The sequence below is a fragment of the Muntiacus reevesi genome, chromosome 9 (assembly GCF_963930625.1).
Source record: "Muntiacus reevesi chromosome 9, mMunRee1.1, whole genome shotgun sequence".
In the NCBI taxonomy this organism is placed as follows: Eukaryota; Metazoa; Chordata; class Mammalia; order Artiodactyla; family Cervidae; genus Muntiacus; species Muntiacus reevesi.
The window spans coordinates 82,335,884-82,624,241 of NC_089257.1; the positions used below are offsets into that span (position 1 = coordinate 82,335,884).

General features: G+C 37.7%; 1 protein-coding gene across 3 annotated transcripts; it reads right to left on the minus strand.

The window, feature by feature from the left end:
• Nucleotides 1-356: 356 nt before the first annotated feature.
• PGR (progesterone receptor) lies at nt 357-128,423 on the minus strand. Of its 3 annotated transcripts, XM_065943784.1 has the most exons (9): nt 126,842-128,423; nt 125,505-125,656; nt 69,148-69,264; nt 41,956-42,261; nt 32,303-32,447; nt 30,667-30,797; nt 20,352-20,509; nt 17,408-17,559; nt 357-1,126 (listed from the first exon to the last, which is right to left on the minus strand). In XM_065943784.1, exons 1-9 carry the CDS (start codon nt 128,404-128,406, stop codon nt 1,099-1,101), a joined length of 2,754 nt encoding a protein of 917 aa, XP_065799856.1. In that variant the 5' UTR covers nt 128,407-128,423; the 3' UTR covers nt 357-1,098. The 3 variants fall into 3 exon arrangements, with proteins under 3 accessions (XP_065799856.1, XP_065799857.1, XP_065799858.1); XM_065943785.1 differs by lacking the exon at nt 357-1,126 and having other exon boundaries at nt 17,365-17,559; XM_065943786.1 differs by lacking the exons at nt 357-1,126; nt 17,408-17,559; nt 20,352-20,509; ... (1 more) ...; nt 32,303-32,447; nt 41,956-42,261 and adding an exon at nt 51,321-51,391.
• Between the last annotated feature and the right edge of the window lie 159,935 nt (nt 128,424-288,358).

Below are 288,358 nucleotides of genomic sequence, written 5' to 3' on the forward strand. Positions count from 1 at the left end.
TTGTATCATAATAATATTGTGATGCTAACTGAAATGCGAGGTTAAATTCACTAACTCAAATCTATATGAACAAAAATTAAAGGGAACTTGCAATTTACCAGCCTCTATATCAGCTGAAAACCTACCTCTGTGGGGAGTTCTACCTGATCGATAACATTCAGAGGTCAACCTACAAATTGGTACCTGACTCCAACTATTACATTCACAACCTCTATGGCCTTGGATGACTTGTGCTCTCATTTGAGCTTCAGATTCTTTATTTGCAAAATGAGGTGGTAGAATTGATTTGTTTCCTTACAAATTTTTGTTGTTGTTGCTGAGTTAAAAAGTTAATGAAAAAGAAAAAAAAAAAAAAGTTAATGAAAGCAATGGAAAACACATGTATATATGAACACTAAAATTATACACAGACTGTGTTGGGATTTATGCTGCCTCAAAGCCACTCCTTGAACCACAGATACAGAACTCATGAACCAGAGGAATTTTAAAGGCCAGTGTAACTCTAGCATCCTATGACTCTCTGAACATACTTTTGCTTTAAATCACCTTAAACAGTATAATGAGAGAAAAAAGGGAAGAAACATATTACATATATAATTAAAAAGATAATTCAAGTACAACATATATCTGGGTAAGAGGATCAATTTAGATACTAGACTGTGATGTTTGGAATGTGGTTAAAATAATGAATTTGATATGCAGAAGTGAATAAAATATATCAGCACTAATAACGCATTTTAACAGTAATGTTTTAAATGATAAATTTCTATTTATTACAAGATGAATTAACTTATACATCTCTAGAGGTACAATGTTCTTTTCATGTCATTCAAAAATTCCATATAGAAAAATATACAGATTCAGAGAACAATTAAAACATAATGACTTTCAAATTAATACAGAAGACACTATTAATTTGAAATACACATTTTGAAGATGATTTTTAAATAATTTTTACCTTTATCATGCACACTGTTAATCTTCAGTTGAAATTATTTCACAGATAACTTGGATTTAATAAAATGACTTCTGTATTCCCGTCTAAACCATTTATCCTTGGGGTATGGTTTGAAGCTATTTGCTTATTACTTTAAGCAGTTATAACAATAGGATTATATGAATATAACTGGGAAGAATTAAAATGCAAATGAACATTTTGAATTATATCATTAAAATCAACTTCAAGAAAGTATAATGGAAAACGTAATTTGTTTTTCAGAACCAAGGTGTTATTAAAGGGAATGTGTAGAGAGGAGCTGGAAAGACAAAAGGAATATTGTTTTTGCGTATCAGACACAAATCGCTATTTCAGAGAATTAGAATTTACTGACAATAAAGTACAGAAAAGTAGGTTTTAATGCAGGAAAAATACATTAGGTTTGAAAATATCAGAAGTCAATATTTTAAGATTCATTAGTGTTATATACTATAGATATCCAATTTTATAACTGAGAGGGTAAAAATCACTCTGGGGAAATTTCTGTAACTACTATCATTTTCAGATTATTGACAGATGTTTAGGAAATAAAGAGTAAGTTTTCCTTTCATTTTTTTCAGAAATTAAATGGAAACACTCAAGTTCAAATTGCATGAGGTTAAACAAAGCCAAGATATAAATTAAAAATCTGTTAAAAGTTAGATTGAACTACTTTTGTCTAGATTTCAATGTAAAGAAAAGGCAAAGTTAAAGAGTCTACAATACAGTGAACAGAACTGTAAGTTCCAAAATGTTTGAGATACCTGTATATCATATGTCCTCAGTTTTCAGATAGGGAAAATGAGGTTCAGACAGGATAACTGTTAGGTAACTCACACTGGCGCAGGAAGAAGTGTCAGAGTACAGCGCAGAACACAAGCTTTTTAGCCTGTATTTTAGCCTGCACTGATGACCCTTGTTTTCTCTTGTAAAAGGAACTTAGCTACATCTTTCTCTAGATTGCTGTGTATGTGAGCTTGCACTCAGGCATGCATGTGGAGTTGAGACATTCTGCATCCCAGAATACTTTCAACGAAAGCCCTACTTCAGTATAGATAACATGACATTGCAATAAGTTAGAGTTATAGTTCCACATGATATATGCAACTTTGTTCTATGCAAGAAAGTTATTAAAAATATGAAAAATGATGTAAATATGAATAGCCTCTGAATTGAGTATTTTCTTCATTTTTGGAAGAAATTTATTTTGTATCTCCACAGCAAAGGTAAAATGAACCACCAGACAAGAGTCTTAGATGGCCAACTCAGATAATTTAGAAACAAACAATAACCTCTTCCTGTCCCCAGAACACCTCTACTTGGGCCGGTTTCCTCACTGTGAAAACATATTTGTTATTAAAAAACACTCTATTAACTGAGCTACTTGTAGAGAAGATATTAAGTATACGTGAACGTTAAACATGGAATTATTTTATTTTCATAAAATGTGCTTTAAATGAAGTCCTTTTAAATAGTAGTCATGAACATGAGTCTCCATTTGGAAGGAAGAAAAATTCACGGGATGTGCAAACAACCATTTTGGACAACATTCTTTTTTTTTTTTTTTTTTTTTTTAAAAAAGCCCTCTTAGCAATCGCCTGTGACAGGTCGTGGTGGAGCAGACTGAGCCGGTGCTCAAGCCTGAGCTTAGCAGCCTGGAGGTCCACAGAGGGCTGGAGGGCCCAGTCCCCGGCAGGACTCCACACACTGCCTGCTCTCCTTGCTTCTGTGCCTGATCAGCATTCTCACTGGCAGGGTGAGGATTTTCACTTTTATGGCTTTTCAACAAGTAAGGAGCTGTATCAGTGAGTTTATTGGTTTGGTTATCAAAAATCATATTTGGCCACCAAAGGTTGATTTACTAATGTTAACTACCTACATCATAAAATATATGCTGTAACTATTAAGGATTTTCAGCATGTGCTTATCTATTTCTTAGAAAAAATATATCTGTATAGTGTTTTACAGTGTGCAAAGGAATTTTATAGACATCTCATTTAAAAGCAAAGCTCTTTGTTGAAATATTCTCTGCTAGATAGGTGAAGACATTGAGCTTCAAAGAATTGGTGACAGATACTATGATCACAAAGCATTACGTTTTAGGGAAGTGACAAATCTTTTAAAACTAAGTGCAATACTGCTGTTTGTTTTTTCTGCATGCATTTGGGTAATCTTAAGAACTATTTGAAACTGGTGCTTAGACCTCTATTTACGAGATAAACAAGTATGCATGTTTTGGTTCACTCCATGTTTACCTTTTATCAACCAGGTCATTATTATTATTATTATTATTATTATTATTATTAGAAATTCTTAATGATAATTATCCTTTAATAAATGAACAACATACTTCAACCAAAATTCCGAAATTTGACCAAGCTAACTGTAGATACCATGGCTCAATTTAACGTGAATATAGTAGTTCTACCCTCAGCTTAAATTTTGTTGCATAATTTATAGATTTTCCCCCTTTTCTATATTTTCTCACATTTTGTGGGGATTTAGATAATATGAATTTCTTAACTATGCATAATTTCAATAACTTAAATGTCATTTAGGAACTTGAATAACTGTAATAATGGCTTGTAAACTATAAAAATTTCACAAAAAATCTAATACTTTTTGGACATTGATTCAAATTCTTAAAATTATTCTTTCCTTTGATAAATTATTTATGACTATATAATGTTTCAGCAAGAAGAGTACATCTTTAAGTCATTGTCACCATTAGGAAATGTGTAAAATTTGTGAAAAACAAAATAAGTCTGAAAAAACATTTCTTCTATTACATATCATCCACATTGGTCTGATTTAAATCTTACTTAAAAGAAACAATATCATCATGCAGTTCCGCTAAAACCGTCAATAAATTCAGGAAGAATTTCAAAATTTAAATATGAATTTTATGAATAATTTTATATTTACCACAATTGTTTTTCTTTATCTAGAACATGGTACAACTTTAAGTAATTTTCCACAAAAATACTTTGTGTCTATATCTGTCTTATCTTTAAATAAGATTAGATGGTTATTTATCTTAACCTTTTGGTACATAAGGATTAAAACATAAAGCAAGATATTTGGAGTAGGACAGGCACTAAGGCATCAATTTATCAAAACCACTTAGTAAATATAATAATGGAAATATTGAGAATATATCCTCAAAATTCCGACCACTAAAAAGCACTCATTGCCAAGGCACTTGGAGCCACCCTGAGGCTACAAATCAAGAAACTTTGACTTTTAAGGATGTATATTATACTCCCTAATTTCACTTTGAGTAGGATTTTAAAATATACCTTAATATGTATATATTTCAAAAGGCACTGTATTCTAGTAATTTTTAAGACCTAGAAGCTATCAGTGAACTGTTCAATCCAAAGTTATTTCTCTATCAATAAAAGACCTGTTTTTACAACTACACAGACCATGTCAATTAACTGCTTGCACAAATCTCTATCTGTCTTTCTCTATATATAATTTCCAGTGATTAAATCTGACTTAAATCTTTAGTAATAACTTTTGTAAGGGGAGGAGTTGAGCTTCTTTTGATATTTGATGAATTCCTGAACAGAGGCTATAATGTTGGGAAATTGATGTTATTTATATTTTGGTTTCCCCAGAAAAGTGACTCCCCATTCCAGAAGCTTTTTATACTTCTAGTCAGAATTCCAAAGCCAATTCACCTTCATGAGGCTTAAACATACAGCACATCTATTAATAAGCATGATTTTGTTTTTTCATTTCTCAAATAAAAACTATTACAAAAGATTTAATAGGTATGCCAGGAAAACTAACTTAATTTGGAAAAAAAGTGACAGGATGTCCTTTTTTCTCTTTTTTTGAAGCGCAATAGTGCAAGAAATTGTTTTTCAAATTTAACGAACTACTCTGAACCTCTGTCTTCTCTACTGTAAAATGGAACTCAATATTTAACTTGCAAAGATTAGTGTAAGAACTAGAGATAATATATGTAAAACTCCTTTCCAATACAAGGTCTGTGCACAGCATCTACTCAAGTAGCAGCTAAAAACACTGGTAATATTTATTGAGTGCATACTCTTTCCTGATCTAAATAAACAGGAATTGATATCAACACAGATTAAAAGAAGCAGAAGCAGTGGGGTTCTATGAATGAAGACTGAATATATACTCACACCGTATTTCACTGATGCTAGGAATGTTTGGAGAAGGAAATGGCAACCCACTGCAGTGTTCTTGCCTGGAGAATCCCAGGGACGGTGGAACCTGGTGGGCTGCCGTCTATGGGGTCGCACAGAGTCGGACACAACTGAAGCGATTTAGCAACAGCAATAGCAGGGATTTTTTTTATCTTACAAGGAGCTATCAAGGGAATATTTTTACACAACTATGTATGACTTCAATAGGAACTTATTTACCAAAGGAGCATATTTGCATATGTCCAGTATTAAATTATATTTATAGTAATGAAACCAAATTCACAGTAATTGAAATACTTTGTTAACAATTAGATTACATTCTTTTCACTTTAATGTTAAGTACATTAAATTTCATATGAAAATCAATAATATTTTGTATAATAAATATTAAACCTTTTACTTCACCAGTGTGATACACTGCATTATTGAATCTTATTAGAAAACAGTTGAGTGCATTTTGTCTTCATGAACAATTAGCGGGGTTCAATGTAATTGTCTTGAGATTCAGTCCTTGCTTCATTAAAACATACACACAGTCAAGTATATTACCTATATAATATATAACCTATATAATTTTACCACATTCACTACCATACAACCTGAAATGTTGATTATAAATTTAAAGTGACTGATAAAATAGAATGTACTGATGATTTTTATGCATCTTGTATATAACTGTATTGAGGTTTCAGGTGCTCTAATTCATTAAGAAAGACAGAAGTGTTTATTTTTAATTTCAAACAGACTAGTAATAAGAATACTAATTAATTAGTGGTAAATTGTTGTTTGGAAAATATATTTTTTTCACTTTCAAACTACAAACCAATTTAATGTCAGACCCCTGGCCAAGTGGAGCAGACTGACTAAGTTTTTTCATGTGAATCACAAAATATTTTCTCTGAAGTCTACCTCTAGTGTAAAAACAAAGCGGAATTTTGAACATTAGATTGAAAATAAGTATGTAACTATATCGTCAGGTGTTCACTATCGCCTGGTTCTTAGTTTTGCATTTGTCACCCGACCATCACCAGGGAACCCGTGCCAGGCATACATAAAAGGAGAGTCTAATACTCTCGATAAGAAGCTCAAATGAATATCAAATATCATCTCTCCATTTAAAAATGGGGATCTAGGAGTGTGGAACTGGACTCAAGAAGTATATAGGGGCTAAAATATCTTTCAAGGTATAAATCTTCTGTATTAACACTACAATCTATTGAAAATAGGATAGTAGCAATGGAAACGTAAAGGGGTATGGATCTTGAGCGAGGAAAATGATGATTCCTTGTATCTCTTGCCAAATATTACACTAGTTTTACTCAAGGAATAGAGAGGATTTTTCATCAACTTCAACACAACAAAATGTAAAAATCAACTATGTGTAAAGAAGTCTACTAAATCTTTCAGGTGAGTACAAATCATTAGATTAAAAATAAGTATGTGATGATGCCATTACAAGCCCACTATGCTATAATTTTTATAGGTATGCATTTGTTATCATCCAATAATTCCATGGACAGAGGAGCCTGGCAGGCTACAGTCCATGGTGTTGCAAAGAGTTGGACATGACTGAGCACACACACACACACAGAACCAGGCTTGTACAGGGGAAGGGAGAGGGTCACCCTCTTGACAGAAAAATTCATATTCCAAAAGCACATCCAAAGAACATATTTATTTAAATATATTAATTTTTGTGTTTTTCATTTTGACACCTGGTCCTAGTCAGTTGAAAGCAGCCATGTTGCTCCAAGAAGAATTAGAACTGTTACAGCAGAAATGCTTAAAGGAAATTGATATTTACCTTCTCATTGTACAATCGGTCCTTGAAATCTAGAACAAGACAAGTCTGGAGAATGGGACTTTCCAAGGGGGTAAAAAAAAAAAAGATTCTCTAAATCTCAAGGACATCTTCAAGCGGTGGACTCAAACAGAAAGAATTCCCAGGAATAGATGAAGAAGACTCAGTCTAAGACCCAGGGGAAGCTTCCAACAGACAGGAAGAGGAAGTGAGAAGCGTCTGTGATTCAGAAGAGGGAATTGGAAGAGTATGAAGATCAGATGATAGCATCCCAGTTTTGAAGGAAGTGGGATGAGCTAAAGAACACCCAGACAAGTCAGGGGAAATCCAAGAAAACCATGGCTTTTATGCATGGTTATAAAGTCTATAAGCATCTCAGGAAAGCTTGGATTCAACATGGTGCCGGCTGGGTGGTGGCTTCGCAGAAAAGGTGACCACACACAGAAGCCAGATGGGGAAAGCAGCTGGGCCTCAGAAGGATGTGCTGAGCCAGGAAGGAATGGAAGATTTCTTCAAAATGATACAAGTCAGACAATCAGACAAAATCAGACAAGACACAGCACCTTGCCTTCCTAGACAAAAGAGAACAGACGCATTTATGAGCCAGTGTCTTAATCAAGAGGTGACAGCGGTGGGTTCTGATGACCAGGTGTGGTGAGTGACGGGCGAGGCCAGTGAGGTTCAGGAGAAGGAAGACTCCTTCCCAGCACCACGGCCCCGCGTAAGTGTCTCCCTTTTCCTAGCTGTCACAGGTTAGTGGAAGTGAAAAGGAAGAACAGCACTGGATGGAAACTGCAGGAGGTAATTCAAAATAAGGCTCTGTGAAATGAAAGGTGATAAATACGCTATTTTCATGCCAAGTTCTTTCCCCACTCTCTCACTCACCAGCCCTCCTTCCTCGACTCCCCTCACTCTTTGAAGGCATCACGAAGAAGTCTTCATGAATAAGACATCATCAAGAAGTCAAGACTCTTTGCAGAGAACTAAACATTTTTTTGTACTTGCAACTATACTGAATAAGAGCATCTGAAGAAGGATCTACACAAAAGATCTTTATTTATTTATTTTTTTAGTTGAATACAGCTTAGTTTCCCTTTCTTCCCCCATTTGCTGATTCTTAAGCTGTTCTAGTCTTACCTTTGTGCAAAAACCAGGATCTTGAGATTTAATAGATGTGCAAAGGTGAGCATATTGGTAGAGGGGTAAAGACTGTTTGATAGGATTCTAGAACTTGGTATACTAAATTTCTTAGTTTTTTTAATCATCTTTTTTAAAGAAAATTTTGAAATTTCAACAGTGACAGAACAGGCATCTGACCTATGTTTGACAATTTATACGGCATATTTTACCTATTTCCATAAACTCTGTCAATTCTTTCTTTTTTTTTAATCTCTGGAAAACTAGGGAGGAGGCAATGATCACCTCCAGCTCTTATGTTATGACCATTATTTTCCACTAGATTACTGCAACTGCTGCTCTCCTGTTTAAACAGGCGTCAAGACTACATGACTGGACATGGTGTACAAGACCATTAATTTCCTGGACCTTGTTTTCTTCCACCGCATCATCAGCCCACACCCCATACTCTCACCATCAGGTCTGTGCCTGTGCTGTTACCTCCTGCCTGGAATACTCTCTTCATCCTCCCTTGGGGGTCTGCTGATTCTGCATGCTCAACTAATTATTAAATCACTTTTAGATCATGACTGAGAAACCTTTTATCAAGATGCCTTTGTCCACTCTCAAATTCAGCCTAGGTGCCCCTCATGTGCTCTGATCGCTCCTTGTACTTCCTCTACCGTGACATTCAATACACAACGTTGTAACTGTCTATCTACCGAGTCCAGTCCCCATCCAACTGTAAACTCAGAGAAGGCAGGATTGCTCTCTAATGTATGCATTGCTTATCTCCACATTCTGGTAGAATAACCGACATGCAACACAGTAATGCTTGTAACTGGTTGGTGAAGAACAAAATGATTCCTAAATAAGATAAATAAATTTAAAAACTGACTCCTAAAGTAAGACTTTTCAACTTTGCAAAAAATCCCCAAAATTTTTTGTTTTTGTATTTCAGAGCTTTTTCTTTTTTCTTTCTATTAACATAGATAACTGAGAGTCAGTTACTTTATATTAATGTAATTTATTAATAATTTTTTTTTAGTTTCAGAGTTGAAATAGATAATTTGTTCCTAACTTTTTCCTCCCTCCCTCCTTCCTCCCTTCTTTCTTTCTTGTAGTCCTTCCTTCATTCTTCCCTTCCTGCCCTCTTTCTCTTTCTTTCCCCCTCTCTTTTCTCTCTCCCTGTCTCTTTCTCTCTTCTTTTTCTCTCCCTGCTTTTTAAGTGTTGACACCTAACTGACAGCTAAACAGAAACTTAGAGATCAGTGATTTTTTTCTAAACTATGTACCCTCAAATTAGAAAATGGTCATCTTTATTAAAAATCAAAAAGTAAGCTTCTGGGCATACTTATATTTTATATGATTGGAGAGTATGTGATTATTTTTCTAATCTTTACCATTGTTATCACTGTAGATAATCATTCATGTTTTGTATCATTAGCATGATTGTTCACTCAATAATAAAGGGGGGAAACTACTGTTTAAAGTACTTCTCCATTTCACTTCTGTAAGTTGTATTTACTCCTTGGAAAATATGAAGATTTTTTATATTTTTCTTGTTTTTTCCCAAAATTTCAATGAAAAATTAAAAAAAACCCTCTATGTTCTGACTTTTCTTCTGGATGTGCATGTGTCAGAAAAAGTGAAAATGTGCATTGGAATTCATAAGAAGAAACTGAATTGGTGAAAATGATGAGTTCTAAAGGCTGCCACTTGAAAATCTCTTTCTACCCTCAGTTATATCAAATATAGGACTCACCATTTTAATAAATATTGGATACTATTCTTAGCCTACAGAGAATAAGCAGAGCTGCATATCTCTGTTTTGATGAGAATATGGTATGATTATATTAACCTTACATAAAACTTCTGGTGTTTCTCATGAATTTTAAAGCTCTTAGAGAAAGCTATGATAGCTGCCCATTGATTATTTTTCTATTACATATTTAAAAAACATTTTTTCATTTACCCAGTGAAAGTTACACAAAACCCATTAAATCAGTGTGGACATGATTGTTATGCTACTCAGCAACTCTGATATTTCTTTGAATAATAAACGTGAAGAAAACAAAACAATTATTTCTTAATATGAATACAGTTTGGTGGGGAGATACTTTAAAATCTAGCTTCCTGAGGAAGAAGTTAGTAAAAGTTTAATGGCAAAAAGTTTTAAACTACTGCTTTCTATAAATAATCCATAACAACAACAAAAACCACTCACAGGTAAGTAGATTTCATAGAAAGAAGTGTTAAGCTTTATATGTAATTGACAAGAGGAAAACATTTTAAGTAGGTTTCATTTTAGAAAAACTTATGCTTGCTAAATTGGATATATTAGGATTTGATGTATTAAGAGCAATTTCAAAAGATTACAATACCATTTAAATAGTTTGCTCATATATATCTAAATGTGGACCATGATACTGATATCACACTGCAGTTAATATTTTTCTTTAAAGCAATGGACAGGGTAAGCTTTCTCCGCTGCTTGATTCACATTTCTCTGTGAGTCTTTTGTCAGTTACAGCTTTCAACCAGCTTTAGCTTTCAAAAGCTAAAAGTAATGCCTTCCCATCTCTCCATGAGTAGAAAGAAAGCAAACAAACTCATGTAAGGTCAGCATGACATAAAGCAACAAGAGCCAGTAAACTGAAAATGAGGTTGACATTTGGGGCCAAGCCAGCGGTCCTGTAAGGCTCTTCCAGCTCCACAGCTGCAGAGGGTGTGGACAGGCCGGGCGCAGCCTCCAAGCAAGTGCCCGGAGCGCTGCCTTGGAACGCGATCAACTCCAAGGAGAGGAGCAGAACCCTTTGAGATTGTCTTTGCTTCGGCGATAGGACATCTAGGTAACGTACATGTTAAATCACTGCCACTATGAACTTGAAGGAGAACAAGTCACTCAATCCTAAAGGAAATCAACCCTGAATATTCACTGGAAGGACTGAGGCTCCAATACTTTGGCCACCTGATGCAAAGAGCTGACTCATTGGAAAAGACCCTGATGCTGGGAAAGATTGAAAGCAAAAGAAGAGGACAGCAGAGGATGAGATGGTTAGATAGCATTGCTGACTCAATGGACATGAATTTGAGCAAACTCCAGAGACAGTGGAGGACAGAGTAGCCTGGAATTCTGCAGTCCATGGAGTCACAAAGAGTCAGACATGACTTAGCAGCTGAACGACTATGAACTGCTGCTCTTTAACTTATCACCAATGCCCCTCTTCCCTAAATTCTCAAATCTTGTCTAATGATAAAGAGGACAAATTATTAAAGAAAACTACATTTAGCCTCTTTTCTTTCAAGTTTTTAAGGCCATACTGTTTCATGCCTAACTCTGGACGTACAGGTTTTATTGGCCCCAAGTAACTGATGGTCTGTAAGGACTTTTCTTGAGTTTAAATGGGAACGTGGGCCAACCTGAATGCAGTTATCTAGACCCAGTTCACATTCTGGATTCATATGGACATAGCCCAATCCAGGTTGGATTGGATTCCATAATATGAAGCAAGCAGTCATTTATTTTACTGCTTTTTGTTCAATTTGTGAAATTTGATAATTTGATAAGGACCAGAGAGTGTAGAATAATGGTATATTAAATAGATAATGGATGCAAGGTGGAGAGTTAGAGACTGTCTTTTTCACTAAACTTTGAGTAGGGCAAACATAGTAAAACCACAGAAATCAAGCAATATTATCTTCATTAAAATCATTACATGGCTTAGTCTAGTGTGGATAAGCAATTTAGGACTTGGCGAACCTGTGAGATTTTCTGGCTATGTATTTCCTGCAAAATTTAAGAGCTGCAAAAATTCCCCATATCCAACTGGTAGTTACCCTTTCTTGGGTTGTCTGCTTATCCATTAACTTTATCAATGGAGACATGGTTGGTGAGTTCTCAAGTATAAAAATCAAATAGCTTTAAAATTGAAAAAAAAAGTTATTTTGAGTACTTATACACAATTCCCTGGAGATTGTATGAATATTTAAAAGAATTCATATTCTATTCTGAAATCTGGTATGTAAAGAGTACACATGAGAGAAATTGCTCAGGTATTCACAGCAAAAACTCTAGAAATTTAATAGCTTTCTTACCAAAAGAATGCAAGATCAAAGCAGACATGAAGATCTCTTCTGGGAATTTTATAACATAGCCTTAAGGATAGGAATGTTTTTCAGGGAGCTGATAACTTCATTATGTTTCCAGACCCATTGTTCCTTTATGCAGAATTATTACCACAGTAAAAATAATCTGAGCATGAACTATATAGCATAGATTTTTGGAATGGCTGTGTTTTATTTCAACCTCTTTATATTTTAAAGAAATATTTCTTTAAAAAGGTCAAAATCAGTACCTTTATTCTTTGTATTATAATGAATGGAACAGGCTCTTCAGATTTTTTTAAAGCAGGCCACAAACTCAAAAGACTATTTTTTTTTTCAGAGGAAGAAATCAACTGAATACTTTGAACTCTAATTTCAAATCAAATATATTAAATATTCATATGCACATAGAGGTAGAAATAAAGCAACTTCATTTTCTAGATTCCTTGGTTTTACTATAGACTTTACCAGATTAATCTGATAAAATCATAACTAGAACTATGGCTTAAAGAAAAAATAAAAATAGCAGTTACTATTTCTGAACACTTGTGTATTTCTTTTCATTTTCATTTCTATTAATCTCAAAACAATTGGCACAGACCAGTTTACTCAGACTTGCTCAGCTCATCCAGTATTAAACAGAAGAGAAATGGAGAGCAGGGCTAGATCAGCTCTCATATTCAGAAAACCAAGATCATGGCATCTGGTCACATCACTTCATGGCAGATAGATGGGGAGACAGTGGAAACAGTGGCTGACTTTATTTTTCTGGGCTCCAAAATCACTGCAGATGGTGACTGCAGCCATGAAATTAAAAGACGCTTACTCCTTGGAAGGAAAGTTATGACCAACCTAGATAGCATATTAAAAAGCATTACTTTGACAATAAAGGTCCATCTAGTCAAGGCTATGGTTTTTCCAGTAGTCATGTATGAACGTGAGAGTTGGACTATAAAGAAAGCTGAGCACCAAAGAATTGATGCTTTTGAACTGTGGAGTTAGAGGAGACTCTTAAGAGTCCCTTGGATTGCAAGGAGATCCAACCAGTCAATCCTAAAGGAAATAAGTCCTGAATATTCATTGGAAGGACTGATGATAAAGCTGAAGCTCCAGTACCTTGGCCACCTGATTCGAAGAGCTGACTCATTGGAAAAGACCCTGATGCTGGGAAAGATTGAAGGCAGGAGGAGAAAGGGATGACAGAGGATGAGATAGTTGGATGGCATCACCAACTCTATGGACATGGGTTTGGGTGGACTCCAGGAGTTGGTGATGGACAGGGAGGCCTGGCGTACTGTGGTTCATGGGGTCACAAAGAGTTGGACAGGACTGAATGACTGAACTGAACTACACAGAACTCACTATCCACTGCAGCTGTTTAGAAGTTACAGGTTAACAAGGTATGGCTATTTGAAAGGCATTCCTTTTGTAGAAAGCATACTACCTACCATATTTGCATATTATCTGTGCAGCAAGTAATTATTTTAATGTAAAATATGAAATATAATAGTACTGCCTAATTTAAAAGTGCCATTTTAAAGATAAAAACACAACTGCCATGCAACAACAGACACTGGAGGTATAATTGCTTCAGATCCAAATGGCTTCTCAAACCATTTTCAGGGAAATATTTTTATTAACTCAATAATCTATTTCAGTATCCTTCAAGTATCGTCTGATATATAACCTTCTTCTTGTGATTTAATTTAACTTTAGAGCCTATAGAAAGCACATGACCTATAAAATTAATATAAAAGTTATGCAACTACATAGGAACAGGGATGTTAGTAAGCAGAAATTTGTAGAGGAAAAGATTTAGAGCCTCCAACATATCTTCATTTGGTGATGTCATGTTCTTTTCCAAAAGCTTTAATTTTTTTAAACCTTAGCTTGAAATATTAAATCCTAGGATTTAGACACCTTCATTTTCTTGTTCTATAACAGGCACTCAATAAATATTCATTGAATGAAATCAGAGATGAGAAAATTTTGTATACTAAGGTTTTCAAAACAAACCTCCATTGTATTTAGAATACAATTTAGAGCTATTTATATTTTCTTAAGAAATAATTATGTTTGTGGAATTTTTCTTAGGGAGGGAAATAATACTCCACTCTGTTTTAAAATTTAGAACAGGGAGCATAAAGTGTGTTCTTACTAAATGAAAAATGTACTTATATTTTCTATGTTATAGTCAGTACAAGGAGAAAACTCACAAAGCAGGAAAAGAAAAGCTGGGATATTTGAAGAGATGAAGATAGGGGTCATGGGAAGAGAAAGTGATCAAGTCATGAACACAGAAACATGTCCTGATGCAACAAAACACACATGGGATTAATTGTAACATCAAACTCTGAGAACATGTCATTCAACTCCCCGACGAGGTACATGACTATCCTACATCAAAGTGGCTCTCAGACTAGTAGCAGAGTAAGAACATAGAACAACGCACTATCGTAATCCAGATCTGCACAAAATCTGGGGAACCTTAGGAGAAAATCAGTCTCTCTCTGGAAGATACAACAGAAGTGATGTTTTGCTGAGCCTTGAGCTGAGACAGGACTGGTATCAAAAGGGGGAAGTGAAGGCAGAAGACTGACCCTAAAGACTTGTGCGGCTGGAATAAAAGGTGAATGTATGACAGTGGAAGATAAAGAGAGTCAAGTTACAGGAACCGATGTTTGAACACCATTTCAGAGTAACTCCTATGTCACTGCATTGGTAAGAAGAGTGGACCAATTAAAATACAACCTTTGAAGGTGGATCCCAGGAAAGGGTAATTGTAACAAGCTCTCCTAGAGACTGTAGTGGGCTTCCCTTGTAGATCAGACGGTAAAGAATCTGCCTGCATTGCGGGAGACCCGGGTTTGATTGCTGGGATAGAAAGATCCCCTGGAGAAGGCAATGGCTACCCACTCTGGTATTCTTGCCTGGAGCATTCCATGGACAGAGGAGCCTGTTGGGCCACAGTCCGGGGGTCACAAAGAGTCAGACACAGTTGAGCAATTAACTCTTTCAGAGACTGTAATGTGCAGCTATATATATATATAGTTGAGAAACACTGCAGTAGGTGACTGGAAGTCAATGAATATTTTCCAGTAAGGAAATGTCAAAATTAGATCCTTTTTAGGAAAATAACTTTGGCCTGGAGAATGGAGAGAGAATGAGTTTGTGTTTAAGACTCTGAAAGACTAAATAGCAGTCACCATTATACTGGAAAACACATGTATTCACTGAAAAAGACATGTAGACAGACACTAAGGAAGAGACCTTTTTTTACTAGTTAAGACTATTTGAAATTCTTGGTTTAAACTCTTATTGAACGTTATAACCAAGCATTATGAAATTTGTTTATTACCTGTTTGGCACATGGAACTAAAGAACTCAAGCCATGGGTCCTGGTTAGAAATTGTTTTAATCCCTATTTCAAATGCCTTATGAGGATTCACTGTCTACAGTTGCTCTATATCTAATTCATTCTGAAAATGGAAGAAGTTATTGGCAAGAAACAGTTATGGTAACATTATGGTCTGCCAGGGTTTTTTGGTCAGATGAAACCACTTTATCATGTTTTGGGGGTCATATTACTATTCATTAAGATTATTCTATGTTATTGCCCCTTGGTAAACTTTAAGTATCTATCAGTTGAAGGGAATGGGTAATTTAAAAATGCATTAAGAAATCAGACACTTTAGTAAATGTTTCCTATATTGTTTTCAAAGTTTTTTTTGATTTTTTCTCATTAACAACTATTAATCTGCATAAAGTAAATAATCTGCTTTATTTATAAGGGAATGTCCAATTTTAAAGAAATTTCAAAAAAGAATTAGGTCTACTAGTTTTTCTGAACTGTTAAAAATTATATATATACCTAAAATTGGTATAAATTATTTTATTCAGGAAAAAAATGATTGGTTTTTGTTTTTACCAGTGGTTCTTTCTGTTTTATGTGTGTGTGTGTGTATTTTTTAAAAAATAGGTCAATTTAAAAAAATAGTGACACCTAGGTGTCCAGAGATACCTCAGAAAAAAACTCATGTGTCTCCTAAAGGGATATTTTCAGCTCATATAACAATGTGAATTGTGTGTTTTCTAGTTATTGGTTGTATTATTTTAAGCCAATATTTAATGTTTCCTGAACTATATCAGACTGGATCAGAGACACTGAAAACATTTTAACTGTGATTTGTCCACTATGCCCACTCAGTAGAGAAAGAGAGTAATACTTCTCTTTTTTCCCCTCCCTTCTTTTTTTTTTCCCTCACCTACCCTCCCTCCCTTTCTTTGATGTGAAAACTGAGTAACAAGCTCTGGCCGAAAGGAACATTCTGCAGGAAACTTATTATTACACCAGTATTAAAGATGAGGAAATATCATAGAGCCTTGGTAAGGATAAGTGACTTTCCACATGCCCTAGATGTAGCGGGTGGAGTTAGACCACAGAATTTCTGGCTTCCTATTTCAATTCAGAATGCCTTGTTAAAGGACAGTTCCCCCCGCAAAAGGTTAGTAGAAAACTGCAAAGCTCACGATGTACTTGTCATAACGCTATGCCTCTCCTTCCTTAATAACCTCCTTAGAGATCTGTGCTTCAGATCTGGGAAACAGTCTTAACATATAAGCTGGTTTTCTTAGTTTGAGGAGCATCAATCTATTTCAAGAACTTTAAATTCTTTTTCTATATATTTTTTGCATTAAAAACCCTTTGAAAATACGGCTAAGGTTATAAATTACCTTCTCACAAAAAAGTATATACACTCATAAAGATACAATTTTGCATACCGATTTGTTTCATTTTTGTAAATATAATCAGGGAGACAAAAGGAGCTATAGAGAAAGAACATAGAACAGCTTTTTGCTTTTACGTGTAAGATTCTTCTTTTCTCTAAAGTAGATCTGTTATATGTGAAAGTTAAAAATGTCACCTGAACGATATGAAATGATATGGATAAGATTAACGTTAACAATCACTTTAGTACTGTTTTAACCTTGCAAACTCTTAAGGAAAATATGGGTGCACAAAAACACTAAAAATCTGAATTATGCTTTATAAAGGAAAACAATGAAATCTCACAAATCTTCTTTGACATTTACACAGTATGATACGTTATAAATGTAAGGCTCTGAGAAAAACATAGTAAAAACTCGCGACCTCATAATCATGACCGCCCAAAAAAACAGACATAGCGCAAAATTTAATTTTTTTAAGATAAAAATGGCATTCACTTTTTATGAAAGAGAAGTGGTTTCACCATCCCTGCCAAGATCTTGGGTAATTGTGCAGCAATAACCTCAGACATCATTTCTGGAAATTCAACACTCAGTGCCCGGGACTGGATAAATGTATTCAAGCAGTACAGATGCAGTTGCTTGACAAGCTGTTGGTTTAACAAATAAATAAGAAACACGTAAGAAAAATAGTAAATTCCTATACTATGCAAACATGGCAGCTTATTTTTCTAATAATAGAAATACTTCAGGTGTTGCTTTTTTACAGAAATGAAAACTCCCTCCATTTCCAGAGTAATATATAAAATATTACATACACATGATGAAATATTCTAATATACAGAAAGATTTAAAGAAATGAAAGTATTCTGTAATTCTACTGGATAAGCAGTGTGAACATTTGGTATATTTCAAGTTTTTTGTTTACACATACTCAAGTACATGCATAATATATATATGCATAATAATAATATATATGCATATTTATATTTCCATAAATGAAATTACTTTATAGCCTATTTCTTAATCCAGCCTTTCCCACATAACAATAGGCAGACTCTTCTATTTCAATACAAACAACCCAACCTGATTCATTTTAATCTAATTTTTTTTGGCCACACCATACTCCATGTGGGATCTTAGTTCCCCAACCAGGGATCGATCCCATGCCCCCTGCACTGGCAGCACAGAGTCTTAACCACTGGGCTGCCAGGAAAGCATCATTTTAATCTAATTTTAATTCTGTCAAAATAATTCATGCACATATCTTTGAAAGTCAGATAGTACTGCAAGACCCACAGGAGCAAAAACACAGATGCAACCACTCTGAATTACTTTAGTGTGGGTCATTTGATATTTACCTCTGTATTTCTAATAAATTATATTTCCCAAAGTTTACATTATTAAGATCCTATTAAATAAGGGTTTAGCTTTCTTATAATATACACCCATCTCCTCAACTTCACACACTTTCTCTTCTTCCTGTTCTCTATATAGAAATATCTCAATTTTTGGCTAAATCAATATCTAGCATTTATATTATAAAGACTTTTATTGTTTCTTGCTGGATTACATTTCCTTTCCTATATGAGTTACTTTAATTTTGCTAGTGCTAATCACCTCATGTTTCTGTGGGTTTTTTGTTTGTTTTTTCTATATTTATCACAAAGCCATAGTCAAATTCTCTGACAGAATTGTAAAACTTACTTCAGTATGTTCATACAATTAGTAATATCTCAAATCTAACTTTTTTTTCCTTGGTGCTAGTACCCTGAAACTCTGTGCGTTAGTTACTGTGCTGGGACACCGCTTTGCGTCTCTCCTGGGTTGAATCTCATACTTCTTTGACTTACGCCAGGGTTCTGTTGTAAGAAATCCTGCAGATACCCTTGAGAAAGGCTGTATTTGAGGTAGGTAAGGTCTAGGAGACCTTGCAAGTCTGAATATACTTTCATGATGTCATCATATTTGTTTGATGGTTTGGCTGGTACAAAATTCTTCGAAGATTTTTCTTTCCTTCAAAATTCTCCATTATTTTCTGGGTTCCAGTATTTTTGTTGAGAAGTCCTACAACATTCTGAATCCTGATGGTTTGATGTGACTTGCTTCTTTTTTCACTGGTATATTTTAGGATACCCTCTTTATTCTGGGTATGCTGAAATTTTACAATAATGTGCCTTGGTTCAATTGGGTTGAGTCTGTATACCAGGCCCTTACGCTCAGAAAATTTATATCCTTCAGTTCTAACAACCTTTCTTTAAGATCACTTATGCAATTTCCTCTCCTTGATTTTCTCCATCCTTTCTTTTGAAAATTACTATGAACTGGAAAATGAAGTCCTGTGGATTAATATTCTAAATCTGCTATCTCTCTACATTGTCATATCTTTATCTTTTTTGTTACTTTTATCTGAGTTTTCTTGAGATTTATATTTCCTGAGTTTTATATTTATATTGAATTTTTAATTTATGCTCTCCTTTAATTATTCAAAAGTATTTTCTCACTAAATGTTCTTTTTAAAATGTTTTCTATTTTTTTTCATGGATGCAACATCATTCTTACTTCTGCGAGCATTTTAATTTTTGATGCTTTCTTCTGTTATCTGCACTGGAGCTTTTACCTTCAAGTTACATATTTTTTTTCTGTTTGTTTATTTTGTTCTGTGCCTTACATTTGAGAGACTTTATCTAAATGGCTAATAATTCTTGGCTGCTCACATTTAGCAGTGAGGCCTCATATTTGATCTAGTGAGCAGAGAGCTTTTTATGCCTTGATTATTATTGTAGTATTGTTTCTGAACACAGTAATGATAAAAGTTTGTATGCAATACTTCTTGACTAACCCTATATATTTATCCAGTTTGGTGTTACTCATTTCTAAGGTGTTTTTTTTTTCCTCTTGTATAAGCAGTGAGGCATACATATCTTAAATGCTTGCCTAATTATTTAAGATAAACCCTAAAAAGTGGGAATTTGAAAAGCATGCAACCTTTAACTATTGGCACACACTGCTAGATTGTCCATTAGCATTGTTACTGATTAATAACTCCACCCAAAATGGTATTAGAGTCTTCCCACATCTGTATCTTTGCCTTTCCAGTTTACATAAAATTTTCTAAATTAAGATAAAAACATTTTGGAGCATTTTCAGGAATATGTATCACAATTCCTATCAACCATTAAATTACTCTCAAATTTCACAAATACTAGTAAAAGGATCTTCCAGTGATCTATACTGAAAATGAAAAAAGCACAATATAAATTTTGAGCAGTATGATGCAAGTACTGTTTTTTTTTTTTTTTTGCAAGTACTGTTTTAAAGTGTAAGTACAAACATAAATTTGACAAACACCCATGAAGTAAAACTTATACTTCACACTTAAGAAGTAATAGATAGGAATTCAGAAAATAATCACTGATATTCTAAAAACCAAAATACTTACATCATGCAAGTTATCAAGAAGTTTTGTAAGCTGATAGAAACGCTGTGAGCTAGGGACAACTCCTTTTTGCCTCAAACCAATTGCCTTGATGAGCTCTCTGATGTAACTTGATCTCATCTCTTCAAACTGGTTTTGACTTCTTAGTCCTTCTAAAGGAACTGTAAGAAGATAATTACAAGCAGCAGTTATGTTTAAAAAGATGACACTAATACTTTACAATATAAATTTCTGAACTGTACAGTGATTTCTTTTGATACGCAGCTCTAGAAACAAATATCTGAAATAGAAAAGAGTGCTACTAACAGTTTTAGGACATGTAAAGCTTCCAGTTCTTTTGAAGAATGTGGTACCGACAGCTAGCTAAGTTAAAGAACACCTCAGCTTATTAGAGCCATATCAATGGATTATGCATTTGACTTAGCATCTGCTCAAAAGAGCATCTGACATTATTGTATATTCCTGTCTCAAATATTTAGTTTAAGCTTACAGATACACATATGCTGCATCTTTTTTGTTTTTTGTCTCCTGACTATTGATACGAGAGAAAGTCATTGATGTTTGAATTTTCTCTTATATTCAGCCACTTGGCTATACTCTATTTTATTTGTGTATTTATTCATTTACTAATATTGTTAAATCTAACAGTTTTTGTTGGATTATCATTTTTTTGTTTGTTTTTTTTTTGGTGTATGACAATACCATACTCAAATAATATCCTTATTTTCTCCTTTCCAACAGTTGTAGCTGTCATTTCTCCTTCATGGTTCAATACATTGTTTAAGTCTTCCAGAACAATATTAAATAATAACAGTAATGCTAAATACTCCAGTTTTGTTGCTGATTTTATTGATATAAAGCTTCTCATTTCCATTATGATGTTAACTGGTAATTCACACTTCTACCTCAGAAATCTTTAATTCATACATCCACATCTTAGGCACAACGTCCTATTACAGGCCATTCTCTTGTTTCCACTACACAGTCAGTAAACCTACAGCCTTTCTCCTAAGTCTTTCTGGCTCTTCTGTTGTCACCTGTCTGAGACGTCCTGGTTGATTTCTTTAGCAACTCTGTCACCAGAACTCCCAGCTCCCTCATTTCCTTTTACTTTGGTCGCAACTGTCCCACAAACAAATCTTCAACCATAAGTGAAGTTTGTGCAACTGTATTCAGATTACTGAAAGAAAAATCGCATAATCTATGGATTTATGCATATAGATATTTATGATCTTGACCTTTAGCAATATTTCTAGAGAGAAGTGCACTTCATTTGAGCAAACTCAACTCTATGTCTCCAGCAAAGGTAGATAAATGAAGCTTTTTAAAAACCTTTTTCTTTACTCCCTGTATCCCAACAGACCTTGACTTCCACTTCCTTTGGCAAAAAGAAGGCCAGAGATAATAAGCCAATAGAAACTAAAAGTTAACTCTGGTTTAGTGTCTTCAGGAGCTCAGATCCTCAGTATAAAAGGGCCAGGTAATTTGGGCAATAGGACATTTTTGCGCCAATTGAAAACTTAACTGTATGTATATGTTATGTGTATCATAACATAGTATTATAACATATAGTATCATAACCTATTCCCTTTACTTAATACAGTATCTATTTTAAACATCCATAACTCTTTTTAAGCATCCCAATCAATTTTCACATCTCCCTCACTCTTCAACGTGACTATAACATTATTTTTTCTTCTGATTACTGAAGTATTGTTTTCTCATTGGGCTTTAAAGAGCTGGAAACCTAGAAACCCAAAGTCTTCTACTCTATCCATCTACCTGTTGAGGACCAGACTTGAAGCAATTATCCTTGCTTCAAGAAAATCAGGCCTAATCTCATCCTGTCTCATCCTATTAGTATCAACCACTAACAACATGCTCCCAGGATATGATAATCACTAGGCTCTCATCCTATGCTCCTGGTATATCTCTGAAAATTATTTTCCTCTCCTACTCTTTTCCTTAGATTTCAGATCTATGATGAACCAGCTCTAAAAAAAATTTCTATTTTATTTGAGCTCTTTATATTAATTCATTGTTTTCTTAATTATTACACTCAGCATTACATGACTGGAGAATTTCCTCTGAGATTCTTACTGATTCCATATGAGGGTTTTCAGCATTTCTTGTAAATATGTTAGTGGCAAGTGGGAGAGAGTGAGTGAAGGGCAGTCAGCCATATGCTTGCTATTTTAGATGAGACTACTTTAAATAATGCTTATTCTTGGTTTAGTTATCTAAAAATAATGTGTATCAATTAGAGAAATTTTGGAAAACACTGAAAATACAAAGAAAACTATAAGTCACCTGAGGTCCTACAATCCAATAGTTTGGGATATTTAATAATATTATATTGAGAATATTTACATAATTAAATCATTCAAAATTATTCAAAAATGAATGTTTTAATTCTCACATACAATTTAACATCACAGATATGTATAGTAAATGCAAGTTATTTATTTTATTATTCAACACTTGCATCATGCAACATCATGCAATATTTTACTAATATAAACAATACTTGCACTCATCTCACATGCTAGTAAAGTAAAGCTCAAAATTCTCCAAGCCAGGCTTCAACAGTACATGAACTGTAAACTTTCAGATGTTCAATCTGGATTTAGAAAAGGCAGAGGAACCAGAGATCAAATTGCTTACATCGCTGGATCATCAAAAAAGCAAGAGAGTTCCAGAAAAACATCTTCTGCTTTATTGACTATGCCAAAGCCTTTGACTGTGTGGATCACAACAAATTGGAAAATTTTGAAAGAGATGGGAATATAAGACCACCTGATCTGCTTCTTGACAAATCTGAATGCAGGTCAGGAAGCAACAGTTAGAACTGGATGTGGGACAACAGACTGGTTCCAAATAGGAAAAGGAGTATGTCAAGGTTGTATATTGTCACCCTGCTTATTTAACTTCTATGCAGAGTACATCATGAGAAACGCTGGGCTGGCTGAAGCACAAGCTGGAATCAAGATTGTCGGGAGAAATATCAATAACTTCAGATATGCACCCTTATGGCACAAAGTGAAGAAGAACTAAAAAGCCTCTTGATGAAAGTGAAAAATGTGACTTAAAACTTGATATTCAGAAAACTGAGATCATTGCATCTGTTACTTCATGGCAAATAGATGGGGAAACAGTGGTTGACTTTATTTTGGGGGGGGCTCCAAAAATCACTGCAGATGGTGACTGCAGTCATGAAATTAAAAGACACTTGCTCCTTGGAAGAAAAGTTATTACCAACCTAGACAGCATATTAAAAAGCAGAGACATTATTTTGCCAACAAAGGTCCATCTAGTCAAGGCTATGGTTTTTCCAGTGGCCATGTATGGATGTGAGAGGTGGACTGTGAAGAAAGCTGAGCACCGAAAAATTGATGCTTTTGAACTGTGGTGCTGGAGAAGACTCTTGAGAGTCCCTTGGACTGCAAGGAGATCCAACCAGTCCATCCTAAAGGAGATCAGTCCTGGGTGTTCATTGGAAGGACTGATGCTGAAGCTGAAACTCCAATACTTTGGCTACCTGAAGAGCTGCGAAGAGCTGACTCATTTGAAAAGACCCTGATGCTGGGAAAGATTGATGGTGGGAGGAGAAGGGGATGACAGAGGATGAGATGGTTGGATGGCATCACCGACTTGGTGTACATGAGTTTAGATAGACTCCGGGAGTTGGTGATGGACAGGGAGGCCTGGTGTGCTGCAATTCATGGGGTCGCAAAGAGTCGGACATGACTGAGCGACTGAACTGAACTTGAACTGACTGAGCTATGAAAAATGTCATTTCTGAATTTTAAAGGATATATTCTTAGAAGTGGAATTATTAGAGTAAAAGGCATTAGCTTTCTTAACATTCAAAATATATATTTCTAAATTATCAACACTTCTTACTGTTTAACTGTTGGGTGGTTGGTTCTCACCAATTTTCATTTAGGGTAATTTTTTTTATAGAGATAAATAATATATCACCTCATTTTTATTTCTCCAATTGTGAGTGAGTTTGAATGATTTTTTAGTGCTCATTAGTGATTTGGTTTTATTTAAAAATTTTTTCTGTTTTGTACTTGTTTTATTTTGTACTAAGATATATTTAAAATATTTTCTAAGTTTGTGGTTTAAAGCCCAGTTTTAAAATATTTAATCAGTACTGTAACTTTATTAAGGCAAAGAGTACTTCCTAGGCAACCCCAATTTTCCCATGCTCAGAAAGCCAATGCTTTCAATTTTTTCAAATATTTCTTTTGATCTTTCCTTCCATAGCTTTAAGTAATACCCTTATATTGCTGTTACTTGCGTTCTTAACAGTATGTTAAATAGGGCTATAGCTCTATTTTCGTATTCCAGATCATCACCCCTACACCACAATCACATACTCATATATGAAAAACTTCCTATTCCTCATCTTCTTAATATAATTTTCATAATATTTGTTAGATCAATATTCAGTGTTTATTATTTTAGCTATGTAAAATGCTACCACAGTCAAGTCATATAGAATACACTAGGATTTCTTTCAAGTATAATTTTTTTGTTTTGCTGAGAGTAAGTAACCATACTGATGGATGTGAAGTGGTATACACCTGTGGCTTTTGTTCTTCTCTATAGATTAGTGATGCTGAGGATCTTTTCATGTGCTTAACGGCTATTTGTAAATCTTCTTTTGAGAAATGCCTATTGAGGCTTTTATTTTTAAATTGGTTTATTTGTTGTTGTTGTTGGGTTATAGAGATTCTTTATGTCATCTGGATATTAATACTCTCACTTTAGCAGATAACTTTTTTAATATTTTCACCAAATCAATGGATTAACCTTTCTTTGTCTTGGGTCCTTTGATGCACCGAAGTTTTAAATTTTGCCAACGTGTATTTAGGGCATCCCAGGTGGCTCAGTGGAAAAGAAAAACATGGAATGGGAAAGACTAGAGATCTCTTCAAGAAAATTAGAGACACTGAGGGAACATTTCATGCAAAGATGGGCTCAATAAAGGACAGAAATGGTCAGACCTTACAGAAGCAGAAGATTTTAAGAAGAGGTGGCAAGAACACACAGAACTATGCAAAAAAATATCTTAATGTACCAGATAACCAGGATGGTGTGATCATTCACCTAGTAAACATCCTGGAATGGGAAGTCAAGTGGGCCTTAGGAAGCATCAGTATGAACAAAGCTAGTGGAAGTGATGGAATTCCAGCTGAGCTATTTCAAATCCTAAAAGATGATGCTGTGAAAGTGCTGCATTCAATATGTCAGCAAATTTGGAAAGCTCAGCAGTGGCCACAGGACTGGAAAAGGTCAGTTTTCATTCCAATCCCAAAGAAAGGCAATGCCAAAGAATGTTCAAACTACTGCACAATTGCACTCATTTCACACACTATCAAAGGAATACTCAAAATTCTCCATGTGAGGCTTCAACAGCCCATGAATCGAGAACTTCCACATGTTCAACTGAATTTAGAAAAAGCAGAGGAACAACAGATCAAATTGCCAGAATCTATTGGATCATAGAAAAAGCAAGATAATTCCAGAAAATCATCTACTTTTGCTTCATCGACTATGCTAAAGCCTTTGACTGTGTAGATCAAAATAAACCGGAAAATTCTTAAAGGGATAGAAATACCAGACCAACTTCCTTCCTTCCTGCAGAAACTGTATGCAGGACAAGAAGCAACAGTTAGAACCAGACATGGAATAATGGACTGGTTCCAAATTGGGAAAGGAGTACGTCAATGTTGTATACTGTCACCCTGCTTGTTTAACTTCCATGCAGAGTACATCATGCAAAATGCTGGGCTGGATGAAGCACAAGCTAGAATCAGGATTACCAGGAGAAATATAAATAACCTCAGATATGCAGATAGGGTTTTCCTGGTGGCTCAGACAGTAAAGAAACCCCTGCACTATGGGAGACCTGGGTTCGATCCCTGGGTTAGGAAGATCCCCTGGAGAAGGGAATGGCAACCCACTCCAGTATTCTTGCCTGGAGAATTTCATGGACAGTGGAGCCTCGCAGGCTACAGACCATGGGGTCACAAAGAGTCAGACATGACTGAATGACTTTCACTCACTCAGTCACTCAGATATGCAGATGACACTACTCTTATGGCAGAAAGCAAACAGGAACTAAAGAGTTTCATGATGAAAGAGCAGAGTGAAAAAGCTGGCTTAAAACTCAGCATTCAAAAAATGAAGATCATGGCATCTGGTCCCATCACTTCATAGCAAATAGATGGAGAAACAATGGAAACAGTAGCAGACTTTATTTTCTTGGGCTCCAAAATCACTGCAGATGGTGACTGCAGCCCTGAAATTAAAAGATGCTTGCTCCTTGAAATAAAAGCTATGACCATCCTAGACAGCATATTAAAAAGCAGAGATGTTACTTTGCTGACAAAGGTTCGTCTAGTTAAAGCTACCTGGATTTGAACCCTGGGTTGGGAAGATGGCCTGGAGAAGAGAAGGGCTACCCACTCCACTATTCTGGCCTGGAGAATTCCATGGACTGTATAGTCCATGGGGTTGCAAAGAGTCAGACATGACTGAGCAACATTCACTTATGGTAGTCATGTATGGATGTGAGATTTGGGCCATAAAAAGGCTGAGTGCTGAAGAATTGATGCTTTTCAACTGTGGTGTTGGAGAAGAATTGAGAGTCCGTTAGACTGAAAGGAGATCAAACCAGTCTATCCTAAAGGAAATCAGCCCTGAATATTCATTGGAAGGACTGATGCTGAAGCTGAAACTCCAATCTCTGGCCACTTGATGCGACGACCTGACTCACTGCAAAATACCCTGATGCTGGGAAAGATTGAAGGCAGGAGGAGAAGGGGACAACAGAGGATGAGATGGTTGGATGGCATCACTGACTCAATGGACATGAGTTTGAGCAAGCTCTGGGGGATGGTGAAGGACAGGGAAGCCTGGTGTGCTGCAGTCCCTGGGGTCGCAAAGAGCCGGACATGACTGGGCGACTGAACAACAACAAAGTATTGCTTTTAAATTCTTCCGGGGTCTCTCTTTCCTCTAAATTATTTTTCTATTTTGTCTTTATGTTTGATATCAAAGACGTTCCTCAGATGCCCTGGTTGTTTATTTTTATTCAAGCGTAGAAACTAAAAAGCTGGTTGCTAGTTCTGTTTGAATGAGTAGTTATTATTGACTGTAAGCTTTAGTGTAGGGCATTCTGGCTGAGCTATTTCAAAGAGAAAGCCTTGCTATTGGCATATTTAGTTCTTTTTTTTTCTAGCTTAATAAATTCTTTATAAAAGAATCTTTCATTTTCCTATCTGGAGAATATAAACCTGGATGACAGTGTTCTAGAGGACTGGTGATTTTGGAGGATATTGCCTCAATATTTAATGTAATCTTAATCTGTTTCCACTATGCCCCTTCACCCTCATCAGTGCCTGCAGTTCACCAACCCAACTGCCGTCAGTTACATCCTCTTCAGGGAATAAATATACAATCTCTGCCTTAGTTGTAGAACAACTGCACTGTTGGTGGATATTTAGAAAACGATTTTCAAGAGAACTTGGTGTTTTTAATTCTACTTTCACTCTCATTAAAAAAAAAAAGAAATCACTGTTGTCACTACCTGCAAAACATGCTAGAGGTTCAGTGATACAAATCAAGGTGCTTGCTTTTTAACTGCTCTTACTTCTGGCTTAGAAACCACTTTCTCATTCAGTCGCGTCTGACTCTTGGACACCATGTGAATTGTAGCCCACTAGGCTCCTCTGTCCATGGGTTCTGCCAGTCAAGAATACTGGAGCGGGTTGCCATTTCCTCCTGCAGGGGATCTTCCCGACCCAAAGACAGAGCCTTGCATCTTGTTCGTCTCCTGCACTGGCAGGCAGGTTCTTTAACGCTGAACCATGCGAGAAGCCCTCCACTTTCTCAGGCACACTGAATTAGTTTCTGCCTGCTGGCCTGCGGGATTTTATTGCTACTGGTATTTCTTTCAGTTTCTTTACTTTTTATTTTATTTTTTAAGAAATCCCTTGACTAATATTTTTACGTAGCTTAAAAGGAACAATGATTAAAGTGTGCATTCAACCTGCCATATTTTCCTGGATATCTGTACTTTAATTTTTAATGGCAAATGGGTAGTTTAAATTCTTATCAAGTCACTGAACTTCTCCTTTGCCAACTTTTCTATTGCATATACTTTTTAAAAGTATTCTTTGAGATTTCTCATTTTTATTCCTTTTAGCTTATTTTTAACAAGCTAAAGTGTTTACAACTATGAGCCACATTTTGAGATACAATTTGAGCGAAATATTCAAACTAACTTTTCCTCAAACATAAAGCTTCTTTTCTCAACAATATTGATTTGTTCCATACTCAAAGACTTCTAGTGTTTCTTTATAGGATAAAGTTCTAGTATATGCTAGTCTGATTTGACTAAGAATTCAGAGTATGTATTCATTTTCCACATTATTAATTATTCTAACTTTCTAATTCTCTCCCCACCCCCATATTTTTGTAATACTTACCTATTTTTTTAAGATTTAAAGATGAATTTCAATAGTTGTGCCAAAAATTTGTGTAGATTTTATTGCACAAATTATTACATATAACAATATATAATTTATATGTATATATATGTAATATATTAACTAAGTACATGATTTCCCCTTTTCTTAAATTTGCAAATGGCCGAAAACCTTGCCTTCCATGGTATGTGAGTGAAAGTCATGTGTTTTTCCCTTCCTTTCCTTACGACTGTCTTCCCTCAGCACTGTCTAGTGATTATGGAGGCAGGTGTCAAGGTGATGCCTCCATCTGCCTGAACACCTGAGTGATAACAACGAGCCTCTCTGTAGATCTGCAGTGAAAATATAGCAAGAAGAATAAGTACTTAAAATTTTTGAAAGCTACTGAGGTTTAGGGCTTGTTTGGTTCCCTGCATAATGTAGCCTACCCATAAATAGAGTATTATGTTAATTATATCAGCTAATTTGGGAGATCTAGGACCATCTATGATATATCCACTATTGAGTTCATTACTATCAAGAAAAGCATGGCAGGAGTTAACTGTTGCATTATTAAAGTTCTTTGAGTTGACTCTGTTGGCCAGCCCCATATCAATTCCTTTTTCCACTTTGTGCTTTTTTAAATCAAATTAGGCTTGAAGATCTGTTTTCCGGATAGTTTCCAAGGTTTGGGTAAAGGGCTATGCTTCCCTAGATCCTGTATTAAACCGAGTCTGGGCACAGACTTCATGAGGTAAACTGCCTTCTTAAGAGTTCGACTTTTCTACCTTTCCTCTTGATACACTCCCCCGGCCCTACCATGTAAGATCCATGCCTCTAGAAGGAAGTCCTTGCAGAAATCTTTTCTGAGAAAGACTCCTGCCTCAACTTTCTATCTCAGGTCACAGCTCTCTGTGGTTTCCTTTCAAGTCACAAGGACTGAAGGAGGCACCAACTCAAGACAGTCAAGGCTGAGTCTACCTGTGTGCGGGAAGGGCACAGAAAAGCGTAAAATGTGGAAACAATTTAAAAAGTTTTCCACACAGACCCTGGGAGATCCGCGGAGGCAGAGGTGCACACGTTCTCTGTGCGTGAAAATGAACGGATGTCTGCCCACTCTTGTGGTGACCAGCGCTATTTCTTCGGGGTGTACAGCTAGGGTGCGTTCCCGAGCTCCCCTGCACTCAGGGTGGACCATAGAACGTGGGGGAAGATAGCTCCAGATCTAGTCTCCAAAGCTTCTCTTACTCACTGCTCATCTTCTAGTCAGATAAAATGGAAGACTCCAAGCTGATGCTAAGGGTCGAGCCTCTGGATGAAAGGAGCCTGAGTTTTCCTGGCCAACCCATTGGACTGACTCTGAGTGACACATAAACTGCTATTATATTGTGTACTGATTCTTGCAGTTATGTGTTGTAACTGTTAGACTATCCTGACATACAGTGAACAGTTACAAATAAAACTGTGTGTTTTCTAGAGTAAATCCTTTGCAGGGTGGGGGTGAAAGGAAGCATAGTCTGTGTTTACGCAGTATTAATTAGTTTGCAATACTTAATTGGATGAATATGAAAAAGTCATATAATCATGTTTTACCTAAAAAAGAATAGAAACTGGCTTACTTGATGGGCTATTTTAATATTAAGTGATAGACAAAATCTGAGAAATATGAAGTAATTTTATTATAGTCTATGGATGCTTCTCTTTTGCAGTTTCCAACTCATTAAGATTCATAACTCATCTATAATCATATTAAAGTACTGTTGTTTGAGACTTCCCTAATGAGTTAAAAATTAAGAAAGTAAATCTCTTGTATTCAGTTACTTATGCTCACTCACTTGTATTAAGCAGCAGCAATACTTTCATACAGAGGAACTCTTCCTGGCTGACTTGAAGCTTCACAAACTCCTGTGGGATCTGCCACATGGTAAGGCACAAGGAATAGAATGACGACTCCTTCATCCGCTGTCTTGCACCACACACAACATACAGAAGAAAAAACAACAGGGGAAAAAACCACACACAGGGTCTTAGCTAGTTTATGTAATTCATGAGAGATTATGAGTTTTAGTTATTACCTGATTTATTGAACACGACTTTTTATAAACAAACTCAACATTTGGAATTTTAAATGTCTTCTAAATTTACTCACACTAATGGATTTTGAGGTTAAAAACTTTTGAAGCTAGAAGTTTATTTTAAACTCACATTAACTAAGACTAATGTTGCTATTCACTTTTACTATCACATTTAAAAAAACCTAACCCAAGAAAGGACAGCAAAGTTGTAGCAGTTAAAAATGTGGTGCTGAGAAACACTCAGAAAATATTTATTTACTGATTTTTTTTTCCTTGTGGATAAAATATATAAAATTTTGTGTGCAAACCAATGTGAGAATGAATTCAATTCACAGAAATTGAATAGTGTAGAATACTTCAGTGCATTCAGTTTAGAATATTCATGTAAAATGGCTGCACTGTGAATGATTTTAGAGGAAATATATGGTGATACAGAAAAGAGAACGTTAGCAGCATTAAAAATCGACAAGACAAACATGAATTCTTAATACTGAGGACATTTACTTAAGGTATTTCCTCAGTTATGTACTGTTTTGTAATATCTGCACTAGTCAAAGAAGTTATCAGGAATGGTGGGAAAAACAAGGCAAAACTAGATTTGACTCAGGAGAGATAAAATTAATCCCAACCATCACTTGGATTCTTTGGCAAATTATTAAGTCTCCTCTGCCTCAGTTTTCTGAACTGTGAAATAAAGGGTGCTTATTCCTTACAAATTTCAAGTGACTGTGGGATAAAATAGAATAACATATATGAAAGTTACCTGCAATCTGTAAAGACTTATTCTGAGTCAACAGTCCCTATTAGGACAGTACAAATACTTTCATGAAAAGATTCTTATTCAGTTTAAAGTTGTATGTAGAAAGTTAATTATAGTAATTCCAATATAATCAAGCAAATTGGATTCAATTTTATTATCTTTTAATGTTTTAAATAAATTACCAGTCTAATTTATCCTCTAGGAAGACAAATAATATTTTTACTTTTTGAAGGTAAGTCAATACTTTTAAGCAAAAATATTTCTCTTTTTCTTCATTATCTTCATTACTGCCAATGTAAAAACTTTAATTTGATAAGCTAAACATTTATTTGGTCTTTAAGAAGACCAAATGTATTTCTTGATACATTTCTGAAGTTTGGTAAGAAATTTTTATTTGTGACAACTACTATATATTGAAATAAAAGAAAAAGTTCTAAATATCAAATCACTGATGATACATTTTTACTAATATTGTCAGTTCAAGTTATATTTTGGGGTAGTTCTGAGAAACACTTCAGGAAAATTTTATTATTTAGGACTCTAGGTGTATGATCATCTACTGAAATGTAGTTTTCAAGATTATCCTGCATATACACTTTTGATAATAATAACAACGAAAGTCAAGTTACTACTTACTCATTTAGTATTAGATCAGGCGCAAAATATAGCATCTGTCCACTGACATGCTTATAAGATCTCCATCCTAGTCCAAATACCATTAAACTCATCCAAGAATACTGGATGAGAGTTATCTGGTCATCAATATGTAAGTTCCGAAAACCTACAAAACAAATTTAAAAATAGAATGATCACTGTATCAAAACCTGAAAAATAAACATTTGAAAACAGATGTAAGTAGGATATGCACCAATACCTTGGCCACCTGATGCGAAGAGCTGACTCATTAGAAAAGATCCTAATGCTGGGAAAGATTGAGAGTAGGAGAAGGGGGTGACAGAGGATGAGATGGTTGGATGGCATCATCGACTCAATGGACACGAGTTTGAGCAAAACTCTGGGAGATAGTGAAGGACAGGGAAGTGTGGTATGCTACAGTCCATGGGGCTGCAAAGGGTTGGACACGACTTAGCAACTGAACAACAAGGGTAAAGTTTTCAGTCAAAATATTTACATACACACAAAAAATCAGGAAATAATAATAATAAAGTCAGAAAAAACTAAAAAGGACAAGAGACTGGAATTCATTAAAATTAGTCATTGTGATTTAGCATTTCTGGGAACTCGCTAATTAAATCAAACATGTATCATTCATTCATGCAACATTTATTTATGGAGAGTCAATTATGGACCAGGCACTGTGTTAAAACGCTGGGTTACAAAGATGAGTAAGACAAAACCCTTGCCCTTAAAAGAATCCTAAAAGATAGAGAAGGTAAGAAGGAACCCACCAGGCAGTAGAGAGAGTAGGAAAACTGCCCCAGACAGAGACAACACCTGAGCAGAAGGAAGTCAGACTGCTGAGGAATCGCAATTCTCTGGGATTTAAACATAAATTGGGTTTATTTTGTAAAACCACTGTTTTCAGCTTTGCCACGTCTAATTTTTCTTGCACAACTCTTAATTAAAGTTTGAGTGGATTCCATAGGTTTCTGATCACTTTTGCTTTCTGAAACTTAATCCAGTTTCATTTTAAACTCCCATATGACTTAAGAGCTTTAGAGTCTGTATGTATGTGGGGGTGTGTGTGTGGGGGTGTGTGTTGGTGTGTGTGTGTGTGTGGGGTGTGTGTGTGGGTGTGTGTGGGTGTGTGTGTGTGTGTGGTGTGGGTGTGTGGGGTGTGTGTGTGTGGGTGTGTGTGGGTGGGTGTGGGGGGTGTGTGTGTGTGGTGTGAGTGTCCTGGTCTTTCACACCTTCACAACCTCTCCCTTTTAGGCCTTTCTCTGGTTTTGGTGGCAGGGAAAGAATGGCAGGAAAAGGGCAAAGGTATCTTGACTTACATAGTCAGCGTTTTTTCCCCTCTCTTTCCAATTCTCTTTTTGCCCGTTTGGGGAAAAATAACCAGTTCAGCACTGATAACATAAAGGAGGGTAAGGCAAAGAGATGTTTGGAGGTGTGGGCTGGTGTTGGATCATGGGTGGTCTTGCACACCTATGAAACGGCAAGGGGAGTGATATAGCCTAATTTACGCCATGCGCGGCTCACTGGTAGCCACATGGAGGATGTGTTCAAGGGAAAAGGTCTGAAGTTAGGGAGAGGAGTTGGGAGCTATTGCCAAAGGCCAGGAGAGAGATGATAAAAGCTCAAAATAAGTCAACAGGTAGGAGTAGAGAAGATAGAGCACATAGGAGAAAGTTTTAAAGAGTAAAATGAAAGAAGTGGGCAACTGACTGTATATAGATTGGAAAAAGAGGAAGTCAAACAGATGTTTCAGTTTTTACTTAGATGGTGCATGATGATGATAACAGCATTACTGAGACAAAATAAAGGAGCAAAAACAGGTGAGAGAGAAAATAGTAAACTTTTGACCTGTTTGAGGGACCAATGGAAGATCCATTTGCATAGGAATTAGAGGTGTGGGGAGATATCGAGCAAAAGATATAAAACTCTTAATTATTTGTACTTGAGTACTTGAAACAGTAAAAGTGGATGAAATATTTCATTAAAGGTATAAAGAAAACAAATATTTTGGTAGGATCATCAACCATGTTCCATAAACCTTTTCAAATAACATCTATTCTTTCTAAGACTGCTAAAATCCACTTACAAATGACCTATTTCAAGAGTCAAACTTAATTCCTTAGATCTCAAGTGTAAAAGAACTATATTTCCTGATTTGGTTAATTATCTCAAAATAGAAAAGGCTATCTTCCCTTCATGTACTTCCTGCTATTCCCATCTTCGTATGAATAGCAGGAAGACTACTCTTTTCTTCCTGGAAATTCTTAGTCGCAGAGGGCCCGAAAGCATCCTCAGCACATACTCATAATCAGCGGTACCGCAGCAGGTATTTGCCCTTTGGAGGCGGCGGGCCTCTCCCGTGTTCACCTTTCCCCTCCCTCCGACTCCCCGTCTTTTTTTCCCTCTGTGTGAACAGTTTCCCATTCTTTGCAGTTTGGTCAACCAACCTACAAAAGCAAGTACCCTACCTTCCCACAAGGAAGCTGGCTAAGGCCTCTGGTTCCCTGGGCTTGTGATCTAGGTTTGATCCATAGAATACCTACTATCTGGACTTTGAAGCAAAAAATAGTAAAACAAAGGTCAAGATACGGTTAGGCTTATTTATGATGGTGGTGGTGCCTAATGACAGCGGGATCCAATGGGATCATTTGTGATGCTTGTCTTGGCCCTCCAGAGAGACCTTGGTTTCTGCTTACTCTTCAGACTTGTCCTTCTATTCAGTGAATCCCTGACGTCTTTTCAGAAAATCATGTTTTTCTTTTTTGTTTGGTTTTGATAACAGGATGTTTTTGGTTTTTAAAACTTAGTAGAGTTGGTGTTTATTGCTTACTTCCTGACTGACTTAGGTGCAGAAAGACTCTAAAAAACTAGCCAAGAAAAACTTGGCATGCAACTTTCATAATTCTCTCTTTATTTTCATGTCATACATGCATCTTGAAGTTCATGTTTATATATTACTTGTTTTTTTAAAATTATAAGTCACTCAATACATCTAGTACAGAAATGCCACTTGTAAACTGCATACTTTATAGGCTTTAAAAAATGGGTAATTACTTCTTCCATTAAGCTTAGGATCATTTGATAAGAGATAAATAATAAAGTTTCCTAATTCCTGAAAAGCAAGACTCCCTCAAGGGAGGCACATATAGACTTGGCTTATTTTTGGTATGTTATAATAGAAAAGGTAAATCTTGGTGAAATAAAATATAAAATTACCAATATTTATAGCAGAAAGTATACCCTTTCTATGTAACAGAATGAAAAAAAAAATCAGAAAAATAGCTTTATTTACTCCCCCTTTAAGTGTGTTTATCTAAGTGTACAATGTTAAATTGACTTTAACATGCTTAGTATAGAAGTGCAAGTTTTTTAACCATTAACTGTAATATCATTCATTACTTTATACTGAAACAAAGACGGGAACACTGAGATCAAATTCCCATTGATGATAATGATCAGGTAAACTCAGTACATTTGAGATGAGGATCAAAATGAAAACCTTCACACAGAGAAGTGATGGATGACCCATAATTGTGTTCAACAAGTAGTAAAGAAAAATGCTCTTTCCTTTTAAGTGACTTGACCTGATAATTTCTGTCACAAACTGTCCAACCCTTAATGCCTAAAACAAATTGAAAAGAAAGTGTACGGTGACACCTAGTCTACATGACCTTCTAGGTTCTTCTGGCTTAATCCCAAAGATTTGATAAAATATACCGGTTGTGCTCCTGTAAAAACTGTCATGTACTGAAATAGTTCATCTCTAACAGGGAAGAGCATCAACTATCTCAGCATCTTCCCACAAAAACTATGAACTTTGAGGAACACAAGGAAGCTTCATCACAGCAAGTGTAATCACTACCATACGTTTGACGACCTTATGCATAAATGCGAACTAGATGTGCAAAGATTTAAGGCAGTATAGTTCTCAAAAAACTAAGGGACTTTTGACTCAGTCTGGGGAGGCTTGGGGAAACCTTCCTAGGGCAAGCTGATTAGCATCCTGAAGACTAGTTAGGGACTAGCCAGGTGGAAACGTAGGAGAAACAAAGGGCCACCACGTAAGGAAAACAAAGTGGATGAAGAAAGGCTGGAAATTGAGCAAAGAGCTTTGTGGGAACCAAGCCTCAGAGGTGCTTGAAGTGGGAGAGTGAGAGAGAATGTAAATCCAGGAGCCGGAAGGACCTGAAATATTAAGGCTAAGAAGTTTGATGTTCTGGAAAGGGAAGGGAATAATGTAACAGATTATAATTGCTTTTGAAAAGATGATCCTAGTGGCAGAATTGAGGACTGTCTGCGGGCAGTGTGAACTGTGATAATAGTGTCAGTCGGGGGCTGTGACTGAAATCTAGGGGAAAATGATAAGGACTTAAAATAGCCCAAGGTAGTAGCAGGGTAAATAGCATGTGTAATGAATCATACATATAATAAGCAGAGTTGACAGAGGTGAAGGAAAAAAGTGAGTGAAGGATTATAACCTAGATTTGGTCTGCAGTGCCATTTCAAGATACAGAGAAAGGTCTTAGGCTTATGGAGTAGAAGGTCATCCTGGCTTGGAAGTTCATTCAGGTGGAAATGTATAATAAGCACAAGAAATATATGGTCCAATACTTCTGTAGAGGATCTAGGTTGTCACCATGTTAAGTAGGAATCATGAGAATATAATGGGAGCTGAAGAAAGGCTGTAAGTGAGCACATCCAGCCTTGCAGACTGAAGAACTACTGGAATAGAAGATGGAACCAGGAAATGCCAAATTCATGGGAGAGCAAATCCACAAAGGAAATGGAAGCTGTGTAAATCGAGAGAAACATATCTGCCTGCAAGGGAATGAACGCTACAGGAAGAGTTTCGGCAAGACATGGCTACTTCGTCATGGCTTCATGCGAAACATGGTAAGGGCTGAAAGTATTCACTGATTTGACAAAAGATTTTGGTGACATTGGCAATAGTAGTTTCAGTGGAATAGAATATTAGAAAATCATGCTTTAATGTCTTCATGAAAATACTATCAAAGCCCAAGTTTACTCCAAGAGGGCTAATCTCATTTCTTTTCCATCACTTTTTTTGGGAGAAGTAGTTTAATTTCTTCATTTGATTTGGGGAGAGAGACAAAAATATTTTGTCATGCATGAAATGGCTATCAGTGACTCAAAAGATATTTTGGCATGCTTCAAAGGTAAAAAACCAGGCAAAGGACTGTTCTAGTCTTCTGATACTGACAAATGCAAGTAGTCTGACTGAGAAGTAAAATATGCTTACAAATGTCAAAGCATTGGCCTGAATATTTTTTTCCAGTAAATAAATAGGAGAATCAAGGCAAATTTTATGCAAACGAAATATTTCTCCTGAACCTCTCTCTCACATCAATTATGCTACAATGTATTCTGCTATAATACACAGAATAAAGAATAAGGATGACATTGGAACGAGTACTTAAACATTTGGTATCCAGAGCCTACCCTGACTCAGCCTACAATGTACACCTCTAAATTTACTTTCTGCGATTCTCTCCAATGTAATTTTCTCAGTGGTTTCTTAATTCTTGGATGATGAAACCCCCAGAATGCCAGTGGTGTCTGAGAAACCATGTGCACAATATAATCTCTCAGTCAGCAACTATTAACAATTTTAATTACTAGACTGTGGGGGGAAGGTATGATAATATTTTTATGTTACTAAGGGACCTTCACTTTTGAACCATTCTTATGCTGGTCTAATTCGTTGTTCACCAAACACACCTCATGATTCCCTTATTTTACACCATCAGTCACACTCTTCCTTCTATCCAGAATGCTTTCTCTTCTTAACACTATTTATCAAAGTCTCACTTCTCCTTCATGGTGTACTTTAACTGATTCCTTGTCTCTGGATCCTCCTCTTGTCCCTAAAGCTGAAAATGTTCTTCTGTCCCCATTTTTTTATATCTGTACCTTACATCACTTTCACATGCTACTACAGTTGATCTTTGAATACCATGGATTTGAACATGGGTCCACTCACTCACGATTGTTTTTTAGTACTATAGTCTTACATGATCCATGGTTGGTTGAATCTGTGGGTGCAGAACTGGTCTAACTTATTACTCACCAAACATACCTCTTGATTTCCTTATTTTACAGTATTAGCCACACTTTTCCTTCTATTCAGAATGCTTTCTCTTAACTACATATGATTCTTGACTGCTTGGACAGTCAGCGCCCCTAATTCCCTCGCTGTACTAGGGTCAATTGTATAGTGGTTTGGGGCTTCCCTGGTGGCTCAGATGGTAAAGGATCTTCCTACAATGCAGGAAACCTGGGTTCGATCCCTGGGTCAGGAAGATCCCTTTGATAAGGAACTGCTATCCACCCCAGTACTCTTGCCTGGAGAATTCCATGGACAGAGGAGACTGGTGGGCTATAGCCCATGGGGTCACAAAGAGTCAGACACTACTGATTGACACTTTCACTTTTTTGAGTATCTTTCATTCCACTGTTTTGAATGTTCCTTAACACAGGGAATACATCTTGCTCATTTTTTAAATTTTGCAAATACTATGCTACTTCAAGTTTCAAAAAGGAAAACATTACCCATGGAAGTTAGAGCCAAATGTCAATGTAAAATCATTCATACGTAGACACAATATCTCAGAGACAATGTATCCTCAGAGATCACTTGTAAATGTACTGTCACGAGGCATATTTTATGAGTCTCCATTAAACAGAAAAACAAAGATATTTTTGAAATACTATGGTAAAGATGTCAGATATGCTGTGATCACTGTAACCAGTCGAAGACAAAAGAAGAGCAGTCCCTAAGCAGGCTGCACAAGACCTCTTGGGGGCTTGAAGACACACGCCCTGTGGTTCTCATGCGTGCTGACACCTTGGTAATGATTATCAGCCTGCATCTGATCTTTTTCTCCCCTAGAGAAATGTTTAAAATTATCTTTTTTTTCTTTGCAAAGTTAAATGGCATTGGTTTATCTGGATAAACATATATACCCAAGGAATTTTAGGTCTTGAACAAACACTACATACAGTGTTTTCACTTCAAATCGCTACAGGTCTACTGTTCAAATGAGCCTAACCAGGCTCACAACACAGGATATTGTGAATAAGTGTTGTCGTTGTTTAGTTTAGGGCCATGATTCCCTACCCTGGAGCTTCAGGGCAGATTTCTCTTCTCTGATGCCTCAGAAGGCCTGAAATCTTATCTTAAGCTCACTCCCAAATACACTTTCTGTTTGTGAAAGAACTGCCTGATCTACCTACATGATTTCCGAGCAATATTATTTTTTCCACTTTAAATAAGTAAACTATCAATAAGCTTCATTAACTAAGTCCATCTTTCACGACCAATAACACTGTGAACGAATAGATGAAATAAGTTTCCCTTATGCACAGAACTGAGGACCAGGGGCAAGGATGTGCTGCACCACCCTGCAATGCCATCAGGAGCCCAGCCTGCTGGCTTCTCTAACACTACCGTGTAATGGTTACATCTTGCACAAAGAAATATGCAATAGACATTTCTCGAGTGACTCACATGAATAAAGCTGGAAGTTTCTGAGCAGCTAGTAGCTTTGAGCGCAAACTGCTATACACGTGTCCTTCTGAGTCCTCTCACAGAGGTCAGTATGGTCACTCTGCTTCACTGACTTGAACATTCATTCAGAATTCAGACCATGAAAATATGCTTTAAAAGACCATGGGCCACTCAGTACTTTGATAATTTTAATGTTTCCCTTATTATACAGTTAATGAAAACAACATATGTAATACTGGTGATGCCATCATTCTTGTTTACTTATACACAAATTACATTTTGCAACATTAAAAAAGTTGCCACCAAATGCAATGTGAAAATTTTCTCTCTTTTGGAGGATGCGTGGGGATCAAAACTCTAGACAGACAGTTGTATTTCAACTTAGGAGACTCAATTAGTTTTTTTCCAAATGAATAAATTATCTTTGTAATTATAATTGGTTATTTTCTAACTTTGCCAAATGATAATAGTCTTTTTTTGACAGTAGAGACTACAAAGTGAAAACAAAAGAAATATGAGCTATGTCAACAAAAATCAAAGAAAGAACCTTACCAAACAACAGAAAAACATGTTTAAACACATAAACACTCATATTTTAAAACTGAAAAAGTTTGCCAATGTTATTGTAATATTTTAATTTAATAAAAATCTATCAAATTTGATAACCACTTTACAGTAAACTTTAAAAAAATTTAGAACTTTCTTAATAAAAAAAAATTACCTGTCCAAAGCCTTTCAACAAGAGTGAAGCTAATAAGAACCTGGGTATTTTGATTTTTGATGTTACTTTATCTTCATTAGAATAATAAGTTTAATTAACTTTCTCAACATGTATTTTTTTAAAGAGTCAACAAACAGGAATCTACTTTTCTTTCTGTCGCGTGTAAACTTGACTTTTCAAAAACAATTCATCTATTATATTTCAAACCTTTCAGGCAGAATAACAAAAATAGTATTAAGGCAAATTGGGAAATGAAATCTTTTTTTTACAAAAAAGGCTATTAAATTTACTTGGAGACTAAAATGTATAATATGTTTAATTCTTGATCAGATATTGGAAAAATAAACTAGTCTAAAGGAGTATAAGGTTACTATCAGTGTGAAGAGAAAATAACTTTAAAAAAGGCTTTATTTCTAATTATGGGATTAATGCCTCCACAAGGAACTGTGTACATGGATGTGAAATTGTTTCAGTCATGTCTGACTCCGTGACTCTAAGGACCGTTGCTTTTCCAGCCCCTCTGACCACGGGGTCATCTAGGCAAGAATACTGGAGTGGGTTGCCATGCCCTCCTCCAGGGGATCTTCCCAACCCAGGGATGGAAGCCGCATCTCTTACATGTCCTACACTGGCAGGTGGGTTCTTTACCACTAGCGCCACCCGACAAGTAATTACTACCCATATATTAATCTCAGCTCTGCAGTCCAAGGTTTAGCAGGTGAGAACTACATCCCTGTAATTCTTTCAGTCTCCTGGCTCCTATGCAACTGTGCTGAGGGAGCAGAAGTAACTAATAAAGTGACTAAAATTCTTTCATGATGACATAATTTAAATTCTCACTTTCTGGGTATAAATTCACAAGAATAGTGACTGGAGGTTTCTCTGTGTCCAAATTATTTCTTCTAGGTTTAGCAATTTTAATTCTTAATTGACTTTAGATACTCTGCTACACTCAGAATACTATTTTTATTTGTTATATGAATAGATACATTCAGTTTTATTTTCAACCACATGAGGTTGGTTAAATTTGGATTTGGAATGAACTAGACATTTCTGAGAAGATGGTCAATTTGTCTTTTTCTGAACTATGATACTATCTAGTAGATAATACAGAGTTATACTATTCCTTAACTTCTTCATATATGTAATTCTTGATTCATCAATAAGACTCAAAATGTTATCTATGTCTTTTTTATTTCCAAAGCACACATTAGTGTCCTAGACAAACAGTATATAATATAGGGTCCTAGATAAATATTTTGAACTGCTGAAACACACACGACAACCCCCTGTTTATACTCCATTTAATTTATTGCATGGCCTGTTTTATTTAGCCACCCACTAGTATGAAGCCATAGTAAAAATTTTTATTATGTGCTATTATATGCAAATTATTATTACCTGGCAGTGACTTAGACCACTTGACCACTGAAAGAAGTTGTCTCTCGCCAAGCTGATTCAGACTTGTCAGCAGAGAGCTGGAAGTATCAGGTTTGGTGTTGTCATGTCCTGCATAGACTACATCTGGTTCAATGCTCATGAGCAAGTTGATCAGCGGGGGAAACAACTGCAACTCTTGACTTGGTGAAAAAGTGATTCTCTGGCTTAGGGCTTGACTTTCATTTGGAATACCCACCGGCTGTGGGAGGGCCACGGCATCCAGTGTTCTCATAACTCTAACTTTATTGAACTTTTTAAACTTTCGGCCTACAGAGAAGAAAAAAAAAAAAAGAAGAAGAAGAAAGGAAGATCATGTAAATACATAGAAGCTAAATAGTCCAGCATAAAATTATTTCTAATGTCTTAAAATTACAGCATTATAGGTTTTGGTATCAGTCTAATACAATGAGACCTACTAAGTAAAAATGTTAAGTCTCAACAAGGATTAAAGAATTAATTACAACAGCATTCACTGGATAGGCTTGGGTAATTACACCAGTATCCAAGGCAAGGTTATGGAGCTTTACAGTAAAAAAAAACATGTAGAAAAGACAAATGGCTCTTTGTAGAAACTAAGCTGTTTTGGGGGCTTCCCAGGTGGCGCTAGTGGTTAAGATCCCGTCAGCCAATGCAGGAGGTGCAGTCCCTGGGTCTAGAAAATCCCCTGGAGGAGGATACGGCAACTCACTCCAGTATTCTTGCCTGGAGAATCCCACGGACAGAAGAGTCTGGTGGGGTACAGTCCATAGGGTTGCAAAAAGTCAGACACGACTGAAGTGAACTTAGCACGCGCGCACGCAAGTTCAGTGTTGGTCAATATTCTGATAGGAGTATTAGAATAGTTATTAACTATTCTGACCAAATTGTCCCAAAATTATTGCTAAAATTACATTAATTAAAACATAACCTTTAGTAGATGTTGAGTCTTATTTTGAATTTTATTCTTTTAAGAATCTGTTAAAGAATATGCATATACACATGCAAACCCCACAAAATCTTGTACACAATTTCAGTGAGTTCATGATCAATTGAAATTCCCTGAAATCAATACACAGACTAGTATGAGATCTAAGGATCCAAAATAAAGAACCTCATTTCTAAATTAAGGGGGGAGAGAGTCCACATCTTGTGCTGGTGAGACCACATTTGTATTTCTAGACCACTTCTAGAATTTCTACTTCTAGAATTCTTCCCACTGCTGCATTGTGATGTGTTAGGAAGAAAAATGGTCTGACAGGAAGATAAGTAGAAAATCTGCCATGTGAGGAGTGGTTGAAGGGGACCAAGATGTACAGCTGGGCCACTGCTAGTTCCCAGAGGCCCAGGGGAATCAGAGGGCGGGCAGGACTCCAGCCTCTGCCGACTCTATGCCAGCATGGGCTGCTTAATTGTGTCAAGGGTCTGTGCTGTTCCACCAGGAAAAAAAAAGGCTAAGGGAGGCTTGATAATGGTTTGCAATCATCTAAGCAAAGGTTGCAGTAGGCTGTCCTCAAACACCTGTTCTGGCTCACAGACGTGTTTTCTTTGGCTCACACAATTCTTCCCAGAGTTATGAAAACATCTCTGAAAAAGCTGGGTGGCACCAATCTGTTAAAGCCACGCTGCAGCTGCTGCTTTGGACAGGTCACAGACAGCCTGCAAACTGGTGGTAGGCCTTTGGTCAGTTTTCTTAAATCAGATCACTCCGCCCACTTAAATGACATGCCTGGACTCGGCAAGCACTTGCCCTTGTGATTTCTCAGCTCAGGTATTGTTATTAAGAAAAAGGATTCTATTTATTCTATGGAGTTCCCCCAAATTGTGCTAGAACCTGCAGGGGACAGAGAAACAAATGTCAGTCAACACAGAAAGGATTCAGAAGTGTTTAAGGAGATGAAGCAGGTTTCTTTGCAAAGGAATGAGTTCCTAGAGGGGAAGGAATTAATATTTGTGGAGTATCTGCTTTATATATGTATCATGTTGCCTCACAGTAAGTGGGAATTATTAATTCCGTTTATAAATTAGGAAGAAGAAGAGTAGAGAAGATGGCATGACCAATATTAGAGTGACAGAGCTTGGATGATGTGGACTCTGAGTTCAAACTCTCTCTCACACCATCTCCCTGTGTTTTCAGGCAAGGACTTCATGGTCATCAGGGGGGATTCTGAAAAAGAAGTTTAGGTGAGAGATGCTGGAAAAAAGCACAGAGGTTTGATTCCTTCCAATCCTAAAATATTGTGATTAACAGAAAATAAGACATACACCCTTACCAGCCCCTTCTCTCCCCAACAACTCCAACATGGTTGTCTTTTCAATTTACTTTAACCGCCCTTCTCTTTTTTTCATTTTTAAAAATGAATTAATTTTAATAGGAGGATAATTACTTTACAGTATTGTGATGGGTTTTGCCATACATCGCTGTGAATCTGCCATGGGTGCACATGTGTCCCCCATCCTGAACCCCCTTCCCACCTCCCTCCCCACCCCATTCCTCTGGGTTGTCCCAGAGCACCTGCTTTGAGCACCCTGCTTCATGCATCAAGCTTGCTCTGATCATCTGTTTCACACACGGCAACATACATGTTTCCATGCTGTTCTCTCAGATCATCCCACCATCAGCTTCACCCACAGAGTCCAAAAGTCTGTTTTTTACATCTGTGTCTCTTTTGCTGCCTTGTATATAGGGTCATCATTACCATCTTTCTAAATTCCATATATATGTTAATATACTGTATTGGTGTTGCACTTCATAACTTACTTCACTCTGTATAACAGGCTCCAGTTTCATCCACCTTATTAGAACTGACTCAAATGCGTTCCTTTTTATAGCTGAGTTCAGTTCTGGTTTTATCAGGATTTGACTACATTATGAAATCATGGAATTCTACTGAAAACCAAAGCAAATTTTTTACACTTTGATCAGTATAAAAACTCTTATACACAAAATAAATTCTAAGAGAAGTTCCTAATATGTTGATAATATAAAGTGCAATTTGAATTAATATAGAAATGCTCACATTTCTGTTTGTGATCCAGTCTTTTCATGAATCCCAGTGAAAAAGAAGGGGGAACATGTGATAAAAGCAAATTGAAAGGTGAACTAACATTGAACTAGATCATTTACATATCTATCTTATATAATTTAACTTGATGCTCAACCATTTGAAATAAACACTAGCATTTCCATTTTTTAAGATGAGGAATAGGTTTACAGAGGCTAAGTAATTGGCTAAGTTTATAGAGATAATAAATGCCAGATCAGAGATATTAATCAAAGGTTAATTTCTTTTAGTCTTTCTTTTACTTACTCATAAAACATTTATTGCTAGGCATCATTTAAGGTTCTGAAACTGCAGCACTGAATAATCAGACAAAGTATCTGCTTTCGTGGGGCTTATATTCTGGGGGGAAGATGGAGAGGACCTGTAAACAAATAAAGAGCAAGATAATACCAAACAATAGTGTGCACTATGAGTGAAATGGGTAATGGTAATAGAAAGTGACCTGAGGGAACAAGACAGAATTAAAATGGTCAGGGAAAGACTACGGTCTTTCCACAAGACCACACTGCTGCCCCTTCATATAGCCTTTATTTCTCTAAATCTGTAGGCTAATGACTCTTTTGGAGCAGATCAAACAGTGTATGTTAAAAGAGAACTTTACACACCAGGAAAATTCACTTAAAGAATTGAATAAATGTACAGTATTATTAACAGATGCTTTCCTGAAGCACTCAGTTCAGTTCAGTCGCTCAGTCATGTCTGACTCTTTGCAACCCCATGGACTACAGTACACCAGGCCTCCTTGTCCATTACCAGTTCCCGGAGCTTGCTCAAACTCATGTCCATCAAGTCAGTGATGCCATCCAACCATTTCATCCTCTGTTGTCCCCTTCTGCTCCTGCCTTCAATCTTTCCCAGCAACAGGGACTTTCCCAATGAGTCAGTTCTTCGAATCAGGTGGCCAAAGTCCTGGAGCTTCAGCTTTATCATCAGTCCTTCCAATGAATATTCAGGACTGATTTCCTTTAGGATGGACTGGTTGGATCTCCTTGCAGTCCAAGGGACTCTCAAGAGTCTCCTCCAACATCACAGTTCAAAAGCATCAATTCTTTGGCGCTCAGATTTCATTACAGTCCAACTCTCATATCAATACATGACTACTGGAAAAACCATAGTTTTGACTAAATGGAACTTTTTTGGCAAAGTAATGTTTCTACTTTTTAAGATGCTGTCTAGGTTTGTCATAGCTTTTCTTTCAAGGGGCAAGTGCCTTTTAATTTCATGGCTGTGGTCATCGTCTGCAGTGATTTTGGAGCCCAAAAATATAAAGCTTGTCACTGTTTCCCTTGTTTCCCCATCTATTTGCCATGAAGTGATGGGACCAGATGCCATGATCTTAGTTTTCTCACTGTTGAGTTTTAAGCCCACTTTTCCACTCTCCTCTTTCATTTTCAAGAGGCTCCTTTAGTTCTCCATTTTCTGCCATAAGGGTGGTTATCATCTGCATTATCTAAGATTACTGATATTTCTCCTGGCAATCTTGATTCCAGCTTGTGCTTCATCCTGCCCGGCATTTCGCATGATGTACTCAGCATAGAAGTTAAATAAGCAGGGTGATAATATACAGCCTTGAGGTACTCCTTTCCCGATCTGGAACCAGCCTGTTGTTCCATGTCCAGTTCTAACTGTTGCTTCTTGACCTGCACACAGGTTTCTCAAGAGGCAGGTCAGGTGGTCTGGTATTCCCCTCTCTTTGAGAATTTTCCACAGTTTGTTGTGATCCACACAGTCAAAGGCTTTGGCATAGTCAATGAAGTAGAAGTAGATGTTTTTTCTGGAACTCTCTTGCTTTTTTGTTGATCCAACAGATGTTGGCAATTTGATCTCTTGTTCCTCTGACTTTTCTTGAAGCACTTTTTCTGAAGCTCTAAATTGCTACAATCTTGCCACCTCTACACTCCACCCCCTACAAGACATGTTTGTTCTTCCCAAAACATATCTTAAGAGATGTAATAACTCATCTATCTACAGCTCATGAATGTGTGGCATGTGGGAAAAATGAACCTTGGGTTGACCATATCTGTGTATGAATCCTATCATTTAAAAGCATTATATGGAGAGTAGATTATTTTATTTATCCAAGTATCAGTTTATTTAGCTTTTAAATAGGGAATTTACCTCTTAATACTCTCATCAGTCCAGGTAAGATAATGCGTAAGGTATGTGGTCAAGTGCCTGGCATATAGCAGACACTCACTAACATTAGCTCTGACTTTTGAAACATGATTAGAAAGAATTGAGAGAGGAAGTGAAACTATAACTTTGTTTGTTTGAATTTTCTGATATTAAAACATGCTCCTAATCACGTATATTCCTCTCCCTCCAAAACCCAAGGAAACAAATAAACAACACAGGCTTCTATGGGCATATATGTTTAAGCAATGCTGCGTTAATAAAGTTAAAGTGATGTCTTAACCTTACTTAATCCTGTCTCTCAGAACCTTCAATGCATTGTTTGAATTATGGATCGCTAAGAGAAAAATGCTAATATATCATGCTTTCCAAGTTTATCTGGCCTTTTTACTTGATGAAAGATCTGCTAGTATCTCAGGGAATTAACAGTTTGGAAAACACTACTTCAGAATATTTTTCTCTATGACGTTTGCACTTGAAATCAAGCCTATAGCTCATACGGTAAAGAATCAGACTGCGATGCGGGAGACCTGAGTTCAGTCTCTAGATTGGGAAGATCCTCTAGAGAACAGAATGGCTACCCACTCCAGTATTCTTGCCTAGAGAATCCCATGGACAGAGGAGCCTGGTGCGCTACAGTCCATGGGATCACAAAGAATCGGATATGACTGAGTGACTAACACTTACTTTTTCACTATGAGTTGGACCTCATTAGTTCCATTGTCCAGCATCCAGTCTCTGACTTTTCTCTTAGCAAGTTAAATAAAACAACCAGCTGTTATTAAAAATACAGTTAACCTTAACTTCTTTTGACATTATATAAAATGTGAACCGTAAAAACACAGGTACATCTGCACCAATCTTACTTTTAAATTGCCTTTGTTTCATCATAGAGCAAAATATAGAAGGGAGTGGTGTTCTTTATTTCTGCCACAAATTGTAATTTTAAGTTAAGGTCCAGAGCCCCATAGAGGACAACATTAGATTAAAATTCGGATAGATATTTAAATTTAGATATGTAATCATTGTAACTACTTACACTGTTGTAGATACAAATCAGAGTCCCCAAGGGAAGATAATGTTAAGAGAAGATGAGGGTTAAAAAAAAGATCCCTTGTTCTTTACAGTGAGACCGCCTCTTTGTCAGTTTTGTGTATTCACTCAGTGTCTGGTACTGCCTCAATCAATCTCTGCTGAATGGATGAAAGAATATATGACTATGTCTTTCTGTAGTCTTTCTCCATTGCTGTATCTGCTTCCTTCAGAGTACAGAGCCTCCACTTCCACCAGGCCCCATGAGGACAGGGGCCAGGTCTCCTGCAGTTATCCACGCAGACCTGAAGTCTTCCAAACCTCCCATGGCACAGGGGGCCACCAGGGAATGTTTCTTGAGCTACTGAAGTTATTATTTTGGCTTAACATAGAGCTAGGAAAAGGAATATCTCAGCAAGAATACTAAGAAGAGAATGGGAACAGCAATGTGATTTTTTTTTTCTGATTTGCTGAATTTCATATAAGGTGGTCTTTCAAAGAAGTGATTCCTAACCTTCATGTACAAAAATCACTGTTAAATAACATAATGAATAAATCTATATAATTTCATATGATTGTTGACTGAGAAAAAAGATAATGGTAAAAGCACCCAGAATTCAGGAAAATACAGAATAACTCTGCATAATCTGTAATGTTATTTATGGACTTCTGAAAAATAACAGTACCTGGTGATTTGGTAACCTAAGCAGAGACTAGGTGCATGAGGCCAGCAGCCACCCTTGACCCACCCCCCAGGGCATCTATCTTCAGGAGTTTTCATTGTTTTGCTGGAAGGAGAAAGTTGGGCTTAGATGCTAAGGGATGGGCGTGGAGGTGTAAGAAACAATGTGGACAGAAAGACTTAATAGTTGTCCCTCGTTCCACCTAATGGACATGGTTTTGAGGATGGAAGCAAAAGCTGAGGAGCTAATTTTTTGAGGCTTAGGGAAAGAGGAGATTCATCTAGAGAATGTTTTCTTTGTAATCAATGTACATTGCTGGTAGCTCGATACTCTGCTTCCTTCCTGCTACAAGGCATGGACTGCCTGTGCCCCTGTTACTTCAGCACTAAATCTTATTTTTTTTCATCTACTCAAGGACTTTTCTCTGCAACTGTCTGCCCTTTTGCCTGCACCCTCTAATAGTTCCTCTCATGCACAATCCATCCAATGATGTGAGATTACTCTCTCTTCTCCCATTCTCCCTGGAACCTATCCCAGTCAGATTTTTCTCCCTACTCCAATAGAATTGCTCTTGGCAAGCACACCAATGATTTCCACCGGTCAAAAAACAATGCTCAGTGCTTACTACTTATCTTAACCAAACCATCAGTGGTGCTCGACACAGCTGATCATTTCCTTCTACTTGTAACACTCTATTCTCTTGGCTTCCACATACCTCTTGTGGCCACTTATTTAGTCTCTCTGGCTTGTTTTTTACATCTTCTCAACTTCTAAATCATGAAGTTCCAAAGCTCCGTTCTCAAACTTCTCCTACACAGCTACACTCTCTTTATATATGTCTGCATCTACTCATATCTTTATGCCATGTAGATATGGAACAGTTGCAAATGTATAACTCTGGTTTCAACTTTCTCAGGGAACTTGAGACTCAACTATCTTACTTACTATTCAGCATTTTTACTTGTGTATCTCATAACACCCTCCCCAAGACTTAAGGCTTTTAAAGCAAACCTTGATACACATGCCCCCAGATTGAAGGTTCCATTTTTCAACTCCATCCACATTCTTGCTCTGGAAAAACTCTGGTGTCATCCTTGCTTATGGATGATCCTTGCTTAAGTGATCCTTATCCATCACTTGTTCTCTCACTTCATATCCAATTCATCAGCAGATCCTGGTGCATTACAATGAAATAATAATGCAAATCCAATCACTTCTCCCCATTTCCACTTCTCCCACTATCGTTTAAGCCACCATCATCAGAGCTGCACTACCGCAGCACGTGCTGGCTGATCTCCCAGCTCCCATCCTTGTACCCCACACTCTATTCTCTGCTCAGCTGAATGGGCCTTTAGAAACTTCAATCATGTACACACTGCTATGATCAAAATAAAATGCTTTTCCATCGAGGAAAAAAAACAACAACACTTCATTCGGATTATTTTACTCCTTGCTCAATCCTTTCAGTGACTACTCATCCTACTTAGAATGAAGTTCAAATTCTTTATCAGACTCTACAGAGCCCGACATCATTTTGCAAAGAGAGGGTCTCTTACAGTGTCCCCAGCCCCATCCACCTGATGCCCATGTTCTTGGAACTCACTGAGTTCTGAGGAACTTGATTCTGTTCCTTCCTCAGACCTTTACTCAGTTTCCCTTACCTGAAATGGTCTTTCACGTAATATGTACAAGATTCACTTCCATTTCATTTAGATTTATGCCCAACTATCACTTGATCAAAATTCCCTGGTGGCTCAGTGGTAAAGAATCCACTTGCCAATGCAAGAGATGCAGGTTCAATACTGGGTTCAGAAGAGCCCCTGGAGAAGCAAATGGCAACCCACTCTAGTTTTCTTGGCTGGGAAATCTCAGGGACAGAGGAGCCTGGAGCGCTATAGTCCATGGGATCACAAGAGTCAGACACTACTTACTGACGAAACAATAACCATAACCACTTTATCAGATAGGCTATGCTTTCTCATTCTATAATTAGATATTTGTAATATATATATCCACAGTATACAAAAGTGTCAGTAGCTCACTCATGTCTGACTCTTTGCGACCCAGTGGATTGCAGCCAGGCTCTTCTGTCCGTGGAATTCTCCAGGCAAGAATACTGGACTGGGTTGCCATTTCCTTCTCCAGGCAGTATACAAAGAATCCCTATAAATCAAAGAGAAAGACATAAACAGACATTTTACAGAGGACGAAAAAATAAAAACAGGGACCAAAAATACAATTGATCTCACTAGTAACTACAGAAATGCAAATTAAGGTTACCATGAAATACAACCTATCCAGCATGGCAAAGACACAAAAATAAGAACTTTCATACAGAGCTGATAGGGGATATGAATTGGTATAACTATTTTGAAAACAGTTTGGCACTATCTAGTAAAACCAATATGAACATATATTATAATCAGATGCACACCTTACCTATAGAAACTCTTGCATACGAGCACCAGGAGACTCTAGAATGTTCACAGCTGCACTATATGCATTAGCCTTCAAAGTCAAAACACACTTAAGAATATATTGTTAAGGGACACATAGATAATCAGACAACCTACAGAGTTATACAACAGAATGAAAAACCTAAAATTTAAGCTAGAAGTTTCCTGGAAAAACTGAAAGGACCAGGAAGGAAATACACAATCATTTTCAAGAGCATTGGTAATAAACTCTCCTAAGCCAGATGAATTCATATGTGGATTTTCATTACATTGTTTCATATGGGTCATATGCATTATATGCATAAGTTGTTGTATATCAATAATATATTTTATAGTAAAATTATGACATTCAAACAGCATGCAAAGAAAGCATAAAGTCAGTTCAGTTCAGTAGCTCAGTCAGGTCCGACTCTGTGACCCCATGGACTGCAGCACGCCAGGCTTCCCTGTCCATCACCAACTCCTGGAGCTTGTTCAAACTCATGTCCATCAAGTCAGTGAGGCCATCCAACCATCTCATCCTCTGTTGTCCCCTTCTCCTCCTGCCTTCAATCTTTCCCAGCATCAGGGTCTTTTCAAATGAGTCGGTTCTTCATATCAGGTGGCTAACATATTGGAGTTTCAGCTTCAGCATCAGTCCTTCCAATGAATATTTAGGACTGATCTCCTTTAGGATGGACTAGTTGGTTCTCCTTACAGTCCAAGGGACTCTCAAGAGTCTTCTCCAACACCACAGTTCAAAAGCATCAATTCTTCAGCGCTCAGCTTTCTTTATAGTCCAACTCTCACATCACACATGACCACTGGAAAAACCATAGCTTTGACTAGATGGACATTTGTTGGCAAAGTAATGTCTCTGCTTTTTAATAGGCTGTCTAGATTGGTCATAGTTTTTCTTCCAAGGAGCAACCATCTTTTAATTTCATGGTTGCAATCACCATCTGCAGTGATTTTAGAGTCTAAGAAAATAAAGTCTGTCACTGTTTCCATTGTTTCCTCATCTATTTGCCATGAAGTGATGGGACCAGATGCCATGGTCTTAGTTATCTGAATGTTGAGTTAAGGATACAGTACTGTAAAATTATTCTTGAAGTATACATAACTGAATCTGAATAGATGCTGTTACCATGAGTAGGAATTTATAAGATAAGTATTAAGAAAGGTTCTTGAGAGAGAAAAGATATGTAAGAGTGGGGAAGAGAAGGAACAAAAGATTATGAACTTCTTTAGTATATGTTAATAAAACAATTGGTTAAATGCTTAGTCACAGTTACTGTTTAATTCTTATATAATAACAGAGGAATATACATTTCATTCTGACATCAAGATGGGATGTAAGCATTAGAAAAATGAGAAAGCAGAGTAAAACTTAACAATTTAACAAGGAGGATTGAATAGGGAAAATAAAATGAAGAGAAATGTGACCAAGCCAGGAAAGTAAGAAAAGGAAACAGTGAACAGAAAATAGAAAATGTGCTGGAAGAAACTAAAATTTTGTATACAGATTATATCAACAAATGTTAATGGATTAAATTTCACTGTCAACATCAAAGAAGGTCAGCCTGGGTTACAAAATTCTATTTGTAGTTTTTATCAGAAATGCAAAAAAAAAAAAAGAAAAAGAAAAAAAGCTGAAAATTAAAAGATGAGAAAAGATAAACCAGGAAAATACAAAACATGGCAAGTAGAAGTAATATTAATAATGAAATACTTAACTTCTAGATAAAATGACTATAGAAAACTGAAAGAACTACTAATAATCTATCAAAGCATTGAGATAATTAAGTTACATGGCTAGAAAGAACATGTTTATAAAGATCACTAGATTTATTGCTTCCAACAATTGCCACTTGAAAAATAGACAATATTCTATAACAAGGAATGAAGTTTACAAAACACTCAAGAATATATTGAAGAAAAGCATAGGACCTGTATTAAAACTATAAAATTCTGTCACAGGACACACAAAAAATGTGAATTAATGAAATATCTGTACCTGAATTGAAAACCTTAAAGTGTCAATATGCCCAAATTCATACATACATTTTATACTGCTTCAATAAAAATCTAATAATTTTTAGAATTAGGAATGATGGTTTTACTGTTCACTTAGAAGAATAAATCAGTAGTCATGTACGGCTATGAGAGTTAGAACATAAAGAAGGGTGAATACTGAAGAATTGGTGCTTTCAAACTATGGTGCTGGAGAAGACTCTTGAGAGTCCCTTGGACAGCAAGGAGATCCAACCAGTCCATCCTAAAGGAAATCAACCCGGAGTATTTAGAAGGACTAATGCTGAAGCTGAAGCTCCAATATTTTGGCTACTTGATGGGATTGCAAAGAGTCAGACTCAACTGAGTGAATGAACAACAACTAGAAGAATAAATGTGTGTGATAGCAGACAAGAGAATTTCATTAAAAGAGCAACTGTCATTTTAATATATGTCATGCTATATATTAAAATTTACAATGATACTACCATAACCCAAACTATTAAATTATTAATAGTTTCATGGAATAGATAAATAGATAACCAGAATAGAATGCAGAACCCAGTAACACTTAGGAAATTCATGCAGTACACCTTAATATATGTTAAAAGTAGTGAGTGAGAGGACCTTCACTTGGGCACATGACGACTACAGGAAAAGCAGAGAACTTAAGTCCTTTAGTCCATTTTCATAACAGAATGGCAACAGACAACTGAATGAGGACTATGTGGTCATACCAACTGCTTAACCCCATGACCTGGTCTCCTAAATCTGAGGGGCAAACCAGACAAGAGGTAGAGAGAGAAGCAACAGAAAACTGAGAATTACTTCTGGTCATATTTGACTGAGCAGAGGTAAATGTACAGTAACCTTTTATGCCTTCAAACCTGCTTCCCTGTTTTATTTTTTATTAATATTTTTATCATCTTCTATCAGGATATAATATTTTATGTTACATAATTATTTTGATAATCATCTCTGCCTGAACTAAAACATAAGCTCCTTACTAAAAGCATAGCACTTGCATATAGTACTACACAATCATTTTATTGAACAAATTAACAACTGCATGGCAACAAACCAATTTGTTTGCCACAAGGGCTTGAACAATAATCTGGCTTCCTGCCATATTACTTCCACTTCTTGAATAATAGGAAGAACTCTAAGTGGAATTTCCCTTTAGTAAAAGAGACAATCTAGGCAGAAAATGTAGTATACTTTATAGTAGAATGTTTGGGTTCACATATGCCTACAAACCAGCTGTTGACAATCTTTCTAAAATAGCTACATTTATGTCCCCAAACATTGTTTCTCTCTTTCCATATCAAACCAAACAGCTGAGACTTCATATCTTCTAGCTCAAATTATAAAGGATAGTCAAACAAGGAAGGAAAACAAGGAGAACCAGCTACAATTACTAAGTCCAATAGCAGACCAAGTCAGAATTATGTAGACTTAAGTGTGAAGTAAGTAGCAAGCATATTTGGAATTTAAGCAAAAATATTTTTAGAAATGATAAAAAGGGAATGTAAAATCAAAAATCAGATGATTACAAAGTAGAGTAAGAAATGTTGTAGGAAATGGCCTTATGCAATCCTTTCACTGTATTTCAAAGATAAAGCGGCATCTAAGTTTCATGAAATCAAAGAATAGAAACAAAAACATTAAATAAAAGATGAAATTAATTACAAAAAAGAATGAGATAAAATGGGAGATGGCAGAGAAAAAGTTTTTAAAAATAAAGAAAATTAATTTATAAAAACAATTTCTACATATTAACAACAAACTATCAGAAATAGAAATTTAATATCCAACATATACAAACAGCTCTAACTCAACATTTAAAAAAAGACAAACAAGCAAACAACCCCATTAAAAATGGGTGTGTATGACTCTTTGCAACCCCAAGGACTATATAGTCTGTGGAGTACTCCAGGCCAGAATACTGGAGTGGGTAGCCTTTCCCTTCTCCAGGGGATCTTCCCAATCTAGGGATCAAACCTGGTATCCCACATTGAAGGCAGATTCTTTATCACCTGAGCCATAGGGAAGCCCAAGAACACTGGAGTGGGTAGCGTTTCCCTTCTCCAGAGGATCTTCCCAACCCAGAGATCAAACCCAGGTCTCCTGCATTGCAGGAGTGTTCTTTACCAGCTGAGCCACAAGGGAAGCCCAAAAATGGACAGAAGAACTAAACAGACATGTTTCCAAAGAGGAAATGTAGATGTACAACAGGCATATAAGAAGATGCTCAGCATCATTAATCATTGTGGAAACGCAATTCAAAACCACAATGAGGCATCATCTCAAACCTGTCAAAATGGCGATCGTCAAAAAAAACACAAATAAATGTTGGCAAGGATGTGGAAAAAGAAATACCCAGACACTGTTCGCGGGGATGTAAACTGGTACAATCACTGTGGAAAATAGCATGAAGTTGTCTCAACAACTAAAAGTAGAACTATCATATAACCTAGCAATTCTACTCTTGAGTATATATATCTGAAAAAAAAAAAAAAAAAAAAGAAAACACTAATTCAAGAAGATATATGTACCCAATGTTGAGAGCAGAATTATTTACAATTGCTAAGATATGTGTCCATAAACAGATGAATGGATAAAGAAGATGTGGTACATATATATAATGGGATACTACTCAGCCATAAAAAGAAAGAAATATTGCCATTTGCAGCATGGATGGACTTGGAAGGTGTTATGCGAAGTGAAATAAGTCAGACAGAGGAAGACAAACACTGGATGGTATCACTTACGTGTGAAATCTAAGAAGTACAACAAACCAGTGAATACAACAAAAGAGAAACTTAACCCCAGATATGAAGAAAGAACTAGTGGTTACTAGTGGGAAGAGAAAAGGCAAAAGGAGCAACATAGGGTAGGAGATTAAGAGGTACAAATTGGTATGTATAAAATAAACCATAAGGATACATTGCAAAACAGGGGTAGTATAGCCAATTTCATAATAACTATAAATGGAATATAACCTTTAAAAATTGTGAATCATTATACTGTACACTAGTAACTGACATAGTATTGTACATTAACTATACTTAGATAAAAAATAAATTAAAAAATATAAATAAAGTCATTGTAGATTTTAAAACCTGTCATAAGAATAAGAAAGGAGAACTGCCAGTGTAAAAACTAAACCACAGACATGAAGGTTTTGAGAAAAATTGTCAAATGAAGTTTCAAAGGATTAAAATGTTAATAGAGAAAAGGAGATAGATATAGAAGACAGATAAATAGAGAATCAACATATAGTTATTCTTGGGGATCATGAAAAAGAGAAAGAAAACATGAAACAGGAAAAAAGATTCAAAGGTAATATTAAGAGAATACTTTGCTAATATCTAAGGAAACTTGAATTTTCAGACCTAGAGGAGCTTACTTTGTTTCAAGAAAATTAATAGATTAAGCTAGAGCTAAATCTTGATAAAATTACTGAAAATCGAGGATTAAGAAACACACCTAGGCAAAAGAAGCAGATGATCAATAAAGAAAAATAAATTAGAACATCAGATTTATTTTCAGTTAAATTAGAGGCTATGGACAATGGCATTGTATGCCCAGGAATGGGATTGCTGGATCATAAGTAGGTCTATTTTCAGTCTTTTTTTTTTTTTTTTAAACCTCCATATTGTTTTCCACAGTGATTACACCAGTTTACATTCCTACCAACAGCATATGAGGGTTCCCTTACCTTCACACTCTCTCCAGTCTTTATTATTTATAGACTTTTTGATGATGGTCTTCTGACTAATGTGAGGTGGTACCTCTTTTTGGCTTTGACTGCATTTCTCTAATAATTAGTGATGCTGAGCATCTTTTTATGTGCCTATTGGCCATTGGTGGAGAAATATCTATTTAGGTCTTCTGTCCACTGTTTGATTGGACTTTTTTATATTGAATTATATAAACTGCTTGTATATTTTGGATATTAAGCCCTTGTCAGAAGACAAAAACTCTAATCTGAAAAAAATACAAATGTTCATAGCAGCATTATTTACAATATCCAAGACATTGATGCAACCTAAATGTCCTTCAACAGATGAATGGATAAAGAAGGTGTGATACACACACACACAGTGGAATCCTACTCAGTCATAAAAAGAATGAAATATTGCCGTCCGTAGCAACATGATGGACCTAGGGAATATTATACTAGGTGAAGTAAGTCAGAGGAAGAAAAATATATGATATCACTTATATGTGGAATCTAAAAAAATAATATAAATGAATCTAAATACACAACAGAAACAGATTATAGACACAGAAAACAAACTTATGGTTACAAAAAGGAGGGAGGGATAAATTAGGAGTATGAGATTAACATACACAAACTATACATAAAATAAACAAGCAACAAGGATTTACTGTATAGTACAGGGAACTATATTCTTATATATATATCTAAGATATATTATATATTACTGAACACAAGATCTTATTACCTATAATGGAAAATACTCTAAAAACTACATATAATGGAACGACTTTGCTATGTCACCTGAAACTAATACAATACTGTAAATCAACTACACTTCAATAAAAAAGGTGATGGCATTATATACAGATTTCATGGGAAATATACACATTTCCCATGCTCTAACAGAATTTTAATGAAGATTTGGAAGACCATGGGAAGTAGTACACACAGTAAGCATCTCATTTTCATCTTCCCTTTTCACCTCACTTCTCCTACCTCCTTCTCTTCATCCTAAACCACACAAATTCTCCTCTTTGCCTTTGATGGATAAAATTAGCAAATATCTTTCATAACCCAGCATGCTCCTGGGGTTACAGGCTCTATCCCAAACAGCTTATCAAAGCACTTACAAAAATCAATATGAATAGGACACTTTCCTCTAAAGGAAAAAATCAAAACTCCCAAACCTTCAACTAAAGAATATTTTCAGTCATTTAGAAAATTTTTTGCCATGTGAAATATATATCATTCCTTTCAGATCATCTTCCCATGGGAAACATGGCTTGAGAACATAAGTATATACAACGACTATTTAATAACTATTATGCTAAGTAAATACCTCTACTGGCTATGACTGTGTAAATTAATTTCAATTCCAAGATATCTGCATTGATTTTTCAATGATTCCTACAAGGAAATAATGAAACACTTTAAAAGAAATAAGAATATCTTTTGCATTAAAGTTAAACCCTTAGTCTGCCAATGATAGAGTTTGCACTAAATGATGTTAAGAATAAAGGCTATTTTAAGCTACCACGAAGAAATCTTTGCAGGCCAGCCATTGTGCTGTATGCTTTATATGCATCATTTCATTTACCTTCATAATAACTCTCACTGTGTGGTCATAATAGAAATGAAAATAGAGATGTGAAAAGCAGTGTAGGTGCCTGAGGTCCAGCAGCTGTTACTGGAGAAACTGAAATCAAACCCTACTGTTCTGATGGTACACTCTTATTTCTACATGCAAGGTATGGGGAACACAGAGGCAAAAAGTAACTGTGAAAAGTGGTCCTTTGCTGATGAAATCCCTATCTAACTGGAAGAAGAAAATGAAAATCCTCTCTGAGAGAAACTCCCTCAATTAAGGTCACATATATTTTACAAAAAATTAAAACTCACTGAGAAACCATTTCCATAATCAAGGATACACTTTTAGCCACCAGAATAGCACAACGAGATGATGAGTTATGGGGCTCCGAAATTACTGAACACAAATATTTGCAATAGATATGCTATAATTATTAAAGATATATGATAAGTAATGAAAACACCAGAAAAGGAAATGCTAGTAAAAAGAAATAGATAAATTTATAAATGAACCATGTACAATGTTTACAAAAAACATACCATCACTAAAATGAAAGAATGGTGAACTGGAAGACAGAACTGATGAAATTACACAGAACATAGCACAGAAAGATGATGAAAGAGGAAAAGTGAGATATGGAAGACACATGCACTAACTTAACACATGTCTAACAGGCCGTCTGGAAGTGGAAAGGGGCAATGAATAGGAAGGAAATATTTGAAGAATACTGGGATGGTTTCAACGCTTCTGGTACTTATAGAAGACATAAATTCTCAGATTTAGAAGTTACAATGATTTAAATAAAACTAAACTTAAAACTAGTTATGTTACAGTGAAAGTGGAGAACCAAGTATAAAAAACATTGTCTACAAATTCAGACAAATTATCACCTCACAGAAACAACTATTAGATACATGGGAGAATTCTCAGAAAAAATTATACAAGTAAAAACAGCAGACTAACATTAGTTAGGAGTGGTATGGATACTCAGTCATGTCTGACTTTTTGTGACTCTATCGACTGTAGCCTGCCAGGTTCCTCTGTCCATGGAATTCTCTAGGCAAGAATACTGGAGTGGGCCATTTCCTTTCTACTAGTAAGGAGTAGAGGGGAAAAAATTCAACCCTCAGCTTTATAACCAGCAAAATTATTAATTAAAAGTGCAATGGAGATATTTTCTGAAATATAAAGAATGAATGAGTATCACAAATTCTTACAGAAGGAACTTATAAAGTTTATTTCAAAAATAAACTGAATGACTTTGTGAATTAGAAAAAAATCACGCAAATAGTTAAATATGTAGGTAATCTACTAGACTGAATAAAATAATACTGAGTATTATGTCTAGATCATGTTTGAAAATGTGTGCTGTTTACTTTGCTGGGCCTTTCTTTCTGCTATTTGTCTTACTTCTGGCAAAAATATTTTATATTGAACGGAGATGTAAAATCTCCCAAGATAATGCTGGACCTGCTAAGTAGAAGTAAGTGAAGAATTTTATGTAGGATATTGAAATGGAAATTTTATGACAGCCAGAATGCTTTTTGAGAACCAAATGGGGAAATAGAGGGTAAAGATCAGTAGACAAGTAGTGGTGCAAATCCTTTGACATTATGAGGATTATAATAAGCATCACTGCTGTTGTTTGTTGTTCAGTTGCTAAGTTATGTCTGACTCTCTGTGACCCCATGAACTGCAGCACACTAGGCTTCCCTGCTCACTCTCTCCCAAAGTTTGCTCGAACTCATGTCCCTTGAATTGGTGATGCCATCCAACCATCTTATCCTCTGTTGCCACCTTCTCCTCCTGCCTTCAATCTTTCCCAACATTAGGGTCTTTTCCAACATTAGGGTCTTTCCCAAGGCATCAGCTCTTTGCATCAGGCGGCCAAAGTATTGGAGTTTCAGCTACAGCATCAGTCCTTCCAATGAATATTCAGGGCTGATTTCCTTTAAGATGGACTGGTTTGATCTCCTTGCAAGCCAAGGGACTCTCAAGAGTCTTCTCCAGCACAATTTGAAAGCATTAATTCTTTGGTGCTCAGCCTTCTTTATGGTCCAACTCTCACATCCATACATGATACTGTAGTTTGGGTGAATTTACCAGCAACTAGCCCTACAGTAGATTATGTCTAGATACATGCAGTTACTTTGGATTAGCAAAAGAATGATGTTTCTGGGATCAGTCCACTGGGACTATGTTCTCACAACCCCTGACAGCACTGACTTAGTTTGTTTTTCCTCCTTCAGGATCTAATTCTACTTCCCATATCAAAATACTTCAAAAATGCTAAAGAATAGGAAGTATAACATTTAAATACGTACTTGCCAAACAAGTATATTAGAGTTGAGTTTTTAAAAGAGTAAATGTCGCTATCTTTCAAAGAAGCCAGACTGCAAACGGAAGGGAATCCTTGTACCCTTCAGCCCTAAATTTTTACTGTGTCTAGAGAATGGGAGATACTGATAGACACAACTGAAGTGTTCAGGCTGGCAGCCACAAAAGCAACGCCTCCAAATGCCCATAAAACTTGAAGCAAAGAAGCGAGAATGACTACTCTAAGGAATATTCTTACCAAGCATGTATGGGATGAAGTTTAGGGTGAACAATAAGGCAGCGACCAAAACATATTATTTAGCTGCAGGCTTCAGTACGCTAACGTGGGGAAGCAGTGTGAGTACTCTCTGCAGGGGTTGCTGATGCAAAGACTAGGGTTTGAGTGGAAAAGGTGGTGCTCATCAGAGGAAGACCAAGAGAGTTCCAAAGAGGTAGGTGGCAGGCATCACTCACAGCAACTCCTGCAGTAGAGAGGATAGGTTTCATTTTTTAAATAGTAATCAAAAGCATAGAGGAAGCATCTGAACTTCCAGAAAAGGTACTTTTCAGCATCCCAAAGTCAAGAATTTTGGAATTCTTCAGAAAAGAAATGGAGGCTCTGTTGTCTTCAAGTGCAGAAGGAGGAGAAAACAGAACACTTTGCCACACGATCCTGCAGCTCAGAAAGTTGCAGCTCTTTGCCAAGAGAATGAAGCCAATCTAGGTGTAGGAGGAGGCAAGAGAGAAACTTCTTTCAAACATAACCTTTTAAAATTTGAGGATAAGCCTCTCTACCAACAAAACAAAACAAAAACAAACCTATAAAAATAGTCTCCAGCTTTAAAAAATCAGCAATATAACTATGCATTTAATCATTTTTTATGCAGAAAGCTACTTATTTTTGAAAGAGCTAATTATGTTTATAATAGTTTAACAGTTTTACAATAAATACGAAATGCAGAGCTATATTCTTTTCAGAAAAAAAATTATGAGTTGTTACACAAAATGTTTTCTAAAGGAAATGTTAGAAGCAGAACACTTAAACCAGAAGATATATTACCATCCTTCAGAGTATAACTCTCTTTCCTATTCAGTACTGTACAGTGATGAACAAAATGCAAAAGTTCACTGTGACCTGGTGAAGGTAAGGGCAGTGAGCCATTAAAAACAAGAATCATATGCAACTCAGAGACCAAGTAGCTCAAACATAATTCTCATAGCCGGATCACAGCTGCTGAAGCAAACCTGCAAGTCTATGCCATGACATCTAAAAAACACTAACATTTCTGACCTTTGATACTCTATCATAAGATTTTACCAACTCTTTTAAATATTTTCATGTTCTCTCTTTTTTACTGAGGTAAAACTGACATATTAGTTTTAGATGTATCACATAATGATTTATTATTTGTGTATATTGCAAAATGATCACTGCAATAAAGTCTAGTTAACATCCATCCCATGCATAGCTACTAATCATTTTATTCTTGTGATAAGAATTTAAAAACCTATCCACTTAGCATCTTTAAAATATACAATACAGTATACAATACAATATATATTATTAGCCTTAGTCACCAAGTTATACATTACATTGTTGGTTAGTCGCTAAGTTGTATCCAACTCTTTTGTGACCCCAAGAACCATAGCTCACCAGGCTCTTCTGTCCATGAGATTTCCCAGGCAAGAATTTTTGAGTGGGTTGCCATTTACTTCTCTAGCGGATCTTTCTGACCCAGGGACTGAACCGGCATCTCATGCATCGGAAGGTGGATTCTTTACCACAGAGCCACAAGGAAAGCCCTGACTTATTAATTTCATAACTGAAACTTTGTACCTTCTGGCCACCTTCACGCATTTCACCACCCCAATCACCTGCCTCTGGGAACCAACAATTTGTCCTCTATCTCTGAGCTCCTTCTTTATGGTCCACATAGAAGTGAGATAAGACAGTATTTATCTTTCTCTGATTTATTTCACTTAGAATAATGCCCTTAAGATCCAACCAATCCATGTTGTCAAAAATGACATTTTTTATTGCTGAATAATATTTCACTGTGTGTGTGTGTGTGTGTGTGTGTGTGTGTGTATTCTTTATCCAGTCACCCATCAATAGACACTTGGGTTGTTTCCATGTCATAGCTATTGCAAATAAAGTTGCATTGAAAAGGTTAACTTCTAAATGGGAGAAAATAATTGCAAATCATATATCTAATTGAAAAATAGGTAAAGGATCTAAATAGACATTTTTCCAAAGAAGACATAGAGATGGCCATGAACAGGTGCTCAATATCACTAATATCAGGGTAGTACTCTTGCCTGGAAAATCCCAGGAAGGAGGAGCCTGGTGGGCTGCAGTCCATGGGGTCGCTAAGAGTCAGATACGACTGAGCAACTTCGCTTTCACTTTTCACTTTCATGCATTGGAGAAGGAAATGGCAACCCACTCCAGTATTCTTGCCTGGAGAATCCCAGGGACGGGGGAGCCTGGTGGGCTGTCGTCTATGGGGTCACACAGAGTCAGACACGACTGAAGTGACTTAGCAGCAGCAGTGCAAATTAAAACCACACTGAGACAATTACCCTACACCTGTCACGATGCCTATCATGAAAAACACAAGAAATAACAAGTTTTGATAAGGATGTGGAGAAAAGGGAACTCTCATGCACTGTTGGTGGGAACTTAAATTGGAAAAACAGCACGGAAGTTTTCAAATAAACTAAAAACAGAACTACCATATGATCCAGTAATGTCATTTCTAGGTATTTATTTGAAGAAAAACAAAAAAACTAACTAGAAAATACATGTTCATTGCAGCTTTGTTTACAATAGTCAATGTTCTCTTCTGTTTTCTATTGTTATACAAATGACTCTATATTATCATCTGGTCCTATCCACTTCATGGCAAATAGATGGGGAAACAATGAAAACAGTGACAGACTTTATTTTCTTGGGCTCCAAAATCACTGCGGATGGTGACTGCAGGCATGAAATTAAAAAAATGCTTTGCTCCCTGGAAGAAAAGCTATGACAAACCTAGACAGCGTACTAAAAAGCAGAGACATCACTTTTCTGACAAATGTCTGTCTTGACAAGGCTATGGTTTTTCCAGTAGTCATGTACTAGAACTGAACAATAAAAAAGGTTGAGAGCTGAAGAATCAATGCTTTTCAACTGTGGTATTGGAGAAGACTCTTGAGAGTCCCTTGGACTGCAAGGAGATCCAACCAGTTAATCCTATAGGAAATCAGTCCTGAATATTCATTGGAAGGACTGATGCTGAAGCTGAAACTCCAACACTTTGGCGACCTGATGTGAAGAGCTGACTCCCTGGAGAAGACCCTGATGCTGGGAAAGATTGAAGGCAGGAGGAGAAGGGGACGACAGAGGATGAGATGGTTGGATGGAATCACTGACTCAATGGACATGAGTTTGAGCAAGCTCCAGGAGGTGATGGAGGACAGGGAAGCCTGGCGTGCTGCAGTCCATGGGCTCTCAAAGAGTTGGACATGACTAAGCGACTGAACAACCATATTAGGAATGCAAAACCTCAGAAAAGTGACAGACATGACTAAGGAAAGAAGAAAAGAAGGAAGGATGCATGGAAAGAAGGAGGGAGAGAACACAGGCTCTATTTTCAGTAGTGTCTAGGCAATTATTACTTCAGTGAAACTCTTCTAATTATAGAAGAATTGAACTTTGAGCAATTCTCATCATAATGAAAAGAAGTTTTCATTCTCAAAAGACAACAAGTACATCCTCCCTTACTCCAGAAATTTAACACAGGGCTAGCAATTAGAATCTGATCCAATGAATTTACTACCTTCTTCCTGGTTTCCAGGAGTTGGATTACTGACTCCCAGACTCTTGCCACTGACTCTCCCAGGAAGAATAACATCATGACAGATATATCAGAGTGTGCTGCCACCTTCTTTCTAATAAACCTCTGTGAAGAGCCACTTATGAAATAATTAAATGGTATTTCCCAGTTTGCGATGATGACCACAGGATTTAAAGATTATTTGTTGGGAAAAAAAGAGGCAAAGAATTTTGATATATAACTAAGTCCCAAGGGTTAGAACTCATGCTTTTAAGTGTTAGATACCATTGTGAATAAACCTTTTAAGCATCAAAATTTTAAAAGTACAATTCAGAGGGCCAATAAGAGTCAATAATTTTGAAAAAGTGTAATTTAGGAAGACTTATTCTACTAGGTATTGAAATGCAGTTTGAGAGCTATAACAGTTCAGAGTGTATGGCAGTGGTTCAGGTATAAACAATGCAACAGATCAGAGAAACCAGGAAGAGAAGTAAATACATATGGAAATTTGATATACACCAGACATAACACTACAAGTTCCAGTGGAATTTCTAACTGGAGTACTAGAAAAATATTTATATTTTAGTAAGGGAATAAAATGCAATTAAGTATCATTAATATATAATTTGATAGTATTACATATGTATAATTTACTTGTGACTAGATCTGAGGCAGGGTGGAGGCTCAGAACATTTTTACTTCTGTAGGACTGCAGTATCAAAAAATACAAAAATAAACTTTTAAGATTTTAGATGATTTTCAGTAAATTATCTATACAATCACAGGGCTAAGAAACATAAAAGGAGAATACTGACACACGTGATCATATAAAAATTAGAAAAAAGATATTATAAACAAGGTAAAAAGTCAAGAGGTAGATTGTATGTAGCTAATAAAGAATTAGGAGAATACAGAGGTAAGTTGTATCAATCAGTAACAAAAAAGACAATACTGTTGAAAAATGGTCAGTAAATATGGATAGCTAAATCACAGAACAGGAAGTACAAGTGGTCAAAAAATATAGCAATATTTGCTCTCACCATAATCTAGGACACACAAATCAAAACAAAATTAGACATCAATTTTAGGACCATCAAATTAGAAGAATTTAAAAGGTTGAAAATACAGGTAAGGATACATAGCATCGTAACAACAAGAGCTCTCAAAGATCGGTAGAAGCAAAAACTCTGGAGGGTAATTTGGTGATTAGGTAACAGTAAGGTTAAAGGTACACAATATCTTAGTGAACTAGAAATTGATTACCTTTCTAAATATACAGCCTAGAGAACTTCTCAATCAATACACACAAAGTTACAGGTACAAGGATGTTTATTGCTGCTGACCCTGCTCTGATGTTGTGTTACGCTCTGTCCCTAGAATCGAATCCTCCTGCTTCATCCTGGTTCCGAGTCTTCTCTGAAGTTCTCTCCTCCTCATCACTCTATTTCATACTGAGCATCTATCTTGTTGCTGGCTGGAACCCCCACGTCTCTCTTCTGGACAAACTCAAGTTTCTCAGTGGCTAGGTGTCTCATCATTTTTACACTGGTCCATCTTAAATCACTTTTCCATTTTAACAGTTAAGACCAGTAAAATAAAATCAGTCATGGAGTGGGAGACTGCTTAAAGGGCTAGCACCCTTCCTCAAAATGAAAAACACTACATGAAATCACATCCCCTTTGCCTCTTCCAAATACTCTTTGTTGTGTTCTAGTAATGACTACATTGGACTTTATATTCAAGAATGCATGCAAGTACATTGTGTGCTAAGCAAGTTCAACTCTTTGCAGCCCCATGAACTGTAGCCTGCCAGGCTCCTCTGTCCATGTGACCTCTCAGGCAAGAATACCAGAGTGATATCTCATAGTAGTTTTGATTTGCCTTTCTCTAATAATGAGTTACGATTCATGGGGTCACAAAGAGTTGAATACGACTGAGCGACTGAACTGAACTGAATAATGAGTTGAGGTTTGACAGAACACAGCAAAATTCTGTAAAACAATTACCCTTCAATAAAAAATAAATTAATTTAAAAAAAGAAAAAAATACCAGAGTGGGTTGCCATTTCCTTCTTCAGGGAATCTTCCTGACTCATGGATCAAACCAGTGTCTCCTATGTCTCCTGCATTGGCAGGCAGATTCTGACTTTAAAATAATCGTCACAAATATTTAGTGAACACTTCTTAAGTACTTTGGTGCTGAAACACTAAAATGAAATTCCTGCTTGTAAACAACTCAAACTTGGTTTAGGAGAAATCCTTGAATGGGAAACAAGTAAATAGCTATAAAACAATGAAGGAAGTACAAAGAAGAATGTAAATACAAGAAACTGTGGGAGGAGAGAGAGAAAGTGAATTTCCAGTACCTCATGTGGGCTGGAATGAGGGGGGCCTGCTGGGTCTCATTACTTCCACTTGGGTATCCCATTGGAAGAGCAGGAATGCAGAAGTAAGTATCGTGAGTGCAAGATCCAATCCAGGCTGACTCAAGGACGCTCAGTCTCCCCAGATAGGAAAAGCACTACATTTAACTGTCCCCACCCCATCTCTGCAGTGACTAGGGAGATGGGAAGATTTCACAAAAAATATGGCACTTGAACTTAATGTGAAGGAAATACAACAATTCACAAGGAGTTTAAGATCCGCACAGGCAAAAGTCAAAGGTGTGCAGAGGCCCGTGAGAGTTGGTGACCGGAGGGTAGGGTTCCCCCAGGATTGGTGGGAGAAGGGCTGAGAAAAAGGGAGAATTACTCGGTGAGGAAAGGGCCGGTGTGCTGCACTTAGAAATTTGGGCTCTATTCCATGGATGGTCCACAGTTTGTCAGAAAGATCACTGGCTCCACTGCACACAGAACAGAGTTCAACCTCCAGAACCCAGCTGGCCCAAGGTAACTTTCAAGCTTCATTTGTTGTTGTTCCCACTAAATAACTGACTTTCCAGAAAAATCACCCCTGCAATGTATCATGTCTTTCATTGTAAATACTTTTCTCCTTTTCCATTGATAATGTTTGTATTCATTCTTTGAAAGCCTCCCCTCGGAAGCTTTTGCCAGCTCCCTCAGGTAGAATTAATTCATTCCTTTGTTTCATCTGCATAATAATATTTGGGACTACTCTTAAATCACTCACGCTTCTGTCTGACAATTATTTATTAGGGATTAGACTGTACATGTTCACAGGCAGTAGAGATATAACTAAGCAGGATGCTTAACACAGTGAGGAGTCAAAAAATGTGGGTCTCATACACTCCTTCTCAAGGTAACAGATATCATTTATGGTATATGAACTGTGGCCAGTAGTATATTAAATATGTAATCAATAAATTATGAATTTTTAAAACTCATTGTAAAAAATTAGAACTATTACATCAAATTCGGGATTTTAGAGATATTACTGCTTAGGAAATGACTAAAATGAAAATATTAATCAGAGTAAAGAGTTCAGGAGTGAAGCCCCTCTCTGACACTCCCATTAATGAACCCTGTTTAATACACTGCATAGCATTTATCATCACTTGATATATATACATATATGTATCGCTCTCCTCTGCCTAGAGTGTAAGCTCCATGACGGCTGGGATTTGGTCCATTATGTTCACTGTAGAACTCCCAGAACTTAAAACAGTACCTGGTAAGTGTTAGGGCTCAATATTCAGTTATTTAAAGAGAATGATGGAGGTCATCGAAAGGGAGGGGTTGATGGGGGCAGGAAGAGATGGACATTAATGTACTTATCCAATTCACAGAATCAGTATTTGAGCTGGAAGGGACTTCACTGCTCTCATTTTGCAGACGGAGACTGGTGCCCAGAAAGGGCTGGTGATGTACTCAAGGCCACATGGTGGGGAGCAGCAGAGCCTACACTTCAAGCCAGGTCACTTAACGAGAGGCTGGTGAACTCCCATGCTGTGCTCAGTCACATCCAGCTCTTTGTGACCCAACGGACTGTAGTCTGCCAGGCTCCTCTGTCCATGGAATTTTCCAGGCAAGCATACTGGGGCAGGTTGCCGCTTCCTACTCCAGGGGGGATCTTCCTGACCCAGGGATCTAACCCATGTCTCTTGCATCTCCTGAACTGGCAGGCGGATTCTTTACCCCTGTGCCACCTGGAAAGCCCGACCTTCCCATAACATCCACACACAGGCAATGTAGACAAATGGAGGTTTACTATGTATCTATAACAAACCTCAATTGCTGGAAATCCAACAGTGTTAATAAAATGGTATTGACTGCTTCATCCAGACACCAATAATCAAGACAGAAATAAGAAAATTAAGATCATCTGACCCACAGTTTTATGATACAAATATCAGACAGAATTTAGTTAATATAAATATCAGACAGTTATTGATGAAAACATCATTACCTCCAAGAACCATGCCAGCCTGACAGCACTTTCTAAGGCGACATGCTGGGCAGTTTTTTCTGCGGATTTTATCAACAATGCAGTCGTTTCTTCCAGCACACAAGTAGTTATGCTGTCCTAAAAAACAACAAAAAAAGGAACAGTTATTTAAAATATCCAAAGACTGCTGGAAAGCTTATGCAGTGACAACTAAAAAGAGGAGAGGTGCACATTAGCAAATGCATGACTGTCTCAGCCTGCCTCTTGCTTGGCCTAGCCAAATGCTTGTAATGCTCTAAACTTGTTCAATAAACCTGTGCCTTCAGGAGCCTAAATGAGGGGAACACATCTTAGAAACTAATTCCAGAACTCCTTTAAAAATCTTTTGTAAAATATTTCTGTGCATCTTATTAATGGTGTCAGCATCAGAATGTCTAGATCACCGTTATTTCAAGATTAGGTATGTGTTGCTGATAAGCATTAGTGTGTTAAAATAGTCAAGTTCCAGTAAAACCTTTTTTTTCTTTTTTTAACATATAAACTGTCAAAAGAACAGGTATAGACAAAGAAGTCTCTGTGATAGACTTTTTAATAAAACTTATGTGCTTAATTCTTTTGGAAAATCTTGGAGCAAATTCACTCTTCAAGAATCTCATGAATTTGAATAGCATGTAAAAATCATCACTGATTATACTGACTTTACTGTCTGGTTTATCTTGGCTTAAATAAGAAAACAGGATGGAGAGAAATAATGATAAAGGAAGAACAACTTAAAACAATAAGAAAAACTCAATGAAGGACAGGAGAGAAGAATTACAGAAGAAATCAGGGTAAAACATGACCCTGCGTTCATTTTGTGATGGGTTTTTGTATAAGTGGTTACTTATACCTTCCAAAAAGTCTGGAATAAAATTTAATATTCAACAATGATGATTATTTAAATCAAAATATGTTATATTTAATAAGGCATGGAACAACCTAATTTTTTTAGGCTAAATGAAAATGAAAAAAATTGTTGGCCTAAACATTAATTGACTAGAAAATTCACTGCTTTGGCACTTCTTATTTTCCACTGAATTCCTATGAAATAGACTGTGAGATTTTTTAACATCATCAGATTGTTTAAAAATAATCTTAAAAGTTGGAATTTTCAATTTTAAAATACCATGGAATTGTCCTATAGTATTTTATATTGTTGTTTAGTTGCTACGTCATATCTGATTCTTTTGCAACCCCACGGACTGCAGCCCAGCAGACTCCTCTGTCCATGGGATTCTCCCTGCAAGAATACTGGAGGGGGCTGCCATTTCCTTCTCTAGGGGATCTTCCTGACCCAGGGAATGAACCCAATTATCCTGCTTGGCAGGTAGATTCTTTACCACTGAAGCACCTGGGAAGCCCTGTACTTTGTATTAGTTGATGTTAAAATCAGATCCATTCTTATAATTGAAGTTAGTAGTAAAGGAACACTGAGGTACCTTAAATGCGTGCTTAACTGAGCGAGGAAAGGCTACACTGCAACGACAAATGGCACAAAGGCCATGTCTTATGAGATAGCTAATAACAAAATGATTCTTGACCTGGGACGTTTTTAGAAAATCAGATAGTCTTTGCTCCAAAATGGATTCCTCCACAAACTTATGTACTCTCACATACTGGGCTTCCCTGGTGGCTCAGAGGGTGAAGAATCCCCCTGCAATGCAGGAGACCTGGGTTCGATCATGGGTCGGGAAGATCCCCTGGAAAAGGGAATGGTTACCCACTGCAGTTTCTGGCCTAGAGAACTGCATGGACAGAAGAGGCGGGTGGGTTACAGGCATGGGGTTGCAAGAGTCAGACACCACTTAGTGACTAAACCACCACCACCACTCTTACACACCAGTGCTCGTTCTCGTGCCCCTCTCCAAAGAGCAGTTACGAAGCTCCACAACCATGCCCACTAGATCAGTGGAATGTGCTGCATGCTACTTTTTAACTGGACTCTGGTTTAATTTTTATATACATATACTTTTTCAGGCTACAGGAATGACTGGGAGTAAAAGCGTTTGTGCTGTGCTATGCTTAGTTGCTCAGTCGCGTCCGACTCTTTGCAACCCCATGGACTGCAGCCCGCCAGGCTCCTCTGTCCATGGGGATTCTCCAGGCAAGAACACTGGAGGGGGCTGCCATATCCACTCCCACAGGATCTTCCCGACCCAGAGACTGAACCCAGGTCTCCCACATTGCAGGCTGACTCTTTACTCTTTGAGCCACCAGAGAAGCCCAAAAGTGTGTGTAACTTTATCTATTTATCTATGATCACTTATCTTGACTCTGCACTGATTTCTCATGAGAGAACAGAAAGCAAGATTTTTCCATCCTCTCTAGAGAACACACTTAAATGGTGCTCAGAGATGTAACTGTTGTCTAAGGGCAGGCTGTTCTCTACATTCCTCTGTCAAAAACATCCAGGAAAAAAGCTTGAACCATCTGCAACCGGAATGCTTCTAAGCTATCTCTTTTCTGTTTCTAAATGATTTACAATAGCGCCTCCTTCTTCAGTGTCTCAGAGAAGTCCCCATTAGACGGTGCTCACTGCGTCTTGCTAAAACCATTCCTTCCTACCTGCTTTCAAACCTTCCCCATCAGTTTCCTCCTAAAATCTTCAGTCGCTCCCCCTTCAAGGATCTTTCTTTCTCCTCAAGCTTTTCCATTTCAAAAATTCCAGAATCAAGAAAAAAAAAAAAAAAGGAACTGTGTGTCTCACTCTAAATTCTCCTTGACTTCATCCCTTTCTTTGTCATCTAAGTTGGTGAAAAAGTCATCTGCATTTGCAGCCTTTAATCAGTTTCCTTTACTCTTCAGTTCAGTTCAGTCACTCACTCATGTCCTACTCTTTGTGACCCCATGGACTGCAGCACGCCAGGCCTCCCTGTCCATCACCAACTCCCGGAGTTTGCTCAAACTCATGTCCATCGAGTCGGTGATGCCATCCAACCATCTCAATCTTTACTCCTCAGCTTATTGGAACTGGGCTTATATGTCCACTGTGCTTATAAAGCAGAGTGACGCCATCAACGATGTCTTCATTCTTAAATGCAATGACTCTTTCTTGACTTTCTGTACAATCTGCCATGGGCAATTCTCTCTCCACCGGTCCCCTGTCCCTGCTTTTTTTATTTGAAGCATGTCTCTTATGACTCTTCATCTTCTTTCCAACAGCTTCTTTTAAGTTCCCACTGTCCAGACCTTTGTCTTTGCCTTATAGGTTGTGTGCTGTGTGCTCAGCTGTGGCCGAGTCTTTGTGACCCCATGGACTGTAGCCCACCAGGCTCCGCTATCCATGGAATTCTCCAGGCAGGAATACTGGAGTGGGTTGTGATTTCCTTCTCCACCTTATATGTTGTATTCCATTGTAAACACCATGTGGGTAGTCTCATCATCTGTCCATGGCTCCAAAATTTCATCCTAAACTCTGACCTTCCAACCACCTCCTGGTAGGTACCGCGAACTCATGAAAAGGAATTTATGTAGTTATCTGGTCAAATTGTTTCATAAACTGTGTCATTCGAGGATTTTTGTAACAGATTAAGGAAATTTGAAAAAAGGAAATTATCTACAATCTCATTGCCATGCAACCAAATGCTGGGCTGGAGGAAGCACAAGCGGGAATCAAGATTGCCAGGAGAAATATCAATAACCTCAGATATGCAGATGTCACCACCCTTATGGCAAAAACTGAAGAGGAACTAAAGAGCCTCTTGATGAAAGTGAAAGAGGAGAGTGAAAAAGTTGGTTTAAAGCTTAACATTCAGAAAACTAAGATCATGGCATCTGGTCCCCTCACTTCATGAGAAATAGATGGGGAGACAGGGGAAACAGTGTCAGACTTTACTTTTTTGGGTTTCAAAATCACTGCAGATGGTGACTGTAGCCATGAAATTAAAGACGCTTACTCCTTGGAAGAAAAACTATGACCCACCTAGACAGCATATTAAAAAGCAGAGACATTACTTGGCCAACAAAGGTCCGTCTGGTCAAGGCTATGGTTTTTCCAGTGGTCATGTATGGATGTGAGAGTTGGACTGTGAGGAAAGCTGAGTGCCGAAAAATTGATGCTTTTGAGCTGTGGTGTTGGAGCAGGCTCTTGAGAGTCCCTTGGACTGCAAGGAGATTCAACTAGTCCATCCTGAAGGGGATTAGTCCTGGGTGTTCATTGGAAGGACTAATGCTAAAGCTGAAAGTCCAATACTTTGGCCACCTCACGTGAAGAGTTGACTCATTGGAAAAGACCCTGATGCTGGGAGGGATTGGGGGCAGGAGGAGAAGGGGACGACAGAGGATGAGATGGCTGGATGGCATCATCAACTCAATGGACATGGGTTTGAGTAAACTCTGGGAGTTTGTGATGGACAGGGAGGCCTGGCGTGCTGCGATTCATGGGGTCGCAAAGAGTCGGACACGGCTGAGTGACTGAACTGAACTGAATTGAACTTTCATTTTCAGGTTTCCTTCCAGCCTATCTATACAGATCTAGAAGGCATTTAACATCTATTTGTTAAGCGAATATATGCACACTTTCAGAAAATTCTCATTAATTCAACAAGTATTTACTGAGTGTTTATTATGTCCCAATACTGCTTTTTGAGTAATCCCCTTTCCCCACTTAACTGAAATGCATCTTGAAACAAGTATGATTATTTTTATGATTCTACTATGCCATGCCCTCCTCCAGGTGATCTTCCCAGCCCAGGGATTGAACTCAGGTCTCCCACACTGCAGGCAAATTCTTTTCCACCTGAGCCACCAGGGAAGCCCTGAAATGCATCTTAATTATTGATATTATAGTGCAGAAGAGCATTTACTGAAATCAGATTGCTTGTTCAAAGCTCATATCTGAAGATTACAATCTCCAAGATGATAATAACAGCAACAATTACTAAGCACTTACTATGTACTGGCCACTGTTACAAGCCATTGCATGTATTAAACTCATTTAACCATCATAGCAATCTTGGAGGTATTATCAATTCCATTTTATAGAGTTAACTGAGGCACAGGGAAGTTAAGCAACATGTTTAATGTCACATAGGCAGAAATTTTAGCTTAATTCACCCAAAAGGTTGTGTAGGAAATTAAGGGTATGAACTTTGGAGCAATACTGCATCAGTTCACATTTCAGCCTCACTACCTGCTAGCTGGTGACCTATGGCAAGTAAAAGGAGGACACTGTTAGTATTTTGGGTCAAATTTAAGAACTAAATGAGCTCATATAAGAGCTTGGAATAGTTTATCATATAGCCAAGTACTTAGGGAATGTCTACTAAAACTATGATTTACTGACACATCCCTAAATCCCAAATACAGACAGATCTGTTTTAGAGGTGACCAAAGAAAGTATAACTAGCCAATTTATTCACTTTTAAAGTCAACAGGAAGACATTGTTAAATAGGTGTAAAACCAGGAAATGAGGCCCCAATACACCACTCTTCCAAAAGGGATTCTGAAATGCCTAATATAACTAACATTAGGTAAGTTACAACAGAGAATGCATGAGGGAGGAGGTCTGGTATGAAAGGATAGCAAGTACTAAACATATTGAAACATATATTTAAGTAAAATAATAAATTATAGTTACCAAATAGAATGCAATTCTTATTACCTCGGGGGGAAGAAAAAGCTGAGCATTTTAAAATTTGATGTTTGATGGGAATGAAAATCTCTGGTAATTAAGGCTACTGGCATGAAGTCACTACTGTGAGGAATTGGCATGACTCATATCATCACAGATTTCTATAAAGAATGGAATGGCTTAAAGATATCTGGAAGCTCAGTGCACTCTAAGCCATGGTCATCTTCAACTCTAATATTGGGCTGTCAAAACTGCAAAGCAGATATAGCATCATGCAAGCGAAATATAGGGTGTATAGTTAGAGGTTAATCTCTAAAAGATCTTTTGACCTAAGAAATGATGCAGTCAGTCAATCCAACTAGAGGTGTCTAAGACAATCTGGCACGGAGCCCAGACCTGACTATGTATCGCAACACTTGCCCAGGACTCAGAGCCACCAAAAAAGGCAAAAATGAAGAAAGGAGAACTCCATTATATACATTAATCCATCAAATACCTGGCTGCATACGTAGATGAGGAAATCCACACCTAAAAGCACTGGCTCTGTTAAAGCATTATCTGGGAAGTCTGCAAAAGATTAAACTGTGATGGTAGCAAATTCAATGTGATGCCTGCTGCCACCACTTTTCTTCAGACAAATTTATACCCTGGATTAAAAAAAACACATTCATGTCCAGATCCACCTGCTGATTTCTCATAAATCATAGACTGATGGTTCAAATTGCATACTGCCAAATTTATACACATTGTTGCTATATAACAAGTCTATAAAAAGTCTCTCTATTAAACCACCCTGAATTCTACCTTCTAACTTCCTTGTGGTCTACCCACTCTTTCATTACCAGGAGTTACAAGGCATTCAGGAGTATTTATAAGCTATCATTTCAGTTCAGTTCAGTTCAGTAGCTCAGTTGTGTCCAACTCTTTGAGAACCCATGGACTGCAGCACGCCAGGCCTCCTTGTCCATCACCAACACCCAGAGTTTGTTCAAGCTCACGTCCATGAGCCGGTGAGGCCAACCAACCATTTCATCCTCTGTCATCCCCTTCTCCTCCCGCCTTCAATCTTTTCCAGCATCAGGGTCTTTTCAAATGAGTCAGCTCTTCACACCAGGTGGCCAAAGTATTGGAGCTTCAGCTTCAACATCAGCCCTTGCAATGAACACCCAGGACTGATCTCCTTTAGGATGGACTGGTTGGATCTCCTCGAAGTCCAAGGGACTCTCAAGAGTCTTCTCCAACACCACAGTTCAAAAGCATCAATTCTTTGGCATTCAGCTTTCTTTATAGTCCAACTCTCACATCCACACATGACCACTGGAAGAACCACAGCCTTGACTAGACAAACCTTTATTGGCAAAGTATTGTCTCTGCTTTTTAATATGCTATCTAGGTTGGTCATAACTTTTCTTCCAAGGAGCAGTGTCTTTTAATTTCACGGCTGCAGTCACCATCTGCAGTGATTGTGGAGCCCCCCAAAATAAAGTCTGTCACTGTTTCCACTGCTTACCCATCTATCTGCTATGAAGTGATGGGACCAGATGCCATAATCTTAGTTTTCTGAATGTTGAGTTTTAAGCCAACTTTTTCCTTCTTCTCTTTTACTTTCAAGAGTCTCTTTAGTTCTTCTTCGCTTTCTGCCATAAGGGTGGTGTCATCTGCGTTTCTGAGGTTATTGATATTTCTCCCAGCAATCATGATTCCAGTTTGTGCTTCATCCAGCCCAGGGTTTCTCATGATGTACTCTGCATATAAGTTAAATAAGCAGGGTGATAATATACAGCCTTGACTACTCCTTTCTCTATTTGGAACCAGTCTGTTACTCCATGTCTGGTTCTAACTGTTGCTTCTTGACCTGCATATAGGTTTCTCAAGAGGCAGGTCAAGTGGTGTGGTATTCCCATCTCTTTCAGAATTTTCCACAGTTTATTGTGATCCACACAGTCGAAGGCTTTGGCATAGTCAATAAACAGAAATAGATGTTTTTCTGGAACTCTCTTGCTTTTTTGATGATCCAGCGGATACTGGCAACTTGATCTCTGGTTCCTCTACTTTTTCTAAAACCAGCTTGAACATCTGGAAGTTCATGGTTCACGTATTGCTGAAGCCTGGCTTGGAGAATTTTGAGCATTACTTTACTAGAGTGTGAGATGAGTGCAATCGTGCAGTAGTTTGAGCTTTCTTTGACATTACCGTTCTTTGGGATTGGAATGAAAACTGACCTTTTCCAGTCCTGTGGCCACTGCTGAGTTTTCCAAATTTGCTAACATATTCAGTGTAGCACTTTCACAGCATCATCTTTCAGGATTTGAAATAGTTCAACTGGAATTCCATCACCTCCACTAGCTTTGTTCATAGTGATGGTTCCTAAGACCCACTTGACTTCACATTCAGGATGTCTGGCTCTAGGTGAGTGATCACACCATAATGATTATCTGGGTCATGAAGATCATTTTTGTACAGTTCTTCTGTGTATTCTTGCCACCTCTTCTTAATATCTTCTGCTTCTGTTAGGTCCATACAGTTTCTGTCCTTTATTGTGCCCATCTTTAAATGAAATGTTCCCTTGATATCTCTATTTTTTTTAAGAGATCTCTAGTCTTTCCCTTTCTATTGTTTTCCTTTATTTCTTTCCACTGATCACTGAGGAAAGCTTCTTATCTCTTCTTGCTATTCTTTGGAACTCTGCATTCACATGGGTATATCTTTCCTTTTCTCCTTTGCTTTTTGCTTCTCTTCTTTTCACAGCTATTTGTAAGGCCTCCTCAGACAGCCATTTTGCTTTTTTGCATTTCTTTTTCTTGCAGATGGTCTTGATCTCTGTTTCCTGTACAATGTCACAAACCTCCGTCCATAGTTCATCATGCAGTCTGTCTATCAGATCTAGTCCCTTAAATCTATTTCTCACTTCCACTGTAGAGTCATAAGGGATTTGATATAGGTCATACCTAAATGGTCTAGTAGTAAGGTATTAGACCATACCTGAATGGTCTAATGATCATCACTAGACCTACTTTCTTCAATTTATAAGTTATAGGCCACTACAAACAGGATAAGTGGCATAGTGATATGTAATAGGAGAGTTTACCCAAATATGAGGTACCATCTACATCTCCTTTTTCATATATGTACCATTTGCCCCTCTTGAAACCTGAAGTCTACAATAGAGAAGCTTGCTTTCTTTCTCCTTGGAAAATCTCTTACCTCCTCTGTGGTGGGAAAAGCAAAAGACACCTGCTAACTACCCAGATTTCTTCTAAATTACACGCTCCCTTTTATTTTCTTTATGCTCCAGTTGTACTGACATCGTCTTTTCCTAAACTCTTGAAATATGAGTTTAGGAAACACGACTCTATGACTCTCCTCCCTTTTCAAATTTATCTGCTTGGCAAATTCTTATTCATCTTTCAAGTCTGGTCTTACCTGACTGACGATAGAAAGTCTGGCCATTTCTTCTGTGCAACTGTATATTCAAGGTATTCCTCTTGTAAATGCTATGTGCCTGTCTCTCCCTACATTTTGTGAGAGTAGAAACTAGGTCTTTAGATTCCTGTATCCAATAAGAGTTTGATAAATATTGTTGAAAACATGCATGTCTAATTACATGCACTATTTTACTGTCATATATATACTTAACAATAATAGTCATAAATATACTCAACAGTAAAAGGTTTATAATAATATTTCACTTATTGTCATATAAAAGTCACTTACTCCAGATTTTCATTGACCACCTTTCAATATTTATTATCACAGAATGCCTTTTATTTCAGTAAATTCCTTGCCTTTTTATACTAGTAAACCATGAGGTATATGCAGCACCTTCAGCAAGCTTATTTTAACAGATATGTTTGGAAAGCCAGAGAATTTTTATTATTTTTGAAAAATTTATGTTTAATGACATACAAAAAAGGGATTATAGAATGATTATATTTATATATTATTTCTAATTGGTCTCTATATTTAACATTTTACTATAACTCCAAGCATTACTATTATTAAAAAATCACATTCTGTGAATATAAAAGCACTATTAAAATATGACCATTTTACTTGACTAGTGACATGCAAAATTTTAGATACCTGAAAAATAAAAGTCCTTTTCTTTTTGCTTTTAAAAATTTCTCTTAATACAGGCTTAAAATTCCATTTTAATTGAATCTGTTTATTATAAGCTAGAAAGAGATTTACCTTTAAAATAAGAAATCTGTATTATTTGTGTTGCCTCTCAGAGCACAAGTGAACACATTTCACTTTGGTTTAAGTCAACTCACAATTTTTCATGTCTTTTTGTTAAAAGAAGGGGGAAATATGTCACAAAATGATAAGAGAAGTTAGTATATGTTCAACAGATAAAGAAGCAAAGGAAAAAAATGTACAATATAACCTAAAAATTTAGGCTTGTGGCAACATGAGCTGGTGCTTATGAGGAAACTCTTTCCACAATAAACACACAAATGCTGGGTAAATTATGACAGAAGCATGTCGATAAATTATAGTCAAGGAAGGAAGGAGGAGGGAAGGAAGGAGAAAGAGAGGAAGAGAGGGAAGAAAGAAACAGAGGGGAAAAAAGAGAAAATCTCATAAGTCAGAAAAAAAGAAAGATATGAAAACGAGAGGCATAAATCTGAGTAAACTTTGTAGTAGTACAAAAATAGTTGCAGATACAGAAGAGGGACCCAGGAGCTGAAAGCTAGCGTTTTAAGCTCATGAGGGTTTGGAGTATGTGACCTTAGGCCATCTGGAAGACAGGGACAGGAACTGAAGTATCCATAAGATGGGGATGCTCAAAAGGCTGCCTTATTCATGAACATAGTACCAAGACTACAATACTAGAAAACAACACCAAGGATATACCATTCAAGCCAGAAATGTGTCCAAAACTTTGACTTGGGAGAGGAGCTATTCATGACTAAAAATAAAACAAATAAACAAAAATCTTGGCCTTTTTCAGAGGTGATTTTCACTACCATGTTATATAAACCTGCACCACAAAACAAATAGTCTTCAGTTCAGTTCAGTTCAGTCGCTCAGTCGTGTCTGACTCTTTGCGACCCCATGAATTGCAGCACGCCAGGCCTCCCTGTCCATCACCAGCTCCTGGAGTTTACTCAAACTCATGCCCATCGAGTAGGTAATGCCATCCAGCCATCTCATGCTCTGCGGTCCCCTTCTTCTCCTGCCCCCAATCTCTCCCAGCATCAGGGTCTTTTCCAATGAGTCAGCTCTTCGCATGAGGTGGCCAAAGCACTGGAGTTTCAGCTTCAGCATCAGTCCCTCCAATGAACACCCAGGACTGCTTTCCTTTAGGATGGCCTGGTTGGATCTTCTTGCAGTCCAGGGGACTCTCAAGAGTCTTCTCCAACACCACAGTTCAAAAGCATCAATTTATCAGCGCTCAGCTTTCTTCACAGTCCAACTCTCACATCCATACATGACCACTGGAAAAACCATAGCCTTGACCAGGTGGACCTTTGTTGGCAAAGTAATGACTCTGCTTTTTAATATGCTATCTAGGTTGGTCATAACTTTCCTTCCAAGGAGTAAGCGTCTTTTAATTTCATGACTGCAATCACCATCTGCAATGATTTTGGAGCGCAAAAAAATAAAGTCTGACAATGTTTCCACTGTCTCCCCATCTATTTCCCATGAAGTGATGGGACCAGATGCCATGATCTTAGTTTTCTGAATGTTAAGCTTTAAGCCAACTTTTTCACTCTCCTCTTTCACTTTCATCAAGAGGCTCTTTAGTTCCTCTTCAGTTTTTGCCATAAGGGTGGTGTCATCTGCATCTCTGAGGTTATTGATATTTCTCCTGGCAATCTTGATTCCAGTTTGTGCTTCTTCCAGCCCAGCATTTCTCATGATGTACTCTGCATATAAGTTAAATAAGCAGGGTGACAATATACAGTCTTGACATACTCCTTTTCCTATTTGGAACCAGTCTGTTACTCCATGTCTGGTTCTAACTGTTGCTTCCTGACCTGCATACAGGTTTCTCAAGAGGCAGGTCAGGTGGTCTGGTATGCCCATCTCTTTCAGAATTTTCCACAGTTTATTGTGATCCACACAGTCAAAGGCTTTGGCATAGTCAATAAACAGAAATAGATGTTTTTCTGGAACTTTCTTGCTTTTTGATGGTCCAGCAGATATTGGCAACTTGATCTCTGGTTCCTCTGCATTTTCTAAAACCAGCTTGAACATCTGGAAGTTCATGATTCACGTATTGCTGAAGCCTGGCTTGGAGAATTTTGAGCATTACTTTACTAGCGTGTGAGATGAGTACAATCGTGCAGTAGTTTGAGCATTCTTTCGGATTGCCTTTCTTAGGGATTGGAATGAAAACTGACCTTTTCCAGTCCTGTGACCACTGCTGAGTTTTCCAAATTTGCTGACATATTGAGTGTAGCACTTTCACAGTATCATCTTTCAGGATTTGAAATAGCTCAGCTGGAATTCCATCACACCCACTAGCTTTGTTCGTAGTGATTCTTTCTAAGGCCCACTTGACTTCACATTCCATGATGTCTGGCTCAAGGTGAGTGATCACACCATTGTGATTATCTAGGTCATGAAGATCATTTTTGTACAGTTCTTCTGTGTATTCTTGCCACCTCTTCTTAATATCTTCTGCTTCTGTTAGGACCATACCATTTCTGTCCTTTATCAAGTCCATCTTTGCATCAAATTTTCCCTTGATATCTCTAATTTTCTTGAAGAGATCTCTAATCTTTCCCAATCTGTTGTTTTCCTCTATTTCTTTGCACTGATCGCTAAGGAAGGCTTTCTTATCTTTCCTGGCTATTCTTTGGAACTCTGCATTCAAATGGGAATATCTTTCCTTAAATAGTCTAGGACGAGTGAAATCCCAGGTTCCTGGGAGAGGTAAATGAAAATACTTACATTGTAAGGATAGATATACATATATACAAAAAATCTGTATAAGAATTTTTATAGAAACTGTTCATAAATAGCCCCAAATTGAAAGCAATCAAAATGATCATCTATAGTGTAATTTATAAGCAAACTGTATTTTATTCATTTAATGCATCAGACCGTAATGAGAATGAATGTCTAGCCCATGTAAAACTGTGAATGAACTCTGTACGTATAATGTTACAGGGAAGAAGCAGACACAGGAAAACACTGTATAATTTCAGGCATAAAAATTTATAAAACAGTTAAAACCATCTATGATGTTAGAAGCTGGGATGATAGCTACTTTTAAGGAGTCACTGGAAGGGATGCAAGGAGACTTTTAGAAAGCTAATGATTTAAAATATTTTTTGAAGGTGATGGTACAAAGTTTCCATGGTTTGCTGTCTATGGGGTTGCAAAGAGTCGGACATGACTGAGGGACTGACAACAATTCACTAACATCTACATCTTTAATTAGAGCACTTTTTCTGAAGTTATTTATGTCAATGAAAACCTCCCTCTTTCTTTGTAAAAATGTTCACCTATGAGGACAGCGTGGAAGGTAGTGTGATTCAACAGAGTCTGTGTAGGGCTGACCACTGGAAATCCAGAGCTAAGGAATCCAGAGAGGAACAGAAACATCACCTGCATTACAGGATACAACTGGGGCTTCCCAGCGGAGTATCCCCTGGACTTCCACCAAAGTATCCTGCCAGAGAAACAGTCAACTATGATCTTCCACCAAACACAGAACTCCAGGGACAGTCACGCATGTACATGCCATGTACATTTGTTCCTCTCCCTCCAACCCCACTTCCCACACCTTAGCCCTGAAAAGGTCAAAAGTAGCTCTAATGGTTCTTTCAAGAGTGAGCAGGATGAGAAGGACGTGACCTTGTTCTTTCTTCCCTGCAGGCTTCAGGCCCCAAGCAGTGCTGAGCAGGGGCAGAGGAGAGACTCTAACTTAGATGAGAGTTTGTAATTTTTACTGTATTGCTGGCCAGTACATTTTGATTCTGAAATAAGATTGTTCTTCTGATTAAAAGCTGTAGGATGGGACTAAGATTTCATGCAAACTATAGAATAAAGTCATGCTAATAGTGGCATTTTGAAGAAAAAATGGTGTGCATGGGTGTGAGTATATAACAATTAGGGAGTTATTTAAACATTGTTAGAAAAATAAGTGTAAACTAGTGATTCTCAACTAGAGGCAATTTTGCCTCTTTTCTCCACCTCCACTCTGGGACATTACATAGTGCCAGGGGACATTGCTGTTTCACACAAATGAGGGGTTAGGTGCTGCTGAGGAGAAACTGGGGTGTGGCTAAAGACCCTACAATGCACAGGACATTCCCCACAATAAAGAATTAACTGGCCCAAAACAGAAATAGTGCCACACTTGAGGAAACCTTGGTGCTAACTCATGATCGCCGCATTTTTTCAGAGAGATGTATTTTCTAGGTCTGTCCACTGAAAAGGCCCAGAAGCAAAGACAACCACAGCAGCAATAAACGCGAGGATGCAGATTGATCGCCAAGTCTAATATCATTTTCATCTGAAAGCAATCAGAGCTCCGCGGAGAAAAGGCTGACTCCGCACTGGGATGGAAATGTACAAGTCGGGCCTGGGATGTTCTATTGTGACCGAGTTTCATGTTACTGAGAGTTAGTGAAGTGTGCTCAAGTCATCCTGACCAAAGATAAGACAATTTCTACATCAAAAATAATTTAGTTTAAGTGATTAAAACCTTTTGACTATGTATAGTTTAAGTGATTAAAACCTGCCTACCTGCTAAGTCGGCTCATTTGTGATCAGCTCTTTGGGACCCTGTGAACTGTAGCCCACCAGGCTGCTCTGTCCATGGGATTCTCCAGGTAAGAATACTAGAGCGGATTGTCATGCCTCCTACAGGGGATCTTCCCAACCCAGGGACTGAACCCCCGTCTCCTGTATTGCAGGCAGATTCTTTAATGCTGAGTCACTGGGGAAGCCCCATTAAAGCACAGTGACTAGATAAAAAGCCATGAACACAAAATGAACTCAATGTAAACTACTGGAGGTGGCCAGGGTATAAACTTACTATTTTGAAAATTGATAATTAAAAAGAAATAACTGAGCAACAGATAGGTTTAAATTGCCGTTAGGAAGAGAGACAGAACTCTAAAAAATATTTTAAAGCTGATAAAATCAGAAGGAATAATAGAAGTAGAATATCACCCTTTCGCAATCTCTAAAGAAATGACCACCACCTGTGAGGGATGAAAAGACTATTAAAAAACTTCTCCTTTTTCCAATTATGTATCTGTGTGATGCTGTATTTTCTTCATATGCTTCAAGCAAAACAACATATTGCAACAGATTAAATGCAGACAAAGTTATGAGACACAGCTGCATTCAATTAAGGCAGACATTAAAATGACTTAAAAATTTAAAACAATGTCACTGTTGCTATTAAATTTTTCTGGATTGGAAAATTAACAACTCATGGGTTTGCTGCTTTTTAAATGAGCTAATAAAATGTTTTTAAAATCATCAGTTTTGATTCTAATATAACAAATATTGATAGATATAATCCACACAAACAAAATTCTTTGGACTCCCCATAATTTTTAAGCATGTAAAAAGATCAGGAGACCAGAGTATTTAATAACTACTTTTTTGTATATGATTCTTGTTAAAATATTTAACTTGAATATAGTCACGTAGAAAAAAAATCAGACAAATCCAGACTGAGAATTTCTACAACAGCTTGCCTGGTCTCCTTAAACATGTCAATGTGATGAAAGATAGGAAAAAAAGCTGGGTGATCTTTTTAGATTAAAAACTACAGAAACTTTTTACCCAAAATGAAATACAGAGTTCTTGATTGGACCTTGCAGGGAAAAATTTTTTTTTATATGGGACATATTGGGAACAACTGGGAAAATTTGAATAATGGCTATATACCAGATAAAATCATTATATCACTGTTAAATTTTGGGGTGTGATAAAAATATTGTCATTACTTTGTAATTGTCCTTAGGAACACATTTGAAATCTTGAGAGTTGAAATACTATGTCTGCAACTTAATTTCAAAAAGTTGAGTACAGATATTCATTTACCAGGATTCTTCTGATTTTTTTTTTTTTGAAGCACAGTATTCTGCAGACACATACAGAATGAGATAAAAGTTTGAACCAATTTTTCATATTAACCAAACTGGGGCTGGTCGTATAAAACCAGAGTGAAGAGAGTGGGTAAGAGTAAATTTCTGGCAGAGTAAGTATGAAAAAGAGCCGGACAATAACAGAAGTTTTAAAGTATCTTAAGGTAAGATTTCAGGATCTTTGGTTAAAGTGAAGAAAAAAGGTTTAGGGGAAAGAAGGAGATAAAATTTTATAGACTCACATCATGGGTGAGTATATTACGAACTTAACTGGCTTATTTCATGTAATCCTTACAAACAAAAATACACGTCGTGTTGTTGTTCAACTGGTAAGTTGTGTCCAACTTTTTGCAACCCCATAGACAGTGGCATGCCAGGCTTCTCTATCCTTCACAATCTCCTGCAGTTTGCTCAAGTTCATGTCCACTGAGTCAGTGATGCTATCTAACCATCTCATCCTCTCCCACTCACTTCTCCTGCCCTCAATCTTTCCCAGTATCAGGGTCTTTCCATTGAGTTGGCTCTTCACATCACATGCCCAAAGTACTGGAGCTTCAGCATCAGTCCTTCCAGTGAATATTCAGGGGTGATTTCCTTTAGGATTGACTGGTTTTATTTCCTTGCAGTCCAAAGAGATCTCAAAAGGCGTCTCCAGAACCACTGCTCAGCCTTCTATATGATCCAATTATCATATCAGTACATGACTACTGGAAAAAACACAGCTTTGACTATACAGACCTTTCTCGCAAAGTGATGTCTGCTTTTTAATATGTTATCTAGGTTTGTCATAGCTTAATATCATGGCTGCAGTCACCATCTGCAGTGATTTTGGAGACCAAGAAAATAAAGTCTGTCAGTGCTTTCACTGTTTCCTCTTTTATTTCCCATGAAGTGATGGAACTGGATGCCATGATCTTAGTTTTTTGAATGTTGAGTTTCAAGCCAGTTTTTTTCACTGCCTTTCACCTCTTTACCCTCATTAAGAGGCTCTTTATTTCCTCTTCACTTTCTACCATTAGAACAGTATCATCTGCATACTTGAGGTTGTTGATATTTTCCCCAGCAATCTTGATTCCAGCTTTTGATTCATCTAACATGGTATATCACATGATGTACTCTGCATAGAAGTTAAATAAGCACGGTGACAACATACAGCCTTGTCATACTCCTTTCCCAATCTGGAACCAGCCCGTGTATGGTTTTAACTGTTGCTTCTTGACCTGCACACAGGTTTCTTAGGAGACAGGCAAGGTGGTCTGGTATTTTCATGTCTTTAAGAATTTTCCACAGTTTGTTGTGATCCACACAGTCAAAGGCTTTAGCATAGTCAATGAAGCAGAAGTAGATGCTTTACCAGTATTCCCTTGCTTTCTCTATGATTCAGCAGATGTTGGCAATTTGACCTCTGGTTCCTCAGCCTTTTCTAAACCCGGCTTGTATAGCTGGAAATTCTCGGTTCACATACTGTTGTATCCGAGCTCGAAGAATTTTGAATATAAATTTGCTAGCATGTGAAAGTGAGTGCAATTGTATAGTAGTTTGACCATCCTTTGGCACTGCTTTCTTTGGGATTGGTATGAAAACTGATTATTCTAGTCCTGTGGCCACTGCTGAGTTTTTTAAATTTGCTGACACATTCAGTGTAGCATTTTAACAGCACCTTTTAGGATTTGAAATAGCTTAGCTGGAATTCCATCACCTTGACTAGCTTTGTTTCATAGTAGTGCTTCCTAAGGCCCACTTGACTTTGGATTCTAGGATGTCTGCCTCTAGGTGAGTGACCACATCATCATGGTTATCTGGGTCATTAAGACCTTTTCTGTACAGTTCTTCTGTGTATTCTTGCCACTTTTCCTTACAATCTTTTCTGTTAAGTCCTTACCGTTTCTGTCCTTTAGGGTGCCAATCCTTGCATGAAATGTTCCCTTGAAACCTCCAGTTTTCTTGAAGAGATCTCTAGTCTTCCCCCATTCTATTGTCTTCCTCTGTTGCTTTGTATTGTTCATTGAAGAAGGCTTCTTATCTCTCCTTGCTATTCTCTGGAACTCTGCATTCAGCTGAGTCTATCTTTCCTTTTCTCAATTGCTTTTGCTTTTCTTCCTTCCTCAGCTATTTGTAAAGCCTCCTAAGACAACCAGTCTGCCTTCTTGCATTTCTTCTTCTTTGGGATGATTTTGGTCACCAACTCCTGTACAATGTTATGAGCCTTCACCCACAGTTCTTCAGGTACTCTATCAGATCTAACCTCTTATATCTATTTGCATTTTCACTGTATAATCACAAGGGATTTAAATCACAACTGAATGCTCTAGTGCTTTACCCTACTTTCTTCAATTTGAGCCTGGATTTTGCAATAAGGAGCTCATGATCTGAGCCACAGTCAGCTTCAGGTCTTGTTTTTGCTGACTATATACAGATTGCACCCAAGTACTGCATTTTGCAATCTCAGAAAATGACCGAAAGATCTCATTCGTTTCCAAGGCAAACCATTCAAAATCACAGTAATTCATGTCTATGCCCCAACCACTCATTTGAAGAACCTGAAGTTGAACGGTTTTATGATGACCTACAAGACTTTCTGGAATTAACACCAAAAAAAGATGGCCTTTCCATCATAGGGGACTGGAATGCAAAAAGAAAGTCAAGAGATATCTGGAGTAACAGACAAGTTTGGCCTTGAAGTACAGAATGAAGCAGGGCAAAGGATAGCAGAGTTTTGCCAAGAGAACACACTGGTCATAGCAAACACCCTCTTCCAACAACATAAGAGACGGGATTGAGATTACATCCAAGTACTCCATTTTAAGGGCTTCCCTGGTAGCTCAGACAGTAAAGAGTCTGCCTGCAGTGCAGGTTTGATCCCTGGGTCAAGAAAATTCCCTGGAGAAGGAAATAGCAACCCACACGAGTACCCTTGCCTGGAAAATCCCATGGACAGAGGAGCCTGGAAGGCTACAGTCCATGGGGTTGCAAAGAGTTGGACGTGACTAAGCGACGTCACTTTCTTTCACTGAATTTTGGACTCTTTTGTTGGCTTGAGGGCTACTCCTTATTGAAAAATTCAGACTTAAGTTGAGGAAAGTAGGGAAAACCACTGGACCATTAAGGTATGACCTAAATAAAATCCCTTACGATTATACAGTGGAAGTGACAAATAGATTCAAGGGATTAGATCTGCTAGACAGAGTGCTGAAAGAACTATGGATGAAGGTTCATGACATTGTACAGAAGGAAGTGATCAAGACCATCCCCAAGGAAAATAAATGCAAAAGGGCCAAAAGCTTGTCTGAGGAGGCCTTACAAATAGTTAGAAAAGAACAGAAGTGAAAGGAAAAGGACAAAAGGAAAGGTATACCCATTTGAATGCAGAGTTCCAAAGCAAAAAAAAAAAAAAAAAAGAGTGATAAGAAAGCTTTCCTCAGTAATCAATGCAAAGAAACAGAGGTAAATAATTCAATACAAAATATTGGAGATCTCTTCAAGAAAGTTAGATACCAAGGAATATTTCATGCAAAGATGGGCACAATAAAGGACAGAAATGATGTGGACCTAAAAGAAGCAGAAGGTAATAAGAAGAGAGGCAAGAATACACAGAAGAACTGTACAAAAATGATATTAATGACCCAGAACAAAGAACTTCTAGATGCTCAAGCTGGATTCAGAAAATACAGAGGAAGCAGAGATCAAATTGCCAAAATCCGTTGAATCATCAAAAAAGCAAAAGAGTTCCAGAAAAACATCTACTTCTGCTTATTGACCACACCAAAACCTTTCACTGTGTGAATTACAAAAAGCTGTGGAAAATTTTGAAAGGAATGGGTATACCAGAACACCTGACCTACCTCCTGAGAAATCTGTATGCAGGTCAAGAAGCAACAGTTAGAACTGGACATGGAACAATGGTCTGGTTCCAAATTGGGAAAGGAGTACGTCAAGGCTGTATATTATCACCCTTCTTATTTACCTTATATGCAGAGTACATCATGAGAAATGCTGGGTAGGATGAAGCACAAGCTGGAATCAAGATTGCCTGGAGAAATATCAATAACTTCAGATATGCAGATGACACCACACTTATGGCAGAAAGTGAAGAAGAACTAAAGAGCCTCTTGATGAAATTGAAAGAGGAGAGTGACAACTGGCTTGAAACTCAACATTCAGAAAACTAAGACCATCTCCACACTGTTTTCCATAGTGGCTGTACTAGTTTGCATTCTCACCAACAGTGTAAGAGGGTTCCCTTTTCTCCACACCCTCTCCAGCATTTATTGCTTGTAGACTTTTTGTCAAAACCCACTGAAATGTTGTGAAGTAATTGGCCTCCAACTAATAACATAAAATTTAAAAAAAAAAAATAAATAGAGCCTGTGGAGACCACCCAAAAAAAAAAAAAAAAAAAAAAAGAAAACTAAGATCATGACATCTGGTCCCATCACTTCATGGCAAATAGATGAGGAAACAATGGAAAGACTGACAGACTTTATTTTCTTGGGCTCCAAATCACTGCAGATGGTGACTGCAGCCATGAAATTAAAAGACGCTTGCTCCTTGGAAGAAAAGTTATGACCAACCTAGACAGCATATTAAAAAGCAGAGACATTTCTTTGTTGACAAAGGTCCATATAGTCAAAGCTGTGGTTTTCCCAGTAGTCATGTATGGATGTTAGAGTTGGACTATAAAGAACGCTCAGCATTGAAGAATTATCGTTTTGAACTGTGGTGTTGGAGAAGACTCTTGAGAGTCCCTTGGATTGCAAGGCGATTCATCCCGTCCATCCTAAAGGAAATCAATCCTGAATATTCATTGGAAGGACTGATAATGAAGTTGAAGCTACAATACTTTGGCCACCTGATGCAAAGAACTGACTCATTGGAAAAGACCTTGATGCTGGGAAAGACTGAAAGTAGGAGGAGAAGAGGGGGCAGTGGTAACAGAGGAAGAGATGGTTGGATGGTATCACTGACTCGATGCATGTAAATTTGAGCAAACTCTGGAAATTGATGATGGACAGGAAAGCCTGGTGTGCTGCAGTCCAAAGTGAAAGTGAAAGTTGCTCAGCCATGCCCGACTATTTGCCAACCCCATGGACTATACAGTCTATGGAGTTCTCCAGGCCAGAAAACTGGAGTGGGTAGCCATTCCCTTCTCCAGGGGATCTTCCCAACCCAGGGATTGAACCCAGGTCTCCTGCACAGCAGGCAGATTCTCTATCAGCTGAGACATCAGGGGAGCATGCTGCAGTCCACTGGGTCACAGAGTGTTGGACACGACTGAGGGACTGAATGGAACTGAACTCAAAGCGGATTATTACCCACATTTTTCTTCTGTTTCTTTTAGCAAGTTAATTCATGTATGCTTTTTCCTAAAATTAAATGTATGTATTATTGATAGAGGTGTTAAACAACTAGAAACACTTTAGTGGAGGAATGTGACTGGTAAATGACAGGCTGGAAGTCACCAAAGTTTGTTCAGGACATTCATTGAAGCTGCAAGTTAGAATGAGTTGGATGAGTACAGTGAGTCAAGAAGTGAAATGAAAATGGAAAGAGCTCGTGGCCAGCACGCTGGGAGCTGACTTGGATTGTCTGAGCAAACTAGTAATGTGAGAGCTGCCCTGTGCAAGTGAGAATTATAGTAGAGAGGAAGGTCAGAGTGTAAAGGGGCTCAGATCCTGAAGAGCCTTGGGGACCACTGTAAGAACTTCGATTTTTCTCTGAAAGAAAAGAGTGCCACTGCAGAGTTCTGATCAGAGGACGGACATGATGTAGCTTAAATTTTAACAGTATCACTTTGGCTTCTAGATTGAGTATAAAATCTAGGAGGACAAGGAAAGAAATGAGACCAGTTAAGAGATTGTTTTGATAAATCCAAAGAAGAATAATTGTGACCTGAAACCAACTGGTCAGTGAAGATGGTGATAAGAGATGAGACTCTGGATATAATCCAAAAAAGGAACTAAGTAGTCTATAGAATCTAACTAGTGACATTCCAATGTTTCATTTTTTAAAGGCCTCGAACCTACTATTCAAAATTGCTTCTTCTTTCTTCTCTTCATCTCTTTTAAATTAAAATTCTTTCTGACAGTGGATCAGCTGTCATCCATTTTTCTCGAGGCTAGTTCTATGCTCTCTTTATAAACAAATTGATGCCTCTGGATCTGTTCTGAAGTCTCTCCTAACTACCCACATGTCTTTTAAGTTTTAAAACACTAAATTTTATGCAGCATTCAACTAGCAACACCTGGTACTTCTAATGATCTATTTAGAAAACCCATATGCATTGAGAGGTGGTACATGCCTTCCCTGCTGGCTCAAATGGTGAAGAACCTACTTGCAATCAAGAGACACAGGTTCGATTCCTGGGTCTGGAGAATACCCTGGAGAAGGAAAGGCTACCCACTCCAGTATTCTTGCCTGGAAAATCCCATAGACAGAGCCTGGCAGGCTACAGTCCATGGGGTCACAAAGAGCCAGATATAACTGAGCAACACACACACACACACACAGGATTACATACAAAATTTTTAAAAACCCACACAATTATTTAACCTTAAGAAAATTTCACATACTACTGAAAAGTGTTTAAGAGATCTATATAAAAAACATGAAAAAGAATATAAGCTCTATGTAAACAAAGCTGTTTAAATCATTGCATTGACACTACTCTGATGCAAGATTATTACTGTTTATACACATGTAAATGTTTCTTTCCCTCATATTTCTGTAACTATTTTTTTCTCTTGAGTATCAGTCAGTTCAGTTCAGTCGCTCAGTCATGTGCGACTCTTTGCGACCCCATGAATCGCAGCACGCCAGACCTCCCTGTCCATCACCAACTCCCAGAGTCCACCCAAACTCATGGCCATTGAGTCGGTGATGCCATCCAGCCATCTCATCCTCTGTCATCCCCTTCTCCTCCTGCCCCCAATCACTCCCAGCATCAGGGTCATTTCCAATGAGTCAACTCTTCACACCAGGTGGCCAAAGTACCGGAGTTTCAGCTTCAGCATCAGTCCTTCCAATGAACACCCAGGACTGATCTTTAGGATGGACTGGTTGGACCTCTTTGCAGTCCAAGGGACTTTTAAGAGTCTCCTCCAACACCACAGTTCAAAAGCATGAATTCTTTGGCACTCAGCTTTCCTCACAGTCCAACTCTCACATCCATACATGACCACTGGAAAAACCATAGCCTTGACCAGGTGGACCTTTGTTGGCAAAGTAATGACTCTGCTTTTTAATATGCTATCTAGGTTGGTCATAAGTTGATCAGGAGTAAGCGTCTTTTAATTTCATTGCTGCAGTCACCATCTTCAGTGATTTTGGAGTCCAAAAAAATAAAGTCCGACACTGTTTCCCCATCTATTTCCCACGAAGTGATGGGACCAGATGCCATGATCTTAGTTTTCTGAATGTTGAGCTTTAAGCCAACTTTTTCACTCTCCTCTTTCACTTTCATCAAGAGGCTTTTTAGTTCCTCTTCAGTTTCTGCCATAAGGATGGTGTCATCTGCATATCTGAGGTTATTGATATTTCTCCCGGCAATCTTGATTCCAGCTTGTGCTTCTTCCATCCCAGTGTTTCTCATGATGTACTCTGCATATAAGTTAAGTCAGCAGGGTGACAATATACAGCCTTGACATACTCCTTTTCCTATTTGGAACCAGTCTGTTGTTCCATGTCCAGTTCTAACTGTTGCTTCCTGACCTGCATATAGGTTTCTCAAGAGGCAGGTCAGGTGGTTTGGTATGGTGGTCTGGAAAATTCTCTTTCAGAATTTTCCACAGTTTATTGTGATCCACACAGTCAAAGGCTTTGGCGTAGTCAATAAAGCAGAAATAGATGTTTTTCTAGAACTCTCTTGCTCTTTTGATGATCCAGCGGATGTTGGCAATTTGATCTGGTTCCTCTGCCTTTTCTAAAACCAGGTTGAACATCTGGAAGTTCATGATTCACATATTGCTGAAACCTGGCTTGGAGAATTTTGAGCATTACTTTACAGTGAGTGAGATGAGTGCAATTGTGCGGTAGTTTGAGCATTCTTTGGCATTGCCTTTTTTTGGGATTGGAGTCAAAACTGACCTTTTCCAGTCCTGTGGCCACTGCTGAGTTTTCCAAATTTGCTGGCATATTGAGTGCAGCACTTTCACAGCATCATCTTGCAGGATTTGAAAGAGCTCAACTGGAATTCCATCACCTCCTGCTAGCTTTGTTCATGGTGATGCTTTCTAAGGCCCACTTGATTTCACATCCCAGGATGTCTTGCTCTAGGTGAGTGATCACACCATCATGATTATCTGGGTTGTGAAGATCTTTTTTGTACAGTTTGTCTGTGTAATCTTGCCACCTCTTCTTAATATCTTCTGCTTCTGTTAGGTCCATACCATTTCTGTCCTTTATTGAGCCCATCTTTGCATGAAATGTTCCCTTGGTATCTCTAATTTTCTTGAAGAAATCTCTAGTCTTTCCCATTCTGTTGTTTTCCTCTATTTCTTTGTATTGATGGCTGAGGAAGGCTTTCTTATCCCTTCTTGCTATTCTTTGGAACTCTGCATTCAAATGGTAATATCTTTCCCTTTCTCCTTTGCTTTTTGCTTCTCTTCTTTTCACAGCTATTTGTAAGGCCTCCTCAGACAGCCATTTTTCTTTTTTGCATTTCTTTTCCATGGGGATGGTCTTAATCCCTGTCTCCTGTACAATGTCACGAACCTCCGTCCATAGTTCATCATGCACTCTGTCTATCAGATCTAGTCCCTTAAATCTATTTCTCACTTCCACTGTATAATCATAGATGTGTCTAAACAGAAATTTGAACAAAATAATGAAGTTGAACAATACATATTTATCTGTTCAACTTCATTATTTTGTTCAAATTTCTGTTTAGACACATCTGTGACTTAAGACTGTTATAATCTCTGGAGTCACTTTGGTCTCATTTTCAATTAGCATTGTAAAAAATTGTATGTTCAATTAATTAGCATTTTCCTACACTTTAATCAGGTCCAGACACCCAAATATATGACTACACTACTGCCAGATATTTAAGAATTTTATGATAAATCTCTTAACTGTTACTATGGTGGGTGTCCTACTTCAAATTGTGCAAATGATGTGGTCAGTTTTTGCATCTGGCAGGACCAGCTGTATCACTAACTGGCTCAGTGACTTTATCAAGTGGCCTTCTGTCCCTGCCTCAATTCTTGCAGAGAGATGGTAATAACCCCTCAAACAACTCCCATTTGAGAATTAAAGGAGATAATGAAAACAGTACTGCCTATTATTATGCCTGGTATAGAATAAAGATACACAAAGTCTTCACCCTTTCTCCCTTTCCTCTCAGTTTTTAGAACTATTCCTGGAGAAAAGAGTATTCTTTGTAGAGACAACTGTCCATCCACCTTCTACACTTTTAACTTCACTGCCTCAGGGAATGAAAAGTAGTTTCTCAGCAAAGGTAAAGGCCCCAGATCTAGATCAAATAATATTTTCAATGATCTTAGGACTGCCCTCTTGGGATAACTTTTTGCCCCACTTCACTATTGCTTTTATAGTTTTCTTCTCAAAAACAAAGCGGGTCTTGGTACCTCCCAGATTAAGGACTATAGCTCTCTTCTGACTAAAGCAGAAGAAAAGTTGAGCAGGTCATTGAAATGCAGATTTCTGAGTCCTTTTCCTAGACCTTTTGATTTAGCATATCTGGGTTGAGGCTCAAAATCGGAATTTAATCCAGTACTCCAGGTGACTCCCAGCAGAAAGGACTGAAGACCAAGGCGGGGCACTGCCTTAGGAAACACAATTCAAAGTAAATTAGGAGCTAAGATTTAGACTGAATAGTTTGAGATGTTCAATAGTCATCTGTGAAGATATCAGGTTGACAGCTGGATATATGAGTCTAGAGTTCAGAGGAAAAGACTGGATTGAAGATAAAAAGGTGGGTGTGATCAGGATATGGATGATTTATCTGAAGTCATGAGCCCAGACAGCTCTAAGGAATTAGTTTAAAAACAGGAAGGGGAGTGAAACTCACTCAGTTGTGTTTGAGGACTCTTGGAGGCTTTTGACTCTTTGTGACCCCATGGACTGTAGCCTGCCAGGCTCCTCTGTCCATGGGATTCTCCAGGCAAGAATACTGGAGTGGGTTGCCATGCCCTTTTCCAGAGGATCTTCCCGACCCAGGGATCAAACCTGGGTCTTTCACATTGCAGGCAGATTCTTTATCATCTGAGCCAAACAGAAAGGAAGGGGTCCAAATACAGAGCACTGGGTTCTCCAACTTTAAAAGCTAAAGGGGAAGAGGAGACTAACAGGAGCTAGTGAGGAAAATCAAGAGTGTCTTGTCCTGAAAATCAAGTGAAGAAAACATTTCCAGGAAGGTGGGATGATCAAGTTTAAAATGCCACCAACAGATCAAGTAAGATGGGACTAAGAATTTTTGGCCAGATTTTGCAACGTGGTAATCTTGACAAGGGCTTCCCAGGTAGCTCAGATGGTAAAGAATCTGCCTGCAATGCCGGAGACCCGGGTTTGATCCCTGGGTCAGGAAGATCCCCTGGAGAAGGGAATGGCGACCTGCTCCAGTATTCTTGTCTGAAGAATTCCAGGGACAGAGGAGTCTGGAGGGCTACAGCCCATGGGGTTGCAAACAGTCGGATACAACTGAGAGACTAACAGTTTCATTTTCATTTTCAGTCTTGAGAAGAGAAGTTCTGGTGAAGTGAGTGGAAGGGAGAGACAAAGACCAATTGGATTAGGCTTAAGAAACAAAGGGAGAAAAAAATTTATTGGAGGAGTTGGCTGCAAAATTAGTAGAGAAATGATTGTTACCTGAAGGATTAGAAAACTAACAGAAATATTTTGGTTCTATTTTTAAGATGGGAGAAATAATAGCATGTTTACATGCTGATAATAAGGATCAATCAGAGAGAAAAATGATAATTTGGGGAGGGGAAAAATTTCTGGAGCCTGCCCATGAGTCAATAGAAGACTGGACTTAGTGCACAAGGGTCAAAGGCTGTCCTTGTGGAGGACCAAAGATCCCCAGTAGCAAGAGAAAAAGTCAATTATGTGTTAGATGTCACGGGGTACATGTGGTGGTAGCATTTTCTGGAAGTGTTTTCAGAAAGTTAGGAAGCACAGCTGAAAGTGAGGATGGGAGAGTGTTGGAAGGTTGAGAAGGAGGAGGAAGAGAGTCATCCAGGAACCATGGACAATGAAAGGACTGTTTGCAGGACAGATTATTTAGTCATAGTATTCAGTTTCCAATTCCACCTATCAATTATACAAAGTCCCCCCTGCCCCGCCTGAAATTTAGCTAGTGAATTTTTACCCTCCCTGATGTAAATTAGTTTTCATTACAAACAACCAAGACAAAGAGACACTGTATAATGGATAAGAAGAGATGTAATGGATAAGACAGAAGGCTCTCTGGGTTCCAGTCTCAGTTCTGCCATTTATTCATTATTGGCCTGTGCAAGTGATTTAACCACTTTGTGCTTCGTGTAATACATACAGCCAAGTTCTTGGCATGTAATAAGTGTTACATAAATGCCTCCATTGTTGTTTAGTCATTAAGTTACATCAGACTGAGCCAGCCAGGTTCCTCTGTCCATGGGATTTCCAAAGCAAGAATACTGGCGTGGGTTGCCATTTCCTTCTCCAGGGGATCTTCCTGAACCAGCGATTGAACCCACGTCTCGCATTGAGAGGCAGGTTCTTTACCACTGAACCATCAGGGAAGCCCACAAATGCCTCTATTACTACTACATATAATAACCATTGACATTCTGGGAAATTTTTTTAATAAATAGAAATTTCTATTTCCAAGTGTATATAGTTATGAAACTTTATATCTATAATGTACTCATAATGTCTTCACAATAAAATCATATAAGAGAATCATCTACAGACAAATGTTTTTCAAAATGCTCTTTAGATTGTAGCAAGTTCTTGCAAAAGGGAGACACTTCCATTCTTCTATCAAAACACTGTCTTTAAATTGAAGGGGCAGACGAAGTGCCCCTTCTACTAAGTAGCATATTACTGAGACACTTGTCATCATAGGAAAGATCAGCACTTTAGGATACATATACTTTTACACAGGAAAATATGTAGCTTGTTTTTAGATCTTACAATTCCTTGAAAACATTGTGCAGTGAGAAAACCATTGTGTGGTAAAAGACTTTCGTTGTCATGCCTCATTAGATTGCAAAGCACCATTGTGACTCTTCTGTATCTTAAGGGCCTTGTGTTAAAAATCAGTCACAGTAATGACACCCTGCAGAGCTTTGTTCACTTAAAATTTCACTTAAAATTGTTTGTTTGCTGCAATGTCTAGCTTGCCTATGAAGGAAGCAGTAAATGAATTTCCTATGAGGCTACCTGTAATCTTAACCTGGATTTGTTTTTTAATATCACAGTAAAAATCCTATCAGGAGTTCATGCAGTCTTTCCATAAAACATCTTTTTTTAGTAAAAAAGGCAATTACTATTGAGACTACATCTTTGCTTTACTGACTCATCAAAAACACTTTTTCTGTGTATTTCATTATTGAAATAGAACCTAACAATCAGTAAAACCCCATCATAAAGCAACTGATGACCATGAGATAATGTTAACTCGGATAAACTGTCCAACAGCTGCAGTCCTCCACCCAACTCCTATTCTGAAAATCAAGAGGACAGTAAGGCTGGGCAGAGAAACGGTAGGCAACCTCATCAACCTTTGTATGTGCTAGTGCCCCTAGGCAGACCAGAAAAATGGGTACTAACCACCAGGAGATTTCCTGCACTCTCTGCACATGAGATCCAGAAGCTCTTCTGCTGGCGTAAAGCCACTGGTTTTAAACCACTGGTTTGAGCACGGCGTAAAACGACAACTGAGACTAGATGGGTTTGGATTGCACCATGGACTACTTGAGGTTCAAGTCGCCAGGCTGAGCAAGCCTGTCCCAGTCATTTCATTACCCTTGAATAACACAACCACAAATTTTACTGAATTGAATTTTTTGGTGACTACGTTTTGGCAGTAACTCACTGTTATACAAACCAAGATGTGAAACTCTGTGTTCTTTCACTTGTCTGATGAAGCTGGCATGCTGCAGTCCATGGGGTCACAGAGTCGAACACGATAATAAACCTCCAACACTATATTTTTCTAATATTTATTTATTTAGATCTTGAGCAATGTTTTCTATCTATCTTTCAAAAGTATTTGCTGAATGCATTTTATCTGGCCATCCAGTTATTCTATATTTATTTTTTGTTTTGTTTCAGATGTAGTATTTCAGTCACTTATTCTATCATTGGAAGAATAGCAAAAACCTGTGGTTTTTACTTAGAAGCCCTCAAAGGAGGTTTCTAAACATTTTTCATTAGGTTAAATGCAATTTGTGAATGACGAAATTGAGTATCACATGACCTTAATTTAAACCTTGTTAAAAAATTGTACAGGTTTGTCCTCAGGTTCAGAGTACTAAATTTTAAATGTCTAATTTACAATAATGGTTTCACATCGTTATTAGCCAACATCTCTAGCGAAACATATTCCTAAAGCAAGGATCATTTCTTATGATAATGTATATAAATTTGTAGTTCAAATTGTCATCTTGGTAAATTCTAATTGCTTTGATTGCCTGACATGCCTGACTACACTGTCTAGAGCTCTGTATCAGAGGAACTATTACTAGAGAGGTAGGAGGAATTCCAGCCCTGCCATTTTTCTTGTTCACTATGCTTAATTAATTGGGATTATCTTTAATCTGTGATTTCACTGCAGATCCAACTAAGCTGCAATACTTTGCTATATCCTAAACCTGAATTAAGGGGGGAGTGTGCATTCACCAACATGTCTGAAATATGGAAGTGAGGCACTTCCTTTAGGAGGTCTTGTGCTTCCAAAGCCTCTGGTGTATATTTTGAAAGAGTGTGCTAGGACAGATACCATTGATATAATTTATTTCTTATTTTTGTATAATAATAGATTTAAATTATAATAATTCTTTCATGCATGTCAATGCACAGGCCCTGGGGTGGTACACCATATTAGAAAATGGGTGGTATGGGTAGTATGTCTGGGGAGAAATGTCTCTCTCCAGGCACAGAAAGTGCTCGTGGCTCATTCTGCTACAGTCCTTTCCTTCTGGGTTTCTCGCCACCTGCACTGACATCACCAGCTTCCTTCATTTCCCCAAAGCAACAGGAAGGCACAGTGATTATGTGAAGTGAAAGTTCACTGAAGGTTTCAGGGGAGCTAGAGGTAATGAAAACACAAGGCAGTAAATAACGCCAAATCTGTTGCCAGACATCACCATTCCTAAGGATTTAGCCAATATCCCCTGTAACAGGAAATTTCTCACAGGCATTTATTTCTCTTTGTACCCTAGACCTTTATTTTGCTGGTAGGTGCTCTTTTTCCTACCTCTTGCACCAGCTGACCATCTTCTGATACTACATTAATACAAAGCATAAGTTCAGCTCTTCACACATTCATCTCCCCCAACCCCAAGTTTGCTCTGGACTGACTTTAGCATAAAGGAGCCTTTGCTAAAGTGCTCTGCTTAATGAAAGATCCACCATTGTGGTCTCTATTGTTAGCCACATGAATGCTACCACAAGCTTTGAAATTATGATTTTTAAAAATTGAACATTTTTATTTAATGCTTATATAAGATTCATACTACTCCCCTTTGCCTCCAGTCACTAAACACCAGAGTTAGCTGCCCACTATCTTATGCTTCCAAAATTCATTGTTCAAATCTACCCTAAGTATTACTATATTTAATAATGTACTTCTAGTTCTTTCTCCCTAGGTTACAAACTTGACTTACTCATTTCTGAGTTGCAATACCTACTGTAAATTCTGGCTCAAAGAAGTCACTGAATACATGTTTTTGTTTATAAATGAATAAATGAACAAACAAGTGGATTTATGTACCAGAATGTCTCAATTCTCAGAGGTTATACTATGCACAAAAGATTACATTATTTCAAGATCCTGGTGAGTACATTAAGTAGCATACAGTACATACAATTTGAAATGAAACTACATCTCATAATCGATGTATCAGCTCCACAGATATTCTCTTTGACTCAAAGGCATCTAGTGAAAGTGAAAGTCGCTCAGTCGTGTCCAAATCTTTGCGATCCCATGGACTACACAGTACATGGAATTCTCCAGACCAGAATACTGGAGGTTACCTTCTCCAGGGGACCTTCCCAACCCATTGACTGAACCCAGGTCTCCCACATTGCAGGTGGATTCTTCACCAGCTGAGTTACAAGGGAAACCCATCAGGGAGATAAGACAACCTCATAACTAAGTATAATATAGAATGTGGTTTGTCTGACTCTTGTGATCCCATGAACTGTAGCCCGCCAGGTTTCTCTGTCCATGGAATTCTCCAGGCAAGAATACTGGAGTGGGTTGCCATTTCCTTCTCCAGAAGATCTTCCTGACCCAGGAACTGAAACCAGGTCTCCCGCACTGCAGGCAGATACTTTACTGACTGAGCTACTCAGGAAGCCCTCAAAGGCATCTAACCGCTGTTCCAATCCATTTTGCATGGTGCTCTGAGGATAATCTTCTCTAAACACTACTTTCAACATTACTCCTTTATTTAATTAAATAATCAAGTACATCTTCTTTCTCTAGGTCAAAGTTCCTCTATCTACATTTTTTTCTCCCAAATTTCTTCTGAAACTTTGGTTACCCTACTAATCTTGGCTCCTATCTACTCTATGAATACATTTTTCTGGGCCACCATCCTGGCCCAGATCCTTAATGCATTATTTCCAGTCTGTTCTCATAGATTTGGAGCTTCCTGCCTCAATCTTCCCTAGACACTGAGAATATATTACATTTCCTAAGCAACATACTGGAATACATCACCACAGCGCTCAAAAAATTTTAAGGGTATCTCATTCTCTAGGCAATTTAACTGCCAAATATCACATTTTGTCATCCCACGTTTTCAACCTTCCATTTAATAATACTTTTCACCATTCTTCTATAGCAGTGGCACCTAAATTTTGGGAGGAGTGTCACTGATCCCTCTGAAAATCTCCCTTTGAAAACCTCATGAGAGCAATACCCCAGGAAAATACCACCAAGTTTTTATACATATAAGGACAAAAGATTTGTGGATCCCTGACCATGTTCCATGCTTTAGCCAAACTGTGCTTCTGCTCCTACTTTTTGTTTATAAAAGCCATTATGACAACTCCTGCTATCAAAATCCTGCATTCTCAGCAGTCCACCTAAATTGCTATCTTACCCACAAAAATACATTTTGGTGTCCCTAATCACATATGATCTTTTTTCCCTTTGAAATCCAAACCACATTCTATATTATACTTAGTTATGAGGTTGTCATCTCCCTGATGAAATTAAAAACTCTATGAGGTTAGGTATTACAGCTCACTTATCTGTTGTAGCCTTCTGCAGAATCCAGCATGGTAGTAAAAGTATAGCATTAATCGCTCAGTCATGTCCAACTCTTTGCGACCCCATGGACTGTAGCGCGCCAGACTACCCTGTCCATGGGATTCTCCAGGCAAGAACACTGGAGTGGATATAAGAAGAATATCAGTAAATGTTCAATAAATATTTATTATAATTTTCAGGGCTGTGTCAGATGTTTAGTCATGTCTGACTCTCTGTACCCATGGACTGTAGCCCACCAGGCCCCTCTGTCCATGGAATTCTCCAAGCAAGAAGACTGGAACAGGTTCCTACTCCAGGGGATCTTCCTGACCCAGGGATCAAACCTGAGTCTCTTGCGTCTCCTGAACTAGCAAGTGGATTCTCTACCACCGTGCCACATGGGAAGCCCTCCATACTACACTTATCTTAACCAAAATGCCGAGAAGTGATTTTCAGGGCTGCTACACTGCAAAACTGTGGACACTGTGTTCAACAAATTCACGAATCTGCTTCTTTGTACATGTCCAAATCTCTTCACCAAAACCTTTTGAGGATGTATTTCAGAATTCAGAACTATTTAGATTTTAGACAGTTGGTATAGTGCAAAACTTTGAAATAAAATACATTAATATTTATGCAGGAAAATGTATGAATATTCACATAGCCTATAAAATATGAGTGTGGGTAAGGTTCTGCTCTCAAGCGAATTCAGGTCAGGTCAGATCAGGTATTACTGACAAGGGACTACAGTGAAACTTCTGTTTGCATGTGTTTCTGAATACTGACATTGTGATGAGGAATTATGGACCTCTGTCAGTTCTTGGCTCTGCAGTCAGGCTGAATTCCTTAATTCACGCTGCAGGGTGACCTCAGGCTTTTCTCCTGGGTATTTCTGCCGTGTCACCTTTGTTAGTTTCATTCAACTTCCTTGGGTGCCTGAAGGTGAAAAGTGGCTACAGCTCACACTAGGTAGAGCTAGTGTGGAGGGAAGTCAGACAGGAGGTTGATGTGCAACAGTGCTGTCTTCAGGAAATTTCCACTTAAAGAACAAATCATATCATCATATCATATCATATCCCAGCAATAAACAGCTTGGTGTATTTTTTCTCAGATAGTTTTCTATACACAGTAATATCAAATGGGTGAAATTACTTTTTCCCCAAATAATACTGTTACTTCTTCTTCACAATATCATATGCTTAAGATTTTTTTTAATACGTGAAATATAGACAGCTAGTTCACTCTTTTAAAATGCCACAGGGTATTTTATTGCAAGGGTTTGTAATAATTTCTTAACATATTAACAGACATTTGAACTGTTTCCATTTTCTCAGTAATGCAAATAATGTAGTACTCAAAATCTACTTGGAGGTATTTTTACACATTTTTAGAGTCCTGGGTGTTCATTGGAAGGACTGATGCTGAGGTTGAAACTCCAACACTTTGGCCACCTCAGGTGAAGAGTTGACTCATTAGAAAAGACCCTGAAGCCAGGAGGGGTTGGGGGCAGGAGGAGAAGGGGATGACAGAGGATGAGATGGCTGGATGGCATCACCGACTCGATGGACATGAGTTTGAGTAAACTCTGGCAGTTGGTAATGGACAGGGAGGCCTGGTGTGCTGCAATTCACGGGGTCGCAAAGAGTCGGACATGACTGAGCGACTGAACTGAACTGAACTGAGAGTTCTTTTAAGGATGAGTTTCTAGAAGTAGAATTGTTGCGCCAAAGTAAAGAATATTTTTAATAGATAATATCAAATTGCTCTCCAACTTTCAAAAGATCACTATTCATTGTTTTATCAATATGATTTTCAGCATGCCCATTATTATTTTAATCAGTAATAATTATTAGTACAATGAGCATTTTTCATACATCTATAGACTGCTGCTGCTACTGCTAAGTCACTTCAGTCGTGTTCGACTCTGTGGGACCCCATAGACGGCAGCCCACCAGGGTCCCCCGTCCCTGGGATTCTCCAGGTAAGAACACTGGAGTGGGTTGCCACTGCCTTCTCCAATGCATGAAAGGGAAAAGTGAAAGTGAAGTCGCTCAGTCGTGTCCGACTCTTAGCAACCCCATGGACTGCACCCTACCAGGCTCCTCCATTCATGGGATTTTCCAGACAAGAGTACTGGAGTGGGGTGCCTTTGCCTTCTCTGCATCTATAGACTATGTTTTGTAAATTGCTTTCATACCTATTGCTTGTTTTTCTTTTGGCCTTTCATCTTTTTTCTTTTGCAACAACAAAAGTTTGTAAGAATACTCTGTACCTTTGCAATAACACCCTTTTAACTTATACATGTGTTACAAATAGCTTTCCAATCTGTCCTTTGACTTTTTTTCCTTATAGAAAACGTTTCAAGTTCATTTATGTAGCAAAATTGACCATATTTGATTTTTGAATTCTGAACTTCATGTAATACAAGAAAGCTCTGCCATTCCAGTATTATAAATACATATCTTCATCTTTTCTTTCCATATTTTTAAATCTTTTTTTCTTTAAAAAAAAACTTAAAATTGTTGACCCACTTGAAATTTTTCTTTGGTATAGTAAGCCAGTAGTTCCAAGACTACTGAATAACCCAGCTAAAATGGAAGACTCATAACTCCTACTGCTTATTCTATTGTGAATAAATCCTACTATTTCCCATAAGTCATCTTTTCTAACTATTACAGGACGAAATAAACAAACTCTTCCACCATTACCCACTAGTTTTGGTAAGCTACTTAACTTGTGAGTCTCTGCTTAGACACTAAAAAGTGAGGATAAGAAGAGAGAGAATGAATACACAGCATTTAGCATGGTTTCTGTTCCACAGGCAGTCAGTAATGACATACTGGTAGCTTCTCCCCTGATGTGCTTCAGCACTTCGTCTGCATCACAGAATGTAGTCAGGCACTAAACTGTCAGCTGCCTGCAAGTTCCTTGAAATCAAGGGCTGTACCTTCTACTGGAGGGGTCCCCGCCCGCTGGGCCTTGGATCAGTAGTGGTCAGCGGCCTGTTAGGAACCAGGCTGCACTGCAGGAGGTGAGTGGCGGATGAGAGAGCAAAGCTTCATCTGTACTTACATTTGCTCTCCATCTCTCACATTTCTGCCAGAGCTCCATCTCCTGTCAGATCAGCGGAGGCAATAGATTCTCATAGGAGCACAAACCCTACTGAGCTTGAATCATCCTGAGACCATACTCCCATCCCGTGCCCAGTCCATGGAAAAACTGTCTTGCACAAAACTGCTCCCTGGTACCAAAAGGGGTTGGAGACTGCTGTTCTACTGTGCAGGCCACAGGATCCAGGAAAGGGTTACAGCATGAACTCCAGGAACTAAGCTCTGCCCTACTTCTCACCAACCGGATGAACCTTATCTGTAAAATGAAGAAAACAGAACCTGTCTGAGAGGACTGTTCTGAGGGTTAGCTTATGAGCAGTGCCTAAATTTAATAAACACTAAATAAATAATAACCACTATTTTTACACTTTAATGTTTATTTGTTATTGCTCTTTAGCTGCCAAGTCGTGTCCAACTCTTTGCCATGCAGCCTGCCAGGCTTCTCAATCCGTGAGATTTCCCAGGCAAGAATACTGGAGTGAGTTACCATTTCTTTCTCTGGGGGGGTGGGGGGGGGTCTTCCTGACCCAGGGATCAAATTCGTATCTCCTGCTTGGCAGGCAGATTCTTTACCACTGAAGCCCTACAAATGTTATAGAACAATATTGAGCTCATGGTCCAAATTTACTGCTTGCTTATTCTATTTCATAAATAATTCATTATATTATAGAAGAGAAAATAACATAGAAAGTATTTTTCCCCTAAGAAATAATGATTTTCATTGAGTACTATGCTTCAAAAAAAAGATTGTATGATTTCTTAAAATGTTACATAAAGTACATAAGACCAACATTGTAGCAGCAGTTGAGAATGAAACCAGAAATCTAAGTTAATTACATTAAGAAAAAAATTGAACATGGAAAGTTACTTCTTTGCTTTGTAGAAGTCAAAGTGAAAAGGAAAACACAATAGGCTAACAGCTGATATGAAGTGTGCATTATGTAGTTTACTATATGAGGGTCGTCCAGCAACAAGGAGACTGTGTTCATCTCCCTCCTACAAATCAGGTGGATAGAGAAGATCACAGGGGCTTCCCCATGGGTCACTGGTAAAGAATCTGACTACAATGCAGGAGATGTGGGTTCAATCCCTGGGTCAGGAAGATCCCCTAGAGGAGGGCATCCCACTCCTTTATTCTTGCCTGGAGAATCCCATGGACAGAGGAGCCTGGCAGGCTATAGTCCATGGAGTCGCAAAAAGTTGGACACAACTGAGGTGATTAAGCAACAACAGATTACAGAGGATGTCTTTCTGACGTTTCAAATAAAGAAAAAGTTTAAAAATTCAGGGAAGTAAAAAACTTCTGTGCCTGTTTTGAGGTCTCTGTCTTAAGAATCAACTATTTCAACCAGTCCTTTAAAGAAGTTATTAATGAGACATTTCCTGCAGTTACTTTGTTTTGCTGACAAAAGATAGAGCTCCATAACTCAGATGTTATTTTCAGGTGACAATGTTGATATTCTCTTAAAATATTGAAGAGTTAGATTTGAAATCTTGACCAAATGTTCATCCTATCTTTTTGTACAGATGCCAAAAAGTTTTCAGCAGTCAAGAAACTGTGTAGGATTGACTCAAGTACCTGAGTAAACACTTGACTGAGGCTAACAGTTTCCTGTCATAATGCAGTGGTGTTTAACAAAAATGCTGGCAGAGAATCCTTTGTTCAAATAAAATCTTAAGCAGAAGAGTCAAACAAATAAACAAAAGCAAGGCTGTTCTGGGCTAAGAAGGAATGGGACTAAGTTAAGAAGCACAATTTGAAAACCATTTCCCCATAAAATATGTTTTGTCTGAAAAGGTATATAGTTATATTAGTATAAATAAAAACTGGTATATGTTCAAGTACACAACAATCTGGAGAGACAGTAGAGAAGGACGCAAAGCACAGAAGCTGGAGTCAGATGCCCTGTGTTTGGCCCTTGGCCCCTACACTGCAGTAACCTTTCTGTATTCTCACTGGTGAAATACAAATAGTGAGAGTACCTCCACCTCATGGGACTCTTAGAGGAATTAAATGACTTAATATTGAAAGCACTCAGAATAGCACCTGATTACAATCAAGTGTAGTAAGGTATCTGTTAAATGAATGAGGTTCTTATACAGCAATAGGCTATATCAGTGGAAAAAATGACAATCCTTCTAGATTTATCTAACTGAACCCTAGGGTGAACCATTCATGGCTGTGGCATAACATATCAATGTATTCTTGTGTTCACTAATTTGTCAACAGGGTTTTTGTTTTGTTTTTGTTTTCTTCTTGGTTTTGTGCATGTCAAAGACATGGACTGCATACACATTCATTCACTTGTATTCCCAGCACAAGTAACTTTTAAATGCAGTAAGTATGCATCTGGAGTGAAAAATCATTTTAGCAACATGAAGCAAGCTAATATTTAATTTACACAGATTTATCTTAGAGTATCAAAACACTTAACTATGGACTTCCCTGGTGGTCCAGTGTTTTAAAAAAATCTGCCTGCCAATGTAGGAGACACGGGTTCAATCTCTAGTCCAGGAAGATTGCACATGCCTCGAGGCAACTAAGCCCGTTGCCAACTACTGAGACTGCACTCTAGAGCCTGCGCTCCCCAACAAGAGAAGCCACTGCAATGAGAAGTCCAGGAACCACAACGAAGAGTAGTCCCCACTTGCCACAACGAGAGAAAATCCTCACGCAGCAAAGAAGACCCCGCACAGAAGAGCAAGGCACATACCCAAGTAATCAAGTGCCAAAGCGCTTACTCAAATAATGGCAATGTCTTCATAAGAGGCTTTTCATCTTATAAAGTATTATGTAATAGTTAAAAGACTGTTAGGATTAGATATATACATACTGAGCTTCCAGTCATTGTTTCATGAAACAAATAAGATGAGGAGTGATGCACAAATTATGATATATGATATCATTTGTGTATCAACATATCTAAAACAACATATTATACACACACACATATACAAAAATGTAAAAAACTAAGATAGAGGTGTAGAAGACTGGTAGGCATGAACAGATTAGAGGTAATTATAAAGAGAACTTAAGTCTCATTGGCAATGTCTTGATACTTTTTAAGGAGACTGTACTGTCGCATACTTGAGTACTTAAAGTACAACAACGCAAAGTCTGGAGGAAAAGCACTACCTGTTAGCATTAGCATGCATGTCTTCACATCAATACTTCCCTTTGTGTTTCTGCAGTAGGATTAAGATGCAGGTTCTGAAGGGGCAATAATAATTTGGGAATGCTACATAACCATATACTGAGCATATGTCACCAAATGCCATTGTTCTCACCATTTCTTTTTCAGTAAAGCAGAGGCTTACATCAATGCGTCATAATGCAAAACTGTGCCTGAAACCAGCTTACTCCTCATGCTAAATATTAACCTGAGGGACGTGCAGTTTAAGAATAAGTTATCCAATTTATTATCTTTAATAATAGGATGTATTATTATTTACAGAGTTTAGAAGTAAAGTTCAGGGAATTACATGTTTATTTTTAGGGAAGCAGGAAAACTGCCATAGTCTTCTGTGGAGAGAATATTAAATAAGATTATTGGCAAGCTGTCTTCTTAAGAGCCCAGATATAAGTCAAAGAAACTATCGTGGAAGGGAAGGTTGGATAATTTTGTGGACTAAAATAGGTGTAAAAAGCACCATAGAGCTCCAAAAACAAGAAAAAAAGTTCATGAGTCTGTCAAAAAAAAAAAAAAAATTAACAAACAAAGCAGACTTCAAAGCAAGGGAAATTATTAGGAATAAAGAGGAGCATTACATCATGCTAAAGAGGCTAATTTTCCAAAAAGACATAACAATTATTAATGCATATGCATCTGACATCAGATCATCAACATCTGGTAAGGTAAAAATGACAGAAATGTAAGGAGAAATAGATGAGTCCACTATTTGTCAGCCACTTCAACACTTCTCTTGCAGAAACAGAGATCTAGCAAGAAGAAAATCAGTAAGGACAGAGTTGAAATCAACAATATCATCAATCAGTTAGACATAATTGACATCGATAGACTACTTCATTTAACAGCAGCAGAATATACCTTCTTCTCAAGCTCACATGAAATACCCATCAAGGTAAACCACATTCTAGGCCATAAAACACAACTTAACAAATTCAGAGAACAAAAATCATTCAATGTCTGTTCTTATACCACAAAGAAACTAAGCTAAAAATCAAAACAGAAGGACAACTGGAAAATTTCAAAGTACACAGATATTTAACAACACACTTTTAAATAAAACACGATTTAAAGAAGAAATGTCATGAGAAATTTAAACATATTTTGAACTAAATGAAAACACAAATATCCAAATCTGTGGGATACATCAAAAGCAGTGCTTAGAGGGAATTTTTCTAGCATTAAATATATTAGAAAATAAAATAGCATTAAATATTATATCAGAAAAGAAAAAAGATCTAAAGTCAATCTTCTAAACTTTCACTTTATGAAACTAGAAAAAAGAGTAAATTAAGCTAAATAAGTAGAAGAAAAATAATAAATTAGATCAGAAATCAATGAAATTGAAAAGAAGAAATGAATAAAGAAAATAAACAAAACCAAAAATTGGTTCTTTGAAAAGATCAATAAAATTAATAAACCTCTAGCCAGGATAGCTAACAAAAAAGAAGAGAAAGGATACAAATTACTAATATCTGAAATGAAAGAGGAGACATCACTATAGATCCTGTGGACATGAGATGAATAATAAAGAGTACTATGAACAACTCTATGCTTACAAACTTGATAACTCAGATGAAAAGGGATCAATGCTTTGAGAGCCACAATCTGCTAAATCTCTACGAAGAAACAGACAATCTGAACAGAACTTTATTAAGGAATCTGAATCAATAATTAGTAACTTTCCAAAACAGAAAGCACCATGCTCAGAAGGGTTCAATGATGAATTTTACCAAACATTTAAGGAAAAAATTATACCAATTCTCTACATTCTCTTTTAGAGATGTCAACAGAAAGAATGCTTCCTAATCAATCCATGAGACCAGCATTATCTTAATACGAAACTAGACAAAGACATCACAAGAAAAAGAAAATACATACTGATCTCTCACGAATATGGATGCAGAAAATCTCATCAAAATCTTGAGAAATCAAATCCAAAAAAAGTATAAAAATACCTGTACATCATGACCAAATGGGATTTAATTCACATATGCAATACTGGTTCAACATTTGAAAATTAATGTGTTTGATTACATTAACAAGCTAAAAAATAAAAATCACTTGATAACATCAACAGATGCAGAAAAAGTATTCAACAAAATTCAACACTCATTCGTGAAAAAAATCTCTTAGTGAACGAGGAATAGAGAGGCACTTTCTCAACTTGATAAAAAAAATTCTACAAAAAACCTACAGCTAAGGTCATACTTAATGGTGAGAAACTAGAAGATTTTTTCCATCAGGTCAGGAAAAATCAAAGATATCTAATCTCACCATTTATTTTCAGCACTGTAGTAAAAGTCCTACAAATCCAATAGGATTTAAAAAAAAAGAAAAGGAAAAAAGAGATACATTCGTTGGGAAGGAAGAGATAGCACTCATTGTTTGCAGATGATATGTTCTTCTATGTAGAAAATCCAAAAAGGACTGGCAGAACAACTCCTGGAACTAATAAACAATTATAGCAAGGTTACAAGATACAATATTAATACACAAAAGTCAGTTGCTTTCCTAGGTACCAGAAATGAACAAGTAGAATTTTAGATTAAAAATACAATACCATTTAATTAGCATCCCCAAATATGAAGTACTGAGGTATAAATATAACAAAATATGTATAAAATTTATATGAGGAAAACCATAGAACTCTAATAAATGAAATAAAAGAACTAAATAAATGGGGAGATAGTCCATGTTCATGGATAGGAAGATTCAGTACTGTCAAAATGTAAGTTCTTTCCAAAACAATCCACAAGTATAAGCCCAATCAAAATCCCAGAAGGCTATTTTATGGATATTAACACAATGACTAAAGTTTATATGGAGAGGCAAATGACTCAAGATAGGCAAAACAATATTGAAGTTGGAGGATTGACACTACACCACCCCACCCTTATGGCAGAAAGTGAAGAGGAGCTAAAAAGTCTCTTGATGAAAGTGAGGGAGGAGAGTGAAAAATTGGCTTAAATCTCAACATTCAGAAAACTAAAATCATGGCATCTGGTTCCATCACTTCATGGCATATAGGTGGGTAAACAGTGGAAACAGTGTCAGACTTTATTTTTGGGGGCTCCAAAATCACTGCAGATGGTGACTGCAGCCATGAAATTAAAAGACGCTTACTCCTTGGAAGGAAAGTTATGACCAACCTAGACAGCATATTTAAAAGCAGAGACATTACTTTGTCAACAAAGGTCCATCTAGTCAAGGCTATGGTTTTTCCGGTGGTCATGTATGGATGTGTGAGTTGGACTATGAAGAAAGCTGAGCACCGAAGAATTGATGCTTTTGAACTGTGGTGTTGGAGAAGACCCTTGAGGGTCCCTTGGACTGCAAGGAGATCCAACCAGTCCATCCTAAAGGAGATAAGTCCTGGGTGTTCACTGGAAGGACTGGTGCTGAAGCTGAAACTCCAATACTTTGGCCACCTCATGAGAAGAGTTGACTCACTGGAAAAGGTCCTAATGCTGGGAAGGATTGGGGACAGGAGGAGAAGGGGACAACAGAGGATGAGATGGCTGGAGGGCATCAATGACTCGATGGACATGGGTTTGGATAGACTCCGAGAGTTGGTGATGTACAGGAAGGCCTGGCATGCTGCGATACATGGGATCACAAGGAGTCAGACACGACTGAGCAACTGAACTGAACTGACTGCAAGACTTACAACAAAGCTACAATAATCAAGACATTGTGAAAGAACAGACAAATATATCAATTGAACAGAATAGAAAGCCTAAAAACAGGACCATATAAATATAGTCAACTTATCTCTAATAAAAGAGAAATGGGGAGGGGGTGGTCCTAAGATGGCAGAGGAATAGGACGAGAAAACCACTTTCTCCCCCGCAAATTGATCAAAAGTTCATTTGAATGCTGAGCAACTTCCACAGAACAACTTCTGAATTCTGGCACAGGACACTAGGCACCCAGAAAGGCAGCCCATTCTCTTCAAAAGGAGGTAGGACAAAATATAAAAGACAAAAAGAGAGACAAAAGAGTTAGGGACACAGAGATCTGTCCTGGGGAGGGAGTCATGAAGGAGGAGAAGTTTCCAAGCACCTGGAAATCCTCTCACAAGCAGGTCTTTGAGGAGTTTTGGAATCTCAGAGGGCAACATAAATAAAATAAAATAAAACCCACAGAATATGCGCCTAACTACAACTGCCAGCTGAGAAGTAGCCCAGATGCTTATGGCCGCCACCAGCCAGTGAGGGCTGGACAGGGAGGTGCAGGTTGCATGTTTAGGGTAAGGACCAGGGCTGAATGCCCTGAGGATAATCTGAGGGAGCTAACATGAGATAGCAACTCAAACTGTGGGATAGCCAGAGAGAAAAGAAAAAGGAAGAGAGAACTTTCCTGTGAAAAGCTCTAACCAAAGCACAGCCTGGCCTGCTCACAGAACAAAGGATTGAGCGACACCAAAGGATAGCTAGCTGGCTGCAGACCAGCCCCTCCCTTCACTGGAGGCAGAGAGGCAGGCAGGCGGCAGCCAGAGGCAGAAGGTGAGGGGCAATCTCAGCCCCAGAGAGGCATCCTCCACCAAACTGTGAGCAGGCTTCCAGTTACTAACCACGTCTTCCTGGGATGCTGGACGGTTGACATTTGCCAGGACGGTCACAGCCGGAGATCAGCTCCCCAGAGGAGACACACGGCACACCTGGGACCGGGGAGGTGATTAAGATGTACCGCCCACCTACGGTAGTGTGCTTGCCACGCAGCTGGTCACCTGAGCTGCTCAGATCTGGGAAGGGCGCAAAATGCACGCCCAACCAAGTCTGTGCCCTTACAGAGTAACCGAGAACCTGAACCTGAGCAGCTGAGATCTGGGAAGTGCACGAAATGCAGAGCCCACTTTGGACAGTGCCCATGCAAAGCACTCTGGGCCTGAGCTGCATAGACCAGGAAAGCACACACGCCATGAGCGGGGGCAAACCCAGTGTGGTCCATACACTGCGAGCGCTCACCACACAGCCCAGCAATATTTGTTTGCAGTGTTCCTCCCTCCCCACAGCACAACTGAACACGTGAGCCTAAATAAGTGACCCCCGTGTGTAAGGGTGGAAATCAGACACTGAAGAGACCAGCAAACAGAGAAAGCCAAAATAAAGAAGAGGGAACTGCTTTCGAAGCGACAGGTGAAACAGATTAAAACCCTGCAGTTCATATTGACTACGCATCGGAGGTGGCCCATAGACCTTGAGAACAAGTGCAAGCTGGAACAAGGAACTATCTGAAACTGAACTGACCCCACACTGCACTCAACAGCTCCAGACAAATTCCTAGATATATTTTTACTATTATAATTTTTTATTTTTAAGTTCTTTATTACTCCTTTAATTTTCATTTTTATAACCTACTACCTTGCCAAAAAAATAAGATGAAAACCTTTTTTTAAAGCAAATTTCATGCACATATTTTTTATAATTTTGGTGATCAATTTTGTTTTTCATTTTTAATATTTATTTTTGAGAGTCTAACCTCTACTCCAGATTTTTAATCTTTGTTTTTAGGTATTTGTTACCAATTGTGCACCTTTAAGAATCTAATATTCACTATCTATTTTCACTTAGGGATGTGATTATTGGCTTGATTGCTCTCTCGCCTTTTGACTCTCCCTTTTCTCCCCCAGGTCACCTCTATTTCCTCCCTCCACTTTCTCTTCTCTACTTAACTCTGTGAATCTCTCTGGGTGTTCTGGACTGTGGAGAACGCTTAGAGAACTGATTACTTGCTAGATTGCTCTCTTTCCTTTTGACTCCCCCTCTTATCCTCCTTGTCACCTCTGTCTCCCTCCTCCCTCTTCTCTTCTCTATGTAACTCCATGAACCTCTCTGGGTGTTCCAAACTGTGGAGAGCACAGAGGGAATTAATTACTGGCTAGATTGCTCTCTCCCCTTTTAACTCTCCCTCTTCTCTTGGTCATCTCTATATCCCTCCTCCCTCTTCTCTTCTCCATGTAACTCTGTGAACCTCTCTAGGTGTCCCTCTCTGTGGAGAATCTCTTCACCATTAACCTAGATGTTTTATCATCTGTGCTGTATGGATGGATAAGTCTTGAGGCTACTTTAAGAATAATGCTGAAAGACAGAGCAGGAGGCTTAAATCCAAAACTTGAGAACACCAGAAAATTCCTGACTCCAGGGAACATTAATCGACAAGAGCTCATCCAAAAGCCTCCATACCTACACTGAAACCAAGCTCTACCCAAGAGCCAACAAGTTCCAGAGCAAGACATACCACACTAATTCTCCAGCCAAGTAGAAACACAGCCCTGACCATTAATACAGGCTGCCCCAAATCACACCAAACCCACAGACACCCAAAAACTCCCTACTGGACACTTCATTGCACTCCAGAGAGAAGAGATCCAGCCTCACCCACCAGAACACCGATGCAAGCTTCCCTAATGAGGAAACCTTGACAAACCACTAGTCCAACCCCATCCACAGGGAGCAACCTCCACAATAAAGAGGAACCACAGACTTCCAGCCTACAGAAAGGCCACCCCAAACACAGCAATCTAAAGAAAATGAAAAGGCAGAGAAATATTCAGCAGGTAAAGGACCATGATAAATGCAAACCAAAGCCAAAAAAAAAAAAAAAAAGAGGAAGAGATAGAGAGTCTACCTGAAAAAGAATTCAGAATAACAATAGTAAAGATGATCCAAAGTCTTGAGAACAAAATGGAGTTACAGATAAATAGACTAGAGACAAGGATTGAGAAGATGCAAAAAATGTTTAACAAGGACCTAGAAGAAATAAAAAAGAGTCAATCAATAATGAATAATGCAATAACTGAGATCAAAAGCACTCTGAGGGAACCAACAGTAGAATAACTAAGGCAGAAGATAGGATAAGTGAGTTGGAAGACAGAATGGTGGAAATAAATGAAGCACATAGGAAAAAAGAAAAAGAATTAAAAGAAATGAGGACAACCTCAGAGATCTCTGGGATAATGTTAAATGCCCCAACATTCAAATCATAGGAGTCCTAGAAGAAGAACACAAAAACAAAGGGCATGAGAAAATACTTGAGGAGATAATAGTTGAAAACTTCCCTAAAATGGGGAAGGAAATAGCCACCCAAGTCCAAGAAACCCAGAGAGTCCCAAGCAGGATAAACCCAAGGCAAAACACCCCAACACAAATATAAATCAAACTAACAAAGATCAAACACAAAGAGCAAATATTAAAAACAGCAACGGAAACGCAACAAATAACACACAAGGGGATTCCCATAAGAATAACAGCTGATCTTTCAATAGAAACTCTTCAGGCCAGAAGGGAATGGCAGGACATACTTAAAGTGATGAAAAAAAAAAAAAGACCTACAACCAAGATTACTATTCCCAGCAAGTATCTCTTTCAAATATGAAGAAGAAATCAAAAGTTTACAGACAAGCAAAAGCTGAGAGAATTCAGCACCAGCAAACCAGCTCTTCAACAAATGCTAAAGGATCTTCTCCAGACAGAAAACACAGAAAAGGTGTATAAACTCGAACCCATAACAATTAAGTAAGTGGCAATGGGATCATACTTATCAATAATTACCTTAAAAGTAAATGTGTTTGATGCCCCAACCAAAAGACAAAGAGTGGCTGAATGGATAAAAAAACATACCCCTATATAGGCTGTCTACAAGAGATCCACCTCAAAACAAGGGACACATACAGGCTGAAAGTAAAGGACTGCAAAAAGATATTTCATGCAAATGGAGGACAAAAGAAAGCAGGAGTAGCAATACTCATATCAGATAAAATAAACTTTGAAATAAAGGCTGTGAAGAGACAAAGAAGGACACTACATAATGATCAAAGGATCAATCCAAGAAGAAGATATAACAGTTATAAATATATATGCACCCAACATAGGAGTAGCACAATATGTAAGGCAAATGCTAACAAGTATGAAAGGGGAAATTAACAGTAACATAATTATAATGGGAGATTTTAATACCCCACTCACACTTATGGATAGATCAACAAAACAGAAAATCAGCAAGGAAACACAAATTTTAAATGATACAATGAACCAGTTAGACCTAATTGATATCTATAGGACATTTCACCCCCAAACAATGAATTTCACCTTTTTCTCAAGTACACATGGAACCTTCTCCAGGGAGATAACATCCTGAGCCATAAGTCTGTCCTTGGTAAATTCAAAACAAGTGAAATCATTCACAAAAGCATCTTTTCTCATCACAATGTGGTAAGAGTAGATGTCAACTACAGGAAAAAAAAAGTATTAAAAATACAAACATATGGAGGCTAAACAACATGTTTATAAACAACCAACAAATCACAGAAGAAATAAAAAAAGAAGACAAAATATGCATAGAAACAAATGACAATGAAAACACAACAACCCAAACCCTATGGGATTCAATAAAAGCAGTGCTAATGGAAAGGTTCATAGCTATGTAAGCTTACCTAAAGAAACAAGAGAAGAATAAACTAAATAACCTAATTTTACACATAAAGCAAGGAAGAAATGAAGAACCCCAGGGTTAGTAGAAGGAAATAAATCATAAAAATTAGGGCAGAAATAAATGAAAAAGAAACAAAGGAAACTGTAGCAAAAATCAACAAAACTAAAAGCTGATTCTTTGAGGAAATAAATAAAACAGGCAAACCATTAGCTAGACTCATCAAGAAAAAAAGGGGGAAGAATCAAATCAACAAACTTAGAAATGAAAATGGAAGAATCACAACAGACAACACAGAAATGAAAAGGATCATAAAAGACTACTATCAGCAACTATATGCCAATAAAATGGACAACTTGGAAGAAATGGATGAATTCTTAGAAAAGTATAACCTTCCAAAACTGAACCAGCAAGAAATAGAAAATCTTAACAGACCCATCACAAGCACAGAAATCAAAACTGTAATCAAAAATCTTCCAACAAACAAAAGCCCAGGATCAGATGGCTTCACAGGTAAACTCTACCAAAAATTTAGAGAAAAGTTAACACCTATCCTTAAACTATCCTCAAACCTATCCTCAAACTCCCAGGAAATTGCAGAGGAAAGTAAACTGCCAAACTCATTCTATGTGGCCACCATCACCCTAATACCAAAACCAGACAAAGATGCCACAAAAAAAGAAAACTACAGGCCAGTATCACTGATGAACATAGATGCAAAAATCCTCAACAAAATACTAGCAAACAGAATCCAACAACATATTAAACAGATTATACATCATGACTAAGTAGGCTTTACCCCAGGGATGCAAGGATTCTTTAATATCCACAAATCAATCAATGTGATACACCACATTAACAAACTGAAAGATAAAAATTATATGATTATCTCAACAGATGCAGAGAAAGCCTTTGACAAAATTCAACATCCATTTGTGATAAAAACCAGAAAGCAGGAATAGAAGGAACATACCTCAATATAATAAAAGCCATATATGATAAACCCACAGCAAATTTTATCTTCAATGATGAAAAATTGAAAGCATTTCCCCTAAAGTCAGGAACAAGACAAGGTGCCCACTCTCACCACTACTATTCAACATAGTTTTGGAAGTTTTAGCCACAGCAATCAGAGAAGAAAAAGAAATAAAAAGAATCCAGATTGGAAAGGAAGAAGTAAAACTTGCACTGTTTGCAGATGACATGATCCTCTACATAGGAAAACCTAAAGACATCACCAGCAAATTACTATACCTAATCAGTGAATATAGTAAAGTTGCAGGATATAAAATTAATACACAGAAATCCTTTGCATTCCTATACACTAACAATGAGAAAACAGAAAGAGAAATCAAGGAAACAATTCCATTCACCATTGCAACAAAAAGAATAAAATACTAAGGAATAAATCTACCTAAAGAAACAAAAGACCTATATACAGAAAACTATAAAACACTGATGAAAGAAATCAAAGAGGACACAAATAGATGGAGAACTATACCATGTTCATGGATTGGAAGAATCAATACAGTGAAAATGAGTATACTAACCAAAGCAATCTATAGATTCAATGCAATCCCCATCAAGCTACCAATCGTATTTTTCACAGAACTAGAACAAATAATTTCACAATCTGTATGGAAACACACACAAAAAAACCTCAAATAGCCAAAGCAATCTGGAGAAAGAAGAATGGAACTGGAGGAATCATCCTGCCTGACTTCAGACTATACTACAAAGCTACAGTCATCAAGAGAGCATGGTACCGGCAAGAGACAGAAATATAGATCAGTGGAACAAAATAGAAAGCCCAGAGATAAATCCACACATCTATGGACACTTTATCTTTGACAAAGGAGGCAAGAACATACAATGGAGAAACGACAATCTCTTCAACAAGTGGTGCTGGGAAAACTGGTCAACCACTTGTAAAAGAATGAAACTAGAACACTTTCTAACACTATACACAAAAATATACTCAAAATGGATTAAAGATCTAAACATAAGACCAGAAACTATAAAACTCCTAGATGAAAACATAGGCAAAATACTCTCTGACATAAATCACAGCAGTTTCCTCTATGACCCACCTCCAAGAGTAATGGAAAAACAAACAAATGGGACCTAATTAAGCTTAAAAGCTTTTGCACAATGAAGGAAACTATAAGCAAGGTGAAAAGACAGCCTTCAGAATGGGAGAAAATAATAGCAAATGAAGCAACTGACAAAGAATTAATCTCAAAAATATACAAGCAGCTTATGAAGCTCAATACCAGAAAAATAAACACCCCAATCAATAAATGGACCAAAGAACTAAACAGACATTTCTCCAAAGAAGACATGCAGATGGCTAACAAACACATGAAAAGATGCTCAGCATCATTCATTATCAGAGAAATGCAAATCAAAACCACAATGAGGTACCATCTCACGCTAGTCAGAATGGCTGCTATCCAAAAGTCTACAAACAATAAATGCTGGAGAGGGTGTGGGTAAAGGGGAACCCTCTTACACTGTTGGTGGGAATGCAAACTAGTACAGCCACTATGGAGAACAGTGTGGAGATTTCTTAAAAAACTGGAAATAGAACTGCCATACGGCCCAGCAATCCCACCTCTGGGCATACACACCAAGGAAACCAGATCTGAAAGAGACACGTGCACCCCAATGTTCATCACAGCACCGTTTACAATAACCAGGACATGGAAGCAACCTAGATGTCCATTGGCAGACAAATGGATAAGAAAACTGTGGTACAAATACACAATGGAATATTACTCAGCTATTAAAAAGAATGCATTTGAGTCAGTTTTAATGAGATGGATGAAACTGGAGCCTATTTTACAGAGTGAAGTAAGTCAGAAAGAAAAACACCAATACAGTATATTATCACATATATAAGGAATTTAGAAAGACGGTAATGATGACCCTCTATGTGAGACAGCAAAAGAGACACAGAAATAAAGAACAGACTTTTGGACTCTGTGGGAGAAGGCAAGGGTGGGATGATTTGAGAGAATACCTTTGAAACATGTATATTACCCTATGTGAAATAGGCCATCAGTCTGGGTTCGATGCAGGAGACAGGGTGCTCAGGGCCAGTGCACTGGGATGACCCTGAGGGATGGGATGGGGAGGGAGGTGGGAGGGGTTTCAGGATGGGGACACATGTACACCTGTGGCTGATTCATGTTAATGTATGGCAAAAACCACTACAGTACTGTAATTAGCCTCCAATTAAAATAAATAAATTGATTAAAAAAATAAAAGAGAAATGGTACTACAATAGAAAAAAGACAGTCTCTTCACCAATAGTACTAGAAATCCCTGGACATCTATGTGCAAAAAAATCAGTCTTGACACAGACATTACACCCTTCACAAAAATCTACTCAAAATGGAGAAAACTAAACATAAAATGCAAAACTATAAAACTATAAAAGATAACCTAGGAGAAAATCCACATGACCTTGAGTTTGATGACATTTTTCAGATATAATACCAAAGTCATAATCCATGAAAGAAAGAATTGAGAAACCATATTTCATTAAAAATGAATTTGTCTACTATGTAAAGATACTACCAAAAAAAACAAAAAGACAGAGTGGGAGAAAATATTTGCAAAATACCTATTAGATAAAGGCCTATTATCCAAAAAACAAACAAAAATAATCCACAAAAAAACCTTTTAAAAGCTCAACAGAAAGAAAACCCAATTAAAAAATGGGCCAAAAACTGTAATAAACACATCACCAAAGAAGATATATAGATGTCAAATAAGCATATGAAAATATACTTCACATAATATGTCATCAGGGAAATTTAAGTCAAAACAACAATGAGCTGCCACTACACACCTGTTAGAATGGAGAAATCCGAAGCACTAGAAACACAAATGCTGGCAAGGGCATGGAATAAGATGAATTCTCAATTATTGCCAGTGGGAATGTAAAATGATATAGCCACTTTGGAAGACAATTTGGTGGTTTCTTCTAACACTAAACATATTCTTACCACACCACCAAGCCACCACACGCCTTGGCATTTGCTGTGCTGCTGCTGTTTAATTGCTAAGTCATGTTCAGCCTTTTTGCGACCCCTTGGACTGCAGCCTGCCAGACTCCCCTGACCATGGGATTTCCCAGGCAAGCATAGTGGAGTGGATTGCCATTTTCTTCTCCAGGGGATCTTTCTGACCCAGGGATCAAACCCACAATTTCTACTTTGGTAGGCGAGTTCTATACCACTGAGCCACCAGGAAAGCCTGATATTTGCCCTGAGGAGTTGAAAACTGATGTTCACACAGATACTTGCAGACAAATCTTTAGAGCAAATTTATTCATAATTGCCAAAACCTGGAAGCAACCAAGGTGTCCTTCAGCAGATGAACAAATAAATAAACTGGTATATTCAGACAATGGAATGTTATTCAGCACCAAAAAGAAATGAGCTTTTCACATGGAGGAAACTTCAATGCATACTTGCTAAGGGAAAAAGCTAATCTGAAAAGGCTTCCTACTGTATGATTCCAACTATATGACATTCTGGAAAAGGCAAAACTATGGGGACAATATAAATATTAGTGGTTGACAGGAGTTGGGGATGAGGAAGGGATGAACAGGAAGAGCACAGAGGATTTGGGGAGGCAGTGAAAATACTCTGTATGAAACTCTAACCGTGGATACATGTCATCAAACATTTGTCCAGATCCACCCAATGGTACAAAACCAAACGTGAACCCTCATGTAAACTATGGACTTTTGGTGATTAGGGTGTGTTGATGCAGATTCATCAGTTGCAACAAACATACTACTCTGGTGGAGGATTCTGATCATAAGCTATGCCTGTGCAACCCCAGGAGGTACACGAAAAATCTCTGTACCTTCCTCTAGATTTTGCTATAAATCTAAAATTGCTCTTAAAAATGATCTTTTACAAATTTGAATGTTCATCATTTCATACCTTGGAGAATGATGCTACCACATCAGTTTTCATTTTTAGACTATGACACCAACTCCACTGAACTTCAGAAAGAAATATGCTATTCTTAAAAATACTTCATTTCTGTTCCGTTTCCTCTGTGGTCTGCTTATGATGTGCTCAGATGCTCAGTCATGTCTAACTTTTTGTGACCCCATGGATTGCAGCCTGCAAGCTCCTCTATCCACGGGATTCTCCTGGCAAGAATACTGGAGCGGGTTGCCATTTCCTCCTCCAGGGGATCTTCCCAACTGAGAGATGGAACCCTCATCTCTTATGTCTCCTGCATTGGCAGGTGGGTTCTTTACCACTAGGACCACCTGGGAAGACTGTTTATGAGCGTGTCCTTCTAATTCTAAAGACTTCCCCACCATCCCCAGCATCTATCAGATGGGTCAAGTGACTAGTTGTCCAGGCATGACTCATTAATATATAATATATAATAACTTGTTAAATACATGCTAATTGATAGAATGTCCCTTTCCTCCACTACACTAAAAACTCCATGAGTGCTAAAGCCAGTTAGGTCTGTCCTGTTTTACTTTTCAACCAGCACCTAGTATAGTCGCCGGCATACAACAGGTGCTCAATAAATATTTGGTTAATTAATGCAAAAACAAAAATTAGCTGAACATAGAGTATATTATGCTAAATGAAATAAGCCAGACGGAGATTAATACCACAGGTATCATTTACATGTGGAATTAAAAAAAATAAGTTGAATTTACAGAAACACAGAACAGAGAAGTGGTTACCAGTGGCTAGAGGGTGGGGGAAAATAGGGGGAGATTGGTAAAAGGAAACAAACCTTCAGGTATAAGGTGAATAAGGTCTGAGGATCTAATGCATAACACTGTGACTACAATTGATAACATTGTATAACATTATATAACTGAAATTTGCCAAGAGAGTAGAACTTAAATATCCTTGCCAAAAAGAAAGGCAAATATGTGAGGTATGTTAAAAAAGTAACATACTTGATGGGGAGGAATTCTTTCACCATGCACCTATAATATCAAATCATTACAAGGTATACTTTAAATATCTTATAATTTTATTTGTCACTTATACCTCAATTAAGATAGAAAAATGAGGCATAATGTAATATAAATAAAAATCCATCAATACCTATTAGCCTCATATCTTCTAAACACTATGTTTCAGCTATATTAACAATATTCCCAACCCTATGCCATCAAATGTATTCACTACAAATGCTGTCACAGTGTAAAATATGCAAAGAGTAAGAGCTTGGCATCATTTGTTATGACTGGTTCTCTTAGCAAACAATCACACACTGAATGTTTAGTATTCCTAGCATTGAGCAAGTCACAGTGCATACTGAGGTACGCCAGTGAGAAATTATCTTTTCCTTCTTAACACAAGGCCTGCATTTATAGGACTGGCAGGTCATTATGACTTCTCCTTGAAAGGCATTGAAGCAATTTCTGACCACTCCCTGGTTCACTCCAAGTATTAGTAAAGGAATGCAATGGGCTATTCAAGCAACTATTTTTTGGCTAATATATATATATATATTTTTCCAGCTTAAGAGGTCATTTCTCTCCTCTGCATACTCCTACTTCCTGAGGGATGTCTTTTTTCTCTGCCTCTTCTCTTTTCTATCTCATACCAAGGGAAATTCAGTTTTCCTGAGTAACTTCTCCATACGCATTATTGTCTCCCACTTCTGACTTGGAGGAGGGGTGGGGAAACTGGCTCTTGGCTCCTGAATGTGTCTTTTCATGCAGCCCTAAATGTGGTGTTAGTATCATCCATCCATTTACATTACACACTTTCAATCACCCTTGATATTGCATTCTCCATTAGGATTCCCTTCTACCTTCTTAGAAAGTTTTCTCACTTGGCTCACATTTTTTCTTCCAGTCCTCTATTGTTTCTTCGTGAAGCTGAAACTGAATTTCCTATTATGAGAAAGAAAGTGTAGTGGTGGAAGGCATAGATTCTGGGGTCAAACACCTTGGATTTGAATCCTATTCCACTACTTCTTGTGATTTAAGGCAATTTACAAAGGCAATTTCCTCATTTATAAACTGAAAGTGATGATAATGTCTACACTATATGGCTTAAAAGGGTCAAGACCAATACAACATTTAAATAGTCACAGGCACATAGAAAGCACTCCTGAAAGCCATTATCATCATTATCCTTGGTATTTAATATTCATATTGTTGACTATGACATTCAATTTCTGGACATACTGGCATCCACACATAGTTCTACCCTGAAGTTGTTCATCACACAGCCCTATTTTACTCTAAGATTTCAAACTGGGTATTTCTCTTCAATTACAAATATTCTTCTACTCAACTTTCTCACTCTCGAAAACTCAAAGAACCTTCTATTTTCTTGCCTTAAATGACTGATTCAAGCAAACACTGGCAATCAACCTTAACCTTTAACTCTAACAATTTCCTAATATGGATCTTCAAGTCTTAGTCTAATCTTAATCTCATCAGTTTTCCTTGAATATATACACTTAATAAGTTCTTCTCAATGTCCAGAGATCAATAATTTTACTTGTCATTTAACAGCCAAATGATTTATCAACTTTTATCTTGAGCTCCTCTTATAAACAATGTTGAAAAAAGGTACTTCATTTCTATTACTCAAAATTAAAACAGAACCATGCCAACAGTAGTGGTCCAACAAATGCCTTGTCATTGCAAATTTGGGAAGACATCTTTTATGTTTAGGATGCTATTCTGATAATAATGATGTGAAAACATTTATATTTTAATTAGAGTATTCTTGGTCCTATATGCACTTTTGAAGTAACTTTCAAGAATTAAATAGCATTTGTCATATGCCTACTTTTGCATACCATCTCTGATTTATAGGCACTGCAATGAAAGAAAATCTAACCTATGTTGACTAACAATCAGCTACCAACTAATTGTATGCTCTTTAGAAACTTAGATATATGTCTTTAGGACTTGTGTATCTGTAGAAAGAGAGAGCTGGGCTGGAATAACTTGGCTTTTGGGAGACTCCAACAGGGTCATTCACTTAAGAATTAGACTAATAAAACTATAAGTATAAAGTAAATCACATTAATGCAGAGGGGAATGTTCAGGAAACCAGGATCAAAGTCAGATGGGAACAGTAACTTCAATTACCCACTGGAGAATCAACTCTTCCACACAAAGGGCTTCAAACTGTAACTATGACTACTAATGTCAGTGGAAAGTTAAGACTACCCTCAGTCATCCCATTTTCTCACATGGCCTCTTGTCACAGCATCTCAACTAATTTAAAATGCAGTTAAAGCCCCCTGAAGTTTAATACATATGCTCAATATCAGTGAAATACATCCATCCTTCGTGGGAAACAATCATGTTCTAGGAACGCACAAGAGCAATTACTTTTCTTGAAGCATTAATTTCAGTAGGAGGGGTACATATACCATTAATAGATGAGAATCATTTTCACTAAAAGGGCATAATAGTTACGAAGAATTATATGTTAGCAATCTATAGGGATAGTGAATTTTTTTGTTAAACATCTTTTGGGTTAATATTCTTTTAGGGTAAATGTGTATTAAATACGCATGTCAACTCCTTTGAATGCTCCCTTAAGGTAAAAATTCCCCACTCCCTCCTTTTCTACTTATATGTAGAGGACTCCTGAAATCAGAAAACGCACAAACAGGAAGCAAAAAAGCAGATATTCAGATCTTTGGTCCCTTGTCTAGGTGTGATCTCAGAACTCCAGAGACAACCCTAAACTCATGTCCGCTTGTTATAAAATACACTTATTGCTAGAATTCAAATGTGAAATGATGTCTAAGTGCATTTCTTTCTTCAAATATAAATGTGCTTGGCTGCTTAGAGTTTAGTGTAGATAAAAAGGATGAAATTAAAACATATATTTTATAAAAGTTCAAATATGAAATACATTATGCAAATCAATCTAAAATCATTAGGTAAATATGTAATTTAGATGATTTTAAAAATATGAAAGCCTTACTTAAAGCAAAATATTTCTGCGGAAATTAAATTACTGTGGAGTTCAAATTCTTCTTTTGCTTTAAATTGTTTGCACTAAACAAAAAGGGAACTTTAAACATTTTTTTCTATAATTACCATTATATAATTATTACATAAACATCATGCAGGGAAATGACATAATTATGAAGAAAACTTGTAACTGCATCATATATATGTACATATATAATTTTGATGACTTCTACCATTTTACTTTTGGAAGAAAATTTTAATTTAGTGTATCTTACATATAATATATGCAATAGAAATATAAAAATTCAATCAGAACAAAATTGTGTCTCTAAAGTTAATGAACAATGTTAGCATGTTCCAAGATTCATATGCTTTTGTCTAATATTAAAAGTGATAGTCAAATATTATGTAATTATAATATCCAACCACATTCAATAGTTATTATAAATAAAAATATATTGTTAAAACATTATCATATATTTTTAGTTATATGGAAATACCATCATTTCTTAGAAGAAGCAAGGGCTAATCAAGATCTGTAAAATATTAGATGGTGTCCATTTACAATTAAACCAACAAGAAAGGAGCCTACCTTCCATTGCCCTTTTAAAGAAGACCTTACAGCTTCCACAGGTGAGGACACCATAGTGACAGCCTGATGCTTCATCCCCACAGATTAAACAAATCTTCTGAGGTAATGACTCAAAGCTGTACTGTGGGCTCTGGCTGGCTTCTGAATCCGGCCTTGAAATGCAAAACAAAGTACTCAATTTATTTTTAGGTGCACCACTGTCTAACACTAAAGTTTCCTTAACCCAAAATAGGCAGAGTGAAAAGGTTTTTAAAAATTACAGCCATATATCAATACAGATCTGAAAAACATAGCAAACTGAACTTGATATACTACCTGTTACTGGATTCATCACACTTGCAAGTTATTAGCCTCTCATCAGGAGTACCAACAAAAGTAATAGATAATTAATATTTAATTTTATGTTCAGGAAAAAAAAACTTCCTGCAAAACTCACTACAGAGAATCAATTTAGTCTTTTGACATATGTTATAACCTTGTTGCACGGTGGGAAACAATAAACATGATTCTGCTTTAAGAGTACAATCATTTTAAAAAGTCATCTCTGTAATTAAACAAGTACCCGTGTTTGTCTTTTTAAAGCATTGTTCAATATATTGACACTGTTTTGACTATTCACAACACAAGATTCCAAATTCAGAGCACTTTCTTTTTTCTTTAAAATTCCATAACTCTCATATGTAAATTAAAGTGTTTTTCAAAACTCGTATGCTAAAAGTTGTAGCGAACTTGAAACAATACTAGCCTACAGTGCACCGCAGTGATTGCTGTTTAAAACCATACTGTGAACATATTACACATAAATTAATTTTAATCTAGAGATTCGGGTGAAAATGAAGCGCTAAGTGTCCAGACCCTTAAGATGGTTCTGCTTTGGGTTCTGGCCGGGCACCCAGCGCCACCCCGCCCGGGAGAACGATGCGTTACCGTCTCCTCTCCGGAACGCACGTTCTCGGTAACTGTCCTTCTAGGAAGAAAAGCATTTTATAAAACCCCGGACTCGCCGCACCCTTTCGGCTCCGCGGGGCTACGGCGGACCCAGAGTGACGCTGCATTTTTAGAACTCGCGGCTGGTTCGCCTTGGGACTGCGCAGATCTGGAAAGTTTAGAAACATATTGTCGGGGAAGCCCGCTCCAGAAACAGCATAATCTGGGCCCCGCGGAGCCTCCCGCTCCCCCCCAAAATGAATGAGGAGAAGAGGCGAGGAAAAGGAAGCCAAGCTGCGCTGCGCTGCGCCCCGCCTCGGCCACCCACCCCTGGCGGCCACTCAGGGCTGCCAGGAGCCGGGGGCCGGGGGCGGCCGGACCGGTCCTCACGCGCCGCGCCGGGCCCTCACCTCAGGTAGTTGAGATAGGGCTGGTAGACCTGCGGCAGGCCCTCCTTGAGCACCGCGGCCTGGTAGCCGAGCTGGGGGAGCCCGTTGAGGCCGAGCGGCGGGTAGAGCGCAGGGGTGGCCCCGGCGGCGGCGGCGGCGGCCGAGGTGGACGGCAGGTCCCGCGGCAGCAGGCAGGCGCCCGCGGCCGGAGCCTTGCACGGCGGCGGCGCGAACGGGCCGGGCTGGGGCGGCGCGCCCTCCGCCTTGTACAGGACGCACTCCAGGGCGGACCCCGACGCGGCCGCGGACGAGCCAGGGGCCCCCGCGGCGGCCGCGGGCGCCGCCACCTCCCCCGGCCTGGACGGCGGCGCCAGCGGGAAGTCCGCGAAGACGGCGGGGCTGGCCCCGGCCAGCAGGTAGGGCCGCGGGGAGCGCGCGGCAGCCTCGGCGCCCCCCTCCTCTTCCTCCTTGATCTTCAGGGCGGGCGGCTGCGGGTCCCCGTAGAGCGAGAACCCGTCGTCCTTGGGCTCGGCGTCGGGCGGGTACGCGCAGTCGGGGAAGTCTCCGGGCGCGGCCGAGGCGGAGGGCGAGCCCCGCGGCGCGGCGAAGGCGCCGGCGACCCCGCTGTCATAGCTGTCGCCCTCCAGCAGCTGCCGGGTGCGGGCGGCCAGGAAGGCCGAGTTGAGCGGCAGGATGGGCACGTGGATGAAGTCCATCACCGCGGTGGCCACCGGGGCGCGCCCGGGCGCGGCGGGCGCGTCATGCTCCGCCGGGGAGGCCCTGGGCGCCGAGAAGCGGGCATCTTCTTTGGGCAGCGGGGAGACGCCTCCCGCGGCCGTCCCAGGAGCGCTGATCGCGGCTCCTCCCGCGGGCCGGGCTTTGCCCTTCAGGGGCGGCCCCGAGGAGCCCTCGGGCTCCGAGTCGTCCACCTCCAGCTCCACCACCGCGGGCTGCGGAGACGGCCTCGGCGCTGGCGCGGGCCAGGGGTGGCTCGTGGCCGTCGGGGCCAGCAGCTGCCGGCACGGGGCCAGGCCCCGGGGCACCACCTTCTGGCCGGCGGCCCCCCCGGGGGTATCGCCAGCCTTGCTCTCCGGGCGACTCATGAGTTGGGGCAGGACCCCCTGGGCGGCGGGCGCAGCTCGGGTGTCTTGGGCAAGCTCAGGGCCAAACAGGCACCAAGGGCTGGGGGCCTCGCAGACGGCGGGGCTGGCGGGGCTCTGTTCAGGGCCGGGGGGCGCCAGAAGGGTGTCCAGGACGCTGTCCAGCAACCCGCCGTCCTTTTCCAGGGGTCTCGCAGCAGCGCCCTCTTCGGTTTCCCCTCTAGAATACGCCCCCTCCACGTCTGCCAGCGACTCTGGGTCCGGCGTCTTCCCGTCCAGGTCCTGAGCCTGGCAGGGCCGAGGGAAGATCAGCCCGTCCAGGGAGAGGGGGAGGCCCGAGGCTGTGGGCGTCGGGCCCGAGGCCTCGCCCGCCTGGAAGGCGCCCGCGTCTGGGCGTCCCCGCAGAGGGGCTCCGACCTGGGTGGGCGAGGGCGCTGTGCCCGACACGTGGGGAGCGCGGGAACCCTTCGCCTTCAGCTCAGTCATGACGCCCTGGGCTCCCCTTTTCTCCTCCCCTATCTCTGGGGAGGGGGGGATAGCGGGAGGACGAGGGGGCGTCAGGAGGCTCGGGGCCGCGGGAGGAGAGAACGGGAATTGAATTTGGCCAGAGCGGACGGCGGAGAGGGGGGGAACTCTCCACCTCCTGGGTGGGAAGGGGGCGGCCCCGATGGGCCTCCGCCCTCGCCCCGGGTCCGCAGGTCGGGGGAGGGGGGCGGGCGTCAGTCACTCTGTCCCTGAGGCAGGTGGGGAGACCAGGCGACGGCGATTGTGGGGATCCCGTAGAGCTGTCCAGGGGTGTTCCCCGGCTTCCGTCTGCGGACAGGCGACGCAGAGTACTCACAAACCGCTGGGCGCACCCCAGGGGCGGCGGCTTCGCAAGCGCTGGACAGCGGCTGTGGCTCTTGACTTTTCCGCCCGCTCCAGCGCCGGGATGCTCCCGGTCCTGGGCTGCGGTCTCCTTCCTTTCCCCCGGACACCCCGGGGCTGCGTCGGCCTCTCAGCGCAGCCCATCCTCAGGAGCAGCGTCGTCTCTGCTGGCTCCAGGTCGCTCGCCACGGGCATCTCAGCGGCGCTCACATCTCTTGGCAGTCCGCGAGCACGGAGCGCCCGGAGCTGCGGGGTCCACTGTGATGCCACGTGAAGCGAAGCCACGCGGAGCACGCTGCTAGCGCCGCGGACCCTGGCAAGCTCAGATACTACGAGGCTTCACTAGTAGACCCGCCCCCCGGCTTTCCCAGCACCCCGCCTCCCCGGCGGCAGGCCCCGCCCACGGCCCCGCCCCGCCCCGCGGAGGGACCAGATCTGAAACTAAGCGCCAGTCCGAATTAACAGGTACCGTGGGATGAGCTGCATAAGCACATTCGATTTTGTATTGAGAACTCAGTACCAGTCTAACTGGAAAAGTGAATGGATTGTATCAGAAGCTGAATTCTCAGCATGTCAGATTTGTAAAGATTTTACACAGAGAACGGTATTTGGCTATGTATATTATGATTATTTTTAGAATAAATATATCGAGGATGATTCTAAATAGCATGAGAGAGACTTTTCTCTCTTATGACTTCCGTAAAAGTGAGTGCTTTCAAATGTTTCTCGCTGCAACCAACATGTTCTCTACTCCTCTTGAACCGTCCTCAATGTGGCAGAGAAATTTGGGAGCAGGAGATAGCTGAGAACACTAATTTACCTGTACAAGAATTTTGGATGTTGTGTGTTTACACTTTGATTTGTCCTAAGAAGTGCATTCCATTTTTTTACTGATTTACCTGTACAAGAAGTTTGCATGTTGTGTGTTTACACTTTGATTTCTCCTAAGGAGTGTGTTCCATTTTTTAATAAACAGCCCTTTAAGGAAAGTTTCCTGTAACTTCAGCTTCCATTCTGTGCTACATCATAAATTCCTCAATAGAGATGTTGAATACTACTTTTTCTCCCCTCAGCATTCTTATTGTTAAAAATTATCTTTGAGTTTTTAAAGCAAATCACCTCTTCCTGAAGATGTAGAGAGAAGGGGAATAGTGCAATACAAATGGGATAGCTTATTCAGTTCAGTTCAGTCACACAGTCATGTCCGACTCTTTTGACCCCATGAATCGCAGCACACCAGGCCTCCCTGTTCATCACCAACTCCTGGAGTTTACTCAAACTCATGTCCATCAAGTCGGTGATGCCATCCAGCCATCTCATCCTGTGTCGTCCCCTTCTCCTCCTGCCCCCAGTCCCTCCGAGCATCAGGGTCTTTTCCAATGAGTCATCTCTGCATGAGGTGGCCAAAGAACTGGAGTTTCAGCTTCAGCATCAGTCCTTCCAATGAATACCCACCCATAAGCTAATAAATAGCCTCTGTGCTGAACCCAAGACCGCTGGGTATCCTGACATCTCTTAAAGATAGCATGTTCAAAAGTGAATTAATCATTTGGAAAACTCCTCGAGTCCTATCTGTGCTGATACCTGCAGGTTCTCTCAGCCTGTTATAGAGAATACGGTGGGAGACTCCTGTGCAGGCAGAGCTGATGGAGGTAAGGAGCCGGGGTCTCTGAATCACCTGGGGAGTGTTTACATGAGAGAGAAGTACATTTTATCATATTAGGTCACTGGGAATCAATTGTTTGGGCCATTAGCTTACTCTGATTGACTAGTTTTAAATATGAAGGAGTTAGGCAGGCAGAGGAGGGCTGAAGAGAACTCCAGGAAGCAGATATACTATGTTCACAGGACATCAAATAGGAAGACATAATATGGGAATTGCAAAGAGGCCATTATGGATAGAGTATGGGGTAAATTGGGGAATTGAAGAAGATAAGGCCACAGAAGTGAACTAATTTATTATTATTAATACTGTTGTTGTTTTTAGACTTTCCTTTTTCCAGTTTATTTTAAACTACTTAACGTGCTTTATTGGCTATAATTCACATATCATGTGGTTCACATATCTTAAAGTGTACAATTCAGTGGCTCTGAGCTTATGCACAGTTGTGTAACTATCACCACTGTTAATTTTAGAACATTTACATCACCCCTAAAAGAAACTCATGTATGGATGTGAGACCTGAACTGTGAAGAAAGCTGAGCGCCGAAAAATTGATGCTTTTAAACTGTGGCGTTGGAGAAGATTCTTGAGAGTCCCTTGGGCTGCAAGGAGATGCAACCAGTCCATCCTAAAGGAGACCAGTCCTGGGTGTTCATTGGAGGGACTGATACTGAAGCTGAAACTCCATTACTTTGGCCACCTCATGTGAAGTGTTGACTCACTGGAAAAGACCCTGATGCTGGGAGGGATTGGGGGCAGGAGGAGAAGGGGATGACAGAGGATGAGATGGTTGGATGGCATCACTGACTCGATGGGCATGAGTTTGAGTAAACTCTGAGAATTGGTGATGGACAGGGAGGCCTGGCATGCTGCGATTCATGGGGTCGCAAAGAGCCAGACACGGCTGAGTGACTGAACTGAAGTGAACAGAACTGAAAAGAAACTCCGTATTCATTAGCAGTCACTCCTCTTTTTCTCTTAAAACCTTTTCAACAGTCCACTGAATCTACTTTCCTTCTCTGCATTTGCCTATCCTGGATATGTCATATAAATAGAATCATACCATATGTGGTCTTTTTCACTGGCTTCTTTCACATGGTATGTGAAAGAAGATTTCAAGGTTCAGTCACATGGTAGTATGTATCAGTACCTCACTTCTTTTTATTGCCAAGTAGTATTTCATTCTATGAATATAATTTGATTTACTATACTATGATTTATGAATATGCTATGATCTTGATTATCTGTTTAGAAGTCGTTGGACATTTGGGCTGTTTCTACTTGGAGGCTACTATGAATAAGACTACTATTAACATTCATGTACAAGTTTTCATGTGAACATGTATTTTCATTTCTCTGGGTTATACTGAAGATTTTATTATTATTATATATAATATATATAATTGTAATATATTATTATATATTATAATTATATATGAATATGATATATATATAATATTATTATATATTATTATATTATATATATTATTATATTATACTGAGGATTAGAATTACTTGGTCATATAGTAACTCTAGGTTTAACCTTTTGAAGAATTGCAGACTGTTTTCCAAAGTGACTAGACATATTATATTTCCACTGACAGTGTATAAAGGTTCCAACTTCTTCCCTTTCTTGGAATTGCTCGTTATGGTCTTTTATCATAGCTCTCCTAGTGTGTGAGAAGGGGTGTTTCACTGTGGTTTTGATTTGCCCTTGCCCGGTGGCTAATGCTGTAGAATCTGTAGGTTGTATAGAATCTGGACAGCACTGCCAGGTCGTCTTTCAGACCTTTACCCGTGTTAACTTGAACCTTTCAACAGTTTCACAAAGTAGGTACTGTTATCTCTGTTTCATAGTTGAGAAAACTGAAGCTCTCAGTTTCCCAATATTATGAAGACAATAAGTAGCATAGCCATATTTGGTCCCAGGTAATCAAATGCCAGTATTCCTAGGAGTGTGAATTTTAAATAGCAGATGGCTCAGAATGGGGGTTCCAAGTTGCTATAGCTGTAATATTGGCACTAAATCTCATTTTAAATGGCACACTATATTTGACTTAATTTTGATTGACTATACAAATTCCCTCAAACCAGACAAGTCTGATTAAGATATTTCCACAAAACTGAAATTCTTGAAGTAAGAAAACAGTAATAAAAATTCTCAATATGTCCTAAATCACCATTATGCCATGAAATTTGATGCTGAGTGATTAGCATTGTTGACAGAAGAATTCCTAAATATATTAATCTTTAAGTGAAACAAGCTCACTATTTAAATACACTGGCTTCAAGTAGGACTACCAAATGATCCAGCAATTCTGCTACTGGGTATTTATTTAAAAAATAAACACAAACACTAATTAGAAAAGATGTATGTATCTGTATGTTCACTGCAACACTATAAATAGTATAAATAGTCAATATATGGAAGCAATCTAAGTGCCCATTAATAGATGAATGGATAAAGATGTGATATGCACATAATATATAATGAAATATTACTCAACTGTAGGAAAGAATGGAATCTTGCCATCTGCAACCACAAGGATGAACTGTGAGGGCATTATGTTACCTGAAATAAGTCAGACAAAGAAAGACAAATATTGTATGATTTCACTTATATGTGTGGAACCTAGAAAACTAATAAGCAAACATAACAAAATAGAAACAAAGTTATAGATACAGAGAACAAACAGTTGGTTGCCAGAGGGAGGGGGATATTGGGGGTGGGGTGTGAAAGAAATAGATGAAGGAGATTAGGTGAAAGAAACTTAGAGCTGCAAAATAAATGAATCAGGGATATGAAATGCACAGTGTGGGGAATATAGTCACTAACTATGTAATAACTTTGTATGGTGACATATCATAACTAGACTTATCATGATGCTCATTTCGAAATGTATAGAAATATTGAATCACCATGTTGTGTAACAGGAATTAACATAGTGTTGTAAGTCAATTATACTTAAAAAAAAAAAACAAACTCATATAAAAAGAGATCAGATTTGTGGGTACCAGAGGCAAGGGGAGGGGTGGAATTGAAAAATGCAGTAAAAAAGTACAAACTCCCAGTTATAAATAAGCACTAAATGTACAACGTGATAAGTTGTACATTTAATTAACAGTGCTTATGTTATATATGAAAGTTGTTAAGAGAGTAAATCCTAAGAGTTCTCATCACAGGGAAAATTTTCTATTTCTTTAACATTGTATCTATAAGATGATGGATATTCACTGAACTTACTGTGATAATTATTTCATGATGGATGTAACTCAAAGCATTATACTGTACACCTTAAACTTAATATAGTCCTGTATGTCAATTATATCTGAATGAAACTGGAAGAAAAAAGCTCAGTGGTTAAATTCAGGTGTGATGGGGCTAACTCCAAATATTACTACAGACTATTTTTTTAAGACAATTAGTTCACGTCCGGAAGTTTAAAAAATTGTTTAAGCAAGAAAAAGCCTTATTAAAATAAAATTGTCATATAATAAGCTGCTTTTTATTTAAAGTGTACATTTTGTTGAGCTTTACCATAAGTATATACCTTTGAAGCCATCACCACAGAAAAAGATGATAATTATACCATCTTCCTCTAGAAGTTTCCTCATATCACTTTTTAATCCCTTCCCTTTTTCTATCCCCTCCAATCTCTGTCACTCCTCATGAATCTCTAGGCAACCACTAATCTGCTTTTTGTCACTATACTTTAGTTTAAAAAATTTTATAATTGATTTATTAAATGTATTAAATTATATACACATAGTTTTTTCAGGACTAAGTATCTGATTTAATTTTTTAATTGATAGGCTTTTTAGACCAGCTTTACATTTACAAAGAAATTAAACAGATCATAAGAGTTTCCCTACATCCTCTGTGTAGTTTTTCTTATTGCCATATTAATATGGTATATTTGTTAATTAATGAACTAATATTGCTGTTAGGTTGGTGCAAAACTCATTGCAATTTTGCATTGTTGAACTGTGCTCTTTGATATTGGAATACATTCTTAAATGTGGTTATATTCTGCCTCATTTTAATGTGCATTTCTCACTTTTTGTTTTTTTGCTAATGACTTATTACTTGCTATTTATGTCATGTTTATTTTAGACTAGGGAAATGATGTTAGGCTTCCTTTGTGGCTCAGCTGGTAAAGAATCCACCTGCAATACGGAAGACCTGGGTTCGATCCTTGGGTTGGGAAGATCCCCTGGAGAAAGGAAAGGCTACCCATTCTAGTATTCTGGCCTGGAGAATTCCATGGATTGAATAGTCCCTGGAGTCGCAAAGAGTCGGACATGACTGCGCGACTTTATTTCATTTCACTTCACTTCAGTGATGTTAGACAAAAAGCAAATTCAAGCAGTTTTCTTATTCAAGTTCAAAATGGGTCATAAAGCAGCAAAGACAAGTCACAACACGAACAGTGCATTTGGCCCAGGAGCTAATGAATGTACAGTGCAGTGGTTGTTCAAGAAGATTTGCAAGGGAGACAGAGCCTTGAAGAAGAGGAGCACAGTGACCAGTCATCGGAAGTTGACAGTGACTGATTGAAACGATCTTTGACGTTGATCCTCTTACAGTTACTTAGGAAATTGCCAAACTACTCAATGTCAACCTTTCCATAGCCATTTGGCATTTGAAACAAATTGGAAAGGTGAAAAGCCCAATGAGTAGGTACCTCAAGAGCTGACTGCAAAAAAAAAAAAAAAAAAAAAAAAAAAAATCGTCATTTTGTAGTGTCTATTGACTTCTCTTATTCTACATAACAACAAACTATCTCTCCATATAGAATAGCCAGGGACTACTGTTGGACTGAGCTCAGTGGTTGGACTGAGGAGAAGCTCCAAAGCACTTCCCAAAGCCAAACTTGCACCAAATGAGTCATGATCACTATTTGGCAGTCTGCTGCCAGTCTGGTCCAGTATAGCTTTCATTGGAAGGACCGATGCTGAAGCTGAAACTCCAATACTTTGGCCACCTCATGCAAAGAGTTGACTTACTTGAAAAGACCCTGATGCTGGTAGGGATTGAGGGCAAGAGGAGAAGGGGACGACAGAGGATGAGATGGCTGGATGGCATCACCGACTCGATGGGCATGAGTTTGAGTAAACTCCGGGAGTTTTTGATGAACAGGGAGGCCTGGCGTGCTGTGATTCATGGGGTCGCAAAGAGTCGGACACGACTGAGGGACTGAACTGAACTGAACTGAATAGATAGTGTAGTGGTATCTCATTGTGGCTTTAACTTCATTTCCGTAATGACTAATAATGTTTATCATCTTTTAATGTGCTTATTTGCTATCTGTGTATCTTCTTTACTGTGTCTTTTAAAATATTTGTTTGCTATTTAAAAGTTATTTCCTTATTGTTAAATTTTATGAGTTCTTTATGAATTCTGATGTAAGTCCACTGTTATACATGTGACTTGAAAATATTTTCTCCTAACCTGTACCTTATCTTTAAGTTCTCTTAAGAGTGTCCTTTAAAGAACTTATGTTTTTAATATTGATAAAATCTAATTTATCAATTTATATTTTTATGAGTTTTTCTTTTCTTGTCAGTGTCATAATTAAAAATCTTCACCAAACTCAAGGTCACAAAAGTTTATTCTTGTATTTCCTTTTGGTTTTATAGTTTTTAGTTTTACATTTACATCTATGAATCATTTTAAGTTACTTTTTAATGTGGCGTGAGGTGTAGATTGAAGTTTTCGGTTTTGTTTTGTGTATGAGTATTCAGTTGTTCCAGTATCATTTGCCTAAAAGAATATTCTTTCCCCACTTAAATGCCTTTATAATTTTGTTGTAAATCAGTTATTCATCTCTGTGGGGGTCTCTTTCCAGGTTCTGCTATTTTGTTTTGTTCTTCTGTCTGACAATCTTTATGTCAATGACACATTGTCTTGATCGCTGTAGTTGTGTGATAGGTCTTAGACACTTGAAGTATTATACTGTTCCAGCTTTAATTCTTTTTCAAAATTATTTTGGTTGTTCTGGTTCCTTTGCATTTTCATCTAAATTTTAGAATCAGTTTAACAGATTCTATAAACAAGTCTGCTGCAATATTGATTGGGATTGAATTGAAATAGATCATTTTGGAGAGGAATTGATATCTAATCAACATTAAATTATCCATTTCCCCATGAAGATGGTATGTATCTCCATTTCTTTAGGCCCAATTTCTCTCAGCAATGTTTTGAAGCTTTTGTTGTACACAAAAAGCTTTTTGTGAAAGCCTTTGCTTTCACATTTTTGTCAGTTTTATCTTCAGTTATTACATATTTTAATGTTATTATGAATGGTATCTATATAAATTTTCTAATGCTGAGAAATAAATGACCATAATTTATGTAATTAATAATAAGCCAAGTTAGTGGCTTAAGTATCACCCAGTGACTTTCTTTTTCCATGGGTTGGGAATCTGGACATGGGTTGGTTGGATCCACTGCTCAGGGCTCTCATGGCTTACCAGTGGGTCAGCCACAATTGCATCATAAGAGGCTCAGCCTGCTCTTCCAGGTTCATTCAGGTAATGACAGAGTTTAGTTCCTTCAGCTCTCAGGCTCAGTGTGGCTTCCATCTTCTTTGAGGTTGGCAGGAGATTGTATTCAAGCTTAAAAAATATATATTTATTTATATGGCAGGGTCTTAGTTGCAGCATGGTGGACTCTAATTGTGGCACTCGGGCTGAGTTACCTGAGCAAGGATCAAACCCACATCTCCTGTATTGGAAGACAGATTCTCAACCACTGGGTCAGCAGGGAAGTCTCTTCATTCATGCTTTTTAAGGACTTCTGCCTGACAAAGTCAGACCCACTAGATGCTCTCCATTTTGATCAACTCAAAACAAAATGACTTGGCAATCTTAATTACATCAACAGATTTCCTTTTGCCAAAAATGTAACATAATCATGGGAGTAAATCCATCATTTTGACCAGTCTTACTCACATTCGTGGGGACTAATTATACAAATCATGTACACTATGGGGAGAGAATTTTGGAGACCATTTTATAACTATGCTTAACTATTGTTTTATATTTCTCATTTCTAGTATTTAGAAATAGTATTCTACTATTTAGAAATACAGTTGATTTTTAAATTGAAGTGATAGATGGTGAATGTCCCTGGTGGTTTCCTGATTATATTGGGAAAAATATTCAGTCTTTCACCATTAAGTATGATGTTAGCTGCAGATTTTTTCATAGATTTCCCCTTATCAGATTCAGGATGTAAGCTTCCATCCGTTTCTTTGCTGAGAGGTAATTAAGAGTAGATGTGCTTTCTTTAGTCAGATGAGCTATCTATTGAGATGATCCTTAAGGCTTTTCTTTATTAGTTTGTTAATATGGTGAATTACATAAATTGAGTTTTGATTGTAAGCCAACCTTGTATTCCTGGGATAAACCTTAGTTAGTCATGATGTGATCTATATATATTACACTTCATTTGTTAAAAGCTTGGTAGAATTTTTAAATCCTGTGGGATATTAGTTGCTCTCTTAAACTGAAGAAAGTAGAGAAAACCACTAGACCATTCAGTAATGACCTAAATCAAATCCTTTATGATTATAGAGTGAAAGTGACAAATAGATTCAAGGGATTAGATCAGATAGAGCGCCGGAAGAACTATGGACAGATGTTGATAACACTGTACAGGAGGCAGTGATCAAAACCATCCCCAAGAAAAAGAAATGCAAAAAGGCAAAATAGTTGTCTGAGGAGGCCTTACAAATAGCTGATAAAAGAAGAAAAGTGAAAGGCAAAGGAGAAAAGGAAAGATATACTCATCTGAAGGCAGAATTCCAAAGAATAGCAAGGAAGGCAAGAAAGCCTTTCTAAGTGATCTTTGCAAAAAAAAAAAAAAAAAAAAGGAAAACAATAGAATGGGAAAGAATAGAGTTATCTTCAAGAAAATTAGAGATATCCAGGGAACACTTCATGCAAAGATGGGCACAATAAAGGACAGAAATGGTATGGACCTATGAGAAGCATAAGATATCAAGAAGAGGTGGCAAGAATGCACAGAAGAACTATACAAAAGAGATCTTAATAAGATAACCATGATGGTGTGATCACCCATCTAGAACCAGACACTCTAGAGTGTGAAGTCAAGTGGGCCTTAGGAAGCATCACTATGAACAAAGCTAGTGGAGGTGATGGAATTTCAGGTGAGCTATCTCAAATCCTAAAATATGGTGCTGTGAAAGTGTTGTACTAAATGTACTAAGAAATTTTGAAAACTCAGTGGTGGCCACAGGACTGGAAAAGATCAATTTTCATTCCAATCTCAAAGAAAGGCAATGCCAAAGAATGTTCAAACTACTATACAATTGCACTCATTTGACATGCTAGCAAAGTAATGCTCAGTATTCTCCAAGTGAGGCTTCAGCAGTAGGTGAACGGAGAATTTCCAGATGTTGAAGCTGGATTTAGAAAAGGCAGAGGAACCAGAGATCAAATTGCCAACATCCATTGGATCATAGAAAAAGCAAGAGAATTTCAGAAAATCATCTACTCCTGCTTCGGTGACTCTGTTATACCTTTGAGTGTGTGGATTATGACAAACTGTGAAAAATTCTTCAGAGATTGGAATATCAGACCACTTTACCTGCCTCCTGAGAAATATGTATGCAGGTCAAGAAGCAGGAGTTAGAACCAGACATGGAAAATGGCCTGGTTCCAAATTGGGAAAGGAGTACATCAAGGCTATATATTGTCACTCTGCTTATTTACCTTATATGCAGAGTACATCAGGCTGGATGCAAAATTCCAGGCTGGATGAAGCACAAGCTGGAATCAAGATTGCTAGGAGAAATTTCAATAGCCTCAGATATGCATATAACACCACCCTTGTGGCAGAAAGCAAAGAGGAACTAAAAAGCCTCTTGAGGAGGGTGAAAGAGGAGAATGAAAAAGTTGGTTTAAAACTCAACATTCAGGAAACTAATATCATGGCATCTGGTCCCAACGCTTCATGACTAATAGATGAGGAAATAATGGAAACAGTGAGAGACTTTATTTTTGGGGCTCCAAAATCACTGCAGATGGTGATGGCAGCCGTGAAATTAAAAGACTCTTGCTCCTTGGAAGAAAAGTTATGACCAGCCTAGACAGCATGTTAAAAAGCAGAGAAATTACTTTGCCAATAAATGTCTGTCTAGTCAAGGCTGTGGTTTTCTCAGTAGTCATGTATGGATGTGAGAGTTGAACCATCAAACAGGTTAAATGCTGAAGAAACTGATGCGTTTGAACTATGGTGCTGAAGAAGGCTCTTGACAGTTCCTTGGGCTGGGAGGAGGTCAAACCAGTCAATCCTAAACAAAATCAGACGTCAATATTCATTGGAAGGACAGATGCTGAAGCTGAAGCTTCAATACTTTGGCCACCTGTTTCGAAGAGCTGAAAGTGAAAGTGCAAATCACTCAGTTGTGTCCGACTCTTTGTGACCCCATGGACTATACAGTCCATGGAATTCTCCAAGCTACAATACTGGAGTGGGTAGCCTTTCCCTTCCCCAGGGGATATTCCCAACCCAGGGATTGAACTGAGGTCTTCTACATTGCAGGTGGATTTTTTACCAGCTAAGTTGCAAGGGATGCACAGAGCTAACTCATTGGAAAAGACCCTTAAGCTGGGAAAGATTGAAGGCAGAAGAAGGGGATGGCAGAGGACAAGATGGTTGAATGTCATCACTGATTCAATGGACATGAATTTGAGTAAGCTCCAGGAGTTGATGAAGGACAGGGAAGCCTGGTGTGTTGCAGCCCATGACGTCACAAAGAGTTGGACATGGCTGAGCAACTTTTTGTGTAATGACTTTGGTTTTTGTATTATGGATTTTAATAAATAAATGGCATATTTTAAAATTTCAAGAATAAAGCAAAAGATACAACAAAATTTATGGTCTCAACAAATACAAGTATTTTGACACCAACTGTTCTTTGGTCGTGTCTTTTCACTACAACAGTGAAGAGAGCATGCAAAGAAATCCATGAAACTTTTGTAAACTTAGAAAGATGATTGACTTTTGACAAGTTCAATCCACTTTTTATAGTGAACAAAGGAATTGATCATTCACTTTACAAACATCAGCCTTCATATTTTCTACTCTATCACATATAAGGCTCTGAAAACTTTGTAATGTAAGTATTATTATCTTAACTTTAGGGCTTCCCTCATAGCTCAGTCGGGAAAAATTCTGCCTGCAATGCAGGAGACCCAGGTTTGATTCCTGGGTGGGGAAGATCCCCTGGAGAAGGAAATGGCAACCCACTCCAGTATTCTTGCCTGGAGAATCCCATGGACAGAGGAGCCTGGCTGGCTACGGTCTATGGGGTTGCAAGAGTTGGACACGACTGAGCGACTAAGCAAACACAGCACACATCTCAATTTGGCAGATGAGAAAATTGCTAGGTCATGGACCTAATAATTAGTAGAGTCAGAACTCACTACTATGACTTTTAATTTCAAATCTAGTGCTATTTTCACTTTACATAGTGTTTCTGTATTCTTACAGTTCCATACTATTGGTAGTTGACAAGGCTCATGGAATAGTATAGAAATATTTGCTTGATCTAAGGCCTCAGAAATATGTTAACATTCAGAAAGGCATTTCACACCACTTGGACCTATGATTTAGTTAGTTTGGAATTTTTTATTGTTTATACAACATTGTGAGTTGAAATTCTTCTGTATTTGTAAAGGGATGATTGTTGATGAATGTTGGTCCTTGAAGTGAGTATACACAGATCACTTCTATAACCCTTCTTGGCACATCTCCCTGGATTCTGAATCTAGCGCTCCATATAATTCTTGGGCTATTCAGGCCTCTCCACAGATGTACTGACCAGCTACCACATAATACCTGCTGTCTGTATCCATGTCAAGTAGGATATATTTTGACTTCAAGTGACAGGGTACTCAATAAAAAGTGACTTAATAATAGATATTCATCATCTCACATGACAGGAAAGTAGTTCTAGGGTTGGTTAACTGTGGGTCACTGTGTCCTCAGGGTTTTACACTCTTCATCTTTCCAGTCAGCTGGCATCAGAGGCTTGGGTTTTATCTCTTTATTGTTCCCTAGTGCCCAAAGATGGCATCAGAGTCTCACATAACTTCATCCAAAATTAGGAATAAGGCAAGTTTCTACTGACATGTTTTTTCTTTAAATCAAGGAAGAAAACCTTATCCAGAAGCTGACCTCATAGACATCCTATCAAGACTTATTGGCTAGAACTAGGTCATCTGCCCCCCACTAAACCTATTACTCAAAGGAAAATTTGATTAGATTAATTGTGATTCATCTCCTGCAGCTGAGTCCACTGTTCTGCCTACTTTGCTACCAAAATTGGGGTTATATTAGAAAAGAATAAAAGCTAGAATGGAAATTCAACAAGTAGTATCTAATGTTATTTGAAGTCTTATTTTGCTCAGAATCCTAAATAATATTTAATGTAAACTGAGAAAGAAATTCACACTCATGTGTGAATGAATTTGATAGCCTACATATTTTCATAAATATAAACTTCACAACTTATCTTTACAATAATTATTTTTCATGTATACCTTTATACATACTTGTGATTCTCTTTAATATAATATTTTTAAATGACTATGAATTCAGTATATCCTGTCTGTACACTGACTTATTCTTCAAGTTTTTGCACTAATTACTGCCTATGGCATTCATTTTTTGGGTTTTACAGTTTAGTATGTAGCTGTCCAGAGTTTACAAATAAGTGCATTTGTTACATTTGTCTGTTCTTGGAACTATGTACACTTACATACATGGCTTGTATTACAGTTCTGAGATAATTTTATAGCCTAGTTTTTTCCTTAAAGTAATATGATTTTTTAGGAATTTTCCAAATTACCATTAAAAATCTATATGGAATGATGTGGGATGAGGCATGATTGGCAGATATATTAATAGGCACTAAAGATCTATTATAGTTAACCTATAGTTGATACTGTTTAATGTGAGTCATTCATTAAAAATTTTATTATATAAACTTCAAATTTGTCTAAGAAGGAGCAAAGGAATCTAGTATTTCTCTGGGTAATTTTGAGAAAATAAACAAGAACAAATGCTTTATATTAATAAAATAACTGTTTTTCCTACATTAAACTCCAGAAATGATACTTTCCTTATAAGGTTGCTAAGAAGATCAATGGTAATTGTATAGTTAAATTAAGGGTTAATTAAAGGTTAAAATAAGGGAACTATGATAGTTATGTTTCAAGCTGTAATACATGAAATATAAAAAGAAGGGCTTTTTTTTTTTTTTTTAGTTTTGCCATTCTACTTCATACAAGGATTATTAGCACTGAGAAGAACATTGGAGAGGATCCCTCCACCCCATCCGGAAGAGGTGTGTATCCACATAATCCATATGTGTGCTTCGTCACTCAGTCGTGTTCAACTCATTGCGACCCCATCGACTGTACCCCGCCAGGCTCCTGTGTTCATGGGATTCTCCAGGCAAGAATACTGGAGTGGATTGGCATGCCCTTCTCCAGGAGATCTTCCCAGCCCAGGGATCGAATCCAGGTCTCCCTCATTGCAGGTGGATTTTTTACTATCTGAGACACAAGGAAGCCCACATAATCCATATAACTTGCAAAATATACAGTAAAGAAAATTTAAAATGTAAGATCAGGTGCAGAAATAAAAAAAAAAATTCGTACTTAATGCCAGATCATTTCTGGAACTGGAGGCGTTTTCTTTTTTTTTTTTTTTCAGTTGTGAGTCAAACTCATTGCTCCCAAAGACAAACTTCATTTGTCCATTATTTTGGCTTTTTAAAAAAACTAACCAATTCATTGAAACTGAGGAAACCTAGGCTTAGAAGAAGCCATTATCTTTTTAGAATACCAGTTATTGTGAAAGCACATTAACAGCATAACTAAATTTAGAAAACAGAAAACACAGTAGTATTCTTCATCATAAACAGTAACCTGTGTATACCAATTCTGGTAAGCAGAAATAAAAGAGAAGAAAAAAAGAATGTCGGACTAGGATGGTGATCTATGTGTTATTGTTATGAGGAATCCTACCTCCCTCATTTTCTATTACTTTCTCTTTCTCTGTGCTGCTTCTCAGCCTGGTTCCTATAGTTAAGGCAAGAGCTCTACTCTCCTAGATAGTTATTTTCAAAGATTTTTGTCCTCTGCCAGTTTTCATTCAGCCACATATTCTTCTCATCTCTTCCCAAACGCTTGATCCTTATCCATAAAGAAATGAGAGAAATAAAGTTTATTAGTTTATTACTGTACTTATCAAAATGTTTGATATGACAGGCATTGATAAAAGTTTTTGATAATCAAAACTTTAGAAGAATTTAAAATTCTTCTCATAAACCACAAAAATAGCCACAAATTTCCTCTTGAAGTCATATTTTTAGGATTTATGAGAAAATGATGGCGAAAATTACTTTTAAAGAAAAATCATTTGGGGGATTTCCTGGCAGTTCAGTGGTTATGGCTCAGTGCTTCCACTGCAGAGAGCAGGAGTTCGATTCCTGGTGAAGGAACCAAGATCCCTCAAGGCGTGCAGCTAGGCAAGACAAACAAACAAACAAAACTAATTTTACTATTAGAATTCAAATAGCATATCAATTCAAGATGTTGTATCTTCCTTCTCCTCCGTCCCTTCCTTCCACAACTCAATTTTATATTCAATATAAACTCAATATTCAATAGTGTTATCTTCCCTAGTTGTTTCCTGTTGTATTACTTAATATGCTTTTACTTATATTTGACTTTCACCTTTATTCTTGGGTTCTCACTTGTACAAATGGATGAGTCATAGAGCATTTTTAATTTTTTTATCTTTTGTCTCTTTTAATTTATATCACTCATAAATAGAATATCTTACCATGTATCCCTTATCCCAATGTTTGTTTTCATTTTAGATTTTCATGGATTAAAAATCTAAAACTCACTGCTGAAGTTTCTACAGCTATATCTTGGTTTCTTTAAGTAGTTTCAGTGCAAAAGTCTGATGCTGTGTCTTTTTCTTTTCGTTGTAAGTTTTTGTCTGGTTGCTGAAAGAGCTTTGATCACCAAAATCTAGTAAACTTCCCAAGGTAAATATCATGTTGACTATTCTGTATCAGATTTTGTGCATTATGGTGTGCTGTTTGAAAATGTAGATTCAATTATTATCTGCTTTGAATTATAATTTAAAATATTTATTCTGTTTCATTGTTCTTTGGAGATTCCATTTATGCAAGTATTGAGTCTCTTTTGCCTGACTTATATGTTTATTTTCTTGACTTTTTTCTTTCTGATATTTATCTTCTATAGCACATATTATGTTTTTCATGATATATTAATTTCCTAGGGTTGCTGTGACAAATTACTGCAAATATCATATCTCAAAACAGCAGAAATTTATTCATTTACAGTTCTGGAGGCCATAAGTCTGAATTCAAGGTGTCAGAAGAGTCATGCTCCATCTGACATTTCTAGGAGAGAATTCTTCCTTACCTCTTCCTAACTTCTGGTGGTACCCGGAAATCATTGGCAATTTTTAACTTTTATCTGTATCACAATCATGTCTGTTTCTGTTTTCACATGACCATTGTATTTGTCTTTGCATTCTCTCCTTTTCTTACTAAGTATACAAAGCATGAGATTTAGGGCCCACTCTAATCCAGTGTGATATCATCTTGAAATCTTTAACTCATTACTTTGCAATGATCTTTTTTCTAGCTAAATAAGGTCACATTCACAGATACCAGAGTTTAGAAATTGAATATGTCTTTTAGGTGGGACACAATTCGACCCCTTATACATTGTGTCTATGCTCCTTGTTTTCCCAATTTAAATAAGAATTTTTTGCTAGGAAATAACTTCAGATGTAAAGAAAATTATAATGAGGGTACCCCAAAATTCCATATACCCTTTACCCAGATTCCCCAACATTTTGTCCTGTTTGTTTCTTTATTCACTTAACATAATCTAATCTAATCTAATTCATCTATCTAATCTGTGGCATTATATATATTTGTATATCTGTTAATATAGATAAATACACATTTTTTTTTCTGAACCATCTGATACCGAATTGCACAAATCATATAAATGTACTCATAAATACTACTTTTTGTATTTCCTAAAAACAATAATCTCTTATACGGTGTGATCATCACCTTCAGGAAATTTACTATGGACACAGTACTTTATACCATCATACTCCCAATTTTGTCAGTAGATCAAATAATATTTTTTATAACTTTTTTTCTCTAGTTCAGGCTTATGTGTTATCTTTCGTTGTCATGTATCTTTAGTTTCCATTAACCTGGGATAGCTTCTTAGAGTTTCTCACTCTTTCATGACTTTGATATTTTGAATATGCAGATATGTTTTTAAAAAAGAGAATATCCCTCTCATTGTGATTATTCTGATGTTTCCTTATGATTAGATTTGAGTTAAACATCACAAGTTGGAGCACTACAGAAATAATGTCTTGTCTTGAGAATATCACTTTTGGATGACACTCATGGCATATCTGCCCCTCATTTCTATATTGATTTTGATCAAGGTACTATTCAGTTTACCCACCATATATTTGCTCTTTTCCTCTTAAAGTCTTTAATATTACAGTTTAATTATTTTTATTTTTGTACTCCAATTTTCTCTCCACCTTTATCAGTCAGAAAAGTTCTCCCTCATTTATGCCTTCATTCATTCATCTACCTGCCCAAACCATTCATTATCAAAGTGACCTCGTAAATTCCTATTTTTAATTTAAACTTTTTATTTCTGAATACTGTATTTGAATACTCATATTATCCTAGATTTGGCCAGTGGGAGTTCCTGTTGCTGTTCATCAGAGTTCCTTCGCTCCGTTGTCCTTTTAACATGTACCAGTCAGTTATTTTTAACATTTTCCTACTTTGTGGCTTAATATGTTCTGGGATCACTTTGTAAACCCTATCCCACCATTGAATCATCCATTTCTCTGAGGAAACTTGGTCATTTTAGTGAAAAATGCAATTAGAAGTCAATATGTAGATCCTCAATGTGCTCATTGCTCCTGGAGTATTTATCTTTTCCTGAAGGTCCTTTCAGCAGAGTTAAGAAATGTGTGTGTGTGTGTGTGTGTGCACAGTGTATATATATGCATATTTAATCTACTATACATGCATGTATAGTAGATTCCTTTTCCAACAACACAAGAGAGGACTACACATAGACATCACCAGATGGTCAACACTGAAATCAGATTGATTATATTCTTTACAGCCAAAGATAGAGAAGCTCTATACAGTCAGCAAAAACAAGACCGAGAGCTGACTGTGGCTCAGATCATGAACTCCTTATTGCCAAATTCAGACTTAAATTGAAGAAAGTAGGGAAAACTACTAGACCATTCGGGTATGACTTAAATCAAATCCCATATGATTATACAGTGGAAGTGAGAAATAGATTCAAGGGACTAGATCTGCTAGACAGAGAGCCTGATAAACTATGGATGGACGTTCATGAAATTGTACAAGAGACAGGGATCAAGACCACTCCCATGGAAAAGAAATGCAAAAAGGCAAAATGGTTGTCTGAGGAGACCTTCCAAATAGCTGTTGAAGGAAGAGAAGTGAAAGCAAAGGAGAAAAGGAAAGATATACCCACTGGAATGCAGAGTTCCAAAGAATAGCAAGGAGAGATGAGAAAGCCTTCCTCAGCAATCAATGCAAAGAAATAGAGGAAAACAACAGAATGGGAAAGACTAGAGATCTCTTCAAGAAAATTAGAGTTACCAAGGGAAAATATCAGGCAAAGATGGGTTCAATAAAGGACAGAAATGGTATGGCCCTAACAGAAACAGAAGATATTAAGAAGAGGTGGCAAGAATACACTGAAGAACTGTACAAAAAAGATCTTCACGACCCAGATAATCACAATGGTGTGATCATTCACCTAGAGCCAGACATCCTGGAATGTGAAGTCAAGTGGTCCTTAGAAAGCATTACTATGAACAAAGCTACTGGATGTGATGGAATTCCAGTTAAGCTATTTCAGATCCTGAAAGATGATGCTGTGAAAGTGTTGCACTCAATATGCCAGAAAATTTGGAAAACTCAGCAGTGGCCACAGGACTGGAAAAGGTCAGTTTTCATTCCAATCCCTAAGAAAGGCAATCCCAAAGAATGCTCAAATGACCGCATAATTGCACTCATCTCACACGCTAGTAAATTGATGCTCAAAATTCTCCAAGCCAGTCCTCAGAAATATGTGAACCATGAACTTCCAGATGTTCAAGCTGGTTTTAGAAAAGGCAGAGGAACCAGAGATCAAATTGGCAACGTCTGCTGGATCATCAAAAAAGCAAGAGAGTTCCAGAAAAACATATATTTCTGCTTTACTGATTATGCCAAAGCTTTTGACTGTGTGAATCACAATAAACTGTGGAAAATTCTGAAAGAGATGGGAATACCAGACCACCTGACCTGCCTCTTGAGAAACCTGCATGCAGGTCAGGAAGCAACAGTTAGAACTGGGCATGGACCAACAGACTGGTTCCAAATAGGAAAAGGAGTTCGTCAAGCCTGTATATTGTCACCCTACTTATTTAACTTCTATGCAGAGTACATCATGAGAAACGCTGGGCTGGAAGAAGCACAAGCTGAAATCAAGATTGCCGGGAGAAATCTCAATAACCTCAGATATGCAGCTGACACCACCCTTATGGCAGAAAGTGAAGAGAAACTTAAAAGCCTCTTGATGAAAGTGAAAGAGATTGAAAAAGTTGGCTTAAAGCTTAACATTCAGAAAACTAAGATCATTGCGTCTGGTCCCATCACTTCATGGGAAATAGATGGGGAGAGAGTGGAAACAGTGTCAGACTTTATTTTTGGGGGCTCCAAAATCACTGCAGATGGTGACTGCAGCCATGAAATTAAAAGATGCTTACTCCTTGGAAGAAAAGTTATGACCAACCTAGATAGCATGTTAAAAATCAGAGACCTTACTTTGCCAACAAAGGTCCGTCTATTCAAGGTTATGGTTTTTCCAGTGGTCATGTATGGATGTGAGAGTTGGATTGTGAAGAAAGCGGACAGCCGAAGAACTGGTGCTTTTGAACTGTGGTGTTGGAGAAGACTCTTGAGAGTCCCTTGGACTGCATGAAGATCCAACCCGTCCATCCTAAAGGAGATGGATGTTCAATCCATCCAAAGGACATCCAAAGGACTCTGGGTGTTCATTGGAAGGACTGATGTTGAAGCTGAAACTCCAATACTTTGGCCACCTCGTGTGAAGTGTTGACTCATTGGAAAAGACCCTGATGCTGGGAGGGATTGGGGGCAGGAGGAGAAGGGGTCGACAGAGGCTGAGATGGCTGGATGGCGTCACCGACTCGATGGACCTGAGCTTGAGTAAACTCCGGGAGTTGGTGATGGACAGGGAGGCTTGGTGTGCTGCGATTCGTGGGGTCACAAAGAGTCGGACACGACTGAGCAACTGGACTGAACTGAATACATGCATGACCTATATAATATTTATGTAATATATTATATAATCTAATCATCTACCTATTAAGATACCAGAAATCACTATTCTTACAGATACCTTGAAACCCAATTCATCTCCATAGAGTTTTCCTTGCCCTGCGCCATCCATTCCATGTTTCTATCTCCCTTCTTCCATAGTGAGAATCCTGATTCTTAACAACATGAAAGCATTCAAAGCATTTATTCAACTTCCTCAAGCCAACAATATACCTAAGTTAATTTTAGAGTTGTTTCATCCATACTACTATAAAACTGCCTACAAAAAATTTAGCATTTTTTTTTTTTTTTTGGCTATTTCTTCCCTTCTCTTCCCTCCTCCCTCTGACCGAAGAGACATAGTTAAATACCATGTTTAAAAATTGTTTGAGGGGAACAAGATGGTGGAGGAATAGATGGATGTGGAGTACCTCTCTCTCCACGGATACGTCAGGAACACACCTTCAGACACTGAAGTGCATGCAGAACACCAGCTGAGAGCGGACAGGAGTACCTGACCAGCGGAAAAGAATATATAGAGCCACACAGAACTCGGTAGGATGAGGAACTAGGGGGAAAAACAGGAGTGTTAGTAGGGCTGGACCTGCCCTCAGCGAGTGGGAGAACTGAAGCAGGGGTCTGATCCCCACGTTGGGGCAATTGTCTGAATCAGAGGAGAAACATTTAAGGCTGAGAGTGAAACATCTGATCTGCAGCAGCCTAAATGGAATGAGAATCAGACAGTCCTTGCCACAGTGGTACATACCCCAGGCAGGGACGCAGGTCCCCTGGAAGGCGCAGTGGCTGGGAGCTGGAGCTTAGGGACTGTGGAGCAATCCCAGTGCGAGGGCTGCTGTTGACTGTGGAGAGTCGGATTGAGAGGATGTGAGGAGGAGACTGTGGTGGGAAATGCCTGTGGAGGAAAGCCAGGCAGCCATGGAAGCAAGGTGATACTGCTGAGTCAAGCATAGGGGGTAGAGCCATCACCATAGCCCTTCTTCCCCCACAGGCCAGTGTTGGCAGCTGAACAACAGAGATGCTGGTCCACCAAATGCCTGATGCCCTGAACTGGAGTAGGACCCCACCCAGGGTGCCCCTTTAAGTGTCTGATGAGCTGAACTATGGAGTAGGACCCCAGGCAAGGGAGCCCTCTAAGTGCATGAATGGGTTGAGCTACAGTGGAAGACGGACCAAGGAGGCCTTCTGATCGCCAGCTACAAGAGGCTCAAAAAAAGACTCTGATAGGGCCATAACTCCTGCGGCAGAGGCAGGCTGTGGCCCTGCACACTCGGCACCACCAGGGTCCCTACAAGTCAAGCAGCTGTGCCTCCTTCATGCCCAACTCTCACTGGGGCAGAGCTACCACAGCCAAAAAGTCTTGTGTCTTTGCACGCAGGGTCGCTTTGGCCATGTCTGAATCTTTGTGACCCTGTGGACTGTGGCCTTCTAGGATTCTCTGTTAGGGAGGGGGGTTCTCCAGGCAAGAATCCTAGAGCCTATTGGCCAACGCTGGTTGACACACCCTTCTAGAGCACTATATGCTGCCCTAGCCACCAACTCCCCTGAGTACCTGGTGCTGCCAGAACCCCTGAGACCCAAGCAGCTACACCACCTCCACACCTGGCCCTCACTGGGGCAGACTTATGTCCTCCAGGGCAGCCTGAGAGCAAATCCCAGTGGACGACCCACATGCAGAGGTGGAAATAAAACCACAACTGGAACCCAGGGGCAGTGTGGCTACGGAAGACCCAAACCCTTCCCACCAGCTGTACAAGCTGCAGATTAAATCCACATGATCCACTAGGCAGATTCTGTGTCTGTGGAATATATAAAAGGACACTGAGAACTCCCACAAAAGAAAACGCACTAGTTCTGATGGCTGTGAACATTGGAGGCAAGAACACACAGGAGTAGGACCAAATTAGAGTCTGAGCTGTCCCCACAGCAGGTCCAGAGACCAGCACAGTGTTGGAGACCATCCTAGGGAGGTGAGGTGGACTGTGAGTCCCAGGGAGGGAAAGGACTCTGACAGCAGTGACTCCAGAAAACCATTTGTTATTCTTAGGTTTTGACTTGTTCTGTAGATTCCTTTGGAATTTTTTCTTTCTCTTTTTTTCCCCCTTGTGTTGTACTTGTCGATTTTATTGGCACTATGAAATCTAATTAAGCTTTTGAGCTTTTTTTATCCTTCTTCTCAGCCACGTTTTTTTTTTTTTTATTTTTTTTAAATTTTTGTTATAAACCTTAGCCTTGACATTGGGTTTTTGAAGTTCTGTGAAGTTTTCCTTTTTCTCTCTCTCTCTTTTTTTAATTTTAATTTTTAATTTTAACCTATTATTTTTCATACATTTATTCCTTTGTTTGCTTTTCCTACTTTTCTTTTCCCTTGCAGTTAATCTTTAATGTATATAAATCTTCTTCATCTACCTCTATCTAACTTTGCATATCTATTCTTTCTTTTATTTCTTTCCTTTCCTCTCAATATATTTGTTAGTTTCATTTTCATTTCTTTATTCCCCACTTGGCACCTTGCTTTAGTTTTGTTTTCCAGTTTGTGCTTTAGTTAGTTTTGTTCTTAACTGGTAGATATAATTTTTGGTTTCTTTTGTTCACTGGGTCAACCTACTGTACTTTATTTTTGTTGGACTGTTTTGATTTTGCTTATGGGTGTATATGTATATGTGTATATTCAGTCACACTTGTTATTGTTGTTATAAACCTCTGTCTCTACGTTGGGGTTTTGCAGTTATCTGGAGTCTTCTTCTTTTTTTTTTTCTTCACTTTTTTCTCTTTTTTTTAATTTTTAATTTTTTAAACATATTATATTTTTGCTACATTTATTCCTTTGTTGGCTTTTTCTACTGTTCTTTTCCCCTTGCACTTAATCTTTATTATAGATAAATCTTCTTCATCTACTTCTATTTAGCTTTGCATATCAATTCTTTCTTTCTTTTCTTTCTTTCCTTTCCTCTCAATATATTTGCTAGTTTGGCTTTCATTGCTTTATTCCCCACTTGGCACCTTGCTTTAGTTTTGCTTTCCAGTTTCTGCTTTAGTTAGTTTTGTTCTTAACTGGTAGATATAATTTTTTATTTCCTTTGTTGGCTGGGTCAAACAACTGAACTTTATTTTTGTTGGACTCTTTTGATTTCGCTTATGGGTGTATATGTATATGTTTATATTCCAGTATTTTAATTATTACTTGCCTGATTTTTGTAACTGCGATTTGTCTGGGGCTCATCTTTGGTTTATCACTTTTGGGTATTTGTTTTAATCTCGCTTAATGCCATAACAAATCACTTGTGGAATCTTCGTTCTTGACCAGAGATCAAGCCCTGAGCCTTTGCAGTGGGAGTACTGACTCAAAGACACTAGACTACCAGAGAACTAACCCTCTGTTCAGTTCAGTCGCTCAGTCGTGTCCGACTCTTTGTGACCTCATGAATCCCAGCACGCCAGTCCTCCCTGTCCATCACCAACTCCTGGAGTTTGCTCAAACTCATGCCCATCGAGTCGGTGATGCCATCCAGCCATCTCATCCTCTGCCATCCCTTTCTCCTCCTGCCCCCAATCCATCCCAGCATCAGGGTCTTTTCCAATGAGTCAACTCTTCGCATGAGGTGGCCAAAGAATTGGAGTTTCAGCTTCAGCATCAGTCCCTCCAATGAACCCCCAGGAAAGATATCCTTTAGGATGGACTGGTTGGATCTCCTTGTAGTCCAAGGAACTCTCAAGAGTCTTCTCCAACACCACAGTTGAAAAGCATCAATTTTTTGGTGCTCAGATTTCTTCACAGTCCAACTCTCACATCCATACATGACCACTGGAAAAACCATGCCTTGACCAGACGGACCTTTGTTGGCAAAATAAGGTCTCTGCTTTTTCTTTCTTTCTTTCTTTCTTTTTTTTTTTTTTTCTTTAGGTCTCTGCTTTTAAAATGCTATCTAGGTTGGTCATAACTTTCCTTCCAAGGAGTAAGCATCTTTTAATTTCATGGCTGCAGTCACCATCTACAGTAATTTTGGAGCCCCCCAAAATAAAGTCTGACACTGTTTCCACTCTCTCCCCATCTATTTCCCATAAAGTGATGGGATGATCTTAGTTTTCTGAATGTTAAGCTTTAAGCCAACTTTTTCACTCTCCTCTTTCACTTTCATCAAGAGGCTTTTAAGTTCCTCTTCACTTTCTGCCATAAGGGTGGTGTCAGCTGCATATCTGAGGTTATTGAGATTTCTTCTGGCAATCTTGATTTCAGCTTGTGCTTCTTCCAGCCCAGCATTTCTCATGATGTACTCTGCATAGAAGTTAAATAAGCAGGGTGACAATATACAGGCTTGACGAACTCCTTTTCCTATTTGGAACCAGTCTGTTGGTCCATGCCCAGTTCTAACTGTTGCTTCCTGACCTGCATGCAGGTTTCTCAAGAGGCAGGTCAGGTGGTCTGGTATTCCCATCTCTTTCAGAATTTTCCACAGTTTATTGTGATCCACACAGTGAAGGCTTTGGAGTAGTCAATAAAGCAGAATATATGTTTTTCTGGAACTCTCTTGCTTTTTTGATGATCCAGCAGATGTTGCCAATTTGATCTCTGGTTCCTCTGCCTTTCCTAAAACCAGCTTGAATATCTGGAAGTTCATGGTTCACATATTTCTGAGGACTGGCTTGGAGAATTTTGAGCATTAATTTACTAGCGTGTGAGATGAGTGCATTTGAGCATTCTTTGGGATTGCCTTTCTTAGGGATTGGAATGAAAACTGACCTTTTCCAGTCCTGTGGTCACTGCTGAGTTTTCCAAATTTCCTGGCATATTGAGTGCAACACTTTCACAGCATCATCTTTCAGGATCTGAAATAGCTTAACTGGAATTCCATCACATCCACTAGCTTTGTTCGTAGTGATACTTCCTAAGGCCCACTTGACTTCACATTCCAGGATGTCTGGCTCTAGGCGAGTGATCATACCATCGTGATTATCTGGGTCGTGAAGATCTTTTTTGTACAGTTCTTCAGTATATTCTTGCCACCTCTTCTTAATATCTTCTGTTTCTGTTATGGCCATACCATTTCTGTCCTTTATTGAACCCATCTTTGCCTGATATTTTCCTTTGGTAACTCTAATTTTCTTGAAGAGATCTCTAGTCTTTCCCATTCTATTGTTTTCCTCTACTTCTTTGCATTGATCACTGAGGAAGGCTTTCTTATCTTTCCTGGCTATTCTTTGGAACTCTGCATTCAAATGGGAATATCTTTCCTTTTCTCCTTTGCTTTTTGCTTCACTTCTTTTCACAGCTATTTGTAAGACTTCCTCAGACACCCGTTTTGCCTTTTTGCATTTTTTTCCCATGGGGATGGTCTTGATCCCTGTCTCCTGTACAATGTCACGTACGTCTATCCATAGTTTATCAGGCTCTCTGTCTATCAGATCTAGTCCCTTAAATCTATTTCTCATTTCCACTTTATAGTCATAAGGAATTTGATTTAGGTCATACCTGAATGGTCTAGTGGTTTTCCCTACTTTCTTCAGTTTAAGTCTGAATTTGGCAATAAGGAGTTCATCATCTGAGCCACAGTCAGCTCCTGGTCTTGTTTTTGCTAACTGTATAGAGCTTCTCTGTCTTTGGCTGCAAAGAATATAATCAATCTGATTTCAGTGTTGACCATCTGGTGATGTCCATGGGTAGAGTCTTCTCTTGTGTTGTTGGAAGAAGGTGTTTGCTATGACCAGTGCATTCTCTTGGCAAAACTCTTAGCTTTTGCTCTGCTTCATTCCGCACTCTAAGGCCAAATTTGCCTGTTGCTCCAGGTGTTTCTTGACTTCCTACTTTTGCATTCCAGTCCCCTATAGTGAAAAGGACATCTTTTTTGAGTGTTGGTTCGAAAAGGTCTTTTAGGTCTTCATAGAACCATTCAACTTCAGCTTCCTCAGTGCTACTGGTTGGGGCATAGGCTTGGATTACTGTGATATTGAATGGTTTGCCTTGGAAACGAACAGAGATCATTCTGTCATTTTTGAGACTGCATCCAAGTACTGCATTTTGGATTCTTCTATTGACCATGATGGCTACTCCATTTCTTCTAAGGGATTCCTGCCCACAGTAGTAGATATAATGGTCATCTGAGTTAAATTCACCCATTCCAGTCCGTTTTGGTTTGCTGATTCCTAGAATGTCGACATTCACTCTTGTCATCTCCTGTTTGGCCACTTCCAATTTGCTTTGATTCATGGACCTAACATTCCAGGTTCCTATACAATATTGGTCTTTACAGCATCGGACCTTGCTTCTATCACCAGTCCCATTCACAACTGGGTATTGTTTTTGCTTTGGCTCCATCCCTTCATTCTTTCTGGAGTTATTTCTCCACTGATCTCCAGTAGCATATTGGGCACCTACCGACCTGGGGAGTTCCTCCTTCAGTATCCTATCATTTTGCCTTTTCATACTGTTCATGGGGTTCTCAAGGCAAGAATGCTGAAGTGGTTTGCCATTCCTTCTCCAGTGGACCACATTCTGTCAGACCTCTCTTCCATGACCCGACCGTCTTGGGTGGTTCCACACGGCATGGCTTAGTTTCATTGAGTTAGACAAGGCTGTGGACCTGTGATCAGATTGTCTTGTTTTCTATGATTATGGTTTTAATGTGTCTGCCCTCTGATGCAGTCTCACATCACCTACCATCTTACTTGGGTTTCCCTTACCTCGGATATGGGGTATCTCTTCACGGCTGCTCCAGCAAAGCACAGCCACTGCTCCTTACTTTGGACGAGGGGTATCTTGTCACAGCCGTCCCTCCTGACCTTAGTATCAAGTAGTGAGAACTCACACAGAGGAAACCACTTGAATACAAGACATCACCCAATCACCAATAGCACCCTGAGCAGGTTGCCTCATCTAAACAGCAAACAAGCAAAAACACAAAGCCAATCATCAGCAGATAGGATTAGCACCTCACTCAGTCTTTCCCAGCAGAGGAAAATCAAAGGAAAAAAAAAAAAAAAAAAAAACTCAGCACAAATCTCACCCTATATGAAGCTTGCAAAAACCACTGGACCAAGCTTAGGAGGGCATAAACCAAAGGGAAGAAAGAATTCAACATTTAAACCTTGGGAAAGGAGACCTCAAACACAACAAGTTGAAGAAAAATAATGAAAAGACAAATACTACACAAATGAAGAAACAAACTAGAAACACGGAAGTACAAATAAATGAAGAGGAAATAGGCAAGCTACCTGAAAAGGAATTCAGAATGATAGTAAAGATGATAAAAAACCTGAAAAACAAAATGGTGAAAATGCAAGAATCAATAAACGAAGAGCTTGAAGAATTAAAGAATAAATATACAGAGACAAATGACACAATTACTGAGATTTCAAAAATGCTCTAGAAGGAATCAATAGCAGAATATCTGAAGCCAAAAAATGAATCAGTGAGCTGGAAGATAAAATGGTGGAAATAAGTTCTTAAGAGCAGAATAAAGTAAAAAGAATGAAAAGAACAGGATAATCTCAGATACCTCTGGGACACTATCAGACACACCAATATTCGAATTATAGGGGTCCCAAAGAAGAAGAGAAAAAGAAAGGGTATGAGAAAATTGTTGAAGAGATTATCATTGAAAATTTCCCCAACATAGAAAAGGAAATAGTCTATCTAATTCAAGAGACACAAAGAGTCCCATATAAGATAAACCTAAGGAGAAACACACCAAGACACATACTAATGAAACTGACAAAGACTAAACACAAAGGAAGAATATTAAAAGCAGCAAGGGAAACCCCATACATTTAATAGCTGATCTTTCAGCAGAAACTTCAGGCCAGAAGGGAATGGCAGGATATATATAAAGTACTGAAAGGGAAAAACCTACAACCAAGATTACTGTACCCGGCAAGGATCCCATTCAAAATTGATGGAGAAATAAAAAGTTTTTCAGACAAGCAAAAGTTAAGAAAATTCAGTGCCACTGAACTAACTTTACAACAAATGTTAAAGAGACTTATATAGTCAAGAAATACAAGAGAAGTAAGTGATCTACAAAATCAACCTGAAAGGATTAAGAAAATGGAAATAAGAACATATATATCAATAACTGCTTTAAATGTAAATGGATTAAATGCTCCAACCAAAAGACAGATTGACTGAATGGATAAAAAAACAAAACCCATATGTATGCTGTCTACAAGAAACCCACTGCAGACCTAAAGACACATATAGACTGAAAGTGAGAGGATAGAAATATGTATTCCATGCAAATTGGAGGTAAAAGAAAGCCAGAGTATCAATCCTCATATCAGAAAAATAGACCTTAAAATAAATAAGATTACAAGAGATAAGTAAGGACACTACATAATGATCAAGGGATAAACCCAAGAGGAAGACATAGCAATTGCGAATATCTATGCACCCAACATAGGAGCACCTCAATACATAAGACAGATACTAACAGGCATAAAAGGATAAATAACAATAACACAATAATAGTAGGAGACTTTAGCACCACACTCACATCAATGGGCAGATCATCAAAACAGAAAATTAATAAGGAAACACAAGTCTTAAATGATACATTAGATGAGATGTATCTCACTGATATCTTCAGGACATTCCATCCAAATGCAGAAGAATACACCTTCTTCTCAAGTGCACATGGAACATTCTCCAGGATAGACCACATCTTGGGTCACAAGTCAAACCTCATTAAATTTAAGAAAATTGAAATTGTATCAAGCATCTTCTACGACCCTAACACCATGAGACTAGATGTTAATTACAAGGAAAAAAAAAGAAAAACAACTGTAGAAGACACAAACACAAGGAGATTAAACAATACATTTCTAAATATCCAGCAGATTATTAAGAAATCAAAAGGGAAATAAAAAAATTTCTAGAAACAAATGACAATGAAACCGTGACAACTCAAAACCTATGGGATGCAGCAAAAGCAGTTCTAAGAGGGAAATTTAGGGCAATACAATCCTACTCCAAGAAACAAGAGAAACATTGAATAGACAACCTAACTTTCTACCTGAAACAACTGGAAAAAGAACGAGAAACCCGCAAAATTAGCAAAAGGAAATAAGTCATAAAAATCAGAGCAGAAATAACAAGAAATGAAGGAAACAATAGTAAAGATTAATAAAACTAAAAGCTGGTTCTTTGAGTAGATAAGGAAAATTGACAAGCCTTTTGCAGACTCATTAAGAAAAAAAGAGGGAAGACTCAAATCAATAAAATTAGAAATGAAAAAGAGATTACAACAATGCAGAAACACAAGGGATTATAAGAGACTATTATGAACAACTATATGGCAATAAAATGGATAATCTGGAAGAAATGGACAGATTATTAGAAAATCTCAATCTTCCAGGACTGAGTCAGGAAAAAATAGAAATTTTGAACAACTCAATTACAAGCACTGAAATTGAAGCTGTGATAAAAAGTCTTCCATAAAACAAAAGCCCAGGACCAGATGGATTTACAGGAGACTTCTATCGAACATTTAGCGAAGAGCAAATGCCTTCCCTTCTAAGACTCTTTCAAAAAAAATTGCAGAGGACAAAACACTTCCAAACTCATTCTACAAGGCCACCATCACCCTCATTCAAAAACCAAAGACAACACACACACAAAACGAAAACTACAGGCCAGTATCACTGATGAACATAAATGCAAAAATCCTCAGCAAAATTTTAGCAAACAGAATTCAGCAACACATCAAAAAGCTCATACACCATGATCAAGTTGGGTTTATTCCAAGGATGCAAGGATTCTTCAATATAAACAAATCAATTGATGTGATACACCATATTAACAGATTGAAGATAAAAACCATATGATAATCTGAATAGATGCAGAAAAATCCTTTGACAGATTCAGCACCCATTTATGTTAAAAACTGTTCCTAAAATGGGCATAGAAGAAACCTGCCTCAACATAGTAAAGGCCACATGTGATAAGCCTACAGAAAACATTATTTTCAGTGGTGAAAAACTGGAAGCATTCCCCCTAAGATCAGGAACAAGATGAGGGTGTCCACTTTCACCACTGTTATTCAACACAGTTTTTTAAGTCCTAGCTACAGCAATCAGAGAAGGCAAAAAAAAAAAAAAAAAAAAAAAAAGAAAAGAAAGAAAGAAAGAAAAAAGGAATCCAGATCAGAAGAGAAGATGTAAAACTCTCACTGTCTGCAGATGACATGATACTGTACATATAAAATTGTAAGGTTGTATCAGAAAATTACTAGAGCTAATCAGTGAATTTAGCAAAGTTGCAGTATTCAAAATCAGTACACAGAAATCACTTGCATTTCTATATACTAACAATCAAAAATCAGAAAGAGAAATGAAATTAAGGAATCAATGCCATCCACCATTACAACAAAAAGAATTAAATATCTAGGTATAAACTTACCTAAGGAGACAAAAGAACTGTATACAGAAAATTATAAGACACTGCTGAAAGAAATCAAAGATGACATAAACAGATGGAGAGATATTCCATGTTCCTGGGTAGGAAGAATCAATATTGTGAAAATGACTATACTACCAAACACAATCTACAGATTCAATATGATCCCTATAAAATTACCAATAGTTCTTTTCACAGAATTAAAATAAAAAATTTCACAATTCATATGGAAACACAAAAGACCCCGAGTAGCCAAAGCAGTCTTGAGAAAGAAGAATGGAGCTGGAGGAATCAACATTCCTGACTTCAGATAATATTACAATGCTACAGTCATCAATACAGTCAATGCTATACCATGGGGCTTCCCTCGTGGCTCAGATGGTAAAGAATTGCCTGCCATGCAGGAGATCCGGGTTCAATTCCAGGGTTGGGAAAATCCCCTGAAGGAGGAAATGGCAACCCACTCCAGTATTCCTGCCTGGAGAATTCCATGGACAAAGGAGTCTGATAGGCTACAGTCCGTGGGGTCACAAAGAGTCGGACATGACTGAGCAATTAACACTTACACAGTCAGCAAGACACTATGGTAGTGGCATAAAAACAGAAATATAGACCAATGGAACAATATAGAAACTCCAGAAATAAACCCATGCACCTATGGGTACCTTCTTTTTGACAAAGGAGGCAAGAATATACAATGGGGCACAGACAGCCTCTTCAATAAATGGTGCTGGGAAAACTGGACAACTACATGTTAAAGAATGAAATTAGAACACTTCCTAACACCATACACAAAGATAAACTCAAATGGGTTAAAGACCTAAATGTAAGACCAGAAACTATGAAACTCTTAGAGGAAAACAGGCCAAACACTCTATGACATGAATCAAAGCAAGATCCTCTATGACCCACATCCTAGAGTAATGGAAATAAAAACAAAAGTAAACAATTGGGACCTGATTAAACTTAAAAGCTTTTGCACAGCAAAGGAAACTGTAAGCAAGGTGAAAAGACCACCCTCAGAATGGGAGAAAGTAATAGCAAATGAAACAAGTGACAAACGATTAATTTCCAAAATATACAAGCAGCTCATACAACTCAATGCCAGAAAAACAAGCAACCAATCAAAAAGTAGGAAAAAGACCTAAACATATTTCTCCAAGGAAGCCCTCAGATGGCTAACAAACACATGAAAAGATGCTCAACATCACTCATTATTAGAGAAATGCAAATCAAAACTGCAATGAGATATTGCCTCACACCAGTTAGAATGGCCATCACCAAAAAGTCTACAAACAATAAATGCTGGAGAGGGTGTGGAGAAAAGGGTATTGTATTGCACTTTTGGTGGGAATGTAAATTGATACAGCCTCTATGGAAGAAGGTATGGAGATTCCTTAAAAAACTAGGAATAAAACCACCATATGACCCAGCCATCCCACTCCTAGGCATATACCCTGAGGAAAGAAAAATTGAAATAGACACATGTATCCCACTGTTCATTGCAGCACTATTTACAATAGCTAGAACATGGAAGCAATCTAGATGTCCATCAACAGATGAATGGATAAAGAAGCCGTGGTACATATACACAATGGAATATTACTCAGCCATAAAAAGGAACACATTTGAGTTAGTTCTAATAAGGTGGATGAATCTAGAACCTATTTTACAGAGTGAAGTAAATCAGAAAGAGAGAGGTAAATATCGTATTCTGACACATACATATGGAATCTAGAAAAATGGTACTGAAGAATTTGTTTACAGGGCAGCAGTGGAGAAACAGCCATAGAGAACTGACTTATGGATATATAGAGAGGGGAGGAGGGTGAGATATATGGAAAGAGTAACATGGAAGCATACATTTCCATGTGTAAAATATATATCCTATGGGAGTTTTCTGTATAGCTCGAGAAACTCAAACAGGGACTCTGTATCAACCTATAGGGGTGGGATGGGGCGAAAGATGGGAGGGAAGTTCAAGAGGGAGGGGATATATGTATACCTATGGCTAATTCATGTTGAAGTTTGACAGAAAACAATAAAATTCTGTAAAGCAATTATCCTTCAATTAAAAAATAAATAAATTTAAAAAGTTGTTTATAATGTGTTCCTTTATTTTCTTTTTAGTATTATTGTAATTCATTTGAAATACAGTGGTATACATTGGTTTTGTTTGCTCTCAGTTTTAGTTTTAATTTTTTTGTTCTTCCACCCCTTGGTGATTAATTTTTATTTCTAGAATATTAGCATGCTTCCAGAAATCATAATTACAGAAATGTTATACTTTCTTGGAGAAATGCCATGCCCTCTTTTATCCCTTTCACCTTCGTAATACTTCCCCACAGGTAACCAATTTTGTTGTTACTAGGTTTATATTCCTGTGTTTCCTTCTGTAAATATAAAAGGATAGGTTAGCCATTTTATCTCTCTCTTTTTTTTCCATACAAAGGTATCTCTATCACTTAGTAACATTTCCTGGAGATCAGTCTATTTCAGTTCATATGTATCTTATGAATTAATATTTACAGCTGTGTAGTACTCCATTGTGTGCATATAAACTGTAGTTTCTTCACACTGTATTCTATTGTTATTTTTATTTTTTCAAAATAGTTTAATGACAATGTGTTCGAATTTTGTTAAAGGCTTTTGTTTTAGTCTCTTTTCCTTCAAATTTACCCTTATTTAGGACATCTTTTGACCTTTTTTTTTAACCCAACCTTTTCAAATTCTTGATTCATCTCCTGCTGTCACATTATTACTGACTGTTTTCTGGCCATTTCTTCCCTGAGTTTTTATATTTCTGTTTTGTGATCTTCCTTCAGAATCGTGATTGCTTCATTATTTCTCTAAAAAGATTTGGTTTAAAATTTTCATCTGGTAATGATAATATTTTCTGGTGAATACTTTTCTATAGGCAAGTTTTATTGCTCTTTTCACATTTTGAAAACATGGTATTGTTGTGTGCATGTGGTGTCTGTTCCATTTCTCTTTCACACAGTTCATTAAGTTTTATTATTGGGGGACCAGCACTTCTTTTTTCACAAGAAGCACATGATGGGGAAGATGAAAGACTGTTTCCTCAACTTCTTGAATGTGAGCTGGTTCAAGGAGATTTCTATTGCCATACCTAAACTTCTACAGGTTCTACTCTGCTGTTGCCATGAGCAGGCAGCAGCTGCCTTTGGGGGACTCCCTATATTCAGAAGATTTGTTTTTCATTGTTTCATGGCCTTCTCTTCCTCTGTAGCCTGAGCCCTCTCTCTCTGCTTCCCTCTGTGCTCCTTCTCCTCCTCACAGTAGTTCCAGTCAGAATGGATCCTTCTCCAGGTCTGCTGGTTCATTTTCCCATGCTTTCCCTACTCTTCTTGTTAACTTTTATTATAGGCCAGCACAGTTTTATGCAAGGCTGTGCTACCAGTTCTGAATGCAGCATTTTTTACACAAAATTTGTAGTTTTGAGGTGTTTCTTCTGCCTTTGTTGAAAATCAAATTTGCATTTTTCTTAATGTCCTTGTTTCCTTTATGGCCTTGTAGAGAAAGAGAATGATTTAAAGCTACTGGAAATTGAGTCATGTTGTGCAAAATTTCCTCTATTTTACTTATTATATGACTCTAGACCAATTATTTAAATTCTTTGTACTGCTTTTGTCTTATCTTCAAAGTGGATTAGATAATATCTAGTAATGTTCATGTAGGAATACACTGAGATACTAAAGTTGGTATAATACCTGCTATGCAGTTTATTAGATTGTAACTGCTTAATAATAATAATGGATGATGCTGACAATGGTCTTAGAAGTCCAAGTCTGTGCTTACTTACTGATACCGAAGTCAAAGACCTGGCTTGAATTAGTGTGACATTTTTAGGTGGCATATGGTAAACCTTCCATTCTGCCCCTCTCCCTTTTCCTTTCATTAACTGGACCTGCAAATATTTGGTTTGATTGGGTAAAAATAATATTACAAATATGAGTATTTAATAATTGTGTCTAATTACCATGTAGAAATATAAAAGTTAGGCACTAATTTGGAGTGTCCAATTAAGTTCATTATTTGTTTGATTATTGTACTAAGCCAGTTTATGTCACCTCACTTGAGTGAAAGAGGAGAGTGAAAAAGTTGGTTTAAAGCTCAACATTCAGAAAACTAAGATCATGGCATCTGGTCCCATCACTTCATGGGAAATAGATGGGGAAACAGTGGAAACAGTCTTTATTTTCTTGGGCTCCAAAATCACTGCAGATGGTGACTGCAGCCATGAAATTAAAAGACGCTTACTCCTTGGAAGGAAAGTTATGACCAACCTAGACAGTACGTTAAAAAGCAGAGATATTACTTTGCCAACAAAGGTCTGTCTGGTCAAGGCTATGGTTTTTCCAGTGGTCATGTAAGGATATGAGAGTTGGACTGTGAAGAAAGCAGATAGCTGAAGAATTGATGCTTTTGAACTGTGGTGTTGGAGAAGACTCTTGAGAGTCCCTTGGACTGCAAGGGGATCCAGCCAGTCCATCCTAAAGGAGATCAGTCCTGGGGGTTCATTGGAAGAACTGATGCTGAAGCTGAAACCCCAATACTTTGGCCACCTCATGCGAAGAGTTGACTCATTGGGAATGACCCTGATGCTGGGAGGGATTGGGGGCAGGAGGAGAAGGGAACGACAGAGGATGAGATGGCCGGATGGCATCACCGACTCGATGGATATGAGCTTGAGTAAACTCCAAGAGTTGGTGATGGACAGGGAGGCTTGGTGTGCTGTGATTCATGGGATCGCAAAGAGTCGGACATGACTGAGTGACTTGAACTAAACTGACTTGGCTCATCTCCAATTATGATGTATTTTTAGAATTAAGAGCAAAATGAGCTATATGTGCCTACTTTTATTATAACTTTTAAAAACAACCCACAGTTCATGATGATTTACTTACTCAAATAAAAAAAAAAAATTGTTTTCTTCCCCACTGGGATGCCTTCCAGTCTTTTTTTTTTAAACCAAAATGTCCACCAAGGTCATTTCAAAGTTACTTGATTTTTTCTTATTCTTTCTTTTGTGCTAACTAATTCTCAAAAGATGTGGAGGTCAGTCTGTATTTGAAATGATTACATACATTTCCTGTATTTATATGTAATCGTAATTTAAATATTAGAAACTCTCCATAATTCCGTTGGTATCTCATCTTAAACAGAAGTATAATTCCTTTCACTCAAAGTCTAAATCAAATATCATTTCCTCAGTGAAGCCTTTCTTGACTTTCCCAGTGCAATTAAAGAAATTTATTTTCCTACTGGGGCACTGTCCACTTTATGCTGTGTTTTGTGTATAGCACATGGCATTTAGTATAGAATGAGATGCATTTGTATCTTAACTAGATTCTATGTTTCTTTGAAATGTTTACTGTTTCTGTTCACATCCTCAGAACCTGGTATAACATCTGGCATTGAGAGGTACTCAATATATGTCATATGAATGAATACATTCCTGGAACATGCTCCTAAAATAATTTTGATTCATTAAAATGTCTTCCCAGTAAATGTCATGATAACATTGATGATATGATTTTTAACTCTTAAAAGGCATTATAACACTAACTAGATATATGACCCAGGCAAAACAATGCAGTCTCTATGGCCTTCTTTTATTGATTTGTAAAATGAAAGGTTTGTCGAATATGATCTCTAGAGATCCTTATGTCTCTAAAATATTTATAACTTCATGATGCTTAAGAATTGAATAAATGGGAGAGGTTGATCACTTGTGTCTTCAGCCCCACTTTCTCTATCAATTTGTTTCTGGAATGACAACATTAAAATAAGTCCACATGTGTTGGCTAGATAAACCTAGGTGTCTATGAGTAATGAATTCTAGAGCATATAGAAAGAAAGAGTCAAGAACTTCCCTAAAAGTGGTTTGAGTTGTGAGAGTGGCAAATTACAGAATATACCGTGATTAAAAAATCATATAGAGACCTCAATAAGATATCATTCCACACCCATTAGGATGGCTAATATTAGAAAGACTAAAAATTACTAAATTACTAAAATTTAGTAATACTAAATTTTAATTAGAATGTGGAACAACCTAAATTCTCATTTATTACTGATGAAAATATAAAATGTACCATTTAATCACTTTAGAGAAAAGTTTGGAATTTTAAAAATAAAACTAAACCTACCTATGATCTGACAGTTTCTCTCTTAGGTATTTTTTAATTAAGTTATTAAGATGACCATACAGTAAAGTTGATTTTTCCCATTGAGTTCTATGAATTTTAACACATAAGTAGATGATGTAGTCAGTCCACAATCAGGGTAAATTGGCATCACCCCAATTTCAGTGTTACCCCTTTGTAGTCACTCTCTTCCCACAACCCTACCCTTGGCAACCACTCATCTGTTCTCTGTCATATCATTTTGTGTTTTTTTTCCAGAATATTATATAAATGGAACCATGCAACATGTAATCTTCTGAGGCAAGCTTCTTTAACTCACCATAATGCCGTGAAGATTCATTCAAGCTGTTACATGTATCAATAATTCTGTTTTCAAACTTCTAAGGAGTGTTTCATTTTCTGATTGTACTAAGACTTGCTTATATATTCACCCATGAAGTATATTTCAATTCTTTGCAATTTTTTGTAGTCGTGAATAGAATGACTGTGAACATCTGTGTACAAGTATTTGTGTAATGATAAATTTTCTTATAAATATTTCTCTACAGTAGATGCCTAGGAGTGGGGTGACTGGGTTATATGTTAAGTATATGTTTAGCATGATTCTCTTTTCTGAAGTGTCTACAACATTTTGCATGACCACCAGCACTGGATGGGAGTTCCAGTTCTATATGCTTGCCTGAACCTGGTGCTGTAAGTATTTTTCTGTCTTGGTTATCCTAATAGAAATATAGTGGGCTCTCGTTCTAGTTTTAGTTTGCATTTCCCTAATGGCTAGTAATATTGTACATTTTAAAAAGTACTTATTTTTTCATTCATATCCTCTCCTAGAGAGTCTCTTTAAGTCTTCAGTACACTTTTTAATTGGGTTATTTCCTTTTCTGCCACTGAGTTTTGAGGTTCTTTTTATACTCTGTTCTTTGTTAGATACATGATTTGTGAATAGTTCCTCCCATATGGCATTTGTCTTTTCATTCTCTTAAAAGTGTTTTTTACAGAGCAAACATTTTTATTTTGATGAAGTGAGATTCATTTAATTTTTATTAATTGAGTTTTTATGTCACATCTAAAAAAATCTTTAACCTAAATCACAAACATCTTCTCATGGATGTTTTATAGTTTTAAGTTGTACATTTTGAACTTTGGTTAATTTATAGCTAAGTTTTGTATAAAATGCAAGGCTTCCATCTAACTTAATTTTTTTGCTTTTGGATGTCAAATTATTCCAATGCAGTTTTTTGAAAAAGTCTTCTTTCTTCTTTGAATTATCTTTGCAAATTTGTAAAAAAAAAAAATCATTGATCATCTTTGTCTGGGTTTAATTTTTTATTCTATGCAGCTTCAGTAATTTATGTATCTATTTCTTTATCATCACACTATTTTATAGACTAGTAATTCTGATCATCAGGTGGTATGATTGCTCCAACTTTACTTTTTTTTCCAAAAGTGTTTTCGCTCTTCTAAGTTGTTATGACATTTCTAAACTGATTTACTACTTCAAATAGCTTTTTATGAATTCTACTGTATTTTCCAGGTAGGTAGTTCTGTCCTTTGTGAACAGGGGCAGTTCTATTTCTTCTTTACAAGTCTGTATACAGTATGTTCCCTACGGGAAAATGAGTTCCATTCAGAGTGCGACTATAAGCCCAATTTGTTTGTAAGTTCAACAACGTTAGCCTAGGTACCCAGCTAACACAATCAGCTATGTAGTAGGTGCTGTGATAGGTTCATCATACTTTTAACAAAAATGATACATGAAAACAAATGAATACAAAAAGTTTTAATCTATAGTACCTTGAAAAGCACAGTAATACGGTACAACATCTGGCATACAGGAGCTGGCATCGAGCGAACAGGCGGTAAAAGTTACTGATTGGAGGAGGGCAAGGTGTGGAAATTGACAGAGTGAAAATGGTAGAGCTCTGCCAGCCGACAGACCTCCTCAACAACAGGAGACAGAGGACAAGCTGCAGCTTCACTCATGCCTGATGTTTATGAAACAGACCTTTGCATCTTCGAAAGTTCACAGCTTAAAGATTTGTATGCAGAGGACTTCCTGTACATTTCTTTCCTCCATTTTACTCTTCATTTTCTCCTTTCTATCTTGTTTGCCTTGTTGCACTGGCTAAGACTTCCAGTATGATGCCAAGGAGTGGTATGAACAAACATTTAAGAAGATAAAAATAAACCCAAAGGAAAGACAAGGAAGGAAATAATAAAGAGCAGAAATCAATGAAACAGAAAAGCAATTGTCTTTATATGTTTTAGGTGGATAGCAGCATCTTTTACTCTTAAGCATGATGTTAACTGCAGGTTTTATGTATGTGCTCTTTGCCATGATTTTTCTCCATCACTGGATATAATCATGTGACCAATTTTTCTTCTTTAAGGACTTTTAGCATGGTAGATGGCATCGCTACATTTTTTAATATTGTATCACCTTGTTTTTCCTGGATAAACCTCACTTTACCATGGTATACTGTTATTCTTACATCAATATATTGCTGAATTTAATATGCTAGTGCTTTGTTTAGGATTTTGGTTTATAGTTTTCTTGTGTTGTCCTTATTTGGTCTCAGGTAGCACTGTAATGAGCTTGGAAATGTTCCTTCTTCTATGTCTTGGGGAAAATATATATAAATTTTGTGTTACTGCTCATATATATGTTTGGGTCTAGAGATTTCTTTTTTTTATAATATTTTAAATATTAATTAAATTTCTTTAATCATCATGTGATCATCTATGTTATCTATTTTCATCTTTGTTGAATTTTGTTAGTGTAAAAAATTCCTGAGGAATTGGTTTATCTCATTTAAGCTATTGAATTTGTGCAGGTAGTTGTTCATAATAATTTTTGTTATCCTTTAATATCTGTTGGACCTGTAGTGATATCTTTAATTTCATTCCTGGTATTGGTAGTTGGTATCTCAGATCTCTGTGTTATCTGTTTTGCCAAAGGTTTATGAAATTAATGGATGTCTTAAGGAACTAGCTTTTGGTTTCAATGATCTGTTTTATTTTTTAGTTTTAGTTTCATTGATTTCTGCTCTTTATTATTTCCTCTCATCATTGTTTGGGTTTTATTTTTATCTTCTTGTATTAGTTTCTTAAGGTTGAAGCTTACATTATTTATGACCTTCCTTAATTTCTAATATAAACATTTAATGCTATAAATTTCTCTCTAAACATTGTTTCAGCTGCATCACATAGATTTTAATATGTTCCATTTTCATTTTCTTTAAGTTCAAAATATTTTTAAATTTACCTTAAAACTTCCTCTTTGACCTCTGGATATTTTAGAAATATGTTGTCTGAATTCCGAATGTTTGAGTATTTTCCTATTATCTTTGTGTTATGATTCCTAGATTGATTTCCTTATTGTCAGACACCATACTTTGAATGATTTTGTTTATTTTTAAGTGTTATGACTCAGGATATGGCCAGGTGAATATTCCAAGTGTAATTGAAATGAATACCTACTCTGCTGTGTTCAGATGCACGACTCCATAATACTTCAGCTGGTTGACATTCTGTTCTACATCTTTGCAATCTTTCTTACTACTTCTACTTATTAATGAGGGAGGAGTGTTGAATTGAACTCCAGCTCTCCAACTTTGCTGTGGGTTTATCTATTCAATAACTAGAGAAATTCTCTTGAAGCTCTCTGTGTGCATCCTATCATCTTCTGGTTTCAGACGGTCTTGCATCCATACTAAGGGATACTGAAGTAGAAATGGGAAACTTGCCTCCAGCTTGGTGGTGCTTCAAATTTTCTCTTGTTTTTCCCTTCAATGATCCTACTACCATTTACTTTCCAAAGTCCTCAAATAGATGCTCCATGTATTCTACCAAGATTTTATGGCTTCATTCATTGCGAGAAATGGGGTAGAATATGCTTAATCTACCTTAGTGAAAGTAGTTTCTGCTCAGTATTTACCTAAGAAAATGTGTTAAAAAATTTTTTTGCAGTTATGTTCATAGCAGACTTATTTATTCTGGCAAAAAACTAGAAACAGCACATTGTCTGATGAACAACTGAAGCACAACTCAATAAAGTATTACTTAGCAAGCAAAAGGGACATATTACTAATCTATGTTTTTAGTGTTTAACATATATGTATATGTATGTATATATACAAATAATATAGTTATCTATTATATAATAAATATGACCTATCTAATATATATGTACATATATAATTATGTATATAAATACATATTATATGCAGAGTACATCATGCAAAATGCCAGGCTGGATGGAGCACAAGCTGGAATCAAAATTGCTGGGAGAAATATCAATAGCCTCAGATATGCAGATGACATCACCCTTATGGCAGAAAGCAAAGAACTAAAGAGCCTCTTGAAGAAAGTGACAGAGGAGAGTGAAATAGTTGGCTTAAGACTCAAGGTTCAAAAAACTAAGATCATGGCATCTGGTCCCATCACTTCATGGTGAATAGATGGGGAAGCAATGGGAATAGTGGCAGATTTTATTTTTGGGGGCCTCCAAAATCACTGCAGATGGTGACTGCAGCCATGAAATTAAAAGACGTTTGCTCCTTGGAAGAAAAGCTATGATCAACCTAGACAGCATATTAAAAAGCAGAGATGTTACTTTGCCAACAAACGTCCGTCTAGTCAAAGCTGTGATTTTCTTCATGTATGGATGTGAGAGTTGGACTATAAAGAAAGTCAAAGAATTGATGCTTTTGAACTGTGGTGTCGGAGAATACTCTTGAGAGTTCCTTGGATTGCAAGGAGATCCAACCAGTCATTCCTAAAAGAGATCAGTCCTGAATATTTATTGGGATAACTGATGCTGAGGTTGAAACTTCAATACTTTGGCCACCTGATGTGAAGAACTGACTCCCTAGAAAAGACCCTGATGCTGGGAAAGATTGAAGGTGGGAGGAGAAGGGGGACGGCAGAGGATGAGATGGCTGGATGGCATCACTGACTCAATGAACATGAGTTTGAGCAAGCTCTGGGAGTTGGTGATGGACAGGGAAGCCTGCAGTCCATGAGGTTGCAAAGAGCTGGACACGACTGAGTGACTGAATTGAACTGATACATGTAATCTATGTATCTATTTATCCATCCATCTATGTCTCCATCGATCCATCTATCTATGTATCTCACAGGGCCAAGCACCTAGTAGGCATTTAACATCTACTCTGGAATTTAAAAAGGAAGGATAAACAAGCACTTGAGAATTTTTATTGAAAACGGGAGAGAGCAGTAAAAACTACAAGGTTTTATATTTTTGTAAGGAGAGAGCAACTTGAGGATGTACATAGGGTGAGGAGAAGAGCCCATGCAAAGGGTAGAAATTGAAAATATCAGGAAAGAAAGAATAAGATCCTGCTGGATATGGGAATGAGAAGGAGTTAAAACCATAAGTGGAGAGATTGCTTTGATCACTCTCTATACACTCTGTGGTATACACATTCAACTCCAGTCATTTCTGTTTTGTCCCTGGGCTTTTAAGGCAGTAAGCAATTGAAGTAAAAGCTCTATGTGATATTTTCTAGCTTTATATACATGATGTATACCAGCCAGCTGCTGAAAATAATGTTTGTTAGAAGAGAACTCTCTAGTCAGGGGTAACGACACAAATGGCAAAATGGGGCCAAAGGACAGCTTCTCCTTTCCTGCTGCACTCAACTACTAATACCGTCCTAAACATCATATATTAAATTCTTTTATTTTTCTGCAAAAAGCACAATCTTTTGCATATGTTTTCCTGTACTATCAAATTTTGAAATAAAAGAGAGTTATGCCAAAATTATTTTGTACTAATCTCATTCAGTCTAAATTATGTGTTGCTAACCTATCTATATATGGAAAGCTTACCATTTAGACATAGATGTTTTCATCTATGAGTATTAGAAATTACATATGAAACTAATAGAAGATATTGGTATGATTCAGAAGAAATAAATTTTTTTAGTACGTGAAAAATAAAATCAACTATTTAAAAATGTTTATTAGGTATTGTAACTTTATGTACCCATTCTTCCTATTCTTCTAATGGACTATATTGACTACTGAAATGTAAGCTTTAAGAGATAGATCAGAAAATTCAAGCCTCTTTCATCCAGGGAGGCCCTCCTTGCAAAGGTAGAGAAGAAGGGCAATCTTCCTGGGCAATTAGACAAGCTGTCAGGATCAGTCTCATAGTTATCTTTCTTTTTCACTCCATATGCATACCTTGTTCCACACAATTATAAGACAAATCTTGCAAATATTACATATATGAAGTCTTACCATCCTTATTTTTATTTTATATAATATCCTAGGGTTTTAGATAACTTGCAATATTTAAAAAATAGTATATTCAGTCTTTATAGTATCTAGCATATTTCCCAACTAATTCATTGGTCTTGGTAGATGCATATGTATTTCAGCTTTAAATTTAAATTTTAACTATTTTTTGAACAGTTTTATCACCATCTCATAGAAGATATTCATGTGAAAAAATTGATCTGTATTCAGAATTCTTTGAAGATTTTCATCTAGAAATTATTTTCCTTCAGTCCACAAATGTCACACCATTTTGGTAATTGCACTGCCTGCTATTTACTTTTTTCCTTACTCCTTCCATTTCTTTATTAAGCTGATTTTCATCTTTTCAATAAAGCTCAAGACTTTGGAGAGGATGACGAGAAGTATTTGGACAGATGATAACTCATTGAAAACTTAAAGTGATGCTAATTGACTAGAGACTAGAATAGAATAACCTGCCTTAACATGGAGCAGCAAAAATGCAGAGGCCAGATTGAAAAAGAACAAATGGGGAAGGAAAAGTAAGAGACCAAGAGGAGGAGCTAAGCTTGTATGGATTCTTCCATAGCAATAAAGCCTAAATAGCTTTTAGGTCTTTCCTCTCTGTGACTTTTATTTCTCTCATGGGAATTAGTATGTGTAGGTAGCTATTTATGACAAGGAACACTCTTTTGTTTCCAGTTTTTAAATATCTGCTGCATTTATTGGTTAAATAAAGATTTCATAATAATTGGTATGATGAGAAGATGACTCCTTCTCAACTCAGATAATACAATTTTAAAGAAATAATCTAGTTTTACAATAAAATAAGAGACACATTCCCAAAGAAAGGCAATGCCTAAGAAGGTTCTACTACTACTGCTACTGCTAAGTCACTTCAGTCGTGTCCGACTCTGTGCGACCCCATCCCTGGGATTCTCCAGACAAGAACACTGGAGTGGGTTGCCACTTCCTTCTCCAATGCATAAAAGTGAAAAGTGAAAGTGAAGTCGCTCAGCCATGTCCAACTCTTCGCGACCCCATGGACTGCAGCCTACCAGGCTCCTCCGTCCATGGGGTTTTCCAGGCAAGAGTACTGGAGTGGGGTGCCATTGCCTTCTCTGAAAGCATGCACAAGGTACACATTATTAAACTGGTTTGCAAAACAAGTAAATGTAGTTCAGACCACCAGGAGAACGCTGTCTGCTGCCACCACCTCAGGTCTCGGTGACTTCCTGTGGTAGCTTTCTTCACTCACTGGAAGTCTCATTAACGTGTTTCTGATGTGGAAAGTGTTCTTCATGGCAGGGTGAGAAAGGTGGTCTGGCTAAATGCCCAGGAAGAAGAGGTTATCAGTTGGGTGAAGAACTTACATCATGCCTTTCCTCTGCTTCATTTCTTCTCTTAGAAACTGATCTCACTTTCTTTTTGTTTAATTCAATAGATATTTATTGAATGCATAGTATGCACTAGGCACGTAGTGTTCTAGGCACTTGGGATATATCAGTGATTATGTGGACAAAAACTCCTGCTCTTGTAAATCTTATATTCTCATAGATGGAGGTAGATATTTTTATATAAATTAATTTAATAAATAAGTCAATTACATAGAATTTTGGAAGATGGAAAGTCTAATGAAAAAAACTGACTTGGGAATAGAAGGAGCAGGTTGCCATTTTAGGTAGATTAGCCAAAATAAGCTACACTGAAAAACTAATATTTGAAAAAAGATTAAAAGAAAAGAGACAGTGTTACCTAATGGGGTAACTGGATGAAGAGTGTTCCAGGCAGATACAGAAACCCTGAGGCAGGGGCATGCTTGCTGAGTTAGAGGCACAATCAAGAAGCCAGTGTGACTGGATTTAGTGTAATAGGGGAGAGAGCATTAGAAAATGAAGCCAGAAAAGTAACTGAGGAGCAGATTTTATAAGGCAGGGATTCTCAAACCTTCTTTCACAAGTGTCCTTAGTGTCTACACGGTTTTCCACAATTTCAAACTGAGAAGTACTTAATCATTCCATTCACTAAATAGCTAAGTCTAGAGAGCTTAATGACTGTTTTTGTCCTAATACTTTAGTAACTGAAAAATACATATAGATCAAAAGAAAAAGATGTTTTTATTATTAAATAGCCATAATTAATTACTAGTAGTTTGCACGCACCTGTTGGATATTAAACAGCTTCTCCAGTCTTAAAATCACATTGGACACTGCTATTGTCACTTCTTGCTTTTGTGGATTTTGATGTGGCATTTGCTTTTATCACGGTAACCACTAAAAACCCAGCGTTGCAAAGTTAAGACATAATCAGGAGTATAGCCTGATCTGTTGATGAAACTATGAACTGTCCCAAGCAGAGGTTTGCATGTTGTCTGCTGGGTGTTGCTATATATCCCTTAAAAGTTTAAAATATCCTGCAACATCTCTGACACGTTGTGTTTGCTGCAAGGCCTCAGATCATCTTTGCACAGTTTGGAAATTATGGTGACTGGATTGAAAAGCACACCCCTATACCAACTTAATACCACTGATATTCACTAAACATAATTAAATGGTTCATTATACTCCATCATTGTCATGGATACCAATTGTTATTATGTGTTCTCAAATAAAGCAGTATCTTTTGGCTCTCCCCAATGTATCTGACAGATAATAAATGACCTATACAAATAGGTCATAAATTTATTGTGTCTTGTACCCTATGAATTCATGTGGTTATTTTTAATGATTTTTTTTGCCTTTTATTATATCACATCTCATCATCATCTGCGTATCTCCCCTTATACATTTTAATTTTATGCTTCCAGGATACAGTGGATTTCAGAACAAGATAATCAAGGTTGCTAGAGTATGTTTAAAACACTTTATAAAAAGGAATTTGAAAAGTGCTTCTATGAGTAAAATTTATGAGCTTTGTAAGATCATATTAGCTTCTTAGAGGCCTTACTTATGCCTTTTAAAAAAGTAATCTGGATAGCTTACTTTTTGGTAGCTTAGTTTTGGTAGGTTGATATTTGATTATTAATAATTATTATTATAAATAGATATTACTAATCTTAGCCACATGCAAAAACTATAATTATTTAGATAAGTATTTTGTTGTTGTTGTTGGATGTGTTTAAGTATCTGAAAATACAGATTTTGAAAACTTTTTATGGTGAGGGTGAATACTACATTTTTGGAAAAATTACCAGTACTACTGTCTAAATGTTTGTACTTGGTTACCTATGCTTATTAATAGACTTACCTAACATAATACATGTGTTAGTATTTTACCCCACTTGCTTTATCATTTATATTCTGTTTTTTCCTCAACCATTGAAAAGTATTTTGTGTACATTGTGACTTTATTCTTAAATATTTCAGTGAGTATTTCTTAAAATATGATATTCTCTTACATGACTACAGTACAGTTACTAACTCCAGTAAATTTAAAATATATGTAGTTGTTTCAGCTAATATACCATGCATATTCAGTTTTGCCAGTTGACTCCAAAAGGTCTTTAGAGCATTTCTCTCTCTCCCTTGGTACTGAATAGTATACGCTCAGGTATTGCATTTATTTGTCAAGGCTCTCTAGCCTTCTTTAAACTGGAATATATCTAAAGACTTTGTCTTTAATTGTGCTGACATTTTGAAAAATTCAATCCTTTTTTTGTTTGTTTTTAATAGAATATCTTTTATTTGGGGTTTGTCTGATTTTTTTTTTCATGATTAGATTTAGATTATGTCTTCTAAGCCAGATTACTACTCCTGGTTCTTTTATGCATTTTTAATTAAATATATTCTTTCTTTTTTGTTCTAAAAAGGACACAAACTTGGAAGTGATTAAGGCAATATGAAAAATAAGGTTACATCACACTTGTGGGGAGTGTATTGTCTGGTATTATGTAGTTAATTTTAAATATGTCTAGTAGATTCTTTCCATTGATCCCTGAGGAAGGCTTTCTTATCTCTCCTGGCTTTTCTTCGGAACTCTGCATTCAAATGGGAATATCTTTCCTTTTCTCCTTTGCTTTTCACTTCTCTTCTTTTCACAGCTATTTGTAAGGCCTCCTCAGGCAACCATTTTGCCTTTTTGCATTTCTTTTCCATGGGGATGGTCTTGATCCCTGTCTCCTGTACAGTGTCATAAACCTCTGTCCATAGGTCATCAGGCACTCTATCAGATCTAGTCCCTTAAATCTATTTCTCATTTCCACTTTATAGTCATAAGAGCTCTGATTTAGGTCATACCTGAATGGTCTAGTGGTTTTCCCTACTTTCTTCAGTTTAAGTCTGAATTTGTTAATAAGGGGTTCATGATCTGAGCCACAGTCAGCTCCCAGTCTTGTTTTTGCTAACTGTATAGAGCTTCAACATTTTTGGCTGCAAAGAATATAATCAATATGATTTCGGTGTTGACCATCTGGTGATGTCCATGTGTAGAGTCTTCTCTTGTGTTGTTGGAAGAGGGTGTTTGCCATGACCAGTGCATTCTCTTGGCAAAACTCTATTAGCCTTTGCCCTGCTTCATTCTGTACTCCAAGGCCAAATTTGCCTGTTGCTCCAGGTGTTTCTTGACTTCCTACTTTTGCATTCCAGTCCCCTATGATGAAAAGGACATCTTTTTTGGGTGTTAGTTGTAGAAGGTCTTGTAGGTCTTCATAGAACCATTCAACTTCAGCTTCTTCAGCGTTACTGGTTGGGGCATAGGCTTGGATTACTGTGATATTGAATGGTTTGCCTTGGAAATGAACAGAGATCATTCTGTCATTTTTGAGATTGCATCCACATACTGCATTTTAGACTCTTTTATTGACCATGATGGCTACTCTATTTCTTCTAAGGGATTCCTGCCCACAGTAGTAGATATAATGGTCATCTGAGTTAAATTCACCTATTCCAGTCCATTTTAGTTCTCTGATTCCTAGAATGTCGACATTCACTCTTGCCATCTCCTGTTTGACCACTTCCAATTTGCCTTGATTCATGGACATTCCAGTTTCCTATGCAATATTGCTCTTTACAGCATCAGACCTTGCTTCTATCACTAGTCCCATCCACAACTGGGTATTGTTTTTGCTTTGACTCCATCCCTTCATTCTTTCTGGAGTTATTTCTGCACTGATCTCCAGTAGCATATTGGGCACCTACCGACCTGGGGAGTTCCTCTTTCAGTATCCTATCATTTTGCCTTCTCACACTGTTCATGGGGTTCTCAAGGCAAGAATACTGAAGTGGTTTGCCATTCCCTGCTCCAGTGGGCCACATTCTGTCAGACATCTCCACTATGACCTGGCCCTTTTGGGTGGCTTCACACAGCATGGCTTAGTTTCACTGAGTTAGACAAGGCTGTGGTCCTGTGATCAAATTGGCTAGTTTCTGTGATTATGGTTTTAGTGTGTCTGCCCTCTGATGCCCTGTCGCAACACCGACCATCTTACTTGGGTTTCTCTTACCTTGGACATGGGGTATCTCTTCACGGCTGCTCCAGCAAAGTGCAGACGCTGCTCCTTACCTTGGACGAGGGGTATCTCCTCACGGCTGCCCTCCTGACCTTGAACGTGGAGCAGCTCCTCTCAGCCTTCCTTCTCCTGCACAGCCACTGCTCCTTAGAGGAAAACAACAGAATGGGAAAGACTAGAGATCTCTTCAAGAAAATTAGAGATATCAAAGTAATATTTCATGCAAAGATGGGTTCGATAAAGGACAGAAATGGTATGGACCTAACAGAAGCAAAAGATATTAAGAAGAGGTGGCAAGAAGACACAGAAGAACTATACAAAAAAGATCTTCATGACCCAGATAATCACGATGGTGTGATCACTCACCTAGAGCCAGACATCCTGGAATGTGAAGTCAGGTGGGCCTTAGAAAGCATCACTATGAACAAAGCTAGTGGATGTGATGGAATTCCAGCTGAGCTATTTCAACTCCCGCAAGATGATGCTGTGAAAGTGTTGCACTCAATATGCCAGCAAATTTGGAAAACTCAGCAGTGACCACAGGACTGGAAAAGGTCAGTTTTCATTCCAATCCCTAAGAAAGGCAATGCCAAAGAATGCTCAAACTACTTCAAAATTGTACTCATCTCACACACTGTAAAGTAATGCTCAAAATTCTCCAAGCCAGGCTTCATCAATACGTGAACCGTGAACTTCCAGGTGTTCAAGCTGGTTTTAGAAAAGACAGAGGAACCAGAGATCAAATTGCCAACATCTGCTGGATCATCAATAAAGCAAGAGAATTCCAGAAAAACATCTACTTCTGCTTTATTGACTACGCCAAAGCCTTCAACTGTGTGGATCACAATAAACTGTGGAAAATTCTGAAAGAGATGGGAATACCAGATCACCTGACCTGCCTCTTGAGAAACCTGTATGCAGGTCAGGAAGCAACAGTTAGAACTGGGCATGGACCAACAGACTGGTTCCAAATAGGAAAAGGAGTACATCAAGGCTGTATATTGTCACCCTGCTTATTTAACTTCTAAGCAGAGTACAGCATGAGAAATGTTGGGCTGGAAGAAGCACAAACTGGAATCAAGATTGCCGGGAGAATCTCAATAACCTCAGATATGCAGATGACACCACCCTTATGGCAGAAAGTGAAGAGGAACTAAAGGGCCTCTTGATGAAAGTGAAAGAGGAGAGTGAAAAAGTAGGCTTAAAGCTTAACATTCAGAAAACTAAGATCATGGCATCTGGTCCCATCATTTCATGGGAAATAGATGGGGAAACAGTGGAAACAGTGTCAGACTTTATTTTTGGGGGCTCCAAAATCACTGCAGATGGTGATTGCAGCCATGAAATTAAAAGATGCTTACTCCTTGGAAGGAAAATTATGACCAACCTAGATAGCATTTTAAAAAGCAGAGATGTTACTTTGCCACCAAAGGTCTGTCTGGTCTAAGCTATGGTTTTTCCAGTATTGATGTATGTATGTGAGAGTTGGACAGTTAAGAAAGCTGAGCACCAAAGAATTGATGCTTTTGAACTGTGGTGTTGGAGAAGTCTCTTGAGAGTCCCTTGGACTGCAAGGAGATCCAACCAGTCGATCTTAAAGATCAGTCCTGGGTGTTCATTGGAAGGACTGATGCTGAAGCTGAAACTCCAATACTTTGGCCACCTCATGCAAAGAGTTGACTCATGGGAAAAGACCCTGATGCTGGGAGGGACTGGGGGCAGGAGGACAAGGGGACAACAGAGAAGGAAATGACTGGATGGCATCTCTGACTCAATGGACGTGGGTTTGAGTAAACTCCGGGAGTTGGAGTTGGACAGGGAGGCCTGGCGTGCTGTGATTCATGGGGTCGCAAAGAGTTGGACACGACTGAGCGGCTGAACTGAACTGAACTGACTGAGTCAATTCTATTTGCCATGCCCATCTAGAAAATAATATGTGAATATATTTGATTTTGCATAAATTATGTACACACAGGTGTATTGATAATCTTAGTAGTTACTGCTAATAATAGCATGACTTCATTTGTATAAATACAACTTATTTTCTCCATATGTTAGGAAAGAGATGTGCTCATTAGAAGATGTTAGTATGTAAAATCTCTCTGGACCTGAGATTCTTAGATTTTAAACTTCTACTTTCAGGCTGTGAGCACTTGAAATTTGGGTTCCAATCTTACTTATGTATTCCCAGTGTTTATTATAGTGCTTGATGAACAGTAGTAAAGGTAATAGGTAATTTTTTTCTTTTTTTTTCCCAATTATTTAATAGGTAATTTTTTATGTACTACTGTGCATCAGATAATGTTTGAACGTTTTACATGTACAACTTTATAAAGGTAATACTGTTTCTATCACCATTTTAAGGTGAGAAAATTGAGGCACAGAGATTAAGTAACCTGCCCGATGTTATACACCCAACAAATGGCAAATTCTGGACTCTAGCTCAAGTGGTCTGATTTCAGAGCCCATGCTCCTAGTTTCTACACCACAATAACTTTTGTCTTTATCACTCAGATGAGTGAAAAAAGAAAGAAAGAATGAATGAAGAAAATAGGATAGATTCGAACCTCTGATCTAGAGGTTCTGATGTGTCTTTTAGATCAAGGATTTTCTGATTCTGGGATATGATCAACTGTGACTTGGAGTTTTATTCCAATTGGATTATAATGGGTTTTATTTTACTTGGTGGAAATTGTGTACTTTATGATGCTAATCATGTTTTACTTTTTTTGTATCTATTGGCAAAAAGGTATCATCATTTATGTAATTATTTACTCATTACTTATCACTTAAAATAGCAACAGAAAAATCCAGACTCTGTGTACAGTTTATAGTGTTGAGAGTAGAGTTGAAATTGACATAAATGAGAAAAAAGATTTCTATTAAAACTTACTATGGAAGGACACAACCTAATTTGGATAGTCACGAAATGTCCCCTGAATAAGCTCTTAAAGTTAAAAGTTGAAGAATGAGCAAGCAACATGTGACCAGGGAGGGAGGAGGGAGCAGTGTTCTAGCAGAGGCCCTGAGAGCAGCCTCTGGGGGGTAACTTCATCCCTTACAGGGCGTGATGTAGAGAATCTTTAATTTTATTCAGTGGGTATCGACTGTTCCAGGTCCTGCACTAGGGGGTGTGAGAGGCCTTCAGTGGGTCAGCAGGGCAGAGCCCTTTGGAATGGGATGGGTGCTCTTGTAAAAGAGATCTCAGAAAACTCTCTTTCCCCCTTCCTCCATGTGAGGACACAGAGAGAAGGTGGCTGTCTCCGTACCAAAATGTGGGCTCGGACCAGACGTCAAGTCTATTGACACCTGTGTCTTGGATTTCCCAGCCTCCAGAACTGTGAGAAATAAATTTCTGTTGTTTAAAAGCCACCAAGTCTGTGTAATTTGCTATAGAAGTCCCAACAGACCAAGACAACCTAGTGTATTAATATAAAAAAATTACCATTTCAGTATATAATCAATATAAAAATGCTAATAAGATATTTTATGTTTATTCAGACTTGGATTTTGAGATCTGGTGTGTGTTTTACACTTAACATCATATCTCAATTCAGACTAGCCACATTTCACATGTTCCATAGGTAGTGGCTACAGTATTTAAGAGTGCAGTTATAGAGAGACATAGGAGCATTTGTCTTTTATAGGCTGAGGAGACAGAAAACATTATCTATAAATGCCCTGAATTTTAGCTTAGAGGAAATCCCTAACCTGACATATTCTCAGTGACTTTCTTGCACTATTCATGGCTCTGATATATTCCTGGTCATTTCAGTTTTTGTGCAATTTGCATATAATAAAATAACCTAATTTATTCATTCATTTACCAATGCTTATTGAAACCATTCTATATTACTGACACTGTTTTAGGTTCTTGGGATATCACAGTGAACAAAGTATTTTGACCTTGTGGAGTTTATGCCATAGCAAGGAGAGCCAGACAAGAAACACGAACAATAATTGAGTGTGTACCATGGATATTAAAAGGTCACAGTGCTGTGTCAGAGGGAAAGTTGGGGTGGCCTGAGGGGGTTGGGAGAGTGGGATGCGAAGGGGGATTGCAGATTTAAACAGGGCAGTCAAGATAGCACTCTGAGAAGGTAAAGAAGTAGGTGATAATACCAGAAAAGTACTGGGACCAAGTCCACAGTGAGTCCTATGCTAGCTGCTACCTGAGCTCCAAAGATGAGTCAGCTATAGCCCCACATCTTAAAGAGGTTATTGGGGGAAATTTAACAAGTAAACAGATAATTATGATATAATGCTAGATATAACAATTTTCATGAAAGACTTTTCTTTTTTGTTTCAGAGTACATCTTGTGAAATGCCAGGCTAGATGAAGCATAAGCTGGAATCAAGATTGTTAGGAGAAATTTCAACCTCAGCTATGCAAATGATACTACGCTAATGGCAGAAAGGGTAGAGGAACTAAAGAGCCTCTTGATGAGGGTGAGAGAGGAGAGTAAAAAAGCTGACTGATAGCTCATCATTCAAAAACTAAGATCATGGCATCCAGTCCCATCGCTTCATGGCAAATAGATGGGGAAACAGTGAGAGACTTTATTTTGGGGGGCTCCAAAATCACTGCAGATGGTGACTGCAGCCATGAAATTAAAAGACACTTGTTCCTTGAAAGAAAAACTATGATAAATCTAGACAGCATATTAAAAACCAGAGACATCACTTTTCCAACAAATGTCCATCTTGTCAAAGCTATAATTTTTCCAAAAGTCACATATGGATGTGAGTTGGACCATAAAGAAGAATGAGTGCCAAAGTATTGATGCTTTCAACTTTTGGTGCTGGAGAAGACTCTTGAGAGTTCCTTGGACTACAAGGACATCCAACTAGTCAACCCTAATGGTATTCAACCCTGAATATTCATTGAAAGGACTGATGCTGAATTTGAAGTTCCAATGCTTTGGCCACTTGATGCAAAGAGCTAAAAAAAAAAAAAAAAAAAAAAAACAACAGATCCTGGGAAAGATTGAAGACAGGAGGAGAAGGGGACGACAGAGGATGAGATGGTTGGATGGCATCCACCAATTCAGTGGACTTGAGTTTGAGCAAACTCTGGGAGATGATGAAGGACAGGGAAGCCTGCCTGGCGTGCTGCAATCCATAAAGTCACAAAGTGTTGGACATGCCTTAGTGCCCGAACAACAACAGCAAGACTAAACATGAACAGGATCAGAGTACACAAATAAGCTACAGAAACAAACTCTCTAGATCCCCTATGTATCCACCACTTTCACTAGCTCCTCTTTATAAAGTCACACCCAGGAGTTGATGAAAGAGGACAATACCTGTTCACAGATGGGTCAATTTAGTATTTGGGTACAATACAGAACTATTGCTTAGCTGGGAAGATAGTTACATATACTATAATATAGGATAAATGTATTACAGAGAGAAAATACTTGTTTTGGGAAAAGAAAAACATAGATGAGAAGCCCAAACTACTTTGTTGAGGGAAGATTACCAGGAAAAGTGATATCTACGCTCAAAAATGAAATGTAAACAGTTCAGTTCAGTTCAGTTGCTCAGTTGTGTCCGACTCTTTGAGACCCCATGAACTGCAGCATGCCAGGCCTCCCTGTTCATCGCCAACTCCCGGAGCTTGCTCAAACCCATGTCCATTGAGTCGGTGATGCCATCCAACCATCTCATCCTCTGTCGTCCCCTTGTCCTCCTGTCTTCAATCTTTCCCAGCATCAGGGTCTTTTCAAATGAGTCAGCTCCTTGCATCAGGTGGCCAAAGTATTGGAGTTTTAGCTTCAGCATCAGTCCTTCCAATGAATATTCAGGACTGATTTCATTTAAGATGGACTGGTTGGATCTCCTTGCTGTCCAAGGGACTCTCATGAGTCTTCTCTAACACTACAGTTCAAAAGCAGCAGTTCTTCAGTACTCAGCTTTCTTTATAGTCCAACTCTCACATCCATATATGACCACTGGAAAAACCATAGCCTTAACTAGACAGACCTTTGTGGACAAAGTAATATCTCTGCTTTTTAATATGCTGTGTAGATTGGTCATAACTTTTCTTCCAAGGAGCAAGTATCTTTTAATTTCATGGCTTCAGTCACCATCTGTAATGACTTTGGAGCCCAAGAAAATAAAGTCTATCACTGTTTCCCTTGTGTCCCCATCTATTTGCCATGAAGTAATGGAACCAGATGCCATGATCTTAGTTTCCTGAATGTTGAGTTTTAAGCTAACATTTTCATTCTCCTCTATCAGTTTCATCAAGAGGCTGTTTAGATTTTCACTTTCTGCCATAAGGGTGGTGTCATCTGCATATCTGAGGTTATTGATATTTGTCCAGGCAATCTTGATTCCAGCTTGTGCTTCATCCAGCCCAGCGTTTCTCATGATATACTCTGCATATAAGTTAAAAACGCAGGGTAACAATATACAGCCTTGACATACTCCTTTTCCTATTTGGAACCAATCTGTTGTTCCATGTCCAGTTCTAACTGTGGCTTCCTGACCTGCATACAGGTTTCTCAAGAGGCAGGTCAGGTGGTCTGGTATTCCCATCTTTCAGAATTTTCCACAGGTTGTTGTGATCCACACAGTCAAAGGCTTTGGCATAGTCAATAAAACAGAAATAGATGTTTTTTTCTGGGACTCTCTTGCTTGTTCGATGATACAATGGATGCTGGCAATTTGATCTCTGGTTCCTCTGCCTTTTGTAAAACCAGCTTGAACATCTGGAAATTCACGGTTTGCATACTGTGGAGTCTGGCTTGGATAATTTTGAGCATTACTTTACTAACATGTGAGATGCGTGCAAGATTTGGCTAAAATATTTAAGTCCACTCTTCAACAGGCTAGCACCGGCCCTGTGCCCACTCCTTATCCCACCGTCTGCACAGACAGCTGTGCACAGAACAGGCTCAGTTCAGCCGTGGGCATGCAACATCCCCACATCAGCCATGTAGGATGCTACCCTGGTCTCCAGTAGGGCTGCATCCACCGCATGAGGCCCAACTTCGTACAACCGAGTTAGGGCCAGACTACCTACCAGTGTAGTCATAGTAGATGACCCCACCACAGCAGAAGAGCACACATAGCCCACATAGTGTGAAACCCTAGAACATGTAACTTCGGTGACCAGAGAAAATAGTGCTACTGAGCCTCACAGGATGTTTCTTACATAAGAGCACTTCTCCAAGATTGAGTAACATAACAAACCTAACGCATTGAAATAAACCTATAGAGTTAAGCAGAATAAGCAGGCCGAGGAGTATGTTCCAAATGAAGGAACAAGACAGAACAGAAAAGAACTAAATAAAGTGAAGATAAGTAGTACAGTTGATAAAGATGATTGTAATGATGCCAAGGATGAAATGATCATAAAGATTCTCAGTGAATTCATGTGAAGAATGAATGTACACAGTGAGAATTTCAACAAAAAGTAGAAAAATATAAAGAACCAAACAGAGCTGAAAAATAAAATAAGTGAAATAAACAATAAATTAGAAAAAGTAAATTAGATGATACAAACAGATCAGCAATCTGGAAGACAAAGTGGTAGAAATCACTCATGCTGAACATAATAAAGAAAAAAGAATTTTTTAAAGTGTTGATAGGTTAAGAGACCTCTGAAGCAAGCTAGACCTCTAGTTTCACTAGAGCAAACTAGATCTCTAGTTTCACTAGAAAAGTAGACCTCTAGTTTCACTGAACTAGAACTAATAACACTAAAATTTATATAGAAACATATAAAGACACAGAATTGCAAAAGCAATCCTGAGGGAAAAGAACAAAGCAGGAGGTATAAGGCTCTCAGACTTTAGACAATACTACAGATCTAAAATAATTAAAATAGCATGGTACTGGCATAAAAACAGGCACATGCATCAATGAGACAGAATAGAGGCCAGAAATAAACCCATATACTTATGGTAAATTAAGGTTTGACAATGAAGGCAAGAATATATTGTGTTGGGTAAAAAGTTCATTCAGGTTTTTCTATAATACGCAACAGAATAACCCAAATGGACGTTGTGGCTGATTGAATACAATGTGGAGAAGACAGTCTCTTTAGCAAGTGGTGCTGGGAAAGTTGGACAGCTGTGTGCACACCAGTGAAGTTAGAGCACACCCTTACACCATACACAAAAATAAACTCACAGTGACTGAAAGGCTTAAATATAAGACACGACAACATAAAACTCCTAGAAGAGAGCATATGCAAAATATTCTCTGATGTAAATCATATCAACATTTTCTCAGGTCACTTTCCTAAGGGAAAAATAAATGAAAGCAAAAATAAACAAATAGACTTAATCATACTTGCTAGCTTTTGCATAGCAAAGGAAACCACAAGTAAAGAGACAACTTATGATTTCCAAAATAAACAAATAGCTCCTGCAACTTAGTAATAAAAAGGCAAACAGCCCAGTCAAAAAACAGGCATAAGACCTAAATAGACATTTCTCCAAAGAAGATATACAGATGGCCAATAGGAACATGAAAAATGCTCATCATTACTAATTGTTAGAGAATTGCAAATCAATACTGCTATTTGGTACCACTTCACACAAGTTGGAATGACCATCATGAAAATATCTACCAATAATAAGTGCTGTAGAGGATGTGGAGAAAGGACTCCTTCCTATATTGTTGGTGGGAATTTCAATTGTTGCAGCCATGATGGGAAGAAAACTAAAGTGATAAGAAAGAGAAAAACAAATACCATTTGATGTCACTTACATGTGGAATCTAAAATATAACACAAATGAACATACCTATAAAACAGAAGGAGACACATAGGCTTGTGATTTCCAAGGGGAGGGAGATGGAAGGAAGAACTGGGAGTCTGGCATTAGCAGATGCAAGCTGTTATTTATAAGATAGAATGGATGGACAACAAACTTCTCCTGTATAGCACAAGAAACTATATTCAGTATCCTATGAAAAAAACAGTGGAAAATATATGAGAAAGAACTCATATCTATATGTATATAATAATCACTTTGCTGTACAGAAGAAATGAACACAGCATCAACTCTACTTCAAAAAGTAAATTTTTTAAAAAGTTAGTTGCACAAGAACTTTAGGTAAAGTACTGAAAGGGAAAATTTTGTAATGTGGTATATTCTACCCAGCAAGGTTATCATTTATAATTGAAGGAGCGATCAAGAACTTCTAAGACAAAGCAAAAACTAAAAGAGTTCATCAATACTAAACTAACCCTAAGAGTAATGTTAAAAGGGCTTATCTAAGGGGAAATGAAAAGGTACAAGAAGAAGAATTTATAGGAAAGGAGAATTCCCACTAGTAAAGGCAAATATATATGGAATCTATAACTACAAGAAACAATTAAGGGATAAATATGAGGATATAAAATATGACATCAAAAGCACAAAGTGAGGTGAGGAGAGTAAAGAATATATATCTTTGTACAATGTGTTTGATCTTAAATGTCTATCAGTTAAAACAAGTAGTTATAGGTCAACATGTATGGTATACTTGTTATAATTCCATCATAATCACAAATCAAAAACCTAGAACAGATACACAAAAACCTAAAGAAATGAACAAAAACATACTACTAAAGAAAATTATCAAACCACAAGGAAGAAAATAAAAGAAAAATATAAGAAAAAATACAAAACAACCAGAACATAAGGAAATGACAATAAGTACATACATATACACTTTCATTGTCAATGGACTGTGTGTGTGAAACAAAAGACATGGAGTGGCTGATTGGGTTTTTAAAATAGCAGAATTCATCTAAACGCTGCTTATAAGAAACGTACTTCAGAGCTAAAGACACACACAGACTGAAAGTGAGGGGTTGGAAAAAGTTATTTCATGTAAATGTAAGCAATACTCATATCTGAGAAAGTAGACTTTAAAATAAAGTCTATAAAAAGAGAAAGGTATTAGATAATGACAAAGATATGAATACAAGAAGAGAATATAACATTAATTAACATATATGCATATAATATGTGTGTGTTAGTTGCTCAGTTGTGTCCGATTTTTTGCAACCCCATGAACTGTAGCCCATCAGGCACCTCTGTTCATGAGACTTCCCAAGCAAGAATAATGGAGTGGGTAGCCAATTTTCTTCTCCAGGGGATCTTCCTGGACCAGGGACCAAATCCAGGTCTCCTACATTACAGGCAGATTCTTTAGCATCTGGACAACCAAGTAAGTCCATGCATCTAACATAAGAGTCCATAAATGTGTAAGGTAAACAGTAGCAGATATTAAAGAGAGAAATTGATGACAATACAATAAGAGTAGGAGACCCTAACACCACACTTATATCAATGGATAGATCATCCAGACAGAAAATCAATAAGGAAGCAGTGACCTTAAATGGCATATTAGATCGGTAGACTTAACAGATATCTACAAACATTCCATCCTAAAACAGTAGAATATACATTCCTCTTGAGTGCACATGGAACATTTCCCAGAATAATCACATACTGAATCACAAAACATGTCTCAATAAATTTTAGAAAACTGAAATCATATCAAGTGTCATTTTTTTACCACATATGCGTGAAACTTAAAATCACCTCCAAGGAAAAAAATAGAAAAAATGTCAAGCACAGGGTGTCTAAACAACATGCTAGCAAACAGCTAGAGAAATCAGAGGAAAGAAAATTACAAATTTAGAAATCAGAAATCAGAGGTCACTAAAGAAATCAGAGGAAACAAAAAATATACCTCAACATAAGTGAAAAAGGAAATACCTCTTTCCAAAATCTATCAAATGCACAAAAAAAAAGTTCTATGAAGGACACTCACAGAAATACAAGTCTACCCCAGGAAACAAGAAAAATCCTAAATAAACAATTTGACCTTACTTCTAAAAGAATTAGAAATGGAAGAACAAACAAAGCCTAAAGTTAGTAGAAGACAGAAAATAATAAATCAGATTGAAAAGAAGTTGAGTAAAAAACAATAGGGAAAAAAAAAAACCAATGAAACTATAAGCAGTTTTTTGAAAGATAAACAAAACTGACAAAACTTTAGCCAGACTCATCCAGGAAAAAAAAAAAAAAAAAAGGAAAGGTCTAAAAACATAAAATCATAAAGGAAAGAAAAGTTGCAACCAACACCACAGCAATTCTAAAGATCATAAGAAATTACTATGACCAGTTGAGTTGTTTGTTCTTTTGTTGTTGAATCATATGAGCTGCTAATATATTGGCAATCAAGCCCTTGTCAATCACATCATTTGCAAATATTTTCTTTTAGTCCATAGCTGGTTTTTTGTTCTCACTACTTTATTCCATGTAGTATTTCAAGTTCTAGCTATGGCATTAAATATGAAATATTTGAAATGAATATGAAAATATGAAAAACCAATAATAGAAATCTAGCTTGGAAAGGGAGATTTGTCACTGTTTGCAAATGACATGATACTATATACAAAAAATCCTATAGCTGCTACCAAAAATCTGTTAAAATTAATACGTTAATTCAGTGAAACATATACAGAAATCTGTTATGTTTCTGTATAATAATAACATTCTATCAGATAGAGAAATGAAGAAAGCAATAACATTTACAATTTTATTAAAAGGAACAAAATACCTAGGAAAAACCTAAAAGAAGTAAAACAGCTGTATTATGAAAACCATAAGACACTGATGAAAAAAAAATGGAAGATTATACAAACATGGAAAAATGTACTTAGCTCATGTTTGGAAGAATTAATATTGTTAGAATGACCATAGTACTCAAAGCAATTTATATAATTCCTATCAAGATACCAAAGTTATTTTTCAGAGACTAGAATGATCCTAAAATTTGTATGGAACCACAAAAGATTCAAATTAACCTAAGCAATATTGAGAAAGAACAAAATTGGTGACAGCATGCTGCCTGCTTACAAACTATACTACAAAACTACAGAAATCAAAACAGTATGGTACTGGTACAAAATTAGACACAAAGATCAGTAGACCAGAATAGGCAGCTGAGAAATAAACTGACACTTATATGGTCAATTAATTTTCAGCAAAGGAGGCAAGAATATGCAGTGTATAAAAGACAGCCTCTTCAATAAATAGTGTTGGAAAAGCTGAACTACTAAAATGCAAAATAATCAAACTGTTATACTTTCTCACACTATATCCAAAAGCAAACTCAAAATTGTTAAAGACTAAATATAAGATGCAAAACCATACTATTCCCAGGAAAAAACATAGGCATTATGCTTTGATACTGGTCTTAGTAATATATATATATATATATATATATATTTTTTTTTTTTTTTTAATCTGTCCCCCCAGGCATGGGAAGCTAAAACAAAAATAAGTGGGAATAAATCAAACTTAAAAGCTTTTGCACATCAAAGAATACTGTCAACAAAACTGTCAAGAAAAGGCCACCTAATGAATGAGAGAAAATATTTACAAATAAGAGATTAATATCATATATATATGAAGAACTCATACAACTCACCATCAAAACAAACAAACAATCTGATTCGAAAATGGAAAGAGGACCTTAATAGACGTTACTCCAAAGGAGACATACAGATGGGCATCTAACACATGAAAAGATGCTAAAAATGACCAATCATCAAGGTTGCAAGTCAAAGTCACAATGAGATATCATTTAACACCTGGCAGAATAGCTGTCATAAAAAAAATAAACATTGGTGATAATGAAAAAGGATGAAGAGGAAACAGTTGTGCACCGTTGGTGAGATTGTAAGTTGATATAACTGTATGGATAACAGTATGGCGTTTCCTCAAAAAGTTAAAAGTAGAACCATCATAGGATCCAGCAATTTTACTTCTGCGTGTTTACTCAAGGAAAATGAAACACAAGTTCAAAAATATATATTTGAATGTACATGCAGCATTATTTTGGAGAAGAAAATGGCAACCCACTCCAGTATTCTTGCCAGGAGAATCCCAGGGATGGAGGAGCCTGGTGGGCTGCCATCTATGGGGTTGCACAGAGTTGGACACGACTGAAGCGACTTAGCAGCAGCAGCAGCATAATTTACAATTATCAAGATATGGAAGCAACCTACATATCCATCAATAGACAACTGGATTAAGTGTGTGTGTGTGTGTGTGTATATATATATATGTATATGTATATGGCTTCCTGGGTAGCTCAGCTGGTCAAGAATCTGCCTGCAATGCAGGAGATCCTGGTTTGATTCCTGGGTTGGGAAGTTCCCCTGGAGTAGGGATAGGCTACCCACTCCAGTACTCTTGGGCTTCCCTGGTGGCTCAGATGGTAAAAAAAAAAAAATTCACCTGCATTGTGGGAGACCTGGGTTCGATCCCTGGATTGGGAAGGTCCACTGGAGGAGGGCATGGTAACCCACTCTAGTATTCTCACCTAGAGAATCCCCATGGCCAGAGGAGCCTGGTGGGCTAGAGTCCATGGGGTTGCAAAGAGTCAGACATGATTGAGTGACTAAGCACTGTACACTGCATATATATATATACTATTACTCAGACATTAAAAGTAAGTGAAATCTTGCCATTTGTAATAACATGGATGAATCCAGCAGATATGCTAAGTGAAATAAGTCAGATAGTGAAAAACAAGTACTGCATCATCTCATATGTGGAATCTATAAAACAAACCAAACAAATGAAAACAGGCTCATAGATATAGAGTGGAGGATGCCAGAGAGTGGGGTGGGCAAAATAGGTGAAGGAGATTAAGGGTTACAAACCTCCAGTTATAAATAAGCCATGGGATATAATATACAGTGTAAGAAATTTAATCAATAAGATTGTAATAACTTTATGTGAGGATGCATGGTTTCTAGACTTATTGTGCTGATCATTTCATTTATGTGTGTAAACACCAAATCACTATGTAGTATATCTGAAACTAAAATAATATTGTGTATCAACTGTATTTCAGTGTATTTTTTTTTAAAAAAGAGATGATTGAAAGTTTCAGAAAACAGATGATTGAAAGTTTCTTCCACAAAGAAGCAGAGGAATCAGAACAATTTTCATGAAGCACTGCAATCGGTGTGGAGTGGAGATAAAGGAGTCCAGAGAAGTAAGAAGAGAACTAATCACTCATGAAAGACTTTGTATTTCTGTGAAGCAGTACTCTTGAAGTACTGTATATACTTTTTTTCAAGGGCAATGGAAGGCCATTGCCAGGCCAGGTTTTCAGTAGAGACATCGATAGGTGATTGATATTTGTCTTTGAAAAGTTTCATTCTGGCTGCATGTTAGATTATGGAGGAAGTTATACCAAATGTAGTGAAGAGGCTGCTAAAAATCATCCATGTTATAGGGATGAGTAGTTTGAAGAAGCGGAGCTATGGGGGTGGCAAGAAGTATACAGGTTCAAAGGACCCAGAGGGATGGGATGGGGAGGGAGGTGGGAGGGGGGTTCAGGATGGGGAACACATGTACACCCATGGCTGATTCATGTCACTGTATGGCAAAACCCACTACAATATTGTAAAGTAATTAGCCTCCAATTAAAATAAATAAATTAATTTTAAAAAAGTAAAACAATAATACTAGTACTTGGAGGAGTGGTGGGATGTTACATTGAGGCAAAGAAAAGTAGAAATTATGTTCTCAGTTCTGCAGGTGTTGCCTTGCACAGGGTGACTGCTCAGGAAATGAGTGGATGCTGAAGACTCATTTGAGCCCAGCTCACCTGAGTGTGTTCCCTAGCATGGCCTGTGTCTGCCAGGAGGAAGGAGGAAGCTTTCCGAAATTACACAAAGGTGCCTCGTGGGGTTGGTGGCCCTGGGGGAATAGTCAGCAATAAGTGAGGTTTCTGGTTTGGACAATTGGTAGCACCATATGCTGTGACCGGGAATGGAAGTAGCAGTGGAGAGGAAAATAATCAGTGCAGTTTTCACTTAAATTCTAATAAAAAACATGAAGTAATATTTTTTAAAAACAAGAAATTGAGCCTTTGAAAGGGTAGATGTTTTCCTCAAGGACATATATTTACTAAATGGTGAAGCTAAGATTGAGATCCTGATACAATATCTTTCATTCCCTGTATTTTCAAAACATTCATCCCCTGTATTTTCAAAACAATAGGAAAGACAAAAATGGTACTAACATATTCTGGGGACTACTCCATTATGAAAATGGATGTGTATTCATTTGGGAAATGTACCTGAATGATGGTTAAATCATTTGTATCTTTAAATTTTTGAATATTTAGAAACTATTAATTTTAATAAATGTCTTTTCAACTAAGCTTTCTTTTTGATATTCCTCTCCTCATACTTGCTGTTCTGTTACCTTTATCTCTTTTCTCTAAATCCTTTCTCTGTCTTACAAGCTTTCACTGCAGCCTCACTTCTTCCATAAAAGTGATTCTGAACATGCTTCTTGATACAAATGTTTCTTTCATGAGCTCCCTGGCATCTTGTATATGCCTTTTTAAAAATGAATTATCACAACTTCCCTAATAGTTGGTTTACTTTTGGTTCTGTATTCCTAGTATCTGGCAACTAGCTACTATTCAGTAAATGATGTTTAATAAACTATTGTGTAAGCCAAGGCCCACCTCTTCCAATAAGCGTTTACTCAGTAGGTTCTCTAGTCCTGTGACTCACAGGCATGACTGAACACAAATATAAAGAGGAGTTTTGATAATTCCATATTTCCATGCCCCTCTTCAGACCTATTGAATCCAGGACAGGGTCAAGGAATCTGGACTTTTAAAATGTTTCCCACATGACAATGCAGTCAGCCCAGCCTTGGCATTTGGGGGTCACAGCTCTTGTCTACCAGCATTATTTGATCTAACACTTCCACCAGTGTGTGATTATAGTTATTGTATTTTATATTCTATGGATTTAATGTATTTTTATATCTTTATTAAATAATCTTAAGATTAGTATCTGTATTAGAACTTTCCGATATAATACCAGACACCCAGCAGGGTGATTATTACATGTTTCTTCATAGTTACAGGAGAATATTTGTCTATCTTACATTTTGAATTTATTAGTTTACTTGGAATCCTTTCATTTAAAAATCTCTGCATGTCACACTTTGTATACTAAGTGGTATCTGCATAAATACACACGTGAAGCAGGTATTTTTCTACTTATTGGTACAGCATATATTTTTATATGATCATATTACTAAAAACTTAAAAAAAACATTTTTATCTTGCCGTCTGTTGTACACTTTATAAATTTGGCTAACAGAGAATCTGTCTGGGCTGGGGCCAATAGAACTGTTTTACTTCTGCCTTGTTTGTATCATTAACAACACAGCTAATGTCAACAAGGCTTTATTTGCTCTTGTTCTAAAAATGCTAACCAGAATCCATGGAGATGCCTTGTAAATCATCTACACTTTCTTCTGTGCCATTAAGGAAGTGTTGACATTTTTAAAAGGAAATCTTTCAGACTACAGTAATTTTAACATTGAGCACCCAAATCATATTTAAGTTGATTTTATACATATTTTAAAAAATGTGTTTGCTCCAGAACACCATTTATTTTTCAACAGGCATAACTGAATGAAATAAGAAATTTGTCTTGACTTAACCTCATAAACTTCAGTGTCTTGACATTTTGCCATTGAAGTATATATTATCATTTATAGGGCATGTTTTGTGCTTTTGTTCCCATTTTGTTTGTTAGTAATCTGGAAAACCTAGCATTTCTTGATGCAATAAATGACTGAGTCAATAATGTAATCATAGTTTTCTGATGATTCTGCAACATTTATGCAGCTGAAGTGACGTCATTCCAGCTGTTCTTACTAAGTCTTTTATACTCCCAGTACTTTCAGATCTAAGGTTTATCATTTGTTCCTCCCTCCAAAGTGTGCCACTTCCTAGGGCTCAGATTTCTGAAACTGTTCATGTTAATTGCAACATGCCAAGATTTTCCTATTCATTTCTGAAGTGTGACATTTCCCAAATAACCTCACAGCAATCCTTCTATAAAAGGAAAGCACTCTTCTGGAAAAAGTTATCTATTTTTTTTTTTCCTAGCTGATATTTCCTGTGTGGAATGACAGGTGTGAACTTGTCTCTGTTGTACTGTCCTGTCATGTAACTGCCCATATCACAGTCTTGGTGTCCCTACCTCCACTCCTTCTAATTGTACTCTATCCTCCATAAAATTGCCATGATAATTTTTTTTTTTTTAACCATTATGTTTAGGTCATTCTCCCTGGTGGTTTAGATAGTAAAGAATCGGCCTGCAATGCAGGAGACTGGGGTTTGACCTCTGGGTTGGGAAGATTCCCTCGAGGAGGGCATGGCAACCCACTCCAGTATTCTTGCCTGGAGAATCCCATGGACAGAGTCGCCTGAAGGGATACAGTCCATGGGCACACAAAGAGTTGGACATGACTGAGTGACTGACACTTTCACTTTAATTCTCTCGATAACCCCACTTTATGAGAAATACTTCCTTTTATTTAAACCAAATATGAATTTCTCAGTCTACATTTCAGAGCCCTCCACCAACAGGCCACCTCAGGATCATTCTGTTTTATTGTTTGTTGTTGCCCATGTGCTCTTGTTTCCTAGCAAATCCATTTTAATTTAAGTTTCTGAACTTGTTCCCACTTTCCATACTCAGTCATGTTCAGTGCATTCCGCCTGAATCACTTCTTTGTTTCGTGCAGCCTCCATATTCAGCAGCAGCTAAAAGAAAGTTTAATTTCTGAAAATATTTGTGAAACTCTAAATTTGGCAAGGCAGATCACAATTTGAGTTTATTAGAGGGAGCTCAATATTTAAGACTACTTTCCTAGAAATTATTCTATTTAGGAAACTAAGAGTCGTTTTGAAAATGAAACATTACTTTTTTTTCTGTTAATTAGAAGCTTTTGTTGCTAATTTTTCCTACAAATAAAGACCTACTGTATAGCACAGAGAACTCTGCTCAATATTATGTGACAACCTAGTTGGGGCAACTTGAGATTGAATACATGTTTGTGTATAACTGAATCACTTTGTTGGGCAGCTGAAATGAACACAATATTGATAATCAGTTATACTTCAATATAAAATAAAAAGAAAAAAAGACAGAGTATAGAATAATAAAAGGTTAGCTTTAGGAGATTATTTAATCTTAAACACTAATTTTAAGGAAATGAGATTCTGTCATCTTATTAGTAATTTATATTATGTTACTTATAAGTTGCCTTGTAAATGATTTCTTTATATTTTATATCTTGCTTTCCTCCCTCCTCCCCCTGTGTTTTCTTTTACAGGTAATGGCACTATCAAGTTCCATGCTAAGCCAGGAACTTAGAAGTCATCAAGATCCATTCTCTGGCTCAAATTAACACTAAGATCTCTTTCACTAGACTATAACCCCCCGAGGGCATTAGTAGTACCCATTTTTCATCCTGTCTCCCCTACCTAAATATAGTACCTGGAATATAGGATATAGTCAATAAATACTTCAATTAATGAGTAAGAATGATCCATATCTCTTCCCTATATGTAAACTAATATCAAGTTCTGTTGATTTTATCCTCTAGATAGTTATTCAGTCTGTTTTCTCTCCTCACCCCTGTTCTGTTCAGGCTCTTGTCATCTTTTATTTAGACTCTTGAGATAAACTCTGTATCCAATCTTGTTCCTCACCCCCACCACCACCATGTTTCAAAATGATTCATCTTCAATTATAATATGCCAATGCTAATACTTGATAAATCCCTTCAATGGCTTTATATCACCCACAGGGTGATCTTTCAGCCCCTCAGCATTGGGACCTTTTGAGTTTAATCTTCAGTGTTTGGCTCCCTCCTAACTTTTCAGCTTCAGCTCATGCCACTCTCTCACTCTTCTTTCCAAATAATACTGATTTTATTTTAATTCCTTGTTACACCATGAGTTATATTTATATAGGAGATGAGCTCTTAGCCTAGCCTAAAGAAAGGGCCAACAGATTCCTGGAGAGGAAGACACATTGAAAGGTCTTGAAAGATTAGTAACAGCCAGTGGGAAAGTAGGAAAGCCTTAGAGAAAAAGTGTTCCTTTTACATTCTTGGTTACAATTTTTCAAATCTAGCAGATTTATTGCCTGCAGTATAAGCCAGATGCTTCATGAAGTCTCATTTAGTTAGGTCATTGTGGCCGGCTGAATGAGCTTTCAGTCATTTACTCATCCAATAAATATTTGTTTCCTTCCTTTTTTATGTGTTGTAAGCATGAGAGCATAGATGTGAGAAAATAAGGCACACAGCTTGATCTCATGGAACAGACACACATTTATGACTCTGTTACCCTTCACAGCCTAAAACCTAAAAGCTTGATTGGACTGAGAGATAAAACCAGAAATTCCAAATATAATCCTTTAGCCTCATATCTATGTGAATGTTGTGCTAATTCAATAAGGAATAGATAACGAGTCACCTCCTCAATAAATGTGGTAAGAATAGCGGGTAATTTTAACTCTTTGCCATTGATACTATCATGTAGATGAAGCACAAGAGATCAGATTAGGGGTTATTGTAATAATGGCTAATGGACAGTTTTGGTTTCAAGCTTGGAAGCAGTCTAAGAAAAGTCTTAAAAGCTTTTAAATAAATGTCAGTATCATCACAGGAGTTCTTTAGATGGAATTGATGTTTACTATACCTTTAAGGAATAAAACACCCCTCTAAGAGGCTTAACACATCCTTAACAACCTCTCTTACCATGTTAGAAGCTCTGCTGGGTACATGTGTTCAAGGTGATGTGGTTTCAATGCAAAAAGTGTCTTTAAGGTAAACTGAGACACAAAAGCTAGTCTTGAAATTTTCTGGTTTTGATTTATCAAATAGATAAAGTTTAAAGCTTTCCTGTGTAGCTAAGCTCATTGAGTATACACTTTATATTGACTAGGTGTTTTATGAATAGCAAGAAAACATATAAACAATATATTTGCTGCCATTCTGGAAGTATTTATTTCAGATCTGATATAATCAGCTTACCATATTGTTTCAAATCCATATTTGCAGTATCTAAAAAGAATTTTTACTAAAATGTTTCTATATTTCAATTCCTATTCAGTACTTCCTGAATTATAATTTTATTTCAATATTGTTGTGCTTTTAATTTATTCATGTAGGAAATACACCAAATCTTTTCATACCTTGTGTCCATATTTTTCATGGTGAAACTATGTACACATAACCATATTACTTCACAAATAAAATTTTAAAAATATGAGTGGTCTATATTTTATTAGGGAGAAACCAAAAGTAAGCAAACATGAGCAAGAAAGATGAAATAGAACCTATACATGTTCTCAGGTAGGGATCAGAAGCCAAATGTAGACAGAGACTATGAGTCAAGTGTGTAACCATGGTTACTACAGTTACCAAATGTTACCTTAACCAAGAGAAAGATATCAAAAATTCAGTTACAACTCAGAGTAAATAGTATAAAAGAAATCAGTAAAAAAAAAAAAAAAAAAAAAAAAAAAAGTACATCTGATTAGAAAGTAATAGGATTATGCCTTGGAAAATGAGAAAAAGCTAAAATTACAGGAAAATCAGCATTCTGGCATTAGCACCACCCTTATTATAACCCTTTTGAGGATGTAGTTTATTGGCATATATACATTGTAATGCATAGATTTGATAAAGGTGTTCAGTTTGCTTGCTTTACACGTCCAAAAGCACTCATCAGGGCTAGGTACCTGACACTATTAACAGAACTCTTAGTATTCTCTTTGAATTCAATTCTTTGAAGTAGTATTCTTCTCATTCTTTTATAATTAGTTAGGATAAAGTAAAATCTACTTGACCCAGACAAGTTTCAACATTCTTACACAGAAATAGAAAGAATAGATGAGTTTTTAAAATTCAGTTTGTCAAAAGCCCAGGACCAGATGGCTTCACAGATGAATTCTACCAAAAATTTAGAGAGGAGCTAAGACCTATCTTACTCAAACTCTTCCAGAAAATTGCAGAAGAAGGTAAACTTCCAAACTCATTCTATGAGGCCACCATCACCCTAATTCCAAAACTGGACAAAGATGCCACAAAAAAAGAAAACTACAGGCCAATATCACTGATGAACATAGATGTAAAAATCCTTAACAAAATTCCAGCAAACAGAATCCAACAGCATATTAAAAAAATCATATACCATGACCAAGTGGACTTTATCCCAGGAATGCAAGGATTCTTTAATATCCGCAAATCAATCAATGTAATACACTACATTAACAAATTGAAAGATAAAAACCATATGATTATCTCAATAGATGCAGAGAAAGCCTTTGACAAAATTCAACACACATTTATGATTAAAACTCTCCAGAAAGCAGGAATAGAAGGAATATACCTCAACATAATAAAAGCTATATATGACAAACCCACAGCAAGCATCACCCTCAATGGTGAAAAATTGAAAGCATTTCCCCTGAAATCAGGAACAAGACAAGGGTGCCCACTCTCACCACTACTATTCAACATAGTCTTGGAAGTTTTGGCCACAGCAATCAGAGCAGAAAAAGAAGTAAAAGGAATCCAGATAGGAAAAGAAGAAGTGAAACTCTCGCTGTTTGCAGATGACATGATCCTCTACATAGAAAACCCTAAAGACTCTTCCAGAAAATTACTAGAGCTAATTAATGAATATAGTAAAGTTGCAGGATATAAAATTAACACACAGAAATCCCTTGCATTCCTATACACTAACAATGAGAAAACAGAAAGAGAAATTAAGGAAACAATACCATTCACCATTGCAACAAAAAGAATAAAATACTTAAGAGTATATCTACCTAAAGAAACAAAAGATCTATACATAGAAAACTCTAAAACACTGATGAAAGAAATCAAAGAGGACACAAACAGATGGAGAAACATATCATGTTCATGGATTGGAAGAATCAATATTGTCAAAATGGTTATACTACCCAAAGCAATCTATAGATTCAATGCAATCCCCATCAAGCTACCGACCGTATTTTTCACAGAACTAGAACAAATAATTTCACAACTTGTATGGAAATACAAAAAACCTCGAATAGCCAAAGTAACCTTGAGAAAGAAGAATGGAATTGGAGGAATCAACCTGCCTGACTTCAGACTCTACTACAAAGCCACAGTCATCAAGACAGTATGGTACTGGCACAAAGACAGAAATATAGATCAATGGAACAGAATAGAAAGCCCAGAGATAAATCCACGAACCTATGGACACCTTATCTTCGACAAAGCAGGCAGGGATATACAATGGAAAGAAGACAACCTCTTTAACAAGTGGTGCTGGGAAAATTGGTCAACCACTTGTAAAAGAATGAAACTAGAACACTTTCTAACACCATACACAAAATAAACTCAAAATGGATTAAAGATCTAAATGTAAGACCAGAAACTATAAAACTCCTAGAGGAGAACATAGGCAAAACACTCTCTGACATAAATCACAGCAAGATCAATCGGGTGGAGAGGGAGGTGGGAGGGGGGATCAGCATGGGGAATACATGTAACTCCATGGCTGATTCATGTCAATGTATGGCAAAACCCACTGAAATGTTGTGAAGTAATTAGCCTCCAACTAATCAAATAAATAAATAAATAATAAAAAACAAAAACAAACAAACAAAAATTCAGTTTTTTGGAAAAGCGCGTGATATGTGTAGTTGGATTTAGCTGTGTTATTCAGTCCAGTGAAACCCAGTAAGGGTTATACGGTATTCACTGATATCAATGAACTATTATGTTTATAGATGCTTTTAATGTCTTAGAGTATGGATCTGCTTATATGTTCACACTGGGGCTCTAGAAAGAATAGCATGAGGAAGATTAAAGAAATAAAACCAGAAGAATGATTTGAAAAGAAACTCTTGTATACTGTGTCCATAACCATTTCACATACTAGCAAGGTAATGATCAAAATCCTTCAAACTAGGCTTCAACAGTCACAAACCTCCATCCATAGTTCTTCAGGCACTCTATCAGATCTACTATCTTGTATCAATTTGTCACTGTCACTGTATAACCATAAGGGATTATGGTCTAGTGGATTTCCCTACTTCGTCAATTTGTCTGAATTTGGCAATAAGGAGTTCATGATATGAGCCATAGTCAGCTCCCAGTCCTGTTTTTGCTGACTGTATAGAGCTTCTCCATCTTTGGCTGCAAAGAATGTGATCAATCTGATTTCAGTGTTGACCATCTTGTGATGTCCATGTGTAGGGTCTTCTCTTGTGTTGCTGGAAGAGTGTGTTTGCTATGACCAGTGTGTTCTCTTGGCAAAACTCTACTAGCCTTTACCCTGCTTCATTTTGTACTCCAAGGCCAAGCTTGCCTGTTACTCTGGGTATCTATTGACTATCTACCTTTGCATTCCAGTCCCTTATGATGAAAAGGACATGTTTTTGTATGTGTGTTAGTTCTAGAACGTCTTGTAGGTCATCGAGAACTGTTCAACATCAGCTTTTTCAGCATTAGTGCTTGGAGCATAGATTTGGATTAGTGTGATATTGAATGGTTTGTTTTGGAAACGAACGGATCATTCTTTCTTATTGACTAAACCAAAGCCTTTGACTCTGGATCACAACAAACTGTGGAAAATTCTTAAAGAGATGGGAATACCAGACCACCTTACCTACTTCCTGAGAAATCTGTATGCAGGTCAAAAAGCAACAGAACTGGACAATTTGGAAGAACAGACTGGTTCCAAATTGGGAAAGGAGTATGTCAAGGCTGTATATTGTCACCTTGCTTACTTAACTTATATGCAGAATCCATCATGAGAAATGTGGGACTGGATGAAGAACAAGCTGCAATCAAGATTGCCAGGAGAAATTTCAATAACCTCATATATGCAGATGACACCACCCTTATGGTGGAAAGCAAAGAGGAGCTAAAGATCCTCTTAATGAAAGTGAAAAAGCTGGCTTAATACTCAACATTCAAAAAAGAAAGATCATGATATCCGATCCCATCACTTTATGGCAAATAGATGGAGTAACAATGAAAACAGTGGCAGACTTTCTTTTCTTGGACTCCAAAATCACTGCAGATGGTGACTGCAGCCACGAAATTAAAAGATGCTTGCTCCTTGAAAGAAAAGCTATGAGAAGCCTAGATAGTGTACTGAAAAGCAGAAATGTCACTTTGCTGACAAAGGTCCATCTAGTTGAAGCTGTGGTTTTTCCAGTAGTTATGTATGGATGTGAGAGTTGGGCCATAAAGAAAGCTGAGTGCCAAAAGAATTGATGCTTTTGAACTGTGGTATTGGAAAAGACTCTTGAGAGTCCCTCGGACTGCAAGGAGATCAAATCAGTCATTCCTAAAGGAAATCAGTCATGAACATTCATTGGAAGAACTAATGCTGAAGCTGAAGATCCAATTGGATCCAAGATCCAATCAGCTGACCACCTGATGTGAAGAACTGACTCACTGGAAAAGACCCTGATGCTGGGAACAATTGGAGGCAAAAGAAGAAGGGGGTGGGGGGTGGCAGAGGATGAGATGGTCAGATAACATCACTAACTCAGTGGAAATGAGTTTGAGCAAACTCCAGGCAATAGTGAAGGACAGGGAAGTCTGGTGTGCTTCCTGTGTGTCCATGGGGTTGTATAGAGTCAGACACAGCTTAATGACTGAAAAACAACAACAAATGTGAGTTAAGTGAATCAAATATACCATCCAATAAGGCTTTTTATAAATGAAAAGAAGCAAGTCAGTGGCACAGGCTTAGAAAAACAAAAGTTTAAATCTAAAAATAATAACTATGGTAGCTTGAGTTTCTTATACATAGATTAAGAGACCCTTAACTCTGCAAAGTTGAGCTAGCACAGAGTCTGAAATCTTAATGTAGATAAGAAAATATAGAGGAAGATTTTCACAGACTCAGACAAAGGTTTAGGCAAGAGTGGAAAATCAATCTTATTACAGTATAGGAAAGTAAACATTAAGAGATATGAATCAAAGAGAAAGTAATGCATGTTGTTTCCATGTAAATAGAGTAAAAAAAATAAATTCAAGTGAACTCTTGACTATTGGTTACCTAACCAGTGGAGATACAGGAATAAAAAAACACAAAGGTATTAAACTGTAAGAATGATTACAGAGAGAGGTGTTAGTGGAGTCAGAAGATTAATTTAGTTCAGCAAAGTAACTTAAGGATAGGTTTATGAGAGCCTTACATTTCATATCAAAGTTTGTGTATTTTAATTTGCAGGCTATGAAGAGTGAATGAAGGATGGTGGGCACGAGCATAATATGTGCAGGGTACTGTTTTGAAAATTTCACCATGCATTCTTATGCAACACAGCTTAGAGAAAAGAAGTGCCAACAAGTAGAAAGGCTAAATGTGTGTGTGTGTGTGTGTGTGTGTGTGTGGTGGTGGTTTAGTCGCTAAGTCGTGTCTGACTCTTGCAAGCCCATGGACTGTAGCCCACCAGGCTCCTCTGTCCAAGGGATTTCTCAGGCAAGAATAACTGGAATCAGTTGTCATTTCCCTCTTCAGGGGATATTCCTGACTCAGGGATCAAACCTGCATCTCCTGCATTGCAGGTGGATTCTTTACCAGTGCATGCATGCATGCTCAGTTGTTTCAATTGTGTCCAAGCTTTGTGACCCTGTGGACTGTAGCCTAACAGACTCCTCTGTCCGTGTGGATTATTTCAGGCAAGAATACTGGAGTGGGTTGCATACTCTCCTCCAGGAGATCTTCCTGACCCAGGAATCAAACCCGCATCTCTTATGTCTCCTGCATTGGCAGGTAAGTTCTTTACCACTAGCACCACCCAGAAAGTCCTCTTTATCAGTATGTACTATAAAACTATATGCACACATGTGCTGTAATACTATAAGTAGTGTATATAAACACTTCTAAACAATTAATCACTAATTTCCTTCTCCCTTCTTTCATTTCTACTGTATATTCTTCCAGAAAGAATTGAAAATGCTTATACTTTGTCATCTAGTTTCTGTATTATTCTGTACTCCCCAGTTGTTTGGCTTGTTTAACATTTTATCACAACTAAAAAGTTGGAAAGACAAACTTATATTGTCTTTGAAAATAATATGTTATTTGTGTTGATTTGTTTCACCATTTTCACTATATTCTTTTATTTGAGCTATGATTTTGAAGGACCGTTCATTATATACTTGAGTTTAGAAGCTGATTAAGATTTTTGGACTCTGAGTGAAATCTTGAACAGAAATAGGATCTAAGTTTTAAAATGATATTTGAAAATTTCCCATGGAACTTAATATTTATGACTATAGATCAGCAGTCACTGAAGAATTTGCTAGGAAAGTGGCAATGAAAATGAAGAGGGAATGATCCATTCATGGTCATTGAGGGTGGAGAGGTCTGACAGAATGTGGTCCACTGGAGAAGGGAATGGCAAACCACTTCAGTATTCTTGCCTTGAGAACCCAATGAACAGTATGAAAAGGCAAAATGATAGGACACTAAAAGATGAACTCCCCAGGTCGGTAGGTGCCCAATATGCTACTGGAGATCAGTCGAGAAATAACTCCAGAAAGAATGGAAGGATGGAGCCAAAGCAAAAACAACATCCAGTTGTGAATGGGACTGGTGATGGAAGCAGGGTTCGATGATGTAAAGAACAATATTGCATAGGAACCTGGATGTTAGGTCCATGAATCAAGGCAAATTGAAAGTGGTCAAAGAGGAGATGACAAGAGTGAACATCAACATTCTAGGAATCAGTGAACTAAGATGAACTGGAATGGGTGAATTTAACTCAGATGACCATTTTATCTACTACTGTGGGCAGGAATCCCTTAAAGAAATGGAGTAGCCATCATAGTCAACAAAAGAGTCCAAAATGCAGTACTTGGATGCAATCTCAAAAATGACAGAATGATCTCTGTTCATTTCCAAGGCAAACCATTCAATATCACGGTAATCCAGGTCTATGTCCCGACTAGCAACACTGAAAAAGCTGAAGTTAAACAGTTCTATGAAGACCTACAAGACCTTCTAGAGCTAAAACCCCAAGAAGATGTCTTTTTCATTATAGGAGAATGGAATGCAAAAGTAGGAAGTCAAGAAACACCTGGAGTAAGAGGCAAATTTGGCCTTGGAGTACAGAATGAAGTAGGGCAAAGGGTAAAAGAGTTTTGCCATGGGAACACACTGTTCATAACAAACACCCTCTTCCAGCAACACAAGAGAAGACTACACATGGACATCACTAGATGGTTGACACTGAAATCAGATTGATTATATTATTTGCAGCCAAAGATGGAGAAACTCTATACAGTCAGCAAAAACAAGACCGGGAACTGACTGTGGCTCAGATCATGAACTCCTTATTGCCAAATTCAGACTGAAATTTAAGAAAGTGTAAAAAATCACTAGACCATTCAGGTATGACCTAAATCCAATCCATTATGACTATACAGTGGGAGTGAAGATAGATTTAAAGGACTAGATCTGATAGACAGAGTGCTGATGAACTATGGATGGAGGTTCATGACATTGTACAGGAGACAGGAATCAAGACTATCCCCAAGAAAAAGAAATGTAAAAAGGCAAAATGGCTGTCTGAGGAGATCTTACAAATAGCTGTGAAAAGAAGGGAAGTGAAAAGCAAAGGAGAAAAGGAAAGATATACCCACTGGAATGCAGAGTTCCAAAGAATAGCAAGGAGAGATAAGAAAGCCATCCTCAGTGATCAGTGCAAAGAAGTAGAGGAAAACAAGAGAATGGGAACGACTAGAGATCTCTTCAAGAAAATTAGAGGTACCAAGGGAACATTTCATGCAAAGATGGGCACAATAAAGGATGGAAATGGTAGGGACCTAACAGAAGCAGAAGATATTAAGAAGAGGTGGCAAGAATACACAGAACTCTACAAAAAAGATCTTCACGACTTGATAATCACAATGGTGTGATCATTCACCTAGAGCAAGACATCCTGGAATGTGAAGTCAAGTGGACTGTAGGAAGTATCACTATGAACAAATCTAGTGGTGGTGATGGAATACCAGTTGAGCTATTTCAAATCCCGAATGATGATGCTGTGAAAGTGCTGCACTCAATATGCCAACAAATTTGGAAAACTCAGCAGTGGCCACAGGACTGGAAAAGGTCAGTTTCCATTCCAATCCCTAAGAAAGGCAATGCCAAAGAATGTTCAAACTACTACACAATTGCACTCATCTCACACACTAGTAAAGTAATGCTTAAAATTCTCCAAGCAAGGCTTCAGCAATACATGAACCATGAACTTCCAGATGTCCAAGCTGGTTTTAGAAAAGGCAGAGGAACCAGAGATCAAATTGCCAATATCCACTGGATCATCAAAAAAGCAAGAGAGTTCCAGAAAAACATCTATATCTGCTTTATTGACTACGCCAAAGCCTTCAACTGTGTGGTTCACAATAAACTGTGGAAAATTCTGAAAGAGATGGGAATACCAGAGCACCTGACCTGCCTCTTGAGAAACCTGTATACAGGTCAAGAAGCAACAGTTAGAACTGGGCATGGAACAACAGACTGGTTCCAAATAGGAAAAGGAGAACGTCAATCCTGTATATTGTCACCCTGCTTATTTAACTTCTATGCAGAGTACATCATGAGAAACGCTGGGCTGGAGGAAGCCCAAGCTGGAATCAAGATTGCCAGAAGAAATATCAATAACCTCAGATATGCAGATGACACCACTTTTATGGCAGAATGTGAAGAAGAACTAAAGAGCCTCTTGATGAAAGTGAAAGAGGAGAGTGAAAAAGTTGGCTTAAAGCTCAACATTCAGAAAACTAAGATCATGGCATCCGGTGCCATCACTTCATGACAAGTAGATGGGGAAACAGTGGAAACATTGGCTGACTTTATTTTTGGGGGCTCCAAAATCACTGAAGATGGTGACTGCGGCCATGAAATTAAAAGACGCTTACTCCTTAGAAGGAAAGTTATGACCATACTAGACAGCATATTGAGAAGCAGAGACATTACTTTGCCAGCAAAGATCTGCCTAGTCAAGGCTATGGTTTTTCCAATGGTCATGTTTGGATGTGAGAGTTGGAGTATAAGGAAAACTGAGCGCCAAAAAATTGATGCTTTTGAACTGTGGTGTTGGAGAAGACTCTTGAAAATCCTTTGGACTTCAAGGAGAACCAACCAGTCCATCCTAAAGGAGATCAGTCCTGGATGTTCACTGGAAGGACTGATGTTGAAGCTGAAACTCCAACACTTTGGCCACCTCATGTGAAGGGCTGACTCATTGGGAAAGACCCTGACGCTGGGAGGGATTGGGGGCAGGAGGAGAAGGGGACGACAGAGGTGAGAAGGTTGGATGTCATCACTGACTCGATGGACATGGGTTTGGGCGAGCTCCGGGAGTTGGTGATGGACAGGGAGCCCTGGCATGCTGAGGTTCATGGGGTCGAAGAGTCAGACACAACTGAGCGACTGAAAGGAATGAACTGAATGATCCTTTTGGAGAGGTAGCATTGACTATGCTTGTGAACTAAGTGTATTTTAGAAATACAGGAAAAGTAATGGTTACCTTTTATCCTGAAGGATTAGGATAATGGTTTTAACTTTGTAAAGAAAGGAGACAGATTGAAAAAAGACAAAATTTCAAAGAAGATTTATTTTGTATTTGAATAAATGGAAATTGGTTTGGCAGAGAATTATTTATACAGAGGCTAGCAAATTTTCTGAGGGCAAAGAGAGTTAAAAGAAGACATATGTTGAAAAAACGCTCTTGACCATTTCAAAATTAGTAGCAGAGTTATTTCCTTGTTGTTGAAATCACACAACAGTCATTCTGATAATGATAGGATTTGTGTAAACAGTTTTTCATGTGAAATCTGACACTCAGATAAGCAGTTGCATGCACCATGCATCATAGCAGTTTTACTAACACATATCTGTCCAGAAAAACCAGGATTTATAAACAATAATGAAATTGTTCCATGTGTGTGATATGCTTCCATGGCTGTTTTTTTAAATAAATGAGGTCAATGTAAGTGTAATTAGATAAACTCACTCCAATATACTTATCTCATTGTAACACAAAATACAGATTCAGGAATATCAGTTACTCTTACTTATTAAACATCAAATCTAGTTGTGTAATTTTTGTAGTTATGCTTTAAAATAGTGGAAGAAATAATAGACAAAATTATTTCTTAATGTATACAAATATGCCAGGCTATAAAAGAACCTAGATTTACTATGGCATGGTTTCCAAATTACTTTGCTTGATGTATTTTTTTGTACTTAATTATAACAAGTATTAGCATATATTCTCATTATATCCTGTGATTATCCTTTAAAATAGTTTAACTTTTAAAGTAAATTTTACTGGTATTATTATGTACTTATTTAAATAATTTGAGATATGAAAACTTTAATGTGAGAGTATATTCTTAAACAGAATTTGGCTTGACTACTTTTAAGAGGAAAATTTGGAAATTTTCTCATGAGTTCTTTTTTTATATATGTGATTGAAATATGCTATATAATTTTTTTACATTTTAATAAGTGGATTATCATATAGCTACAGTTAAGTATAACTGAAAAAGTATCACATTATCAATATGTATAGGTTAGAAAGTTAAACTCAGTAGCAGAGATAAAGATCCACTTTTTTAATATTTGGGAAAGCTAGGTAATATGTCATGAAGAATAACACCAATCCATATTTTAGCACTACTGTATGATTTCATAGTGCTCTATCTTGTACTAGAGAAGTCTTCTTGTCTAACCTTGATATAATTGTACCCTGTGCATAAGCAATAACCTCATTTGGGTCATGGATGTGAATCAATAGAGTAAAACATACCACATTTGACCTTGCCATAATGGCAAAACTTTAGATATTTAATATTGTATTGCTTACTGAATGTGCTAAATTCATTTGGAGATAACATAACTGTCTTCATCTTTAAAAACATAAATGAATAATGAATTATATCAAAACAAGTGTTTGAATCATCTTTTAGATTTTAATGGCCTTAAGTTGAGTTAAATAGAGGTGATGTGAGTAAATTACACTGACATAAAGAGTAAATTTATGGTGCAGATTTAACCACACTCTGTTACAAGTTGTGCCTGGGGAGTTTTATAGTTTTGTTTTCAAGGAGGTGGAATTACTAGGAATTGCATCAGCAATACCAAGCATTATGAGGTTGAGGAATCTCAAATTACTATTATGACTCTCTTCTCTGCTACCTAGCAATAATCAAATCTTCAAGTAAAAATCCTACTAAGTAGGAAGTAAAAACTAAAAATGTGGTTAATAGTACTTAACATGAACCAATAGTCTCTCACAATGCTAATGCCCCCTTTGGTTTCATAGAAAATTTTAAAAGTAATAGGTTTACAAAGAAGGAGAGAACTAATAATTTTCTTGAACTATAAAGTGACCCAACCCACATGACTTTTGTTGTGTTTAGTTCTTGGAGCTAGGTTCAGAACAGAACTGATGAACATGAACAGCTCCACTGGAAGGCAAACAGCAAAGTAATGCATCAAAAATGACTTCAAATATTAACCAAGGAAGGAGAAAAGTGATGGGACCAACTGAAAAGCCATCAGAAAGCAGATGTGCTTAACGCATGGTTGTCCCTGCTTTGAAGACAAGTGCAGCCTTTTGCTTGTCACTGGAAAGGTTCAAGAGAAGTTAAATGAACTCATTTCAGGAAAATTGTGCATCAGATAATATATTAAGTAGGGGGATCATATATAACTTACATGTAATCCTAAAATTCTTTATTTGGAGATAATATATGTGTGTATATTAAATTTTGCTTTTAAATGTAAATTCAACCAAAAGTCCAATTTCACCTAATTTAAATAAAGACTTCTCTAGTATACCTATTACATCTTAAAAACTTCACCTGGATTATTACTGATCTTCCCAATAATTTGTAAAACATTATTCTGTTTTGCAAATTAGAGCCTCAGAGACAATAAACAATGTCTCATAGCTACTAATTGACTAACGTGAGACTTGAAGCCCATCCATTTCACTACAAAGGCTGTTTTGTTTCCATTTCATCCCTTATCTCCCTTATAGTATGTATATAGAATAATAAGACAATTTGATTTTTTTCTTTCCATCTTTTTTTGCATTATAGAATTGTAATCCTCCTTAAGCCCAACATATCTAATTTTATGGTATATAGAAGAATTAATGATTACAGATTCAAATAACTTCAGTCTTCCTGTAACATGGAATTATCACATAAACATAAACCTAGCACTATCAAATACATTGGATGAGGATTCACAAACTTTCTTTAATTGAGGAGTTTTGACTGTGACTTGGTATGTGACTTAATAACCATACTGAAGCAACTTTTCTGGTGATCCATTTTCATGATCAGACTCCAAACTTCATATTGATTTCCATAACTCCACCCGGGAAGCCCAACAATACTGGAATGGGTAGTCTATCCCTTCTCCAGCAAATCCTCCCAACCCAGGAATTGAACTGGGGTTGCCTGCATTGCAGGTGGATTCTTTATCAGCAGACCTACCAGGGAAGCCCAACTCTATTGTTACACCAGAGGAAATAATTATGTATTTAGTTTCATAATTATCCGAAATGTGTATGTCTAATGAACTAGAATATACGGATCTGTGTCCAGGGCAGTATTCATCTCCGGAAACCATTGTTAAATTAAAATACAAGCTTCTACTTCTGAAAATCATACCTTACTTAATCTTTAAGATAAAGGCCATTCAGTGTCAGGGAGCTCCCACTCAATGTTATAAAGCACGTTACAGTTTTTCCCAGTTTACTTTCCTTTGAAAGAATGGGAGTAAAAGCGGAAACCACTGCTTTGCTTTTATCACAGCGGGATCATGACAGCAGGGGTTGAAAGAGAAGCATTAGAAAGTCATGATCCTAAAATGGGATCGCATTTGTCCCAGGCATAAACTCACCCAAAATGTGTATTCACAACTAATTATAACTTTGGCTTCTGGACTACATGCGTTCTTGTGACATCAGAGGGAAGATCTTTCCTGGTGTGTGAAATGTAACAAACTGCTTGCCAAAGTTGTATTAGACCAGGAGCTCAGATGTACATTGTATATTTACTTTCTTATTTTAAAAATACATTATAAAGTGTAAAATTAATCTTAATAATAAAATTTAATGTAAACCTAAGGCATATATAGTTGTGGAACTAAAATGTCATACTTATTCCCTTCAATCAATATACAAAATTTCAAATAATAAACAAATATTATGTAATGAACCAGTATTTTTTAATAGATATCTCTAAAGGTAACATGAGCCTGCTGAATATTTTTTCATGCTTAATGATAAATATATATAAGTTGTATCCCTCTGACACTTTATCTCTCTGTTATGTATATATGTACCTATCTGTTTATCAATATCTATCTACCTATCTATCTATGGAGATGATCTATAACTATCTATCTAGATAGGTAGATAGATGGTAGACATATAAGGAGATGTATAGATGTACATATTATATAAACACATGTATATACATAAAGCATTTTGAGAGAGAAATAAATATATATATATATTAGCCTTGTGATGAGAACTCTTGGGATTTACTCTTTTTTAAATTTATTTTTAATTGGAGGATAATTGGTTTACAATATTATGTTGATTTCTGCCATAAGTCAAAATGAATCATGAAATAGCTTAGACTATAAACTTATTTTGCATTGGCCAACATTACCAATTGGAAGAATTTTGAGAGTGAACAAAAAGTACAATCAAATTAAAAACTTACTCTAACTTGCATTTCAGAAAAGCATGTTTTATATATTCTATCACTGTAAATTTATTTCCCTAATTGAGTATCTTCCTGACCCCAACGTTGAACATTGATCCTCTTAGGTGCTAGGATGCTTTTGTGTACGTGTCTGTGTGTGTGTGTGTGTGTGTGTGAGAGAGAGAGAGAGAGAGTATATATGTGTATGATTAGAGTAGTTAATTATTGCTTTAAATTTATCCTGAGCTTCATAATCTGCTTGGATCTTAGTGAATGTGATGAAATATATCCTTAGAAGCCAGAGTTAGTTTCAAATCTTGGTTCTTACAAACTATGCAAATGTGGTAGTCAGGTAGTCTCCACAAGACAATGTATTGCCTCAACAAAGTAGGGATAGTTTTAATACCTGCTTGAAAGTTTATTGTATGGTCTAGAAATAGTGTATGTAAATTGCTTTGTTCAGTGCCTGAAGGTTTTTGTAATTTCATATGAAGTCAGAGCAAGCAGTTTGAAAAATTATATTGTATATATATACAACAGCAAGCAGATCTTTTCCCTGAATTCATTAATCAATTCTTTTGAAATTACTAGATAAACACATAGCAAAAATGTTTAAAGATTACTTCAAAATGTGTTTTCAGAAATCTATTCAACCTATAATCTCCTGTGTGTCATTAAAATCCATTGCTTATGTGATTATAGTGTAATTTATTAAAAAGATGTTAACAAATCTTTTGTCCAGTAACTATGCTGAAATCCTAGCTTATTATCATGTAATGAAATACTGTCATTGTATGAAAGTGAAAAGTGAAAGTGTTAGTCACTCAGTCGTGTCCAACTCTTTGCAACCCCATGGACTGTAGTCTGCCAGGCTCCTCTGTCCATTGGATTTTCCAGCCAAGAATACTGGATTGGATTGCCATTCTCTTCTCCAGGGAATCTTCCCAACCCAGGGATCAAACCCAGGTCTACTGCATTGCAGGTAGATTCTTTACCATCTGAGCCACCAGGGAAACCTATTGTTGCTTTATACTGCTAGAAAAAGGCCTTGTATTTCCCACAAGTAACAAGTGATTTCTGATAGAATCTGTAGTTTTTATATATTTAATGGATTTTTTGGATAACTTTAAAATTTGATTATTTAAAAAAAAAGCCTAACTCTAATTCCTTTTATACTTCTTTAGATAGAATATGTTGGTGATAAAAATTCTCCCTCCTTTACTCTGATGCTCTATGTTTATTGGTGTCGAGTAAAATTCATAATTCTTTTCTTTCTCCTGTATTTGTAATTGTTGCCTCTTATATCACTTCCTTGTGCATTGTCATGCTTATTTTTCACCTGTTCTCTTTTGTTTCCATACCAGGACAGGTTTTTTGTAAGATCTTTTGTGTTAAATTGATTGACACTGCATTATTTTCCTTTAATATTTAAATTTAGAAGATTAAGTCACACAAATTTACTGTCATTATTCAGACTGTCCTTCTAAACTGAAATCACCAAAGATCAGATGCTTCCATTTTCAAAATTTGATTGTATCTCTATAATTAACCTGTGAACTTTGATTTCTCACCTGGGCTACTTGCCCCCCTCCACCCACCCCAACCACTTAGGCTAAACTAAGGCCCAATTTGATGTTCTTATTCATCTTGCTAATTCTTCCTAAGATTCTCCCCCTCTTTCCACAGAACCCAAAATCATGCTTTTTAATAATTTTGGGGTAAATTAGCCTTTCTTGAAAGGTGGCAATGTAAAATTTGGTCTATATTTTGCATTCTGCACACTTTTATAATCCAGTGGTGATTATGTGCTTCTGAGAACCACGATGTCTTACTGCTTTCTCTTCCCAACTCAATCAATTATTTCTCCTGCATTACATTTGATTTTTGTCTCCATCTAAAGCTAATCTACATGTGCTTCTAGATCATATGTGGTTTTAAAACATATCTGCAAATGTTTTGACACTCATCCCACAAAATTTGGAAGCTAATTCCCCTGTTCTTGAATTTGGGCAGCCCTCATTATTCACTTCCAATGATGTGGATTGGAGAATGACTTTTTTTGTTCTGACTCATTTACATATTGCTATTTTACTTGTTTATTTAATTATTCTTTTTTGTTTATTTTTACCTTTGTATGGTGGTGGTGATTTAGTTGCTAAGTCATGTCTGACTCTTGTGACCCCATGGACTGTAGCGTGCCAGGCTCCTTTGTCTGTAGGATTCTCCAGGTAAGAATACTGGAGTGGGTTACCATTTCCTTCTTCATGTTAAATTTGTATAAAATTTTAAAATATTACACTTAATTTAGTTACTACAAAATACTGGTTATATTCCCTTTGTTGTGTAATACACTCCTGTAGCCTGTATTACACCAGTAGTTTACACCTCCCTCTCCCTTACTTTATATTGCCCCACACCGTCTCCGCACTGGTAACCACTAGTTGCTCTCTGTATTACTCGGTCTTCCTCCTTTCTAGTCTATTCACTCAGTTCAGCCACTCAGTCATTTCTGACTCTTCGCGACCCCATGGACTGCAGCATGCCAGGTTTCCCTGCCCATCACCAACTCCCGGAGCTTGCTCAAACTCATGTCCATCAAGTCAGTGATGCCATCCAACCATCTCATTCTCTGTCGTCCCCTTCTCCCGCTCCCTTCAATCTTTCACAGCATCAGGGTCTTTTCCAATGAGTCAGTTCTTCGCATGACGTGGCCAAAATATTGGAGCGTCAGTATCAGTCCTTCCAGTGCATATTTAGGACTGATTTCATTTAGGATTGACTGGCTGGATCTCCTTGCAGTCCAAGGGACTCTCAAGAATCTTCTCCAACACCACAGTTCAAAATCATTAATTCTTTGGTGCTCAACTTTCTTTATGGTCCAGCTGTTACATCCTACATGACTACAGGAAAAACTAGAGCTTTGACTAGACGGACCTTTGTTGGCAAAGTAGTGTCTCTGTTTTTTAATATGCTGTTTAGGTTTGTTATAGCTTTTCTTCCAAGGAGCAAGCGTCTTTTACTTTCATGGCTACAGTCACCATCTGCAGTGATTTTGGAGCCCAAGAAAAGAAAGTCTGTCACTGTTTCCATTGTTTCCCCATCTATTTGCCTGAAGTGATGGGACCAGATGCCATGATCTTCATTCTTTGAATGCTGAGTTTTAAGCCAACTTTTTCACTCTCCTCTTTCACTTTCATCAAATGGTTCTTCAGTTCCTCTTGGCTTCCTACCATAAGGGTGGTGTCATCTGCATATCTGAGGTTATTGATATTCTCCCAGCAATCTTGATTCCGGCTTTGTGCTTCATCAGTCCAGCATTTCTCATGGTGTATTCTGCATATTAGTTAAATAAGCAGGGTGAAAATATACAGCCTTGATGTACTCTTTCCCAATTTGGAACCAGTTCATTGTTCCATGTCTGGTTCTAACTGCTGCTTCTTGATCTGCATACAGATTTCTCAGGAGGCAGGTCAGGTGGTCTGGTACTCCCATCTCTTTCATAATTTTCCACAGTTTGTTGTAATCCACACAGTCAAAGGCTTAGAGTAATCAATGAAGCAGAAATAGATGTTTTCCTGGAATTCTCTTGCTTTTTCTATGATCCAACAGATGTTGACAATTTGATCTCTGGTTCCTCTGCCTTTCCAAAATCCAGTTTGAGCATCTGGAAGTTCTCGGTTCATGTATTGTTGAAGCCTGATTTGGAGAATTTTGAGCATTACTTTGCTAACATGTGAGATGAGTGCAATTGTACGGTAGTTTGAACATTCTTTGGTATTGCCTTTCTTTGGGATTGGAATGAAAACTGACCTTTTCCAGTCCTGTGGCCACTGCTGAGTTTTCCCAATTTGCTGGCATATGGAGTGCAGTACTTTCACAGCATCATCTTTCAAGATTTGAAATAACTCAGCTGGAATTCTATCTCCACTAGCTTTGTTCATAGTGATGCTTCCTAAGGCCCACTTGTCTTCGCAATCCAGGATGTCTTGCTCTAGGTGAGTGATCACACCATCGTGATTATCTGGGTCATGAAGATCTTTTTTGTATAGTTCTTCTGTGTAGTCTTGCCACTTCTTCTTAAAATCTTCGACTTCTCATAGGTTCATACCATTTCTGTCCTTTATTGTACCCATCCTTACATGAAATATTCCCTTGGTATTTCCAATTTTCTTGAAGAGATCTCTAGTCTTTCCCATTTTATTGTTTTCTCCATTTCCTTGCATTGATCACTGAGGAAGGCTTTTTTATCTCTCCTTGCTATTCTTTGGAACTTTGCATTCAGATGGGTATATCTTTTCTTTTCTCCTTTGTTTTTCACTTATCTTGTTTTCTCAGCTATTTGTAGAGCCTTCTCAGACAACCATTTTGCCTTTTTGCATTTCTTTTTCTTGGTGATGGTCTTTATCACTGCCTCCTGTACAATGTCACCAACCTCCATCCACAGTTCTTCAGACACTCTATCAAATGTAATCCCTTGAATATATTTGTCACTTCCACTGTACAATTGTAAGCGGTTTGATTCAGGTCATATCTGAATGATCTAGTGGATTTCCCTACTTTCTTCAATTTAAGTCTGAATTTTACAATAATGAGTTTGTGATCTGAGCCACAGTCAGCTCCTGGTCTTGTTTTTGCTGACTGTATAGAACTTCTCCATCTTTGGCTGCAAATAATATAATCAACCTGGTTTTGGTGTTGATCATCTGGTGATGTCCATGTGTAGTGTCATCTGTTATTCTGTTGGAAGAGGGTGTTAGCTATGACCAGTATGTTCTCTTGGCAAAACTCCATTAGCCTTTGCCCTGCTTCATTTTGTACTCCAAGGTCAAACTTTCCTGTTACTCCAGGTGTTTCTTGACTTTCTACTTTTGCATTCCAGTCCCTTATGATGAAAAGGACATCTTTTTGGGTGTTAGTGTTAGTTCTAGAAGGTCTTGTAGGTCTTCATAGAACCATTCAACTTCAGCTTCTTCAGTATTAGTGATTGGGGTATAGGTTGGTTTACTGTGTATAGGAATGGTTTGCCTTGGAAACAAACAGAGATCTTTCTGTTAATTTTGAGATTGCACCCAAGTAAGCAAGATGGCAGAGTTGAAGGACGTGCTCTCATCTCCTGCAAGAACTCCAAAATTGCAATTCGCTGATGAACAACCATTGGCAAGAGAATATTGGATCCCACCAAGAAAAAAGATATCCCACATCCAAGGGCAAGGGAGACACCCCAGCAAGACTACAGGAGGGGCGAAGTCATATTTAGAATCGAATACCATACCTTCCAGAGATGCTTGGAGGGCTCAAACTAAACCTTGTTCACACCAGACACCAGAAACCACACAGAGACTGAGCCAGACCTGCTTTTGTGTGTTTGAGTGTCTCCTGTGGAGGCATGGGTCAGCAGTTGCCTGCCGTGGGGGCAGGGGCTCTGACTGCTGCAGATTGGGGTCACGTAGCATGTGGTTGAACCCTCTTGAGTAGGGCGCCATTAGCCCTACCATAGAGCCACTGAGCAGACGACCCACAGACTGCAGAACAACTATACCAGTAATTTTATTGACCAGTTTATTGTATTTATGAGATTCCACTTGCATGTGATATCGTACCTTATTTGTCGTTCTCTCTCTGACTTTTTGAATTTAACATGATGCCTTCCAAATCCATTCATGCTCTTGCTGTAAATGGCAGAAATTCATTTTTTAAAATGGCCGAGTAGCATTATATTGTGTGTATAGGTGTTTGTGTACACCAGATCTTCTGTATTGATTCATCTGTTGATAGATACTTAGGTTGCTTCCACATCTTGGAAACGGTAAATAACACTGCTCTGAACATTTAGGTGCATGTATCTTTTTGAATTAGAATTTTTGTGTTTTGGGGATATGTACCCAGGAATGGAATTGCTGAGTTGTATGGTAGCTTAATTTTTAGTTTTTTGAGAAAGCTCCATATTGATTTCCACAGTGGCTGCGAAAATTTGCATTCCCAAGAACAGCATACAAGGGTTCCCATTTCTTCACCTCTTTGCCAACATTTTTTATTTGTGTTCTTCTTGATAACGGGTGTGAGGTGATATCTCATTGTGATTTTTATTTGCATTGTCGTGATGATTGGCGATGTTGATCATCATTCATGTGCTTGTTAGCCATCTGCACGTCCTCTGGAAAAATTTCTTCTGCCTAATTTTTTAAGCAGTCATTTTTTTTTTTTTTTTTAATATTGAGTTGTATGAGCTGTTTTTATGTACTGGGTATTTATTCCTTATCATTTCTATCATTTATAAATGTTTTCTCCCATTCATTATGTTGTCTTTTCATTTTGTTAATGATTGCTTTTGCTGTGCAAAAAGCTTTTAAGTTTAATTAGGTCTCATTTGTTTACTTTTGCTTTTATTTTCTTTACTTTAGGCAGGGATCTTAAAAAGTACTGCTGTGAATTATATCCAAGAGTGTCCTGCCTGTTTTTCTCTAGGAGTGTTATAGTATCCGATATTACATTTAGGTCTCATCCGTGTTGAGTTATTTTTGCATATGATGTTAGAGAATAGTCCTATGTCATTCTTTTACATGCAGCGTCTAGTTTTCCCAGGGGCCACTTATGGAAAGACTTTCTTTTCTCCATTGGGTATTCTTACCTCCTCTGCTGTAGATTAATTTACCATCAGTGTGTGGGCTTATTTCTACCCTGTTTCATCATCTGTATGTCTGGTTTTGCGCCAGTACCATACTGCTTTTTATTACTGTAGCTTTGTATTACACTCTGAATACTGGGCATGCCATTCTTCCAGCTTCATTTTTCTTTCTCAAGATTGTTTTCAAATCAAAGCTACAATTATATCACTTCACACCAATCAGAATGGCCATCATGAAAAAATCTACAAAACAAGAAATGCTGGAGGGGATATGGAGAAAAGGGAATCCTCCTATACTGTTGGTGGCAATGTAAACTGATACATTCATTATGGAGAATAGTATTGATATTCCTTAAAAAACTAGGAATAAACTTACCATTGATGGAAAAATCCCACTTCTGAACATATACCTTGAGAAAGCCACAATTATAAAAGATGCATGTGTTTTTGTGTTCATTGTAGCACTACTTACAATAGCCAGGACATGGAAGCAATTTAGAAGTTCATTGACAGATGAATGGATAAAGAAGATATGGTACATATATACAATGGAATGTTACTCAACCACAAAAAGAATGAATCTAAGTCAGTTTTACTGAGGTGGATGAACCTAGATCCTGTTATAAAGAGTGAAGTAAGTCAGACAGAGAAAAACAGATATCATATATTAAAATATATATATATGAAATCTAGAAAAACTATTGATGAAGCTATTTTCAAGGAAGGAATTGAGGCAAAAATGTATAGAACAGATTTTTGGACACAGTGGGGGAAAGAGAGTGGAATGAATGGAGAAAGTAGCATCAACATATATATATATTATCATGTGTAAAATAGATAGCTAGCAAGAAGTTACTATGTAACACAGGGAGCCCAACCTAGTGCTCTGTGATTACCTAAAAGGGTGGGATGGGGTGGGGGAGGGTAGGGAGGCTCAAGAGGAAGAAGATAAGTGTATAATTATGATTGATTCATGTTGATGTACAGCAGAAACTAACACAATATTATAAGGCAATTTTTCCTCCAATTGAAAGATTTTCTTTTAAGAAAAATATTATTTTGGCTATTGGGGTCTTTTGTGCTTCCATACAAATTTAAAAAATTTTGTTTTAGTTTTGTGAAAAGTGCCAGAGGTAATTTGATGGGCATTGTGTTGAAACTGTAGATTGCCTTGGATAGGATAGTCATTTTGACATTATTGATTCTTCCAGTCCAAGAACGTGGTGTATCTTTCCATCTGTTATGTGTTATCTTCCATTTCTTTCATCAGCATCTTATAGTTTTCAGACTATAGATCTTCTGCCTCCCTAACTAGATTTATTCCTAGTTATCTTATTTTTTTTGATCTGTTGGTAAATGAGCTTGTTTCTTTAATTTCTCTTTCTGATACTTTGTTGTTAGAATGTAGAAATGCCCAAGATTTCTGTATATTAATTTTGTATCCTGCAACTTTACTGAGTTAATTTATTAGTTTGAATAGTTTTGGTAGCATCTTTAGGATTGCCTATGTATAATACCCTGTACTCTGCAAACAGTCGGTTTTACTTCTTCCTTTCCAATTTGAAACCGAAAGTCATGTCTGACTCTTTGCAACTTCATGGACTATACAGTCCATGGAATTCTCCAGGCAAGAATATTGAAGTGGATAGCCTTTCCCTTCACCAGGGGGAATCTTCCCAATCCAGGGATCAAATCCAGGTCGCCCACATTTCTGGCAGATTCTTTACCAGCTGAGCACAAGGGAAGCCCAAGAATACTGGAGTGGGTAGCCTATCCCTTTGCAGTGGACCTCCCTGACCCAGGGATCGAATTGGGGTCTCCTGCACAGCAGGAGGATTCTTTACCAACTGAGCTATCAGGGAAGACCCCTTTCCAATTTAGATTTCTTTTATTTCTTTTTTTTTCTCTATAGCTGTGGTTATGACTTCCAAAACTATGTTGAATAAAACTGATGAAAGTGGGTATCTTTGTCTTATTCCTGATCTTAGAAGAAATGCTTTCAGCTTTTCATCGTTGAGTATGATGACACATTAGACCAAAAGGACTTAACTGTTATATATATCTCTATCTATCTATCTATCTATCTATCTATCTATCTATCTAGAGAGGAAGAGAGAGAGAGAGCATTTCATCAGAAAGTTGCAGAATACATATTCTTTCCAAGTGCACATGGAAAATTCTCCAGAATAGATCACATTCTAGGTTAGCAAGCAAAGCCCCACTAAATTTAAGAATATTGAAATCATCTCAAGCATTTTTTGCAGCCACAATTCTATGAGATTATAAATCATTTATGAGAAAAATAAAAAAAACTTAAGAAACCAAGACATGTGGAGGCTAAACCACATGCTACTCAACAACCAATCTATCACTGAACAAATCAAAGAGGAAATTTTTTAAATGCCTAGAGGCAAATGAAAATGAAAACATGACGATCCAAAACATTTGAAAGTGAAAGTGTTAGCTGCTCAGACATGTCCAACTCTTTGTGACCCCATGGACTGTAGCCTGCTAGGTTCATTGGTGCATGGACTTATCCTGGCAAGAACACTGAAGTGAGTAGCCATTCCCTTCTCCAGGGGATCCAAAACTTTTGGGACTTAGCAAAAGCAGTTCTAAAAGGGGAGTTTATAGTGATACAAGATTACCTCAAGAAATAATAAAAATCTCAAATAAGTAACCTAACTTTACACCTAAAGGAAATAAAGAAAAAACAAGCCAAAGTGAGCACATGGAAAGAAAGAATAAAGATCAGCGTAAAGATGTAGAGTCCAAATAAATAATGAAAAAGATCCAAGGAAACTAAAAGCTGGTTCTTTGAAAACATAAACAACATTGATGAACTTTTAACTAGACTCATAAAGACAAAAGGAAGAGAGCCTGAATTAATAAAATAAGAATGGCTTATAAGGCTAGGATAAAAAAGACACAATTCAGCTTCTACCCATTTATCTCTCTTGAGACATATGCCTTGGAAGCTCTTAGTAGACAAATGAGAAATCTGGCTACCATAAAAATTTCTGGCTACATAGAACACACAGAGACCTCTCAGAGATGGAGATATCCAAGGAGCTCCAGATATTATAGCCTCCAACAATTTGAATCTTTCCAATGTCAAGCACCAGATATGTGAATGGACAAAAAACTTCAGATGATTCCAGTCCATATCTTTCAAGCTCCCCCATATGATTGAGTAGGCAGAAATTGGGTGTCTTTACTAAGTTCTGCTAAAATTGCAGATTCATGAGCAAAGTGATATACCCTATAAATTCCAACTGCCTTATTACTATGAATCCAGTTTCTTACCTCTCAGCTCAGAAATATCACTCTGTTTTGTTGATTTAACCTCCAAGTACTATAATCCTAATAATCCTATTGTGGATCCATGGTGAATGCCTAGATAAACATGATACTCTATGTGCATCTCCTTTCTCACAAATTGAAGTCCTGCATTTTTTTACAGTTGTGTGTGGCAGAAAGGTTAGCTCAAAATCATTTGCTCCATATGACAAGAAGTGGGATTTTTATTAATATAAATTTATAATACATTTATTTACTTTGATTATAATAAAATTCAAAGATAAATCCCCTGTTGGGCAGGAAAATGATTGTATTTTGGAGTATCTTTAATTATTATAGGAGATTGCAGGTGACTTCTTGGTGATTTTAATCACATAAAAACTTTTTTTTAATCTTGTTTCACCCCTGAAAAGTAGCAATAAATAGCATGTGAAATTAATTTTTCCCCCTTAAAAAATGAAAAACTATATTTTGAGAGCTTACTAACATGTGAATGTCACCTTCACATTTTGTGAGTACTTCAGCAGTGTAAAATCCTTCCATATAAAATTTTCATATAAAAATTTTTATCTCTGTAGCCAAAAAGTGACTAAGCAAGGTAATTATAGGTAGACTGTCACTTTTCTACAAGATGTTTACAAACATTATGTTGAAGTTTTTCCATTTTGCTTACAACTCAATTAAAGTTATTACTTAGCTTTTTTTTTTTTTTTTGGAATGATTCTCTGGATTTAATTGCTAGTAAACAAATTTGCTTCTCCAAACTCTTTTTGCTGTTATAATTGTAACCTATTATTTATATACTAAACAACCAAGGTGACACATAGCTGTTCCAAATTTTGTACACAATTACAACAGTTAGAAACTTAAGCTCAGGAAAAATGGACTGTTGAATGAAAATTTAGTAAATACTAAAATCTGGATAAAATCTAACTTTTTTATTCAAGGTATAAATCAAATTCCCAAATTGATAAGGCCAAGTAAAGAGTTTTAAATGGTTTTTAGTTTATCAGAATGAGAATGCAAGCAACTTTGAAATAGTATCTATTTAGTAATTATTATCAGCACATGGAAGCATTTTGAAAAGTAATACTAAATGCCCTGAAAATGAAACAAATAAAAATATAACAGCCAGAGAGATAACTGATCACATAAAAAATAATATTTTTCATTAAAATATAATTCTAAACAGTTCAGTTCATTTCAGTCGCTCAGTCGTGTCCTACTTTTTGCGACCCCATGAACTGCAGCATGCCAGTCCTCCCTGTCCATCACCAACTCCCAGAGTCCACCCAAACCCATGTCCATCGAGTCGCTGTTGCCATCCAACCGTCTCATCTCTGTCGTCCCCTTCTCCTCCTGCCCTCAATTTTTCCCAGCATCAGGGTCTTTTCCAACTGATTCAGCTCTTCACATCAGGTGACCAAAGTATTGGAGCTTCAGCTTCAGCATAAGTCCTTCCAATGAATATTCAGGACTGATTTCCTTTAGGATGGACTCGTTGGATCTCTTTGCAGCCCAAGGGACTCTCAAGAATCTTCTCCAACACCACAGTTCAAAAGAATCAATTCTTCAGTGGTCCAACTCTTGCATCTATACTTGACTACTTGAAAAGCCATAGCTTTGACTATATGGGCCTTTGTCAGCAAAATAATGCCTTTGATTTTTAATACACTGTCTAGCTTTATCATAGCTTTTCTTCCAAGGAGCAAGCATCTTTTAATTTCATGGCTGCAGTCACCCTCTGCAGTGATTTTGGAGCCCAAGAAAAGAAAGCCTGTCACTGTTTCCATTGTTTCCCCATCTATTTGCCATGAAGTGATGGGATTGGATGCCCTGATCTTCTTTTTTTGAATGTTAAGTTTTAAACCAGGTTTTTCACTTTCCTCTTTCACTTTCATCAAGAGTTTGTTTAGTTCCTTTCCTGTTTCTGCTTAAATGTAAGAGAAGGACTGTCCCTATGGTGGTAGGCTGAGGAAGTTCTGGGCTGTGGGTTGAGGCACATCTTTGTATCTAAATATCTCTCCAGTTCAAAGGGTTCACATTCTAATCATTAAAATAAACTTCTGCTTCTAGAAGTAAGATGAATTCTGAAGGTCCTTCTGCTACAAATCAACTAGATCCTAAATAAAACATTGTTTTCAAATGCATTGCTAGAACCAAGAATGTTAAGGAATATCTACAAGATTAATTTCCTAAGTAAACAAATATTCAAATAAATTTATGAGTTTAGGATAGAGTAGATCAGTGAGCAGTAACTGGAAAGCAAACTGGAAAAGTGAAGTTGCCCCCCAAAATATGCAAATATTAGTGGAGGCTAAATTCTCTGTCAATTGCAAGATGGGAAATTTGATATTTACTCATTAATATCTTTAATATGAGCCTAAGTGAGTCTAAGTCAGCAACAATCCCTTGGCTCTTAGCAGAAACCAATCTAAATCCTCTCTAGAAGATGGAAAATTCTATTTAGGCTGCAGAATTTTCACAGATTAATCTCAAGCAAATTTATCTCACAATCAGGATCAACATAATTGCTGAAAAAGAAGCCTTTGTGACTGATATTTAACAAAAACAACAAATTTCCTCAAGAATTTTAGCTATTTAAATTATCAGAAATTACAAAGTAACTATGAAGGAATTGGTTAAACATATATTTTTTAAAAGAATAAAAATGCAAAAGAATATTGGGAATAAAAGCAAAAATAAACAAATGGGACCTATTGAAACTTAAAAGCTTTTGCACAACAAAGGAAACTATAAACAAGATGAAAAGATAGCCCTCAGATTGGAAGAAAATAATAGCAAACAAAGCAACAGACAAAGGATTAATCTCAAAAATATAAAAGTAAAGATTTTTAAAAATTAAATATACATTTTAAGTATAGAAACACAATTGCTACTATAAAAAAAAAAAGCAATAGGTAAGTTAAATAGCAGATCAGATATAGCTGAAGGAAGAATGAGTGTACTGAAATAAATCATTAAGAATATAGTACAGAAAAAGCCAAAAGTATGGAAATATAAAAGAAATTTTTAGAAATATGGAGGAAAGAATAAGGTGTAGTATAAATTGATGGCTTTGAAGAAATTGCCAGAAAATCAGAACAGAGAAAGTGGAAAAGAGACAATATTTGCAGAAATATTGGGTGAAAATAATATCATGAAAAGCATCAATCTATATATAAGTGGTGCAAAGAAAAAAAACTAAAACCTTCACTCTTTGTGATGAAACAGCACAAAACTGAAGAGGAACTTTAAAAAAATTTTTTTTTTGAGTCAGAGTATAATTACAATGCTATGTTAGTTTTTGCTGTGCAACAGTATGAGTCAGCATATGTATATCTCCTTCCTCTTGAGCCTCCCTTCTCCACCCCACCCTTCTAGGTCATCACAGAGCACCCAGCTGAGCTCCCTGTCTATGCAGCAGCTTCCCACTGGCTAGGTGCATATGCCAGTGCTACTTTCTCAGTTAGTCCCCCTCTCTCTTTCCGCGACCCCATGTCCACAAGTCCATTCTCTGTCTGCTTCTCTATTTCTGTCCTGCAAATAGATTCTTCAGTACCATTGTTTTCTAGATTCCACATATATGCATTAATATACAAAATTTTTTTTCTCCTTCTGAGATACTTCACTCTGTATGACCGACTCTAGGTTCATCCAAAGGGGAACTCTTAAAAGCAGCCAAGGAGGCAAGGTAGATCATCTACAAAGAATGTCAACACTGGGATCTGTTAAGATAAAAATACTTCTAAAAGAAAGAAAGAAAAAAGAATGATCTCAGATAGGAGGTAGGAGATTAAAGAAGAAATGATTCTCAACTTGGTCAACATCACATAAACATTGTATGAAGCAATAAAAATAGTACTATCTTATTTATAAATTAAAAAAGGAACAGACGTAAAGAAAAATAAGATGTTAGCTGGGAAAAGAAAGTGATACTAAAGTGTTCTGGAGAAGTGCTATTCAGCACTTCTTATTCACTTGAGAATAGTTTTTTAAAAAGCTAATTCTCATTTAGCAGATGTTGTAGGCACTCTGAAGAAACTGTAAATATGTTCACAAAAAAATTTGGTTCCGATGTCGAAATTAATGATGACACACACATGCACACACACATCCCAAAAGCAGTTGTAAAGGTTTATTACTCGTATTATGAGGCTTGCTGGAAAGAAGAGGTTAGCTGCCAAGCCTTCTGAAATCGACTTGACAGAGCCAGAAGAGGAAGCTTGCCTGGAGTTTTTATGGTGGATAGTGGTGGGCTGGCTGAGGGTTCTTACGAGTGGCTTTGAACTTCTCACAAGTGACCAAGGAATGAGTACCTAGGCTTTCTTATTTGGCTTGTTCACATGCATGGCACAAGGAGAAGAGTGAGGGATGAGACTTAAATACTGTCAGCAGCTCAGCATGAAGAAACAATGGAGTCAGTCCCTATTACAGTTCACCCAGTCATCATGTGACTGATTTCACAGGTGTCTCATTTACCTGATTTTAAACTTAATAAGCCATTATAGTGCTCCATGAAGCCAGTAAGGAAGATGAAATTTCCATGAAAAGCATTATTCAGGAGCTCAACATTGTTCCCTCTGAGAAGTAAAATGAATGCCTTGGTCACTATCAATGAAATCCTGAACTCTGAAGTGTATCAGGAGTGTCTTTCTTTAGTATGTGCAGAAATACATATAACTTGTAATATGATTTATATTTTGTGCATTTATGAAGCAAGAAATTCCAAGGATTCTTCATCTAAAGGTGAAGAAGCTTTGCAACCTTGTACAAAGAATTGTGGTTTCTGCCATTGGTTTGTCCACACAGCCAGACCATTGACAATGGCACAAGAGTCTATAAGATAAGCAGATGGAGCTGACTTTTGACAAGGTCCTCTGTAAACCAGATGAGTGCCTGAAGTTGGGCCAATTGTGCTGACATTCTGGTTAAAGGGTAAGAAGCAGTGACTCTCTGTTAAACTCCATATTGTTTTGTATACAGTGGTTGGACTCTGCCTGCTCATTGCTTTATATCAAGGGACTCCCTATGTATCTAGGAGACCTATGAGAGGATTGGCCTCCTCTTACACCATGGCATCTGGCAAGAGCCTAAAGATAGGGGTAGCTACCCCTTCCTGCAGGTAGATATGTGGGGGACCTAGGTTTGATTCCATCCTGTAATAAGGCAGGCTTGGTGGCTAAGTAGAGATTTCAGGGTATTGCTTCCTTAATCCAGGAAAATGCGTATGAAGGGGGTCATGGGTTAGGGCCTGTGAGAGCCTCTATTTCCAAGAAAGCCCAGTATGTGGCCAATAGCAATCACTCTAATAATACTAATATAATAGTTGGAACTGAGCAGAGCAGTTTCTTATATCAGAAGCTCATGGTCAACTTAAGACCATCATGAATGGCCAGCCTCCAAGAGGCACGAGAAAAGGTTGTTAAAACCTCTGCAATGAAGGAATTTCTAAGGAACACTACTGGGGATATCTGTCGTATTGCAGTCTGAACAAATTCTATAGCCTTTTGCTGGAGGGGGCCCCATTCAAAGTGGGTAAATTTGCAACCTAAGTAAAAAATTTTAAATAAAGAATATGCTGCCTTTAAAACACCCCAAAGCCTAAAAGATATTGGGCTAGTTTAATGGGGTTGCTGAGAGTGTCAGTAACTGTTTATTAACACTGTCAGGGATGGAGCTACTCTCAGTTTACCAAATAATTTTCAGGGATTTAATGAGATGGCATCTCACACTGGTCAGAATGGCTGCTGTCAAAAAGTCTACAAACAATAAATGCTGGAGAGAGTGTGGAAAAAAGGGAACCCTCTTACACTGTTGGTGGGAAAGCAAACTATACAGCCACTATGGAGAACAGTGTGGAGGTCCTTAAAAAACTGGAAATAGAACTGCCATATGAGCCAGCAATCCCACTTCTGGGCATACACACTGAGGAAACCAGAATTGAAAGAGACACGTGTACCCCCAATGTTCATCGCAGCACTGTTTACAATAGCTAGGACATGGAAGCAACCTAGAACTCCATTGGCAGAAGAATGGATAAGAAAGCTGTGTGGTACATATACACAGTGGAATATTACTCAGCTGTTAAAAAGAATACATTTGAATCAGTTCTAATGAGGTGGATGAAACTGGAGCCTATTATACACAGTGAAATAAATCAGAAAAAAACCACCAATACAGTATATTAATGCACATATATATGGAATTTAGAAAGATGGTAATGATGACCCTATATGCAAGACAGCAAAAGAGACAAAGATGTAAAGAACAGACCTATGAACTCTGTGGGAGAAGTCGAGGGTGGGATAATTTGAGAGAATAGCGTTGAAACATGTATATTACCACATGTGAAGCAGATCGCCAGTCCAGGTTCAATGCATGAGACAGGGTGCTCAGGGCTGGTGCACTGGGATGACCCAGAGGGATGGGATGGGGAGGGAGATGGGAGGGGGGTTCAGGATGGGGTACATGTACACCCATGGCTGATTCATATCAATATATGGCAAAAACCAGTACAATATTGTAAAGTAATTAGCCTCCAATTAAATAAATTAAACAAAAAACAAACAGAAAAATAAAAACAAATGAGATGACAAGACCTTGATCCATGTGTGGACAACGGCCATCCTTCTTTTTTGTGAGTTCCTTTGTAATAATTTCTATGTCCTTAATGTTTGTGTCAAATATCTTCAGAGGAGGATGTCATCAGTATGATTTCATATCTGTGTCCCAGAAGAAAATTGGACGTCATTAAGATCTCACATGTCCAGATCATATGTGATGGCAAGACTGTCAAATTGTTGAATAAAGATGTTGTATTAATCTACTAGAGCTGCCATAACAAAATATCACAGACTAGGTGGCTTAGACAACACAAATTTATTTTCTTACAGGTATGGACACTAAAAATCCAAGGTCAGAGTGTTAGCAGGTTTGGTTTCTCCTGAGACCTCTTTCCTTAGCCTGCAGACGACTGCCTTCTCACTGGTTGCTCTTCCATCTGTGTGTGTTCAAGGCCCTAACTAGTGTCCTTGGATTAGGGCTATGCTTATGACCTCATTTTACTTTAATTACCTCTTTGAAGGCTTAATTTCTAAATACAGTTAAATAATAAATACTAGAGATTAAGACTTTATCCCCTAAGACAACATCCAGTGGATCATCGGAAAAGCAAGAAAGTTCCAGAAAAATATTTACTTCTGCTTTATTAACTATGCCAAAGACTTTGACTGTGTGGATCACAACAAACTGTGGAAAATTCTTAAAGAGATGGGAATATCAGACCATTTGACCTGTCTCCTCAGAAATCTGCACGCAGGTCAAAAAGCAACAGTTAGAACTATACATGGAACAACAGACTGGTTCCAAATAGGAAAAGGAGTATGTCAAGGCTGTTTATTGTCACCTTGTTTATTTAACTTACATGCAGAGTACATCATGTGAAATGCCGGACTGGATGAAGCACAAGCTGGAATCAAGATTGCCGGGAGAAATATCAATAACCTCAGATATGCAGATGACATGACCCTTATGGCAGAAAGTGAAGAAGAACTAAAGAGCGTCTTGATGAAAGTGAGAGAGGAGAGTGAAAAAGTTGGCTTAAAGCTCAACATTCAGAAAACTAAGATCATGGCATCCAGTCCCATCACTTCATGGCAAATAGACGGGGAAAGAGTGGAAACAGTGACAGGTTTTATTTTTTGGGGCTCCAAAATCACTGCAGATGGTGATTGCAGCCATGAAATTAAAAGACGCTTACCTTGGGGAGTATGCTTATTTTAACAATTAAATTCTCCCAGTCCATGAACACAATATATCTTTCCATCTTTTGGTGTCACATTTAATTTTTTTCATCAGTTTCTTACAGTTTTCCAAGCATAGGTTTTTTTTTACTTCCTTAGTTAGATTTGTTCCTAGGTATTTTATTTTTTCTGGTGACATTCTTCCCTTCTCTTTTGGATGGTTTGTTTTTAATTTATGTTGTATTTAGAAATACAACATGTTTCTCTAAATTAATTTTGTATCCTGTAAGGTTACCAAATTTATTGATGAATTCTAGTAGAATGTTCTATATAAGTGTTATGTCATCATATAGGATGGTTTTAATTATTTTCAATTTGGATTCTTTTATTTTTCTTGTCTGGTTGTTATGACAAGTATTCCCAATACTATGTTGAGCAAAAGTGGAAAGAGTAGGCATCATTGTTTTATTCCTGATCTTAGAGGAAATGCTTTCAGCTTTTCATCATTGAGTATGGTGTTAGCTGTGGGCTTGTCATATATAGCTTTATTATGCTGTGGTATGTTCTCTCTATATCCACCTTGTTAAGAACTTTTAATCATAAATGAATGTTGAATATTTTGGAGTTTTGTTTCTGTAGTTCTTGTTTGTTCCTGTCTTCTTTTACTCTCTTTCTTTGTGATTTAATAACTATTTTTACTATTATGCATGTTTATCTATTATAGGTTTTTGGGTTGTGGTTACTATGAGTTTTGTATAGGAATCACTTTACATATATATGTAATAATCATATATACTATATATAGTAATTTTAATGTATAATATATACATATATAATATACATTTTAATAACTATCTTTAGTATTATGTGTGTATCTATTATAGATTTTTGGTTTCCAGTTACCATGAAGTTTGTATAGGAATGTCTTAAGATATATATAATGTACATATATATATAAAATAATCACATATAGTCATTTATTGTACATACATATATAATATATAATTATATATATATATGTAATACTCATATATGTATATAATTATTATAGTTTGCTGATCTTTTAAGTTCAAATATGTTTCAGTAATCCTGCATTTTACTCCCCCCATGTTTACTGTTTCTGACATTATAGTTTACTTCTTTTTATTTTATGTTTCCTTAAGTACTTATTCCTTAAGTGGATATAGATGGTTTAACTCTTTGTCCTTTAACCTTTCTAATAGCTTTATACATGGTTTATTTGCTATCTTTATTTTACATTTTCCTGTACCAAATGAAATTTTTCCTTTCATAATTTTCAAATTTCTACTTTTCTTCTTCATATAAAGAATGCCCTTTAACATTATTTGTAGAACTGACTTGGTGGTACAGTACTCTTTTAACTTTTGCTTATTTCTAAAACTTTTGATCTCTTCATCAAATTGGACTAAAAGTCCTGCTGGGCAGTGTATTCTTAGTTGTAGCTTTTTCCTTTCATTACTTTAAATACTGTATATTGTGTCACTCTTTTCTGGCCTGTAGGATTTCTTCTGAAAAGTCAGCTGATAGCTTTATGGGAGTTCCTTTATAAATGACATTGCTTTTCTCTCATAGCTTTTAATATTCTTTTCTTATTTTTAATTTTTGCCATTTAATTACAATGTATCGGTGTATTCCTCATTGGGTTGGTCCTACTTGGAATTTTGTATGATTTTTGTACCTGGATGTATTTTAATTTTCTAAATTTCAGGAAATTGTCAGATCTTATGTTTTCCAATCTGACCTTTGCCCCTTTCTGTCTCTATTCTCCATCTGGGATCCCTATAATGCAAATGTTAGTACACTTGATGTTGTCCCAAAGGTCTCTTAAACTGTCCTCATTTTTTTTTTATTCCTTTTTTTTTTTCCTGTTCAGCTTCAGTGATGTCTACTTTTACCTCCAGCTTGTTGATCTATTCCTCTGTATTATCTCCTCTACTGTTGATTCCTTCTAGTGTGTTTTAAACGGAGAAGGAAATGGCAATCCACTCCAGTATTCTTGCCTGGAGAATCCCACGGACAGAGGAGCCTGGTGGGCTGCTGTCCATGGGGTTGCAAAGAGTCGGACACTACTGGAGTGACTTAGCATGCATGCATTGGAGAAGGGAATGGCAATCCAGCCCAGTATTCTTGTCTGGAGAATCCCAAGGACAGAGGAGCCTGGTGGACTGCCATTATATGGGGTTGCACAGAGTTGGACATGACTGAAGCGACAGCAGCAGCAGCAGCAGCCTCAGTGTGTTTTAAAAGTTTCAGTTATTGCATTATTCATTTCTATTTGGCTCTTCTTTACATTTTTAAATTCTTTATTGAAACCTTCTAATGCTGTTTATTAAATTTTCTCCCAAGTTCTTTGAACATCTTTATCATCATTACCTTTACCATTACCAATGAAGCCTTTATTGGATAAATTGCTTATGTCTTCATTATTTTTTTCTTTCTTCACTTATTTTTCTTTGGTGGATTTTCTCTTGTTCCTTTGTTTGGAACATAGTGCTCTGTTGCTTCATTTTGCCTGATTTGCTGCTTTTACTTCAATATATTTGGTACATTGTTTACCTTTCTTGACCTTGGAGAAGTAGTTCTTTGTAAAAGACATCCTGTGCGTCCAGCGTCACACTCCTCTTTGGTCACCATAGCAATAAGCTCTAGGAATGCCCTCTATGTGAGCTGCATGGGTCCTTCTTTCATGACAGTCTTACTACTACAAGTGGTCTGTGGGCATGGCTGGCCCCTGGTCTGGCTGGTTGCCGAGTCCTCCCATATGAAGAGGCTATTGACTGCTGATGGGCCGGGCTGAGTCATGAGACAGCTGGATGCAGAGTCCTGGGATGGGGGACAATCCTGGAGCTAGTACTGTCCCACTGGTAGGCAGAGCCTTGTTCTGGGGTGAGTAGTTGTGGGGCTGGGTGTTCTAGATTTAGTGTTTGCCTGCTGCTGGATGGGACTAATTCTTGACATTGTTGTCGGTGGTGAGTGAGGCTAGATCTTGGGATGGCTGGCTGCGGGATTCAAGTTGTCTCAGAGTTGATGTTGGCCTGCTCATGAAGTGAGGCAGGGATATCCCTGGGGCGTGGTGTCATCCTGCTTGTGGGTGGAGCTAGTCCCAAGGTCTCTGGCTACAGGGCTCTGGTGGTCCCAGGGCTGGCGCTGATGCGCTGGTATGTGTGTCCAAGTTCTGGGTCCTCTCGTTAACAGGGAAACTTAATGGGGTAGATGTGGGATAAGGAGGTTTTGAGTTAGTTGACCTACTGGTAGGTGGGACTGGGTCCCTGTCTGGTTAGTTGATTGGCATAAGGCATCCCAATACTGGTGCTGACAGGTTGGTAGGTGGGGTTGGGTCCTGGGAATAATGAACTACAGGGAGGTTTCTAAAACATGGTTTGTCGGCACCTATGTCCGCAAGGTAGAACAAACTCCCCAAAATGGTTGATGCCAGTGTCTGTCCCAAGGATAACTCCAGTTGCCTCCTGACTCTCTTAAAGTTTCTCCAAGATCAGCAGGTGGGCTTGACATAGTCTTCTTTCAAATTACTTCTTCTCTGAGTCTCAGAGCATTTGAGGTTTTTGTGTGCACCCTTTAAGAGCAGAATCTCTAGGGGCTTCCCTGGTGGCTCACTGGGATAGAATTTGCCTGCCAATGCAGGAGACATAGGTTCGATCCCTGACTTGGGAAGATTTCACAGGCTGCAAAGCCACTAAGCTTGTGTGCCAAAACTACTAATGGCCGCACTATAGAGCCTGTGCTCCTCAGAAAGAAAAGCCATCGCACTGCAACTACCAAGAGAAGAGCCCATGCAGCAATGGAGACCCAACACAGCCAAAAATAAATAAATACATACAATTATTTTAAAAGAAAAAGAATGGAATCTCCATATCCTGTAGTCCTCTGTCTCTTCCAAAAGAAAACTCCACTGACCTTCAAAATCAAATGTTTCCTGGGCTTATCTTCCTGGTGCTGGGCACTGCCTACCACAGAGGGGAGCCCAGTGTGGGGTTTAGACCTCTTGCTCCTTGGATAGAGCATCCTAAAATGTAATATTTCCCCCATTTCTGGGTCACCAACCCAAGTGAATGGTTCTTGACTACACAACATTTCTACCCCTCCTACCTGTCTCGTTGCGGTTCCCTCTTCATATCTTCAGCTGTAGGAGATCTTTTCTGCTGGCTTTCTTATTTCTCATCAATTGCTAAGTCACTTCAGTCGTGTCCGACTTTGTGCGACCCCATCCCTGGGATTCTCCAGGCAAGAACACTGGAGTGGGTTGCCATTTCCTTCTCCAAAGCATAAAGTGAAAAGTGAAAGTGAAGTTGCCCAGTCATGTCCGACTCTTCGCGACCCTATGGACTGCAGCCTACCAGGCTCCTCCGTCCATGGGATTTTCCAGGCAAGAATACTGGAGTGGGGTGCCATTGCCTTCTCCGCTCTTTAAGTCCTTGTAATTTTAGTGTGCCAGTGAGAGGAGGTGAGCTCAAGTTCTTCCTACTCTATCATCCTGGTCAACACCCTCCCCCCTATAAGCTAACTATAACTTCTGAGTTAAATTGATTAAGTCTGTAACAGAGTCTTCACTGGACTCAGTAAACAGGGCAAAATGGCACGAGTCAAAGTGAAAGCTCACCTGCAGGACACAGATCCAGTTAATAAGCAAAGCAAAAGGAGAAACAAACCTAGTAACTGCAGTCCTAGTCTAGATATTCAGCTCACAGTGCCGACTGTGGCCACCCCAACCCTAAACCTCTACAAAAGTTTCCTTTCTTGTCTCTTTGATGCCATTTTCAGGTCTGCTTAAGATACACTCTGCTCAACCCAGCAAGCTTCATTATGTAAGTGATATGAATTTTTTAAAGTTTTTTAACCCCTTATTTTTTATTTTTTCATTTATTTTTATTAGTTGGAGGCTAATTACGTTACAATATTGTACTTGTTTTTGTCATACATTGACATGAATCAGTCATGGATTTACATGTGTTCCCGATCCCCCCTCCCACCTTCCTCCCCATCCCATCTCTCTGGGTCTTCCAAGTGCAATAGCCTTGAGCACTTGTCTTTAAAACTTGAGGAAAAAAATAACATTTATAGAAATATCTCATTGTGTGTGTGTTTGTGTATGTATGATACCACCATACTTGACATCTGAACCAGATTTTGGATAGGCCGTCATTTTCCTGTAAAATAGCTACAGCAGTTGTTCTAGGGTGGGGTGTGGGAATGGGCATTTCTGACAAGCTCCTGGGTAAGGCCCATGGTAATAATGATCCATAGACTTTAGGTACCAAGATTCTAGAGTTCTTTTGTTATTTGAGCACTTAAAATATTGAGTAGCATTTTTAAAGATAAATTTAAATCATAAAATTTTTAAGATAACCACAGAAGAAAACGTATAACAGTGAAAATCCTTCAATAAAAATAAAATAGAGGAATAAAGCAAGTACAATATATAAATATAAGACATCCAAATATAACAAATCCAAATATATCAGTGATCACAGTAAACATAAATGGAATAAACTTGACAAGCAATAGAAATATTTTGTATATAATTTTTGAAGACCTAGAAATATAAGGACAAAAAGCCTGGAAAAGATATGCCAGGCATATTAACCATAAAAAGGAAGAAAGCAAGGATATATATGCTAATATCAGAAAAATGCATCTCTGATAAAAGTAATATTTTGCTATAGAGACGGACAATATACAATGATCATAGGTTTAATTCACTAGAATTTATAACAATTCAAAACCTGTATTCACCTAATAAAATAACTTCATTACAGATGAGTACAAATAATAATAACTCTGATATATATTGTTGGTGGGGATATAAATTTGTACAATTTACTTTGGTAAGCAACATGACTTTATATTGAAAGTTTGATAGTCTCATATAATATGACTCATTATAGCCATGTGAATTGCTGCTTCTGCTGCTGCTGCTAAGTCGCTTCAGTCATGTGACACCATAGACGGCAACCCACCAGGTTCTTTTGTCCACGGGGCTCTCCAGGCAAGAATACTGGAGTGGGTTGCCATTTCCTTCTCCCATGTGAATCAAAGAGTTTAATTATATACCCTAATGAATAATTTGTAAATGTGCAAGAATATTCATAGTATTATTCTCTGTAATAACAAAAACTAGAGACATTTGAAATATTCATAAACAGGAAAATAGGTAAATTGCAGTATATTCATACAATGGAATATTAAGTAGCAGGAAAACAAGAATGAATTCCTGCCACGCAATATATGACTGCATCTTAGAAAATATTTAGTGAAAAATTCAATTCATTGAAGATTTCATGTAGCATAATTCTACTTTTATATATCTCAATGACAAGCAAAAACAGATTATTTAAGGATAGATCTATATCTGAAAAACTATTAAAAATTTTAAAATCAAGACAAAATACATTCAAAAAAACATGTAGTGAATGCCTCTGGTAGCATAAATGATGGGAAGAAACGAGGAACACTTAGGTAAGTGTTAAATTGCTTATTATGCTATTTTTCTTAGTTTGCATGGTGGATTAATGGACATTATTTTATTATGTTTGACATATACACAACTCATATTTCTTATCATCACATATTGTACTACAAACATTTTAATTTAAAAATATATGGGGCATACCCCTTACCTAACATATGGCAAAAAACAAAACAGTCTAGGTTTTGCTATTGAAAGGTTGTTGCTGAACGATAAGATGAGGGATTCTTGGCCTCCGGAGGAGACGAATTCAATTCGGGGCCAGAGACAAGGCTGGATCGCTCAAAGCTTTTGTGTAATAAAGTTTTATTAAAGTATAAAGGAGACAGAGAAAGCTTCTGACATAGGCATCAGAAGGGGGCAAAAGAGTACCCCCTCCTAGTCTTTGGCTGTATGTTATATAGTCACTCACAGTCTGCTAATGAAAAGGAAGGCATGTCATAAAATTTATAATGGCACCAGATAATTCATCCCTGGCCATAAAACGATTGACTTGAATCTTGTAGAAGGGCAGAATACCAACAAATAGTTTCATTTACATAGATTAGGGAACAATATCTGAGTAAGTAAGTCAGGCCGTTTGGTGGAAGCAACTTGAAGATAGAGTCTGGGGTACATTAACATAGCTTAAGACAACATTTCCATAAGAAAGAGAAATGTATTGGTTAACTCAAGGTTTGAGAGTAGTTAGCTTTAGGTGAAACCAGGTGTCATAGCAACCTCCTTTTAAATTTGTACAGAGAAGAAAAAATATCGCTGGTTTTTTCTTCCTGCCACTTAAGAGAGATAAAAATGTCTGGCACTTGCAGCCTCTTTCCTCCATTTGGAGACCCCTGGCCTTCCTGCCTGTTACCCTCTCACTATTGTTATAAATAAAGAAAAATCTCCAGAGAAATAAATAATTGCCAGCATTTGGAAGGAAATTAGCCTTTAGTAATGGGAGGGTAAGAGGAGCGTGAGCACCTAGGGGCCCGTTGGGGTTGTGAGAGGGATGGTGATTGGTGATGACAGGGGCGGGGGCGGGTTAAAGAGCCCTGAAGGGAAAGAGGGGGGTCCTGAAGGCGAAGCGCTTAGTATTTTCCAGCCACGTCTGCCTTGTAATACCACTCCTTTAATCTGAGATGTTCAAATAACTTGGGAAAATGCTGTATACCACATTTAGCATCGACTCTTCACCCATTTCCCAAATCACAATGTACATTAACATTTTATGAACAATGCTCATTAACATTTGTGAGAAACCTTACCTATTATTAATAGCAAGTGAAAAATGAAAACCCATTTAGCTTTATTTAACCGAACATTGCCCACTTTGACCAAGAGGCTGTTTTTGTCTCTATGTGACAACAATTCACGTCTTATAGGAATGAATTTTCTTTAGAGACTGCATTGAGAAAGGCTGGCCTAAGTCGTTTGATCTGAAACCAGTAGGGCCACATGTCAGAGTGAGATCTGAGGGGAACTGAGATAATCTGGCATCACATGGGAGAGACTATAAATAATTTAAACTTCAAAAGATAAATCAGTCTTTGACATAGTTGCCATATGCTGGTTTACAATTAAGATGCACTTTATACTTATCTTTGTGATAATAGGCTTACTCTAAGCTTCTGAAGTAACTGTGCATATGCAAGATTAGTGTGTGTGTTTGTGTGTACAGGCACGCTTGTATGTGCAGGATTATTTTTTTCTAGGTGAACTGACAGTTATACATAACCAACCATATCCTTTCTCAATCTAAATTTGGGGATTTAAATTATTAAGGAGTTTGATGACCTGGAACAAGCAGTTCAACTGGTCAAGGATTTGGAGAAATGTAGCTGAAAAGAACCCTCCTCCCCCCCCCCAAAAAAAAGACTCTTACTTCCTGTGATATGTGGTAAATGGAACATTTTAAGATACTAATTTAAATCCTTTGTGTTTTGGGCACATAATATTCCATTAAAAGTCATTTGAGGCTTCTTCCAATCTCCTTTGCAATCTTCAGTTTTTCTGTGCTATTTTTTTGTACAAAGTAAAGTTGGAGGAGCAACTGCTTCAAATCAAACAGGCTGGTGATTTTTTTTAAAACAGAAATTGCCTAAAATATTTCTGTATTTCAATGCCCTGGGTCACAGTGTTCTAGAGTGAGTTCAGGCACGCTGCAGGCAACTTTCAAATTGTTTTCTTTCTGTAGATTTTAGCAGAAGCATCTGCTAGAGTTTCAGTCTTTAGTCAATTATATGTAGCCTATTGGAAAAACTTAGTGCCTGAGCATTTCTTAATCTCACCCTAAGGAATTTGAGAATTGGGGCAAAATATATGATTTACAACAGTAGAAGAATAGAAGAAAGTAAATAAATGATCCTAGTTAATATTCCCTGGTAATTTAAATTTTTCCTCAAATTGTCTTAAAGACCCTCACAAATGTGCTGAGTGAAATCTTTCCCAAACTATATACTCTAACTATGTACGTTGCTTAGATGTTATGCCTATTTTGGACACAAGAAACATTACTGTAATGGACAAGCAGTGAAACTTTAGTCCAGAAAACAATATATAGCTATAATTGGAGATACTTTTATGTTTTGAATTTTGTGCAAAAAGGGGGAAAAAAAAAGATTGAGGACTGTACAAACACTAGTGAGGCAGACAACCGAAGAACCAGACAACCAAAGAACAAACTATAAGAAACAGTTCCAATGTTAATTTTAAGTTTCCTGACATCACCACGAGACAAACTCTGCCTTACTAAAGTGGTTGTATTTGTTTATATTAAGAAGATATACTTTATCCAGTCTGGTTTATGTTTTTATATTTTTATTTTCCTCTTGGTATCCAGGTTATACGAGTCATTTGCTTGGTATCCTGGGCAGATCTCTGCCACTAGCTTTTTAGGTGTCTTTCTCAGTAATATAGGAGAGTATTATACTTATGTGACTTCAGTATGTAAAGGTTGAATAACTGTTGACCACAAATACTGGAATAGTTATGTTTTGTTATAAGACTTATTTACCAAAAAAAAAAAAAAAAAAAACCTCTCAGTCTTAGCTTCTGTCTTTCCTCAAAGTTCCTTTTAGAAATTTTGTTCATTTTTTCAGTATAAAAATTTGTTTTCTTCCTCCTGATCTGTGTAAGTCTCTAGCATTAATTATTCAGAAATGGCCTTTTTCTTCTTGTTCCACATAGCACTATCTGACATGAGTGCTCTGTGTATTCCACTTGATCAGGATTCTGTATTCTGCCTTTCCTTTGGATGTTGCTTTTTTGATGGGAAAAGTAACTTCATTATTGAAGTCTGAGCTGAAAATAGACTGCCTGTAATTCAAGAAAAGTCTGGATAAAACTTCCTGGTCAATATCATTAACTGTATCCCAGTGGCTATTTCTTACCATTTGCACCCAGTATGACATAGGCTACTCCTTCAAATTTACTGTTTATTTTAATGTTCTGGCCACATCAAGTGGGTTCACATTAATTCTACTTTTGATTTAAAGAAACAAAAACAGAGACATATTGCATAAGTTCGTTGAGTCCTCACAATAAAAGCCAGATTTAATTTCTGGCTGTATAGATTGTCTGGCTCCAAAGTCTGGCTCCCACCATAGCATTATTGAACTTATGATTGTACTGTCCAGTCCAGCTACTACATGTTCATTTCTATGACACTGTATTTCCTTTTCAGCAAAATATATTTCAGCATAGTAAAAGGTCATTGATCTGGGCATTTAAGATATTAAACTTTAGAATCTCTCTCTCTTTCACTCACACTCTCCTCACTGCCTCCCTCCTCTCATTTGCTTTTATTTTGTTAAATAATAGCAATGAGCCAATGGCACACATATTTTGAAACATAATTGCATATCTGATCTGGGCTTGAAGGATGCCTGAAATGTCAGATGAAGAGAGAAAGGATGGCCTGATCAGGTAAAAGGGTAACACATATAAACCACTGGCATGTAGAAGAACCTGTTTTGCTACCGTCTCAAAAAGTACCCCAATACATGAAGCTTTTAAAAACATTTACTAGGTTTTAAGTTATAAATTCTGGGTAGTACTTTGCTTAACCATTTAAACTAAAATAGAGGAAAACACCATCGTGAGAAATTGACTTGAAACCTAAAAGATCAACTGATTTTTAGTTAATGTTTAAACAGATTCTCATATTACCATCATTTAGAAACTATTATAATATTTCAAGTTCTAGGGTTCCAATGAAACTTTATTTTAGCAGGATTTATTAAGCAAAAGATCACATATGCTTATTTCTTGGAATTAATATTCAATTTTATACTGGAAGCTAGAATGTGTAAGGAAATCTTTTTTAACCCTTTCTTCAAGCAGCTGTTTTAAAATAACCTCAAATGATGACTGCTTAGTAAGTAAAGAATATTTCCACACCTTGCCTTGGCAAACTGTTTGAGATTAATCTCTGATATTATCAATAAATTCCTCTTTCTTTTTAATTTGATTCAGTAGCCTCTGAGGGCGAGCTTCCAGATGACTTAACGGTAAAGAATGTGCCTGCAAATACTGGAGACATGGGGTCAATCCCTGGGTTGAGAAGATCCCCTGGAGAAGGAAATGGCAACCCATTCCAGCATTCTTGCCTGGAAAATCCAAGGACAAAGGAGACTGGCGAGCTACAGTCCATGGGGTTGCAAAAGCATCAGACAGTACTTACTGACTAAGCAACAACACCCTCTGAGAAGGACCACATCAGTGTCCACAGTGTTTATTATCTCTTGGAAGCTGCGCTCTTTCCTCCTGGACCAGGGGTTCCCATCCCCTGGGCCAGGACCGGTACTGGTCCTCAACCTGTTAGGAACAGGGCCGCATAGCAGGAGGTGACTGGTGGGCAATGGAGCAAAGCCTCATCTGCCACTCCCCATCACTTGCATTGCTGCCTGAACCATACCTCCCGGACCCCCGTCCGTGGAAAAACTGTCTTCCATGAAACTGATTCCTGGTGTCAAAAAAGTTGCTCTGTGATAGCCTAGAGGGGTGGAAGGGAGACTCAGGAGGAAAGGGATATATGTGTATTGATTCACTGATTCATATTGTTGTATAGCAGAAACCAACACAACATTATAAAACAATTATATCCTTAGACAAAGAAAAAAGTTGGAGACCACTGTCCTAGATCACACAAAACTGGCTTCCAGAAAGAAGCCTGGTATAGATTTCAGCTTCCATCCCATTAGCTGGACATGTCTGTGTAGGGAAAAAGGTACACACGCAGCCTTACCTGTGGAGCTTGTTAAAATAAAGACTACTGGGCTATGCAAAACACCTATTGATTCAGAATCTCTGATGATTAAAAGCTTGGATTCACTTATCCATTGATTCTCTTGCAATCAACATCATACTTATCTATAAATGGATTTGGTGACCAATAGCTTCCCTGGTGGCTCAGTGGTATAGAATCTGCCTGCAACGTGGGAAACCTGGCTTCAATCCCTGGGTCAGGAAGATCCCCTGGAGAAAGGGAATGGCAATCCACTCCAGTATTGGGACCTGGAGAATTCCATGGACTGAATAGTCCATGAGGTCGTAAAGAGTTGGACAGACTGAGCAACTAAAACTTTCACTTTCTCTATATAGAAACAAAATGGAAAAAGTTGATGCTTTCATTCAACATTCATTTGTTCATTCAATGAATCAGCCATGGAGAGCCCTCTATGTGTCAGGAGTCATGGAAATGAACAATCCTTGATCTCAAGAAGTACCAGACTATATGTGTCAATGTATTAAAAAAATAATTCAACCAGGCAAGTGTTATAGTAGAGGGAAAGAAAAAAAAATTCTTTGAAAAAGTATATATTTAAGGTAATCTAAAAAACCTCACAGTAGAGAAAATATTTGAGCTGAGATTTAGAGTGTTAGTCGTACAGTCATGTCAGACTCTTTGTGACACCATGGACTGTAGCCTGCCAGACTCCTCTGTCTATGGAATTCTCCAGGCCGAATACTGGAGTGGATTGCCATTCCCTTCCTCAAGGGATCTTCCTGACTCAAGGATCGGACCCAGGTTTCCCACATTACAGGTAGATGCTTTGCCTTCTGAACCACCAGGGAAGCTCAAGATTTATAGGGTGATGAGTAAAAGTTTGCCAAACAAACAAGAGGCTGAGCCATCCAGGGAAAATGAATAGAAGTGGCTAGTGAAAGTTTCTGATTGGTTTAGGGAATGGCAAGAAATTTAGGATCCATTTCAATCCCAAAGAAAGGCAATGCCAAAGAATGCTCAAACTACAGCACAATAGTACTCATTTCACATGCTAGCAAAGTAATATCCAAAATTCTCCAAGCTAAGCTTCAACAATACATGAACTGAGAACTGCCAGATGTTCAAGCTGGATTTAGAAAAGGCAGAGGAACCAGAAATCAAATTGCCAACATACGTTGAATCATAGAAAAAGCAAGACAACTCCAGAAAAACACTTACTTCTGTTTCGTTGACTACACTAAAACCTTTGGCTGTGTGGATTACAACAAACTGGAAAATTCTTAAACAAATAGGACTACAAGGCCACATTACCTGCTTCCTGAGAAATCTGTATGCAGGACAAGATGCAGCAGTTAGAACCGGACAATGGACTGGTTCCAAATTGGAAAAGGAATACATTAAGGCTGTATATTGTCACCCTGCTTCTTTAAGTTATATGCAGAGTACACCATGTGACATGCCAGGCTGGATGAAGCACAAGCTGGAATCAAGATTGCTAGGAGAAATATCAATAACCTCAGATATGCAGAGGACACCACCCTTATGGCAGAAAGCTAAAGGGAACTAAAGAGCCTATTGATAAAGGTGAAAGAGGAGAGTGGAAAAACTGGCTTAAAACTCAACATTCAAAAAATGAAGATCATGGCATCCGGTCCCATCACTTCAAGGCAAATAAATGGGCAGACAATGGAAACAGTGACAGATTTTATTTTCTTGGGCTCGGAGATCATTGCAGATGGTGGCTGTAGCCAGGAAATTAAAATACGCTTGCTCCTTGGAAGAAAAGCTATGACAAACATAGACAGCATATAAAAAAACAGAGACATTACTTTGCTGACAAAGGCCTGTATAGTCAAAGCTGTGGTTTTTCCAGAAGTCATGTATGGGTGAGAGTCGAACCATAAGGAAGGCTGAACGCTAAAGAATTGATACTTTTGAACTGTGGTGTGGAGAAGACTCTTGAGAGTTCCTTGGATAGCAAGGAAATCAAACCAGTCAATCCTAGAGGAAATCAGTCCTGAGTATTCATTGTAAGGACTGATGCTGAAGCTGAAACTCCAATACTTTGACCACCTGATGCAAAGAGGCGACTGATTAGGAAAGTGATGCTGAGAAAGACTGAAGGCAGAAGGAGAAGGGGACAACAGAGCACAAGATAGTTGGATGGCATCACCAACTCAGTGGACATGAGTTTGAGCAAGATCCAGGAAATGGTGAAGGACAGGGAAGCCTGGCGTGCTGTAGTCCATGGGGTTGCAAAGAGTTGGACATGACTGAGCGACTGAACAATAAATTTAGGACAGCTAGAGAATGAGACACATGGGTAAAGATGTGATAGTAGAAGTTGAATTTGGACAGATAATTATAAAACAGAAGTTCCATGCTCTGAATTTGTCCTTTATCCTATTGGGGAGTCAAGTTTCTTAATCTATATTTTAACTCGAATGTTTTGCTTTAAGCTGTGAACTCCTAGCAGTATGGAAAGTGGATTCAAGAGTTAAAAACTGTTGAAAAGAAACCGAGCACGTGTCTCTTCTTCCTCACATTTTCACTTTCTTTCCTTCCCCCTTACTTCCATCTACTTTTTTCTTTCCTCCTCTTCCTCCATTCTTTCCTCTTTCCATTTTCTCTTTTCCTTTCTCCTCACCCCCTTCTTTTCTCTCTTCTTCCTTCCTTTCAGTAAATATCTAGGTAGACACCTTTTGGTAAATATGTAAATATCTATTAAGTAGACATCATGAACTATTCCCTGTACTAGGCTTTGAGGATATGAAAATGAGTAAAACCTCCTACCCTCAGTGCTCATTGCCCAGAGGAGAAGCAGGCAAGTTGATCCATCTTTATGTTATGATCCATCACTAAGCATGAAAAAGATAGGACACGTGCATTTAAGGAAAAGATGATAAAAGCTCAGAGTAAAGTTCTGATAATGGGAGAAGAAGATAAAGTTAGAGTCCATGGAGCATCCTAAGGGAGAACCTGTTTGGTTTAATAATAATACTCTTACTAGAAAACAATCATGTTGTACCCAGTTTATAACTGTCCTATGATATGTGTGGGACGTGGCTATGTGTTTAACACTCATATATACCCTGTGGATTAGAAATTTTAATACTAAATTTATAAACATAAAACTGAAGTACCAAGAGGTTAAATGTTCCAACCTCCCTCTACCCACTGAGGTCTCACTGCTTAGCAGAACCAGGACAAAATCAAGTCATTAAGTGCTACTTCTAGAATCAATCTAGAATCAATCTCAAATAATGGAAGATGTGAGAGATAAGGAGTGGTACATGAAAACTGTCAGGTTGTAACTTGAGGAATTTGATAGATGGCAGTTTTATTCACTGAGGGAGGGACTATGTGGAAAGAAGGAAGAATGATAGTGGACTTAGTTCAGTCAATAATAATTTGGAAGTTACATACTTGTGAATATATTCAATAACCTCTTGGAAATATGGGCCTAGATTTCAGGAGAAATATGCAGACTGAGTAAGGGTAGAGGAGAACAAAACTAGATGAAATTCTAGATGGGATTCTGGGCAACATCCTCATTTATTAAAGGGCAGAAGAAACCCTCTAGAGTTAATAGTTTCAATTTAAATTATATATGTAAATCTCATTTCTTGTTATTTGATACTTCTAAATTGTATCATTACTACTATTTGTAGTAATTTGTTCTATACACTTAATATAAAAAATGATTTATAGTGCTTATATGCACACATACATACTCAGAGCCTCATTTGGTTTTCATGATGCTCTTTGGAGGTAGACAAAACAGATAGAAGGAATTGGAATTCAGAAAAAAATTCTGTGATTTTCTCAGAATCACATATATGTCTGAATCCGGGCTCAAGCCATATCGTTTGATTTCGGTTCAAGTACTCTTCCCTGGTGTCTAAGATGGTAAAGAATTTGCCTGTGATGCAGGAGACCTGGGTTTGACCCTGGGTCAGGAAGATACCTTGGAGAAGGGAATGGCTATCCACTCTAGTATTCTTGCCTGGAGGATCCCATGGACAGAGGAGACTGATGGGCTGTAGCCCATAGGGTCACAAGGAGTCAGACATGACTGAGTGACTATCACTTTCATTTTTCAAAAAATACAGACATTTCACCTAGATCTCAGTGAATTCATTCTATTTATTGCTTCCCACAGTGTGTAATTCATCTTGGTTACTGGGCATGTGATCATTTTTAAAGGATAAAAACTTAACTGAAAAATTGCTTTATTTTACAATTCACAGTTACTAAACTACCACATTTAGAGCTATTACTAAATTACAACTCAGCATTTCTTTTTGGTTATATTTATAATGTCTTGTCCATCCTTCCCATTTAAAGTGGAAGAATAGAATATTAGAGGTTTGAACCAATACTAAGTATATGTCTATCTAATCAGTGATTGGAAATATATCTTTTTTTCCTCTCTGTTGTTCTCCATTTACAATAAATGTCAAAGTTCTTAAAATAATCCATGGTGCACTGTTCAGTCTGGTCCCCCACTGTTGCTATGATTTTTATTTCTTATTGTGCTAGGGTTTTGGACCTTTCCCCAACCCTTCCCTGTACATTCTTGACTTGGAGTCTTGGACTTGCTGTTTTCTTTGCTTTGAACTCCATTCACAGGTTCTCTTTAAGACTCTTGCCTCAGTTGCTCACACTTCTCCCAACTTCCCACCTTCCTGGTGCTCTGTACTTCCCTTCTGTGTTTTAATTTTCCTTCCTCAACAGAATTTCCTACTTTTTAACTTACTACATCTCAGTACTTTAATTTTTATTGTATATATATGTCCCCATACTAAAATGAGGCTGAGATTGCCATATATTTTGTTTACTGCTGTTATTGCACCCTTAATTGTCAGGAAGGCAATTACTTACTACAGGAAGTAATTCTTCCTTCCTTCCTTCTTTCCTTACTACAGGAAGGAACTACTTACTAGGCAAGTAGCAGGCAATCATTGAGATGGTGCTGAATGGATGAATATATACATACATAGGATTCTGAGAACCAGAATGCTTTCCATTGAGTGCTTTGTTTCATTATGCTGAAACACTAGAATATTCTCATCAGGGCTTCCTCAGCTAATGAGGGGTACTAAAGATGAGAGAGATGAGGTGGTGAGATATGAGAACCAGAGGCAGGTTACAACCATTGATCTCTGCCTCATGCCTCATAGAACCTTTACAGTTTTGGTCAAATCACTTAACAGCAGGATTCTCAACTTCCAAGTGCATAAAATGAGATATCCTTCCCACAATATCACAAGGATATTGTTATGAATAAGTAAGGGAGAGAGTTAAAAGGGAGTATTTTGTAAATCTGAAGACACTATAAAAATCTTAACAATAGGATTTTGCTAATACTACTTAGCAAAAGCATAAGTTATTGGATACTAGAAAATATATATTATAACCAGCCCAATTGAGTGTGCCCAACTACTTTCTAAACTGTATCAAGTAGCCAGGATTAAATGTGATCGTCATTTGATTTAAAGAATCAAGTTCTTATAAACACCCATAATTTGAATTTAGTTTGTCTTACTAATATTTGAATTGTTATATTTTTCTTTCCTCCAATATTCTCTAATTAATTTTACAAGTCAGTATAAACAAGGGTTGAACTTGGGGTTGAAAAATTAGTGTAGTATGTTCTGAATTTTGTTTTATGATTTCAGTTCAGTTTAGTTCAGTCTCTCAGTCCTGTCCGACTCTTTATGACCCCATGGACAGCAGCACGCCAGAGTACCTTGTCCATCACCAACTCCTGGAGCTTATTCGAACTCATGTCCATTGAGTTGGTGATGCCATCCAACCATCTCATCCTCTGTCGTCCCCTTCTCCTCCCACCTTCAATCTTTCCCAGCATCAGGGTCTTTTCAAATGAGTCAGTTCTTCACACCAGGTGGCCAAAGTATTGGAGTTTCAGCCTCAGCATCAGTCCTTCCAATGAATATTCAGGGCTGATTTCCTTTAGGATGGACTGATTGAATATCCTTGCTGTCCAAGGGACTCTCAAATTGCATACTTTATATTCTTCCAGTTAAAAATCCACTCAATGTGATCTCTGAATTTTTATAATTTTTAAAAGTATAAAACAAATCTCTGGAAACCTTGTTAAATTTTCTTTTCATACTGTAAAATAATTCTTAAGATATATTCCATATATTTAAAACAAAAAAACTTTCCCAAAAATTTCCATTCCTAGATAGGTATTTTTAGTAAGACTGACTTATTCATTCTGTGAAAGTCACTTAATAAAATCTTCTTTTGGTCTCTTGAAGATCCAGTGTTCTTATCTTAGATTAATGGAATTCCATTAACTAAAACAACTTATAAACAGGAGAAAAGAAATCAGAAGTGGTTCAGAGGTATGGTAAGTATGTGGCCAACATTCAAATGATAATAAATAAGAGTAGTAACATTTTCATCTCAGTAGCTGGGTAATTGATGTTCTTGGTTCAGCGGTCTCACAATAAATAGTTACTACTCCTTAATAAGGCATAGTAAGCCTAAACAATGCTGAGTTTTGCAATAGCAAAAATATTCAGTTTAATTTTAGAATATTCATCTTTTAATTCCAGCTATCTATCTATTTCTAGATCTCACAGTAGAACTGCCAGTCAATTCCATATTTTCAAGGTGTAACTGCCCATATGCATTGCTTGTTAGCATTTGGATGTATAGTCTTCACTATCTATTATAGCATCAGTAGAACTTGTAAATTCAATGGGTATCAGAGAAGTCCAGTGAGAAACTTTGTGGTATTTAATATCAAGATCTTGGATCTAATTAGGCATTTACTTAAAGTGTAAGAAAAGTTAGTGTAAATTCAGGTTTTAAAGAGTCTGATAAACACTTCTGATAAAATCAGAAATACCAATATCTAAATACCTTAAAAATCTAGAAATAATTTAGTGAGCCAAAAATCTTCAACTCATCCTGGAATTTTTGACCAGGCTTTTAAGACATTAAATCGATTACTTTTAAAGCCTCAGCAACAATCAATAAGAATCAATGAAAATATGTATTGTGAACAAGGAATTTTTTTTCTGAAGAAGTCATGCATAATAGATTAAGAGTAATGCTCTTTGTTTCTGGGGCACTGTGCTCCCCAAACCACAATAATTAAATTGATCAAGAATGTAAATCTCTCTCTGTGTTTGGATCTTAGTTAATCCTATTAATCTATATTACATTTTCACTATCAAGACATGTACTTAAATGGGCAATTAAAGTTGCTTTAGTAACAGATTCATCACCTATTATCCACATAGTATACAATGATATTTGATAGTATTATAGCTCTCACATTTATTGAGTCACTGTAATTATAATTACAATGCATAGAGAAAAAATATGTGAGAGCCTTTTAAATATCTCAGATGGCAAATATGCAGTGTGAGTGCCCTCATACATCCTACGTACTGGTTATTGATAATTGTCAAAGAACTCTTTCCTGCTCACCCTGGATAGCAAGGTCAAACAAACAATCTTTGTCAAAATCTATTTGCATTTGGTATTCTTTTGTCAGCAATCAAGATATTACTGTCCTTATGAGTCTTTAATCTTTAACAGTTTCTTTTTTTTCAAACTTTAAGCTTTTCATTCTGTACTAGGGTATAGCGATTAATAATATTGTGGGTTTCAGGCAAACAGCAACAGAAGTCAGCCATATATATACATGTATCCATTCTCTCCCAAACACCCATCTTTAATATTTTATCTATTATTCAATGGGCTTCCCTTGTAACTCAGTTGGTAAAGAATCTGCTTGCAATGTGGGTGACCTCGGTTTGATCCACCGATTGGGAAGATCCCCTAGATAAGGGAAAGGCTACCCACTCCAGTATTCTGATCTGGAGAATCCCATGGATTGTATAGTCCATGGGCTTGCAAAGAGTTGGACACACCTGAGTGACTTTCACATTCAATGCTTTAATAGTAGAAATTAGAAACTCAGTCAACATTTTAAAAACAACTGGTTAATAATGCCTAGTTTCTGATTCATTTGGTAGTAATAGTAGACATATATCTTGGCATATTTGATTGCCCTGATGAATGAACCAGCATCATAAGCTCATGATGGTATGATTGACCTCAGTAGATTGGGTACTGTCCTACATTATTCCCTGTTTATCAGCTATAGAGTGAAGCAAGGTGGCATAACAACCACAGTAGTTTAATCTCTGGAGTCTTTCATATGGATGAGTCAAAGAAGTTGGGATTCTCTTTCAACGTATCTCTGAGCCTCTGCCATCTCAGTAGAACACAGGGTGGCTCTCAATGAGGGCATGTTGACAGCTGTAGGTGACAGTTCCTTACTGAGCATTACTGTCCCTCACACTGCAGTATGTTTAGGCTCTCCCAGATCTTACACTCTAAATCCAAGGGTCCCTCAGTCTTTGTAAAAATCCAGAAGTTTGCCAATTTGCATTTCTGGTTCGTAAGCCTAATAGAAAGGAAATATTTCAATAACCATGTTCTTAAAGACGTGTGCAAGATGTTGCATGAGGTCCTGCGACCCAGAGGAGATTGCAGCCCCAGCTAATCCCTTGACTTCCTCTGGGAGACACTGAGCAGAGAGCCTCTCTCATCTGAGTCCTGACTGCTGCCCCAAGGAACCCATGGGATCATAAACTCACGTTAAGCCACACAAAGATGCTTCATGCTGCTGGTGCATCTAGTCAAAGACTTTTATTAGGCATACTGAGGTAAAAACAAGCACCAACTCTGAATGCATGGTGATAAACTTAGATATTCTGTGAAGAAAGCAGTGAATAATCAGAAATGGACTCAAATATATTCTCAAATAAAATTCAAAATGTTTCAAGGGTCTTCACAGAGGAGTTTTTTTTAACATGCTTATGTAGTTGTTTATTTTAAACTGACTCCATAGATTCATGGTGCTTTTTCTTATGAAAGAAAGATGCTTACTGCTGTGGTGTGTTGGAATGCGTAACTAATTAGAGTGAGGAGAGGAAGTGGTTTCTATAAGGTTAATTCTAAGGTTTAGGTGAGATATATTTTGGTAGAGAGAAGATTTGGAGGAACAATAAAGTTTAATGACGGAAATAGAGCTCGCTGAATGCGTCCCCCGCCCATGGAGATTTAAAGAGCTAAACTGTTACCGTAACTATGGTGAGGAGTTGAAAGACCACAGATGATAACACAGTCACTCCTCCTTTTTCTGGGATACTAAGTTGTTTGTTGTTTTCTGTCAGACTCAGGAGTTGGCTGGTTACAGCAATAAAGTAATTAGTCATGTTTATGGACTTCTGAGTTGGTCTTTTTCTCTCTGCTAATCCCCATGTAGCTCTTATCTGGCTGCCGTCCAGGGGGCAGTCTCTGGTTTAGTTCTGTCTCAGCCTTGAAGCAGAACTCAGGGCTTTGCATTTCCCCCCCAACCCCACCCCTCGCCACCACCAGCTACCGCCCCCCACCCCCGCCCACCGCCCACCCCGCCCATGCAAGCCTCCTTCCTGAAACGCAGAGCCAGAGAGAGATTGTAATGAAGATGACCTAGATGGGTGGGATGGGGGGAGGGGAAGGAGGGAAAGGCCCTGATGATGGGAAAGATTGAGGGCAGAAAGAGAAGCAGGCAATAGAGGATGAGATGGTTGGATGGCACCACCGACTCAATGGACATGAGCTTGAGGAAACTCCTGGAGATAGTGAAGAACAAGGAAGCCTGGCGTGCTGCAGTCCATGGGGTCTCAAAGAGATGAACATGACTTAGTGACTAAACAACAACAAATGACTGCGATTCTCATTGCTGTACAACAGAAACCAATAGAAAATTGTAAAGCAATTTTCCACTAATTAAAGAAAGGTATATGTTTTTTTAATTTAAAGTAAGAAAAAGGTTTCACATGGGACTAAAAAAAGAGTTCACATCTCACACCACAGAGCAAACAGTTTAATACAATTCCCCATTTATTTTTTTTTTTTCATCCATGTCCCTTATTTATTGACCAAACATTAGGGTTTTCCTCTTTCCTTCTCCCTGCCTTTTGTATTTCTGCTGTTGTGTCAAACAACCCAACTGTGACCTCAAATTTGTAAACAATGCTTTGCAAAATAAAGCCCAGTGATTATTAGGGTACTCCCTTTTTATAAAGTGGTTCAGCAACCATCTAAACTTAATCCAGCTGGTCCCTTGAGGATGCAGGCAGTACCTCACATTCCACTCTCTCTCGCAGTTTCTTTAAGCAGTTTGTCCTTGTGGTCATTACCAAAAAAGCTAATTTGTCTAAGCAATAGCTTCTTCCTTGAAAATTTCAGCCAAATTAGACAAAAATGCTTTGAGTACTTTACCTCATTGGATTCTTGTAGTAGCCTTATCAAATAGAAAGGGAAAGTATTGTCCTCAGTTTATTGGACTTGGTCCAAGATATCCAAGTGTTATCAGGTGTAAGATTTGTTCCCAGATACTGATTTACTTATAGTGCTGTTTTCACTTTATCTTACAACTTTTTCTTAAATAGATAGGTGAAGGGAAACTATGTAAAAAAGATAATGTCAGAAGTAAATGTCCTGAACTCCAAAGGAAAAAAGGTGGAAAAGTCATTATTTCACACTTAAAACTGAACTGGAAAATAGTGTAGTATAAATAATAGTAAATGACTGACAAGTTCACTTGATTGAACATTCTTTCCCATTATTAATTTTCATTATTTTATGAAGGAGGACAGGACTTCTGTCTAGTTTTCACCATTCATTACCAAGGCTTTAGGTTTTGTTGTTGATGTTATTGTCTCACTACTTGGAAAGTACTGGTCATGAGAGTAATTCCTAGGCATTTAATTTTCTTGTCCAGGACACACAAGTGCCACTATTCAGTTTCTTTGTCACTCTTTCTATACTACTTGGCCTCTGAAAATGGGTCCAGAAGATGGCTTAGCTTTATAAACAGCAATCTAATGTATCATACAGACACAAAGATGAAAAAGTGAAAAAATAGAGTTTAGGTTTTTTTTATATCAATTTCCAGGAACAAGAACAGTATCAGTCAGTTCTTTCTTACTTTAAACCCTACTGAGACAGTCTGGGACAGCTGTGAACTTTTGCCACAGTGGAATTAAACTTAATGCTGGTGCCACCTTTCCTACCATCTGCAGTGAGCATCATTGCCACTAACCGATAGATTATGGAAAAATATGACTAGGTAAAAAGAAAAAAAAAGTCACAATCATAGTTAATCTTTCCAAGTATCTGAAATGACAACTCTGAAATGTGTTTCTATTTTGCTCTAGGGATGGATTTACAGATTCTGTGAAATTTTCAGAGTTCATAATCTAAAGAAAGGAAAAGCTGCAACAGTATAAGGATTGCCCAGGGACGTGGGTCAGCTGACTCAGAGCTCCATATCTCACTAACAGATACCAGTCCAACACTTTGCCTTATTCAATCACATTCCCTTCTTTAGTTTGGCATAGTAAAAACTCAAGATAAACAGTCTCACCCAGTATTCATTGCAGACATGACATTTAGTGACCAGGCTTTGAATCTTTTTTTTTTTTTTTAACCTTCATAAAAGCAGTTTTATTCTTTCAGTTCATCATGCTTCCTTCTCATATTTTTTTTCCACTTATTTTTATTAGTTGGAGGCTAATTACTTTACAATATTGTAGTATTTTTTGCCATACATTGACATGAATCAGCCATGGATTTACATGTGTTCCCCATCCTTATCCTCCCCCCCGCCTCCCTCCCCATCCCACCCCTCTGGGTCTTCCCAGTGCACCAGCTCTGAGCACTTGTCTCATGCATCCAACCTGGGCTGGTGTTCTGTTTCACCCTTGATAGTATACTTGTTCAATGCTGGAAGGCGAGGGTGGGATGTTCTGAGAGAACAGGCTTTGAATCTTTTCTGCTCAAGATCTTTTATTAATCTCTTCCCTGGTAGCTCAGATGGTAAAGCATCTGCCTACAATGTGGGAGACCTGGGTTCGATCCCTGGGTTGGGAAGATTCCCTGGAGAAGGAAATGGCAACCCACTCCAGTACTCTTGCCTAGAAAATCTCATGGATGGGGATCCTGGTAGTCTACAGTCCATGGGATCTGTAGGCTTTGAATCTTTTCTGCTCAAGACCTTTTATTAATAGTTTAGTTGTTTGTTTGTTTTTGGTTTGGCTTCTAGAGTGGCACTCAGGTATAGCTCCTAAAGCTATATTCCTTTGGAGAGCACCCAACTTCCAACCTGATACCCTCACTTGGGTTTCCACAGATATTTCAAATTTAACATATCTAAAACAAAATTCATCATTATACAATGTTAAGTATTACTGCATCATGATTCCTACATTCAGAATTCTCATATTTTTCCAACAGTCAGCATTATACAAAATTTTAATTTTTGCCAAGTTGATGAGTGTAAATCTTGTTTAATTAGCATTTTCCTAATTATTTCTGAGTTTGAGTTGTTTGTATATCTGTCTTCCAGTTAGACTGTAAATACCCTGCATGTAGGGACCATAGGTTCTTTGTTATCTCCCTAGTTTCAAAACAACCTGTGGAACATACTTAAAAATCAGTGATCTTTTTATTCGATAAATAAATGAACAGAGGAATGATTTTGTAAGAATCTTGAGACTGCTGAAAAAGTGACCTCTAAGTAAACAGATGTACTATATATATTCAATTGAAGTTTAACCAAAGTTAAATATGACTAGTTAACACAATTTGTCTTAAAAAGTTGAAAGTGAAGTTGCTTTTGACACCCCTTTACCAGCAGGGTGACAATATACAGCCTTGATGTAACTCCTTTCCCAATTTTGAACCAGTCTGTTGTTCCATGTCTGGTTCTAACTGTTGCTTCTTGACCTGCATACAGGTTTCTCAGGAGGCAGAAAAGGTGTTCTGGTATTCCCATCTCTTTAAGAATTTTCCACAGTTTGTAAAAAACAATAACTAATAATTTTTTTGGTGACAGATATTTACTGTTCTTGCCTTGATCATCATTTTGTAATATATTTGATAGATTGCTATGTTACAGACTTGAAGCTAATACAACTTTATACACCAATTATACTTCAATTAAGAAAAACAGTACCTTCACACAACTGTTCAATATCAATGTCTGTCATCCTAAACATGGCAATAACTAATGAATGACATTGCAGGGTATATATAGCATAATTCTCCTTTAAAATGACTTGTATGGAATAAAGTGAGGATTCAATTTTAATTGCACTTTGAAGTTTTATGAAGTTCTCACAACAAAATAGTGATAGTATTTTTTTTATTTACCTCCTTGTATACCACATACCAGATGCAATTATAGATACTTGTAACACACTTTCATATTTAAATTCAAATTATAAATTAGCCCATGGAATATGCATTATTTTCTCCATAGAGTTTAAATTACCCTCCCTAGGTTACACATTTACTATGTAGGTCAGAGCTGGGATGCAAACACAGATATGTCTGACTTTAAAAAAACATCCTTTTCCACTGAGGAAAAAAAATGGAATTTATTTAGACTTAGGTAAAGGGGTGCAGGAGATCAAACCGATCAGTCCTAAAGAAAATTAACCCTGAGTACTCATTGGAAGGACTGATGGTGAAGCTGAAGCTCCAATTCTTTGGCCGCGTGATGCAAAGAGCCAGTTCATTGGAAAAGACCCTGATGCTGGGAAAGATTGAGTGAAGGCAGAAGAAGGGGATGATGGAGGACGAGATGGTTGAATGGCATCACTGACAATGGACATGAATTTGGGCAAGCTTCAGGAGATGGTTTAGTACAGGGAAACCTGGCGTGCTGCAGTTCATGGGGTCACAAAGAGTCTGACATGACTTAAGGACTGAACAAATTGTTTTTTAGTCATTAAGTCGTGTGTGACTCTTTGCAGCATCATGGACTGTAACCTGCCAGATTCTTCTAACCATGGGATTTCCCAGGCAAGAATACTGGAGTGGGTTGCCATTTCCATCTCCAGGGGATCTTCCTGACCCAGCGATCGAACTCATGTCTCCTGCTTGGCAGGCAGGTTCTTTACTGCTGAGTCAACAGGGAAACTCCCAATTATTACAGTATTATTGTCTATGTTCCATATGCTGTATATTATACCTTTGTGGCTTGAGTTATAACTGGAAGCTTGCATCTCTGAATCCTATTCACTTATTTTCCCAAACTGCCCATTGTTCTCCCCTAGGGCAGTCACCAGTTTGCTCTGTCTGTGTAAGTATATTACTATCAGTTCAGTTCAGTTCAGTTGCTCAGTCGTGTCTGAAACTTTGTGACCCCAAGAACCTCAGCACGCCAGGCCTCCCTGTCCATCACTAACTCCCGGAATTTACTCAAACTCATGCCCATCGAGTCAATGATGCTATCCAGCCATCTCAACCTCTGTTGTCCCCTTCTCCTCCTGCCCCCAATCCCTCCCAGCATCCGGTCTTTCCCAATGAATCAACTCTTCGCATGAGGTGGCCAAAGTATTGGAGTTTCAGCTTCAGCATCAGTCCTTCCAATGAACACCCAGGACTGATCTCCTTTAGGATGGACTGGTTGGATCTCCTTGCAGTCTGAGGGACTCTCAGGAGTCTTCTCCAACACCACAGTTCAAAAGCATCAGTTTTTCAGTGCTCAGCTTTCTTCACAGTCCAACTCTCACATCCATACCTGACCACTGGAAAAACCATAGCCTTGACCAGACGGACCTTTGTTGGCAAAGTAATGTCTCTGCTTTTTAATATGCTATCTAGGTTGGTCATGACTTTCCTTCCAAGGAGTAAGCATCTTTTAATTTCATGGCTGCAATCACCATCTGCAGTGATTTTGGAGCCCAAAAAAATAAAGTCTGACACTGTTTCCACTGTCTCCCCATCTATTTCCCATGTGGTGATGGGACCAGATGCCATGATCTTAGTTTTCTGAATGTTGAGCTTTAAGACAACTTTTTCACTCTGCTGTTTCACTTTCATCAAGAAGCTTTTTAGTTCCTTTTCACTTTCTGCCATGAGGGTGGTGTCATCTGCATATCTGAGGTTATTGATATTTCTCCCGGCCATCTTAATTCCAGCTTATACTTCTTCCAGCCCAGCGTTTCTCATGATGTACTCTGCATATAAGTTAAATAAGCAAGGTGACAATATATAGCCTTGACGTACTCCTTTTCCTATTTGAAACCATTCTGTTGTTCCACGTCCTGTTCTAACTGTTGCTTCTTGACCTGCATACAGGTTTCTCAAGAGGCAGGTCAGGTGGTCTGGTATTCCCATCTCTTTCAAAATTTTCCACAGTTTATTGTGATCTACACAGTTGAAGGCTTTGGCGTAGTTAATAAAGCAGAAATAGATGTTTTTCTGGAACTCTTTTTGGATATTACTATAATATTTTATTTTGTTTGCTGGTTCTTTCATTTACTGTATTCCACTCATAAGGATGTAATTCTTTGTCTGACTTATTTGACTTAGTATAATACACTCTGGAGGGAGAAGGAGCCAAGATGGTGGAGGAATAGGACAGGGAGACCACTTTCTCCCCTACAAATTCATCAAAAGAACATTTGAATGCTGAGCAAACTTCACAAAACAACTTCTGACTGCTAGCAGAAGACATCAGGCTCCCAGAAAAGCAGCCAATCATCTTTGAAAAGAGGTAGGACAAAATAGAAAAGATAAAAAGAGAGACAAAAGAGCTAGGAACAGACACCCATCCCGGCAAGGGAGTCATAATAGAGAAAGTTTCCAAACACCAGGAAACCCTCTCACTGGCGGGTCTGGGGGAAGTTTTTGAATCTCGGAGGGCAACCTAACTGGGAGGAAAAATAAATAAAACCCACAGTTTACATGCCTAAAAGCAACTCCCAGCAGAAAAGTACCCCAGATGTCTGCATCCGCCATCAGCAAGTGGGGGCAGAACGGAGAGGAGCCGGCGGCATTGCTTAGGGTAAGGACGGGCCTGAATGCCCTGAGGGCAATCAGAGGGAGCTAATGTAAGATAGCATCTTAAACTGTGGGATAGCAAGAGAGAGAGAGAGAGAAAATTAACAAGCCCGAACACATTGCCAGCCATTCGCAGAACAAAGGGACTGAGCAATTCCAGAGAAGAGCTAGCCAGTGGCGGACCGGCCCATCCCCCGATGGAGGCAGGAGGCAGGGGGGAGGGGAAAGGGGCAAACTCGGCTCCAGAGATGTCACCCCCTACCAAACTGCAAACAGGCCTCCAGGTTCTAACCAAAGACTTCCTGAGATTCTGGATGGTCAACATCTGCCGAAAGGGTCGCGGCTAGAGGCCAGCTCCCAAGAACTGACACAAGGCGCTTGCACCTGACTGGCACGCACTGAAGCTGAGGCTGGGACCGCGGAGGGGAGAAGGCGCACTGCACCCGAAGAGAGTGCGCCCGTCAAGCTCCTGGCTGCCTGAGCTGCTTGGCTGGGGAAGGCACAAAACGCAGGCCCAACCGAGTCCGCGCTTTTGTGGAATACCTGAAAACTGAAATCACATACCACTCAGGGCCCGCTCCATGTAGAGCAGTGGGGAGCCTGAGCAGTGTAGACGGGGAAAGCACACGCCCGTGAGCGGGGGCAAACCCAGTGTGGCCGGAACACTGTGAGTGCTCCCCACACACAGCGATATCTGTCTGCAGCACCCCTCCCTCCCCGCAGCGCGACTGAACCAGCGAACCTAAACAAGAGACCACCTCCATACACCTGTGTCAGGGTGGTAATTAGACACTGAAGAGACTGGCAAACAGAATCCAAATAAACAACGGGAACCGCTTCAGAAGGGATGGGTGTAACAGATTAAAACCCCTATAGATAACACCGACTACACCAGAAGGGGCCTATAGATATCGAGAAGTGTAAGCTGGAACGAGGGGCTATCTGAAACTGAACCAAACCCACACTGACTGCAAAAGCTCCAGAGAAATTCCTAGATATAATTTTACATTTTTTTTAATTAAAAAAAATTTCTTTTCTTTTCTTTCTTTTATTTTTTCTCTTTTATTTTCTTTTAAAATTCCCTATTACTCCCCCATTACTCCTTAACTTTCATTTTCATTTTCATATATTTTTACTGCTTTTTTAAGTAGGAAAAAAATTTTTTTCTTGTTTTATTTTTTCTCTTATTTCCTTTTAAAGTCCTCTATTACTCCTTAATTTTAATTTTCATTTCACTATAACCTTGCAAAAAAAAAAAAAAAAAAAGGAGAAACCCTATTTTTAAACCAAACTTCATATATATTTCTAAAATTTTTCTGTTTCTGTTTTTGTTTTTAAGATTGTATTGTTAAGAATCTAACCTCTACTCTAGATTTTTAATCTTTGTTTTTCAGTATTTGATATCAATTTTGGACATTTAAGAATCCAATATTCAGTACCCATTTTTACTCAGGAGTGTGTTGATTACTCTCTCCCACTTTTGACTCTCCGTTTTCTACTTCAAAACACCTCTATTTCCTCCCTTCCCCTTCTCTTCCCAATCCAATTCTGTGAATCTCTGTGGGTGTCTGGGCTACAGAGAACACTTTGGGAACAAAGAACTGTGTAGATCTGTCTCTCTCCTCTTGAGTCCCCATTTTTCTCCTCCTGCTCATCTCTATCTCCCTCCTCCCTCGCCTCTTCTTCATGTGACTTTGTGAACCTCTCTGGGTGTCCCTTATGGTGGAGAATCTTTTCACCATTAACCTAGAGGTTTTATTAACAGTGCTGTATAGTTGGAGAAGTCTTGAGACTACTGGAAGAATAAAACTGAAATCCAGAGGCAGGAGACTTAAGCCCAAAACCCGAGAACACCAGAAAACTCCTGACTACATGGATCTTTAAGTAATCAGAGACCATCCAAAAGCCTCCATACTTACACTGAAACCAACCACCACCCAAGAGCCAATAAGTTCCAGAGCAAGACATACCACACAAATTCTCCAGCAATGCAGAAACATAGCCCTGAATGCCAACATACAGGCTGCCCAAGGTCACACCTAACACATAGACACATCTCAAAACTCATTACTGGACGCTCCATTGCACTCCAGAGAAGAAATACAGTTCCACGCACCAGAACACTGACGCAACCTTCCCTAACCAGGAAACCTTGACAAGCCAATCGTCCAACTCCACCCACTGGGTGAAACCTCCACAATAAAAAGGAACCACAGACCACCAGAATACAGAAAGCCCACTCCAGACACAACAATCTAAACAAGATGAAAAGGCAGAGAAATACCCAACAGGTAAAGGAACATGAAAAATGCCCACGAAGTCAAACAAAAGAGGAGGAGATAGGGAATCTACCTGAAAAAGAATTTAGAATAATGATAATAAAAATGATCCAAAATCTTCAAAACAAAATGGAGTTACAGATAAATAGGCTGGAGACAAAGATTGAGAAGATGCAAGAAATGTTTAATAAGGACCTAGAAGAAATACAAATGAGTCATTTAAAAATGAATAATGCAATAAATGAGATCAAAAACACTCTGGAGGGAACCAACAGTAGAATAACAGAGACAGAAGATAGGATAAGTGAAGTAGAAGATAAAATGATGGAAATAAATGAGGCAGAGAGGAAAAAAGAAAAAAGAATCTAAAGAAATGAGGACAACCTCAGGGACCTCTGGGACAATGTGAAACACCCCAACATTCGAATCATAGGAATCCCAGAAGAATAAGACAAAAAGAAAGGCCATGAGAAAATACTCGAGGAGATAATAGCTGAAAACTTCCCTAAAATGGGGACAGAAATAGTTACACAGGTCCAAGAAACCCAGAGAGTCCCAAACAGGATAAACCCAAGACGAAACACCCCAAGACACATATGAATCAAATTAACAAAGATCAAAAACAAAGAACAAATATTAAAAACAGCAAGGGAGAAACAACAAATAACACACAAAGGGATTCCCATAAGGATAACAGCTGATCAATAGACACCCTTCAGGCCAGAAAGGAATGGCAGGACATACTTAAAGTAATGAAAGAGAATAACCTACAACCTAGATTACTGTACCCAGCAAGGATCTCATTCAGATATGAAGGAGAATTTAAAAGCTTTACAGACAAGCAAAAGCTGAGAGAATTCAGTACCACCAAACCAGCTCTTCAACAAATGCTAAAGGATCTTCTCTAGACAGGAAACACAGAAAGGTTGTATAAATGTGAGCCCAAAACAACAAAGTAAATGGTTACGGGACCATACCTATCAATAATTACCTTAAATGTAAATGGGTTGAATGCCCCAACGAAAAGACAAAGACCGGCTGAATGGATAAAAAAACAAGACCCTTATATATGCTGTCTACAAGAGACCCACCTCAAAAAAAGGGACACATACAGACTAAAAGTGAAGGGCTGGAAAAAAAGTATTTCATGCAAACGGAGACCAAAAGAAAGCAGGAGTTGCAATACTCATATCAGATAAAATAGACTTTAAAATAAAGGCTGTGAAAAGAGACAAAGAAGGACACTACATAATGATCAAAGGATTAATCCAAGAAGAAGATATAACAATTATATATGCACCCAACATAGGAGCACTGCAATATGTAAGGCAAATGCTAACAAGTATGAAAGAGGAAATTAATAGTAACACAATAATAGTGGGAGACTTTAATACCCCACTATGGATAGATCAACTAAACAGAAAATTAACAAGGAAACACAAACTTTAAATGACACAATGGAGCAGCTAAACCTAATTGATATCTAAAGGACATTTCACCCCAAAGCAATCAACTTTACCTTTTTCTCAAGTGCACACGTAACCTTCTCCGGAATAGATCACATCTTTGGCAATAAATCTAGCCTTGGTAAATTAAAAAAAAAAAATGAAATCATTCCAGTCATCTTTTCTGACCACAGTGCAGTGAGACTAGATCTCAAATACAGGAAAAAAAAAAAATATTAAAAATTCAAACATATGGAGGCTAAATAACACGCTTCTGAATAACCAACAAATCATAAAAGAGATGAAAAAAGAAATCAAAATATGCATAGAAACGAATGAAAATGAAAACACAACAACCCAAAACCTATGGGACACTGTAAAAGCAGTGCTAAGGGGAAGATTCATAGCATTACAGGCTTACCTCAAGAAACAAGAAAAAAGTCAAATAAATAACCTAACTCTACACCTAAAGCAACTAGAGAAGGAAGAAATGAAGAACCCCAGGGTTAGTAGAAGGAAAGAAATCTTAAAACTTAGGGCAGAAATAAATGCAAAAGAAACTAAAGAGACCATAGCAAAATCAACAAAGCTACAAGATGGTTTTTTGAAAAAAATAAATAAAATTGACAGACCGTTAGCAAGACTCATTAAGAAACAAAGGGAGAAGAACCAAATTAACAAAATTAGAAATGAAAATGGAGAGATCACGACAGACAACACTGAAATACAAAGGATCATAAGAGACTACTACCAGCAGCTCTATGCCAATAAAATGGACAACTTGGAAGAAATGGACAAATTCTTAGAAAAGTATAACTTTCCAAAACTGAACCAGAAAGAAATAGAAGATCTTAACAGACTGATCACAAGCATGGAAATTGAAACTGTAATCAGAAATCTTCCAGTAAACGAAAGCCCAGGACCAGATGGCTTCACAGCTGAATTCTACCAAAAATTTAGAGAAGAGCTAACACCTATCTTACTCAAACATTTCCAGAAAATTGCAGAAGAAAGTAAAATTCGAAACTCATTCTATGAGGTCACTATCACCCTAATTCCAAAACCAGACAAAGATGCCACACACAAAAAAAGAAAACTACAGGCCAATATCACTGATGAACATAGATGCAAAAATCCTTAACAAAATTCTAGCAAACAGAGTCCAAAAACATATTAAAAAAATCATACATCATGACCAAATGGGCTTTATCCCAGGAATGCAAGGATTCTTTAATATCCGCAAGTCAATCAATGTAATACACCACATTAACAAATTGAAAGATAAAAATCATATGATTATCTCAATAGATTCAGAAAAAGCCTTTGACAAAATTCAACATCCATTTATGATTAAAACTCTCCAGAAAGCAGGAATAGAAGGAATATACCTCAACATAAAAAAAGCTATATATGACAAATCCACAGCAAGCATTACCCTCAATGGTGAAAAATTGAAAGTATTTCCCCTAAAATCAGGAACAAGACAGGGTGCCCACTCTCACCACTACTATTCAACATAGTTTTGGAAGTTTTGGCCACAGCAATCAGAGCAGAAAAAGAAGTAAAAGGAATCCAGATAGGAAAAGAAGAAGTGAAACTCTCGCTGTTTGCAGATGACAGGATCCTCTACATAGAAAACCCTAAAGACTCTACCAGAAAATTACTAGAGCTAATCAACGAATATAGTAAAGTTGCAGGATATAAAATTAACACACAGAAATCCCTTGCATTCCTATACATTAACAATGAGAAAACAGAAAGAGAAATTAAGGAAACGATACCATTCACCATTGCAACAAAAATAACAAAATACTTAAGAGTATATCTACCTAAAGAAACAAAAGACCTATACATAGAAAACTCTAAAACACTGATGAAAGAAATCAAAGAGGACACAAACAGATGGAGAAACATACTGTGTTCATGGATTGGAAGAATCAATATTGTCAAAATGGCTATACTACCCAAAGCAACCTATAGATTCAATGCAATCCCTATCAAGCTACCAACCGTATTTTTCACAGAACTAGAACAAAAAATTTCACAATTTGTATGAAAATATGAAAAACCTCGAATAGCCAAAGTAACCTTGAGAAAGAAGAATGAAACTGGAGGACTCAACCTGCCTGACTTCAGACTATACTACAAAACCACAGTCATCAAGACAGTACGGTACTGGCACAAAGTCAGAAATATAGATCAATGGAACAAAATAGAAAGCCCAGAGATAAATCCACATTGCTATGGACACCTTATCTTTGACAAAGGAGGCAAGAATATACAATGGAAAAAAGACAACCTCTTTAACAAGTGGTGCTGGGAAAACTGGTCAACCACTTGTAAAAGAATGAAACTAGAACACTTTCTAACACCTTACACAAAAACAAACTCAAAATGGATTAAAGATCTAAAAGCAATACCAGAAACTATATAACTCCTAGAGGAGAACATAGGCAAAACACTCTCTGAAATAAATCACAGCAGGATCCTCTATGACCCACTGACCAGAATATTGGAAATAAAAGCAAAAATAAACAAATGGGACCTAATGAAACTTAAAAGGTTTTGCACAACAAAGGAAACTATAAGTAAGGTGAAAAGACAGCCCTCATTAAAATAATAGCAAATGAAGTAACAGACAAAGGATTAATCTCAAAAATATATAAGCAACTCCTGCAGTTCAATTCCAGAAAAATAAATGATCCAATCAAAAAATGGGCCAAAATACTAAACAGACATTTCTCCAAAGAAGACATACAGAAAGCTAACAAACACATGAAAAGATGTTCAACATTACCCATTATCAGAGAAATGCAAATTAAAATCACAATGAGGTACCATTACACGCCAGTCAGGATGGCTGCTATCCAAAAGTCTACAAGCAATAAATGCTGGAGAGGGTGTGGAGAAAAGGGAACCCTCTTACACTGTTGGTGGGGATGCAAACTAGTACAACCACTATGGAGAACAGTGTGGGGATTTCTTAAAAAACTGGAAATAGAACTGCCATATGACCCAGCAATCCCACTTCTGTGCAAACACACTGAGGAAACCTGATCTGAAATAGACACGTGCATCCCAATGTTCATCACAGCACTGTTTATAATAGCCAGGACATGGAAGCAGCCTAGATGCCCATCAGCAGATGAATGGATAAGGAAGCTGTGGTACATATACACCATGGAATATTACTCAGCCATTAAAAAAATTCATTTGAATCAGTTCTAATGAGATGAATGAAACTGGAGCCCATTATACAGAGTGAAGTAAGCCAGAAAGATAAAGAACATTACAGCATACTAACACATATATATGAAATTTAGAAAGATGGTAATGATAACCCTATATGCAAAACAGAAAAAGAGTCACAATTGTATACAATAGACTTTTGAGCTCTGTGGGAGAAGGCGAGGGTGGGATGTTTTGAGAGAACAGCATCGAAACCTGTATATTATCTAGGGTGAAACAGATCACCAGCCCAGCTGGATGCATGAGACAAGTGCTCAGGCCTGGTGCACTGGGAAGACCCAAAAGGATTGGGTGGAGAGGGAGGTGGGAGGGGGGATCGGGATGGGGAATGCATGTAAATCCATGGCTGATTCATGTCAATGTATGACAAAAACCACTACAATATTGTAAAGTAATTAGCCTCCAACTAATAAAAACAAATGGAAAAAAAAATACACTCTGGAGAAGGAAATGGCAACCCACTCTAGTACTCTTGCCTGGGAAATTCCATGGACAGAGGTGCATGGTAGGCTACCGTCCATGGGGTTGCAAAGAGTCGGACACGACTGTGTGACTTCACTTCACAATACACTCTAGGTTCAACCGTATTGTCACAAAAGGAATACTTTTATTTTTTAATGGCTGAGCAATATTGCATTATGCCACATCTTCTTTATTCATTCATCTATCAATGAGCATTAGGTTGCTTCCATACTTTGGCTGTTGTAAATAATGCTGCAGAAAACATAAGGGTGCATATATCTTTTTGAATTAGTGTTTTTGTTTTCTTGAGGTAAATACCAAGAAGTAGAATTGCTGAATTGTATGGTGGTTTCTTTTAAAATAGATAAAGTTAAGAAAAGAATCCCTCCATATTGTTTTCCATAGTGGCCCACTTGTTTACATTCTCACCAACAGTGCACATTGGCTCCATTTTCTCCACATCCTCGCCAACAATTATTTGCTGGTTTTTAAGTTAAGGCCATTCTGACAGGCATGAGGTGATATAACTTTGTGGTTTTGATTTACCTATTTTGAAGATTAGTGATGTTGAGTATATTGTTGGCCACCTGTATATCTTCTTTGGAAAAGTGTCTATTCAGGTTTCTTGTCTCATTACTATGGATAGAAATTGCATGCTATGTTAAATAAAAGTAGTGAGATTGAGCATCCTTATCTTGTTTCTGATCTTAAGGATCTTTCAACTTTTTCACCATTGAGTATGATGTTGGCTATGAGTATGTGGCCTTGATCATATTGAGAATGTTCCCTCTATACTCACTTTGGAAAGAGGTTTTTAATCATAAAATGATGTTGAATTTTGTCAAAACTTTTTCCTGCATCTACCGAGATGATAATATGATTTTTTTAAATTTATTTTTATTAGTTGGAGGCTAATTACTTTCCAGTATTGTAGTGGTTTTTGCCATACATTGACATGAATCAGCCATGGATTTACATGCATTCCCCATTCCGATCCTCCCTCCCACCTCCCTCTCTACCTGATCCCTCTGTGTCTTCCCAGTGCACCAGCCCCGAACACTTGTCTCATGCATCCAACCTGGGCTGGTGATCTGTTTCACCCTAGATAATATACATGTTTTGATGCTGTTCTCTCGAAACATCCCCCCCACTCGCCTTCTCCCACAGAGTCCAAAAGTCTGTTCTGTACATCTGTGTCTCTTTTTCTGTTTTGCATATAGGGTTATCATTACCATCTTTCTAAATTCCATATATATGTGCTAGTATACTGTAATGGTCTTTATCTTTCTAGCTTACTTTGCTCTGTATAATGGGCTCCAGTTTCACCCATCTCATTATTATGATTTTTATCCTTCAGTTTGTTAATGTGGTGTGTCATGTTGATTGACTTTGGATAGTAAGTCATCCTTGTATTCCTGTAATAAATCCAATTTGATTATGGTGTATGACCTTTCTAATGTATCATGGAATTCAGTTTGCTAATATTTTGTATAGGAATTTTTTGCATCATGTCCATCAGGGATATTGCCCAGTTATCTTTATGTGTGCATGTGGTGTTTTTGTCTAGTTTGGTATCAGGGTGATGCCACCCTTGCAAAATGAGTTCTAAAGCATTCCATTCTCTTTAATACTTTGGAAAACTTTGTGAAGGATAAGTAGTATTATTTAAATGTTTTGTAGAATTCACCTGTGAAGCTGTCTGGTCATGGACTTTTCTTTGTTGGGAGTTTTAAAATTACTGATTCATTTTGAGTAGTAGCAATGTTATGTTTATATTTTCTATTTTTTCCTGATTCAGTCTTGGAAGATTATGTTTCTAAGAATTTATTCATTTCTTCTAGGTTTTCCAGTTTGTCAGCATAAAGTCTTTTGTAGTAACCTCTTACAATATTTTGTATTTCATAATGTTGGTTGTAGCTTCTCATTCATTCCGATTTTATGTAATTGAACCTTCTCTCTTTACTTCTTAAGTGAGTGTTTCTAAAGGTTTATTAATTTTGCTTATCTTTTCAAAAAACTCTTAGATTTATTCATTTATTTTTTCATTTATTTATATTAGTTGGAGGCTAATTACTTTACAACATTGTAGTGGTTTTTGCCATACATTGACATGAATCAGCCATGGATTTACACATGTTCCCCATCCTGAACCCCCCTCCCCTCTCCCTCCCCATCCCATCCCTCTGGGTCATCCTAGTGCATCAGACCTGAGCACATGTCTCATGCATCAAATCTGGACTGGCGATCTGTTTCACAATTGATAATATACATGTTTCAATGCTATTCTCTCAGATCATCCCACACTTGCCTTCTCCCACAGAGTCCAAAAATCTATTCTATACATCTGTGACTCTTTTTCTGTCTTGCAAATAGGGTTATTGTTACCATCTTTCTAAATTCCATATATATGCATTAGTATACTGTACTGGTGTTTTTCTTTCTGGCTTACGTCACTCTGTATAATGGGCTCCACTTTCATTCATCTCATTAGAACTGATTCAAATGTATTCTTTTTAATGGCTGAGTAATATTCCATTGTGTATATGTACCACAGCTTTCTTATCCATTAGTCTGTTGTTGGGCATCTAGGTTGCTTCCATGTCCTGGCTATTATAAACAGTGCTGCAATGAACATTGGGGTACACATGTCTCTTTCAGATCTGGTTTCCTCAGTGTGTATGCCCAGAAGCAGTATTGCTGGGTCATATGGCAGTTCTATTTCCAGTTTTTAAAGGAATCTCCACACTGTTCTCCATAGTGGCTGTACTAGTTTGCATTCCCGCCAACAGTGTAAGAGGGTTCCCTTTTCTCCACACCCTCTCCAGCATTTATTGCTTGTAGACTTTTGGATAGCAGCCATCCTGACTGGTGTGAAATGATACCACATTGTGATTTTGATTTGCATTTCTCTGATAATAAGTGATGTTGAGCATGTTTTCGTGTGTTTGCTAGCCATCTGTATGTCTTCTTTAGAGAAATGTCTGTTTAGTATTTTGGCCCATTTTTTGATTGGGTCATTTATTTTTCTGGAACTGAGCTGCAGGAATTGCTTGTGTATCTTTGAGATTAATCCTTTGTCTGTTGCTTCATTTGCTATCATTTTCTCCCAATCTGAAGTCTGTATTTTCACCTTGTTTATAGTTTCCTTTGTTGTGCAAAAGCCTTTAAGTTTCATTAGGTCCCATTTGTTTATTTTTGCTTTTATTTCCAATATTCTGGTAGATGGGTCATAGAGGATGTTGCTGTGGTTTATTTCGGAGAGTGTTTTGCCTATGTTCTCCTCTAGGACTTATATAGTTTCTGGTCTTATATTTAGATCTGTAATTCATTTTGAGTTTATTTTTGTGTAAGGTGTTAGAAAGTGTTCTAGTTTCATTCTTTTACAAGTGGTTGACCAGTTTTCCCAGCACCACTTGTTAAAGAGGTTGTCTTTTCTCCATTGTATACTCTTGCCTCCTTTGTCGAAGATAAGGTGTCCATAGCAATGTGGATTTATCTCTGGGCTTTCTATTTTGTTCCATTGATCTACATTTCTGACTTTGTGCCAGTACCATACTGTCTTGATGACCGTGGCTTTGTAGTAGAGCCGGAAGTCAGGCAGGTTGATTCCTCCAGTTTCATTCTTCTTTCTCAAGATTGCTTTGGCTTTTCGAGGTTTCTTGTATTTCCATACAAATTGTGAAATTATTTGTTCTAGTTCTGTGAAAAATACCATTGGTATATGATGGGGATTGCATTGAATCTATAGATTGCTTTCGGTAGTATACTCACTTTGACAATATTGATTCTTCCAATCCATGAACACAGTATATTTCTCCATCTATTTGTGTCCTCTTTGATTTCTTTCATCATTGTTCTATAGTTTTCTATGTATAGGTCTTTTGTTTCTTTAGGTAGATATACTCCTAATTATTTTATTCTTTTTGTTGCAATGGTGAATGGTATTGTTTCCTTAATTTCTCTTTCTGTTTTCTCATTGTTAGTGTACAGGAATGCAAGGGATTTCTGTGTGTTTATTTTATATCCTGCAACTTTACTATATTTGTTGATTAGCTCTAGTAATTTTCTGGTAGAGTCTTTACGGTTTTCTATTTAGAGGATTATATCAGATAAAATAGACTTTAAAATAAAGTCTGTGAAAAGAGACAAAGAAGGATGCTACATAACGATCAAAGGATCAATCCAAGGAGAAGATATGACAATTGTAAAAATGTATGTGCACCCAACATAGGAGCACTGCAATATGTAAGGCAAATGCTAACAAGTATGAAAGGATAAATTAACAATAACACAATAATAGTGGCAGACTTTAATACCCAACTCACAGCTATAGATAGGTCAACTAAACAGAAAATTAACAAGGAAACACAAACTTTAAATGACACAATGGACCAGCTAGACCTAATTGATATCTATAAGACATTTCACCCAAAAACAATCAATTTCATCTTTTCCTCAAGTGCACACAGTACTTTATCCAGAATAGATCACTTCCTGGGCCATAAATCTAGCCTTGATAAATTAAAAAAAAAAATTGAAGTCATTCCAGTCATCTCTTCTGACCACAATGCAGTAAGATTAGATATCAATTACAGGGGGAAAAAAGCTATTAAAAATTCCAACATATGGACGCTAAATAACACGATTCTGAATAACCAACAAATCATGGAAGAAATAAAAAAAGAAATCAAAATATGCATAGAAATGCATGAAAATGAAAACACAGCAACACAAAACCTATAGGACACTTTAAAAAAAAGAAAAAAAAAAAAAGGCAGTGCTAAGGGGAAGGTTCAGAGCAATACAGGTTTACCTCAAGAAACAAGAAAAAAGTCAAATAAATAACCTAACTCTACACCTAAAGCAACTAGAAAAGGAAGAAATGAAGAACCCCAGAGTTAGTAGAAGGAAAGAAATCTTAAAAATTAGGGCAGAAATAAATGCAAAAGTAACAAAAGAGATCATAGCAAAAAATCAACACAAACAAAAGCTGGTTCTTTAAGAAGGTAAATAAAATTGACAAACCGTTAGCAAAACTCATCAAGAAACAATAGAAGAGTCAAATCAATAAGATTTATTGATTTTTTCCCCTACCTTTGAAACTATTTCATTTGTGTCTGATCTTATATAATGAGTTTCTACCTGCTACTAACTTTGGGCCTTGTTCGTTCTTCTTTTTCTAGTTTTTTTTTTTTTTTTTTTTTAAGTATAAGGTTAGATTGTTTACTTGAGATTTTTCTCAAATTATAGGCTTTTATTATTGCAAATTTCCCTCTTAGAACTGCCTTTTCTCCAACACATTGATTTTGAAATGTTATGTTTCTATTTTTATCTCCAGGTACTTTTGGTCCTCTGATTTTTTTCAATGACCCATTGGTTGTTTAGTTACATGTTTAGACTATATATTTTTTCCAGCTTTTTTCTTGAAGTTGATTTTTAGGCTCATAAAGTTGTGGTAAGAGATGCATGATATAATTTCAGTCTTAAATTTATTGAGACTCTTTTGTTGCCTAGTGTGTGATCTATCTTGGAGAATGTGTCCTATGCACTTGACAACAATGTGTTCTCTGTGGCGTCTGAATGAATGTCTGATATATGTATTAAGTCCATCTGGAAAAACGTCATTTTATGCCAATGTTTCCTTATTGATTTTCTGCCTAAATAATCTAACTGTTGATGTAAGCAGGCTGTTGAAGTCCTCTACTACTGCATTACTGCCAATATCTCCCTTTATGTTTGTTAATATTTTCTTATGCATTTGGTATTCTTATGTTGGATATATATATTTGTGAATGTTATATGTTCTTCTTGGATTGATCCCTGTATCATTGTTTTGTCCTTCTTTGTCTCTTAATTCAGTCTTTGCTTTAAAGTTTATTTTTTCTTCTGTAAGTATTGCTACCCACAATTTCTTTTTGATTTCATTTGTATAGAATACCATTTTTTTAATCCCCTCAGTTTCAGTCTGTTGTGTCGCTAGCTCTGAAATGAATCTCTTGTAAGCAGCATATATATGTATCTTTTTAATATATACATTAAGCCATCCTCTGTGTTTTGATTGGAGCATTTAGTTCATTTACATTTAAAATAATCATTGATAACTTTTTACTTATTACCATTTTATTAATTGCGTTCTGTTTATTTTTGTTCTTCTTTGTTCCTTTCTTCCTCTCTTGCTCTCTTCCCTTATGATTTGAAGATTTTCTCTAGCATTATGTTTACATTTCTTTATCTTTATTTTTTGTGTATCTATTATTTGGGGGTTTCTCAGGTGGCTCAGTGGTAAAGAATTCACCTGCCAATGCAGGAGATGCTAGATACACAAATTCGATCCCTTAGTTAGGAAGATCCTCTGGAGTAGGACATGACAACCCACTCCAGTATTTTTGCCTAAAAAACTCCATGCACAGAGGAACCTGGTAGGCTACATTCCATGGGGTTGCAAAGAGTCAGAGATGACTGAATGACTGAGCATGCACACATTATTTATTTTTGGTTTGGGGTTACTATGAAGTTCCTATGTAACAAACTATGTATATAGTTGTCAATTTTATTTGATGGGTGCTTAAGTTTGAGCTTGCTCTAAAAGCACTACATTTTTATTCCTAGCCACCAGCATTTTATTTTTTTTTAATGTCATCTTTTACATCTTTTTATTTTGTGTATTCCTTAACTATTCATTGTTGATATATAAGATTTTACTAGCTTTGTCTTTTAACCTTTATAACATATTTATATAGGTGGTTAATCCACTACTTTTACTCTATTTTTGCCTTTGCCAAGGATGTATATGGGCAGTAAAGAATCCTCCTGCAAGTGCAGGAGGTGTAAGTTTGATTTCTGTGTAAACAACAATAACAAGAAAGGAAACATTTGCTTTTGTAATTTTTATATTTCTAGTGTGGTCTTTTATTCTGTTTAAAAAGTGCCCTTAGACATTTTTTGGTGAGCTCAATTTAATGGTTGTGAAATCCTCTAGTTTTTCCTTGTCTGGGAAACTTTTTATATCTCCTTCAGTTTCTAATAACCTTGACAGACAGAGTATTTTGGTTGCAAAGTTTTGTTTTTGTTTTTTTTCCCCCATTCAATAATTTGAATATGCCCTGCCATTCTCTCTGGTCTAAAAAGGTTTGCTGGAATTTTTTGGAGGTATGTTAATTTTGTTGGGTCCTCAGGTGAACCTCGGATGAGTCAAATGGTACTAATATGTTAGATGAAGAGATTCAGAGATGGTACATCATATACCAGGCCATCTAGGTAGAGGAGGAACTCCCCCAACAATCCCTCACCATACATGTATACCCAAACTGGGGCCCACCAGCTCTTCTTTTCCAGGAGAAATTTCCAACAGCTCCATGCTCATCTGGAACATGCCCTAAACTTAGTCAGTGAGTCTCCAGCATGTATGACTTTCATTTTTCAGACTGTTGCCTCTCTTCTGGGACTAGAAGGAAGTCAGTTTTTGCATGCATCCTTCAAGAGCAGAGTCTTAGTTTCCTATAGCCCTCTGACTCACCCACAGGTAAGAGTCTCTCAATTTCAAAGCTAGTTGTTCAGAGACTCATCTTACCAGTGCAAGTCATCTAAGCTGGGAACTTAACACAGGATTTAGAGCCTTTGGTTTTTAGGGAGAACCTCCAAGGCTGTAATGTCCCTCCCACTGATGGATTGCAGCACTGTGGGTATGGGTCCTGGCCATATCATGTCTCTGTAGCTTTTCTGTTCTATCTTTAGTGGTGGACAATCTCTTCTCTTTGTCTTCATGTTGTTCTCAGAGGAAGTTTCTCTATATGTAGTTGTAATTATGGCTTATGTTCATGGGAAGAAGCAAGCCCCCAAACTCTCTACTCCACCATCTTGTCCCATCCAAGTTGCTGGTTTTTGAATCAACAACTTCTGAAAATGAAAAAATCTGAGTATCTTATAAAATTATTTTTCTAATATAATTTTTCATTTGAGGGTACACAGTTACCAGTATTATGATTACAGTTGTTATTTGCTTAAATTTTGTACAGTTTATTGCATATTTGTTGAGTGTACTATGTTTAATATTACAATGTAAAGTTATGTTTTGTTACAACAATGCTTCATAGAAAACCACTCCAAACTCAGTGACCTAAGACAACAAATCATTTATTATCCTACCCTCATTTATGAGTTGATTAGGATTTAGTTAGACCAAGGTCTTGGTTGGATTTCTTCCAAGCAATTGATTTTATTTAGATCTATTCTGTATGTCTCTTATTCACATTGGACCTTTGGAGGAACCAGGACATTATCTTGTGGCAATAGCAAAGGTTTAACAGAGAGAATCCAACTATACAAGCAGGTCGATATTTGGGAATTTATCTGTGACAAGACTAGAAATAAAGTAATTAGTGCAATAGACTTAATAGAGGAGGTAATAATGAAAATAGGCAAAGTTTCAATAGAGAAAATAAAATTGACCTTAATTGAATGCATATTATCCATAGGCATTTAATTTTTTAAATTAATTTTTGATTGAAGAATAATTGCCTTACACTATTTCGTTGATTTCCACTAAACATCAACATGAATTAGCCATAGGTTTACCCATATCCACTTCCACTTAAACATTCCTCCTTCTTCCCTCACTATTACAACCCTCTAGGTTGTTACAGAGCTCCTGTTTGAATTCCCTGAGTCATGCGGCAAATTCCCAGTGGCTATCTATTTTACATATGGTAATGAATTTTTGAGATGCTTAAGTATGTAATTTATTGAGATATAATTATGAGCCTGGCATGTGTAATTTGCTTTACATAATTATTCCACTTGTGCTTAGTCATTCAGTCCTGTCTGACTCTGTGCGAACCCATGGACTGTAGCCTGCCAGCCTCCTCTGTCCATGGGATTCTCCAGGCAAGAATACTGGTGTGAGTTGCCATTTCATCTTCCAGGGAAGCTTCCAAACCCGGGGATCAAACCTGGGTCTCCTGTATTGCAGGAAGATTCTTTACTATTTGAACCACCATGGATTCCCCATTTGTCTCCTTAGGTAGGTTTATTCCTAAGTATTTTATTCTTTTTGTTGCAATGCAAATGGGATTGATTCCCTAACTTCTTTTGCTTATATTTCATTGTTAGTGTATAGGAATACAATTGATTTCTGTGTATTGATTTCATATCCTGCCACTTTGTTAAATTCACTGATTAGCTCTAGTAATTTTTTGATGGTATCTTTAGGGTTTTCTATGTATAGTATCATGTCATCTGCAAACAGTGAGTTTTACTTCTATTCCAATCTGGATTCCTTTTATTTCTTTTTCTTCTCTGATTGCCATACCTAGGACATCCAAAACTATGTTGAATAGTAGTGGTGAGAGTGGTTACCCTTGTCTTGTTCCTGATCTTAGAGAGAATGCTTTTAGTTATTCACTATTGAGAATAATGCTTCTGTGGGTTTATCATATATGGCCTTAGTATGTTGAGGTAGGTCCCTTCTATGTCCATTATTTGAAGTTATTTTTTTATTATTATTTATAATAAGTGGGTTTTGAAATGTGTCAAAAGCTTTTTCTGCATCTGTTGTGGTTATCATATAGTTTTTGTATTTCAATCTGTTAACATGGTGTATCACATTGATTGATTTGTGTGTAGTGAAGAATCCTTGTATCCCTGGGATAAACCTGACTTGATCATGGTGTATTATCATTTTAATGTATTGTTGGATTCTGTTTGCTAGAATTTTGTTTAGGAATTTTGCATCTATGTTTATTAGTTATGTTGGCTTGCAATTTTCTTTTTTTTGTGTGTGTTGTCTTTGCCTGGTTTTGGTATTAGGGTGATAGTGGCCTCATAGAATGAGTTTGGAAGTGTTCCTTCCTCTTCAATTTTTTGGACGAGCTTTAGAAGGCTAGGGATTAACTCTTCTCTAAATGTTTAATAGAATTCACTGTGAAGCCATCTGGCCCTAGTCTTTTGCTTTTGGGGGAGATTTTCGATCACAGTTTCAATTTTAGTGATTGTAATTGGCTTGTTCATAACTTCTATTTCTTCCTAGTTCTGTCTTGGAAGATTGAATTTTTCCAAGAATCTGTCCATTTCTCTAGGTTGTCCATTTTATTTGCATATAGTTGCTCATAGTAGTCTCTTATGATCCTTTGTATTTCTGCATTGTCTGTTGTAACCTCTCCTTCTTCATTTCTAATTTTGTCAATTTTATTCTTCTCCTTTTTTTTCTTGGTGAGTTTGACTAATGGTTTGACAATTTTTTTATCTTCCCTAAGAATCCGCTTTTATGTTATTAATTTTTGCTATTGTTTCCTTCATGTCCAACTCTTTGTGACCCAATAGACTGTAGCCTGCCAGGCTCCTCTGTCCATGGGCATTCTCCAGGCAAGAATACTGGAGTGGGTTGCCATATGCTTCTCCAGGAGATCTTCCCAACCCAAGGATCAAACACAGGTGTTCTGCATTGCAGGTGGATATTTTACTGTCTTAGCCACCAGTCCCTATAATAATTGTTTGAAATTGGTTTGGTGGTGCTAAATTCTCTTAACTTTTGCTTGGCTGTAAAACTTTTGATTTCTCCATCAAGTTTGAATGAGATCCTTGTTGGATAGAGTAATCTGGGATGTAGATTTTTTTGTTTAAGTACTTTAAACATATCCTGTCATTCCCTTCTGGCCTGCAGAGTTTCCACTGAAAGATCAGCTATTAATCATATGGGTTTTCCCCTGTATGTTGCTTGTTGCTTTTCCTTTGCTGCTTTTAATATTCTTTCTTTGTGTTTAATCTCTGTTGACTTGGTTAGTATGTGTCTCGATATGTTTCTCTTCAGGTTTATCCTGTATGGAACTCTCTGCACTTCTTGGAGTTGATTATTTCCTTTCCCATGCTGGGTAAGTTTTCAACTACAATCTCTTCAAAAATTCTCTCATTGATTTTCTCTTTCTCTTCTTCCTCTGAGACCCCTATAACTTGAATAATGGCATGTTTAATATTGTTCCAGAGGTCTCTGAAAGCTATCCTCGATTATTTTCATTCTTTTTCCTTTGTTTTGCTCTTCAGCAGTTATTTCCACCATTCTATCTTCCAGCTCACTTATCCATTCTTCTGCTTCAGTTAATCTACTATTGGTTCCAATAGGCACTTTATTGAATTTAATTATATTTATTCCTAAAAACAGCCTTGAGAAGTGGGTGTTTTCATTCTCATTTTTAAATGTGATGAAACAGAAATATTAGATATCTTGTCAAAGTCAATGTACTTTCAGACTGAGATTAGAAAGCAGGTCTCCAGAGCCTATGCTATCTTTAAAAATTGGGGAAAAGTGAATTTCAAAGTACAGGATAGGCTTAGCAAAAGCTTGGAAGTGGAAAAAAGCACATGTATGGGGAGGGGGCATTGGCAGCTAATCTTTTTGGAATAAAAGTCAAAGACATAGAATACAACATTAGATAGCAGATTAAAGGGTATATAATTTTGTATAGGCTCTTAAAAACTGTTGGACATAAAACTAATAGTTCAGAGATATGCTTTGGAAAGTTAGTTCATCAGATTATTTGGAAAATTGGAAAACATGTGGAGTTGTGCAGAGAACTCAGAAAGTCATCACAATAATTGAGTTCAGTAGTAATGAGGAATGGCCTAAACTGGTGGTTTGGAAACAGAAAAAAGAAAATGACAAGGAGGGCACTAATCAAGAAAAACAAGTAATTTGCTGATATCCAATTGGATATGGATAATAAAGGTGAAGAAACAGCCAACCATTACTCCAATATGTTGGGAAGGGATAATTAGAAGAATGGTGATGCCATTAACAGATGTACAAAAAGCAGGATGAAGAGCTGAATATGGGAGAAAACCATGAGTTTTGTTATGGACATGTTGAATTTGAAGAGAAAACAAATTGAAATAGCTGAAACTGTTAGAGTGAGCTATCAGTGGGAATACATTCTTACTTTCTTTCATACTGATAGAATTGTAACTAAACTATGATTGTAGCAATACAGTCCCCTAAGCCCCTTGGAATTATCTTACATAAATAAATTCCCCAAATATTACATGAGTAGAAATTATTTATGACTCTTTTAGACTTCTACACATGTATCTTGATGCTCTTTAGTCTGGAAAATATGACTATCAGAGCCACCATGTTGAAGATGGTAGAGCTACTATCAATTGTTAATCCATGTGAAATACCCTCTCTAGAATGTTTCATAAAAAGGACAGAAACTTGTATAATTCTTAAGCCACTGAATTGTTTTGATGTTTTTGTTAGTTCACCCTTTCTATTATCTAAAATTGATACTTTGAATTCATATTCTGTCCATAAGAGAAACCCAAACTATGTGGTATTATCTTAATAGTTAAGCTTGAAATCTGTCATCCTTGGATATTGTGGTAAAATATTTGTTAAGTCAGTAGCCTGTGATAAATTGGAAAGCAGGATGAGAGCTTACTAGGCTTAAAGCTTTAAGGGAAGTGTTTGGAAAGAGTAAAAATTTCCTGTGTTGGCTGCTCCTTGATGCTTTTAACAAGGTAAAACAGGGAAGAAAATTTAACTCAGTCAATAATTAATAGATTTGTCAACAGAGGTTAAAAGAAAGCCAAACTTCTTTTGGGACCTTGCAGGTTTAGAAGAGCTTTTGTACATCAGATAGCAAGAAAAGGATTCTTATTGTTTAAATATCTCTCATGAAGAATTTTCAAGCAGAAGGACCTAGCACTTCTTCAAAGAGCAGATTGAGATAGGGACTTCTCAGTCAAGCCTGTATTCAAATGGCCTCAGTGGAAGCAATTAAGGTAAAGCAGAAGCATGGGAGCAAGGCAGCAAGGAAACATAAACCTATGTGTTGTATCCAGAAAATAACACGTGGGTGGAGCTGTTGGCACATGAAGTTGATAGGAAGCATACCTGGAGCTTTCTAAATCTTTGAGGAAATTATTTTGCCAAAGAAAACATGAGCTTAGTCTGGTAAAGTCTGGTATGACTATTAAAACCATAAACTTTGGGCTTCCAAATTTGTCCAGGTATCCCTTAGGGGAGACATAGTGTCTAGCAATCATAATAGATATGACATATAAGGTAATAGTTTAAAACCCTATTCCTATCAAAGAATTAAGTCAATATCTACAGAAAACAATGGGTGACGAAGTTCTTTAAGAAAGCAGAACTGAGACTTAATGGAAGAACTTCCTCTAGCATCGAGGGCACCATCATACCCCTATATGAGTTTATCATTGTTTTCACTGCTTAATCCTTCTTCTGTTACCTCTCTCCTTATTTCTCACAGAAATTTTACCCCAGTAAATGTCTTGCATGCCTGGTTCCACATTGTCATCTTTTCCCTGGAGAGCTGTATAATAATACTGACAATGGCCTAAGAAATCAGATTGTATGTGAGATGGGGCTCAAGGACTGGTCCACTCACTGCCTAGCTGTCAAGAGGAACTCCATCCCATGTGGATGTGGGGCATGAAAATGCCTGTCACTAGGTGATAGACCAATGGCTAAAATGTTTAACTGGTATTGATCTGGTAAAAAGCCCTGGTGGATGGGAATGACCTTAATGGTGAGATGATTCAGGCATTTCACAACTGTGGCTAGAACACTTTTGCAATGCCTGAGGGATTTCTAGAGGGACAAAGAGTTGACTGGTTATTAATCAGTTGTATTGATGCAGAGGTATAATGAAAATAGGGCAGTTAAAAAGATTATGTATAAGAGTCACAGGGCTCTTGGCCCTTATTTCATATAGTGGAAGATTGGGCACAATAGAGAAGTAAGATTAGACCTTAATATAAGAGTTCCTTGTGTGTTCTGTCACTCAGTTGTGCCTGACTCTTTGTGACCCCATGGACTACCAGAGAATTTTATTTTATTTTATTTTGAGAATTTTAAATACTCGGTGCAGAGAGATCTGTTATGCTAAGGTCAGGACCTTGGTTGAGAAAACCTCAGCCACTGAAATATAGGATAGGGTTATCTGGGGGCTGCTACCCTGAGAAATTTGGGTTAGGATCCAGAGATTGATGGGATAGCCAACCTCTCTCTAATAAGAGCTAGAATTTCCCTACTACAGGAATAAAATATAGATTCCTCTTCTCTACAAGTCAACAGGTGATCTCTCAGAGCATTATCCTCATCTTTTTTCCTGGAAGCAAGGCCAATATTTAGAATTGAATCTCAGCATAATTCAGGTGGAGATAGGCTGAGTCCAATAAAGAAGGGAAGATTGTACCCCTAACCGGTTTGCAAAAGTAAGCTATCATGTTTATTACCAGGAGACAGGAATTATGTCTGGGATTAGATTTTAAGCATGCTTTGTTACGGTATCCACAGATAATATTGAATAAGCAAGAATTCACTAACTTGGAAGCACTTTCTCAGGACACAGATTTTAACTTCTTGACAAGGATGTGAGAGACGTGGCCAATTTACTTGTAGGGTGGTTCTTAGAACTTGGAGAAAGTGATGGTAGACAAGAAGAGAAATATAAGTGCCTGAATTGCCTTGGCAAGTGGTAGAGGCAGAAATGGAAAGGTTCATGGAATGAACATTCTAGCGTGGATATATTTTGTGAAGTCAGAGGACTCACCAAGAAATACCTAAGTCCAGGAGACACAACATTCATCAAGGCTGTCAGGGATGTGCTGAGGCACAGACTTCATGAATAAATTCAATGGTTACTTTCCACTAAAGGCTAGGGGTAATGGTAGGAAAATCAGTCGTAGAGTTGGGTTCCTTTATGGCCATTGGGATGACAGAGCTCCAGAATAACACTAAGCATTGGCAATGCTTATTTGCCAGAGGCCAGTCAGCTCCAATTACCTTCACAACTGGTAATGTCAGAGGAGCAGCCAAGGGGGCTTGACCACAGAGTTGTGAAGATGCTTAATAGAATATGGTATCCCAAGGAACAAAATAGATGGGCAATCAACAAGGATGTACATGATATTTTAAATCAGAAGGCAAGATTGGAGAAACAGGAAACTGAGGGCTACGCTGCCTTCCTAAGCTGAGTCAATTTTCAGATCTAGAGTCCATTGAAAAAACACATCATCGTGTTGTCAAAGGTAAGATTCTCTAATATTGTGGCAATTCTACCCCAACAGGACCTGACTCTGACCAGGTTCAAAGAGTTCAAATGTGTATCTCTGCACATCTTTGATGGAAGCTTGAAATTGTTCATGGTGGAAGTATTTACATCCTGGAAATCAACAAACACTATAAAAAATGTTGTTCCTCCTCTCCCCACTACCCGTCCCCAGAGGACTAATTGTTAATATGTTCATCAAGGAAGGCAATACATTTTAAACATGGGGAAACTGCTATGATCCATATACATATTGCCAGTGTTGAATGGGGCCAGAATAGGTAAATGCCAAAGAATGCTCAAACTACTGCACAATTGTACTCATCTCGCACACTAGTAAAGTGATGCTTAAAATTCTCCAAGCCAGGCTTCAGCAATACCTGAATCATGAACTCCCAGATGTTCAAGATGGCTTTAGAAAAGGCAGAGGAGCCAGAGATCAAATTGCTAACATCCGCTGGATCATCAAAAAGCAAGAGAGTTCCAGAAAAACATCCATTTCTGTTTTATTGACTATGCCAAAGCCTTTGACTGTGTGGATCACAATAAACTGTGGAAAATTCTGAAAGAGATGGGAATACCAGGCCACCTGACCTGCCTCCTGAGATACCTGTGTGCAGGTCAGGAAGCAACAGTTAGAACTGGACATGGAACAACAGACTGGTTCCAAATAGGAAAAGGAGTATGTCAAGGCTGTATATGGTCACCCTGCTTATTTAACTTACATGCAGAGTACATCATGAGAAACGCTGGGCTGGAAGAAGCACAAGCTGGAATCAAGATTGCCGGGAGAAATACTAATTACCTCAGATATGCAGACGACACCACCCTTATGGCAGAAAGTGAAGAACTAAAGAGCCTTTTGATGAAAGTGAAACAGCAGAGTGAAAAAGTTGGCTTAAAGTTCAACATTCAGAAAACTAAGATCATGGCATCTGGTTCCATCATTCAGGGCAGTTAGATGGGGAAACAGTGGAAATAGTTGTTGACTTTATTTTTATGGGCTCCAAAATCACTGCTGATGGTGATTGCAGCCATGAAATTAAAAGACGCTTACTCCTTGGAAGGAAAGTTATGACCAACCTAGATAACATATTAAAAAGCAGAGACATTACTTTGCCAACAAAAGTCCGTCTGGTCAAGGCTATGGTTTTTCCAGTGGTCATGTATGGATGTGAGAGTTAGAGTGTAAAGAAAGCTGAACGCCAAAGAATTGATGCTTTTGAACTGTGGTGTTGGAGAAGACTCTTGAGAGTCCCTTGGACAGCAAGGAGATCCAACCAGTCCATCCTAAAGGAGATCAGTCCTGGGTGTTCATTGGAAGGACTGATGTTGAAGCTGAAACTCCAATACTTTGGCCACCTGATGTGAAGAGCTGACTCATTGGGAAAGACTCTGATGCTGGAAAAGATTGAGGCCAGGAGGAGAAGGGCACGACAGAGGATAAGATGATTGGATGGCATCACTGACTCAATGGACATGGGTTTGGGTGGACTCTGGGAGTTGGTGATGGACAGGGAGGCCTGGTGTGCTGCGGTTCATGGGGTCGAAAAGAGTCAGACACGACTGAGCGACTGAACTGTACTGAACTGTAGCAGGTTTAACTGAAAATGCAATCCAGCATTCATTTAGATGTTAAGGTTTCAGTGGTAGCAAAAGACTCAGTTCAGTTCAGTTCAGTCACTCAGTTATGTCTGACTCTTTGCTACCCTATGAGGCCTCCCTGTCCATCGCGAACTCCTGGAGTTTACCCAAACTCATGTCCGTTGAGTCAGTGATACCATCTAACCATCTCATCCTCTGTTGTCCTCTTCTCCTCCTGCCTTCAATCTTTCCCAGCATCAGGGTCTTTTCAAATGAGTCAGCTCTTCGCATCAGTTGGCCAAAATATTGGAGTTTCAGCTTCAGCATCAGTCCTTCAATGAACACCCAGGACTGATCTCCTTTAGGATGGACTGGTTGGATCTCCTTGCAGTCCAAGGGGCCTCTCAAGAGTCTTCTCCAACACCACAGTTCAAAAGCATCAATTATTCCACACTTTCTTTATAGTCCAACTCCATACATAACTACTGGAAAACCCATAGCTTTGACAAGACGGACCTTTGTTGGCAAAATAATGTCTCTTCTTTTTAATATGCTGTCTAGGTTGGTCATAGTTTTTCTTCCAAGGAGCAAGCATCTTTTAATTTCATGGCTGTAGTCACTACTTGCAGTGATTTTGGAACCCTCAAAATAAAGTCTCTCACTGTTTCATATGATTCCCCACCTATTTGCTGTGAAGTGATGGAACTGGATGCCATGATCTTAGTTTTTTTAATGTTGCGTTTTAAGCCAACTTTTCCCACTCTCCTCTTTCTCATCTTGACTTTCATCAAGAAGTTCTTTAGTTCTTTTTCACTTTCTGCCAAAAGGGTGGTGTCATCTCTTTATCTGAGATTATTGATATTTATCCCGGCAATCTTGATTCCAGCTTGTGCTTCATCCAGCTGGGCATTTTGCATGATGTGCACTGCATAGAAGTTAAATAAGCAGGGTGACAATATGCAGTCTTGACGTATTCCTTTCCAAATTTGGAACCAGTCTGTTGTTCCATGTCCAGTTCTAACTGTTGCTTCTTGACCTGCATACAGATTTCTCAGGAGGCAGGTCAGGTGGTCTGGTATTCCCATCTCTTGAAGGGTTTTCCACAGTTCGTTGTGATCCACAGTCAAAGGCTTTGGTGTAGTCAATAAAGCAGAAGTAGCTGTTTTTCTGGAACTCTTGCTTTTTCAATGATTCAATGGATGTTAGCAACTTGATCTCTGGCTCGTCTCCCTTTTCTAAATCCAGCTTGAATATGTGGAAGTTCTCAGTTCACATACTGTTCAAGCCTAGCTTGGAGAATTTTGAGCATTTTTTGCTAGCATGTGAGATGAGTGCTGTCATGTGGTAGTTTGAACATTCTTTGGCATTGCCTTTCTCTGGGTTTGGAATGAAAACTGAACTTTTCCAGTGCTGTGGCCACTGCTGAGTTTTCCAGGTTTGCTGCATATTGAATGCAGCACTTTCACAGCATCATCTTTTAGGATTTGAAAGAGCTCAACTGGAATTCTGTCACCTCCACTAGCTTTGTTCATAGTGATGCTTCCTAAGACCCACTAGACTTTGCATTCCAGGATGTCTGGCTCTAGGTGAGTGATCACACTGTCATGGTTATCTGGGTCATGAAGATCTTTTCTGTATAGTTCTTTTGTGTATTCTTGTCACCTCTTCTTAATATCTTCTGCTTCTTATAGGTCCATACCACTTCTGTCCTTTATTGTGCCCATAATATACCTAGGAATGCTCAGCTGTATACTTCACCATTCCTGACCTTTGGAAAGATTCTTGGTTCAAACATATCATCCAGAGCACTCTGGTCTTTTAGACAGTCCAAGTTTTGAAACTAAGGGTGCCAGTGGTGGTCATAACTGACAGGAAGCTAGAAGGCCTTGCTCATCCATACAAGTACTACAGTCTAGGCATTTCTTTGACTTGTACTTTTTTGGGAGTTACAGTTGAGACCAGAAAGGAGCTTCTTTTCCTAATTTGAGAAAACCAGATTTAATTTAACTAAAAGAAATATTGAAACTTATCTTGCAAACTTGCATTTAGAAACCGGGATTTATAGTAACTTTAATCGTTATTCCTAAACCTGTTATGCTACCTCCTAAACCAAGGTCCCTCTTTAGAGAGCTCCCCCTACCTCCAGTCTGTTTCCATTCCTTCATAATTTCTTACTATTATAGCTACAGTTCTGTAAGTTACATTTCTCTTAACCACTTCACAATTATTCACAAGTATATTGTATAGTGAGGATATTTATTATGATATATAAATTAACTTGAGTATATTATTATCTTAAGTCTATTAGATTTCTAGAATTGTGTATATTGGATGGAAGTAGTGGTAGGATGGGACGATTAAGCTCATTATTCTCACAGCATAACTCTCAGATTGATCTTCCTTTTAGCTAAAGTAAGAGAGTCATTGTTGAAAGCAGTGGCTTATTGGAGTTGCATAAAATGATCAGAGAACCAGAGGTGAACAGTGGCTTTCCTCCTGGGACAATACTTGGGCAGCACATGCAGTCCTGATTCAGTTGATATGTTGGCTGAGCACGAAGATGCTCTGATCCCATGCTGGGGAAGAATAGCTCTCTGTCCTTTGGGAACACTATACACAACATCGCTAAGACTTTACCAAACTAAGGTACACGTGAAATTCAGCCCAATTGCCCAATCAAAGAATCAGCAGATAGAGATGAAAAGAACAAGGGTTGACATTAGGTGAGCCTAAGCAGAATACCTGCCATTGAGGCCTTGAACTTGCTACCTAACCATGCACTCTCAACTTCAATATCTTTATTTGTAAATTGAGAGTAGTCACATTTGCATTGAGGGATTGAATACTTGGAAAAGTAAAAGACACATAGATAATGTGCCACGTGCAATTCATAGTATATAGATAATAAATATTATTCAGAATTAAGTGGTGGCCTTCTTTAAGAATATAATAATAGTGATGATAACATTTTGAAAATTAACTATATGATAGATAATGTGGTGAGTACTTTACAAATCACATAGATTCCATGAGCTAAGTGCTATTATTGCATTGATTTTGCAGATTAGGAATTTGAAGCACAAAAGGAGTTAAATAATATTCCTGGCATCCCAAAGACAATGACTTCAAATCCAGGTATTCTGCCTCTAGAGCTTATGCTATTAAATATCATGTTAGATAGTAATGACTCCTTTCTTCACAAAAAGGTAGGAAGGGGTTCATTTATCGAAGGACCTAAACTCATAGTAAGACTTCATCATTCCTGATCTTAAATTTAACATTCAACAAAAGGTCTTCCTTTGGAATGCACATTGAATTTGGAATTGTAAGACCTATGAACATTTTCCAATTTTGGCACTTACTGTAAGTCACTTTGCATATTTGAATTTCTTCATATGTGAATGGAAGTAATCACCATTTTGTTGAGAGGTATCAGTGAGGAAATAGATGTGAAAGCACCTTATAAATGCAAATGGCTCATAAATGTTAGTTGTCATTAGTCAGAATATATTATTTTTAACCCTAAAATTGAAATAAGAATTACAATACTTTTCTCTCTGTTCTATTTGAAAAACAAAGCAAATTATTTTATTCCAGTTCAATGTAACATATAACCAATTTAAAACATTTTTAATATCTAAATTTCTAGAATCTTTTAAATATTAAGATATTCATGTGAATGAAAACCAGAATGATATCACACAGTAATGCATTTTTCTTAATTTTTATAGGATGTTTCATATGATAGAATGAGAAACAATAGGTGTCCAGTATTCTGGAGGATGCCATTATGGGCTTGCCTAGGCAATTCACAAGGATATATTTCAGGTTATGCCTCATACTATTTTGGAGTAAGTAGAAATGGGAAAGATGTGAGATAGAGGTTAAACCTTTTGAAAAGAAACTTGATCTTGATCACTATAATCAAGAATGTGAAAATTTTATTTATTCATCATTTTTTATTGATTTTTGTCAATGAGGTTAGGCATGTCTTACTATACTAAGTGTTGAAGGAAATGTATTTAAAAGAATTCAGTATGGTTGAAAATGCAAGATATATAAAACTTGTGATATAAATAACATTATAGGAGGGTATATTATTAATTGACAAAGTAGGTGATATAGCTAGAAAGTACAAAGACAGTTCATAGAAAGGAGAAATTGATGCAAACAAGACAGTCTGGGAAACCTTACAGGAGTGAGAACAAAGAATGGAAGTCAGGAATGTCTTTGACCTTTCAGTTTTTTGACAGAAACATGTGGGACTAATGATCAGGAATATCCAGTCAAATGATTGAATAGGTGGAAGAAGTTTGACTACACAGAGCTTTGGAGGTAGGCTGAGGCATTTGAAATGTATTTTGAGTGGCAGGAGTGTGGAAGAACAGAGGTCCTCTATCCACTCAAAAAGCAACCTTCAATAATACAAGGTAACTCTTTACTGAACTCTTGACCCCAAACATATAAGTTACAAAAAGAGTTCACCTTTAAGTATCAGAAAAATAAGTGACAGTGGCTTTATACATATAGGCATGTGTTTTTGCTTGCTTGTTTTTCATGTAACAAAACAGACACAAGGAGATGTAGGCAGTCAGGTTTGGTATGAAGATAGAATGATGCCACCAGGAGTTGGCTGTGTCTTACTGTTCCACTCTCCTTGCCATGAGGCTTTTGTCCTTAGGATGACAAGATAATAGCCATGATACCAGAAAAGGGGGCAAATAAAATGGCTAAATACATATGCAATGAGAATCTGCTACTTAAAAAATGCTTTTTTTCCTGGAAATTCTACCCACTTAATCAATACTGTTTCCATTGTTTCCCCATCTATTGGCCATGAAGTGATGGGACCGGAAACAATGACATACTTTATTTTCTTGGGTTCCAATATCACTGCAGATGGTAACTGCAACCATGAACCTAAAAGATGCTTGCTCCTTGGAAGAAAAGCTATGGCCCACCTAGACAGTATATTAAAAAGTAGAGACATTACTTTGCTGACAAAGGTCTGTCTAGTCAAAGTTCTGGTTTTCCCACCCACAAAGACTGAGCCAGAACTGTGTCTGAGTGTCTCCTGTGGAGGTACGAATCAGAAGTGGCCTGCCACTGGGGCTCCAGGTGCAACAGACCTGGGTATGGCATAAGCCCTCTTGGAGGAGGTCGCCATTAACCCCACCAAAGAACCACCAGAACTTACACAAGACTGGGAAACAGACTCTTGGAGGGCACAAACAAAACCTTGTGTGCAGCAGGACCCAGGAGAAAGGAGCAGTGAAACTGACCCAGACTTGCCCATGAGTGTCCAGGAGTGTCCAGCGGAGGCGTGAGTTTAGCGGTGGCCTGATGCAGGGTTGGGGGAACTCAGTGCAGCAGTGCATGCATGGGACCTTTTGCAGGAGGTTGCCATTATCTTCATTATCTCCACTACAGTTTGGTCTCAGACCAAGCAACAGGAAGGGAGCAAATCCCCGCCCTTGAACAGAAAATTGGATTAAAGATTTACTGAACATGGCCCCAATCAGAACCAGTTTGCCCTCATTCAGTCTCTCCCATTGGGAAGCTTCCATAAGCCTCTTATCCTTCTCCATCAGCAGGCATACAGAATGAAAACCACAATCACAGAAAACCAACCAAATTGATCACATGGACCACAACCTTGTCTAAGTCAGCGAAACTATGAGTTATGCTGTGTAGGGACACCCAAGATGGACAGGTCATGGCGGACAGTTCTAACAAAACATGGTCCACTGGAAAAGGGAATGACAAACCAATACAATCTCCTTGCCCCAAGAACCCCATAAACAGTATAAAAATGCAAAAAGGTATGATACTGAAAGATGAACCCCCCAGGTCAATAGGTACCCACTATGCTGCTGGAGAAGAGTGGATAAATAACTCCAGAAAGAATGAAGAGATAGAGCCAAAGTAAAAACAACACCCAGTTGTGGATGTGATGAGTGATGGAAGTAAAGTCTGATGCTGTAAAGAACAATATTTCATAGGAACCTGGAATGTTAGGTCCACGAATCAAGGCAAATTGGAAGTGGTCAAACAGGAGATGGCAAGAGTGAACGTCAATGTTTTAAGAATCAGTGAACTAAAATGGACTGGAATGGGGGAGTTTAACTCAGATGACCATTATATCTACTACTGTGGGCACGGATCTCTTAGAAGAAATAGAGTAGCCATCATAGTCAACAAAAGAGTCAATATTGCAGTTCTTGGAAGCAATCTCAAAAAGGATAGAATGATCTCTCTTCGATTCCAGGGCAAGCCATTCAATATCAGAATAATCCAAGTCTATGCCCCAATTACTAATGCTGAAGAAGCTGAAGTTGAATGGTTCTATAAAGACCTACAAGACCTTCTAGAACTAGCACCCAAAAAAGATGTCCTCTTCATTATAGGGGACTGGAATGCAAAAGGAGGAAGTCAAGAGTTACTTGGAGTAACATACAAATTTGGCTTTGGAGTACAAAACAAAGGCTAACAGAGTTTTGCCAAGAGAACACACTGGTCACAGCAAATACTCTTCCAACAACACAAGAGAAGACTCTACACATGGACATCACCAAATGGTCAACACTGAAATCAGATTGATTATATTCTTTGCAGCCAAAGATGGAGAAGCTCTATACAGTCAGAAAAAACAAGACTGGGAACTGACCATGGCTCAGATCATGAACTCTTTATTGCCAAATTCAGACTTAAATTGAAAAAAAGTAGGGAAAACCATTAGACCATCCAGGTACGATCTAAATCAAATCTCTTATGATAATACAGTGGAAGTGACAAATAGATTCAAGGGATTAGATCTGATACAGTGCCTGAAGAATAATGGACAGAGGTTCATGACACTGTACAAGAAGCAGTGATTAAGATCATCCCAAAGAAAAAGAAATGCAAAAAGGCAAACTGGTTGTCTGAGGAGGCCTTACAAAGAGCTGAGAAAATAAGAGAAACTTATGCCAAATGAGAAAAGGAAAGATATACCCATTTGAATGCAGAGTTCCAAAGAATAGCAAGGAGAGATAAGAAAGCCTTCCTCAGCGATTAATGCAAAGAAATAGAGGAAAACAATAGAATGGGAGATAGAGATCTCTTCAAGAAAATTAGAGATACCAAGGGAACACTTCATGCAAAGATGAGCACAATAAAGGACAGAAATGCTATGGACTAACAGAAGCAGATGATATTAAGAAGAGGTTACAAGAATATACAGAAGAACTAACAAAAAAGATCTTCATGACCCAGATAACCATGATGGTGTGTGATCACTCAGCTGGAGCCAAATATCCTCGAGTCTGAAGTCAAGTTAACCTTGGGAAGGATCACTAGAAACAAAGCTAGTGGAGGTGATGAAATTCCAGTTGAGCTATTTCAAATCCTAAATGATAATGCTGTAAAAGAGCTGCACTCAATTTGCCAGCAAATCTGGAAAACTCAGCAGTGGTCACAAGACTGGAAAAGGTCAGTTTTCATTTCAAACCCAAAGAAAGGCAATACCAAAGAATGTTTAAACTATGGCACAATTGGACTCATCTCACACGCTAGCAAAGTAGTGCTCAAAATTCTCTCAGCCAGGCTTCAACAGTACATGAACTGTGAACTTCCAGATGTTAAAGCTAGATTTAGAAAAGGGAGAGGAACCAGAGATCAAGTTGCCAACATCTGCTGGATCATCAAAAAAGCAAGAGAGATCCAGAAAAAAAAAAAAAAAAAAAAAAGGCTACTTCTGCTTTATTGACTACATCAAAGCCTTTGACTGTGTGGATCACAATAAACTGTGGAAAATTCTTAAAATGATGGGGCTACCAGACCACCTGACTCAACTCCTGAGAAATCTGTATATAGGTCAGGAAGCAACAGTTAAAACTGGACATGGAGCAACAGACTGGTTCCAAGTTGGGAAAGGAGTATGTCAAGGCTGTATGTTGTCACCCTGCTTATTTAACTTATATGCAGAGTACATCATGTCCAATGCTGGACTGGATGAAGCACAAGCTTGAATCAAGATAGCTGGGAGAAATATCAATAACCTGAGATATACAGATGACACCACTCTTATGGCAGAGAGTGAAGAAGAACTAAAGAACCACTTGATGAAAGTGAAACAGGAGAGTGAAAATGTT

Coding starts and splice junctions, on each gene's coding strand:
- PGR (XM_065943784.1), bottom strand. CDS start 128,406: ATGACTGAGCTGAAGGCGAAGGGTTCCCGCGCTCCCCACGTGTCGGGC. Junction 30,798..32,302: donor CCTGATCTAATACTAAATGA/GTAAGTAGTAAC, acceptor GTGTGGTGCAAG/ACAGCGGATGAAGGAGTCGT. Junction 17,560..20,351: donor TTCTTGATAACTTGCATGAT/GTAAGTATTTTG, acceptor TTAAACCAACAG/CTTGTCAAGCAACTGCATCT.